The sequence below is a fragment of the Xenopus laevis genome, chromosome 8S (assembly GCF_017654675.1).
Source record: "Xenopus laevis strain J_2021 chromosome 8S, Xenopus_laevis_v10.1, whole genome shotgun sequence".
Lineage (NCBI taxonomy): Eukaryota > Metazoa > Chordata > Amphibia > Anura > Pipidae > Xenopus > Xenopus laevis.
In genome coordinates this window covers 3,415,823-3,638,186 of record NC_054386.1, presented here as the reverse complement: position 1 = coordinate 3,638,186, position 222,364 = coordinate 3,415,823, and the positions used below count along the sequence as shown (strand labels likewise).

Here is a 222,364-nt window from a genome sequence, read left to right as displayed (position 1 = left end):
CATTTTAATTTTTGCGATAGCTCGCTTTAAGAGCTGAAACTGCCATATATATATATATATATATATATATATATATATATATATATATATATATAAAAATACATAAGCAAGTCACACCCCTACTCATACATATTTCCATTAAACATGTTTAAGATGAAGATAATGGTACAAGCCTTTCACTACAACAAAAGTCTTGTGTCTGTGCTGAAGGGGGTATTTTATATTTATTGTATAACATCCACTTATAGCAAACATCCAGAATTATTACAGCTCCTTTGCATGGATTTATGTGTAAGAACATAATTTATCTCTTACTTAACAGCACCTTCCAGATACTTGTTTTAGTTTTTTTTTTTTTAAATAGATTTAAATCTGCTAAAATACTTGTTTATTTCAGCAGTAACTGGAAACATATTCTAAGATATAGTGCTGACATTATCTGAGATACAATTTCTACAGTTTGAATTACTTTGGCAAATGTTTTTGTAATTAAAGAAATTGCATTTTAATTTTGCCTTTATTAAAGGAAACCACCAAAGAAACCCCTATGTGCATTACTGCTGGGGGAGAGATGGTGTGAGATATCTATATATTTTCTGTGCTTAAAGGGATACTGTCATGAGAAAACATGTTTTTTTTTCCAAAACGCATCAGTTTTGAAAACAAGCTGCTGTGTAGCTGTGGGGGCAGCCATTCAAGCACAGGATACACAGTAGATGACAGATAAGTACTACTATAGTTTATATAAACAAGCTGCTGTGTAGCCATGGGGGCAGCCATTCAAGCACAGGATACACAGTAGATGACAGATAAGTACTACTATAGTACTACTATAGTTTATATAAAGCCATGGGGGCAGCCATTCAAGCACAGGATACACAGTAGATAACAGATAAGTACTACTATAGTTTATATAAACAAGCTGCTGTGTAGCCATGGGGGCAGCCATTCAAGCACAGGATACACAGTAGATGACAGATAAGTACTACTATCGTTTATATAAACAAGCTGCTGTGTAGCCATGGGGGCAGCCATTGAAAGGAGAAAAGGCTCAGGTTACACAGCAGATAACCTCTACATAATGGTGTTATCTGTTATCCACTATTTAAACTGTCACATATAGCCTTTTTTCAATTTCCACCATTGCTATACAGCAACTTGTTTATATGAACTATAGTAGTGTTTTTGTGAAGCAAACAGATCAGTTTTACCAGTGCAGGGCAACAGTACATGATATTTTCATTACACTTTTTTGGTGCTACTGTTCCTTTAAAGTTTACAAATATCTTATTCAGGTTTGGCCAGACAGCAACCTCTCCCTTTAAACTATTATTCCCAGTCCCTGATCTAGATAGATCTATTTTTCAAAGCACAAACAGTAATTGAGCAAAACCTTTTACAAATTCGCCATGTTAAAACCTGTCTAATGATCTGGTGCCCAAAATGCCACAAACATATTTCTTCTTCAGTTGTTACAACAAGTTAGTGGCAATGACAATTGTTGACCTGAAAAATGTAAATTCACCTTGTCTGAACAAGGTCCAAAGATTGGGTTAACATTCATTACATTGAATGCTTACTTGCTCTTTTACATATTCCTCAAATCTCTGGCTAAAGGTGAGTTAGGGTGAAATTTGGGATAAACACCTACTGCCTAAAACCTCAGCAGGCCACATCCTTGCCTATATTCTTCCGTAGGAGTTGCCATACACGGTGCGATCAGCTTTCTATTTTTCTTTTTGCTCATTGAGTATTTCTTACTGTTTTGCCTTGAAACATGGACTGCTGTTGCCTAAATTCCTTTGGATATATATATAGTACCCCATTTTTTTCTGTATGGGTCTTGAACACTAAAACTAAAATGACTGTATAAGTTTTACTCACTCCAGAAATACCCTGTATATTGTTTAGTGAATGGTTTTTATTGCATGGTTTTATCATTACCGTTATTACATGTTATAAAATAAAACTACTTGCTAAGCATCTGGTTGTTATCTGTGATTTTCTTAACTGGGCAGTTACAGAGAAACCACGGTTTTGCATACATACCATTTGTGTTGTCCCACCAATAAATGATGCATAATGAATTTCCCTGATTTTACAATCTCCCGCATTTTACACCATTTTCTGAAAAATGGCGGTTCTACTGTATCTACTAAACTGGGAATAGCCAGTTCACGAGCAAAGTTCGGGATGGGGTTTTTTGCAGTTGAAAAAAAATGGCAGGTGATTCTCAGAAAATGTTAGGAGTATTTTGTAGTGTGCAAATCAAGTTTCCGAAATGTTTTTAATGCCTCCTCTTAATCAAAATGATCCAATCCTTTTTATTGTAAATAATCCCTGGAAGGAATAGTAGCCAGCCAGCATTCCATTATTCTTGTTTTAGGTGCTTGGCAAGTACAACTTGTAGAGAAGATTTTTTTTTATCTGTAGTACATCCATGATGCACCCTACATTCCCACTGCTGCTAATCTAAAAGGAGGCAGGAGGACTTAAAGGACAAGGAAAGATCATTAACAAGTGACAAGTATAGACGCAGGTTGACGGTTCACCGGGTTTGCGGGTCCCGGGTCTTCTCAATAGCGAATTTCACTCCTTTTTCTCTGATCACGCCTACTTCTAACGATATCACTTCCGGTTTACGACAGCACTTCCCGTTTTACTCCTTTTTTCCTGATCACGGCAACTTCTAATGATGTCACTTCTGGTTTACAATGACAGCACTTCCTGTTTCTTGATGGTCAGCGGGTCGTGGATTGGGGATCGGGTTGCGGATAAGGTACTTGCGGGTTGGGTAGCGGTCCAAGCAGGTAAGTTTGCGGGTTGGGTTTAACAAATTGGTTCCGCTAAAAGTTGCTAAACGTTATAAGTCTTATATAAATATTTGTCAAGGGCCACTTGGAGATTCCTTGGTACTCGGATAATTTGGGTCAGACCAGTCTAACCCTGACGGCCGATTTTAGAGTAAAGAGAGGTATACAGAAGGTAGCTGCTTACTAAAAAAGTGAATCAATCATTTAAATAAAATCATGCTTTGTAACCAAGCCAATGTCTTTGTGTTGTCTGAGCAAAGCAAGAGTCCAGGATGTCTGACTCAGATCATATGAAGGGCACAGAAAATGCCATCCTGGAGATTCCATTAAAGAAGAAGGAAAGGTTAAAACTAAGTAAGCCTTATCAGAAAGGTCCATCTAAATATACCAGTAAACCCCCAAAGTAGTGTTGCTCTGAGTCCCCTGTCAAAAGAAATACTGCATTTCTTTCCTTCTATTGTGTACTCATGGGCTTCTGTATCAGACTTCCTGCCTTCAGCTTAAACCTCATTGCCCTGGGCAAGAGCATGCTCAGTTTGTTCCTCTCCCCCCCCCCCTCCCTTCTCTACTGTAATCTGAGCCCAGAGCAGGGAGAGACTCAGGCAGGAAGTGATGTCACACCACATTAATACTGCAGCTCCTATCCTAAACAAACAGAGAGTTTCTAGAGCTTTTTACTCAGGTATGGTAAAACATTCTACAGAATAAATATAGCATTCTAGCTTGCACTATTGCAGCTGATCTATTGGCAATAAAATGCCTCCATAGCTTTCCTTCTCCTTTAAGAATTTCAAAAAGAGGGGTACAGTATAATGAGGAAGCTGAGTGCATCAATCTATTATTAAAATAAAAATAAGGCAGCCTGATTATTGACAAGCCTTTACCCTACTTTTAATAAGCAATGCACAACATTAATGAGATTGCACCAAGAGGAAAACATCTAGCCACTGAAGACTGTTTCCACCATAATGAAACAGAATATGTTGTGGAAAAAAATAATCAGACACCTAGGGGCATATTTATCATACCATATTTTACAGCTGTACAGACATAAGATAAAGGTAAAATGCAGAAACATGACCAGAAAATAGTTGTTTGTCAATAAATATAATGCGAAGAACCATTTGTCCTGCTTTAAAAAGAATTGAGCAGAAATGCTGGCAAATACTGCTCTCTAGTGGATAGTGATGCATCATTCCGGAGCATTGTGCGCTATAGTTATAACAGACATATGAGAAACACTGAAGTGAAGATAATGACCCAGTCCTGGCATTTAAAAAAAAATCTTTTTCCACTTCAAACTGAACACTTACATGGAAATAAGTCTATAAAATGCCAGGACTGGATCATTCTATCCCAGATGGCATTACAAGGAGCTATGAAGTGTGAACTGGATGTTATGGTTTATTACTCCAGAATAAAAATGCAGAGGATTTGAGATTAGATTGTTAGTTCACGAGTCCCACTATGTTTTTGTTTGCAGCCAAAAAGGATTCATGTCATGTAAAACCTCACACCATGTAATTATGTTCTAAACTTGCAAAAACAAAGCAAATATATTATCTTCACAGCTCAATGTTTACATAACAGTGAACACCAGAATATTGCAAAACAAAACTGTCCACAAAAGAGATATGAACTTCACTATAGTGATTCATTTAGTCTGCAGCCATTTCTAGTTCCTCTGTTTCGTTTAGCTTCCGCTGAGCATTAATTAACTTGCTTCCTCCAAGTGAGGAAAGGCTCACAGTCACTTACTACTTCATCAGTAACAATTTGCTTTGTGTGATCTGTTTTGTGCAGGATTCTCAAAACACTTCGGGGCAAATTTACCTAGGGTCGAATATTGAGGGTTAATTAACCCTCGATATTCGACTGCCGAATTGAAATCCTTCGACTTCGAATATCAAAGTCGAAGGATTTAGCGCAATTCGTTCGATCGAACGATCAAAGGAATAATCGCTCGATCGAACGATTAAATCCTTTGAATTGTACGATTCGAAGGATTTTAATCCATCGATCGAAGGATTTTAATCCATCGATCGAAGGATTATCCTGCGATCAGAAAATTGTCAGGAAGCCTATGGGGACCTTCCCCATAGGCTAACATTGGCCTCGGAAAGTTTTAGGTGGCGAACTAGGGGGGCGAAGTATTTTTTAAAGAGACAGTACTTCGACTATCAAATGGTCGAATAGTCGAACGATTTTTAGTTTGAATCGAAGGTCGAAGTCGATGGTCGAAGTAGCCCATTTGATGGTCGAAGTAACCAAAAAAACCATTCGAAATTCAAACTATTTTTCCTCTATTCCTTCACTCTAACTAAGTAAATGGGCCCCTTCATGCCACCCCAGCTAACTCCCAAATCAATACAAGCAGTGCTATATTCATTGGGGAAGAGCAGGTCCTGGGAAGCCGATTGTAGGCCAGGGAGCAAAGTATGAAAAACATGGCGAGATATACCTGCAGTTTGCACTTAAGATCCTTTCAAATTGGTTCAGTGGCGCCGTGATTTATTGTCTGCCTGTATGTATGTGTGTATTTATGTGTGTATGTATGTATGTATGTGTGTATGTGTGTATTTATGTATGTATGTGTGTGTGTGTGGCAGAAATGTTTTTTCCTTTTCTGTTGCCGGAGAGCAAACCTTTTTCTGCCTACCTTTTTCCTCTGCAGACAAAGTAACAAACTATGCTCTCCACATTTTGCCAGCATTACAAAAATCACCAAAAATATTACTTACCAAGTGTATCTGTTTCCATTCAGTATACTGTGAGCAAAACCTTAGCACAGGGTGTATGCAATGTAATGAAAATATCATGTACTGTTGCCTGCAACAGTTAAGATGGTGCATTTGCTTAAGAACCTCTACTATAGTTTATATAAACAAGCTGCTGTGTAGCCAAGGGGGCAGCCATTCAAGCACAGGATACACAGTAGATAACAGATAAGTACTACTATAGTTTATATAAACAAGCTGCTGTGTAGCCATGGGGGCAGCCATTCAAGCACAGGATACACAGTAGATAACAGATAAGTACTACTATAGTTTATATAAACAAGCTGCTGTGTAGCCATGGGGGCAGCCATTCAAGCACAGGATACACAGTAGATAACAGATAAGTACTACTATAGTTTATATAAACAAGCTGCTGTGTAGCCATGGGGGCAGCCATTCAAGCACAGGATACACAGTAGATAACAGATAAGTACTACTATAGTTTATATAAACAAGCTGCTGTGTAGCCATGGGGGCAGCCATTCAAGCACAGGATACACAGTAGATAACAGATAAGTACTACTATAGTTTATATAAACAAGCTGCTGTGTAGCCATGGGGGCAGCCATTCAAGCACAGGATACACAGTAGATAACAGATAAGTACTACTATAGTTTATATAAACAAGCTGCTGTGTAGCCATGGGGGCAGCCATTCAAGCACAGGATACACAGTAGATAACAGATAAGTACTACTATAGTTTATATAAACAAGCTGCTGTGTAGAGATGGGGGCGGCCATTCAAGCACAGGATACACAGTAGATAACAGATATATTTTGAAGAATCCCATTGTATATTACAGAGCTTATCTGTTTTCAGTCGTGTATCCTGTGCCTTTTCTCCTTTTTCAGCTTTGAATCAGTTATCTACTGTGTATCCTGTACTTGAGTGGCTGCCCCCATGGCTACACAGCAGCTTGTTTATATAAACTATAGTAGTACTTATCTGTTATCTACTGTGTATCCCGTGCTTGAATGGCTGCCCCCATGGCTACACAGCAGCTTGTTTATATAAACTATAGTAGTACTTATCTGTTATCTACTGTGTATCCTGTGCTTGAATGGCTGCCCCCATGGCTACACAGCAGCTTGTTTATATAAACTATAGTAGCACTTATCTGTTATCTACTGTGTATCCTGTGCTTGAATGGCTGCCCCCATGGCTACACAGCAGCTTGTTTATATAAACTATAGTAGTACTTATCTGTTATATACTGTGTATCCTGTGCTTGAATGGCTGCCCCCATGGCTACACAGCAGCTTGTTTATATAAACTATAGTAGTACTTATCTGTTATCTACTGTGTATCCTGTGCTTGAATGGCTGCCCCCATGGCTACACAGCAGCTTGTTTATATAAACTATAGTAGTACTTATCTGTTATCTACTGTGTATCCTGTGCTTGAATGGCTGCCCCCATGGCTACACAGCAGCTTGTTTATATAAACTATAGTAGTACTTATCTGTTATCTACTGTGTATCCTGTGCTTGAATGGCTGCCCCCATGGCTACACAGCAGCTTGTTTATATAAACTATAGTAGTACTTATCTGTTATCTACTGTGTATCCTGTGCTTGAATGGCTGCCCCCATGGCTACACAGCAGCTTGTTTATATAAACTATAGTAGTGTTTCTGAATCAAACACTCCATTTTAACCATTGCAAGGCAACAACACATTATATTGTCATTCCTATAAAGCACTTTCATTTTATTTTGGTGTTTCTGTTTCTTTGAACAAAGTATTGACTTGTGTGTCCAGATAAATGACCTGTGATTAAGATATTATATAAGCCTTAAAGGTTTCACAACATGTGTGTGATTGTTACTGTAACATAATGTTCAATCAATGTGGCTTCAACAAAAACGAAATTATGTGTAAAAAAAACTCTTCCTTTTTTTGTCCATGTTCTGAAAAGGCCCTGGATGAGGCAGGGACTAATAGTAACCGAGAAAAACCAGAATGTGACTGTGAAACTCACTAAGAGCTTCCCACTGTGTAACCCCGAGTTACGGCGTCTTTCCGCTCGTGTTACGTCACTGCGCTTACGTGTAGTCCTGACGCCAGTCTCGCGCGATGAGACTCGTGATTTGTGGGAGACGGGAAGTTGCGATCCTGCCGCAGGTAATAGTTTTGCGGGAGGTTTAAGTAGCGATTGTTGTGCTGCGTTAGAGAAAGCGAGATTGTTGGGAAATATCAAAGCGGTGTAGGGGAAAGGACATGCAGTTACCATAGCAACTGCCCTCCCTCTGTAAATCCAAGTAAGTGCAACATTGCCGGGCACTTCTGTCACCCAAATACCCAAAGGTTCCCGGGACAACTGCCCAATGGCGGCCTGACCCCCAGTCAGCTGACAAATACTCAGTGTTTCATTTGCCTAAATCTTACTTTGTTTTCTTTTTGTTTACTGAACGTCAAGTGCCTGTTGTTATTAGGGTCAGTTCACACCTGGAGATTCGGGGAGATTTTGTCGCCTGGCGACTAACCGCCTCGTCTTCTGAGCGACAATCTCACCGAACTGCCTCGGCGTGTTTTCCCATAGGCAGTAATGAAAAGACGCCTTCGCTAAAGCACACGTGCCCATGCGTTTTCCTTAGTCAGAGGCAACTTCGGGCGACTATGGAAAACGCATCGCTGCGTGTGCTTAAGGGTCAGGCCACACTGGGCGTTTTGGGGAGATTTGGTCACCTGGCAACTAATCGCCTCGTTTTTGCAGCGACCAAACGCCTTCCCTGACTCTGCACCGGCTTAAAATGAAACTAAATGCCGGAGCTAATCACACGGGGCAGTTTGTTTTCGGAAGTTCGGGTGACTTCGGAAAACGAATCGCCGCGTGTGATTAGCCACGGCGTTTTTTTTTTTTTTTCATTTTAGCCGGCGCAGAGTGGACTTACCCTTAGCGCAGGCGACTTTTCATTATAGCCTACTGGAAAACACGCTGAGGCAGAGATTGTCGCTCAGAAGATGAGACGATTAGTCGCCTGGCGACAAAAAAATCTCCCCGAATCTCCTCGTGTGAACTTAAACTTAAACAGAGTCATTGGGGCAGATTTACTAACGGGCAAATTGTCGCCAGCGACCGCTTCGCACGCTTCACACCACTTCACCAGGCACAAATTCGTTACTGTTATGTTAATTCACTAATATGACAAGTTGCGTACTGATTGCCGAACGCTGGCGACTTTTTCAAAACCGGCCAAGAGGCACTTCATAATTAACCCAAACATCGCACAATAATTGCAGTGAAGAAAAAAAAAAAGTCTAAAAATTAAATTAATATATGTGAAAAATTCACTGTTTCGCAAATTTTTCCATGAAGCAAAATGGGACCAGAGGCGAAACGACAGAGGGGGGCCCAGGAGGTATAGGGGGCCCCAATTCATATATAATTTCAATAAATATTGGTAAAATTGAACCTCTAGCCAGCAGATTTTTGCCCCAAAATTGTCTGAAATTGAGGAAAGTCACCAGAAAATGCGAGAATGCTTTTGGTACAGAACAGAACCTAAAGTCTGGTAACTCCCGACTTCTACACAAGTCAGTCCCATTGCATGCTGGGTATTGTAGTCTTTCAATAAACCAGGCAGTAGGCAAATTGTTCAACAAAAAACTACATTACCCAACATGCATTGGGAAACGCAGGCTTGGCATATTAGGGCAAGAAAAAACTTTGGCTGGTTTCCAAAGTACAAACCAGCCAAAGACTCAAAAAGTAGCCCAAATCCGTACCTTGGCTAGTTTGTACTTTCATAGACCCACCTGGGATTAGAATTAGTAGCCCAATTTGGCTGGAAAACCGCCAACCTGGCAACCCTATAAGGAACCTTAATAAAGACAAAAGAGATCAGATAATGACCTAGACATGAGCCCACTGTAAAATGAATGTTCCATGGCCCTCAAATGTCTGACGAAAAATGTTAAACCAAAAAAGTTTAATTTAGGATTTTTGCAGGCAATCCCGCTTAAAAAAAGGACAAGTCTCCAGCCTTTTTTGAACTTTAATGTATTTTCAGCAGACAGGATATGATGTAAGTGACAGAAGATTGAGGAAGATGAAGCTTCATTTTAGCACTTCCCCTGGTCTGAGGTGGCAAAGTCAACTCTAGCGAAAGACGTAACGTTCAGTAAAATCCGCACTTTAGTGAATTTGCGGAATAACGACCATTCGCCACAGCAAGTGAACGTTAGCGTTGGTCTCTTTCGCTAGCCAACTGTCATCTGCGCCTGAATTGCCGATGTCTCTGCGGATGTGATTTCTGGCGAAAAGTCTCTAGTGTTAGCCACTTTGCCCTTTAGTAAATCTGCCCCTTTGTGTTGCCTTATGTAAATAAAGATTCGTTTTTGTACTCAGATTTGTTACAGCAGATAATGTAAGCATCAGTTGTGAAAGAAAAGGGCATTTGTACAAAATGTCCATGATCTCTGTGAGATTAGCTTTCTGAATATGTTGACATTTATCCGTTTCCTTTTTGATACTGTAAGTTTTTTTGTAACCCCCCCCCCAAAAAAAACACCCAAGGTTATATTTCATTGTGGTTATGCAGAAAAGCTCGTCACCCACTTTCACAGCAATATTTTATTGTATGCCAATGTAAATATATATATATATATATATATATATAATATACGTCACGTCACGTCACGTTGGCTGTATGTGCTCACATTAAAGGGATCCTGTCATCGGAAAAAATGTTTTTTCTCAAAATGAATCAGTTAATAGTGCTGCTCCAGCAGAATTCTGCACTGAAATCCATTTCTCAAAAGAGCAAACAGATTTTTTTATATTCAATTTTGAAATCTGACATGGGGCTAGACATATTGTCAATTTCCCAGCTGCCCCCAGTCATGTGACTTGTGCTCTGATAAACTTCAATCACTCTTAACTCCTGTACTGCAAGTTAGAGTGATATCACCCCCTCCTTTTTTCCCCCAGCAGCCAAACAAAAGAACAATGGGAAGGTAACCAGATAGCAACTCCCTAACACAAGATAACAGCTGCCTGGTAGATCTAAGAACAACACTCAATAGTAAAATCCAGGTCCCACTGAGACACATTCAGTTACATTGAGAAGGAAAAACAGCAGCCTGCCAGAAAGCATTTCTCTCCTATAGTGCAGGCACAAGTCACATGACCAGGGGCAGCTGGGAAATTGACAATATGTCTAGCCCCATGTCAGATTTCAAAATTGAATATAAAAAAATCTGTTTGCTCTTTTGAGAAATGGATTTCAGTGCAGAATTCTGCTGGAGCAGCACTATTAACTGATGTGTTTTGAAAAAAACATGTTTTCTGATGACAGGATCCCTTTAAGTTGAATGCTCTAAGGTGGGGGTCCACAACCTTTTTAACCAATGAGCCATATTCAAATGTAAAACTAGGGAGCAACATAGGCATGAAAATGTTCCTTTGTGGTGCCTAATAAGGGCTGTGATTGGCTATTTGGTAGCCCCTATATAGCAGTACAACTGGTTTTTACGCAAGCAAAACTTTCCTCCAAACCAGGAATTAAAAAAATAAGCTGCTTTGGGGCAACTGGGAGCAACATCCAAGGGGTTGGTGACCAACATGTTGTTTACAAGCCACTGGTTGGGGATCACTACTATAAAGAATCAAGTATTTTCTGCATCCACATGTTCCACGTTTCTAACTTATCATCTATAGCCAAATGATGGGCAACATTTGCATATAGAAATGTGATGCGTTTTATTCTTCTATTCGTTTGGTTTTACCACACGAGTTTACTGTTCCAAATAGAAATAAAAAGGTGCGATCCACTTAGCACAGTAGAAAAAGTTTATAGGTTGCTCCTTAGAAAACATATATCCACCATGTAGCATTGAACTCGCATGAATTGTGCGACATTTCCAGCTGATGAAAAAAAAAAAATGCCCAAGAACTCTAAAGCAAATAGGAAAGAAATCAAGGCTTACCGGTATATTTTTCATTGTTTTGCATAGGAATTTGATCTGTTCTCTGCCTTTTTCTTTACAGTGGAAAAAAGGCAAAACGCGTGAGTCTTCTGATTGTGTTTCCATCATGTAGCAGTGATGCAGTCGGACGTGGAAAGAGCAGTGCGTTGACAAGTGAGAGCTAAAAAAAACGTCTAGCCCACAACGTTGTTCCCTTCAGCTGCTGCTTTATATAGTAGGAATGTGTGAGGCAGTGATCTGTCTGTGAAATAGCTGGACTCATATTTGCTTTCTTCTCTATCTGTGACCTCTCGAATGTGGTCTTGTGAATAAAAATCCTGTAACTGTTCTCCCTCCTTTAAAGTTTTGGCATAGAGCAAGACAACCACATTCTTATATATTCCTGACAGCTTTTCAAATTTATTTGATTATACACAGTCCCATTGGCAGAAAATATATGTATCATATAACAGGTCGTTTTGAATTTTAAACTTTAACTGGGTTATGGTTGCTACATATATATTCATTTGCAAACAACGTCCGTTTTATTTTGCTTTTAAGATTACTAATCACTAAGGGGCCCATTTACTTAGCTCAAGGGAAGGAATAGAGGAAAAAAAAATTCAAATTTCGAATGTTTTTTTTTTGGCTACTTCGACCATCAAATGGGCTACTTAGACCTTCGACTACGACTTCGAATCGAACGATTCGAACTAAAAATCGTATAACAATTCGACCATTCGATAGTCGAAGTACTTTCTCTTTAAAAAAAAACTTCGACCCCCTCGTTCGCCACCTAAAACCTACCGAAGTCAATGTTAGCCTATGGGGAAGGTCCCCATAGGCTTTGCTATCTTTTTTTGGTCGAAGAAAAATCGTGCGATCGATGGATCGAACGAATTGCGGTAAATCCTTCAACTTCGATATTCGAAGTTGAAGGATTTCAATTCGGCAGTCGAATATTGAGGGTTAATTAACCCTCGATATTCGACCTTAAAGGCATCCTGTCATCGGAAAACATGTTTTTTTCAAAACGCATCGGTTAATAGTGCTACTCCAGCAGAATTCTGCACTGAAATCCATTTCTCAAAAGAGCAAACAGATTTTTTTATATTCAATTTTGAAATCTGACATGGGGCTAGACATTTTGTCAATTTCCCAGCTGCCCCCAGTCATGTGATTTGTGCCTGCACTTTAGGAGAGAAATGCTTTCTGGCAGGCTGCTGTTTTTCCTTCTCAATGTAACTGAATGTGTCTCAGTGGGACATGGGTTTTTACTATTGAGTGCTGTTCTTAGATCTACCAGGCAGCTGTTATCTTGTGTTAAGGAGCTGTTATCTGGTTACCTTCCCATTGTTCTTTTGTTTAGCTGCTGGGGGGAAAAAGGGAGGGGGTGATATCACTCCAACTTGCAGTACAGCAGTAAAGAGTGATTGAAGTTTATCAGAGCACAAGTCACATGACTTGGGGCAGCTGGGAAATTGACAATATGTCTAGCCCCATGTCAGATTTCAAAATTGAATATAAAAAAATCTGTTTGCTTTTTTGAGAAATGGATTTCAGTGCAGAATTCTGCCGGAGCAGCACTATTAACTGATTCATTTTGAGAATTTTTTTTTCCCCATGACAGTATCCCAGTAAATTCTCCCCTAACTGTTTCTGCAAAAGTTTTTTTTAATTTTGCCTGGACCCTAATAAGGAATATGGGACAAACCAAATTTTGTGGCATTATTTGCATATTCTCCGACTCCATTTATAGAAAAACAGCGGTTCAAAAATTTCATTAAGTTTAGCTTTACTAGTTGATACTCTTTTTGGTTATTTTGATATCAACTGTAGCTGCTTGTGTATTTTTATTACTAGTTCCCAAGCAGCTCTGTGTTTACGGAGCCGTTTAGCTTTCCCATTCCTGAATATTGTGTATCATTGGTCTAATGTACCATAAAACTATAACTTTATACACTAGTGGTAAAACATATTAGAAATGTTTCATAAATGTATTGGTACATAAAGATGAATGATTGTGTATTTATTTAATATTAAAGTTTCTCCTATAAATTCTCCTAGCAACTTGTACTAAATTTGACCTTCCTGCTGTATAAAAACTATATATACAGTAAATGAGAGCTAGCTCAAGCATACGTAAGCTGCCATTGAAAACAGGAGCATGTTTGTATGTAGTTTGCTCTTAAGTTCTTGCAGTTGGCAGAGACATTAGCATTTTAATGTGCATTCAAAGTGCGCTTATCGTGATCAAAATATATGATATATTGTGAAGAAATATTGAAGGCATTTCCTCTTTTTTGCTATTACGTAAACAGATATTGCAACAGATTAAAAAAAAATAAAAACATTCTAGACTGTTTGAGCAGACGCTTTCATAAATGGCAGGAGTGGGCGGCCTGGGGCCCTACAAGTGTTGTTAAAGTACAACTTCCCGCATCCCTCCTTAGTAGCTGCTATTTATACAGATATGTATTTTTTTTTTCTATTGACAGTTATGGCTTGAGTTTCTTCTGAGTAGACACAATGGTGCGGGAACGAAAATGCATCTTGTGCCACATTGCTTACAGTTCCAAAAAGGTAATGTATATGGGGGATAAAGGTAAAAGTACGTGGTGTATGACTGGCTACTCAGTATTCAAGGAAGTCACTTTAGCCTTGTGTACCACCCCCCCTCCTTTTTGCACTTTAATTATATAGTTGCTAGGGTATGTACAAAAAACTTTCCCTACAGTAAAGGCTATGGTAACATGATGTCTGTTCTCATGAATTTCTTAAAGGAACAGTTCCGTTTAAAAATAATACTGGATAAATAGATAGCATGTGCAAAATAAAAGATATTTCTAATATAGTTAGCCAAAAATGTATATGTATAAAGCCTAGAGTGACTGGATATCTAACATAACAGAGCAGAACACTACTTCCTGTTAATCAGCTCTCTAACTCTGAGTTAGTCAGTGACTGTAAGGGGGGCCACATGGGACATAACTGTTCAGTGGGTTTGCAATTGATCCTCAGCATTCAGCTCAGATTAAAAAACAAACCGTTCTGACCCATGTGGGCCCCCATCAAGTCACTGATTGGTGACTGCCTGATAACCAATCGGTGGAAACCAAGAGAGCTGAAAAGCAGGAAGTAGTGTTCTGGCTATTATATTACAAACCCAGTCATTCCAGCCTATATACATTACATTTTTGGCTAACTAACTATATTAGAAATATTTTTTATTTTGCACGGCCTATCTGTTTACCCAGTTTTTATTTTTATACTGAACAATTCCTTTAAAATCTGCGTCATCCATAGGATAAGAATTCAATTTTTGCCATGGAAACCCAACAAGCCAGCTAAATATACTTATGCAAAGGACACACTAAGTTATAGGCCTTCTGTGAATCCAAAGTGATTAATAAAATAAAATAAAAGTACCCTCAGTTGTTATTGTTAAAGGGCTGGTTCACCTTTAAGTTAACTTTTATTATGTTATAGAATGGCCAATTCTAAACAACTTTTCAATTGGTTTTCATTATTTATTTTTATATTTATTTGCCTTTTTCTTCGTTCTCTTTGCAGCTTTAAAATGGGCGTTGCTGACTCCCTTAAAAACAAATGCTCTGTAAGGCTACAAATGTATTTTTATTGCTACTTTTTATTACTGATCCTTCTATTCAGCCCTTCTCCTATTCATATTCCAGTTTCTTATTCAAATCAATGCATGGTTGCTAGGGTAATTTGCACCCTAGTTACCACATTGGTTAAGGTGCAAACTGAAGAACCTAAATAACTCAAAAACCTTCAATAATAAAAAATGAAAACAAATTGCAAATTGTCTCAGAAAATCACTCTCTACGTCATACTAAAAGTTATCTCAAAGGTGAACAACCCCTTTATTATGCAGTTCCACGTTATCTTGACAAAGGCATAATCTAGCTGTAAGTCAGTATATCTGAATATAGTAAAAGCCACTGTAAGCTGTCTTCACTCCATCATTATTATACTTTTAGGAAATGGACGAGCACATGCGGAGCATGTTGCATCACCGGGAGCTGGAGAACTTAAGGGGCAGGTAAGCTAAATTTAGTATGAACATACAAGATGTTTTTACTGAAGTATTTATTGGAACACTCCCAATTTAAGTAGGTGGGTTTCAGGGCTTTGTGCAGACTTGTACAAAACGGCAGTGTTGAGCTATCTATATGTTATGTTTTAGCATGTACAAAGCGACTGGAGCCAGTCATACAACAGCTGCTTTATCCTGAGCAACTGATCATGTTTCTCTGTTTCTTTAGATACTTCATGTCTACCGTTTTTATAAAAAACCTGACTGTATGCAGTGAAATTCCCCCTTCGTTTTACTTGCTCTGACTGCTGCTGATAGAAACGGTCCCTAACTGCTCTGCAGGGAAAGGATCATTCTTTCAAACAACCGGGGAGCCCCCGCCTTACTTCCCAAACCTCAAGCAGCTTTGTTTGTTTCCCGTAGAGCAGCCGGCAACTGTGAAGAGATTTGTATCCACAGACCCAGTGCAGTCTGTATATTCTGATTATTAATCAGTCTTGCTGTATCGGCTTCTGGCAGATATTATTTGACTTGTTCTGTTTTGATCATTTTGATGATCCCTAAGCAGCCCAGACCACACTGAGCATGTGCACAGTCTTGGTCTTGCATAGATGTTTAACAAAGTTACAAGATGAAGACCCCCCTGCGGCCAACTTTGAAAGCATAAATAATTTTTTTATTAGGCTTCTGGTGCAGTAAATTCATTTTTATATTTAGTATACAAAATACAGCATTTCTAGCCTTTTTCTATTTTAGACTTTAGTTCCACTTTAATAATAATGTGTGCCATTGCAACTTTCTTGAAATGTGTAAAATTTTAGGTTAGAGAAAGAAACCCCACCAAATAGTTATTATTATATCGATACCAAGTTAATTAAACCCATAAATTAGAAGACTCATGTAGTTGATGATGATAGTGATAATTATATTATTATCACTATCATCATCAACTACTTTAGTCTTCTAATTTATGGCTTTAATTAACTCGGTATCGATATAGTAATAACTATATGGTGGGGTTTCTTTCTCTAATCTAAATGTTTAACCCTCATCTGACCTCGTCAGACCTCAACCTATAGTTAAGGTTAAAGGGGAAGGAAACCTAGTTGGCGGAAAACCCCTCCCCCCGTGTGTTGCCCACCCTCCCTCCTCCCGCCTGGCCTACCCGTCCCGCTGGGCAAATGCCCCTAACTTGTTACTTACCCTTCTGCGCAGGTCCAGTCCAGGGAGTTCACAGACAACATCTTCTTCCACGCGATCTTCTTCCTGCTTTGAACGGCGTTTTGGCGCATGCGCAGTAGGAGCATTTCGTCGGTACGGATCTACTGCGCATGCGCCAAAAGTCACGAAGTACTTTTGTCGCATGCGCAGTAGATCGTACCAGCGAAATGCTCCTACTGCGCATGCGCCGGTCAAAGCAGGAAGAAGATCACGTGGAAGAAGATGTCGTCTGTGAACTCCCTGGACTGGACCTGCGCAGAAGGGTAAGTAACAAGTTAGGGGCATTTGCCCAGCGGGACGGGTAGGCCAGGGGGGAGGAAGGAGGAGGGAGGGTGGGCAACAGACAGGAGGGGGGGAGGGTTTTGCGCCAACTAGGTTTCCTCCCCCTTTAAATAAGAATTATATACAGTATATATACATAAGGGTATACCAATTTGTGCTCTTATTTCTTGAAATGTTTGTCATCATAAGATATTGCATGCAACACAGAAAAGTGTAATATTTCATAATCTTCAGCACTTGGGATTTTGTGGACTGATGCAGCCGTTTGTGATTCTGTGCAGCTGCTAACGTCCACCCACTGACTATATCTTCTGTAGCATAATGCATATCTTGTATATCTCTATATATCATATCTCTAGGCACCCTCCTCTCATCATACCCTGTCAAGCTGCAGTTTTGACATTCTCTAGCCCGTGTCTCAGCTGTCCGGGGTCATGTTACTCTCCTACAATTTGCTGCGGTCCCATCCTCCATATGCCTTTTGTGAGCTTGTAGGGGAGTGTTTGGATGCAGGGAATAAAAGTAGAAACTGTCACCAAGCTGCTCGCAGTAACTGGCACCATGAATGGGCTTCAGAGCTGTAACTAGCTGTGTAAGCCCCAGCCTCCCCTCCACTATGCTGTATATCCTCTGAGGGACAGATTTTAGTACAACAATTAAAGAAGAATTCTTACTTTTTTTGGTTGTTTTAAAAAAGCTTTATGCCTCTTGATTGTTGGAGAAAAATCTATCCTGGTTTAAAGGTTTTATTTGTTTTTATATGAACTGATACAGTTCACCATAAGTATCTACTGACTAAACTCTCTCTGGGCCTTAAGTTTCTAAATATTTTTTAAGGAGACCTTCCCTCAGAGGAAACACAGCATAGCCTGTTTTTTTCCAACAATGCCAATTGGAAGAATTGAGTCCCCTCCTTCTGCCTCTTTCCCCAGAGACTGCAACCATAAGTGCTGTGTCTGCCAGGTAACTGTGGTGGGTCTTTCAGCATATGCCAAGCACATATCTAGTCAGCTGCACAAGGATAATGTTCATGCCCAAGATAAAAAGAAACAAAAGGAGCAGGCTGAGGAACAATATTTTGACAAGGAACTCATCAAGCTAATAAAGCAAAGGAACAAGCAAAACAGGTAAGTTATGACTGTATTTTGGTTTTTATGCTTAGAATTTTCATGGTCGTACTGTCTGAGGTGTTGGCTATTTCATCCTCAGTAGACCTCTTTAGCAACCAACAGGATGATTGCTCAAAGGGATTATTCACCTTCCAAACACTTTTGTAGTTCAGTTATTTTCAGATTGTTCACCAGAAATAGACACTTTTTTAAAGTTGCTTTTCATTTTATTTTTACCATTTGCCCAAGATTAAAGCTTCAGGTTTTAAAGGAACAGTAACACCAAAAAATGAAAGTGCTTTAACGTAATGAAATTATAATGTAGTTTGCCCTGCACTGGTAAAACTGATCTGTTTGCTTCAGAAACACTACTATAGTTCATATAAACAAGCTGCTATGGAGCAATGGCGGAAATTGAAAAACGGCTATATGGCACAGGTTAACTAATGGATAAAAGATAACACCATTAGACAGAGCTTATTTGCTATCTGCTATGTAACCTGACCCTTTTCTCCTTTGAATGGCTGCCCCCATGGCTACACAGCAGCTTGTTTATATAAACTATAGTAGTACTTATCTGTTATCTACTGTGTATCCTGTGCTTGAATGGCTGCCCCCATGGCTACACAGCAGCTTGTTTATATAAACTATAGTAGTACTTATCTGTTATCTACTGTGTATCCTGTGCTTGAATGGCTGCCCCCATGGCTACACAGCAGCTTGTTTATATAAACTATAGTAGTACTTATCTGTTATCTACTGTGTATCCTGTGCTTGAATGGCTGCCCCCATGGCTACACAGCAGCTTATTTGTATAAACAATAGTAGTACTTATCTGTTATCTACTGTGTATCTGTGCTTGAATGGCTGTCCCCATGGCTACACAGCAGCTTGTTTATATAAACAATAGTAGTGTTTCTGAAGCAAATACACCAGTTTTACCAGTGCAGGGCAACACTGCATTATATTTTCATTACTTTAAAACATTTTTATTTTTTGACGTTACTGTTCCTTTAATGTTCCTGTCTGGTGTTTCAGTCTGGCAGCTCAGTGATCATATAAGTGATGTGCGGGCTGACCCGGGACCCCTAAGGACCAGTAACATCAAAATTATTTTAAAAAGAATTAGATAGTATACCATGAAAAAAAAACACCAAGACAAATTTAACTTTAAAATCACACAGCCTTTATTAGTAAATAACTTACTGAAACTCTGGTTGCGTTCCTCTTCAGAAAAGGCGACACAGCGACGATCCATCATGCGATGCTAGATTTCTCTTCCTTGGCTATCTCCTATAAGGAAGGCAGGGAGGAGAAATCGAGTGCAGCACAATGGATCGCCGAATCGCCTTTTCTGAAGAGGAGTGCAAGCGGAGTTTTGGTAAGTTATTTCTTAATAAAGGCTGTGCGATTTTAAAGTTTAGTTTGTCTTGGTGTTTTTTTTTTTTTTTTCATGGTATACTAACATTATTTAAAAAAATGTTTTGATGTTACTGGTCCTTTAAATCAATGGCAGGAGGTCCTCTTATTTTATGTTAAAGGAAGGACTATGTCATAATGGTGGGAATAAATTGGAAACCTAGTAGTGAAGAAAAAAAGGGCTGTAAAAAATGTGAAATAGAAATCTGCAAACACATTTATATGCATATACTTTAGCCCAGAGATGTTATTGTCACACAGCTATGCACGAATTTCATGAAAGCAGTCCTCCTCCTAATTGTTAACAGTTAACTAGACCACTTGAAGCCTGAACTTTCCATAAATGTTTACATTTACTCATCCTGATACATTCTTGCCATTCACTGGTTACCGGTAATCTGTAGGATTCAATAATGGTGTCCTATTTCACCAGCTGGTTACTAGAAATCACCGTGCATGCGTTGGCTATATAACCTACTATGTTTTAAAGTACATTTGTGGCATCTTGTCTCAAAACACCTGATAATATAATAAAATACACTAAATCAAATGTAAAATAGATTGTTCGTTTAACTATATTTGTTCACTTTCATATTTTTGCGATTGAGTAATAACCCTTATAATAATCATATGAAGATCAGGTTGTCAAGTGATGTTTCTAATGAACACATTTATATGACTGCACACTGGGTTACCTTTTATAATGCTTCTACTAAATTGTATGAGAGGAAACTTTCTGAAGTCCAACCAACCTTTTAGTATACTGATGGTCTTGTCAAGGTCAGAGAATCATTTCTGGACCTTCAACCAAATTTGCAGCTAATATCTGACAGTAGTAACAGATCACCTTACACAGCCATAAAAAAACCCGGGGCTTCCAAACTTTTTTTTACCCGTGAGCCACAATCAAATGTAGATAAAAATTGGGGAGCAACACAAGTAGGAAACAATTTCCTGAGAGTGCCAAATAATTGCTGTGATTGATTATTTGGTAGCCCCTATGTGGACTGGTAGCCTACAGGAGACTCTGTTTGGCAGTACATCTGGTTTTCATGTAACCAAAACTTACCTCCAAGCCTGGAATTCAAAAATAAACATCTGCTTTGAGGCCACTGAGAGCAACATCCATGCGGTTGGTGAGCAACTGGTTGAAGATCATTGCTATAGGGCAGGGATCCCCAACCTTTAGAACCCGAGAGCAACATTCAGAAGTAAAAGGAGTTGAGGAGCAACACCAGCATGAAAAAAGTTCCTGGGGTGCCAAATAAGCACTGTGATTGGCCATTTAGTAGCCCCTATGTAGATTGTCAACCTACATTGAGGTTCTGTTTGGCAGTGAACCTGGTTTTTATGCAGCCAAAACTTGCCTCCATGACAGAAATTCAAAAATAAGCTCCTGCTTTGAGGACACTGAGAGCAACATCCAGGGGGTTGGAGAGCAACATGTTGCTCAGGAGCTACTGGTTGGGGATCACTGCTATAGGGTATGCTTTCCGACTGACTTAGTGGACAGAGAGCATACAAGTTAAGACACGTGGAATATCTGTCTTTATTTTGCCAAATGTTCAGGAAAACTACAGGAACTACAGGAAGTGATGCGAAGCTATGACCCCTTTTCACTTCCTCATGCACTGACTGATTATATAATAACGTATACGGGCAGCAGAGATCATTAGAAGTTAATTGTTGCAGGTTATAGTCTACGGATGTGCGATTCAAATCCAGTAAGCTGAAAAAGTCCTTTATGAAAATATTGTAAGGCTAAGTATACATGGTTTATGTGCTGCTAAGGCTAATGCCACACAAGGGCAGATTTTAGCCTGCAGAGAATCAGCCCCTATACTGGCATACACGTCCTTCTTTCAGCTCGGGTGCTGGCACATGTGACTGATTTAGCTGCCGAAAACATCTAAGTGTGTCCACAACCGAGCCAATGTAATGGTTCTGGGTCCAGATGAATAAGGAAGCAGATTGTTTATTTAAGGGGAAAAAAATCGAAACCTTATAACCACAGGAAAACAGCTGCATTTTTATACAATCTATATATACTCTGTCTCAGTATGGAGTATGTGTGGCTTTTATGGTAAGTTGTGTGCCTGGAGAACAGCTGCTCAGGTACAGTAGGGGTATATTTTGGGTTGAAATAGGGCCTGCAATTGCTACCGGATGAAAGTGATACTACACCCCCGACATAGAAGAGGTGCTGGCCATGATGTTTTTTCTCTTTGTGGCACACATAGATGATAGCTGATAAGATAACTTGCTATGTCTATAGGTCACCTCTCTACATTATGGTCTATGAAGGTGGTTATACCTGATGGAATAAACAATGAATTTGCCCTAAATTAATAGTCTTGTTTTTTTTTAGGAATGTGTTATTTTAATTTATTTTTTTAATTGTACTGTGATATGTTGGCAGATATTTAATTTGTTTTTAATAAGGGATGCACCTAATTCACTTTTTCATCTTTCATGCAAGATTTGGCAGGAATTCTAAACTGAATCTGAACTCTATTTTGTTTATGCAAATTAGCGTAAGCAAGGGGGAAAAATCTGCATGCTTGCACTTTTCACTTTCCTTAATCATGTGACCTAAAGGCACATGATTTTGGTTCAGTTAAAGAAGGAAAGGTTTCATACACTTGGGGGTGCCAAATGTTCGGCACCTCCAAGTGATTGTATTTACTTACCTGAAACCCTGTGCTCGTGCTCCTATCAGCAGAAAACTGCACCGGCCCAGGGTTATACCAGTGAGCACCATGGAGCGATCTTCTTCCATCTTCCTCCTTCTTCGTCCGGCTGCAGTAGAACAAAAAGCCAAACTTTAACTATAAAGTCGGCTATTTTGTTCAACTGCGCATGCTTTTTTCCCAGGAAATTCCAAGAAAGTAGAAGCCAGAAGAGAATCGCTCTGTGGTGTTCACTTGTAGAGGCCCAACCACTTTGGACAGGACATAGACAACTTTTGACAGTTCTTGTGTCATTTAAAGGTAAAAGTAAATGCTTTGAATGAGGGCCATTAAACATTTGGCACAGTTTCTGTTAGCCTTTATTTATATAATGGTTGCCCTGGTTGGAGAATCTTTGACTTTAAAGATGTAAATATAATAAGGACCAACAGACTTGTCACTTGGTAGCCCACTCTCCCTCTGTCCATCACCCCCTGATATACATCTGTATATATCTGCTTCGATATTTTCTCTTATTGTTTTGATTTTCCTTTTGTTAAACTGCAAAAATGTATAAAAAAAAAAATGTTGCATATCTTCCAACATCTGGAGAGCCGCTGAAGGAATTTTGACAGCCATTCTGATATGTATTCTGATTCTCTGATATGTATTCCTTTTTTCATAGACAAGAAGAAGCTTCCAGCTTATCTAAAGGGCAAACGCCTGATGGCAAACAGCAAAGACAAGATAACCGTGTCTCGTTCAATGATCTGGGTGCACAAGCATGGCATCGCTGTGATTCAAAACAGAAAAGCTGGCAGTGGCAAAATGAATGCTTTGCCGATAATAGGCAAGACAAGTTCTTGCATCCTGCCTTGACTGTTGATCCTAACATGCATCTTGGTGGTCCTAGGGAAAAAGCAAGTTGGAATATGAATGGTCCATTGAATCACCGTTTGATCCATAGTCAGAATGGGGTCTCTTGGCACTCAAATGCAGAGGGCTCACCATCTCACCATCAAGGTACAGAAGGAAATGTTCACTGGTATCCAGAAGGTAATGGAAACTTTCCAAACCAGCCTCCTATGAACTGTGGTGGAAACTGGGCAAATAATCACTATAGTAGCAACAACTGGAAATTTGGGGGTGCTACTGGACAGAATATGCCTTTAGAAAACTGTGATTCCACTCAAGATAATGATTCAGGTTGCAAAACAAGATCCCTCTGTAAAAAAAAAGATAAAAGTGGAGCCCGCCATTCAGACCTCCAATCGGACCGTCAATCAGACCGGCATTTAGACCACAAATCGGACCGCTGTTCAGACCGCAAATCGGGCCGCAAGTCGGACCGCCAATTGGGCCGCAAGTCGGACCGCCAATCGGACTGCAAATCGGACCGCAAAATGGGCCGCAAATCGGACCACCAATCAGCTGCTCAACCAGCTCGTCAAGCTCAAAATGCAAATAAAGTGTCTTCACAAGATGCCAACGATTTCACCAGTGACACAGTCCCTGATAACAGTCTTTTTGGGTTTACAGTATCTGATAAATCTTCTAAATCAAAGCCAGCACTTTGTACTTTGAAGAATAATGGTCTTTCTGAAGACAAACCACTGAGATGGGCTCCATATCCACCACAAAAGGGCACCGAGACTCTGCAGCAATTGCCAAAAGGTTTAGAAGCTAATTTGCCTTTCCAGTTTTCAGAAGTGAGTAATTCAGATGCAAATACAGACAAAGTAGATAACTCCGCAAAACCCCAAACTGGAGAAGATCAAGCTAAGTCAGATACTTATGTTGATGGATCTTATAGCAAGAAGACTGACCAAGCTGGTCTAAAATGTACTAGAATGCCATCTCTAAAATCACCACTACGCTTTGTTCCAGATTTTAAATCTAGTTTAAAGAAGGATGGAAAAAATACTTTGAAAATAGCAAAACTTCTTTTCCCTATAAGTTTTGAAGAGCGACAGAGCAGGCTGAGTGCACTAAGTTTAGAAACCAGGTCCACTTTCAAATTGCAGAACTCTTCTAAGATCCAAAAGAACAATCAATGTACCCAAGAAAGCAGGGGAAAAGAACCAGTTGAAACACTTGGTGAAGTTTTGCAGAAAGCAAAAGAATTACTGCGGAATAGTCAGGCAGTTCAGAGTCATTATTTTTCTCCGCCCAGGAATGATTTAATGGACCAAAGCTTAACAGCTAATATATCAAATGATCCCCAAAAAGCAAGCAATGTTTCTGAAGATAAATTGGGAAATGGTTGTCATAAGCAGAATTCTTCAAATAAAGGTACAATATTAGACAACAAACAACCATGTGATCGTGTTCTGGTTTATGATGGCAATAGTAAAAAAGCTGAAAGCACTTCAAGAAATGTAACAAAAACCTTGGACATGTGCACCAAATCAGATCCTAATACATTTTCTGTTGAACCAAATATTGATAGCTTCAAGCCACAGTACATGCCATGCCCTGAGGAAGAAGATGGCAACAATTACTTTACTTATCAGTGTCAAGACAGCAACGATGTTGAAAGTTTTGAAAATGTTGCTGACCTTGAGCTACAGAAAGGTGCTGGTAATTCATCAGGTCCACGATTACCCGAGTTAAGCAAGCTTGGACTTCCTGCTTCATTTCAGAGGGATCTTACTAGACATATTAGTTCTCGAACCAAAACAGGGTCACATCTTCCCGAGCCCAATCTTCATAATGCTCGTCGGATTAGAAATGTGAGCGGTCATCGAAAAAGTGAGACAGACAAAGATTCAGGACTAAAACCAACTCTAAGACAAATTCTGAATGCTTCAAGGAGGGGTATAAATTGGGAACAGGTCATGGAACATGTAACCAAGAAAAAGCAGGAACTAGGCAAAGGTTTACCAAGGTTTGTTCTTATACTCTTTAAAAGTGTAATATCTCTGATTGCAGAGCCTTTTTTTTTTTTTTTTTTTTCTTACAGGTATGGGACCAGAATGCTCAGGAACTGGGGTTTTCCCAAAATGGGCTTTTTTCCATAATTTAGATCTCTATTCCTTAAAGGATCTTGTCATCGGAAAACATGTTTTTTTCAAAACGCATCAGTTAATAGTGTTACACCAGCAGAATTCTGCACTGAAATCCATTTCTCAAAAGAGCAAACAGATTTTTTTATATTCAGTTTTGAAATCTGACATGGGGCTAGACATTTTGTCAATTTCCCAGCTGCCCCCGGTCATGTGACTTGTGCCTGCACTTTAGGTGAGAAATGATTTCTGGCAGGCTGCTGTTTTTCCTTCTCAATGTAACTGAATGTGTCTCAGTGGGACATGTATTTTTAATATTGAGTGTTGTTCTTAGATCTACCAGGCAGCTGTTATCTTGTGTTAGGGAGCTGTTATCTGGTTACCTTCCCATTGTTCTTTTGTTTGGCTGCTGGGGGGAAAAAAGGAGGGGGTTATATCACTCCAACTTGCAGTACAGCAGTAAAGGGTGATTGAAGTTTATCAGAGCACAAGTCACATGACTTGGGGCAGCTGGGAAATTGACAATATGTCTAGCCCCATGTCAGATTTCCAAATTGAATATAAAAAAATCTGTTTGCTCTTTTGAGAAATGGATTTCAGTGCAGAATTCTGCTGGAGCAGCACTATTAACTGATTCATTTTGAAAAATGTTTTTTTCCCATGACAGTATCCCTTTAAGTCTGCTAAACAAAAAACTCATAAGTAAACATTAATTAAACCCATTAGGGTTGCTTTGTCTCCAATAATGATTTATTATATCTTAGTTTGAATCAAATACAAGGTACTGTTTTATTATTACAGAGGAAAATGAAATAATTTGATTAAAATGGGGTCTATGGGGGATGGACATCCCCTAATTGAGGATATTGGATAACTGATTCCATAATTGTACTGTGCTTTATGAAATCTTATCTTTGGACTAAGAATAATAATCTTAAAATTAAATATAGCTTCTCAAGTCAAGGTTTTAACATGGGCCAGAATATCGTTTTACCCTGTACCCCATATACAAGAAAAGTGTATTCTTGTATAACAAGCAAGCAATTCTACTCTTTCAGGCAGTTCTATGTAAGTTAATAGGGACTCTCAAAATCAACTTGCGTGCAACTCTGCTGCAAAGTCGTCTGTCCTTAGTAAGCAAAAATCTTCATCAGTTAAAGGAGAAGGAAAGGTTAAAACTAAGTAAGCATTATTAGAAATATACCAGTAAACCCCCAAAGTAATGCTGCTCTGAGCCCCCTGTCAAAAGGAACACTGCATTTCTTTCCTTCTATTGTGTACTCATGGGCTTCTGTATCAGACTTCCTGCCTTCAGATTAAACCTCATTGCCCTGGGCGTGAGCATGCTCAGTTTGCTGCTCTCCACCCCCTCCCTTCTCTACTGTAATCTGAGCACAGAGCAGGGAGAGACTCAGGCAGGAAGTGATGTCACACCACATTAATACTGCAGCTCCTATCCTAAACAAACAGAGAGTTTCTAGAGCTTTTTACTCAGGTATGGTAAAACATTCTACAGAATAAATATAGCATTCTAGCTTGCACTATGGCAGCTAATCTATTGGCAATAAAATGCCTCCTTAGCTTTCCTTCTCCTTTAAAGAGGGTCACGACATAATACTTTTTATTGGCTTGTTTTTCTGCTTTGGCATTTCACTCTCAGGTTATATTCTTGTTTTGCTTTCAGTTATAGTTTATGATATGTCAGTAAAGCTTGCTGATTTTTATTATACAAATATAATACGCAAAAGCCTTGACTATCATGTAAATTATATCCTTTTAAACGGTGAGTTCTGATGTCATCAGTTATAAACGGTGAGTTCTGATGTCATTTCTGTCACATGACTCACTGAAACTTGTGTATTATAATAAATAAAGTACCCCCAGTTGCAAAATATGAGGATATTAGAAGTTACCTCGGGGTTCCATGACCTGTATAAAAACACTCGCCATTCGGCCTCGTACTTTTATATGGTCATGAAACTCCTCGGTAACTTATAATATCCTTATATTTTACAATAGGGGGTACTTTATTCACTATATAAATATACCCAATACATTAACACATAGAAATACTTGTTTTTCTTTCTTTTCTTTCTTTTTAAGGTTTGGTATAGAAATGGTGGCACATGTTCAAAGTGAACAAGAAGGTCTTGACTTTGATGAGGATACAGAACTGAGTATTGAAAACTTCCCTTGGGAGGGCATCTGTGCAAGGAAGAGGAGCCTCTCTGAAAGCAGTGTAGCTGTAGACAAAGTCTCTGTCTATGATATTTTTAATGGCTATGAATCTGAATCGTGTAAAGAACGACGCATTCCCACAATCCAAGGCACGTCGGAACAAATGGGACCAAATGCAAGTTCCACATTCATGCTTAAGCAAGAAGAAGATAATGTTCCTGTATCATTTACAGCTAGCTTTAATGCTCAATCTGACCTCCCATTAACTAAAATATCTCCGAGTCAAAATGTTTCAACAACAGACTGTCCATACACGTTACAGAGTGCGAATGAGAATGTGAAACAAAGTGCTGGTGATGCTTCGGCTGTCAGCCCAAATATGGATGCTGGTACTGATAGCTGTACTTCTGGCACAGAACTGAATGATGGTCAAGGAGCTGGAAAGAAAAGAAGAGCAACTGGGGTACGTTTCTGTGATTGTTCAATATGTAAATCAGAATAATGTGCTTGGCAGACAAGGAACTTTAGTGCCTGTGATAAATCTGCACTACTGTGGACAACAAATCTTCCAAAAATTCCCCTTTTCCAACATTTGAATCACAGAAAGTAAAACAGATTATTCGTGTTGATTTGGCTTAATAGTGGGAACATATTTAGCGTTTTTCCCTTGGTTGAGCTAAATAGCTGAGAGTAATGTGGTGTACTTGTGGCAAGTCCGATAGGGGGTGGTATTTTCTGGAAATTTCTTGCCCACAGAAGCACAGATTTACGGCAGGCAACAAATCTCCCTTTTTACCATGGCCCTGAGAATGAGATGTTATTGTTTACATACAGAAGTGCTGCGTTTACCTGAATTTCTGAGACCACTCCTTGGGTATGACCATCATATGTAATACTGTCTATGCTCTTGGTTGCAAATTGAAACCCAACTTCCTTTTTCAGAGCTTTACTTAGTTTACAATTTTTGTTACTTTGGATCTAGTTTAATCTTTTTTGGATGATTTTTATTTATGCTTTGGTGAAGGCAGAACACAGTGTAACTTCCAGCATCTTTTTCACATCAACCTTTCCTTCGAGAAATAAATAAAGTTTACTGTTTGTTTTGTACTGAATCTCCAGTGTCTCTCACAGCACTTGTGCTTGGGTTTTCTCTTCAACTTTGTTTTTAAGAATTTTTACTTGACACCACAATTTTGTTCTTTAATTAATATTCATCTGTAGGGGTGGAGAATATTTTTTTACCTTGTTAAAAGAATTTGCTCTCCTGTGCTAAGTTGGTGCTGTGAAGAACCAAAACAGAAACCTCAATCTGTCTTCACATTTGGCTGCAGTTATACTGTCTTGATCCCATTTGATAACGCCAGCCCCATTTCCTCATATATGAGGAAAAAGGAAAATCTTTCCAAATCTTGTTTGCTTTGCTTATAGGATACTTCGTGTCCTGAAATACCAAGTTTAGAAAGAAAAACGAAAAGAAGAAAAATCAGAGGGAGAAAAGGTAAGGTTAAGCAATTATAAGCATGTCACTTAATTTATACAGAAATTAATTCATTAAGTCATTGGAATTTAAAATTTTTCTGCATTTTGGCAGAAGCTGGACAAGACTGTTAAGGTGGCCATACACTATTAGATCCGCTCGTTTGGCGAGGTCACCAAACAAGCGGATCTTAAAGGAGAAGGAAACCCCCTGGACGCAAAACACCTCCCCCCCTCCCCTGTGTTGCCCCCCCTGGCCTACCTGTCCCCCTGGGCAAATGCCCCTAACTTGTTACTCACCCCTCTGCGCAGGTCCTGTCCACGGAGTTCACAGGCGACATCTTCTCCCACGCGCGTCTTCTTCCTGCTTTGACCGGCGTCTTCTGGCGCATGCGCAGTAGGAACAGTTACCGGTACGGATCTACTGCGCATGCGCCGAATGTCACAAAGTTTTCCGATTTCACTTCGGCGCATGCGCAGTAGATCCGTACCGGTAACTGTTCCTACTGCGCATGCGCCAGAAGATGCCGGTCAAAGCAGGAAGAAGATCGCGTGGGAGAAGATGGTGACTGTGAACTCCGTGGACAGGACCTGCTCAGAGGGGTGAGTAACAAGTTAGGGGCATTGGCACAGGTAGGCCAGGAGGGAGGGGGGGCAACACGGGGGAGGAGGGGGGGGGGCAACACGGGGGAGGAGGGGGGGGGCAACACAGGGGAGGGGGAGGGGTTTTGCGCCCAGGGGGTTTCCTTCTCCTTTAACCCGGTATGCCCACTAACAGCTGGATGATAGTGGGTGAATCCAAAATTCGGCCCTGGGACCGAACGATCAGATTACAATGCTGTGATTTCTTTTGCAAGGTTTGGGGGTATTGTAATGCTGTGTTTGCAACATCAGAAAAATGTCAGACGTAACATCTGAAAATGCCTCAAAATGTGCAGCATTCCTAAGACAATGTTTCTTTTTGACAGAACGATCACAGGTGGATCAACTTCTAAGCATCTCTTTAAGAGAAGAGGATCTTAATAACTCACTGCTGAGCATGGATAATGACCTTCTTCAAGCACGAACTGCACTTCAAGCTGCCTATTTGGAAGTTCAACGTCTACTGGTGCTAAAACAGCAGGTTTATATCTGGTTTATTTTCTGGGCATCTATAGCACTGGAAACAGAGAGAACTTGATTTTATTTCTCATTTTAAATTCCAAAAACATTTTATTTAAATGTATGGCAATTTATCAAAAATAAGCTTTAATTATTGTTTCTAGTTTTAGAATCCAGTCTCCATCCACTGCATATCTTGTGCAACGTACTGCAATTTTTCTATGGAAATCTGCATTTATTAAATTTTTGATTTAATAATAGACTAGGGCTATCTAGCTGGAGTCTTCTAGCAACATGTGGCCCTACTGAAGTTTTTTTTTTTTAATAGCCCCTAGTCTGCCCATGTGCTTCATTGGCTTGTTCTAAATCATTGTTTCAACACAATATGGCCTGGGATTGTGCAATTTGAATATCTGTTGATCATACCACTTGGTTGAGAAACTTTAACTGCACTGTTCAAAGTCTAATAAGTTATGACATAGTTTTGTTTATAACTTTATTATTCTTCACAGATCACATTTGAAATGAATAAAATGAGAACACAGCGTATTCACATTCTACAAGGACTACAGGGTAACTGCATTTACAAATATACAATTTAGTGCATATGAATGTATCTGAACTACATTTGTAAATCAGTAGTAAAATAGTAACCTTGCCAACCACATAATAGAGATGGGGTCTGGATTAACCATACATTTTATAAATGCTGTTTTCATTGATCATCTTACACTTAAAGAAGGGAAGATTACCTTTAGTGGTGGGGTGTTCTATATGGATTTGAGCTACTTTGGCATCTCCAGCAACAGGGCCTCCCAATAAAGCACCTTTGTTATTGATGGAGAATACTGTTGCAACAAAATTAATTTAGATATGTTTTTATGTGTGTGTATATATGTATATATATATATATATATATATAGTCCAAACGAGTATGGAACGCACACCATAAGTGAAAATCCAAGTGCTGGGTGCCAATCTGTAAAATTATACAAATATCCCATAGGTGACGGCACTCCACAAATAATCAGGATACACAAAAAAAAACTTCCGCACACATAGGTCTTGATAAGTGAAAAAAAGCTGGTAGATTTATTTCAACGTTTCGGCTTATAAACTCAAGACCTATGTGTGCGGAAGTTTTTTTTTGTTTTATAGATATGAATTTTTGTCCAGCACCTAGGCATTAACATGGCTATCTGAATGCACCTATCTAGTTATATGTATGTGTATATATATATATATATATATATATATATATATATATATATATATATATATATATGTGTGTGTGTGTTTATACTGTGTGCCTCTTATGTCAATAGGGTCGTATGAACCAGCAAATGACACTACCAAAGAATGCAACCCTAGGCCACAGACACCAGTTGTGTCCCCTGGAAGTGCTTTAAATTCTCCTGGGGAGACACCACTTTGTGTGGCACCAAGTAGAAGCTTTGTACCTTCTCCAGTTCAGTCTGTTACAACACCTAATTTTGCTACCCCTGATTCATCTGTCGTAATTAAAGGCGAGCCAATATCACATGAAAGAGAAGAAAAAAACACAAGCACCGCAGCAGACTGTCATGTGACATCCCCTATGTCTAGCGGTAAGCATTTTTATAATTAAAGATACCAAAAATGAACATAATTAGCTTTTGTTATAATTATTAAATGATTATCTGTGTATTTCAATTCTGTTAAGACACTCCATCTCATAGACAAATAGAAGAGGTCCTCTGCATAATACCCATTATCAATATATTAAGGACATTGAAACATTTTGTGCCTTCAGCTACTAAAAATACCTTACCCTTTAAACAAAACAGGGATTGTTTGTCCATATATTGCAATATATTTTAAGCTGGCCAACTACGTCAGTCATCCCTGGTATGGACAGTCCTTCACTCAACGCATCTTATTCATTAAGAATTCAGTTGCTTCATTATACATTTTATAAAGGGACTACGTTTTAACCGCAACTTATTTGTTGCTTTCAAAGTAAAACTCCCAAACTTGGTTGCCCTTTTGTTGGACACCAGTGGGATCAGCTGACTTTAGCCTGAAAGGATGGGAGCTGCAACATGGCGCTGACCACTGCTCCTGTTTAAATTATAACAAACAAGGTAAAGTTGTGCTCACAACTAATTTTTAAAAAACAATCCATCTCAAACACCTCAAAATATACTAAATTCCCAAGGGAATCATTAACAGGGGAACTGTTATGAAGTTATAGCATTAAAATGTGAAACGATGTGGACAGCACTGATCTTTTATATGCTGTACTACTCCTCAAAAGAATGCAACAATTGTGCATTGTCTAAAAATGATTTGCAGTAGGAATGCAAAGACATGTAAGTTACAGGACAAAAAACGAATTTCTCTGTCGTCTCAGGGGACACAGGGAACAGCCTCCCCCAGATCTCCTCCAGAGCATGTCAGAGCACATTCTACTCGATCAATGGGAACTTCTTGGGCTTGGCGCAACTCTGCATCCCTGGACCAGATCTGTTCACACATTTTCTAAATTCTACAAATTGGACACCTTTTCCTCATCTGAGGCTGCCTTTGGCCAAAAGGTGTTCAGTGGTCAGTGCCACAATCTCTTCGCTCCCACCATCCCACCCTGCTGTTCTCGGCGCTGCTTTGTGAAGTCCCCAGCTGTTCCCTGTGTCCCCCTGAGACGACAGAGAAAATAGGATTTTTTGATACTCACCGTTAAATCCTTTTCTCTTTAGTTGAAAGGGGGACACAGGGCTTCCCGTCCCGCGGCGAGATGTTGACCACGTTGCTCCATGAGGGAATACTCCCTGAGTTACCAGTTCTGCTAGTTTTAGTTTATTCCTATTGTGTATAAGTCTCTTTGGTACAAACTGAATAGGTTGGCGTAGCATCCGGGTTAAGCCAGTCCCTAGGTCACGCCCCCTTAATTATTCATTCAAGTGTCCTGCCTCTGGAGGGTGGAGCTTAACCCCAGCTGTTCCCTGTGTCCCCTATTGACTACAGAGAAAAGGATTTAACGGTGAGTATCAAAAAATCCTATTATATGCTGCAATCATTCAAACGCATTTCAGACAGTAATGCAAAAGCTCTCTTTCATGCTTATGCTATTAACCTAAAACGAATGAAATAGGGTTGGTTATATATGTTGTATACATATATCATGAACAATTATTTCTGATGGTATCCTTTTATTTACATAATATATATATATTTATAGGTGGTATTCTGCAGAAACCATCTTTGCATCCTATGGTTACGGCTGCAATATCTCTTTCTGAACAAGCAAATAATTTACCCACGGTCGAGAAGGAATCCCGTCCAAAGCACAGAATTTCAAATACCCCACCTCCAGCATCAGTTAATTTCAAACAGGAAACAGACAGTTCCGACTGTACAATTTTAACAGAGAATCCTCCACTTGAAGCACTTTCTATGCCAACCTGTCCACAAAAAACAAACAATAACTCAACAGGTCCAGCAACAGGGCAACCAGTTGAATCAACCCTTATTGTGACGGAGACCAAAGCTGGGAAGAAAAAGAAAAAGCTACGAAAAAAGAAAACATTACGTGCTGCACATGTTCTTGAGATTAGCGACACAGAGCAGGACATCTGCAGTGGCAAACCAGTGCGCAAAGTTAGGAGCAGAAGATGTTCAAAGGAAACTCTTGTCAGCACCTCTACTTCTCTAGAACAAGAGCTTGATGTTATGTCTCAAGAAATTGAGCAAACCAAAGGCAACAATGACAGTGATTCCAATGTGGAAATCGTGGAAGTTCCACTTCGCCAGTTTGAGGTAGTGCCAATCGATTGTGATTCTGATGATGAAAAGCCAAACAGTCCTTTTAATATGAATGTGGTAAGCTCAAGGCAAAGTTATTCAGATGCAAATGAAGTGACTTCAACCAGTGAAATTGTGACCAGCTTCAGGAAGGAGTCTTTAACAAGGTTTGTGTTTCAATGTGCTGTAAGATTTAAGTAATCCGATTCTTTCTGGTCGGACTTTTAAAGGGGGAAAATAAAAAAAATAAATTTGTAGGAAAAAATGGTGTTAAAAGTCCTAATGAAAAAGTACTCGCTCTCAGACCTTCCGAGTTCACGTAGAAGTTAATGGTAGATGTCCCGTTTACAATTGGAAGATATCCTGATCTGCACTGGATTTTGTTCAATAATCCGAAGATTTCATGGTTTTTCAGGCGATAATCTAGAAAAGTTGCAGTTTTCACCAACAAATCTGAAAAATTTGTACAATTCGGATTTTATAGAGTCTTTTCCTGCACAAGAAATGTTCGTGAAAATGTATTGATAAATAGGGGGAAACAGTCTGTGCAGATTTGATCGGAGTGGTTTTCAGAAAATAGTGAGAAAATGTCGGATTTTGTTAACCCCCTTTTACTACAAACATTATTTACCCACTTACTCTTTGCTTATTGTTTTAGCTCAACTAAATATCGGAGAGTATCCCTCCATGGATCAAAAAATTGCACAGGTTTGTATTTAATTCATATTTTGGTCCAAGACTTCTTGTTTCATAGTTTTAAACCTTGAATAAGTTATTATGACCAATTTAGTCTGGCAGTAAATAAAGCTTTTTTTTTTTTTTTTTTGCAGAGGTATTATCTGAACCTGGGGAAGATGAAGAACCTACAGAAGGCAAGTTTGAAGGACACACAGCTTCTGTAAATACCATCCAAATATTTGGAGGATTGCTCTACACCTGCTCTGCAGACAAAACTGTTCGGGCTTATAACCTTACTGTGAGTCTTGCATCAGAATCCTTCTAAATTGAGTTTACATTAGCAAGCAGTGTAATACAACATGCATGAAAAGTTGGGGCTTTGAGTGTAGTAGGATACATACCATTTTTAATTTGCATATTTCTATTCTATAGAAAAAAATGTATCTTGTTGCAGCATTTAGTGCAACAAGTACATACCACTGAACCATCTGTATAGGGACATATAATGTATTTCTTCACAAAATTGAATCAAAGTGATTAATCAGCTCTCGTTTTCTATAGTATATATGAATTAGAAACCTGCTGAAAAAGGCCGAATCCCGAACCCAATCCATAATGTATACAGTATACTGTGATTCTGTCCCTAAGCTCGGGTAACTCACAGCAGCGCAGAGCATATGCAGTGAATCATATGAAAAGAAGATGGGGAGATACTGGGCAAATTTAGAGGTGCAGATCTACACTGATAAAGGATTGTGCCTTGGGCTGGTAAATAACATTAAAATATAATGTTTGAGCATTTCTAACCTACTTATTTTATAAGCTTTAACACATTTTACAATTGAGGCTATACTAGGGAGTGAAATCCTAATTGCCTTTCTTCAACAATAAGCCATCTTAGTTGATAAAAGAACCAAGTTTGATTTCTATTTGGAACATTAAAGGAGCGGTTCTTGGAAAGAGAATGACTTGACAGCAGGCCTTTTTTATTTCGATTTTTTTTTTCTTCAGCTTCGAAAGCGAGCTGCAATTTAGTTTTTTTTTTCATTTCTGCCTTAAAGTATTTATAAAATATAACTTACATTTACGTTAATTCATGCGTTTTTTTTTCTGGCAGACTCGGCAGTGTGCGGCAGTCTTTGAAGGACACACATCGAAGGTGAACTGCCTTGTTGTCACATGTATGTCTAGGAAGAATGCATCACTCTTCACAGGTTCCAGTGACCACACCATCCGATGCTATTCTGTAAAGGTATTTTTCTTTGTTTAGTGATCTACAGTTTATAGGGAAAATTTTGCCACACTGATACTTTACAGCATTAACATTATTACCTCTGAATTGTGTCTGAATTTAAAGGAGAAGCAAACCCAGTGGGCGCAAAAACCCTCCCCCCCTCCCCTGTGTTGCTTCCCCTCCCTCCTCCCCCCTGGCCTACCCATCCGCTGGGCAAATGCCCCTAACTTGTTACTTACCCTTCTGTGCAGGTCCAGTCTACGGAGTTCACAGACGCCATCTTCTTCCAAGCGATCTTCTTCCTGCTTTGACCGGCGCATGCGCAGTAGGAGCATTTCGCCGGTACGGGTCTACTGCGCATGCGCCAAAAGTCACAAAGTGAAATCGGAAAACTTCGTGACTTTTGCCGCATGTGCAGTAGATCCGTACCGGCAAAATGCTCCTACTGCGCATGCCCCAAAACGCCGGTCAAAGCAGGAAGAAGATCGAGTGGAAGAAGATGGCGTCTGTGAACTTCGTGGACTGGACCTGCGCAGAAGGGTAAGTAACAAGTTAGGGGCATTTGCCCAGCTGGACAGGTAGGCCAGGGGGGGAGGAGGGAGGGGAAAGCAACACACGGGAGGGGGGAGGGTTTTTGCGCCCACTGGGTTTCCTTCTCCTTTAAGTAACATATTTTGTACTGACTTTCACAAACACATCTTTACTTTTGAGCTAGAATCTGTATAGACATATCCTGTTATCTTTATTTTATACTTGGTGATTTTGTTCTTGTGTGCCCATATTTGATGCCTTATTTGATTTAAATGTAACCAGAGGTAAATTGTGGTCCACAGTTCTCTAGGAGGGACACCATGAAAATTTAACATCAATCACCACCTGCAGCTGGCTGCTTTTCACTTGAAAGAATTATACTATGTATGACAGGCACTAGTACCATCATAGGGGCTTCATTGAGAGTTGTTGACTTCCCCAGAGTAACCTGCCTACTTGCACTAGTGAGCTTTCTTGAGAAGTGAATGGCAACCAGATACTGGAGAATCAAAAAACCACTCCATCTGGAAAGCGTGGGCCCTTCGTATTATTAAAGGGATTGTTCACCTTAACATTAACTTTTAGTATGAGGCAGAGAGTGATATTCTGAAACAGTTTTGCAATTGCTCTTCATTTTATTATTTGAGGCTTTTGAATTATTTAGCTTCTTGTTCAACGCTTTTGTTTGGAATCACAGCATCTATCTGGTTGCTACAGTCTGAATTACTCCAAGCAGTAGTTTGAATGAGAAACCGGTAGATAAATAGTAACAAGTAACAATAATAATAGCTTTTTCATTGCCAGGGTCAGTTACCCCCCTTTTGATAAGTTGGAAAGAGTCAAAATTGGAAATGAAATAATTCAAAAACATTAGAAAATAAAAAATTAAAGCCAGTTATAAAATGGTCACTTTTTAACATACTCAAATGTGAAATACCCCTTACAAAGCAAATTCGCAAGCTTACAAAATGCTTTTACTTTTAGCCACATAAGGCTCATTTACTAGTGGTGTGGGGTGCAAGCTCTACCATGAGAAGCATTTCAAATCTGGTGCAAAGTACAGACTTCAGCTTACAGAGCTCCCTGATGCCCTGTGTCCCCCAATTAACCCCATTTTGAGAATGAAATTCAAATTAGCTACATTTCACTAGATGCTCATATGCTGCTTTGTTTCTTATTTACATGTTTGTTTGTTTTGTTTTTTTTCTCAAATCTCTTAGTCCCATGAATTTGAGACCGAGTGGAACGTTGGAGAAAGAGTCCTATGCTTTCATCCACGATGGAAAAAAGTTTTTGCTGGTCTTGCAAATGGCAATGTTGTCATATTTTCTGTTAAGGTTTGTGCTGCTATTGTGTTCCATTTGAAGGTAAAAATGAAGAGTACAAGAGGACATGAGAGTCAAGTGCTTTGTTTTCACTGATGCCTCTTTCTCTTTTTTAAATATGTAAATTGTAAAATAATGAAGCTGAAAGGGCCCTTAAAGTGGAACTAAAGTCTAAAATAGAAGAATGCTAGAAATGCTGTATTTTGTATACTAAACTTACTGCACCAGAAGCCTAATTAAACAAATGATTTATGTTTTCAAAGTTGGCCGCAGGGGGTCATCATCTTGTAACTTTGTTAAACATCTTTGCAAGACCAAGACTATGCACATGCTCAGTGTGGTCTGGGCTTCAGTTGGGAGGGTTAAGCTTAAGGATAGTCATAAATGATCAAAACAGCACAAGTCAAATAATATAGAAGCCGATACAGCAAGACTGATTAATAATCAGAATATACAGACTGCACTGGGTCTGCGGATACAAATCTCTACACAGTCACCGACTGCTTTACAGGTAAACAAACAAAGCTGCTCGAGGTCAGGGAAGTAAGGTGAGGGCTCCCCCCTGCCATTTGAAAGTATTATTATTTCCCTGCAGAGCACAACTTAGGGACCGTCTGAAGTCAGCAAGTAAAACGAAGGGTGAATTTCACTGTACACATTCAGGTTTCTTCTAAAAACTGTAGACATTCTTTAATTAAAGTATATTGGATATATTTATTTTTCATTTTTTGCCTTTACATCCCCTTTAATATCAGAGGGGTGGGTCAGCTGGTTGATGAGAACAGAAAAAAAGCAGATATTCTGAGCTGTTATACACAAACGAGGAACCAGTTAATGAAGGTTTCCTTCTTAATAGTCCCAGTTCTAGCACAAAGAAATTCAAAAGAGACTAGAACATGTTAAGATAAAACAAAATTCTGGAGCTGGATGGTATTCATCCCAGGGGTACTAAGCAAGCTTAGCTCTGTGATTGCCAATCCTCTTCACCTAATTTTTCAGGATTCATTGAGGTCTGGCATGGTGCTGAGAGACTAGCGAATTGCTAATGTGGTGCCGCTATTCAAAAAGGGATCCTGTTCTCAGCCTCAAAACTATAGGCCGGTTAGTCTGACATCAGTGGCAGGAAAGATTTTCAAAGGGTTGTTAAGGGATAAGATACTTGACTTAATTGCAAATAATAATATTATGAGTTTGTGCCAGCATGGGTTTATGTGCAATAGATCTTGCCAGATTAATTCTGGCATGGCAGTGGATGTGATCTACATAGACCTTTTTTAAAGCATTTGATACAGTGCCACACAGAAGGTTACTGGTTAAATTAAGGAATTTAAAGGGATACTGTCATGGGGAAAAAACATTTTCAAAATTAATCCGTTAATAGTGCTGTTCCAGCAGAATTCTGCACTGAAATCCATTTCTCAAAAGAGCAAACAGATTTTTTTTATATTCAATTTTAAAATCTGACATGGGGCTAGACATTTTGTCAATTTCCCAGCTGCCCCTGGTCATGTGACCTGTGCCTGCACTTTAGGAGAGAAATGCTTTCTGGCAGACTGCTGTTTTTCCTTCTCAATGTAACTGAATGTGTCTCAGTGGGACCTGTATTTTACTATTGAGTGTTGTTCTTAGATCTACCAGGCAGCTGTTATCTTGTGTTAGGGAGCTGCTATCTGGTTACCTTTCCATTGTTATTTTATTTGGCTGCTGGGGGGGGGGAAGGGAGGGCTCGATATCACTCCACCTTGCAGTACAGCAGTAAACAGTGATTGAAGTTTATCAGAGCACAAGTCACATGACATGGGGCAGCTGGGAAATTGACAATATGTCTAGCCCCATATCAGATTTCAAAATTGAATATAAAAAAATCTGTTTGCTCTTTTGAGAAATGGATTTCAGTGCAGAATTCTGCTGGAGCAGCACTATTAACTGATTCATTTTGGAAAAATGTTTTTTTCCCACGACAGTATCCCTTTAACATTACATAGGTGGTTCTTCCCAGTGAGGACAGTGAGGTTGTGGAATGCACTGCCGGGTGATGTAGTGATGCTGATTCAGTTAATGACTATAAGAGGGATGATTCTTCGACAGACATAATACAAAGGCTATTGTGATACTAGTTAAACTATATATACCCATATCTATACTATGTGAGTAAGGAGGGGTCAGTGTGTGTATGTATGGTTGCTGGGTTTTATTTGGAGGGGTTGAACTTGATGGGATTTGGTCTTTTTTTAACCCGATTTAACTATGTAGCTATATATGAAATGCTTGGAAACAATTTTATTGTTCTGATCGTAAATGTTAAAGGAGAACACAACCAGAGTGGGCACAGTTAAAGTATTTTTTACTTTAATTTAGTTGCACGATACAAATCTGAATATAGCTACATTGCCATGTCTTTATTGCTAATATTCACATTCTTCTGAAACCTGCTTTACATTATTTCAGAGTAAGAAGCAGGTGGATGTTTTTGAATGCCATGGTCCCCGGGGAGTGAGTTGCTTGGCAACAGCACAAGAGGGGGCTCGAAAACTACTTCTCGTTGGATCCTATGACTGTACCATCAGTGTTAGAGATGCCTGCAATGGATTGCTACTACGCACCTTAGAAGGCCACACAAAAACTGTGCTTTGTATGAGGGTGAGTCCGAACATTTTCATTTCAGAGGAAAAGAAAAAAATAGTTACATAACACTTATTTCCAGGAAACAAGGCTGAATTTTCAGAATTTCAGCAGGAAGGCGGAAACAGAGCATTTTGTGCTTTTGTGAACGACCTGAATAAACCTGCAGTCTGTAACAGGATTGTAGAGATTCAAGATGTCATCTAAATACGCATTTAACTATTGATATAGCTAGTTAGTCTAGGTTACATTTAGCACTGCTCATAACTAAGCAACTTTTAATTTGTTTATTGATGATCCTTAAAGGAGAATCAAACCCGTACTAGAAAAAAACCCTACCCTGCGTAGACCAACCTCCCTCCTCCCCCACAGCCTAACTGCCCCCTGATAAATGCCCCTAATTTTTTACTTACCCCTCCGTGCAGATCTGGCTTCGGGAGTTCATGGGCGCCATCTTCTTTTTTGGTCTTCTTCGGAATCTGAGTGGAGTTTCGGCGCATGCGCAGTTGGAGTAATTTTACGGTCCCGAACAACTGCCCCCGAAACTCAACTCAGATTCCTGAAGAAGACCAAAAAAAGAAGATGGCGCCCATGAACTCCCTAAGGCAGATCTGCACGGAGGGGTAAGTATAAAATTAGGGGCATTTACCAGGGGGCAGTTAGGCTGTGGGGGAGGAGGGAGGTTGGTCTACGCAGGGTGGGGGAGGAGGGAGGTTGGTCTACGCAGGGTGGGAGAGGAGGGAGGTTGGTCTACGCAGGGTAGGGGAGTAGGGTTTTTTTCTAGTACGGGTTTGTTTCTCCTTTAAAAATCATTAGTCATTTTTTTTATATCTTCAGAATTTGATTTTGGCAAATTTGGATTACTTTTTACAGATTGTCAATGACCTCGTCTTCAGTGGGTCCAGTGATCAGTCTGTCCACGCTCACAATATTCATGTAAGTTTGGGCTTATTTCTGTAAGGCAAAGGGAATGGGAAAAAAAGTTTCAATGGGCAATATTATCATTCTTTACATAATGAAACAATTACGTTGCTGAAAATGTTTGTTATTTTCCTGTTATTCTAGGCTTGCTGTTAGTTAAGTCTAGTAACCCTAGTAGCTTACAATTATCTTGTTTTATAGACGGGTGAGCTGGTGCGCATTTACAAAGGTCATAACCATGCTGTGACGGGGGTTTCCATCTTTGGAAAAGTCATGATAACTGCCTGCTTAGATCAATTTGTCCGTGTCTATGACCTTCAGGTGAGTTTATACGTATTCGAATTGGGGGAGAGTAGTTGCTATTCTATGCATGAAATAAACACTTTGCTTCTGCAAAAATGAATGTTTCTCATAATAGTATTTAATAAAAAAATAAAAATACACACACACACCATCTAAAAACAAATACTCTGTAAAGTTACAAATATATTGTTATTGCTACTTATTATTAATCGTGTTTTATTCAGGTCCTCTTCTATTCATATTCCAGTCTCTTAATTAAATGAATGCAGAGTTGCTAGGGCAATTTGGACCCTTGCAACCAGATTATTGAAATTGCAGACTGGAGAGCGGCTAAATAACTCAAACCCCACAAACATTTGCTAATTGTTGTAGAATATGGCCCTCTACATCATACTAAATGTTAATGTTAATTTTAAAACAACCATTTTAAGTTCTGGGAAAGAACTTCCTTCTGAACTGCTTAGTCAGCCATTCTTTTATAATGTTGAGAAAACAAATTCAAGTTTTTTTATGTTGGGTCATTGTTTACTAGAATGTCCGAGGCACAGATCAAGAAGACGCATGCCCCTATATGTAATAAAAGGCTCTAAATTTGCACAGGAGCAGTAACCCATAGCAACTAATACAATGTTAGCTTTTAAACAGGTGACCAGTAAATGCTACCTGCTGATTGGTTGCTATGGGTTATTGCCCCTGTGCAAACTTACTGCCGTTTATTACATAACCCCCATGGAGTTTTGGGTGGGTTTTTTGTATATGGACTAAATGGGTACTGTCTTTTCGAACTAAGGGGCCCGTTTATCATGCTGCGTGATACATTGGAGAAAAACATCACCCGTGTTGTTGCCCATAGCAAGCAATCGCCAATTAGATTCTACAAGGTAGAAAACCAAAGCAAAGAGCTGATTGGTTGCTTTGGGCAACATTATCTCCAGTGTTTTACAGAGCATGTCAAATCACACAGATGGCTTGAAATTGGTTTTCTGGGCTACATACGTTTGATCTTCTGGGTCCCAGAGACCTCGCCTGCTAAAATCGTAGATATGTAAGAATAACATTTAACCATGTGCCTTTTTGATGTTTTCTCCAAAAGTCACACGATCGTTTGCAAGTATATGGAGGACATTCAGACATGATCATGTGTATGACAATTTATAAGAACATGGTAAGATCTCTTTCTGCAAACATTTAAGAAGAATATTTCAATAATACACATTATTCTTCCACAAAGTCAACATTTATTTCTTGCTTTTTTGCAGATCTACACTGGCTGTTATGATGGTAGTGTTCAGGCTGTGCAACTGAATCTGTTGCAGAATTTTCGATGCTGGGTAAGGATTAAAAAAAAAAAAAAAATGAGGTTAAGTTTATTACCATGTTTTATAACAGTGGTCCCCAACTGCTAAAAAGTCCTAATTTTTTTGAAAGGACCGGGGGGAGTCAACTGCTCACGCCTCGTCAAATTTTCTGCGCCCGTGTCAAATTCGGGCATGCCAGCATCAAATCTCATGTGCGCAGAATCAAATTCGGATTTGGCTCATTTCAAGTATGTCTGCTCCCCGTTAGTGGGCCGTGTCCCAACGGTGGGGCCCCCTTATTTATAATCAATTGTATGAAGGAAATCCAGGGACTCTGTAATTCACTCCCTCCGTCGGTTCTAATAATCTGGTCTCCTTCAGATGAGTAACGCATATTTTTTCTTTTTTTTGTTGTGAATGAACCAGCGCTAAATAAGCTCGGGGATAGACAAATATATAGTGAATAAAGTAGCCCTTCTTGTAAAATATAAGGATATTATAAGTTACCGAGGAGTTTCATGACCATATAAAAACTCGAGGCCGAAGGTAACTTCTAATATCCTCATATTTTGCAACTGGGGGTACTTTATTTATTATAATACACAAGTTTTAGTGAGTCATGTGACAGAAATGACATCAGAACTCACCGTTTATAACTGATGACATCAGAACTCACCGTTTATAAGGATATAATTTACAGGATATTCATGGCTTTTGTGTATTATATGAATATGAATATATATATATATATATATATATATATATATATATATATATATATATAAAAATAAATATTAGGGATGCACCGAATCTTGGATTCGGTTCGGTAATCAGCCAGGATTTGGCCATTTTCAGCACGATTCAAATTCGCCGAATCCTTGTGCCTGGCCTAACCGAATCCTTAGAATCATCTGACTTTTTGTCACATATGCACTAATTTGCATATGCAAATTAGGATTCGGTTCAGTATTCGGCCGAGTCTTTCACAAAGGATTCGGGGGTTCTGCCGAACCAAAAAAGTGGATTCAGTGCATCCCAGTGCATATATATATATATATAATTTTATATTTTTTTCTTTGTCTATCCCGAGCTTATTTAGCGCTGGTTCATTCACAACAAAAAAAGAAAAAATATCCGTTACTCATATGAAGAACAAATTATTAGAACTGGCGGAGGGAGTGAATTACTCCTCAGGGTAAACTTGTCCTTTAACCAATCCTTTAAAAATGGTATCACCCTCTATGGGGCAAGAGTGAATACACACAAACGTTTAAGTGAGTCTCTAGCATTGATACATAGTTGCTCCACAGTTGCAGGACATTGATAGGCTCCAAAGGGATTTGCTCAATATCGTGTAAAAACCTTTTTAATAAATATTTCAGAAGTAAAAATTGCACTCACATAAGTCCACTTTAGATTTAGCGCTGGTTCATTCACAACAAAAAAAAAGAAAATATACCCCTGATTTTTAAGAGAAGGAAACCTTAATTCAGCAAGAGTGCCGATAACTTTTTCTCACTAATAGAAGCAATAACAAATGGCAAGAGGAGTTACAAGCACTTGTCTAAGCATCTGCCTGAAACAAGTTTTAATTTAACCACCACCAACCTAGACAAGGCTAGATAAATATCACTGAAGTCTGATGTTAAGCTGAAGATCGTTTTGTAGCAACCTGTTTTGAACCATTGAAAAAAAACAACTTTTTTTGTTTTATTTTTGCAATGTGATTAGTGGCATGGATGCTCTCTGACGTTTGCTGTTGTGGAGCATCTGAAACAGCATCTTCTTACTGACCACACCAACCCGAACTTCCACACACTAAAATGTCGGTGGAAAAACTGTGACTTCACAGCCAGGAGAGGCTCCAAGCAGGTAACCAAATATAACTTCAGGGAAATTGTCACCCCGCAGAAGAGGCGATTAGTTGCCAGGCGACTTAATCTCCCCGAATATGCCCTTGTGCTTGAACCCTTAAAGGGGTTGTTCACCTTTGAGATAACTTTTAGTATGATGTAGAGAGGGATATTCTGAGACAATTTGCAATTGGTTTTCATTTCTTATTATTTAAGATTTTTGAGTCATTTAGCTTTTAATTCAGCAGCTCTTCAATTTGCATCTTAAGCAATCTGCCAACTAGGGTCCAAATTCCCCTAGCAACCATGCATTGATTTGAATAGGAGACTGGAATATGAATAGGAGAGGCCTGAATACAAGGATCAGTAATAAAAAGTAGCAATAACAATACACTTGTAGCCTCACAGAGCATTTGTTTTTTTAGAAGGGGACAGCGACGCCCATTTGAAAGCGGCAAAGAGTCCGAAGAAAAAGGCAAATAACGATAAAACTATAAAAAAATAAAAGTTGCTTAGAATTGGCCGTTCTATAACATAATAAAAGTTACCTTAAATGGATACGGTCATGGGAAAAAAAATGTTTTTCAAAATGAATCAGTTAATAGTGCTGCTCCAGCAGAATTCTGCACTGAAATCCATTTCTCAAAAGAGCAAACAGATTTTTTTATATTCAATTTTGAAATCTGACATGGGGCTAGACATTTTGTCAATTTCCCAGCTGCCCCAAGTCATGTGACTTGTGCTCTTATAAACTTCAGTCACTCTTTACTGCTGTACTGCAAGTTGGAGTGATATCACCCCCTCCCTCCCCCCCCAGCAGCCAAACAAAAGAACAATGGGAAGGTAACCAGATAGCAGCTCCCTAACACAAGATAACAGCTGCCTGGTAGATCTAAGAACAACACTCAATAGTAAAAACCAGGTCCCACTGAGACTCCTTCAGTTACATTGAGAAGGAAAAACAGCAGCCTGCCAGAAAGCATTTCTCTCCTAAAGTGCAGGCACAAGTCACATGACCAGGGGCCGCTGGGAAATTGACAAAATGTCTAGCCCCATGTCAGATTTTAAAACTGAATATAAAAAAATCTGTTTGCTCTTTTGAGAAATGGTTTTCAGTGCAGAATTCTGCTGGAGTAGCTCTATTAACTGATTCATTTTGAAAAAAACATGTTTTCCCGATGACAGGATCCCTTTAAAGGTGAACCACCCTTTTAATTGACACTGTCCAGTTTTACTCCACTGAAAACTTCAATTTCACCCACACACACTAGTCAATTTGTACATCAGGGATTATCAGTTTGTAAACTTCCAAGGGTTACCTCCACATCAAGCCCCTTACTCAGTTGCTGGATATTGCTGCTTTATATCTGCTTTTATGAAAGGAGCGGTTCACCTTTAAAGTAACCGTTAGTATGTTATATTTCCTATTCATATTCCAGTCTCTTATACATGGTTGCTAGGCTAATTTGGACCCTAACAACCAGACGGCTGAAACTGCAAACTGGAGAGAGCTGCTGAATAAAAAGCTAAATAACTGAAAAAACACAAATAAATAAAAAATTTAAACCAATTGTAAATTGTCATTCATTCTTTACCGAATTTGAACGTTCTCATTTCTCTGAATTTCAGGATGCTGTAGGACACATTGAACGGCACGCAGAGGAATGCAGCCAAATAAACACATAAACCGTTACCTCCCATATTGGGAAGACTTTCATAAGCAGCAGCATCAAGAGCGAATCTTCCTAATTCGACCGTTTTGAAGCCTCCTGAAGTATCTTCTTCCATATATGTTGGGCAAGTCACAGCACAAGAGAGCAGGCAAAAAGGCTAACACTTATTTTTATTTATAGCGACATAATCCTGTGTCTACTGTTCCCGTGCCCTAATTCTAACAAAGTTTGTTTTTGTTTTTTTCATGGGCGCAACATGAAAGAAATACGTCTCTCTTTACTGGTCGCGCTTCTTTTTCCACCGAGAAGCCAAAAAATATATTTTTTTATGATTCCTATTGGGCCTTAAGAGATATTTTTTTTTTTTTTAACTTTATTTCCTTATTGTTACCATAAAAACTATTAAAATAATAATTTATACAATGCAAAAAATTATAGGTGCATTTATTTAGGAGAAGGTTGAAAAACAGATTTTTTTTGGAAAATTTCAGTTTAAATTAAACATGAGCCAAGTAGGTGAATCAAGTAATTAGAAGAAAGTGTCCTGTCATTTAACATGAATCAATATAGAAATGTCACAATATAAGGCTGATTAGTAATTAATACAGATAATTACTACATGGCAGCACAGAAACCAGTGCAATTAGCATCAGAATGGAATAATCAGCAAACCTGTAGCATCAGCTTATATTACAGCCAGGGAAGCTCATTTTCTGCTGGATAATTAGTGACGAGCCCTAAGCTTAGCTTCTCAACAGCCAATCAGAGCCCACTGAGCATGTGAGTGTCACAGACACTTTCCAAGATGGTGACCCCCTGTGACAAGTTTGAAGTCCTGGATCATTGCTGCTATTGACAAGCTCAAACTTTAGCCTCGTGCAATAAGTTCAGTATATAAAATATGACATTTTTAGCCACATTTATTTTAAGGGTTTAGGTCTCCTTTAGGTTAGGACTCCACGAGCGATTTTGACGCGATCCGACGCGCTGTGACAAAACGCATGCGAATTGTCACATGCGACAAAAATAAGGTAAGAGAATTGTCGCATGGTGTCGCAGCGTTGATCCGAGGTGACATGATTGTCGGATGCAGACGCAGCGCGCAGCTTATGCATCCGACAGTCGCGTCGCAGCAACATCTGAGACACCATGCGACAATTCTATCTCTTACGTTATTTTTGTCGCATGTGACAATTCGCATGCGTTTTGTCGGATCGCGACAAAATCGCTCGTGGAGTCCTACCCTAAAACTGCCCGATCTCCATTGGACCAAACGACTGATCTCCATTGGACGAAATATGTCGGGACTCTCCACACACACACGGTCCGAAAACCGTACGAATCGAGGCTTTGTACGATCAGATCTTTGCACCTAGGACCAGCTTTAGTGCCTCCCCTACTTATTTCCTCATTGTTACCATAAAAATGATTAAAAAATGTATACGGTGCAAAACTTTAGGTGCATTTATTTAGGAGGAGGTTGAAAAACAGATTTCATTTTTGATTATTTATTTTTTGTGAAAATTTCAGTTTTAATTAAACAGGAGCCAAGTAGGTGAATCAAATAATTAGAAGAAAGTGTCCTGTCATTTAAGGGATCGATTGAATCATTACATTTAATACCCATTACCCCATTATTTTTCTACACCGACCTGTAATAAATAACATTCTTTTTGTTACCTTTATACTGTGTTTGTTGACAAGGGGTGCAAGTTACAAAGTGCTGTTACATGAACAATTCGCAAACATCTCGTCACATTACGTTTTTCGTGATTTTGAAGTGGATTTCTCTTATATGACTGGTGTGAACTCTTGGGCTCAAGGTGACTTTTGGCACTCGCTGTACTTCAAATAAAAGACTGTCAGATATGAAAGGTATATCTTAGATGAATTCATCCATTAATAGTGCTGCTCCAGCAGAATTCTGCACTGAAATCCATTTCTCAAAAGAGAATATTTTTATATTCAATTTTGAAATCTGACATGAGGCTAGACATATTGTCAATTTCCCAGTTGCCCCCAGTCATGTGACTTGTGCCTGCACTTTAGGATGGAACTACTTTCTGGCAGGCTAATTCTCCTACTTAAAGGGGTTCTTCGCCTTTGAGTTAACTTTGAGGGATATTCTGAGACAATTTGTAATGGGTTTTCATTTTTTATTATTTAAGGTTTTTGAGTTATTTAGCTTTGTATTCAGTAGCTCTTCAATTTGCATTATAAACAATCCGGTAGCTTGGGTCCAAATTCCCCTAGCAACCAAGCATTGATTTGAATAAGAGACTGGAATATGAATAGGAGAGGACCTTATTAGAAAGATGAACAATAAAAAGTAGCAATGACAATAAATGTGTAACCTTACAAAGCATTTGCTTTTTAGATGGGGTCAGCGACGCCCATTTATAAGGTGGAAAGAGTCAGAAGAAAAAGGCAAATAATTATAAAACTAAAAATAATAATAAAAATAATGAAAACCATTGGAAAAGTTGCTTAGAATTGTCCAATCTATTACATACTAAAAGTTTACTTAAAGGTGGAGCACCCCTTTAATGTAACTGAATCAGTCTCAGTGGGACCTGGATTTTACTATTGAGTGTTGTTCTTAGATCTACCAGGCAGCTGTTATCTTGTGTTAGGGAGCTGCTATCTGGTTACCTTCTCATTGTTCTGTTGTTTGGCTGCTGGGGGGGGGAAGGGAGGGGGGTGATATCACTCCAACTTGCAGTACAGCAGTAAAGAGTGACTGAAGTTTATCAGAGCACAAGTCACATGACTTGGGGCAGCTGGGAAATTGACAATATGTCTCGCCCCATGTCAGATTTCAAAATTGAATATAAAAAAATTTTGCTCATTTGAGAAATGGATTTCAGTGCAGAATTCTGCTGGAGCAGCACTATTAACTGATGTGTTTTGAAAAAAATATTGGGCAAGGCCCTGCTACTTCTGGCAGTAATAATAAAACTTTCTATAAAACCTTGGTAAAGGCACAAATTCAGTAGCATCACTGGACAAGTGTGGAGCCCATTAGGCAGCTTAGTGCACAACCCTTGATGCATGTTAACCAAAGAATCCTTTTTCAAGCATGAGATGTATGAATGAAAGAATTTAATTTGAGGTGACACTGACACCATTAAAATAACAGCTAGGAAGGGAATTGTGTTGCTCTCACAGGAAGTACTTTGTGCAGTTACATTTGCAGTTCTTCCTGCTTGTCCCAAATAAGACACTTTGGATTGTGTTGCTAAATTACATTCGAGTAACTCACACTGGCAAAGTCATTTTATTTGAGGAAGTGTTCTATTAGAAAAAATATTTCACGCCCACGTATAATTCTTGCTTGGGAATATGGCTGTCTGTACCCCAGCTCACAGTGCGCCCACATTTTAAGAGAATTAGTTGGGGGGGCACCAACTCGCAATCTGGAAATCACCTTGTGCGCAATAACCCCAACTCCCTGCAATATTGGTTTAGAATCAGAATAAACCTGGATCTAATTTTCATTCTTGCACAGAATCATTTCAAAAGAGTTCTGTTAAAGGGAAACTAAACCCCCAAAATCAACAGTTAAGTAATAGATCAAACATATCAAATTAAGTGACATATTAAAGAATCTTACCAAACTGGAATATATATTTAAGTAAATATTGCCCTTTTACATCTCTTGCCTTGAGCCACCATTTCATGATGGTCTGTGTGTTGCCTCAGAGATCACCTGACCAGAAATACTGCAGCTCTAACTGTAACAGGAAGAGATCACCTGACCAGAAATACTGCAGCTCTAACTGTAACAGGAAGAGATCACCTGACCAGAAATACTGCAGCTCTAACTGTAACAGGAAGAGATCACCTGACCAGAAATACTGCAGCTGTAACAGGAAGAGATCACCTGACCAGAAATACTGCAGCTCTAACTGTAACAGAAAGAGATCACCTGACCAGAAATACTGCAGCTCTAACTGTAACAGGAAGAGATCACCTGACCAGAAATACTGCGGCTCTAACTGTAACAGAAAGAGATCACCTGACCAGAAATACTGCGGCTCTAACTGTAACAGGAAGAGATCACCTGACCAGAAATACTGCAGCTGTAACAGGAAGAGATCACCTGACCAGAAATACTGCAGCTCTAACTGTAACAGAAAGAGATCACCTGACCAGAAATACTGCAGCTCTAACTGTAACAGGAAGAGATCACCTGACCAGAAATACTGCAGCTCTAACTGTAACAGAAAGAGATCACCTGACCAGAAAAACTGCAGCTCTAACTGTAACAGAAAGAGATCACCTGACCAGAAATACTGCATCTCTAACTGTAACAGGATGGGATCACCTGACCAGAAATACTGCAGCTCTAACTGTAACAGGAAGAGATCACCTGACCAGAAATACTGCAGCTCTAACTGTAACAGAAAGATCACCTGACCAGAAATACTGCAGCTCTAACTGTAACAGGAAGAGATCACCTGACCAGAAATACTGCAGCTCTAACTGTAACAGGAAGAGATCACCTGACCAGAAATACTGCAGCTCTAACTGTAACAGAAAGATCACCTGACCAGAAATACTGCAGCTCTAACTGTAACAGGAAGAGATCACCTGACCAGAAATACTGCAGCTCTAACTGTAACAGGAAGAAGTGTGGAAAAGACACAACTCTGTCTGTTAATTGGCTCATGTGACCTAACATGTATGGTTTGTTTATGTGCACCGTGAATCCTACAATCCCAGGGGGCAGCCCTTATTTTTTGGCACATACTACTAAAATTTCATTATTATGAAAATTATTTATTTACATGAACAAGCAGTAAATGAATCCAAAATGACTTGTATTTGTCAGAGAGGATAAGATTTATTGACACTTTTGAGAATCCTTCCTCTTGATCTGTTGATCTCATTTTTTTTCTAGCAAATAAGAGATGGATTAATTCAAAGCCGAGTATTTTGTTATGTGTTTAAGTGGGCAGAACATGTATTCAGGGCAAAATATGCATTTTAATTACTTACAGGGATACAAATTAAAGGAAACAATCTCCTTAGCTGCTAATAGTTAATATCCTTGTATGGATCAGCTCTTCCCCATACTGGTCCTTTAAAGGAATAGAAATGCCCTGCCCTGCACTGGTAAAACTGGTGAGTTTGCTTCAGAAACACTACTATAGTTTATATAAACAAGCTGCTGTGTAGCCATGGGGGCAGCCATTCAAGCACAGGATACACAGTAGATAACAGATAAGTACTACTATAGTTTATATAAACAAGCTGCTGTGTAGCCATGGGGGCAGCCATTCAAGCACAGGATACACAGTAGATAACAGATAAGTACTACTATAGTTTATATAAACAAGCTGCTGTGTAGCCATGGGGGCAGCCATTCAAGCACAGGATACACAGTAGATAACAGATAAGTACTACTATAGTTGATATAAACAAGCTGCTGTGTAGCCATGGGGGCAGCCATTCAAGCACAGGATACACAGTAGATAACAGATAAGTACTACTATAGTTTATATAAACAAGCTGCTGTGTAGCCATGGGGGGCAGCCATTCAAGCACAGGATACACAGTAGATAACAGATAAGTACTACTATAGTTTATATAAACAAGCTGCTGTGTAGCCATGGGGGCAGCCATTCAAGCACAGGATACACAGTAGATAACAGATAAGTACTACTATAGTTTATATAAACAAGCTGCTGTGTAGCCATGGGGGCAGCCATTCAAGCACAGGATACACAGTAGATAACAGATAAGTACTACTATAGTTTATATAAACAAGCTGCTGTGTAGCCATGGGGGCAGCCATTCAAGCACAGGATACACAGTAGATAACAGATAAGTACTACTATAGTTTATATAAACAAGCTGCTGTGTAGCCATTTACTTCAGTAAATTGTGTTATGCCTCCAATATTGGCCTATTATTATACCTGTGTCAACAATAACGTCAGTGTTGTAATTCAATTATGGAAGAATCTGAATATTCCCTGATTGTCGTGAGAAATAGCAGCTGATTTGGTTATTTCACTCATTTCCTCTTGTTTTTTCATTCCTCTTCTTGGCAACAATACTTTGTTTTTGCCTCTGTGTTTTGACCTGTTTAAAATATTCAGTCTCCATCCCATTGGTCTGTGTTGTGGCCCATTAGTGCTGTGTCTTTGCTCTGTTACTCTTGTTTATATCATTGCGCTTGCAGTTTAAAGCCAGATAAATACAATTAACTACAAAAGTCAAGAGTTGCACAAAGACAATGATTAAAAATTTAAAAAAAAACATTTTACTGGTTCCTCGCAGTGTTGCTTGTGTTATGCTTTACTCCACCCCACTCTGCTGACACATTGAACCACATTGAGTCTTGTAGTTCTTTGAAATCTGATATATTTACAGTCATATGAAAAAGTTCGAGAACCATTCTTAAAGGAGAATCAAAATCCTCATCCGCTCTTCTGAGGGAGGTAAATAATTGGTGTGGGTGACTGGGATGGTCTGAAGCGCACTCAGCGCTAATCATTGACGTTGATTGGTTGAACAGGCTAATCTCCAACCAATCCTAGTGAAACCTACTGGATAGATGAGGAATACATACCCCACCTACATTGAGCAAATGGTTCTCCTTAAATACTCAAAGGGGGTCTGTCCAATGATAATGTCTTAACATGAGAAACACCCATTGCCAACAGAGGAGGAGCCCGTGGAGAGCCCCATTGTTTTAACTGGAGCTGTTTTCATGTACATTTCCTGGGAATCAGTGACGCGGACAACCGGACAGCATTTTAGTTGCAGAATAGGATGAAACCCATTAAAAAATAACCAATTGAAAAGTTGCTTAGAACAGATGAGTATATATATATAAAACTAACCTTTAATGAAATGTTCATATTCCCACTAAGCTTAGTATTGCACAGAGTTTTAACAGAAGACAACAAGGATATTATTGATGATTTAGACTTTATTAAAAAGGCATATTAATAATGACTTGCATAATAGTGAGCGCTACAAAGCCATCTATGTAGATCAAGAATGACTAATAACTGGTGACGTTTTATAAGTGGTGGAACATGGACAACTGATTCGGTTCATTGCTAAATCACATTCATAGAAACCCCTCACTCTCATCACTTAACTACTGAGTTATATTTCTGGCCTCATATACAGAACTTATTTGGCACAACAGGCAAAGGATTCATTCCAGACACAATACAAATGCAGAGGTTACTGGAATAAGAGAAGTTACTGGAATAAAGAAGTTACTAGAATAAGAGAAGTTATTAGAATAGAGAAGACGTTACTAGAATAAGAGAAGAGGTAACTAAAATAAGAAAAGGGGTTACTAGAATAAGAGAAGTTACTGGAATAAAGAAGAGGATACTAGAATAAGAGAAGAGGTTACTGGAATAAGATAAGAAGTTACTGGAATAAAGAAGAGGTTACTAGAATAAGTAACCATTACATTTAACCCCCAACTGGGCTGCAAATGAAAGGCCCTCCCCTGCTCTAGAATTCTAACTGCTGGCTTTCCGGCTACAAGATCAGATACTGTGGGAAGAAGAAGGTGGACAACATGCCAGTCTTATTTTTTTCAGTATCTGTCCATCTTTTTTATTTCCTTTTAGTTTTAATGATATGTCCTTTGGCAGCGGAATAAAACTTGAATACAATGGCTTATAAATGTTATAAAATACTATTTCCCACAGGAACATTATTTAAAAACAGAAAAAATAAATAAAATTGCATTCATGTTGAATTAACTGGTGGAAACAACAGTAAAGTGACATTTAGCTCTCATCTATTGAGGTGTCTTGTTCTTTCCATCAGCCGCCAGTAGGGCACTTACACACCAGCTATTACAATAGTGTGAGTCCACCGACATGAGATCCTATGGGCACAGAGATGGCACCAATGAACAAGGATATATTTTCAGTAGGAAAGGATTGACAGAAAGTATGGAAGAGGCATCTCGGTTGTCAAACAATAAGGATATGTAGTGTTTTTTGACGCTAGGTGGAATAGAAGAATACATACAATGGAAGGCAAAGCCATCACAAAAAAACCTATAAATAAAGGCTATACATTCATTGTGATGCAAGAGTTACTGTGCAAGAAAAGCAGCCATTATATATATATATATATATTATACATGGAAACTACACAATGTAAATGCTTCTGATAAGTGCGTCCTTGTGGTTTGCACTCCTCTCATGAAGGACAAGCAAAGCTATAGCAGCAGGAACTTTAAATAAGCAGAGTTTAATTGAACAAGATGCACATTCTGTATAGTTTCCCTATGAGACACGGAGCCAGGGCCGCCATCAGGGGGACACAGGGGTAAAAGTGTACTGGGGGCTGAAGGGGGACCCGGCAGTGTAGAACTTTTCGAAAGAGCCAGGCCCCCCTTGACAGCGCCCAAAGCCATGCCGCCTCCTTTCAAAGTCCCAAACAGCCAAAATGCTGAAGTGCCGAAAAAGCCGAACAGTCAAAGTTGTGAAAACATCCGAAGCTGAAGTCCCGAAGCGGTGAAAAGACCCGAAGTCACGAAAATAGCCGAAATTTAAGTGCTGAAGTGGTGAAAAGACCCAAAGTCACGGAAGCAGCCGAAATTGAAGTCCTGAAGTGGCGAAAAGACCCGAAGTCACGGAAGCAGCCGAAATTGAAGTCCTGAAGCGGTGAAAAGACCCGAAGTCGTGAAAACAGCCGAAATTGCTGAAGCGCCCAAAAGAACCCAAAGTCACGAAAGGTGGCAAAGTTGAAGTCCTAAAGCGGTGAAAAAACGCACCCGAAGTCACGAAAATAGCCGAAATTGAAGTGCTGAAGTGGTGAAAAGACCCAAAGTCACGAAAACAGCCGAAATTGAAGTCCTGAAGTGGCGAAAATACCCGAAGTCACGAAAACAGCTGAAATAGAAGTCCTGAAGCGGTGAAAAGACCCGACGTCGCGAAAACAGGCGAAATTCCTGAAGCGCCAAAAAGAACCCAAATTCACTAAAGGTGGCAAAGTTAAAGTCCTAAAGCCCAGGGGGGCCCTGAAAATTTTGTTGTACGGGGCCCGTGATTTCTAACGGCGGCCCTGCACGGAGCTCCATTTCACTGCTCATAACCAGAGTGATGACACACAGCTGACAATCAAAACCACTTCTCTTCCATTAATAATAAAGGAAACAGGAATCAACATTGCAGGGAGTTACAGGATTGGAACAAACACGTGAATGATATTAGACCAGTATCTCGCAAATGGGTTTCAGTCCGTGACTTTAGGAGAACTCCGTTTACTAAGGGTCCCATTCAAGGTCCTGGTGGGCTCCGTTAATTACTGAATGAATGATTTCTACAATACACGAATGCTTTGTCGCCATTGAACATCGTGTGATGCAAATACAAAATTTATTTACATGCAACAAGTTTCATTAATATCACGTCTGGCATAATATAGATAAAAAAAACAACAATAAAACAGCAAATGATATTTTTGGGAAGTGGAATGATCCTTATTTCAAAAGAAAGATACGGGGGCTCATCAGCCAATGAGAAGCACAAACACAAAGAAAGAAACCAAAAAAAAAAAACAAACCCATCTGGTCGTTGCAACCCCAGCGCTAAAGAACTCCTTATTCTTAAATAAAATCAGGCCTGTGAAATATATATATTATATCATATATAAAACAAATAATACATGTATAAAAATAGTGAGTTGCTACATTTTCTCTTTAATCCGGAATCTCTTTAACGTTTCATTGTACCAAAAAGCCAGAGACATATTTATACAAGAGATCTTTCAAAATCAGATCGTGATCAGCGAAACAACACTTTACATCAATGTTTCATTTCTGCGTCGACCCAGAGAAAAACAGGTTTTAAAATTAAAAAAAAAACCTCTGGTAATAATAATATAGTGAATAAATATACAACACGGAGAAGACAAAATGACCGGATATTTCAGCCTTCGGTAATAGAGGCTAAAAGCTACAGATAGACATACGGACCCTGCGTCGTATCGAATTAAAAACACGGGATCAGGCTAAAATATTAAATAAGGTCTAAAAGTCCAGTGTTTTCACTTAAATAAAATGTGAAAAAAAACCCCTAGTATAAAAACACGGGAAGTATCAAGTCTGGAGTGAGTATGGAGGGTCTTGGATTTGTCCTAATCTGGCCAGTGATTGGGCAAACTCAGCCGCGAGGCTCCGGGATACGAAAAGAAGACTCAGGTTTTGTAGGCGGAGCCAGAGGAGCGCCGGAGCTTTATGGACATGCGACTTTTGTTGCTCCGCGGTGATATAGGAAAAGCCGGTTCTGATCCATCCGCCGGAGGTGAAACGCGCTCGTCTTGCTCTTTCATCGGGAACGGGCCTGGACACATGAGAAGAAAGGCAGGTCAGGGGCAGAGTCTCTAATCTTTCTCACGTGTGAAGTGCAGAAACATTAGAAAGACTGAACATAATTGTAAGGAATGATCTCCTGCCCTGTGTATAATCAGCCGAGTGTAGGAGCCACAATGCCGTCCATCAGTGGATCCCCAACCAGTAGCTCAGGTTTTAAAAATAAGCTCCTGCTTTGAGGCCACTGGGAGCAAAATCCGACCCCTTGGATGTTGCTCCCAGTGGCCTCAAAGCCGGTGCTTATTTTTCAATTCCAGGCTTGGAGGCAAGTTTTGGTTGTATAAAAACCAGGTGTACAGGTATGGGATCCGTTATCCAGAAACCCATTAACCAGAAAGCTCCGAGGCCATCCCTCCTCGACTCCGTTTTATCCAAATATTCTATATTCCAAAAAATGATTTCCTTTTTCTGTGCAATAATAAAACAGTCGCTTGTATTTGATCCCAACTAAGATATAATTAATCCTTATTGGAGGCAAAACCAGCCTATTGGGTTTATTTCATGTTTATATGATTTTCTAGTAGACTAAAGGCATGAAGACCCAAATTACAGCTAGATCCATTATCCGGAAAACCCGTGGTCTCGAGCATTCTGGATAAAAGGTCCCATAGCTGTACTTGATCCCAACTAAGATATAATTAATCCTTATTGGAGGCAAAACCAGCCTATTGGGTTTATTTAAAATGTATACGATTTTCTAGTAGCCTTAAGGTATGAAGATCAAAATTATGAAAAGATCCATTATCCGGAAAGCCCCAGGTCCCAAGCATTCTGGATAACAGGTCCCATACCTGTACCTTGTACTTGATCCCAACTAAGATATAATTAATCCTTATTGGAGGCAAAACCAGCCTATTGGGTTTATTTAATGTTTATATGATTTTCTAGTAGACTTAAGGTATGAAGACCCAAATTACGGAACAATAAGTTATCCTGAAAACTCCAGGTCCCGAGCATTCTGGCTAACAGGTCCCATACCTTTTCTACCAAGAGATGGTGTTTCCAAATAATAGAAGCACTACCAAAGTCAAACTAATAATAAAAAGAGTCGAGTGAAAGGATAGGAGGACATACTCACAGTTCACCCCAGTCCAAGGACTAAAAACCAGAAATTTTGAGTTCCTCCAAAAATAATGAACAGCAAGTAAAAAAAATACAAAAATTTATTAGGACATGTTAAAAAGAGACCTAACGCGTTTGGGGCACTTACTCATAGGCCTTCTGAACCTATAAATAAGTGCCCCAACAGGCACGAAAAGCGTTAGGTCTCTTTTTAACATGTCCTAATAAATTTTTGTATTTTTTTTACTCCCATTACTTTTCTACCAATAGGCTGCCAGTCCTTATAGGAGCTACCAAATAGCCAATCACAGCCCTTATTTGGGACCCCCTGTAACAATATTCACGCTTGTGTTGCTCCCCAATAGGCTTGAGCGAATTTGATCTGTTACGTTTCGGCAAAAATTTGCCACTGGCAAAATGTCGCAGATGCCCGTTAAAGTCGATGGGCGTCAAAAAATTCTATGGGCGTAATTTCCGCGGCGAAACAAGGCGAAAAAATTTGCCCATCCCTACTCCCCAACCCTTTACAATTGAATATCCGGATAATGGATCTTTCCATAATTTGGATCTTTATACCTTAAGTCTACTGGAAAATCATGTAAACATTAAATAAACCCAATAGGCTGGTTTTGCCTCCAATAAGGATTAATTATATCTTAATTGGGATCAAGTACAAGATACTGTTTTATTATTACACAGAAAAGGGAAATTATTTTTAAAGATTTGGATTATTTAGATAAAATGGAGTCTATGGGAGACCTTTTTTTTTTTTATAATTTGGAGCTTTCTGGGTGACAGGTTTCCAGATAACGGATCCCATACTTGCATTTCCTGAATTAAAAAAAAGTTTATTTTTAGCCCAAGCCCTATTTACTAAATGGATATTTGAAAACATCCAGCTTATATATCTTAGAGTTAGGTGTCCTAGAAGAATTTGGTGATGGAGAATACACCTAAGCTGTTTAATTAGAGGAGGGTTTTTTTTAAAAAAATCTTTGAATTAACAGTGTAACTGAAAATTGGCTCATTTTGCACCAGACAAGTTCCAAACAAGGAACAACCTTAATGTGGCCATACAGAGAGATCGGCTTATTTGGCGCCATGTCGCCAAACGAGTGGATCTCTCCCTGATATGTCCACATTGAGTTGGGCGATATTGAGCTGATCCGATCATGGGCCCAACAATCGGATCATATCGATGGATAAACGGGCGGTCAGATCGCGGGTGCATCAATGAAAAGATGCGGTCCACGACCCAACGGGATTTTTAGTCCAGTCCAATCGACATCTGCCCGACTTTCGGCCAGATATCGATCGGGGAAACCCATTGGATGGCCCTATACACGGGCCAATAAGATGCTGACTCGGACTGTCGTCAACTTTTATTGGCCCGTGTATGACCAGCTTTACAATGGAGATCAGTAGGAAGAGAGAAAACGATTGTTGTCTATAGACAAGCTGCTGAACGTGTCACACTTACATACAGGGCAGCCATCAGGGGGGAGAGTTGTAGAGGGCCACGCCACACTTACTTGATTAGCCGGGCCCCCCATCTTTCTGAGAGCTGCTGACTTGGGAAAGGCATGGACGTTTAAGGGGCCCTGGCCACCAATTTTCTTATAATGTGGGGGGGGGCCCTGGCCACCAATTTTTTTTTCTCATATGGGGTCCTAACCACCAATATTTTTTATGGGGGGGGCCCTGGCCACAATGTTTTTTTATGGGGGGCCCTGACCAGCAATATCTTTTTATTAAAATGTGGGACCCCAATATTTTTTTTAATTTTTTTACTGTGTGGTGGGGAAGGCGGACCTGTAGGCGGGGCTTGCGGTTGGCGCAGCCCAGGGGGCCCAGGAAATTTTGTCGTTTGGGGCCCTGCGATTTCTGATGGCCGTCCTGCTTACATACACAATGAATTGTCATGAGATGGGTCGCACAAAGCTGATTAGTATTAGCCATGAGTGAGAGCTATTAGTATTGCCCAATAGTCATGCGGTGATTATTGAAGACAGAAAAGGAAAGTTAGGGATAAGCGTCAGGTGCTGAATCGTAAGGAACGGTGAAGGAGACAGAGGAAGGTCTTACCTTTGATTAACAGAACAGATTTAATGATCTGAAGAAGGGAAATAATTAAAGAAAAACAAAAGAACAAATCAAATCATGAGCAAAGACTGAACAGATCGACTGGACGTGAGTATAAATCAACAATTTCAACCGAGGTCTGGGCCAATCACAAGAGAGGATCACAGTAAGGATCATTGCAAACAAGGTTGTAGCAACTTCATCTGCGTTGGCTCCTAATCACCAACTGATCTCCAAACTGGCTCAGCACTTGTCATTATTGAGGCTTTGGGTTACCAGGTCAGTGTAAAAATAAAAACTTGGTAAATCAATATGTGTAAACTAAACAATGTATCTAATATAGTTAATTGGGCAAAAATGTAATGTATAAAGGCTGGAGTGACTGGATGTGTAACATAATAGCCAGAACACTACTTCCTGCTTTTCAGCTCCCTTGCTTTACACTGATTGGTTACCAGGAAGTGATGTTGCTGCAAACCTGGAAGTGACATCATCAAAAGTGGACAGGGACAAAAACAAGTTTTGTAAAATTTTAAAAGGAATAAAATATAGAAATATAACATAAGACAAGAAATTTAGATGAGACCCACAATCCGTCCCTCATCTATACCTGCACCTGAAAATCCTACCCTCATTCCACAGGGTACCCGCTTTTTTTTTTCGGGTAACCCGCCCATACCCGAGCTGCTGCGGGACTCTATCTTACATAAATTCATATTTACTTCTTGAGAGATGATGTAAGTAATGGAATGTGCTTCAAATTTTAGATTTTGAGGGGAAAAAGGGATCAACTGTTTTAAAGTTGAAGGAAAGGCTAAAAGTAAGTAAGCTTTATCAGAAAGGTCTATATAAATACACCAGTAACCCCTCAAAGTAATGCTGCTCTGAGTCCTCTGTCAAACAGCACATTTCTTTCCTTCTATTGTGTACTCATGGGCTTCTGTATCAGACTTCCTGTTTTCAGCTTAAACCTCCAGGGCTAGGGCTTGAGCATGCTCAGTTTGTTCCTCTCTCCTCCCCTCCCTGCTGTAATCTGAGCCCAGAGCTATAAGTGAGCAGGGAGAGACTCAGGCAGGAAGTGATGTCACACCAAGCTAATATGGCAGCTACTATTCTAAACAAACAGAGAGCTTCTAGAGCATTCTACAGAATAAATAGTGTTATAGCTTGCACTTTTGTGGCTAATCTATTGGCAGTAAACTGCTTTGGTAGCTTTCCTTCTTCTTTAAAGATAAAAGAATTGCACCCAACAGTAAATTATTTATACGCCATGTGAAAACAGGAGACTTCAATGATATATAAACCAAATGAACAATGAGTTCCGTTTCCATCAGAGTCCAGACTTACGTGTATTCAGCTGGAGAGGACTGTGCGGCACCGGGCAGAACACTTGGGCAGCGTAGTCTTCAAATGTGCTGGGCTCCAAGTGCTGCCGAGTGATTGAATCCAAGTAACGCATCCGCTCCTCAAAACTGATTGAAAGAAGTTAAGCAAAATATTCATGGAACGGCTACATTCATTCACTTCATGAGACTTTCCCTCTGCTCACGAGAACCCAACAAGTTCTACCATGAGCCTCATACAATAGACCAGAGGTTTTCATTCCAAATATGAACAAAGTGAACTTTCTCTTGTAAAAAATGTACTTTCCTTTGTATCAAATTCTCTCTCGTAACACAAAAGTTACAGGTTTTTTTCTATTAGCTTTGTTTATAGTTTAAATAAACAAACTGTGTAGCCATGGGGGCAGCCATTCAAGCACAGGATACACAGTAGATAACAGATAAATACTACTATAGTTTATATAAACAAGCTGCTGTGTAGCCATGGGGGCAGCCATTCAAGCAGAGGATACACAGTAGATAACAGATAAGTACTACTATAGTTTATAGAAACAAGCTGCTGTGTAGCCATGGGGGCAGCCATTCAAGCACAGGATACACAGTAGATAACAGATAAGTACTACTATAGTTTATATAAACAAGCTGCTGTGTAGCCATGGGGGCAGCCATTCAAGCACAGGATACACAGTAGATAACAGATAAGTACTACTATAGTTTATATACACAAGCTGCTGTGTAGCCATGGGGGCAGCCATTCAAGCACAGGATACACAGTAGATAACAGATAAGTACTACTATAGTTTATATAAACAAGCTGCTGAGTAACGAAGGGGGCAGCCATTCAAGCACAGGATACACAGTAGATAACAGATAAGTACTACTATAGTTTATATAAACAAGCTGCTGTGTAGCCATGGGGGCAGCCATTCAAGCACAGGATACACAGTAGATAACAGATAAGTACTACTATAGTTTATATAAACAAGCTGCTGTGTAGCCAAGGAAGGAAGGCACAAACTGTTGTGCATGCTGGTTATAGGGCACAGTGCATTTACTGTTGTACTTTGAGAAAAAACTTAATTGGAGAGGAGAAAACATACAAAGAAGGGCAAAAAATGATAGTCTGCTCAGCTAAAATGATCTCAATTGCTTTAAAATGGCAACAAAATTTTTAAAGACAGTGTAAGAAAAATTGGAAGCCGACCAAATGGATAGAAGAATAGCCAAAATGGCAACGACTCAACGATCAGATTAAAGAAGGACTAAAGTGACCTGTGATACTGTTACAATTAGAAGACTATGTGAAGCCAAGTTATCGGCAAGAAGCCCCCGCACAGTTCCCATTGTTGAAAAAAAGACGTGCTGAAGAGCTTACAATTTGCCAGAACACACTGACTGGCCTGAAGAGAAATGGCACAACATTTTGTGGACTGATGAAAGCAAGATTGATCTTTTTGGGTCTAGACAGTTTGTCAGACGACCCCCAAACACTGAATTCAAGCCCCAGTACAGAGTGAAGAGAGTGAAGCCGGGGGCACAAGTATCATGATATGGGGATGTTTCTCATACTGTGGTGTTGGGTCTATTTATCACATACCAGGGATCATGGATCAGTTTCAATACATCAAATACTTGAAGAGATCATGTTGCCTTAGGCTAGGGCCACACGGCGCGATTTCGCCGCGATTCTGCGCTGGGCGAGTTGTCGCTGCGTTTTTTAAGCCGAAATAGCTTTGCTAATTTTGGCGCTGGCGTCAATGCAAATCGCGGCGAAATCGCTGCGCTAATTCACACGCGGCGATTCTTTTTCTACTGTCGCCCGGAAACGCCCAGCGAGGCAACTTCGGGCGACAATAGAAAAAGGATCGCCGCGTGTGAATTAGCGCAGCGATTTCGCCGCGATTTGCATTGACGCCAGCGCCAAAGTTAACAAAGCTATTTCGGCTTAAAAAACGCTTAAAACCGCAGCGACAACTCGCCCAGCGCCGAATCGCGGCGAAATAGCGACGTGTGGCCTTACCCTTATGCCCAAGAGGAAATGTCCTTGAAATGGAGTTACAACAAGACAACGACCCCAAACTCACCAGTAAATGAGCAACATCTTGGTTCCAGACCAACAAGATTGACGTTATGGAGTGACCAGCCCAATCCCCGGACCTTAATCCAATAGAAAACTTGTGTTTATGAGGCAAAAGCAAGAAATGCAGAAGAATTGTGGAATGTAACAGGTTGTTGGAAGTTGGTGGACTCCATGTAACACAGATGTGCAGCAGTTCTCAGAAACACTGATTATTAGGGATGGGCGAATTTTTTCGCCTTGTTTTCGCCCATAGACTTGTATGGTGTTGTGCATCAAAATAAAAAGACGCGCGTCAAAACAATTTCGCCGCGCGACAACATTTTTTTGACGCCGATAGACTTTAATGGGCGTCAGCGACATTTCGCCGGCGGCGAATTTTTGGCGAAACTAAACGGGTCAAATTCGCCCATCCCTACTGATTATACAACTAAATATTAGTTCAATGATTCAAAGGAAAGCAAAATCTTGACACATTTTTCAGTTTATACAGAGAATCTCTAAAGAAATAACACAAATTTGAAACATTTTATTTCATGTTTTGATTTGCAATAGAATGTGCAGTGTTCCCAGTGCATTTGTGTTTATGGAAATAAAAACGACTATAAGGATTATGAACACTGCTATTATTCTGAACACAACTGTACAACTGCTTCTGCGTATTCAGGTTTTAATTGGTTAAAATGTGTTCATTCTGTGCCATAGATGTGCCTGGGGTCTTCCATGATCTCAATTTGTATAAATAAAATAAAAATCAGAAGCAGCATAAATGTTCTCCAAGTTTCCTACATAATCAAAGTGCATTAAATCTCAGGCAGAGGATTTAGAGACCTGGAAGCATTAAATGCGACGACGTGAATCAGAAGTCGCACAGAAAAGGAACAGCCGACAAAGGTACAGTTACAGGTGGATCAGGAGCGATTAGAAAAATACTTTTTAAGAATAGAAGGGAAAAAGGGAGCCGTTAGCACCCGCAATCATCTAGAATTACACTAAAGAAACGCATCTCAAAAAAGAATAATGGTGAAAACACTTAAAGGGATACTGTCATGGGAAAAAAAGTTTTTTTCAAGATGAATCAGTTAATAGTGCTGCTCCAGCAGAATTCTGCCCTGAAATCCATTTCTCAAAAGAGCAAACAGATTTTTTTATATTCAATTTTGAAATCTGACATGGGGCTAGACATCCTGTCAATTTCCCAGCTGCCCCAAGTCATGTGACTTGTGCTCTGATAAACTTCAATCACTCTTTACTGCTGTACTGCAAGTTGGAGTGATATCACCCCCCCCCCAGCAGCCAAACAAAAGAACAATGGGAAGGTAACCAGATAGCAGCTCCCTAACACAAGATAACAGCTGCCTGGTAGATCTAAGAACAACACTCAATAGTAAAATGCAGGTCCCACTGAGACACATTCAGTTACATTGAGAAGGAAAAACAGCAGCCTGCCAGAAAGCATTTCTCTCCTAAAGTGCAGGCACAAGTCACATGACCAGGGGCAGCTGGGAAATTGACAAAATGTCTAGCCCCGTGTCACATTTCTAAATTCTATAAAAAAAAATCTGTTTGCTCTTTTGAGAAATGGATTTCAGTGCAGAATTCTGCTGGAGTAGCACTTTTAACTGATGTGTTTTGAAAAAAACATGTTTTCCGATGACAGGATCCCTTTAAATATACCGTCTAAAACCTGGAGTTATTTACCTGATTTTGGACTATGCAGAAATTGCTCCAAACAAATAAAAATGCACATTTCTCTAGTAGCAAGAGAGTCCTATATAAAGCAGGCGCCATTAAAGGAGAACTAAAGGGTAACTAAAGAAGTAGGTAGAAATGTTGTACATGATGTTTTGTGCTTCTGTACCAGCCCAAGGCAACCACAGCCCTTTAGCAGTAAAGATCTGTGTCTCCAAAGATGCCCCAGTAGCTCCCCATCTTCTTTTCTGCTGATTCACTGATTCACATGCTCTGTGCTGCTGTCACTTACTGAGCTTAGGGAGCCACTCACAATATACAGTACACATAGAATAGAAATGTCACAATATAAGGCTGATTAGTAATTAATACACATAATTACTACATGGCAGCACAGAAACCAGTGCAATTAGCATCAGAATTGAATAATCAGCAAACCTGTAGCATCAGCTTATATTACAGCCAGGGAAGCTCATTTTCTGCTGGATAATTAGTGACGAGCCCTAAGCTTAGCTTCTCAACAGCCAATCAGAGCCCACTGAGCATGTGAGTGTCACAGACACATTCCAAGATGGTGACCCAGCGCTTAATAAAAGATGGCTCAGCAAGATTAAAAGATGGGGAGCTGTAATGGACAATGATGAAGATGTGGATCATTACTATTATGGAGCTGCTGAATCTTTGGGCTGGTACAGAAAGTTTAGTAGATAAAATGGTCCTATTATTTCTGTGTGACTGATTCATTGAAACTCCACGGATACAATTTGTTAATGTTTATGCACATCCTTCCCAAGTGAAATATGTCTAAGAAGAAGGATACAAGTTTTGGTACAGAGGGATGAGAGATTTAAGTGCTCTGCTGCCATTGATTGCTGTGGCACGAACCAACCCCGGGAGGATCTTTCCATTCACAATGGCTCCGTCGAAGAGGGGCCCGAAAAATGGGATCTGGAAAAACAGAAAAACAGTCCTGTTATAAATACAAACAGCGGAGTAAAATATGGTCACATAACACTCAATATGGATGCAAATAACATCTTTTTTTCTTGACCAGCAATTGCAAGAATTTCCCCCGAGGATTCCAACGTAAAAGTGGATGCCAAGCCTTGTGCAATTTATTGTATCTGGTTGAGCAAATAGCTACAATTTTTAAGAAAGAAATCTTATTCTATGATCTGCAGCATTTCCTGGGCATCCAACTGTTCAGTAGACCCCTGGTGTTCATATTTAGGATGTTTTTTGTTGGTATGTTGCGACATTTGGGGCATACAATGGGGTGAACTGCAAGCCTTGTGGCCATTTTCAGAAATTTTATTAAAAATGCTATATTTAGCATGGCTTTGCTGTTTGGTAATTTGCAGTAGAAAGACGTATTTATCCATTTAGGGACCGTCTGATGAAAATATTTGGTTTTCATACAGTTAAGGGGGTCTTATGGCACATAATACACACATCGGGTGCTTACACAGCAGCAGCCAGAGCAGCCATGGAAATTCATATGTATTTTTTCATTTGGGTGCCTTTGTACCCCACATAGTTCGGTAAACCTATGAACAATGGGCATCAAAATTCAATGGACCCCTGGTATTCATATTTAGGTTTTTTTTTTCTTGGTATCTAATGTGGGAGATAAGACACTAGAAAGTGGAAGCTTTGAGGCCATTTTCAGCTATTTCATCAAATCCGACTATTTTGGGAAAGCATTGCTTCTTAGTATTTTGACATGGTTACCCAGTCTGTATTCAGCTGAATGTGTTCTTTCCAAAAATATATGGTTTTAGGGGGGGTTATAGTATTATTTTGTGTTTTTCAAGGAAGTAAAACTGTTTTCCCCTTCCTATCGCTAATTTGCATATGCAAATTAGGATTCGATATTCGACCAAATCTTTTGCGAAGGATTCGGGGGTTTGGCCGAATCCATAAAAAATGGATTTGTTGCATCCCTAGTGAATAAGCAGAACCAAGTCAGCAGTTGTAGTATGAAATGCTGATGGTATTTCTGGGACAAGAATAACTTAAAGGGCATCTAAAATAGAATAAGGCTAGAAATGCTGTATTTTGTATACTAAACATAAACATGAACTTACTGCACCACAAGCCTAATCAAACAAATGATTTATGTTTTCAAAGTTGGCCACAAGGGGTCACTATCTTGTAACTTTGTTATACATCTTTGTAAGACCAAGACTGTGCACATGCTCAGTGTGGTCTGGGCTGCTTAGGGATCGTCATAAACAAAGCTGCTTGAGTTCTGCATGGCTGGGAAGTAAGGCGGGGGCTCCCCCTGCTGTTCATAAGTATGATTGTTTCCCTGCAGAGCAGTTAGGGACCGTCTGACAATTCCTATCCACAGCAGTAAATGAAGGGAGAATTTCACTGCATACAGTCAGGTTTCTTATAAAAACGGTACATATTTTTTAATTAAAGTATATTGGAGATAGGTTTCTTTTTCATTAAAGAAAATAAAATGGGATTTTATTTTTTTGCCTTTACATGCCCTTTAAGTTTGGGCTCTCGATGGCTTTGAAACTTTTGCTCATTATAACAGGCTTTCCTGGTAATTTACAAACATTTTCTGTTTCCTCTGTTAGTCTACCTGTACAGGTAAAGTTATTATTTGAATGAGCTCACATGGGCCAAAAGCAAACACATTTAATTGGTATGCAGAATGCTTTGTAATGTACCAACAGCAACAATCTTGCAACTTTCTTACTTCTGGCTTCTTCATGATCTGGATGCTGAACATGTGGTTCTTCATGGGGTATATTACAAGCAGGACATCCCCAAATTCAGTGGGTACGATGCCGCGCCGATACTCCCGACTGTGTTCTGACCACACAATATGCACCTCATCATTTCCAAGGTGGCGAAGCTGCAGAGAATAACAAGGACCAATCAACATCGTCAGATCTCACAGACAATATTTTAGCTCACAATTTTATTTCATAAAAGTTTAGGGCTTATATGAATTACTGAACTGTCAATCTAGTTAGTAACATCTTTAGAGAAGCTGCCATTTCCAAAGAGAGTTCAGTCTCCTATGGTCTGCCATTAACTAAACCTCTATAAAGCTCACACAACTTTATGAAAATGCCTTGGAGGAGGCAAGTAATATGGAAGTTCCACAAACAAATGCATCAATAAACGATATGCATCGATGGAACTTTCTTTAAAGGGATACTGTCATGGGAAAAAAAAACTTTTTCAAAATGAATCAGTTAATAGTGCTGCTCCAGCGGAATTCTGCACTGAAATCCATTTCCCAAAAGAGAAAACAGATTTTTTATATTCAATTTTGAAATCTGACATGGGGCTAGACATATTGTCAATTTCCCAGCTGCCTCCAGTTATGTGACTTGTGCTCTGATAAACTTCAATCACTCTTTACTGCTGTACTGCAAGTTGGAGTGATATCACCCCCCTCCCCTCCCCCCCCAGCAGCCAAACAACAGAACAATGGGAAGGTAACCAGATAGCAGCTCCCTAACACAAGATAACAGCTGCCTGGTAGATATAAGAACAACACTCAATAGTAAAATCCAGGTCCCACTGAGACACATTCAGTTACATTGAGAAGGAAAAACAGCAGCCTGCCAGAAAGCATTTCTCTCCTAAAGTGCAGGCACAAGTCACATGACATGGGGCAGCTGGGAAATTGACAATATGTCTAGCCCCATGTCAGATTTCAAAATTGAATATAAAAAAATCAGTTTGCTCTTTTGAGAAATGGATTTCAGTGCAGAATTCTGGTGGAGCAGCACTATTAACTGATGTGTTTTGAAAAAAAACATGTTTTCTGATGACAGGATCCCTTTAAAGTTCTTTGTTGGCCTGGGTGCGTGTCACCAGTGATGTACACAATCCTCCAAAGTAGAAACCGCACTCTCAGGTCTTACAAATATCCGAAACATTAGTTTTCTTTAATAAAGTACTTATATATTCGTAAGACCTGAGAGTGCGGTTTCTACTTTGGAGGAATATATATATATATATATATATATATATATATATATATATATATATATATAAATATACAGACTAAGTACCACCTGATCCCTGTACTGTGATGTGTGAGATCTCACAGATTTACACCCACAATGCAGTCAGCTGTCTTATAGTGATCTCTCATCATTACAGCTTCATGTCAAATAATATTACAGAGCAAACAATTGTGCTTTATTATTATTTTGGTGAGCTAATTTGTGATATTCACATGTGCCATCTCGGAGTTTACTTTGAACGCTAGATATTTTTCAAATAAGCAAAATCGTACCAAATAAGAATCGCGCCTAATAGCAGAAAAAAAAAAACCATGTCGATCCTCACCTTTTTGGTTAAACAATCGTCAGAGTCTGAAAGCATTCTTGTGGAAACATGAAACATAACCTCCACTATTGAGGTTGCAAAATAAGGAGTGCTAAAGCCAGTGCTCTTGTTTCTCTGAAGTCCTCCCAGAAAGCCGCAGTGATTGGCCAGATTGACCTGGAGACATTAAGTACAGTTCTCATGTTCTCAACATCACATCATTTTACAGTACAGTTGAAGACATTTTTTAGTTGCAATGTGCCATCAGTATCATTGGAAAACCTTGAGCTCTGCAATTATCACTGCAGCCATATTAATTCACAACTGCTTTGAAGCAAGATTGTTCTCCAGTGCAAACGCTCTAATGTGATTTGGTCTAATCCATCTGGATATTTCTGAAGTTAATGCTTCAAAAAAAGCACAAAGGAAAAACAACTTATTTTGTCATTTAGCAAAAACTGATTGTAATGGAAGTGTGTCATAGTTAAATTGGGTTAAAGAAAGACCACAGTCCAAATTCAATCCTTCCAAATGAAACCCAGTGCACATACAGTACCTTCTTCATACACTCACAAACTATATACACCAGTGATCCCCAACCAGTAGCTCATGAGTAACATGTTGCTCCCCAACCCTTTGGATGTTGCTCCCAGTGGAGCTTGTTCTGCTTATTTTAAATTTCAGGCTTGGAGGCAAGTTTTGGTTGTATAAAAACCAGATGTTCTGCCAAACAGAGCCTTAATGTAGGTTGACAAGCCTCATAGGGGCTACTAAATAGCCAATCACAGCCCTTATTTGGCACCCCAAGAACATTTTTCATGCTTGTGTTGCTCCCCAACTCCTTTTACTTCTGAATGTTGCTCGCAGGTTCAGAAGGCTGGGGATACCTGATATATATCAATATCTATATTAATTGTAGATTTTAGGATCACTAGAACGTTGGATATTATGCTTGTCCAAGAAAACCTCCAATCCCCTCTTAAAGGCATTACCAGAGTTAGCCATTGCAATATCATTCCACAACCTCACTGTGAAAGTTCTATTCCTCTAGTCCAGTGATCCCCAACTAGTAGCTCATGAGTAACATGTTGCTCTCCAACCCCTTGGATGTTGCTCCCAGTGGCCTCAAAGCAGGAGCTTATTTTTGAATTCCAGGCTTGGAGGCAAGTTTTGGTTTCGTAAAAACCAGGTGCACTGCCAAATAGAGTCTCAATGTAGGTTGACAATCCACATAGTGGCTACCGAATGGCCAATCACAGCACCTATTTGGCTCCCCAAGAATATTTTCCATGCTTGTGTTGCTCCCCAACTACTTTTACTTCTGAATGTTGCTCATGGGTTCAAAAGGTTGGGGATCCCTGGTCTAGTCTAATGGGGTGACCTCTGGTTCAATGATTTTATGGAAAAAAATCCCCTGCTATTTGTATATGTCCTCTAATGTCCTTATAAAGAGTAATCATGTCCCCTTGCAAGCATCTTTTTTCCAGAGAGAAGAACCCAAACCTTGACAATGTCCTATTAATAACAGTTTTAAATGTGGTTGGAGCTACTATTTGATTTTTTTTTTAAAAACAGCTTTGGCATTGTGGGTGGCTGTAATGGGAAACAAGAGCCAGTATCAAAGAACAAAAACTCTATAAGATACAAGCTGTACTTCAGCAGGTTGTTGGTTTAAGTCTACAAAAATACATTCTATCTGCCCCATTGATATCTTAGAAGAAGAGGAAGAAATGCTGCAACGGGGTCTCAAAGAGAGTCATTAGCCCTGCCGCTAACTTGATGTTTCGCTCTTATGCTTGTACAGTAGGTGATGGGGACCTACAAAGTTGACCCTTTTACCATTTTATGTTGTACAAACTCCCATAAACTACAAGGAAAGGTGAATATTATATTCTAAAGCAGAGGTCCCCAACCTTTTTTTACCCGTGAGCCACATTCAAATGTAAAAAGAGTTGGGGAGCAACACAAACATGAAAAAGTCCCTTGGGGTGCCAAATAAGGGCTGTGATTGGCTATTTATACTGGTTGGGGATCACTGGTCTAAAGGAACAGAATGGGCCCAGCTACATCTCTCCTTCTATTCTTCTATTGTTATGTCTTTGCCTGACCTCATATACTTTACAAATAAAACATAAAATAAACAACTCTGTAAACGAGATGTATGTAGGTGATTATACCTCCCATCCAAGTCCAGCCAAGAAATCCTCATAATCCTGGCTGCCCCCAGTGTTCGATAGGATTGAGTGCTTGTCTTCCTGCCCATCTGCAACATAGAAAACTGCAATTTTGTGGGTCTCGCGGCTGTAAAAGAGAAGAATTCATTTTATGAAAAAAAAAAAAAAAATACTGAAAACCCTAAAATCTCTAAGTTCCAATAATTATTGTCCATTTTAACTTATTCATATGATTTGCTGTATATCATTTCCCATTATTACAGCCCTATTTACTGGACTCATAGAACATAATAGAAAAAGCGACCCTACTTCCATTGTAGGTTTGGCCCTCATAAACCTCCCAGGTATCTAGTAAACATAAGTGATTTAAATGACCCTTCAGAAATATTTTTTGCATAACACCCATTAATCAACTAAATGTCTGTTTGAGAGACTTTCCACAAATATAGAACAATGGCAGAATACCATGCAAGTTACATTTTAGTATATTCTTGGCAACTTTTCAACCGGCCTTCATTTTTTAATACAATCATGGGACCAGTTATCCAGAATGCTCGGGACCTGGGGTTTTCTGGATAAAGGATCTTTCCTTAATTTGGGTCTTCATACCTTAAGTCCACTAGAAATTCATTTGAACATTAAATCAACCCAATAGGCTGGTTTTGTCTCCAATAAGGATTAATTATATCTTAGTTGGGATCAAGTACAAGCTACTGTTTTATTATTAAACAGAAAAAGGAAATCATTTATAAAAATTTGGATTATTTGGATAAAATGGAGTCCATGGCAGACAGCCATTCTGTAACTCGGAGCTTTTTGAATATCAGGTTTCCGGATAAGGGATTCTATACCTGTATATATATATATATATTTTTTTTTAATTGCTTGTCTTTTCTTCTGCCTCTTTCCAGCTGTCAGATGGGGGGGGGGGGTCGCTGACCTCAACAACCAAAAACCTATTGCTCCGAGGCTCAACAATCTTATTAGTAATTTGTATTACATCTTTTTATTCAAGCCTCTCCTATTCCAACTGCTTGATTGCAAGGCTAAACTGGGCCCTAGCATTCAGATAGCTGCAGAAATCCCAAAATGCAGTGCTGCTATTTTACAAAAAGCCCGAAAACTCCAAAAACTTCGGGGTATTGCACGAAACTCAGCGCACATAAAAAATCATTGGAACTTCTCCCATTGACTTATATACAACCTCGACAGGTCTGAGATGCCGGATTTTCAGATTCAGACTTTTCCATCCTCGGGGTTTAATAAATTCCGAAGAATTCTTTTTTTGATTTTTTAAAAGTCCGATTAATCTCTTCTTTGGGGCGACTAATCTCCCTCAACTGCCTCCCCTTCTTTCCTGCTGGCTAAAATGTAAATTGCCGGCGGGATGGCACTCAGAGCAAGTCTCCAAAGTCACTTAAAGTTGCCACACGAGGAAACATCGGGCGACTTCGGAAAATAAATAAAATGAGGCTTACCATTGCCTGGAGTCTAAATTTTTCAGCTCACGGAGCAGTTTCTCATTCTTCTTGAGCAAGTGGAAGTTCCTCCTGTAGAGCCGAAGGGTACATATTTTATTTGCATGTACGTTATCTGTTCCTTATCATTTACAGTCGCACAGTATGAAAATCTTAAAGGGATCCTGTCATTGGAAAACATGGTTTTTTTCAAAACGCATCAGTTAATAGTGCTACTCCAGCAGAATTCTGCACTGTAATCCATTTCTCAAATGAGCAAATATTTTTTTATATTTAATTTTAAAATCTGACATGGGGCTAGACATTTTGTGAATTTCCCAGCTGCCCCAAGTCATGTGACGTGTGCCTGCACTTCAGGAGAGAAATGCTTTCTGGCAGGCTGCTGTTTTTCCTTCTCAATGTAACTGAATGTGTCTCAGTGGGACATGGGTTTTTACTATTGAGTGTTGTTCTTAGATCTACCAGACAGCTGTTATCTTGTGTTAGGGAGCTGCTATCTGGTTACCTTCCCATTGTTCTTTTGTTTGGCTGCTGGGAGGAAAGGGAGGGGGTGATATCAGTCCAACTTGCAGTACAGCAAAGAGTGACTGAAGTTTATCAGAGCACAAGTCACATGACTTGGGGCAGCTGGGAAATTGACAATATGTCTAGCCCCATGTCAGATTTCAAAATTGAATATAAAAAAATCTGTTTGCTCTTTTGAGAAATGGATTTCAGTGCAGAATTCTGCTGGAGCAGCACTATTAACTGATTCATTTTGAAAAAAATGTTTTTTCCCATGACAGAATCCCTTTAAGCTCACTTATTAGGCTGCAGTGCAGCTTATGCGCTACACACAGTTGCACTACAACACAGGAATGGAAAGAAATTCTTTGTCATATTCCAGTTCAAGCAAATACTTTCAGAATGCACAGCAACATTTCTTTTAACTGATATATCAACAAACAAACTTACTTTAATGCCCCACAATCTGTCCAATTCCTTCTCAGTTTCAACTTTCCCCCCCATGTTTTGCAAAGACCAATGATAGCATTTCCTACTTTTCCAGTTGTTAATCAATTAGCCATTATTAATAGACTGGACATATGTCCATCAGTCTTTCCCAACATTTTAGGGCAGTCACAAGTACATTCATTGAATAAATTTAGCTCCAGCGTGAAACAGAAAAACCACTTCTGGCTGCTGCTGACAATGCCCAAACAACCACACATTCTGGTAAATGCTCATTTTGTTTTGAACTCCATCTTTTCAGCCATAAGACTGTCTGGTGCACCAGGGAATGATGCCTCCTCCTGCAGATTAATATTGTAGCATTAAATACATCACATAACAGATGTCACAGATCTATAGGATTTCTTAATTTCACTAGATAATTTATGGGAATTATTCTTCTCAAAGGGTGGAAAAGCCAATTAATATTATTTTGCTTCCTGGAAAATAGAAAGGAACATGGCAGAAGCATTCAGACACTTTACCTCTTCTCCCAGGAGTTCATGCCGAGGATACTAAGCAATAGCCGGGAGTAGTAGAACGCTGATTGGGGTTTTTGGTTTACAGGCTGATCTTGAGGCATTGCCCTCATGTGAAGATTACCGCTATGTTTGTCCACAAATTCCTTCTCTTCAGCGTTCTGTTTCAGAATTGCATTGCTAACCTCATTCTCCAGCTTCTCAGAGAAGCAAGCAGGTGGAGGTGAGGGCACATTGAGGGGGACTCCGGCCTTCTGAAGGCACTCTGGACCAGTAGCTCCCAGATACTGCAAAAGGCAGTCAAGAGCATCTTGTTCATCTGAAAAACTGTCCCATAGGGGCAGAGATTCCCTTCCTCGCCTTCTTGAAGAAACGTCCTTCGATTCCCGTTGGGTTGATATGTGTTCAACCTCTTCATTGAAAGGAGGAGAAAATGTTGCCAGAAGGGAAGACCACTGAGTCATTTGTCCCTCACATGGGAGTGAAGATCCATATAAGATAGAGGAATCCCAACTGTACTTACCAGAAAGGTCGCGCATAATTATGCGTACAGTTGATCTGGCAGAAGAGAAGTCCTCATCTGGAGGTAGTTTCTCTTCAGACTGAATCTGAAGACAGGACACAAGAGTGGTATTATTAAGAGCAAAGAACTGCAGGTTGGGGCTGTGGAAGAGTTGAGGAGATAGATCAGAACTTTCACAGTATGGATTATCATGGTTCTCGCAGATTTGGCTAGTCAACATGGCAGGGTCTCCACTCATCGGATAGTGCCCCAAGTGGTTTACCAAATGTGTGATTACTGTCCGTGCTGCTACTGGGATAAGACCTTGCTGCTTCGGAATTTTCACTGAAAAGAGAAGGAATGGAAGCATTACACTTGGGAACGCTTATGTGCTCGTCATACCATTGGTTGTTAGATGCAAGTATGGGACCAGCCTAACCTTATGATTGCACAACATGAATGTATGTGCATAAAACCTCTGAAACAAGCAAGATTGACTGTAGTTATCCACTAGGCAAAGCAGAAGTTTAATTTTAAACCCCAACCCGAGACCATTAAATAACTGGTCTTGTGCAAATACCCTTTAAGATAACTAACAACAGTAACACACATACCCTCGGTAACAGGCTGCAATTTGGTGGAGCGCTCAGAATCTGGGGAATGTAATGGTTCGGGCTCTTTCAGGCATTCCAGTTGCATAAAGGGATCATAATCCTCAGATGCCAGATCCGAAAGGCTCATTGGAAAGTACCTGGGATTGCTGAAATGCTGGGAGCCATAGACACAGTCGTGTAGAACCTGTGAATGAGATTTCAAAATAAATAAATAAATAAATAATCAAGTGGTTACTGAATAAAATCTACGCATAGCTAACATCTGGCTTAAAACAAATATTCAGTGGAATTATAATGCACAAGAACCATGAATACCCCATAATATGTATTCTTGTGATTATTTATCACATTCCGAATTTATCTCAATATTTTCTGCTACAAACTCCGATCAAATCCCCTTGGGTTTTTCACGCTTATTTATTATTACAATTTCCAAAAATTTGCTTTGCAGTACAGATTTTCACGATTTTCCCGGATTTTTTCATCCGGTTTTCACGATTTTTTCGGGGATTTTCACCCAAAAACTCCGGGGTATTGCAGGAAACCCAGCACACATCAAAAAAATCATTGGGACTTCTCCCATTGACTTATATGCAACCTCGACAGGTCTGAGATGCCGGATTTTCTGATTCAGACTTTTCCATCCTCGGGGTTCAATAAATTCCAAAAAATTTGTGATTTTTTTAAAGGTCCGATTTAACAAATAAAAAATCACAAATATTTCGTGATCTTTGCATTCGGAGTTTAGTAAATAACCCCCTTAGTGTCATAAATGGTATTTTTTGACTCACTGAAACCAGTGCACTAAAATAAAGATGCCCCCATTGTAAAATATGAGGATATTAGGAGTCACAGAGTTTGATGGCTTGTATAAAGGGTCTCAGCCTTTGTCACGACCGTCTCCCAAAATCCAGAACAGGTGCTAGGCTCCCTGGTCTCGGCTCCACTTCAGCCTAAAACAGCCGCCATTCACTTCGAGAGGAGCCCTCCGCTAATTGGATGCCGCCAGGTCTTAATAAGAGAGGAGCCAAGCAAAAAGGGACGAGCCAAGCAAAAATGGACGAGCAAAGGGGCAAATTCTTGGAATAGACAAAGCGTAGTCAGACAGGCCGGGTCGGTGCAGGCAGCGTTCACGGATATTCGGCAGGCAAGGGTCAGGATAATCAGAGTTCAGAGTAGTCAGGCAGACAAGGGTCAAAACAAGGAATCAAGCAGGACTAGAAACGCACCCAGATAAGTTAGATCTAACAATGGGCAACTTCTTCAATTCAGAAATCCCCTTAAATACCTTTAAATTTCGCACCAATGTGCGATGACGTCATCACGTCGGTTGGTAAAACTAGGAAGTGCGCGCACCATAGGAGAGCCAGCGCTGGAACTTTTGCCAAGTGTTTATAATTGAGCCCCAATGATCCTCATTTGCGCTAGAAGCAAACGGGTGTGCTACATGCAAAGTTGCAGTTTCATCGAAATTAACATTGAAAATCGAAATTAACATTGTATGTTAAAAAAAATATTATGATTTCTTATTCCACCTTATATGCACAGTTCAACACAGAATTCTCCCCTCCATCACTCTCTGTCCCAGCATGATGTAGTGGTTTGAGTAACAATGGAAGGGGTAACGCCATCATCCAGTCCAAAAGGGAGAGAAGCAGAGAGACCACCAGCTGAAAGAGAAAAATTTATTAGAAGCCTCAAAAAGGTCAGTATGTGGCAGTTTTTTCCCAATTAAAAAACTTGCTGCATAGATATTTGTATCACATATGCACTAGGGTCTTTTTTTATTATAGAACAGATATAACAGATTTTAAGTTTGCCAAAGCCTGTACAAACATTAGATATATTCTGATAACTGTTCCCAAATATTTATTATCTGTAGTATTTATAGTATTTGTAGGAGTAGAAATGGGAATATAAAAGAAAATCCCACCGATATGTAAAATATTCCCAGAGCAGCATTCTCACCTGCTTGTCTTGTTCATAAGACGAGGTCTCAGCGCTTGGCAGCAGATGGGTCACGGTTGCCAACAGGATCTTAAATGACAATGATTTGCATCAGTGAGAAGCAGTAAATCTCTTGTGCCGACTCTACAGCAAACAACTTGATTCTTTGATAATGATAGAAACAAATAAGATAGAATTTTCTTAACTTTAAAGGAGAAGGAAAGGCTTGGTGCACTTGGGGGTGCCAAATGTTAAGCAACCCAAGTGATTGTATTGACTTACCTGGAACCCCCTGGCTGGTGTTCCTATCAGCAGAAAACTGCACCACCCGGGGTTATACCAGTGAGCAACACGGAGCCATCCTCTTCCTCCGTCTTCCTCTTTCTTCGCGCGGCTGCGCATGCACAGTAGACCGAAAAGCCGAACTTTAACTAAAAAGCCGAGCACCCCGCAGCAATCCACTTCCGAACCACTTCCATCTTCTTCTTTCAGATTTCCCGGGGCAAACGCATTCACAGTAGAACAAAATAGCCGACTTTTTAGTTAAAGTTCAGCTTTTCATTCTACTGCGCAAAGACAGAGGAAGCCGGAAGAAGATCTCTCCGTGGTGCTCTCTGGTATAACCCTGAGCCGGTGAAGTTTTCTGCTGATAGGAGCACCGGCCCGGGGTTTCAGGTAAAGGTGGCCATACGATGTCACCAAACGAGCGGATCTCCCTCCGATATGCCCACCTTGAGGTGGGCAATATCGGGCTGATCCGATTGTGGGCCCTAGGGCCCAACGATCGGATCCTAGCGAACAGGCGGGCGGATCGCGGGACCGCATCAACGAACAGATGCGGCCGCGGTCCAACGGTATTTTTAGTCAAATCCAATCGAGATCTGGCCGACTTTCGGCCAGATCTCGATCGGGGAAGCCCGTCGGGGGCCCCATACACGGACCAATAAGCTGCTGACTTGGTCTGTCGGCAGCTTTTATCGGCCTGTGTATGGCCACCTTAAATCAATACAATCAATTGGGGATGACTAACATTTGGCACCCCAAGTGCACCAGGCCTTTTCTTTTCCTTTAAGAGTGGTGTCATTCTACTTACCTCTATGATTTTAAGTGGGTAGTCTGAATGGTAAATCTGAAGTTGCTGAACATAATTGAGGAGCACATTGAGCACACTGCAGGCAACTTGGGCAACAACTTTATTGGGAAACTGAAATATAAATAACATCAATAGCATTTCAAATTCAGGTTTAAAAAGTATGGGCAGCTATGGGATACTTTGCCTTAACTTCGGAAGTCATATTTACTTACTTTCAGAGAGACGCAGATGACATTGAGAGCTTCTTTGATTTGTGGATGACGTGTTTGATTGACAAGCTCCTCGCACATCCATATTCCTAAACTGCACAAGGCTACACATCTGTAAAATACAAGCGGAGCTTCATAGACAGGCTACAGCCGTATCCAAGTTTACAGCATGAATTGGATGCTTTATATTTAGGAAGATGTTCTAATATCGTAATTCATATTATTTATTTCTATTTGATACCATTAAATGGTCTCTGGCCCAGTGTATGTGGATGTAGCAGAAAACCTGTCTATAAAAAAAAAAAAAAAAGCTGAATGCTCTATATTAAACTAAAACAGAAAGATTGGGGAAATTATAAACTGGGCGATATTGCTATACTGATATACTGGAACGGGCAAGCTGTTTTCACAAAGGGCTGAGCTTTAAATGGCAACATGAAACCAAGAGCCAAACTAAGTATGTTTCATTGTTAAAAGGATACTGTCATGGGAAAAAAACATTTTTCAAAATGAATCAGTTAATAGTGCTGCTCCAGCAGAATTCTGCACTGAAATCCGTTTCTCAAAAGAGCAAACAGATTTTTTTATATTCAATTTTGAAATCTGACATGGGCTAGACATATTGTCAATTTCCCAGCTGCCCCCAGTCATGTGACTTGTGCTCTGATAAACTTCAATCACTCTTTACTGCTGTACTGCAAGTTGGAGTGATATCACCCCCCCTCCCTTTTCCCCCCCAGCAGCCAAACAAAAGAACAATGGGAAGGTAACCAGATAGCAGCTCCCTAACACAAGATAACAGCTGCCTGGTAGATCTAAGAACAACACTCAATAGTAAAATCCAGGTCCCACTGAGACACATTCAGTTACATTGAGAAGGAAAAACAGCAGCCTGCCAGAAAGCATTTCTTTCCTAAAGTGCAGGCACAAGTCACATGACTGGGGGCAGCTGGGAAATTGACAAAATGTCTAGCCCCATGTCAGAATTTAAAATTGAAAAAATCTGTTTGCTCTTTTGAGAAATGGATTTCAGTGCAGAATTCTGCTGGAGCAGCACTGTTAACTGATGCGTTTTGAAAAAAACATGTTTTCCGATGACAGGATCCCTTTAACATTCCCTCGTGTGATTTGCTGCATAGGGAGATATGTGTCACAATACAGAAGGCTTCCCAGAATACTCATTTACCAACAGGAAGGTGTATAGTTGATATTTTACTTTTAGGCTGGAACTACACGGTGCGCGTCCTTCTGATCCGACGCGATGAGAAGAAGCGCAGGCATCACATCGGATGCGCCGAATCTAATGCAATACAAATGTTGCATCTACAAACTGATTGCATCCAACACGACTGTCGGATGCAAACGCTGCATGTTGCGTCTTCAGCTGACAGTCGTGTTGGATGTAATCAGTTTGTAGATGCGACATTTGTATTACTCCTGCAATTTGTTTCATCGCGTCGAATCGTAAGGACGCACACCGTGTAGTTCCAGCCTAAAAAAAACAGTAAACCAAGCAAATAGAAAAGAGATTGAAGTTAATTTCACTTACCTTGCAGGGCCAGATGGTTCTTCTCTGGCTGACTTTAGTACAGTTTTAATTGTGAGCTCCTGATATGAAAAGCAATAGAAAAAAATTATTATTTTATTTTGTTTTATATTAACATGGATCAGTTTTCACAAGCTGTAAATAACATACTGTGTCCACAACACTGAACTAATCAGTATAAAATGATTAAAGGCATGATTAAATCTGAGAGTCCAAAAGCAACAATATAAAACAAGAAAACAGACATCTAAATTTCAGGTGGGGAAGGAACTCCACTTTAACAATTCATTAAATAAACACATTAGCAAAACTCTATATTATACTGCATACGCACAAGTTATGTATATGTAGAATGATGGGAATTGAAAAACATGGATAACTATAAAGAATGGCAGAATATCAGGACTGTATACTGTATAGGGGTTTTTTTTCTTGGCTTTAGGGAGAAATCGTTTTAATCTAAAGGCGTGTCCACGTCCTTCCTTCTTCTGGAAAAAAATCAGTCGACATAAGGCAACAAATAATTAATCTAATTGCCTTTATTTATATAGGGGCTGATTCACTAAGGGTCGAATATCGAGGGTTAATTAATGCTTCGACTTCAAATATCGAAGTTGAAGGATTTAGCGCAGATAGTTCGATCGAACGATTCGAAGGATTTAAATCCAACGATTGAAGGAATATCCTTCGATCAAAAAAAGTTAGCCAAGCCTATGGGGACCTTCCCCATAGGCTAACATTGACTTCGGTAGCTTTTAGATGGCGAACTAGGGGGTCGAAGTTTTTTTAAAGAGACAGTACTTCGACTATCGAATGGTCGAACGATTTTTACTACGAATCCTTCGATTCGAAGTCGTAGTCGAAGGTCGAAGTAGCCCATTCGATGGTTGAAGTAGCCCAAAAAAACCTTCGAAATTCGAATTTTTTTTACTTCGAATCCTTCACTCGAAGTTAGTGAATCGGCCCTGTAGTGTTTCATAGAATGTGATATGCAAACAAAACCCTACACTTTTTTTTTGTAATGTGACTAAACAACAAATTACGGATGCACCGAATGCACTATTTTGGATTCGGCCGAACCTTTGTGAAAGATTCGGGCAAATACTGAACCGAATCCTAATTTGCATATGCAAATTAGGATTCGGCCGAATCCGAATCCTGCTGAAAAGGCAGAATCCTGGCCGAAACCCGAACAGAATCCTGGATTCGGTGCATCCCTATAACAAATATAATCCCATGAAGATGAATTTGCTGTGATTCTTTACCTTGACATCTGTAAAATGGGACATTACAACGTCAGAGCTACTTGGGTGCAAAGCAGGCAATTCCTGGTAGAGGTTGGGGAAGCAGACAAGAGATCCCAGAAGAACTTGAGCTTCCACACGCGGAGCCTGGAAGAGACAATTTACTGCTCAACAGCTGCCTCCTTTTATATCACATCAGCAAAGAACCAATACACAAAAGAGCTACAATTAATACATTTGAAAATTCTATATATATATATTGATAGTTTAGGATTACTTTTTCTTGCAATGTGTCAAGATTGCAAGAGAAAATTGAAATGAACACCTGCTTTAAAAAGGTCTTACTTCCAGGGTTCCCTTAGTGTTGCAACTACATATGCAAATGACTTGTTATTGATGTTAATTCCTGGCACTTGCTATTTAGCTGCCACCTGTCGTAATTCTGGAATAAGATGATAAATTGTGTGTAAATTAATTTAGTGCCAATTAGGGATGCACCGAATCCACTATTTTAGATTTGGCCGAACCCCCAAATCCTACCCGGAAGATTCGGCCTAATACCGAACTTAAACCTAATTGGCATATGCAAATTATGGATAGGAAGAAAACACTTTTTACTTCCTCGTTTGGTGACAAAAAAGTCATGCGTTTTCCCCTCCCGCCCCTAATTTGCATATGCAAATTAGGATTCGGATTTGGTTCGGCCGGGCAGAAGGATTTGCCGATTCCGAATCCTGCTGAAAAAGGCTGAATCCTGCCCAAATCCTGAAACGGAATCCTGGATTCGGCGCATCCCTAGTGCCAATAGTTTGCACTTTGTATAGAGCACAGTTTGCTTATAAGTCTTTTGTAAATGGGACGTACAATCTCAACACAGACTCCAATACATATTTCCCTCTCTAGGCCAAACTGTCTTGAGAATGCTGCTCATAAACAACATGACAGCAGCTGCGTGTCCTCATAAACTTCATTTCTTTCTAAAAGGACTTATGGTGGCCATAGACTGGCCAATTCGGCAGCTCATCTGCCCGTGTATGGGGGCTTCCAACGGGTTTTCCCAATCAATATCTGGCCACGATATAGACTGGGAAGGTTTAATTTTTCAAGCGATCGACCAGTTGGAGCCCATTTCTCCTCTTTGTAATCTGATCGTTCAGCCCTAGGGCCGAACATTGGGAATATAGCCCTGCGTTGTGGAAAATCGGGGGAAGATCCGCTCATTTGGTGATGTTGCCAAACAAGCTGATCTTATAGTGTACGGCCAGCTTGAGTCACTGGCACCATTTACCACTATGAATACATATTATATATAATACATGTAACTATATAGCTGTACAAGGAAAAAAGGTCAACAACTTACATTAAGGGATGAAGAGGAGGCGACTCTCCCAGCAGCTACAATAAAGTCCATAATAAGGAGTGTGGCACCAGGAAGGCCAAGGGCAAAGAACTGAGGTGAGCAGTGCTTAATTATAGTGTTCACAATATCCTGAAAGAAATACAACTCAGATTGTACATGACATTCTTTCTGGAGATACGGGTATGGGAGATTTTTTTTGAGAAAGCTCAAAACCTGAAACCTGGATCTCCATACCTATAGGGAGTTATTTACTAAACTGCGAATGCAAAAATCACGAAAAATCCGTGATTTTGTTTTATAAAATCAGACGTTTAAAAAATCACAAATTTTTCAGAATTTATTAAACCCTAAGGATGGAAAAGTCAGAATCAGAAAATCCAACATCTCAGACCTGTCGAGGTTGCACAGAAGTCAACGGGAGAAGTCCCAATAATTTTTTGATGTGCGCTTGGTTTCGTGCAATACCCCGAAGTTTTTGTGCAAAAATCTGAAATCAGGTGAAAAATCTGAAAAAAGGTGAAAATCAGATAAAAAATCAAAAAATAATGAAAATATGATTTTTTTTCCCCACAAAGCAAATTTTCGGGAAAATGTAATAATAAATAAGCGTAAAAAACCCAAACGGATTTGATCGGAGATATTGAGATAAATTCGGACTTTGATAAATAACCCCCTGTGTGCTAAAAAGCACTTAAAGGGACACTGTCATGGGAAAAAAAACTTTTTTCCAAAATGAATCAGTTAATAGTGCTGCTCCAGCAGAATTCTGCACTGAAATCCATTTCTCAAAAGAGCAAACTGATTTTTTTATATTCAATTTTGAAATCTGACATGGGGCTAGACATTGTCAATTTCCCAACTGCCCCCAGTCATGTGACTTGTGCCTGCACTTTAGGAGAGAAATGCTTTCTGGCAGGCTGCTGTTTTTCCTTCTCAATGTAACTAAATGTGTCTCAGTGGGACCTGGATTTTACTATTGAGTGTTGTTCTTAGATTTACCAGGCAGCTGTTATCTTGTGTTAGGGAGCTGCTATCTGGTTACCTTCCCATTGTTCTGTTGTTTGGCTGCTGGGGGGGAAAAGGGAGGGGGGTGATATCACTCCAACTTGAAGTACAGCAGTAAAGAGTGATTGAAGTTTATCAGAGCACAAGTCACATGACTTGGGGCAGCTGGGAAATTGACAATATGTCTAGCCCCATGTCAGATTTCAAAATTGAATATAAAAAAATCTGTTTGTTCTTTTGAGAAATGGATTTCAGTGCAGAATTCTGCTGGAACAGCACTATTAACTGATTCATTTTGAAAATTTTTTTTTTTCCCATGACAGTATCCCTTTAAACATTAAATAAACCAACTAGGATTGTTTTGCACCTAACAAGCATTAGTTATATGTTATTTTAGATCAAGTAGAAAGTTAATGTTTTATTATTACAGAGAAAAAGTGAATTGTCTGATTAAAGTCAAGTCTATGGGACATGACCTTCCCGTAATTTGGAGCTTTCTGGATATCTGGTTTAAGGATAACATAAATGACACAATTGTTCGAAGCAGGAGACGAAACGGTATAATTCATGGAGAATAGAGAAATGCGGAGAGCGGACCACCTTCAGAGAGAGAGAGAGAGAGAGAGAGAGAGTGTGTGTATGTGTGTATGTGTGTGTATGTGTGTAAAAACTTTAAGACACTTAAAAACTATTGTGTGTGTATTTTAAAGTTAATATGTATATAATGATATAGTGCATTCCTATGGAAGCAGGTACATGGGCAGCGAGATGGCTGTACCTTTAAAAGCTAGCTCCACCTATATAGCGGAAGATTACCTGGTCAGTGTGAAGAAGACCACAGTGCATAATGTTATAGAAGTGCGTTAAGAAGTCCCTGTTTGGGGATACGTCTTGTCTTCTCTTCATGATCTTGCAAATCAGTTTGTACGCATGGAGTTTGCCCTGCTTGTACTTTTCCGGCAGCATGGTAGCCTAAATTGAAAGTGATGAAAACAGTCTATGAAACTCCGGTTTCTTGGAGAATGACACAAGCAGATATTTGGTTAATGTAAGCACCTCGACTGTGGGGACATAACTTATCACAGCTGAAACAAACACATGATTCAGAGGCAACAACCAGAGAAAAACAAATAACATGTTTGTTTTTCTCTGATCTGAATACAGGATATTTCATTTGACAGATGCATTAAATATAGAAACATATTAAAGAGATACTGTCATGGGAAATTTATTTTTTCACAAAATGAATCAGTTAATAGTGCTGCTCCAGCAGAATTCTGCACTGAAATCCATTTCTCAGAAGAGCAAATAATTTTTTTATATTCAATTTTGAAATCTGACATGGGGCTAGACATATTGTCAATTTCCCAGCTGCCCCCAGTCATGTGACTTGTGCTCTGATAAACTTCAATCACTCTTTACTGCTGTACTGCAAGTTGGAGTGATATCACCCCCTCCCCCCCCCCCAGCAGCCAAACAAAAGAACAATGGGAAGGTAACCAGATAACAGCTCCCTAACACAAGATAACAGCTGCCTGGTAGATCTAAGAACAACACTCAATAGTAAAAATCCATGTCCCACTGAGACACATTCAGTTACATTGAGAAGGAAAAACAGCAGCCTGCCAGAAAGCATTTCTCTCCTAAAGTGCAGGCACAAGTCACATGACCAGGGGCAGCTGGGAAATTGACAATATGTTTAGCCCCTTGTCAGATTTCAAAATTGAATATAAAAAAATCAGTTTGCTCTTTTGAGAAATGGATTTCAGTGCAGAATTCTGCTGGAGCAGCACTATTAACTGATGTGTTTTGAAAAAAAAATGTTTTCCCATTACAGTTTCCCTTTAATAACATATTAAGTCATTTGCATCTGAAGTGTTTGAAAGAAGAGTTGGAAGCAGCCAAAATACAATTCCTAGAAAGCCCAAGAAAAAATAGACTCATGATCACTACAGGATATTGGGCTGCTGTACTTCCTCCCTTATAAAGTGGACCTTTATATCCAAAAATAATCTTTACTGGTACAGCCTATATTGCATCCTTGAGGAAAGCACTTAGTTGTGTGTCACTTTATGTTGGGTACCGATGAGGAAGTGGACAGGAAGGGCAGAAGGTCATATATTTAATTGGGATGCACCAAATCCAGGATTCGGCCTTTTTCAGCAGGATTTGGATTCGGCTGAATCCTTCTGCCGGCCGAACCCTTTTTTAATTTGCATATGAACTTTAGGGGCGGGGAGGGACTTTTTGTCACAAAACAAGGGAGTAAAAAATGTTTTATACTTCTTATTAGGGATGCACCGAATCCACAATTTGGTTAGGGATTCGGCCTTTTCCAGCAGGATTTGGATTCAACTAAATCCTTGTGCCTGGCCAAACCGAATCTGAATTTGCATATGTAAATTGGGGCAGGTAGGGAAATCACGTGACTTTTCATCACAAAAGAAGAATTTTTCCACTTTTTCCTTTCCTGCCCCTAATTTGCATATGCAAATTTGGATTCGGTTTGGTATTCGGCCGAATATTTCGCAAAGGATTCAGGGGTTCGGCCGCATCCAAAATAGCGGATTCTATGCATCCCTAATATTTAACTGTAGCACCTGTGGTTTAAGTTGGGTGAAGCAAAATATCCAGCCCAAGTTTACTAAGATTTTAATTTTAATCTATTTTTTCTTTTGTAAACTGATTAGCTGAAGATACATTTGTACTGAGGTCTACCATTGCTTTTCTCTATGCAATGAAGGAAACATAGCAACGTACCAGCAATTGGCAATTTCTGTATAACCCTAGATAGCAACCTACAAACCCAGATAATAAGCAGGACATAAGGTCATCAGAAAAGGCCTAGGGCTACGCACAAAAACAGTCAATTAAGTTGCAGTTTCAGGCGTCAACACAGACCTGGAAAGACGATTTTCTTAAAAGGCTGGCCCTAGGAAATGTTTATTTGTTTATATAACAAACAACGATGAAGATTACGCGCTAGTTCAGTGAATGAGGAGTAATCTCAGTGCATTGAAGTGAGGGGTTAAAACATTCTAGTATATCAGGCAGCTATCATTAGGGCAGAGACACGCTCAGATTTGGAGAGATTTAGTCGCCCAGTGATAAATTGCCTCGTCTTTGGGGCGACATCTCCCCGAACTGCCTCCCGCCGGCTAGAATCTAAATCGCTGGCAAGATGGCACTCGGAACGCTTCGTTTTCTGAAGTCGCCCGAAGTTTCCTCATAAAGCAGTTTGGGGAGATTTGTCATGGGGGAATGAAATCAGCCCATGGTTTTCAGCAGAATGATAGAGAAGAGATCACCCTCGCACACCCTGGCCTTCCCGATCTTTTCGAATCCCAGGTGCTCAATGAAGGAGGCGTTGGCAACCTCAAATTCAGCGCGAAGAGCAGAAAAATCACTGGCACAACTTGGGTTATTTCTAGCAGGGAAACCCATTGCTCATTTATTGCGGATGCAACGTTTCGGGGCGTAACCCCTTTGTCAAGCATGATAAAAACGTTGCATCCGCAATAAATGAGCAAGGGTTTTCCCTGCTAGAAATAACCCAAGTTGTGCCAGTGATTTTTCTGCTTTTCAGCAGAATGATTTCAGCCCCGTCTGGCCCTATCCTTATATACTTAGATTGATATTAGAGGCCACCTCAGCTTGGACAACCATTAGGGCAGAGACACACGCTCAGATTCAGGGAGATAAGTTGCCCAGTGACAAATCTCCTCTTCTTCGGGGCGACTAATCTCCCCAAACTGCTTTATGAGGAAGCTTCGGGCGACTTCAGAAAACGAATCGTTCGGAGTGACATCTTACCAGCGATTTAGATTCTAGCCGGCGGGAGGCAGTTCGGGGAAATGTCGCCCCAAAGAAGAGGCAATTTATCACTGGGCGACTAAATCTCCCTGAATCTGAGCGTGTGTCTCTGCCCTAATGGTTGTCCAAGCTGAGGTGGTCTCTAATATCAATCTAAGTATATAAGGATAGGGCCAGACGGGGCTGAAATCATTCTGCTGAAAACCACAGGCTGATTTCATTGCCCCACTGTTGGATGAATCCTCTTCTGTGTTCGTGTCCAGAAGCCTCACGTTGGCTCTAGTGTCAACACACTTGGCAGATTTGAGCTCGAAATGCAATGCGGCGTGTACACGACACAAGGATGCGCACCCAGAGGAGGAACACACATACATCTTAAAATAAAAATCTATCAATATTAAGAATTTAGAATAGCAGTTTACACGTTACATGTCCTGAATAAACAAAACATTGTGCAAATTACCTTAAAAAGCCAGGGAGTAAGGATCCTCAGGGGTGGGATAAGAACTGGAGGCCGGGGAGAAGATTGATTATCCAAGGATATTCCCAAATTATCTCTAATCTAAAAGAATTAAAGGGGAAGTAAAGTCTAAAATAGAATAAGGCTAGAAATGCTGTATTTTGTATACTAAACATAAACATGAACTTACTGCACCACAAGCCTAATCAAACAAATGATTTATGCTTCCAAAGTTGGCCACAGGGGGTCACCATCTTGTAACTTTGTTATACATCTTTGCAAGACCAAGACTGTGCACATGCTCAGTGTGGTCTGGGCTGCTTAGGGATCGTCATAAATGATTAAAAAAGCACAAGTCAAATAATATCTGCCAGAACCCGATACAGCAAGACTGATTAATAATCAGAATATACAGACTGCACTGGGTCCTGTGTTGTCATGTAATCTAATGTGGATTTAATAGTTTTTGTATTGTTTAATACAAACTTTCTCCAACTCTGCAGAACCAGTGGCTGCAGCAAAATAATCCTCCAAATAGAATCCCAGTTTATCTGTTTAAATCTGGCTCCATGATCTTTGTCCCTGCAGCTGGAGTTGGAAACAGTAAAGGGGATGTAAAGGCAAAAAGAAAATCCAATACAAATCTCTACACAGTCGCCGACTGCTCTACAGGGAAACAAACAAAGCTGCTTGAGTTCTGCATGGCTGGGAAGTAAGGCGGGGGCTCCCCCTGCTGTTCATAAGTATGATTGTTTCCCTGCAGAGCAGTTAGGGACTGTCTGACAATTCCTATCCACAGCAGTAAATGAAGGGAGAATTTCACTGCATACAGTCAGGTTTCTTATAAAAATGGCAGACATTTTTTAATTAAAATATATTGGAGATAGGTTTCTTTTTTATTAAAGAAAGTAAAAATTTGATTCTTTACATCCCCTTTAAACACAAGCACATAAAATGTAAACATTTCTCCAGAATCAGAAGTCAGTAGCTTGCTGCAATCTAAACAAGCTACTGATGAGGGAACAATAACTAAAAGGAATTCAGCTATGGTCACTAATCCCTTATATTTTCCTGCAGAACACCGTTTAGTGCAGAGGAATAGTTTTACCATATCTCTTTAAAAACATAGCAAGAAAGCCAAGGAATTAGAAATATCATTTTTTAATGAAGCTGAAGCGCCTCTTTGTAGTGGGATACTCTGGCCACATTCAATTGATAGTCTCTCACTTAGAAGAGAAAATATCTTTAGTACATAGCTGCTATTAATTTAAGAAATAGAGAATCTCGTACCTTAGCCAAGTTCTGCCAGAGTTCACACAAGTAATCAAAAACCTGAGCGTGGATCTCAGGATTGGCGATGGTATTGACATCCCCTAGAATTCCAAGCATTCTTCTCCACATGACTGTGGAAACGTCTGCGTGCCAACCAGTAAGTGTTCCTCCAGCCATAACACTGCAGCTTTCTACTGGAAAGTCACACGGCTCTAATGGAAAAGAAACGGTACACAACCATACTTATTCAACAAAGAGGGGAAGATTTATCAAAGGTCGAAGTGAATTTTCGAATTAAAAAACAAAGTCATTTTTTGACCATCGAATAGTCCAAATTCGACTTCGATTTAAATTGAAAATACTTTGAATATTCAAAAATCGAAGTACTGTCTCTTTAAAAAACTTTGACACTTCGCCACTTTAAACCTGCCGAATTGCTATGTTAGCCTATGGGGACCTCCTAAAACCCAGAGCCAAAATTTGGCTAAGTTTTAAAAAGTCTACGTTTTTTTTTGAAATCGAACGAACGATTTTACTTCGACCGAAAACGGCCAAAAAATTCAGAAAGAAAAGTTTGACTATCTAATTTGGCCAATTCGATGGGCGAATTTCGAAGTTTTTTAACTTCGAAATTCGACCCTTGATAAATCTGCCCCAGAATGTCTAAAATTTCAAAATGAACACAAAACACATACAGAATGAAAGAACATAATTTCTTCCTTGCTTTAGTGTGAACTGTAAATCATTCTGTGGACGCAATCACTGCATCTTGCTCACCGATATCATCAGGCGTTTGTAAAACTGAATGCTGAAGCTTCTCATGCAACTCTGCCTGATCTGAGTTTAGAGCTGCAGGAGAAGGAGTCTCTGATCTTGACCCATGAGCTGACAGTGCAGGGGAAACACTTTCTGACCCTGAAGGAGAGCAAAAATAAAAGGAAAACTTGATTATTTTTATTTTATTTACATTTGTTAAACGTTTATGTGGGGGTATAAGAAGTAGGGATGCACCAAATCCACTATTTGGGATTTGGCCAAATCCCTGAATCCTTGGTGAAAGATTCGGCCGAATACCGAAATCCGAATTTGCATATGCAAATTAGGGGCATGAAAGGAAAAAGTGGAAAAAAAATCTTCTTTTGTGACGAAAAGTCACGTGATTTCCCTACCCGCCCCTAATATATGTAAATTAGTATTCGGATTCAGTTTGGCCAGGCACAAGGATTCGGTTGAATCCAAATCCTGCTGAAAAAGGCCGAATCCTAACCAAATTCTGGATTCGGTGCATCACTAATAAGAAGTAAATAACATTACAAAAGAAAATTTGCATTACATTGTAACACACATGTTAAACTACCTAGACTGTTATACTTCTTAGACTGTAAGCTCTATGGGGCAGGGACCTCCTTCCTACAGTCTCTCTCACCACATGGCATTTAAGCTTTGTGCACTAATAAATATTTATTGTATCTATTATTTTACTTGTTTTCCCTATGTGTACTGTTATATATTATACGTGCCCTTACATCACTTTATAAAGTTACTAGGGATGCACCAAATCCAGGATTTGGTTTGGGATTCAGACTTTTTCAGCAGGATTCAGATTCGGGCCAGCCGAACCTAATCCGAATCTGCATATGCAAATTATGAGCAGGGAGGGAAATCACGTGATTTTTTTGTCACAAGACAAGGAAGTAAAAAATGTTTTCCCCAACCCATCCATAATTTGCATATGCAAATTAGGAGACGGCTTCGGTTTGCGGACGAATCTTTCGCAAAGGTTTCTGGGGTTCACCAAATCCAAAATAGTGGATTCGGTGCATCCCTAAAAGTTATACAAACGTACCTATGTAATGTTAAATAATAATAACTTTAAATCAAACAAATTTGGCGTCCCAAAGAAAAGTAAGTAAAAATAATCGTATGTGTATTAATAAACGTAATAAAAAATATATTTTTCTTCCGTGTGGGAAAGAGCTTCCCAAAGCAGCACCTCTGTAGTTGTTAATCCAACAAGCTAAAGGGCTGAATACACCTATATTCACTTTTATTTAACATGAATACTTGGGCTGAAGATGCATTCTACATTTCTCTTTGATATAAAATTATCCTTATTATCCCCTATTATTTAATATTATTTACTATTACAAAGCAATAACATTTCAATCTAATACAACCACTGCTTTGTTATTAGGAGAGTTTAAGAGGTCCCACATTCAAGCTTTTAACAAATCATACCGTTTGCAGCCACTGCTTCTGGGCACATGACCTGCTGATTTAAGCTGTTGGTTTCAGAGTCGATATTCAGTGTTGTGAGACTTCCGACTTCTTGTTCCTCAGAGCTAAGATGTGCAGAGCCAGCATCTGCTTCAATACAGATGGGAACTGTTGAATCTCCTCCAAAGGGAAAACCTGCTAAAGTAATAGGGCTTATATTGTATGCACAATGGCAAACAGGGTGCATTCACTGGCCCAAGAGTGGCTATTATGGTATTTAAACAGATACCTTCAAACTTCCTTGCATCATACTGGAAGGCATTAAAAGAGTCTGAATGGCTGTCTGAGCTAAGAAGGTCACTGCCAGCTGCACTTGCCGGAGAGGTCCACTCTGAAGGGACACCAGGGTCATCAGCTGGGCGCATCTGACTCTGCTTGTTAAGCATATCAGGTAAATCTTTGGGAACCTCAAGACTACCAGGACTGCTGCCCCTTCGTGTGATAGTCTGAAAAACAGGAGAAATTGAAAAATACTTACTTTCTGGTTTCAAAAACATATTTAATGAAGTTAAAATATTTTTATGAGAAGGTGAGCAGGGACCTTGATTCTGGGATGGCAGTGGATGCGATTTACTCAGACTTTGCTAAAGCATTTGATTCAGTGCCACACAAAAGGTTACTGGTTAAATGAAGGAATGTTGGCCTGGAACATAGTATTTGTACCTGGATAGAGAACTGGCTAAAAGATAGACTACAAAGAGTGGTGGTAAATAGAACATTTTCTAATTGGACCAGTGTTGTTAGTGGAGTACCGCAGGGCTCTGTACTAGGTCCCTTGCTTTTCAACTTGTTTATTAATGACCTGGAGGTGGCCATTGAAAGTACTGTTTCTATTTGTGCAGATGAGACTAAATTGTGCAGAACTATAGGTTCCATGCAGGATGCTGCCACTTTGCACAGTGATTTGTCTAAACTGGAAAACTGGGCAGCAAACTGGAAAATGAGGTTCAATGTTGATAAATGCAGGTTATGCACTTTGGCAAAAATAATATAAATGCAAGTTATACACTAAATGGCAGTGTGTTGGGAGTTTCCTTAAATGAGAAGGATCTTGGGGTCTTTGTAGATAACAAGTTGTCTAATTCTGGGCAGTGTCATTCTGTGGCTACTAAAGCAAATAAAGTTCTTGTATAAAAAAGGGCATTAACTCAAGGGATGAAAACATAATTCTGTCTCTTTATAGGTCCCTGGTGAGGCCTCATCTGGAGTATGGGGGCAGTTTTGGACTCCAGTCCTTAAAAGGGATATAAATATGCTGGAGAGAGTGCAGAGACTAAGTGCAACTAAACTGGTTAGAGGGAGGGAAGAGTTAAATTATGAGGGGAGACTGACAAGGTTGGGGTTGTTTTCTCTGGAAAAAAGGTGCTTGTGAGGGGACATGATTAGACTTTACAAGTACATTAGAGGACATTATAGACAAATGTCATGGCAGTTTGGTGAATTTCGACCACTCTATGTGTATACCAGTTGGGGACCATTTGGACAGGTAATCCAATGATCCCGATTGAAGATTATCTGTTCTGATAGGAAATTTCCATCTGTCAACCTGAAGGAAGTGATTAGAAGCCATAGTGCCCTATGTTTGGCCACCTCAAGATAAACTGCACCAAGATATTGTATTGTTGTCTAGAGGGAGTGTAAAAATCATGCTCACCTGGTTGGTTTCAGTTATGTTTGGAGACTTTGCAACAATGATATGTTCCAAGCAATTATTACCCGTATATACTCGAGTATAAGCCGAGGTACCTAATTTTACCTACGAAAACTGGGAAAACTTATTGACTCGAGTATAAGCCTAGACACAACTAGAGCCCTGTCTCCCAGCAGCGGACATTCCCCCAAAGCGACCCCCCCAGCGATCAACCGGACTTCTTTGCAAAGTTGATTGTGACAGAGAATTGCCAAACGGATTACTGTGTGCATTGTCCCACGGTCCCACTATCACTGTTATTCTTTCATATAACCAACAGAGGGCGCTGTGGGATATTGCAGTCTCTCCCCAAGTGAACTGTTGGTATAGGAATGATTAAAAGTGACTGCAATCTCAGCTACTGACTCGAGTATAAGCCGAGGTAGACTTTTTTCAGCACATTTTGGATGCTGGAAAACTCGGCTTATACTCGAGTATATACGGTAACTGCTGTTAACACTACATGATCCACTTAGCTGCGTAATTTATAAAATGTTTGGCCTCTTTACAAGCTATGCATTTAATTAAAATATGTCCATTGATAACAGTAATATTAAATAGTATAAAGAACAATAATCAGTTTTTCAATTTTACTATTCTTCTGCTTAAGTATTAACCCATGGCTCCCTCTCCACAGGTCCTAAACTGCTGCAAGCCAGAACCTACGGACATACGTTTTCTCAGTCTTCCCCATACTATTTTCTCTTACAGATCCAACCCTTGATGTATAAACTATATTGAAAGCCTTTTGCATTCATATTGTGAGGCCTGGCAATATCATCAGGCCAAACATATCCTTTTGCTCTTCAGTCTCAGATCTTGACACCCTCAATTTATTAAACAGTCACTCCACAGTCTTTTACAGACTCACCACACTGGTGCCTGATCTCAGTCTCTCAGCTATAAACTCGTCCATCAGGTCTGGGATATTGGCATTAGTGCCACTTTCAGCACTTGCGACGTCATTGACTTGGGGAGCCAAATCTTCTTTATTAGCTAAACATGTAAAAAAAAGAAAAACAATATGAAAAGCTTGCATTTTAAATGGGATCGAATTTGGGCTTATACAAGCATGGAAGCTCAGGTATTAAAGTAAGGGAAACTACACTGCATGCAGTTAGGAGGAAATATTCCCATTGTGGCAGCAGATTTAATAACTGGGAATTAGTACATGCCAAAACTATTAATAAGCTTTCCATAAAAAAGCAGAGATAAGATTAGATGTAATTCCAGAAGCAAGGGCACTCCACAGAGGTAGCCAGGAGGCAGAGTATGGGAAACTGGTGGTGCTAATGGACTTTTCTTTTTGTATGATCATCATAAGGTTTTGCATGGGAACAATTTTTATAAAAGAAAACAGGAAATCTTCATTGGCCAAGCTGACTGTTACTGTTCTTAGAACTTTATTAGCTTTGTTAAATTTACAACTTTATACAGCACCTACCAAAGACCAACGTAATGAGCCAACTCTATGTATTAAACTGGTTCACATAAATGTTGGATAAGGATAACTGGCAATGGGCAAGTGATGAATCGAATCAACAAGACCGGGTAAAACACAAACTACAGTTATATGCAGACTAAGCCCATAGAAAAGGTTCAAGTGAATTAATTAAAGGTATATTTGTGCACACTAATGATTACATAGAGAGCCGTGCCCACTGAGATACAGCTTTGCGTGTGGAATAGAGCGGTGATTAATGAAATGTTGGGAGCCTACAGTGATCACACCAAGACTGTTGTGTAACATAATAATATGATAAAGCATCAGAGATAACTACTACAATTTCTGCAGGATTTATCTCAATTGTTAGTGGTCAGATAAACAGAATCGGAAACCTTTAAAGGAGCAGTAACCCCCAAAAAAAGTTACAGCAATCAGACTCCAATGTAAAATCTATATAATGTATAAAACCACATAGGATGTAAATAAGTCTACCTAGTGGTAGTATCTCTGAGCACGCATGCAGGAACTCAATGAAAGTAACTAAAGAGGAGGCAGTAGTGATACTTATGGCACGACAACAATTGTTGCTCAAGTGACACTGCACTAAACATTCCCAGATACCAGCAGTCCCAAGAGAGTGAGAGACATAGTACAGTCTAAACACGAGGGAACACTGAAAGCAAACACAACAAAATATTGCACATCTAGACAACAAACAAAAAGGTTGTTCATTCTTAAGTGACGCTTTACACACACTTTATGCATTATTAAGCCAAAGTTGCCAAAATGATGTGTGCAGACATAAACGCCAGACTACAGTAGCACTACATAAATAAGGAGTTTTTTCAAACTTAGCTCTGGTTTACAAACCATTTGGGGGGTGGGCATGAACTCAGTCTACTTTAGAGGAAGGATGTGTGTATGTAGTTTTGTCAAAGAAAGTGACTTGTCCAATCTACATACACAAACGCAAAAGCCTACAACTTTTGTACCATAAGAAACACAGTCTTCAACCACGTTTGATAAATATAACAAAATACTGTACAGCCACACAAGCACTTGGGAACAATTTAAATTGTCCAAACGGCACAGGTACAGTATTGTTTTTGCATTAACTACCCTAGAGAAACTTATGGTAAATGCATATTAAAGGGCAACATTGTGTGTAACCCTAGGGGTTCCCAATCTTTTTTTACCACATTCAAATGTAAAAAGTTGGGGAGCAACACAAACATGAAAAAAAAGTTCCTGGAGTACCAAATTAGGGCTGAGATTGGCCCCTGTGTGGACTGATAGCCTACGAGAGGCTCTATTTGGCTGTAAACCTCGTTTTTATGCAACTAAAACTTGGCTCCAAGCCTGAAATTAAATAAGAAGCACCTGCTCTGAGGCCACTGGGAGCAATGTCTATGGGGTTGGGAAGCACCATATTGCTCACAAGCCACTGGTTGGAGATCACTGCCCTAGAATTTGAATTTTTTTGATACCTTAGAAGGGTTGAAAGTGCCTTCTGAATCACCGCTATAAATGAAGTAACCTAAGAAAGTTTTTACGCACTTTTGATATAGTCACCTGTTTTAAAATAATATTTAAAAAAACATGGAGAACTCAGTTATAAGCCAGTCATAAAGACCCTAGCTATGATATATCATCCACAGCAAAGTGCTATGCTTTGGATTGGCTGCACTTCTCTACTTCATCAACTGTAATTCTTAGACATATGGAACCATACTGGAACATAATGTTCTGAACATTTAACAATAACTTTCACTAATATCATTTTTCTTTTCTTCATAAGAAACAACCCAATCACACTGCTTGCCAAAATGGTGTTACAAATTGCTCTCAGCATGAGTGTATTGGTTGCAGGAAAAAAGTGTTAGGCCAGGAGTGCCCATACTATACTAATAAAAGGTCTACTTTTAGTGATGTCGTCCCACTATGATCTACATCCATAATATCACTGTTAGCATACTGTTCCATGGAAGTTATTATTTAAATATGTTATTGATATATAAGAGCATTTATATTACTATATTTAAAAAACAACTTTTTTATGCAACCTTAAAGGGCATGTAAAGGCAAAAAAATAAAATCCCACTTTTACTTGGGGATTTTTTAAAAGAAACCTGACTGTATGCAGTGAAATTCTCCCTACATTTACTGCTGTGGATAGGAATTGTCAGACGGTCCCTAACTGCTCTGCAGGGAAACAATCATACTTATGTACAGCAGGGGGAGCCCCCACCTTACTTCCCAGCCATGCAGAACTCAAGCAGCTTTGTTTATGACGATCCCTAAGCAGCCCAGACCACACTGAGCATGTGCACAGTCTTGGTCTTGCAAAGATGTATAACAAAGTTACAAGATGGCGACCCCCTGTAGCCAACTTTTAAAGCATAAATTATTTGTTTGATTAGGCTTGTGGTGCAGTAAGTTCATGTTTATATTTAGTATACAAAATACTTCATTTCTAGCCTTATTCTATTTTAGACTTTACATGCCCTTTAACAGAAGGGTGATTTAGACAAGCTGTCTACTGACAGTGTCTTGGGATCTACTGATCACCAACTAAAGGTCTACTGGCAGATCCCGATCTACCTTATGGACACCCCTGTGTTAGGCTGATGAGCTAACAAAATAAATCTTGAGATATCTGTAAATACTATTTGTGAAAGTTTTTTTTTATTAATAATAGAGTAGTAACCCTCTAACAATGTATTCCTGTACATGCACGTCCTCATTTCTATTTGCGTAATACATTGTGTTCTATGGAGGCTGGTGTCACTAGCTGGCACCATGGAAAGTCAAGGTGTATAGAGCACTGGTAAGGCCCCATCTAGAATATGCCGTACAGTTTTGGTCTCCATCACTCAAACAGGACATTATTGTATTAGAGAGGGGACAGAGAAGGGCAACTAAGCTGGTAAAGGGAAAATCTTAGCTATGAGGAAAGACTGGCTAAATTGGGGATGTTCACTCTGGAGAAGAGGCGCTTAAGGGGAGATATGATAACTATGTATAAATATATAAGGGGATCATATAATAATCTCTCTAATGATTTATTTACCAGTAGGTCTTTCCAGCTGACACAAGGTCACCCATTCCGTTTAGAAGAAAAGAGGTTCCGCCTACATATTCGGAAGGGGTTTGTTACAGTGAGAGCTGTGAAGATGTGGAATTGTCTCCCTGAATCAGTGGTACAGGCTGATACATTAGATAGGTACAAGGAAGGGATTGGATGGCTTTTTAGCAAATGAGGGAATAGAGGGTTATGAAGATAGCTCATAGTAGATCCAGGGACTGGTCTCATTGACATTTTGGAGTCAGGAAGGAATTTTTTCCCACTCTGAGGCAAATCGGAGAGGCTTCAGATGGGGGTTTTTTGCCTTCCTCTGGATCAACTGGCAGTTAGTCAGGTTAAAAAAAGTTGAAGGTTGAACTTGATGGACGTGTGTCTTTTTTCAACCTAACTTATTATGTTACTATGAATCAGACAATATTAGAAAAGTTGCTGTTAGCTGCAAGTGCATCAGACTGTGCAATCTGGCCTAGATTTGAGATTACCGTACATGGAAAGTTATATTGTTGTTGTAATAAGGTCAACAGGGTTAAATAGCAGGGCCACCACTCACCAAAAATCACACAGATAACATTTCAGCAGGCAAGTTGTTCTCTCCACAGTTAGGCCAATGTTCTACACCCGATACAAACATGCAAAATTCATATTATTGTATTAAAATTCTGTCATTGCCCTGTAAATTATTTGTAAGCATAGTGGGTTGATTTTTCAATTTACTACATTTTGAAGGCCATTAAATTAATATCGCTTAAAGGGGATCTATGTTCCAAAAAAGATTAATTGGTGTAAATGTATACAGAGTGGTCTTCAAAACATTCATTATCTATTTTAAGCAGTTTTCAAGATAGTATGATAGTAGCATAGCTTCACACTAGGGACTGTATGGCGGCATGCGTCAAAAAAAAAAAAAAGACGCGCGTCAAAACAATTTTGCCACGCGACAAAATTTTTTTGACGCCCATAGACTATAATGGCCGTCTGCGACATTTCGCCGGCGGCGAATTTTTGCCGAAACAAAACGGGTCAAATTCGCCCATCCCTGCTTCACACAGTTTTATAATGCTAGGCAGGCTTCAGCTCAACAGTTTTATTAAGTTCTATGCACTTCCTAGATTCAGTTTGCCCTTGGGTTGCAGACTTACAGTTACGCTTAAAAATGCAAATATCTCAGTAACTACTAAAAAAGAAAATTAATGTAAATTAATTAATGCAAAAGTACTCAGAGAAGTGCCCTGTGTATGTTTATATCAATTAATTGTTTGGGTTTAGATTTCCCTTTAAGGAGCTCATGGGGCTTGGAGGACATAAAAATCCCTGGGAAAGCCACACCTGACCCACGGTTTTCCAGTTGGAAAACACTGGTCTTGCATCTCAAGCAAATATTTATCTTTAAAGGGATACTGTCATGGGAAAAAACATTTTTTTCAAAATGAATCGGTTAATAGTGCTGCTCCAGCAGAATTCTGCGCTGAAATCCATTTCTCAAAAGAGCAAACAGATTTTTTTTATATTCAATTTTGAAATCTGACATGGGGCTAGACATATTGTCAATTTCCCAGCTGCCCCAAGTCATGTGACTTGTGCTCTGATAAACTTCAATCACTCTTTACTGCTGTACTGCAAGTTGAAGTGATATCACCCCCCTCCCTTTTCCCCCCCAGCAGCCAAACAACAGAACAATGGGAAGGTAACCAGATAACAGCTCCCTAAGACAAGATAACAGCTGCCTGGTCGATCTAAGAACAACACTCAATAGTAAAAACCCATGTCCCACTGAGACACATTCAGTTACATTGAGAAGGGAAAAACAGCAGCCTGCCAGAAAGCATTTCTCTCCTATGGTGCAGGCACAAGTCACATGACCAGGGGCAGCTGGGAAATTGACAAAATGTCTAGCCCCATGTCAGATTTCAAAATTGAATATAAAAAATCTGTTTGCTCTTTTGAGAAATGGATTTCAGTGCAGAATTCTGCTGGAGTAGCACTATTAACTGATGCGTTTTGAAAAAAACATGTTTTCCGATGACAGGATCCCTTTAAATACTCATACATTTGTGTGGTAGCTCATTACATCATAAGAGGGATTTACAAACAAAAATAAAAGTTGTAAAACAAGTAGCTACCCAAACATGTAAACACATTAATATGTAATTACCCATTTAATTTCTCTCATTGCTGTTATTAACAACATTTTATACTTCTTTCTTTTATACTAGTCCATATTCCCCAATTAGAAAAACACATTATGAAAATGGGGCTTCTAAAACTGAATGCAAGACAGTGGCTGACAACGAATTGGGCTAGCTACATGAAAACGTAACAGCCAAGAGATTGCAGGACTCACCTTATGGGAAAGGACATTAGTACAGAAAGCAGAGCTGCTATGAAAGGTAAAGGAAATGCTTTTAGAGAGGATTTTTCAGCCATAGTAAAGTCACATGCAAAGATCCCAAGAAAGGGTGTCAATGAGGCATGGGAATAAGCGACTAGGCATCCCATAAAAGCTCCTGATTGCTGGCAGCTGGGTTTTATTTTTTCGGCTGCAATACAAAGCCAAACAGGTGCTGCATCACTACGTGCCATCTCACCTGCTGCCTTCCTTCCAAAATAGCCCATAACATGACCGTACAGGTCCTTCAGTGGAGCCTCGGTTGCCATCTTTTGATGCTTCTGCAGGGACACACTGGCCTTAGGTTTTGAGAGAGCATGGACAACAGTTTTATATACGTCACCCAATGACGCATGAGAGGGGGCTCTCTCCTGACTGCGGGATCTTTGCCTTATGCGGGCACATTCCTTAAGGATTTGTGGGGGAGGGTAAGATAAATCATGGTGGTCATTACCTGGCTGGCTAACACCTGAAGCTACTCTGACTGCACCAAGGGCCGCATAGGCAGTGGATTTCCCTGGCTCTACTGCTACAGAAGGGTTCGTGCTTAAACCACTTAATTTACGTAGCCTCACTTTCCAAGGGGCATCTTTGGTTTCCATAGAGTTGTAGAAATGCACAGCCTCAGTGGCTGGGCGGAAGGTGACCTGTACGCTGCTGCGCTTCCGGCGCATTGCTTTAGTCTTGTGTGTTACAGACTCACAAACATTCTTTATGTTGGCCCCATGCTCGGTGCCAGAGGAGTGGTGAAACTTTGAAGATACCAAATCAGAGGTTTCCTCTTCCTCGGCTGCTTGTTGCCTACAGAGGCCTCTCTTTCGCTCACCTTGCTCCTGGGAAATGTTATCATTCCCCCTTTCTTCTTCTTCATCAACCTTTATCCTTAAATGGACTTCTCGTGACCTGTTACTCATCCTAAAGCCTTCAGCTTTCTTGGAAATATTGCCCTCTACACCTAAACGGGTATCATTCTGCTCTGAAGAAACTGCTTGACTGTATAACTCTGGAATGAATGAACTAGCGTCCCCTTTATTACAACAATCTATATATTCAGATTGCTCACTGTCTTGATCAAACAAGTATGTGCCTGCCCTGTCCTTAAGTACCTCTAAAACTTCCTGCTCCCTCAAATAGGCTCTTAAACGTGGCAACAGACCTTCACCCTCCAATTGCTCATACAAGCCCTGTTCCTTTGTTCCATCTCTCAATTGAGCTGAGCCAGCAAGCTGGCAGAGATGATCATATATGCTGCCATCGACCTGCGTAATGGGTGCTTCCTGAGACTGTGTGTTAGAAGAGGGAGGGTCCGAAGCCTGTGGGGTGAGATGATCTGTACCAGACACCCCACCTTTGGTTCTTTCAGCTGTGAAGGGGCCAACGATGTCAGAGGTGCTGCTGCTACGAGGTAGAGTTGGTGCTTCTTCATTTACTGCTCCAAGTGTCTCTGTCTCCTCACTCTGAGAATAGTGTCTCACTCTTGAAGGCCGTGGGTGCATAGAAGCATCATCCATATCTATCAAACAGGAGAGAAAACAACATATAAGTGAACAAGGCAGTAATTAATGTAAACAGAACAGACAAAAAAATATGAGTACATGAGTGAAAGACTTGGACCACAAAATGTTACATGTAGGTAACAGAAGTCTGAACTTATCTATAAGAAGATTGAAGACTGAAATAGAAATATCTTTGCTTGTGTGCACACATGATTGCATGTTATAACCTTAGCAGCTTCTTTTTCTAGTATAGATGAAAAAAGACTTCTATGTGCAAAAGAAAAGGAAGTTTATTATATAAAACGTTTCCAGAGGGCATAGGTTAATTACAAGGCAAGGTTAGTGTATATGAAATCATGAGCATGCATGGAGTACGTGGATGGAAGGAAGCAAACGAGATGGCATTTAATGCACAAACCGGGTCTGTTGCAATTTATTATTTTAAAGTGTAGCAAAAAGTTATTTTTAAGAACAGTGTTGTGGCAAGGTTCCTTTTTTGTATTACAACAAGACAAAACTTTTTATTTCAAGCAGAAAAAAAACCACATGTAAACACACACAATGTAATGATATAGATGACCCACTTGTTATGAGTTAAAAAATTCACTTTTATTAATTTTTCCATAAACCAACAGTACGAGCAAACGAATGGCAAAGGGGACCGTGCTAAACGGTTTTCTTTAAAACAGACAGATAAATAGTGCAGCCCTCTATATTTACAAAGAAAGTATCTGCAATTTTAAAGGGAAAGTATTTGAAAGGAATAACTTGACCAATGGAACAGCTGTCAAATTTGCTTTAAATTGCAAAAAACAGCCATATGTTAAAGGAGAAGGAAAGGTTAAAACTAAGTAAGGCTTATCAGAAAAGTCCATCTAAATATACCAGTAAACCCCCAAAGTAATGTTGCTCTGAGTCCCCTGTCAAAAGAAACAGCACATTTCTTTCCTTCTATTGTGTACTCATGGGCTTCTGTATCAGACTTCCTGCCTTCAGCTTAAACCTCATTGCCCCGGGCGTGAGCATGCTCAGTTTGCTCCATACCCCCCCCTCCCTTCTCTACTGTAATCTGAGCCCAGAGCAGGGAGAGACTCAGGCAGGAAGTGATGTCACACCATGTTAATACTGCAGCTGCTATCCTAAACAAACAGAGAGTTTCTAGAGCTGTTACTCGGGTATGGTAAAACATTCTGCAGAATAAATATAGCATTCTAGCTTGCACTATTGCAGCTAATCTATTGGCAATAAAATGCCTCCGTAGCTTTCCTTCTCCTTTAAAGGACCTCCAACACCTAAAAATGAAAATGATTCATCTGACCTAACATAACACTTCTAGTCAGTCCATATGGACATTCTTAGAAGTGATTAAAAAGCCCTGGTGTTCTGTTTTTCTGAAAGGGCTGAAAACAAAAAGGGCATAAAGGCTTCGTCTCAGTACCCAGTATCAAACAACTGTGGCATTTTAAATACCCTGGGTCAGAGCACCTGCTTGCTGAAAAGTGCACTGGATTGGGGTACCCCTGTAGGAGATCCATGCCACTATGATCCAGGTGTGTGAATGCGCGTGAAATGCGAAATGTTACTTTTTTATTGTAATGCACTGGCTCAGGCCCAAAGAGATAACAAGGGAAAGTATTTGAAAGGAATAACTTGACCAATGGAACAGCTGTCAAATTTTGCTTTAAATTGCAAAAAACAGCCATATGTTAAAGGAGAAGGAAAGGTTAAAACTAAGTAAGGCTTATCAGAAAAGTCCATCTAAATATACCAGTAAACCCCCAAAGTAATGTTTGGCTCTGAGTCCCCTGTCAAAAGAAACAGCACATTTCTTTCCTTCTATTGTGTACTCATGGGCTTCTGTATCAGACTTCCTGCCTTCAGCTTAAACCTCATTGCCCCGGGCGTGAGCATGCTCAGTTTGCTCCATACCCCCCCCTCCCTTCTCTACTGTAATCTGAGCCCAGAGCAGGGAGAGACTCAGGCAGGAAGTGATGTCACACCATGTTAATACTGCAGCTGCTATCCTAAACAAAACAGAGAGTTTCTAGAGCTGTTACTCGGGTATGGTAAAACATTCTGCAGAATAAATATAGCATTCTAGCTTGCACTATTGCAGCTAATCTAAAGGCTTCGTCTCAGTACCCCAGTATCAAACAACTGTGGCATTTTAAATACCCTGGGTCAGAGCACCTGCTTGCTGAAAAGTGCACTGGATTGGGGTACCCCTGTAGGAGATCCATGCCACTATGATCCAGGTGTGTGAATGCGCGTGAAATGCGAAATGTTGACTTTTTTTTATTGTAATGCACCTGGCTCAGGCCCAAAGAGATAACCAAGGAAGTGGAAGAATATCACAACATGGTGCTCCTATAGAGGTAACCTGGGGTATCAGGTAAGCAATTATAACCACAGCAGGGTTATACCTTTCCCTCTACTTTAAATGCTCTATAGTGTACATGCCTATTTTAAACGAAGGGCTTTTTGACCTTTAAGTCCGTCACACCCTAACAATGATGGCTTCTTCCATTAATCTCTTTCCAAGTTCTACTTCTGAGAAGCAGTGTTCCAGTTCCTTACATTGATGAGATCAAAAAAGTTCATAACAGCGGAGCTCATTTTTTAACACTGGGCAAACGTTCATCAATGCAAATATGAATAATTACAACAAAAATCTGCACATGTATATATGTATAGCGAGTGTTGCTGTGGTACAACCCAATATTTTGACTATGACAAGGTGGAAGACTACACCACAATTGAATTCTGGGTACACTGCTTATAAAATAACCAATGACAATTATTCATGCATGTACAAACTTTAGTTGCCCAAATACACCTTAAAATACACATGTTAAAATATCGTCTTTTATATGGGCACCTTCATTTTAGTACACATGTCTATCTAAGTCCAGCTTTTTCAGCATACTTTCCCTTTAATGATGCAGATAACACATTCCAAACTAGCTTTACAGCTGCTATACCAAAAAGTTAATTTTACCCAAAAAAGGAATAATAAAAGGAAAAGTTAATGCCTTGTTGGAAGATGCCTTAAATTTAAAATGTACTACAGTTATTCTCAAAACTTTTCATATCCACTCTCAAGTGCCATTATGTAGGATCAAAGAAAGTCTGTATACAGAGCTTAGACCACACATTAAAGGATAAGTAAACCTTTAAAATAAGTGAATGTAAAATTGATGAGGCTGTTATTCTAAGCACTTTTGCAATGTACATTCATTATTTATTTTGTTTTTATTCCAAGATATTAAGGGATACATGTACTGTTAATATGAATGAATTTTGTTACAACAGCGCCACCTGCTGGTCATTTTCCCACCAGTCTGACCAGCAAGTAGTCAAGGAAGTTGTCAGGAGAAAGAAAGAGGCTGATGTTCTTCTGCTTAGGAATAAAATTAGAAACCTTTCTCACATCTTTCCTAAGCAGAAGAACATCAGCCTCTTTCTTTCTCCTGACAACTTCCTTGACTACTTGGTGGTCAGACTGGTGGGAAACTGAGCAGCAGGTGGCGCTGTTGTAACAAAATTCATTCATATTAACAGCACATGTATCCCTTAATATCTTAGAATCAAAAGAAGATAAATAATGAATGTAAATTACAAATGTGCTTAGAATAGCATCCCCATCAATTTTACATACACTTATTTTAAAGGTTTACTTATCCTTTAAGGGGCAGATTTTACTTAGACTTAAAAAAAAAAAACTTAGAAAAATGCTGTAGATGGTCCCCATAGGCTAACATAGCACTTCGGCAGGTTTAATTTGGCCGAAGTATTGAAGTCGAAGTTTTTTTAAAGAGACAGTACTTCGATTATCGAATATTCGGACTATTTTACTTCGTATCGAATTCGAAGTAAATTCAAAGTTGTAGTATCCCATTCGATGGTCGAAGTATCCAAAAAATTTACTTTGAATTTTGAAAAATTTTTACTTCAAAAATTCCCTCGAATTCAATTCAACCCTTGATAAATCTGCCTCTAAGGCTCTGTGGTGCTGGAGCCATATTAATTCCTTGCTCCGCAACTTTATAGTAGACTTTATAGGAGATTTGTCGCTGGGAGACTAATCTCCCAGAAATCTTAGCGTGTATCACCACCCTTAAAGAAGGAAAGTCATTTTGCACTTGGGGGTGCCAAATGTTAGACACCCCCCAAGTAATTGTATTTACTTACCTGAAACCCTGGGCTGGTGTTATCAGCAGAAAACTGCACCAGCCTGGTTTTATTCCAATCCAAGTGCCATCCAACCGGCAATTTACATTCTAGCCGACGGGAATTCTAAAAATTAGTCGCCCGAAGATGAGGAGATTTGTCGCTGGGCAACTAATCTCCCCGGAATCTAAGTGTGTGTCACCACCAATAAGGTTTACACTGAACTATTCTGATAAGCAACATCTATGGTTGAATGATGGTATTGCCCTCAGTTCCTTCAGTTCCTTGTGATTGCTCAAGGTTCTCACATCGCCTCACGGAAGGGGGTTCGGACATCTTATCAGTGAATGTTGTTGTAGATATAACATTACACAATACATTAATGCCCAGTTGAGAATATTGTTTCTGGTTTTAGTCACCCTTTAAATCAGTCATGTCCTATACAATGCTATTGCTGATGACTTAAAGTTTTCTGTTAAAGGGGGGGGTCATTGTTCCACTGTATAGAGCACTGGTAAGGCCCCATCTAGAATATGCCGTACAGTTTTGGTCTCCATCACTCAAACAGGACATTATTGTATTAGAGAGGGGACAGAGAAGGGCAACTAAGCTGGTAAAGGGAAAATCTTAGCTATGAGGAAAGACTGGCCAAATTGGGGATGTTCACTCTGGAGAAGAGGCGCTTAAGGGGAGATATGATAACTATGTATAAATATATAAGGGGATCATATAATAATCTCTCTAATGATTTATTTACCAGTAGGTCTTTCCAGCTGACACAAGGTCACCCATTCCGATTAGAAGAAAAGAGGTTCTGCCTAAATATTGGGAAGGGGTTTGTTACAGTGAGAGCTGTGAAGATGTGGAATTGTCTCCCTGAATCAGTGGTACAGGCTGATACATTAGATCAGGGATCCCCAACCTTTTGAACCCGTGAGCAACATTCAGAAGTAAAAAGGAGTTGGGGAGCAACACAAGCATGAAAAATGTTCCTGGGGTGCCAAATATGGGCTGTGATTGGCCATTTAGTAGTTCCTATGTGGATTGTCAACATATATTGAGGCTCTGTTTGGCAGTACATCTGGATTTATACAACCAAAACTTGCTTCCAAGCCTGGAATTCAAAAACAAGCCCCTGCTTTGAGGCCACTTAGAGCAACATCCAAGGGGTTGGAGAGCAACATGTTGCTCACGAGCTACTGGTTGGGGATCACTGCATTAGATAGTTACGAGGAAGGGGCGGATGCTTTATTCACCAGTAGCTCCTCCCAGCAGACAGGAGGGAGCCAATGAGATTAGAGGAGGGAAAGGGGTGTTACAGGGAGAGCTGGGAAGTGAATCAGTGGTACAGGCTGATACATTAGATAGGTACAATGAAGGGTCGGATGCTTTATTCACCAGTAGCTCCTCCCAGCAGACAGGAGGGAGCCAATGAGATTAGAGGAGGGAAAGGGGTGTTACAGGGAGAGCTGGGAAGTGAATCAGTGGTACAGGCTGATACATTAGATAGGTACAAGGAAGGGTCGGATGCTTTATTCACCAGTAGCTCCTCCCAGCAGACAGGAGGGAGCCAATGAGATTAGAGGAGGGAAAGGGGTGTTACAGGGAGAGCTGGGAAGTGAATCAGGGGTACAGGCTGATACATTAGATAGGTATAAGAAGGGGTTGGATGGTGTTTAGCAAGTGAGGGAATACAGGGATATGGGAGAAAGCTCATAGTACGAGTTGATCCAGGGACTGGTCCCATTATGGAGTCAGGAAGGAATTTTTCCCCCTCTGAGGCAAATTGGAGAGACTTCAGATGGGTTTTTTGCCTTCCTCTGGATCAACTGGCAGTTAGGTAGTTAATTAAAAAAAAAAAAAAAAAGGTTGAACTCAATGGACATGTGTCTTTTTTCAACCTTACTTACTATGTTACTATGTTACTATGTTACTATGTTTTATCATGCCTTTACGAAAATCCTCAATAGCAACAAATAAGCAGGACAACAATTTCATAAGATTCCTTTGTCAATGAACAAGTTTGAGCAAATAAAATGAACAGATCTAAAATTCAGATAACCCTCTGTTATAGCACAAGGTAACACACATCCCCATATAACACAAGGTTTGTTGTATAGTTAGAGGGGCTGCAGACAGTTGGGTGGAGGTGCAGACAGAGGTGCCACTACCTGACAGCTCATCGGAAAGCAGAGTGTGAACAATATCAGGCAGAAGGGGTTTGGAAGGATGGATCAGGACAGGTGCACTTTTAGCGCTGCGGATAGAGCTGGATGGCAAGGCACTGTCCCCAATGGATCGGCTCCTCATGGCTTAAAAAAAAAAGACAGGGAGAGACAGGAGAGATTGGGGAGAAAAGGGAGCGGGGAGGAAAGAGAAGTGACTTATGAGAGAGCTGCAAAACCACAACAAGCCGGCAGAAAGTGAAAAGACAGAAGGCATGTGAGAGGGAAAGAAGAGAGTGTATATTTGCCGAGTACATCACTAAGGCACATCGACATATATGTGACACAGAATAGAGAAGAAAGGACAGACAAGACATACAGAGATTGCCAGAAATACATTGGAACATAGTACAGGTATGGGATCAGTTATCCGGAAACCCGTTATCCAGAAACTCCATTATAATCAAATAATCCAATTTTTTTTTTAAATGATTTCCTTTTTCTGTGTAATAATAAAACAGTCGCTTGTACTTGATCCCAACTGAGATATAATTCATCCTTATTGGAAGGAAAACCAGCCTATTGGGTTTATTTAATGTTTATATGATTTTGTAGTAGTCTTAAACTGTGAAGATCCAAATTACATAAAGACCCGTTATCCGGAAAGCCTCAGGCCCAGAGGATTCTGCATAATAGGTCCCATACCTGTAAACACATTAGTAAAAACACAGACACACAGAAGCAGAGTTGGTCTCAACAGCAGGATAATACTGGTTTTCAGTCTTGTGTATTATGGATCCTTAAAGGGATACTGTCATGGGAAAAAACATTTTTTTCAAAATGAATATTTTTAAAATGAATCAGTTAATAGTGCTGCTCCAGCAGAATTCTGCACTGAAATCCATTTTTCAAAAGAGCAAACAGATTTTTTTATATTCAATTTTGAAATCTGACACGGGGCTAGACATATTGTCAGTTTCCCAGCTGCCCCAAGTCATGTGACTTGTGCTCTGATAAACTTCAATCACTCTTTACTGCTGTACTGCAAGTTGGAGTGATATCACCCCCTCCCTTTTTCCACCCAGCAGCCAAACAAAAGAACAATGGGAAGGTAACCAGATAGCAGCTCCCTAACACAAGATAACAGCTGCCTGGTAGATCTAAGAACAGCACTCAATAGTAAAAACCCATGTCCCACTGAGACACATTCTGTTACATTGAGAAGGAAAAACAGCAGCCTGCCAGAAAGCATTTCTCTCCTAAAGTGCAGGCACAAGTAACATGACTTGGGGCAGCTGGGAAATTGACAATATGTCTAGCCCCATGTCAGATTACAAAATTGAATATAAAAAAATCTGTTTGCTCTTTTGAGAAATGGATTTCAGAGCAGAATTCTGCTGGAGCAGCACTATTAACTGATTCATTTTGATCCCATGACAGTATCCCTTTAAATAAAAAAAAAAGCTCTAGATGCCTATAGCCATGTCTTGGAATACATACAGTATACGGCTCTTTAGGGCAACTGTATAATTTTTTCACCTGAACATTACAACTTGGTAGGGTTACTTCTAGTTCTTAGAAAGAGTTGTTACAAGCAAAGATTTTGGTTTTATCCTGGTAAACTGGTAACTACCCTACAGAAAACCTACTGTGCTATAGAGCCCTAATTTGCCAAGAAGATAACAGATAAACTGCAAAGAATACAATGGGTTTAAAACTGAAATGGCGGCAAACAAGGTACCATAACAAACAAGTCATGGTTCTTTGCCCCCCTAGGATGTTTCTATTTAAAATAGGGCTAGTTCTACCCTATTGGAAGCCTATTTAAAAAGAACCACTTTTCTAGGACATAACAGAAGTTATTTCATCAAGAAGGTTCAAGGATTAAAAACAAATCTAGAACTGTCAAAGCTGTAACAGTTGATAGTTTCCCGTACCAATTGTTTTCTGGCGCACAATATTTCTGGCTTTCTCAGTGCCAGGGGAACCAGTGGTCGTGGCACTCCGCTGCCTCATTGGGGCCTGTCCAGGCTGCTCTCTACTCCAGCCTCGTGAGAAAGACTTGTCCACAGAGACCTTCTGGAAATCATGGCCACCCCCTGCATGCAGAAGAAGACCATACATGTCATGAATTTACAGTGCATTGTCAACAGCTGTTTACATCAGACCTCTTCAACATCTAATGTTAATTTTTCAAGAAAATCCAGCCTAAAGATCGTTTGCTAGGAGTTTGTACCTGAGGTACTTAAAGGGATACGGTCATGGGAAAAAACATTGTTTTCAAAGTAAATCAGTTAATAGTGCTGCTCCAGCAGAATTCTGCACTGAAATCCATTTCTCAAAAGAGCAAACAGATTTTTTTATATTCAGTTTTGAAATCTGACATGGGGCTAGACATTTTGTCAATTTCCCAGCTGCCCCTGGGCATGTGACTTGTGCCTGCACTTTAGGAGAGAAATGCTTTCTGGCAGGCTGCTGTTTTTCCTTCTCAATGTAACTGAATGTGTCTCAGTGAGACCTGGATTTTACTATTGAGTGTTGTTCTTAGATCTACCAGGCAGCTGTTATCTTGTGTTAGGGAGCTGCTATCTGGTTACCTTCCCATTGTTCTTTTGTTTGGCTGCTGGGGGGGGGGGAAGGGAGGGGGTGATATCACTCCAACTTGCAGTACAGCAGTAAAGAGTGATTGAAGTTTATCAGAGCACAAGTCACATGACTGGGGGCAGCTGGGAAATTGACAAAATGTCTAGCCCCATGTCAGATTTCAAAATTGAATATAAAAAAATCTGTTTGCTCTTTTGAGAAATGGATTTCAGTGCAGAATTCTGCTGGAGCAGCACTATTAACTGATTCATTTTTCCCATGACAGTATCCCTTTAAAGCTTCAGCAAAGTATCTGCCTAGTGACCAGCAAAGACTTCAAATAAGTATATTAGTAGTTTTGACCTTTGCCTTTGTGTTTCTTCTGTTTCTGCTCGCTCAGCTTGTCTAAGGGCAAATCATTTAAGTCGAGGTGGTAGACATTCTTGGCTAGCACTTTGGTTAAAGTTTCCATGGTGTGAGCCCATTCTGTCGCCTGCTCCTCCCAATACGTCAATGTAGACATTACCGCAAGAAGATCATCCCACAATTCCCGGGACACACTAACATGCAGACTTGACTTTATCCATGCAACAATCAGGGTCTAAGATGGAAGAATATAAAAATATTAAAACAAGTAGGAAGGGCAGTTTCAGAAAAATACGCTCACAAGAACAAATTGTAAAGTGACGTTCATCAAAATGTAAACTTTGTAGATGCAACTCTGCAAAACTCATGAATTATATTATTAATATATTTTTGTTTCCCCACTTTTAAAATTAAAACATTGTTCATTGGCCGAAACCAGAAGCAACTGCATTACGCTGAATATAAGCCGAGCATAACAAAATGTACAGCAGCTCTACAGTAGTCAACAAAAGGAGCAGTAGAATTAATTGAATAAGCAGTGTTAGAGCTTTTGCAACATAAATGAGTAAAGCAGATTTTTTTGCACAAAATTGTAAAAATGAAGACTAAAACTGAACCTTGTGCAAAGCAGGAATGCTTCTGGATTGCTCAAACCATGTTACTCTTTATTTTCATTTACAGAAATGCCGTACAGATCACAAGTATGCACCAAATGAAATATGGTCTATCTTAAAGGGATACTGTCATGGGACAGACAGCTGCCCCTGGTCACATGACCAGGGGCAGCTGGGAAATTAACAAAATGTCTAGCCCCATGTCAGATTTCAAAATTGAATATAAAAAAATCTGTTTGCTCTTTTGAGAAATGGATTTCAGTGCAGAATTCTGCTGGAGCAGCACTATTAACTGATGTGTTTTGAAATTTATTTTTTTTCCCATTACAGTATCCCTTTAACAATAAGATGCTTTCATGCCTAACCTGAAATACATCCGTATGTAAGAGCTTTAATATATTTACATATATTTCCCATATCTGTGCCTTTTGCAAGCTTTCAAATACAATGGCTAATGCAAAAGAAAATGTGTCAACTCTAAAGCGATACTGACACGTTCCTATACAAATTATAGGAACGTGTCAATATCAAGTATCTGCTGCACCCGGAACAGTTCGAATTATTGGAGCAAAAAGCTTTTTGCTCCAATAAACAGCAGAATTTTTGCATTAAGTCCTGTGAGTGAGATCCTCTATCTACATTTTACCATATTTTCTGGCTATTGCACCCACTATACCTACTATACGAGTAGTGCCGGCATCCATTGCTCTATATATATTTATTTATGTATATGGTATAGGTGGTAGCCACAAACTGATTTTCTTTTGTGATGGAACATAATGGAAAATCATGTTACTTTTCCTTCCATGACTATAATGCAGCAGGAACTAAACAAACACACAATAGACTGACTAGATTTAAGCAGCTTGTGTAAACCTCCTTCATTCTTCCACCTTCAAGACATTCTAGGAGTTGGTTATTGAAGCTTGTTCATATATTAACAAATAGTGAATGTCACATAGGGAGCCCCATACTATGTCACAGACAATTCATAAAGAAGCTGCTAATATAGGAGGGCTGCTATTCAACGTCCTAAGTGCAGAAACCCTACACAAACAATATGCTGTAAAGGTTTACTTTGCAGATACTCTACTGGCAAGTTACAGGTCTCAAATAGTTATGTAAATAACGAAGGGAATGTGTAAAGCCGGATACCACATAAATAGGGTCTCTAACAAAGAAAGCGCATGTTCAGACTGTTGCAAAGCAAACGTGCAAGAATCCTTCACACCGGACACATCCCACAGGTGATTTTTTTTTTTTTCTTTTGGCAGGTGCTTTATTTTATGTGTGATAGTTTGGGTAATGATATGCTTAAGTGATAACAACATATTTAAAAATCATAGCATTAAAATATATATATATATAGTACAATGTAGGGATGCACCGAATCCAGGATTCGGTTCGGGAATCGGCCTTTTTCAGCAGGATTCGGATTCGGCCGAATCCTTCTGTCCAGCCGAACCGAATCCTAATTTGCATATGCAAATTAGGGCCGGGGAGGGAAATCGCATGACTTTTTGTCAGAAAACAAGGAAGTAAAAAATGCTTTCCCCTTCCCATCCCTAATTGGCATATGCAAATTAGGGTTCGGATTCGGTTCGGTATTCGGCTGAATCTTTCGCAAAGGATTCGGGGGTTCAGCCAAATCCAAAATAGTGGATTCAGTGCATCCCTAGTACAATGCCTTGCAGTATAAAGCTGAAGGCACACAGAGAATTGGCTCCACTGAGTGCAAGCACACGCAGCACAGAAGAGCGGAGGTTGGCCCAAAAAAATGAAAGCAGGGCCGAGCTCCACTCCTCTCTGCTGGCAAGTGGAAGCTGCACTTTTCAGTGCAGATCAACGGATCAAGCTGATCCGCTTCTCTCAGCCTGCAAAAAAAACGCAGGCTGAGAACAGTGGAGCCAATACTGTGTGTGCCCTCAGCTATATTCTGCAAGGCACAGGCTAAAAGCCTCCCTATGCCCTGACCATAAGACATACTGGGGCTCATTTATAAACTTTGTGCAGGACAGAAACGTTTGCACAGCGAATATATTTGCCCTGTGCATGATTATATTTATAAAGCTGGATAAAAGTGGTGTATTTAGGGGCCAATTCATTAAGTTCGAGTGAAGGATTCAAAGTAAAAAAACTTCGAATTTCGAAGTGTTTTTTTGGCTACTTCGACCATCGAATGGGCTTCTTCGACCTTTGACTACAACTTCGATTTGAAGGATTCGAACTAAAAATCATTCGACCATTCGATAGTCGAAGTACTGTCTCTTTAAGAAAAAACTTCGACCCCCTAGTTCGCCACCTAAAAGCTACCGAACCCAATGTTAGCCTATGGGGAAGGTCCCCATAGGCTTGCCTAACTTTTTTTGGTCAAAGGATAATCCTTCGATCGCTGGATTAAAATCGTTCGATTCGAAGGATTTAATCGTTCGATCAAAGTATTTGCGCAAAATCCTTCGACTTCGATATTCGAAGTCAAAGGATTTTCATTCCCCAGTCGAATATCGAGGGTTAATTAACCCTCGATATTCGACCCTTGATGAATTTGCCCCATAATGCGCACACAGAATTTTGAATATTTTTCGCACTGCAAATGTCTAGAAGAGCTTTTTAAATACGGGCCATGGCGAATATTTCTGTAACACACTCTGCATTTGAGTTGTGCCACGACTTTAGTGGTGGATCAAATATTTGCAAATATTCACAAATTGTGAATTCAAATTACGGCCGACGCTATTTTCACACACAACAACCTCACACGGTGGCCGCACACCCATGAAATTTGTGAACTGAAAGTCGGGCCCAGCAGTGCAATATAAATCTTGCCGCCAGGACATATCCCTCGAGTTCAATTGAAAGAGAACGACATTTTGAAAATGTGAATGTGTGCAAGATAGAGATAATGAAGTTTTAGAATTAAAAACTTGCCTGAAAGAGGGGTCCCGCAAGTCGTCCAGCCAGGATCTGATTCTTTCTGCCTTGATACTGACCTAAAACCTGCGGTGAGATCTTCAATACAGACTCTGTGACCCTGAGCATGACAAGCAGCAACTGCATCCTGTATACAAAACAAGGTGCATGCAGATTATTTGCAGCCCCCCAAGGTCTGTGGCTGTCTTGTTTCTAGGGATGCACCCAATCCTTCCTTGATGAAAGATTCGGCCGAATCCCCGAATCGTTGGTGAAAGATTCTGCCGAATACCGAACTGAATCCGAATTTGCATATGCAAATTAGGGGCAAGAAAGGAAAAAGCGGACAAAAATTCTTCTTTTGTGACAAAAAGTCACGTGATCTCCCTACCCACAACAATTTACATATGCAAATTAGGATTCGTCCGGCCAGGCACAAGGATTCCTGCTGGAAAAAGGCAGAATACTGGCCGAATCGCGTATCGAATCCTGGCTTCAGTGCATCCCTACTTGTTTCATTCCCGTTATTCATGCCACATACACTGAACATGCCCACTCCAACTGTCACTCTGCAAATACAAGTGTTACAAATTGCAATTGGAGGCCACTGGATAAGCATCAGCACACTTAGGGGCAAATTCACTAAGATCCGCAGTTGTTCCGGCGATAGCTTCGCCACACTCCGCCGGGCGTAGTTTCGCCAGCGCTACACAAATTCACAAAAATGCGAAGTTGCACTCAGGTAGGCGAACGGTAGCGAAGTTGCGCTAGCGTTAATTCGTCAAGCAAAGCGAAGTTACACTAGCGATGCCTAATTTGCATACGGCGCCAAGTTAAAGTACAATGGACGTATGTGTAGCACCAAATACATTACACAAGCCTGGGAAAGCTTCATAAAATAAAATAGAGGTGTTATATTGCCCTACACATGTGCCCACTGTATAGTTTATGTGCCATATGTTAGGAAATGTAGGGGGGAAGGAGGGTACCCCTAAAAAAATGTACGATCTTTTTCAGCCTATCACCCTTAAAAAAGGAAAAGACGCCAGCGTTTTTTGGGACTTAGAAAAAATTTAAACTTTTTTTTGAAACAAGCCCTATCTACTCTATTGCACTTCGCCTGGTCTGAGGTGGCGAAGGCAAGTCTGGCGCAAGAGTTAACGTTCATGAAAATCCGCAATTTAGTGAATTAGCTTGGTTACCTCCCTTCGCCATAGCGCAACTTCGTCTGGCGTAAGGGTGCGAAGTATCGCTAGAGTTCGTCCACTTCGCTAGCGAATTTACGCCAGCGCCCGTTAGTAAATCGGCGAAGTAACGAAAGGACTTCACGCTGGCAAATTTGCGCTAGCGTTAGCCACTTCACACTTTAGTGAATTTGCCCCTTAAAGAGATACGGTCATGGGAAATCAAAACACATCAGTTAATAGTGCTGCTCCAGCAGAATTCTGCACTGAAATCCGTTTCACAAAAGAGCAAACTGATTTTTTTCTATTTAATTTTGAAATCTGACATGCGGCTAGACATGTTGTCAGTTTCCCAGCTGCCCCAGTCATGTGACTTGTGCTCTGATAAACTTCAGTCACTCTTTACTGCTGTTCTGCAAGTTGGAGTGATATCACCCCTCCCTTTCCCCCCCCAGCAGCCAAACAACAGAACAATGGGAAGGTAACCAGATAGCAGCTCCCTAACACAAGATAACAGCTGCCTGGTAGATCTAAGAACAACACTCAATAGTAAAATCCAGGTCCCACTGAGACACATTCAGTTACATTGAGTAGGAGAAACAACAGCCTGCCAGAAAGCAGTTCCATCCTAAAGTGCTGGCTCTTTCTGAAATCACATGACCAGGCAAAATGACCTGAGATGCACCTACACACCAATATTACAACTAAATACACTTGCTGCTTCAGGAATGACATTTTATATTGTGAATTATTTGCAGTGTAAACAGTGTCATTTAGAAACAAAAACTACATCATAAAAATCATGACAGAATCCTTTTAATGATTTTATTCATTCGTTGTCCTTAATATGATTTTAGAGTTTTGATCCAATATACTTCGGTTAAAAGAAAAAAAAAACATGAATGAGGAAAGGTCAGTATTGATTCAATAAATTAATCGTTAATTGATAACAGCATTCAGCTGCATCGAGATAAGTAGAATGTACTGAATGTTTCACTAGTTAAAGGATTAACTCCTTCTCAAGTTAAGCGAATAATGTAATAAAAAAAGGTCTACTTAACAAGAGCAATGTATTGCATTAAATATTGAACACCTTCTCAAAATTCTTTTTATTGGTTGCTATAGGTTACAAGTCCCATTGTTGCCCTTAGGGCTAGCACACAAGCTCAAGAACAGAAAAGATACACATTTACGATGCGATATATTTGGTCTTAGAAAAGAAATATATTACCAGGTTTTCTTGTTCATGGAGACTTGCACGACCATGTATCGATAAATGTTCAGAACTCTCTTGCACATATCCGTATGCTCATTCAGCATTATTTTATTGTCATTAGCAGGTTCCAGCAAAATGATATTTGCAGAATTTACAATAAACACCTGTTGTGAGTAAATAAGGAAACACTGGATAAGTGTGTGTATATCTTACGTGTTATGCATTCGACTATTCTTTACGGTCACAATCATTTAAAGCACCTGGTACAAAGCTTGAGCCCCTGCTTTTACTTTTCTGCCCAACATTTTGGCTTCGGACGGCTTATTACTGGCTTCCTTGTGGTTTTTATTCAAGACGGGAGTTTGTATATGTCCAGAAGATCCGGTCATGTTTTCCTATAAAGAAAGCAGATTTCAAGGTCATTTACTGAAGGCTTGGAGAAAATTTCAGTATCAATAAAGATACATAAAATGCAAACTGAGCCACTTTAGTTTTAATATCTTTTTTTTGCTAAAAAATGTTATTTATGAGGAGGTTACTATAAAACCATACAGGTGGAGCTTCATAAAACATGTATATTTTTTGAATGTGGTAGGGACCTTAGCTCTGTTGGGGCAGGGACTGATGCAAATGGTGAATAATTTCTGCAAAGAATTGGATCTATAGCACATTGATTGTCTCAGAATATTTTTTCGGCACCATATCAATGTTAATATCTAGGGAAGGACTGCTGAATTGTTAGGCAACCTGTAATGATATTAGTCACTGTTTGTTGAGCACCATGCCAACATTTTAAGGTCTTCAAGTCATTCCCACTTGACTTGGGTGAGCACATGCTCAGTACTGAGATATATGTACTGTGCATGCAAGCTAGTACAGTCATATGAAAAAGTTTGGGAACCCCTCTCAGTCTGCATAATAATTTAGCCAACTTTCAACAAAAAAGATAACAGTGGTATGTCTTTCATTTCCCAGGAACATCTGAGTACTGGGGTGTTATCTGAACAAAGATTGAAAACAAAGATTGTTCAGTATCAGGGTTTAGGGGAAGGCTACAAAAAGCTATCTCAGAGGTTTATTAAACTGTCAGTTTCAACTGTAAGGAATGGAATCAGGAAATGGAAGGCCACAGGCACAGTTGTTGTAAAACCCAGGTCTGACAGGCCAAGAAAAATACAGGAGCGACATATGCGGAGGATTGTGAGAATGTTACAGACAAGCCAAAGATCATCTCCAAAGACCTGCAAGAACATCTTGCTGCAGATGCAGGTGTATCTGTACATCGTTCTACAATTCAGCACAATTTGCACAAAGAACATGTGTATGGCAGGGGGATGAGAAGCCCTTTCTGCACTCACACAAACACACTCGCTTGTTGTATGGAAAAGCTCATTTAGACAAGTCACAGTCATTTTGGAACAAAGTGCTTTGGACTGATGAGACAAAAATTGAGTTATTTGCTCATAACAAAAAGCGCTTTGCATGGCGGAAGAAGAACACGGCATTCCAAGAAAAACACCTGCTACTGACTGTCACATTTGGTGGAGGTCCCATCATGCTGTGGGGCTGTGTGGCTAGTTCAGGGGCTGTGTGGCTAGTTCAGGGACTACTGGGGCCCATGTTAAAGTTGAGGGTCGGATTAATTAAATCCAATATCAACAAATTCTTCAGGATAATGTTCAAGCATCAGTCACAAAGTTGAAGTTCCGCTGCAGGGGTTGGATATTCCAACAAAACAATGACCCTAAACACACTTGGAAATCTACAAAGACATTTATGCAGAGGGACAAGTACAATATTCTGGAGTCCCCCGACTGGAATATCATGGAAAATCTATGGGATGAGTTGAAGCAGACTGTCCATGCTCGGCAGCCATCAAATTTAACTGAACTGGAGAGATTTTGTATGGACCAATGGTCACAAATAGCCACATCCAGAATCCAGACACTCATCAAAGGCTATAGGAGGCGTATAGAGGCTGTTACATTTGTAACTAAGTATTGATGTTGGGGTGCCCAAATTTATGCACCTGTCTTATTTTGTTAGGATGCATTTTGCATATTTTCTGTTAATTCGATAAACTTTATGTCACTGCTGAAATACTACTGTTTCCATAAGGCATGTTATATATTAAAAGGAAGTTGTTACTTTGAAAGCTCAGCCAATGATAAACAAAACTCCAAAGAATTAAGAGGGGTTCCCAAACTTTTTCATATGACTGTATATCCCAAGCAACACACTTCCTTCTGTCATCCTTTTTTCCAAGGGCAACGGCAGTACAGAAAGCTTAGGAAACCGTTCTAAACGGTCTCTAAAGGAAACCATCTCACTGTAAAATAATTGAATGTTGAATTTGCGGCTGAAAATTTCGATTCATGAAAGCTCGGCCTAATGGATTAAAACATTGTATTAACAACAAAGTTTATTTTTTTATTACCAGCATGTGATGTCATACCTCATCCCTCTCCTTTCCCTTTTCAGTAGGCACGTTAGTAATTTCTTGGAGCTCTACAGCAATTTCTGCAGCATTATTGGGGACTGGATCTTCTGGCTCGTGCATGAATAAAGGCTTCTCTTTTTGTTTGATCCACTGTTCAAATACCTTTAACACCTTGCGCATAGCAGCAGCTTCACATATAGGCAACAAGAATGCCTGCAAGAAAAGCCCAAACACAAAGAACCATTCAATAAAGACTTTTCTGCTGTGTATAACAAAACTGTATTTACTCAAATATCTGTGGCTAAACTTAGTCTGTTACCTGTCAGAAAACAGAATAAATCTTACATAGACTAACATGTAACCTAGAGATGTCAAAATCTACTTCATACAATTCAATGATGCTTCATATCATTTTACCAGTAACTTGTACAGGGCATTGCAAGAGAAAACCAACATCTTTAAATTAAAGTTTTATTCAGTGGGTGATTTCAGGGATTGCTATGCACAGTGTAATATCCTGCGTAAGGAGAAATACACAGCTTTATAAATATGTCATCTATTTTACACATTTTCAAGTGACATATATATATATATATATATATATATATATATATATATATATATATATATATATATATATATATATATTATACATATATATATATATATATATATATATATATATAGGCTCCTTAGGGTGATGTACGTGGAGTAATATAATGCGTCTTATCACTATAATGCATCCTTCCAGCTGACACAAGTTCACCCATTCCGATTAGAAGAAAAGAGGTTCCAGCTAAATATTGGGAAGGGGTTTGTTACAGTGAGAGCTGTGAAGATGTGGAATTGTCTCCCTGAATCAGTGGTACAGGCTGATACATTAGATAGGTATAAGGAAGGGTCGGATGCTTTATTAACCAGTAGCTCCTCCCAGCAGACAGGAGGGAGCCAATGAGATTAGAGGAGGGAAAGGGGTGTTACAGGGAGAGCTGGGAAGTGAATCAGTGGTACAGGCTGATACATTAGATAGGTACAAGGAAGGGTCGGAAGCTTTATTCACCAGTAGCTCCTCCCAGCAGAGAGGAGGGAGCCAATGAGATTAGAGGAGGGAAAGGGGTGTTACAGGGAGAGCTGGGAAGTGAATCAGTGGTACAGGCTGATACATTAGATCGGTACAAGGAAGGGTCGGATGCTTTATTCACCAGTAGCTCCTCCCAGCAGACAGGAGGGAGCCAATGAGATTAGAGGAGGGAAAGGGGTGTTACAGGGAGAGCTGGGAAGTGAATCAGTGGTACAGGCTGATACATTAGATAGGTACAAGGAAGGGTTGGATGCTTTATTCACCAGTAGCTCCTCCCAGCAGACAGGAGGGAGCCAATGAGATTAGAGGAGGGAAAGGGGTGTTACAGGGAGAGCTGGGAAGTGAATCAGTGGTACAGGCTGATACATTAAATAGGTACAAGGAAGGGTTGGATGCTTTATTCACCAGTAGCTCCTCCCAGCAGACAGGAGGGAGCCAATGAGATTAGAGGAGGGAAAGGGGTGTTACAGGGAGAGCTGGGAAGTGAATCAGTGGCACAGGCTGATACATTAGATAGGTATAAGGAAGGGTTGGATGCTTATTCACCATTAGCTCCTCCCAGCAGACAGGAGGGAGCCAATGAGATTAGAGGAAAGGAGGTTCCATGTTAAGTAGGGAAAGGGGTGTTAAAGGGAGAGCTGGGAAGTGAATCAGGGGTACAGGCTGATACATTAGATAGGTATAAGAAGGGGTTGGATGGTGTTTAGCAAGTGAGGGAATACAGGGATATGGGAGATAGCTCATAGTACAAGTTGATCCAGGGACTGGTCCCATTGCCATTTTGGAGTCGGGAAGGAATTTTTCCCCCTCTGAGGCAAATTGGAGAGGCTTCAGATGGGGTTTTTGCCTTCCTCTGGATCAACTGGCAGATAGGCAGGTAAAAAAAAGTAAAAAGGTTAAACTTGATGGACGTGTGTCTTTTTCAACCTAACTTACTATGTTACTATCACCCACTTGTGTTTGTAGCTCCATGCGTGGGGGACTGAAGTTCAAAATTGTTTATGACTGAATTGAAATTGCATTGAAAGCTACTGGAGCAGTTACATGTAGCCAATTATTGTTCAAAATGGTGTAAACGAAGACCAGATGAACAAAATTAGTTCTTCTTCTCTCTACTCTTCTTTTTAATGATAACTTGGAAAAAAATTAAAATACAGCCTAAAATAAAGCAATACCTTACCTGCCTGAAGATCTCTATGACAAAATCAACATGGCAGCGCTTGCTCGAAAAGAACCTGCGGATGATCTCGTAGTCTGTAACATGCTCCTCTGCAATACTACAGAGGCTGGATATACTGGGTTCTCTCTCTGTGAGAGTGCTGGTGTTTGAATGAGACTGCTCTGGCTCAGCAGTGAGCTCTGCGCTCTCATTCCGATTTTCCTCTTGGGCAGCCAGACTGGCAGCAGCTCTCTGGTTACAAACAGGGGAAAAACAAAGAAGAGAACCTATATAATCATTTGCTGCTGTTTCTGCCAAGTATGAGATTTGTGCATTACAATATCTCTAAACATTCATAGTATGGATTATACTGATCAGGTTTTTTTGCTTTAGTTTGTCATTAGAAGCTACTCTCAGCCCATTAGTACTTACACCTCCCGACATTAGGAAAATTACCTGAGTACTGAGCCAGTTCTGTCACTCACCCTGGGTTGGGGGTAATGCAATATTTAAAGGGGAACCATTGCAAAAATGAAAATTTAATATAAGCTTCAGCATAATGAAATAAGAAACTTTCTAAATATAATCAATTAAAAATGCTGTACCGTTTATGAAATAATCAAGTTTATCTTCACTATTCCTCTCTCATCATCTGTTTCTCCTCATTCTCTCTTCATGCAGCAGTTGGGTGTCAGATATTCACTGACAGTTAGATCCAATATATCTTATAGGGGGCTCCTTTTGCCTAGAAGATGTATTAGAGCTCACTCAATTAAACTCACCAGACATCATGTCTCTCTACATGCAGGATTTGTGCAAAAGGCAGTTATTTTGTTTGTACTGGAATCAGTTATTTGAGTGAGCTCTAATACATCTGCTAGGAAAGGAGCCCCCCTATAAGATATATTGGATCTAACTGTCAGTGAATATCTGACACCCAACTGCTGCATGAAGACAGAATGAAGAGAAACAGATAGTGAGGATGAACTTGATTATTTCAGAAACAATGCAGAATTTTTAATTGATTGTATATAGACAGTTTATTAATTCAGCATGATGAAGCTTAAATTAAATTTTCATTTTTGCAATAGTTCCCCTTTAAACAGGCTGGAGTCTTTTTCATGTTTGCGATTTGTGGGTTTGTGGGTTCTCCAAATGCCAGAGAGGCTGCTGTAAGATGCCATAGACAGTCACTATTTAGTGAGCTGGTGGGGGGCTGTTTGGGCCATTGTGTGGCCTGTTAGGACCCCTGGGTACCTGAAATGCCAGGACCTATTTTGATTCTCAGTCCAGACCTGCCAGTGTTCAAAACTCATCTGTCACCGCTTTTACGGTTATGTAATGGTGAATGTTCTGGCTGATGCATATGAAATGGTAAAGCTCTCCATGCAAAAAGAATCATACTGTCACCTATGGGAAGATTACACATGGCCAAGCCCAGCATCACTGAAGAAAGTGTCTCCCTCTCCATTCTCTGCTGGAGAGTCATGTATATATTTTAAATAAGGTAAATAAGATTTGTTTTCCTTTTTTCTTTTTTTATTTCAAGCAAAAGACTCAGACCTTACTTTATGCATGTACCGTATATACTCGAGTATAAGCCGTCCCGAGTATAAGCCGAGGTACCTAATTTTACCTCCAAAAACTGGGAAAGCTTATTGACTCGAGTATAAGCCGAGGGTGAGAAATGCAGCAGCTTCTGGTAAGTTTCAATCTCGTTTTTGGATGACTATTCTTAGGCGCCGGCTACTATTCTAAGGCGCCGGCGAATATTCTTAGGCACCGGCTACTATTCTAAGGCGCCGGCGAATATTCTTAGGCGCCGGCGAATATTCTTAGGCGCTTGACAGGAGTATAAACCGAGGTAGAGTTTTTCAGCATATTTTGGGGGCTGAAAAACTCGGCTTATACTCGAGTATATACGGTATATGTGTTTGTGTCCGGTGCGCATGGATAGGTATGTAAAAGTACATATATTTAAATATTTAAAAAAGGAAAAGTAGGAGATTTAAAGTCCTTCTAATCAACAATGGGATCCGTGTCCAACACCTGTATATTCTTTGGCACATTCTCCCCTTCAGTCCCAGGAATCTGCAGTCCTGTTTGTGGCTTTGGTTCAAGCCAGAATGACACCAGCCAGTGGATGACAGTCACCCGAGCATTAAGGAAGGGCTCTTTGGTGCAGTACTGAGCCTCATTGCTCTCTGCATCTCTCCGGATCAGCATATAGTGAGGTTTAGATCTCATCTGTGGGATCTCTGTAACAGAACAAACAGAGCATAGTTGTCATCCTTAAACATGCAGCTCAGTTTTACATTGAATGCTTAACTTTTATTTATACACAATGTTGCTGTGCGTAGATCAGATTTCATTAGGGTTGCACAGAATCAAAGCTGCAGATATCAGTCCTTAAGACCCATTTGGCATCTTATCTTGGGGGCTTCCGACAGGTCCTCCTATCGATGTTAGGCCAAAATCGGATTAACCCGATATCGCCCTGCTATTAGTGGGCATATCAGGTTAAGATCCTCTAGTTTGGGGACCTCGCCAAACGAGCGGATCGATTAGTGTATGGCCACCTTAAGAAAATAAACTCAATTGTCCCATTTTACGTGGCACAATTCAAAAATACCTTATTTCTTCACCTAACCTTACACCCCACAATCCATTTTTTAGAAAAATAATGTATCCTTAAAGGGATACTGTCATGGGAAAAAACAGTTTTTTCAAAATGAAACGGTTAATAGTGCTGCTCCAGCAGAATTTTGCGTTGAAATCCATTTCTCAAAAGAGCAAACGGATTTTTTTATATTCAATTTTGAAATCTGACATGGGGCTAGACATATTGTCAATTTCCCAGCTGCCCCAAGTCATGTGACTTGTACTCTGATAAACTTCAATCACTCTTTACTGCTGTACTGCAAGTTGGAGTGATATCACCCCTCCCTTCCCCCCCCCAGCAGCCAAACAAAAGAACAATGGGAAGGTAACCAGATAGCAGCTCCCTAACACAAGATAACAGCTGCCTGGTAGATCTAAGAACAACACTCAATAGTAAAAACCCATGTCCCACTAAGACACATTCAGTTACATTGAGAAGGGAAAACAGCAGCCTGCCAGAAAGCATTTCTCTCCTAAAGTGCAGGCACACGTCACATGACCAGGGGCAGCTGGGAAATGGACAAAATGTCTAGCCCCATGTCAGATTTCAAAATTGAATATAAAAATATCTGTTTGCTCTTTTGAGAAATGGATTTCAGTACAGAATTCTGCTGGAGTAGCACTATTAACTGATATGTTTTGAAAAAAACATGTTTTCTGATGACAGGATCCCTTTAATGACTAGATTAACTTGCTGTTACCTGCTTTAACTTTGGCAGTGTTTGCTGAATACACATATATATAGTGAATAAAGTACCCCTTATTGTAAAATATAAGGATATTATAAGTCACGGAGTTCCATGACCATATAAAAACATGAGGCCGAAGGCCGAGTGCTTTTATACAGGTCATGGAACTCCGAGGTGACTTCTAATATCCTCATATTTTCCAACATGGGGTACTTTATTTATTATAATACACAAGTTTTAGTGAGTCATGTGACAAAAATGACATCATTACTCGCTATATGACATCACTACTGTTTATAACTGATGACATCACTAGTCACCGTTTAGAAGGATATAATTAACAGGATATTCATGGCTTTTGTGTATTATAGTCATATATATCCAAGACTTTCCGCACAACTTGAATCTACCCTTCCAAGTAAAAGTGAGCTCTCTCTGCCAAGTCCCTAGGCATTTAAAGGTCAGTTTTCAGTCACCTCGGTAGGTCTGTAAATACATTTTATAGTACTGAATAATATATACATGTTGGATTCCCTCTACTTTGCACTTACCAAGTACTGGGTTGTATACGCTGCTTTCCCTGCTCATGGCAGGAAAAATGTAAGGCATGTAAAATTGCTTAAAGTTTGAGAATAAAAAGGCAAAGCCGCATTCCTCTTTGTCTTTGTTGCGCCATTCCAAACTTCGGACCTACGGTCAACACAATTTAAAAAAAATTTAGAGTTTAAAGGCAATTTAAAAATGAATCAAATATTAATGATAAAATTAAACACATACATTGGGGGGCACATTTACCTAGGGTCGAATATCGAGGGTTAATTAACCCTCGATATTCGACTGTCGCAGTAAAATCCTTCGACTTCGAATATCGATCGAACGATTAAATCCTTAGAATCGAACGATTCGAAGGATTTTAATCCATCGATCGAAGGAAATTCCTTCAATCAGGAAATTGTTAGGAAGCCTATGGGGACCATCCCCATAGACCAGGGATCCCCAACCTTTTGAAGCCGTGAGCAACATTTAGAAGTAAAAGGAGTTGGGGAGCAACACTAGCATGAAAAATGTTCTTGGGGTGCCAAATAAGTGCTGTGATTGGCCATTTGGTAGCCCCTATGTGGACTGTCAACCTACATTGAGACTCTGTTTGGCAGTACATCTGGTTTTTATACAACCAAAACTTGCCTCCAAGCCTGGAATTCAAAAATAATCACCTGCTTTGAGGCCACTGGGAGCAACATCCAAGGGGTTGGAGCGCAACATGTTGCTCACGAGCTACTGGTTGGGGATCACTGCCATAGACTAACATTGGCCTCTGTAGGTTTTAGGTGGCGAACTAGGGGGTCGAAGAAATTTTTAAAGAGACAGTACTTCGACTATGGAATGGTCAAATAGTCGATTTTTAGTTCGAATCGTTCGATTCGAAGTCGAAGGTCGTAGTCGAAGGTCGAAAAAGCCAATTCGATGGTCAAAGTAGCCATATTCGACCATTCGAAATTGGAACTATTTTTCCTCTATTCCTTCACTCGAACTAAGTAAATGGGCCCCTGGGTATGCTGCAAATACTACCAGCTGTTGCTATAAGTTACTAGACCAGCAAAATTAAGGATTTTTATTATTTTACCCTTTTAGTCTGTGGCTTCATCCAACAACAAAAGAAAGAACAAATATTTAGCCATGAATTATAAGCAAAATAGGTGTGCTCCACCCAGACAAGACAAAGTTCCCACAATGCACAGCATTAAATGTCCTAATTCCTCCTCGGTTCCCTGCACATCCCTCAGGACCATAAAATAAAAGTGTTCAGCTTCACCTAGTCACCATTTTAAGTCTTTAAGTAGCCGTTTTACCTGAATTACCATGTACTTCAATAAAGCTTCAAGATAGAAACTAGTAGAATCTTCCTGAGCTTTTTCCCCTGATTGTGGTGGTACAAGTGGTGTGATTTCCTCAACGGTGATTTGATCTGGATATATTAGGAAAAAAAGATATTTAAAAGAAAACTGTTCTTTATTTTTTAACATGTTGATAAAATAAATATATAATAATATTCTATATGTAGTAAAAGGGTCACAGTTTGCCCAGGTCTAGTAACCAACAGCAACCAGTCAGTGAAAGAAAACTACTAATAGATTGCTGTGGGAGACTAGACCACATAAATACATTCTCCCACTAAGGTCAGGCAATATAAGCTCTTTTCAATACAGCCATAGGGGCAGATTTACTAACCAGCAAAATTCGCCATTGTCCACTTCGCAACTTGTGCAACACTTCGCCAGTTCAAAATTCGCTCAGACAACACCAATTCACTAACAGGCGGAGTTTCGTTCTGCCTAGCGAAAAGTCGCTAGAGATCTTGCGCTCATATTAATTTGTATATGAACTTTGAAGCATTTTCAGTTCACAGAATATGATGTGAGTGACAGAAGATTGAGGAAGATCTATGCACTCCAATGCACTTCGCCTGCACTTTGGACCAGTGTTGTTAGTGGAGTACCGCAGGGCTCTGTACTAGGTCCCTTGCTTTTCAACTTGTTTATTAATGACCTGGAGGTGGCCATTGAAAGTACTGTTTCTATTTTTGCAGATGATACTAAATTGTGCAGAACTATAGGTTCCATGCAGGATGCTGCCACTTTGCACAGTGATTTGTCTAAACTGGAAAACTGGGCAGCAAACTGGAAAATGAGGTTCAATGTTGATAAATGCCGGTTATGCACTTTGGCAAAAATAATATAAATGCAAGTTATACACTAAATGGCAGTGTGTTGGGAGTTTCCTTAAATGAGAAGGATCTTGGGGTCTTTGTAGATAACACGTTGTCTAATTCTGGGCAGTGTCATTCTGTGGCTACTAAAGCAAATAAAGTTCTTGTATAAAAAAGGGCATTAACTCAAGGGATGAAACATAATTCTGCCTCTTTATAGGTCCCTGGTGAGGCCTCATCTGGAGTATGGGGGCAGTTTTGGACTCCAGTCCTTAAGAGGGATATAAATGAGCTGGAGAGAGTGCAGAGACTAAGTGCAACTAAACTGGTTAGAGGGAGGGAAGAGTTAAATTATGAGGGGAGACTGACAAGGTTGGGGTTGTTTTCTCTGGGGGAAAAAAGGCGCTTGTGAGGGGACATGATTAGACTTTACAAGTACATTAGAGGACATTATAGACAAATAGCAGGGGACCTTTTTACCCATAAAGAGAATCACGTACCAGAGGCCTCCCCTTCAGACTAGAGGAAAAGAAGTTTCATTTAAAGGAACAGAGTAGGGGGTTCATCACAGTGAGGACAGTGAGGTTGGGGAATGCACTGCCGGGTGATGATTCAGTTAATGACTATAAGAGGGACTTGGATGATTTCTTGGACAGACATAATACAAAGGCTATTGTGATACTAAACTCTATAGTTAGTATAGATATGGGGATATATCATTTATGTGACAGTAGGGAGGGGTGTGTGTATGGGGCTGGGTTTTACTTTGGAGGGGTTGGACTTGATGGACTTTGTCTTTTTTCAATCCGATTTGACTATGTAATTATGTAACTATGGTCTGAGCTGGCGAAGGTAAGTCTGGCGACAAAGGCAACATTCAGTAAAATCCGCATTTTAGTGAATTTGCGGAGTAACATCCATTCACCAGAGTGAAAAGTCGCCTGGTGATAAGAGTGCGAACGACCGCTAGCGCCTGTCTCTTTCGCTAGCGAAAGTAAATTGACAATGTCCCTGCAGGCGGTAACGCCAGCAAATTGACAGTAGCGTTAGCCACTTCGCTGTTTAGTAAATCTGCCCCTTAATGTTTTCTTTCTGAGGTTTGACAGCTCTCCAAGCCATTAGAGCACAGTGTGAAGGAGCTCTAGGAATTGTCTAGGGAACTTTAAAGGAGAAGGAAACATACGGAGGCATTTTATTGCCAATAGATTAGCTGCAATAGTGCAAGCTAGAATGTTATATTTATTCTGTAGAATGTTTTACCATACCCGAGTAAACAGCTCTAGAAACTCTCTGTATGTTTAGAATAGGAGCTGCAGTATTAATGTGGTGTGACATCACTTCCTGCCTGAGTCTCTCCCTGCTCTGGGCTCAGATTACAGTAGAGAAGGGAGGGGGGGGAGAGGAGCAAACTGAGCATGCTCTTGCCCAGGGCAATGAGATTTAAGATGAAAACAGGAAGTCTGATACAGAAGCCCATGAGTACACAATAGAAGGAAAGAAATGTGCTGTTTCTTTTGACAGGGGACTTAGAGCAACATTACTTTGGGGGTTTACGGGTATATTTAGATGGACCTTTCTGATAAGGCTTACTTAGTTTTAACCTTTCCTTCTCCTTTAAGATAATTTGTATATTTATATTACACAACAGATGAAAGCATTTACAAGAGAGCCTGCATATTAAATGTTAAAAGCAATCCCTGGACTAGAATATATATATATATATATATATATATATATATATATAGTGCAGTGAGCACCATGTAGCAAAAAGTGGAAACAATTTTTAGAGGTCATCGAGCAGAGTGGATTTGCCAAGAGCCAAAAAAATAAAATAGTCAAAATTTGTCCAGTGTGTGACATAACCGCAGACCAAAAAACTCTTACTTTCTTGGAGACATAAAGGAAGGTTTATCAGATTATCCAGAGTGCAAATCCCATGGTCAGATGGTGGCGCCGGGAAGCCAGGAATGAGACAAGCGAATATACGGAGCTGCTCTGAATTGCAGTTGTTCTGGAGCGCTTGAAGCCACAGGAGGAATAAGCGCAGTCCTTCAAGGCGGATCTGAGGAACGGAATAATAATCTGATAACTGAACGTAAATGTCAAGCAAGATGCTTAGTAGCCATTAACCAGCAGGGACCCATGATTACAAAAGCATTTATGTTTAATAAGAAGCATCCTGAACTGTAATGAAAATTAAAGCTGGTGGAAACGCTCTGTAGAGGAGGTCTGACAATTTATTTAGGTGGAAATAACACAGACATATAATTAGAGCGGATAGTGCATTTATAATATCAAGTCCAGGGCTTTGTACCACTGGAATAAAAATGATTTGTAGACAGTTGATATCAGTGTAAGAGCGTAACAGTGTATATATATTAAGAATTGTTCACAAGTGAATTTTTTTCATTCTAGACAAAAAAATGGTACATTTTATCCCAAAATTCATTTGTTTTTCTTTATTTCTTCTCACTGCCATTTTGTCAACTAACATTCAGGGACCTCAAGCCCAATGGGCACTGCATTGTTTTTTAATTGGAAATCAAAATTTTTGTCAATGTAAAGTCAATATAAAACACCGGTAACAGCCCTGGTCAGGCAACAGTTGCATAAAAAAACATACAGATACAAAATGTCTTTGGTGGACAGTTTCACGCTCACTGGGTTTTTGGGCTACTTAAAAACACAGTAAACAAATCAGCTAAAACAGCTCAGTCTACAACTACTCCTACATGTTGTGAGTCTCGGTCGGACACAGACACAACTCTTGCCGAGGTCCTTGGCATCTTCCATTTTTATTTTGGTGGCCACAACATTCTTCAGGCAATGACTTAATGCAAGAAGTGACGTGAAAGGCCACCAGTGGAAACTGCTAGTAAATGTGCATCATAGTATACTTATAACATAGCAGTTATATAAATTACTTTTGTTTTGTTTTTTAGTAAACACATAAAACATTCCTTGATAAATATAACCAGACAGGTGCATTGCAAAAGCATTTGTATTTAAAGGAAAACTATACCCCCAAAATTAACATTTAAGCAACAGATAGTTTACATCATATTAATTGGCATATTAAACAATCATACCAAACTGGAATATATATTTAAGTCACCTGACCAGAAATACTGCAGCTCTAACTGTAACAGGAAGAAATCACCTGACCAGAAATACTGCAGCTCTAACTGTAACAGGAAGAGATCACCTGACCAGAAATACTGCAGCTCTAACTGTAACAGGAAGAGATCACCTGACCAGAAATACTGCAGCTCTAACTGTAACAGGAAGAGATCAGCTGACCAGAAATACTGCAGCTCTAACTGTAACAGGAAGAGATCACCTGACCAGAAATACTGCAGCTCTAACTGTAACAGGAAGAGATCACCTGACCAGAAATACTGCAGCTCTAACTGTAACAGGAAGAGATCACCTGACCAGAAATACTGCAGCTCTAACTGTAACAGGAAGAGATCACCTGACCAGAAATACTGCAGCTCTAACTGTAACAGGAAGAGATCACCTGACCAGAAACACTGCAGCTCTAACTGTAACAGGAAGAGATCACCTGACCAGAAACACTGCAGCTCTAAATGTAACAGGAAGAGATCACAAGACCAGAAATACTGCAGCTCTAACTGCAACAGGAAGAGGTCACCTGACTAGAAATACTGCAGCTCTAACTGTAACAGGAAGAGATCACCTGACCAGAAATACCGCAGCTCTAACTGTAACTGTGTTCAACTGTGTTGAAGCAAAAGACAGAACTATGTCTAATTGGCTCATGTGACCTAACAAGTATGGTTTGTTGGTATGTTTGTGTGCACCGTGAATCGTACGATCCCAGGAGGCGGCAATTTTCTATTTAGTATTGCCCAATGGCACATACTACTAGAAAAGTATATTATTATGAAAATGGTTTATTTACATGAAGCAGGGTTTTACATATGACCTGTTTTATGCAATATCTTTTTATAGTGACCTACATTGCTTGTGGGTATAGTTTTCCTTTAACAGGAAGCATCCTAAACTGTAATTAAAATGTTAACTAATAGAAAAGCTCTGTAGAGCAGGTCTGAGTTTTTTAACCAATTTTTAGTACTGTATAATGTACTTAATATTAGGTAAAAGCAGCACAATGCTGAGTTAACCAATAATGGCCTTCAAATAAACTATACAAAATCAATTAGATTTATAATTGGATTTATAATTATTCTTACCTTTAAGGAATTCCCAGTATGAAGCAGCTTTTTCAGTATCAAACCTTAAATAGAAAATATATATCAATCATTTAGCACATAGCAATTTTCTTGCAGGTTACTTCCAAAAAAACAAAACAAAAAGTTCTCAGAAAATTACTACGAATGCAGCTGCATTTGGTTTAAATGCGGAGAAACCAACCTGGTTAAGGTGAGACGGGCTAAATGGAGCCAAAAAGCCCTTCACAATGCAAAGACATTGCATCTGGAAACAGAAGGTATTTACATGTCTCATGCTACACACATAGCACTGCCTAAATACCAAAAATGATATACATAAGGCATTGTGGGAGAGTTGGCCACAGAGCCATATAGGAGTAATTTACATGTCTCCGCCCATAATGCCTTATGTGAGAGTTAAAATCTCATTTTTGGAATTTTGGCAGTGCTGTGTATATGGCGTGAGACGTGTAAATACCTTCTGTTTTCAGTAGGCATTACACATTGTCCCTTGAGAGACAGGGAGTTGTGCCAGTGGGGCCTTATCACAATGGGGGGTTTAGTTTTCCTTTAAAGGGCCAGAGTATGGTAAATCTTGAAAATTGAATTAGAATTTTTATAAAAAACTCGATTCGAATTTTAATGATTCCCTAGTCGAATTTGACCGTATTGCCCATAAAATTTTTTCGAAAAGTCTAATTTTCACGTCGACACTTAAATATAAATATAAATCTGCTCATACAAGTTTATCTAAGAAAGATATTGAACATTTTAAAGTATTAGAACTCTAAGAAAATGATGTATATACCTTCTGGCTTGGGTCAAACCACTCTCAAGACAATGAAAGTATTTGCACAAAGCAGCAATCTTGTATCTGTGATTTATACACAGACCAGAATCTGCTTAAAGGAGAACTAAAGCCTAACTAAAGAAGTAGCTAGAAATGTTGTACATGATGTTTTGTGCTTCTGTACCAGCCCAAGGCAACCACAGCCCTTTAGCAGTAAAGATCTGTGTCTCCAAAGATGCCCCAGTAGCTCCCCATCTTCTTTTCTGCTGATTCACTGATTCACATGCTCTGTGCTGCTGTCACTTACTGAGCTTAGGGAGCCACTCACAATATACAGTACACATAGAATAGAAATGTCACAATATAAGGCTGATTAGTAATTAATACACATAATTACTACATGGCAGCACAGAAACCAGTGCAATTAGCATCAGAATTGAATAATCAGCAAACCTGTAGCATCAGCTTATATTACAGCCAGGGAAGCTCATTTTCTGCTGGATAATTAGTGACGAGCCCTAAGCTTAGCTTCTCAACAGCCAATCAGAGCCCACTGAGCATGTGAGTGTCACAGACACTTTCCAAGATGGTGACCCCCTGTGACAAGTTTGAAGTCCTGGATCATTGCTGCTATTGACAAGCTCAAACTTTAGCCTCGTGCAATAAGTTCACTGTATAAAATAGGACATTTTTAGCCACATTCATTTTTAAGGTTCTGTTCTCCTTTAGATCTAGCTGCTTTTACATAGAGGTTTACTTTTAATGGGAATAGAAATTCTGCAAGCCATGAAAGTCACTTGCCATGAATTGCAAATGCAAAAGTCATTCAGAACAAAATGAACAGCATTTAGTCACATGACTAGTATAGATGTAGTAATCTTCCATTTGGCCTTTGGGTCTGGACCCCTTTAGCTGTATAACTACATGGAGGCTTCTATCTATGGTTAAGCAAAGGTCAAAGCTACAATTGACTGTAGAACATGCAGAAAAAGAAAGGAAGTTCTAAGGCCAAAATGGAACTCTAAGTTATTCAAAAATTCAAAATATATTTGGTGGACAGTTTCGGGCAAACTACAAATCATCTAAAACAGCTCAGTCTACAATAACTCTTTAAAGGGCAGATTTATCAAAGGTCGAAGTGAATTAGAGGGAATTTTCTAAGTAAAAAAAAAATCGAAATTCAAAGTAATTTTTTGGATACTTCGACCATCAAATAGGATACTACAACTTTGAATTTACTTCGATTCGAAGTAAAAATCGTTCGAATATTCGACCATTCGATAATTAAAGTACCATCTCTTTAAAAAAACTTCGACTTCAATACTTCGCCAAATTAAACCTGCCGAATTGCTATGTTAGCCCATGGGGACCTTCTACAAACTTTTTTTTAAGTCTTTACACATTGAATAAGAATCCGTACGCTAAAATTGTTTGATTCGAACGATTTTTATTCGATCGTACAATTGCCAAATTCGGTGAAAAAACTTTGAATTCGATACTCGAATTTGAAGTTTTTAAATTCGATGGTAGAATTTCGAAGTTTTTTTGTACTTCGAAATTCGACCCTTGATAAATCTGCCCCTACATGTCTGGAGTCTCGGTCGGACACAGACAAAACTCTTGCCGAGGTCCTTGGCATATTCCATTTTTTTTTTTTGGTGGCTACAACATTCTTCAGGGCAATGACTTAATGCAAGAAGTGAAGTGTAAGGCCGCCAGTGGATAAAACTGCTAGTAAATTTGTATTACAGGTATGGGATCCGGAAACCAGTTATCCAGAAAGCCAGTCTCTCATAGACTCCATTTATCCAAATAATCCAAATTTTTAAAAATGATTTCCTTTTTCTCTGTAATATAAAACGTAACTTGTACTTGATCCCGACTAAAATATAATAAGGGCCGAACCGAATCCTAATTTGCATATGGGGCATATGTAAATTAGGAGCGTGGAGGGAAAATCTGCGACTTTTTGTCACAAAACAAGGAAGTAAAAAGTTTTCCCCTTCCCACCCCTTATTTGCATATGCAAATTAGGATTCGGATTAGGTTCAGTATTCTTTCACAAAAGGATTCGGGGGTTCGGCCGAATCCAAAATAGTGGATTTGGTGCATCCCTAGATATAATTAATCCTTACTGGAGGCAAAACCAGCCTATTGAGTTTATTTAGGGGCATATTTATCAAGGGTCGAAGTTAAAAAAAACTTTGAACTTCGAATTCAAAAAGACCAACCGAATAGAGGTCGAAGGTTTTTGGGGGTCGAAGTGGTCCGTATTCGAATCGTACGATCGAAGGAACAGCGCCTTTGATCTACTTCAATTCAAAGTTTTCCCCCCAAAAAACGTAGATCTCTAAAAATCCAACAGCACTTCGGCAGCTTTTAGGTGGCAAATGGTCAAAGTCAAAGTTTTAAAGAGACAGTACATTATAAATTTCTGGATAACAGATCCCATACATGTACATTATATACATAAAATAGCAGTTAACAAATCCTTTTTTTTTTGTAAACAAATCAAGCATTTTAACAGATAAATATAAGCAGAAATCAGAATTGTGTACAACTCAGCTGCTCTCCAATTAAAGAAGTTTTACAAATAATTACCGTATATACTCGTGTATAAGCCGACCCGTGTATAAGCCGAGGTACCTAATTTACCTAAGAAAACTGGAAAAATTTATTGACTCGTGTATAAGCCTAGGGGCCCCATGTCAGATTTCAAAATTGAATATACGGTACCGGTAAATGTGTAATCATGTTTTATGGCATAGAAATCTATCTAAAACGATTTAAAAGAGTCAGAACTATTAGCTGGACAATTGCCACTTGTTTTCCCTGTGACCTCCCACCTTTTTGGACATTCCTCTTATTTAATGTAAGTGACTATATTTGTTTTTATATTTATTACAATAAGCTGCATCAGAGGCAACCTTATAGAATGGAAAATTGTACATCACATACGCTGGTGTATTGAGTGCATAATAACATGGCTGTTGCACAGAATAATGCAGAGTCTGAGTCATGTTTACTACTAATTCCTTGGTAACGATCGCATGGCTTGGGAATTTTTGCTGCTGACAGGCTCAAGACAATAAACACAGAGCTTTGTATGTCGGTACGGTACCTTTTTTCTGCTTTTGCTAGGTGCAGCGCCTCATTGATCTTCTGAGCAGCCATGACACCTCTAGCGACAACCTCTTACGTCACCAGACGGAGGAGCTGCGCTACGTCTCCCGATGCGCTATGGGAGAGGGAGGTGTGTTGGGGCCGCGGAAGGAGCCTCGTATCTGCGGCCGGTGAGGGACTGGCTACGGTATGTGCAGGGATTTAGCTGACCCACGTATAAGCCGAGGTCAAGTTTTTCAGCACATTTTGGGTGCTGAAAAACTCGGCTTATACGCGAGTATATACGGTACCTGAAAACCCACTTTCACTAACCCTTTGGTTGCTGCATATCTGACACTCACACCTGTAGTTGCAGCGATATCACTGGCTCTTGTGTTATACCTGAAATGTTCTCCTACATGTATTTTAGTTCTGAAGTTCAGTGCAACCAAACTTTACACACACGCATTATAAAAATGACAGTTGCTTTCCCTACACACTCACTGATGCTGTGATACTGCCATCGCTGATGGATTCTCTCTGGAAGAAGCTGTAAAATTTTCTAAAGGGAAAACAAAACAGAGGTCGTAAGATTTTATAAGTGTTCTGTCAGGAAACAAGTAACAACGTTACATATTACAACAAAAAATGAGTGGTGCTCCAGAATGAAAAGGTAAATAGTAGGGATGGGTGAATTTTTTTCGCCTTGTTTCGCCGTGGAAATGACGCCCATAGACTTGTATGGCGGCATGCGTCAAAAAAAAATTCGCCGTGCGACAAAATGGTTTTTGACGCCCATACACTTTAATGGGCGTCGGCGACAATTTGTTGGCGGCGAATTTTTGGTGAAACGAAACGGCTCAAATTCGCCCATCCCTAGTAAATAGCTCACCAAGTTGATCATGTGGTCCAGGTGCACCAGATCACCAGCTTCAGGGAGCGGCAACCCGATATACAGAGAAAAAACATAGGGTTACCCGGCACTCCAAAGGGCCAAAAGTATAGTTTAAAAAATGTCTTTATTGATCATAATTAAAAGTATAAGGGCAAGGCCAGACGTGGCGTTTTTACGTTGCATTTTTAAAAAAGAACAGCCAGGCGTAAAAGCATAAACTGCACTTCCACTGAAACTAATGGAAAACGCACTATGGCCAATTCTCACAGGGCGCTTGCAAGCTGAAATCCGCCACAGGACGCCAGCATTGGCGTTTTTTAGCAGAAACGCCAATACGTCAAGAAACTACCAAATCGACTCTATGGGATCTGCACGTTTGAAACCACACTTTGCGTAAATACGCAGCGTATTTTAAAAATGGCGTCCAAATTCTCAGTAAGAACAATGAAAACAAGGAGAAGTGCATGTTGGGAAAAGAATCCTACGTACTGAAAACGCATGAAAAACTCATGTTGATGGTCGCATGTGGTTTCAGTGGCGTATTTACGCCTGGCTGTTCTTTTTTAAAATGAAACGTAAAAATGCCACGTCTGGCCTTGCCCTAAATACATCTCCATAGGCCCTACGCGTTTTGTACCTGCTCTGACTAAGTACCATGCAGGAACTAAACATGTAGGGCCTAAGGAGATACATTTATACTTATAATTATGATCAATAAAGACGTTTTTTAACCTATACTTTTGGCCCTGTAGATCCCTCTGAGTACTGGGTAGCCCTATCTTTTGACAATGTAACATAAACATGAAGTTTAAACATTAAGTGGCATTTTCAATAAAGGACCAGTAACATCAAATTTTTTTTGAACAAAAACAAAAAATTTGTTACTATACCAACAACAACAAAAAAAACACCAAGACAAATGAAACTTTAAAATCGCAATAAGAAATAACTTACCGAAACTCTGCTTCCGCTCCTCTTTAGAAAAGGCGGCAGGGCGACAATCCAGCGTGCGGCGCTCGATTTCTCCTCCCTGGCTATCTCCTATAAGGAAGGCAAGGAGGAGAAATCGAGCGTCGCACGATGGATCGCCCGAACACCATTTTCTGAAGAGGAGCGCAAGCGGAGTTTCGGTAAGTTATTTCTTAATAAAGACTTTGCGATTTTAAAGTTTACTTTGTCTTGGCGTTTTTTTTAAAAAATTGGGCTTTTTCTAAAGGTGGCCATAGAAAGATTGTTGGTTTCAATACACACGTGTAGAGCTGAATGGTCAGATATACATATAGAAACAATAGAATTCTACCTGTATCTGATGATTCAGCACTAACAATGGCCCATGTTTGGGTCCCTTCAAAGGCACCTGATCAAAATTTTCCGTCCAGCCCGATCAACAAGCCGACCGATATCCAAGTCTCGGCTCTTTCCCCACCATTCACGCACTGACGTCTCGGGCCACCATAAATAATGCTGGGAGAACAATGTCATGGCAGTACCACGTTTTCATTCATTTTTGTAGCAAAAGGTTCTAGTCACAGAGTGGGGCTCATAAGTCTTCAGTGGGCAAATTTGCCCATGGGCGGTACCCATAGCAACCAATCAGTTCTTGGCTTTTTTCAGGCAGCTGCAGGTAGAACAATGAATGCAACTATTTGATAAGTAAAAGATCAAAACCAAACTCAGAACCACAGAATCTGTGGCACAGGCACAATGGTATTTTATGCCAGTAAAGTTGATTTTACAGGAGCTTGCACTTAAAGGGCTAAGCCTGATCCAGGGTTTTTTAAAGGGAATGTAAACCCAAATAATAAAAGAATAACACAATTCTAAGCAACTCTGCAATATACATTTATTACATTTTTCCTATGGTTTTTAAGTTATTTAAATATGTTAGGGATGCACTGAATCCACTATTTTGGATTCGGCCGAACCCCCGAATCCCCCGAATTTCCCCCAAAAGATTTGGCTGAATACCGAACCGAATCCGAACAGTAATTTGCTTATGCTTATGCAAATTAGGGGTAGGAAGGGGAAAACATTTTTTACTTCCTTGTTTTGTAACAAAAAGTCACGCGATTTCCCTCCCTGTCCCTAATTCCCATATGCAAATTAGGATCCGGATTCGGTTCGGTGCATCCCTAAAATATGTATTATTGTCTGTGTATAACGTTTCTGTCCCTTTCTAGTCTCTGCCCTGATGGCTCAGACTGTTGAATCAATGTAAGACAAGACTTTTACAACATTGTTTCAAAAGTAACAACCAGGAGTTAATCAAATGCTGCTTTCAGTAGCAATTTTATTTTACAAATAACTTCAATAAGCACTGAACATTTTTAATAAATTTATATTTCAAAGTTGCTTAGAATTGTTTTCTTTTATTCGTTAAGGCAAATCTTTATTTTGGGGTTCACTTGCCCTTTAATTGGTTTGTTTCCATTGGTCGTTTTATTTATAATCCCACTGGATTGCACAGTGCTGCAGAGTATGTTGGGCCTATGATAATGATGTTTAATGCAGGCCTATAAGGTTAGTCTGCTATTAACGCTTCTTCACATCACAATGTGTGTATGGCACTAGATATAATTCATGTATAAACAAACTAATTGTAGGTAGGCGCAGTTAATTATAGATCCAACTTGAAATTTCAATTATATGTTTATAATTATATGTGTACACAATGCATTCTCTGAGGTCTTGTTACAGTAATAAAATAAACCATTAGTATCTTGGTAGGGTGGCGTGTTATTCACATCATATAGAACAGTTGCGCTTAGTAATTTTAAAAGCAACAGTTTTCTGCTGATAGGAGCACCGGCCCGGGGTTTCAGGTAATACAATCACTTGGGGGTGCCTAACATTTGGCACCCCCAAGTGCACAAAGCCTTTCCTTCTCCTTAAAAGGATATAATTTATAGTTTTGTCCCATAGGAAAATGACCAAACTGTAGATTATACCGTATATACTCGAGTATAAGCCGAGTTTTTCAGCCCCCAAAAAATGCTGAAAAACTCTACCTCGGCTTATACTCAGGTCAAGCGCAAAAACGGTCGCCGGCGTCTAAGAATAGTTGCCGGCGCCTACGAATAGTCGCCGGCGTCCAAGAATAGTCGCCCACGTCCAAGAATAGTCTCGAAGAATGGTAGCCGCATCCAAAAACGAGACGCCGGCACCTCCAATGGGAGCAGAAACTCTCAATTTTTTGATTGAAACTTACCAGAAGCTGCTGCATTTCTCACCCTAGGATAATACTCGAGTCAATAAGCTTTCCCAGTTTTTGGAGGTAAAATTAGGTACCTCGGCTTATACTCGGGGCGGCTTTTACTCGAGTATAATCTAAATAGTAAAGTATTAGTGAGCAGCTTTTTTCCCCCAAAGCGTTGTTATATAATGAGTGGGTTGACGCAACACCATTTTGCCACAATGCTATAGTGGCTGGAAATACAGCTAGCAAATTAACACAAACTGTATGGAAAGATGTGGGTCCTGACTTTATTTATGCCAAAAAAAAATGTAAAGAAAAAACAACTGTGTACATGTAACTGCAATGCTCATAAAGCAAAGATGGGAGAAAAAAAAGAATTGAGTTGTTTGAAAGGGTAAAATAGGTTAGGTTGAGAGCGTGCAATAATAAACTATATAATACACAAAAGCTGTGAATATCTTGTAAATTATATCCTTATAAACGGTGAGTAGTGATGTCATCAGTTATAAACGGTGAGTAGTGATGTAATTTCTGTCACATGACTCACTAAAATTTGTGTATTATAATTAATAAAGTACCCCCAGTTGTAAAATATGAGGATATTATAAGTTACCTCGGAGTTCCATGACCTGTATAAAAACACTCGGCCTTCGCCTCGTACTTTTATATGGTCATGAAACTCCTCGGTAACTAATAATATCCTTATATTTTACAAGAGGGGGTACTTTATTCACTATATATATATATATATATATATATATATATATATATATATATATATATATATATATATATATATATATATATTATATATATATAAATAAATCAAAACCAAGGGAAAATCATAAAAAACTATGATCTGCCAAGAAGAATTATTTAACAGCAGTTTCAGTTTCTGTTGCTATAAATGACATCTAGGGGCCCATTCACTAAGTTCGAGTGAAGGAATAGAGAAAAAATGGTTCGAATTTCGAATTTTTTTTTGGCTACTTCGACCATCAAATGGGCTACTTCGACCTTCGATTCGAACAATTCAAACTAAAAATCGTTCGACTATTCGGCCATTCGATAGTCTAAGTACTTTCTCTTTAAAAAATATTTCGACCCCCTAGTTCCCCACCTAAAACCTACCGAGGCCAATGTTAACCTATGGGAAAGGTCCCCATAGGCTTCCTAACAATTTTCTGATCGAACGAATTGCGCTAAATCCTTCGACTTCAATATTCGAAGACGAAGGATTTCAATTCGGCAGTCGAATATCGAGGGTTAATTAACCCTCGATATTCGGCCCTAGGTAAATTTGCCCCTTATCTATTGAATATTTATCTGCATTTTAAGAAGGTGTTGCTTTATTCGCTTTTTAATAAAAGACATGGCATTATTTGTTACAGAAGCTGAATCTGCCCTATTTAATTGGCACGCTGCATCACAAAAGTAATAATAGCTTCCATGTAATTGATGAGCTTTGACTTACAGTATGACTTACAGTATGACTTACAGTATGACTTACAGTATGACTTACAGTATGACTTACAGTATGACTTACAGTATGACTTACAGTATGACTTACAGTATGCCGTACAAACCGAATAAATGTCATGTGTTATGAACAAATACATATACGATCCCTTATAAGACACACACCTACCTCAAATATAAACAGAATAGCATCGAGCTCCTCTCTTTGAGATTTGTGGCCTAAAGTGAAAGAAAAATATTTTTTTTAGCAATTATTTTTTATTATCTTACCGTATATACTAGAGTATAAGCCGAGTTTTTCAGCCCCCAAAATATGCTGAAAAACTCTACCTCGGCTTATACTCGGGTCAAGTGCAAAAACGGTCGCCGGCGCCTAAGAATAGTCGCCAAGAATTGTCGCTGGCATCCAAAAAAGAGACGTCGGCACCTCCAATGGGAGCAGAAACCCTCAATTTTTTGATTGAAACTTACCAGAAGCTGCTGCATTTTTCACCCTCGGCTTATACTCGAGTCAATAAGCTTTCCCAGTTTTTGGAGGTAAAATTAGGTACCTCGGCTTATACTCGGGAAGGCTTATACTCGAGTATATACGGTAATGCTTGCAAAGTACCATGCTTCCAAATAAACATCCACAATAACAGTGTTGACAGCAAGTCGATATAAACATACGGGATGTTTTACGTGTCTAGGTTAACAGTTCGAAAGTACAATAAATACAATTCTTTTTAAAACGTTTTAAGTTTTTAAAACATAACTTCCCATTCCCGTCTACTTGTGGATTTATTCGTTGGAATGGGTTCCTTTCTTGCTTTGATGAGTAGGGGGGATAGGGGGAGTGGGGGGGGTAAGGTATGGGAGGGGGAAAGGGTCTATGGTGGACTGTTATGTCCAGTCAGAATAATTCGGGGGGGGGGGGGGGGGTTCTTGAAACCAAGGGTGACATATTTTGGTAAATTTGGGTGGAGCAGGCTAAGCATGTTAGCGTGTACATGGTGACAGCAGGGTTGACCATATTTTTCTACTGCAAGATATTTGGGGTTCTTTCAGATATCCAGGCTATGGGGTAAATTTACTAAGCAGCGAAAATTCACCAGAGACGAATTTGCAGCCAATACATTATATTACACAAGTCCAGGGAACCTTAATAAAGACAATAGAGTTGTTATATTGCCCTACACATGAGCCCACTGTATAGTTTATGTTCCATATATGGGGGAACCCGGTTACCCGGAAAAAAAATGTAAGGACTTTTGCAAGCTCTGAAAAAAAGGAAAGACGCCAGCGTTTTTTGGACTTTTTCCACTAAAAATATGAAGTAACAGAAGACTGAGGAAGATCTATTCACTCCAATGCACTTCTCCTGGTCTGAGCTGGTGACGGCAAGTCTGGCAAAAGAGGTAACGTTCAGTAAAATCTGCATCTTAGTGAATTTGCAGAGTAACGTCCATTCGCCAGAGCGAAAAATTTGCCTAGCGATAGAGTGCGAATCCCCACTAGCGTCTGTCTCCTTCGCAAGCGAAGTGACGCCTACGCCTGTAAGTCACTGAAAACGAATCTTCACCAGCGTTGGTCACTTAGGCCTTTAGTAAATCTGCCCCCATGGCTATGAAATGTTTAGCCAAAATAAAAAGGAATATTAGTAGTGCTTGCTCTGCTTTTGTCGGGGCTGTTTCTGAGACTTGGTTAAGTAGGAAAATGAGGGGGTCCATAGGGAGGCTAAAAGCCAGTGTTTGACCAATGACCTTTACTGTCTTGGATTAAACTGATACAATACCACACCAATTGTATGTAAGTTAGTAGCAGGGTAGCGCTTATATTAAGGGAATATATCAGTCACCCCTAAAATTAAATGTAATTGATCTTGTATCTGTCTTTTTAAACAAAACATATCGATTTTTGATGTTGTTTTGGTGCATGTGTATTCTCCGCTTCTTAAAGGGGACCTGTCACCCTAAGAAATTTTTTTTCTATCATGTTAGTTGAGTAAAATAAACTTTATTTACCCCATATTTATTATTTACACTTTGTTTCCTTCAGTCTTAAAATTATACAATCACAGCAAGCAGACAGGAGCCATTTTATGGACACTGTTATTAAAGCAGAACTAAACCCTAAAAATGAATATGGTTAAAAATGTCCTATTTTATATAGTGAACTTATTGCACGAGGCTAAAGTTTGAGCTTGTCAATAGCAGCAATGATCCAGGACTTCAAACTTGTCACAGGGGGTCACCATCTTGGAAAGTGTCTGTGACACTCACATGCTCAGTGGGCTCTGATTGGCTGTTGAGAAGCTAAGCTTAGGGCTCGTCACTAATTATCCAGCAGAAAATGAGCTTCCCTGGCTGTAATATAAGCTGATGCTACAGGTTTGCTGATTATTCAATTCTGATGCTAATTGCACTGGTTTCTGTGCTGCCATGTAGTAATTATGTGTATTAATTACTAATCAGCCTTATATTGTGACATTTCTATTCTATGTGTACTGTATATTGTGAGTGGCTCCCTAAGCTCAGTAAGTGACAGCAGCACAGAGCATGTGAATCAGTGAATCAGCAGAAAAGAAGATGGGGAGCTACTGGGGCATCTTTGGAGACACAGATCTTTACTGCTAAAGGGCTGTGGTTGCCTTGGGCTGGTAGAGAAGCACAAAACATTATGTACAACATTTCTAGTTACTTCTTTAGTTAAGCTTTAGTTCTTTTACCTCCAAATCTTGTGTATGCACCATAATGGGTAACCTAAAGCCAATGCGCAGTGCCATACATAATTATAGAGCCTGAGGAGGGAAGAGGAAATGTGAGAAGTGCAGTGACATGTAGGAAGTGCTGAATAGAAAGTGAAAGTAATTGAATGCCCCTCCTCTATGCCTCTAGGCGGGGCAGATATTTGATTGACAGCTCAAATATTTAAACACCATTATAACAGGTATGGATGTTTGCAAGAAAAAAATAATTTTGTGTTTCATGTTTAATTTGCTATGGACTTTCATTATGCAGCTTTCTATGTGTAGGTGACAGGTCCGCTTTAAGAAGTGGCAAATCCAATCACGTAGCCGGTCATTTGCTTTAATAGAAACTGTCACGGCTTGTGGCAGGTAGATCTCAGCCTAAAAAACACCGTTTTGCCACAACAAAAATCAGCAGGGAACCAAACAAGTAAATCGAGGTCTGCCCATGATATAAGCAATAATGTTGAAAACACTAGGGGGGTTATTTATTAAACTCCGAATGCAAAAATCATGAAAAATTCATGATTTTTTTTAATAAAATGTTTTCAAAAATCTGAAATCTGAAAATCCGGTATCTCAGACCTGTCGAGGTTGCATATAAGTCAATGGGAGAAGTCCCAATGATTTTTTGATGCGCTCGGTTTCATGCAATACTCTGATGTTTTCAGGTGAAAATTCTGAAAAATTGTGAAAATCGGATGAAAATAAACAGATTTTTTCCCCGCCAAAAAAAAATTCGGAAAAAGGAAATAATAAATAAGCGTAAAAGAAAGTACACTCATGTAGATCAATTTATTCTTACCTTTTTGTTTCAAAGATGTTTCAATTAGCACGAAATTTTCAAAGAAGACATAATATATATGGGAGTAGTTCTGTTCAAAAAACTGTTTGAGATCAATGGGTTCCGCATTTTCTGCAAGAAATAACAACACAGTATTTAGAGAAATGGTTTGTGTGTTTATTAGAAATGAAAAATGATCTACATATGAAATAACTATTAGTAAGAACAAGGAGTCCATAGAAGAACATGCAGCTTGTTGCTTTTTAATGAATATATCGAAACCCAAACTTCCCATTTACACAGATTTTACATTCCCTTGAAAACATATTTGTTTATAACAAGGCAATTGCTTTTTTTTTGTTCTTTTTAGGATATTCTGCACCGGGAGAAGTGCTGGTTGTTTGTTACAAAGAAAGAATACAAAGGGTGAGAACCCTGCGGTGCATTTTTTCCCATGAGGAAACTTCAGTTTAGGTAATGAAGGTTAAGATTCCAGGATTCGGTTCGGGATTCAGCCTTTTTCAGCAGGATTCGGATTCTGCCTAATCCTTGTGTCTGGCCGAACCAAATCCTAATTTGCGTATGTAAATTAGGGGCGGGGAGGGAAATCAAGTGACTAATCATCACAAAACAAGGAAGTGAAAAAATTGCTCACACTTTTTCCTTTCCCACCCCTCATTTGCATATGCAAATTCGGATTTGGTTCCGTATTCAGCCGAATCTTTCACAAAGGATTCGGGGATTCGCCGAATCCCAAATAGTGGATTTGGTGCATCGCTAGTTATAAAAGACTAAAAGCTTAGTTAAGATGTAATTAGGTGCTACATTGCAAGTAAGGATGCACCAAATCCAGGATTTGGCCGAACTAAATTTGCATATGTAAATTAGGGGAAATCGCGTGACCTTTTGTCACAAAACAAAGAAGTAAAAAATGTTCCCCTTCCCACCCCTAATGTGCACATGCAAATTAGGGTTCGAATTCGGTTCGGTATTCGTCCGAATATTTCGCGAAGGATTCGGGGGTTCGGCCGAATCCAAAATAGTGGATTCGGTGCATCCCTAATTGCAAGCCAGACCACTGAAAAATATAACAATTGGAACAGTCTTTTTTAGGAAATTACACAGCCCAAAGTACACAAGGATGCCTTAAGGTGGCCATACACAGAGAGATCCGCTCGTTTGGAGATGTCGCCAAATGAGTGGATCTCTCTCCGATATGCCCACCTTGAGGTGGGCAATATCGGGCTGATCCGATCGTGGGCCCTAGGGCCTAACGATCGGATCTTAACGAACGGGAACGGGTGGTCGGATCCCGGGACCGCATCAACGAACAGATGCAGCCACGATCCAACTGGATTATTAGTCCCATCCGATCGAGATCTGGCCGAATTTCGGCCAGATCTCGATCGGGGAAGCCCGTCGGGGGCCCCCATACACGGGCCAATAAGCTGCCGACTCAGTCTGTCTGCAGCTTTTGTCGGCCCGTGTATGGCCACCTTTAGTCAAGCTAAATGAAACATGGAGAAGTTAAACGCCTTCTGCAGCCTTACTAAAGCATACAACACTTTGTTTTCTGAATTCGCCCGAAGTTTCCTCATGAGGCAAATTCAAGCAACATTGCAAATCGAAGTGCTCCGAGTGCCATCCCACCGGCGATTTAGATTCTAGACGACGGGAAGGCAGTTCGGAGAGATTCGTCGCCTGAAGAAGAGGCGATTTGTCGACTAAACTCAATGAATCTCCACGTGTGTCTCTGCCCTAAGGGCAAGGTCACACTGGGAGATTCGGAGAGATTTAGTCGCCCGGCGACTAATCTCCTCTTCTTTGGGGCGACTAATCTCCCCGAACTGCTCTCCCCTGTCTTCCGCCTGCTAGAATGAAAAAACGCACTCGTGTCGCTTCGTTTTCCGAAGTCACCTCACGAGGAAACTTCGGGTGACTTCTGAAAACGAAGCACTACGAGTGCCATGCCACAAGCGATTTTTGATTCTAGCGGGGGAAGCAGTTCAGGGTCTCCCAGTGTGACCTTACCCTAAATTCGTACGATCGGATCTCTCACATTACATTTTTCCAAGATTTTTTTTTCTCTTTCAAAATCATTAGCCCAGGGAATTGCATTGTGGAAATGAAGCCGGTTTACTTGTTCTTTGACGCTTTCATGAGAAGAACATGGCAAGACATTTATGTACATTTACTGACACATCATCTACCGTCTATTTAATGTTCAGCTGCTTTTCTAGTTAATCTACTTGACCCATCAGACAAGTCACTCACTAATAAACCACAAGTGCTAATTTACAACAATGAATAGGATAAACTGTATCTGAATGTGATGAACATCATTTTTCACTAATGATTATTTTACATGACTCTTTTCCATAAACAATATTCCAAGTTGCCAGTACTAAAAACAGGTGAAATGTTCACCAGCATGAGAACTGCTGGGCAGCAACCCATAGCAACCTATCAGTGATCGGCTTTCTCAGCCTGCTGCACGTAGAGTAATGAAATCAAACATTTGATTGGGTGCCATTATTTATCACCCAGGTACAACTTTGCCCAGTATTAATAAATACTTTGCAATGTCAGGTAACTTACAATTTATATTAATGTGAATCACAAAGTCTAGCTTATAGGGATACTGTCATGGGAAAAAAAATGTTTCAAAATGAATCAGTTAATAGTGCTGCTCCAGCAGAATTCTGCACTGAAATCCATTTCTCAAAAGAGCAAACAGATTTTTTTATATTCAATTTGGAAATCTGACATGGGGCTAGACATTTTGTCAATTTCCCAGCTGCCCCAAGTCATGTGACTTGTGCTCTGATAAACTTCAATCACTCTTTACTGCTGTACTGCAAGTTGGAGTGATATCACCCCTCCCTTCCCCCCCAGCAGCCAAACAAAAGAACAATGGGAAGGTAACCAGATAGCAGCTCCCTAACACAAGATAACAGCTGCCTGGTAGAACTAAGAACAACACTCAATAGTAAAATCCAGGTCCCACTGAGACACATTCAGTTACATTAAGAAGGAAAAACAGCAGCCTGCCAGAAAGCATTTCTCTCCTAAAGTGCAGGCACAAGTCACATGACCGGGGGCAGCTGGGAAATTGAAAAAATGTCTAGCCCCATGTCAGATTTCCAAATTGAATATAAAAAAATCTGTTTGCTCTTTTGAGAAATGGATTTCAGTGCAGAATTCTGCTGATCAGCACTATTTTTCCCATGACAGTATCCCTTTAAGGAGACAGTTACAGTTTAATGCAAAATCCAAAAGTGCTAAATAAAAATGTTGGGGGATGAGAAGCCACACAAAGTAAAGTGTTATAAATAAGTGACCTTATGTTGTGACTATTTGCAGTCTGTATAGGTGTATGCGTTCCACTGCACTGCACGTCTGTACACATCGACACAAATAAAGCCGACACCAATTATGAAATACAGAAAAAATAGATCAAGACCAGTTTTTCATTGCATTCACTGTGTTTGTTCACAAGAGGAGGATTATGAAGGCTTAGACTCTGCAAAAAGAGACCAACTGTCATACATTCATTAACAATTGGTAAGTTTGTCGGCTGCACGACTTCTATTGGTCGGTGCCCAAACACAGAGAACACCCTACTCCACGGTTTTATTTCTGCTCCTGTGGAACGGACAGGTGGGCCCAGGTATCAGTAGCCCTCTTGCTTCTAACCATTTAGCCTATTTCATGGTCCCTCCCCATTTCTTTATGGGGGCAAAATGCTTGATAATGAAAGAATTTTGTAAATCTAAAAGAATAGGCAGACGAGAAGATTCGGGGAGATTTAGTCGCACGACGACAAATCGCCTCATGTTCGGGCTACTAATGTCCCTGAACTGCCTCCCTGAGGGCTAGAATCTAAATCGCTGACGGGATGGCACTTCGTTTTCCGAAGGTTGCCTCAGGAGGAAACTTCGGCCGACTTCGGAAAACAAATCTCTCTGAGTGCCATCCCGTCAGCGATTTACATTCTAGCCGGTGAGGAGGCAGTTCGGGGAGATTAGTAGCCCGAAAAAGAGGCGATTTGTCACCGGGCGACTACTCTCCCCAAATCTTCTCGTCTGTCTCTGCCCTAAACAGCTTGAGTGAGGAGAGGAGGAATAAAAGTTTGGAAAGTGGACCCACAGTCTAAGGTTTAGTGGTTGGCATCCCAGTGCGACACCGTAAGCCACATAAATACATTGTAATGGAAGACACAAACCTGCAAAGGCAAACGGTGCTGTAGACTTATGCTGCAACTGTTATCTAGGACAAAAAGTCAGGAATACAATGGCATCACCATTCAATGCTATGTATGCCATAGAAGACTAAATGCAATGAGGCATTAACATCATAGTTTATCACCTTAACATCATAGTATAACTACCATTGTTTTTACCAGTCCCACCACCACAGAGCAATACACAGACTAAATGCTGACAAACTCAAATCAGTGTGGGAACCCACTCATTTGATCAGTGTAGTGTTGAGTAATGAAGGGAACAAATGAGATGTGCCATCCCCGAACCAGCCTTTCAGGTGTTGCAGATCTACAAGGGCTCAGGCTAGAATCCTGCGCGGGTCCATTTTTTTGAACCCGGACCTGCAACCTGAAATCCTCAACTCGGACCCGCAACCCGCATTCTTACCCACTTGGACCTGCTACCGGACCTGACCCGCAACCTGCGACCCGCTGACCATCAAGAATCAGGAAGTGCCGTCATTGTAAAACAGAAGATCAGAAATCAGAAAAAAAGGAGTAAAAATCACTATTGAGAAGACCTGCGGCCTGACCCACAAAGCCGCAGAACCGCGTCTATACTCGCACCGCAGGGTACAGTAGGTTTTTGCAGGTAACCCGCAGGTACCCAACCTGCTGCAGGACTCTGGCTCAGGCAATTAATTGAAGATGGGGTTCAGCAATTGACACTAAACACACGATGACTAGTGTAGCGGGGTTAACCCCTGCAGGTTTACTTGCGTCAGCGACTGGGCACCGGCAGAGCAACAGGAGAGGAGGGGGAAAGTGGAACACTGGATCGTATGCAATAATTAAGGTGGAGTTCAGCAACAGGACCACAAGTTCACATCAATTGCAGGGCTCCCCTACATGTTTATCCTCTCCCTCTTCCAGAGGTTACCCCCCATCCGCCATGTTCCCCAATTACTGGGTGAATGGATCGTTACAAGCCCAAAAAAAGTGAGACAGAGATCAATAAACATAAGTAAATGCAGCACAATTCCAAAAACCCTTTGTGAAGGGGGGTGGCTACACAATCCTATTCGTATTCTACAGCAAATAAACGTAGTAATGAAACACCTAAACTTCAGGCGCTCACCCTGTAAGTACTGTGAAGACCCCAGTTCCCACGCTTGTGAATTAAGCAACTCATTGGCAATGCTTAAACTTGTAGGAAAATGCACTCACCAAATCAATTGAGTGGCCCGGGTGCATCGCTCCCAAACCCGTAGCAGGAGGTGAGTGTGCAACTAAAGAAAGAATCAGCAAACACTCCAGACTCCACTCGTGAAGTAAAAGGGAACTTTCTTTCAGCAGATTAAAATCAAGTCCTGACGCATTTCGTATCAAGGAATATGGCCTAGGACTACTTATCCCATTGGCCTACTTATCCCATGATACGAAAAGTGTCAGGACTTGATGATTTTTATCTGCTGAAATAAAGTTGCCTTTTACGTCATGAGTGGCGTCCAGAGTGCTTGCCGATTCTTTCTTCAAGAGAGTAATACAGGAGCAATACAAGTGCAATAGAATAGCAATACAAGAGCAATGTAACCAGTACAACACTAGTACAATACAAGTGCAAAACATGAGCAATACTAGTGCAATACAAGCCTAATGCAAGCGCAATACAAATGCAATGCAAGTGCAATACAATCGCAATACAAGCGAAATGTAAGCGCAATACAAGCGAAATGTAAGTGCAATACAAGCGCAATACAAGCGCAATAGAAGTGCAATGCAAGAGCAACACAAGCGCAATACTAGTGCAATACAAGTGCAATGCAAGAGCAATACAAGCACAATGCAAGCGCTATACTAGTGCAATACAAGTGCAATGCAAGTGCAATACAAGTGCAATACAAGTGCAATACAAGTGCAATACAAGCACAATGCAAGCGCTATACTAGTGCAATACAAGCGCAATGCAAGCGCAATACAAGCACAATGCAAGCGCAATGCAAGCGCAATGCAAGTGCAATACAAGTGCAATACAAGTGCAATACAAGCACAATGCAAGCGCTATACTAGTGCAATACAAGTACAATGCAAGCGCAATACAAGCACAATGCAAGCGCAATGCAAGCGCAATGCAAGCGCAATACAAGCACAATGCAAGCGCTATACTAGTGCAATACAAGCGCAATGCAAGCGCAATACAAATGCAATGCAAGCGCTATACTAGTGCAATACAAGTGCAATGCAAGTGCAATACAAGTGCAATGCAAGCGCAATGCAAGCGCAACACAAATGCAATGCAAGCGCTATACTAGTGCAATACAAGTGCAATGCAAGTGCAATACAAGTGCAATACAAGTGCAATACAAGTGCAATACAAGTGCAATACAAGCGCAATGCAAGCGCAATACAAATGCAATGCAAGCGCTATACTAGTGCAATACAAGTGCACTACAAGCGCAATACAAGCGCAATACAAATGCAATGCAAGCGCTATACTAGTGCAATACAAGTGCAATGCAAGTGCAATACAAGCGCAATACAAGCGCAATACAAATGCAATGCAAGCGCAATACAAATGCAATGCAAGCGCTATACAAGTGCAATACAAGCACAATGCAAGCGCTATACTAGTGCAATACAAGTACAATGCAAGCGCAATACAAGCACAATGCAAGCGCAATACAAGTACAATGCAAGCGCTATACTAGTGCAATACAAGTGCAATGCAAGTGCAATACAAGCGCTATACTAGTGCAATACTAGTGCAATGCAAGCGCACTACAATAATTCAGTTCTGACCACAGCATCGATGTAACTGGTCCCTGTAATTAGCACAGGATGATGTGACGACCCGACCCCATTCCCCGGCTTTACTCACCAATGACGATCCGCAAGTGTTTGAGTCGGGTCAGAACGTCCTTTTTAGGCTCCAGCACTTTCTGGGTGGATTTCTTTACATCCCCGTGAGTTTTCTTAGAAAACATCCCGGAGCAGAGGAGTGAGAGGGAGGACGTTCCCGAGGCTCAAACACCGGGAAAGGAGAGACAGGAACTCCCCCACTAAGCGAGGAAACCCCCAAGGCTCATAAGAAGGGGCACAGGGTATAGCGGTATGGGGTGCGGGTCTCCCCCCCGCTCTGACAGCAGCAGGTTACACCGACACATTCAACATGGCCGCCCCTTCTATCTTCAGGGTAAAGCAATCAAGCGCCGAGCTATTCACCGCTCACTTCATCCAGTATCCGTCTACTAGACTGTAGTCCCACCTGTGAGCTCTAGTAAGGTCAGGTAGAGACCTCTGGGATGTACCACCTGCAGTCTGTTTGAGAGGGAGAGATGGAACTCATCCATAACTGCTATTAAATGCTATTTATAAATACACATTTCCATTGTAGTCATTAAACACGTATTTATGATATATTATTACCTGGGGGGGAAACTGTGCTGTGAAACAAGGTGTAAAATGTAATTCATTAGGATACCATTATAAAGGGGCAGTTCACCTTTAAATCATATGGTAGGATGACAGAGAGAGGTTTACTGAGAATGTTCTATTCGTTTTCATATCCTATTACTTGTGGGTTTTTTTTAGTTATTATTTATTATTATTATTATGAGATTTTTCTTCAGCACCACTCCAGTTTCCAATTTCAGCAATCTGGTTGCTATGGTCCAAATTACCCTAGCAACCTTGCATTGATTTTAATAAGGGACAGGAATATGAATAGGAGAGAGTTTGAGTAGAATGATGAGTAACTGGCCTCCATTTAAAAGCTAGAAGATTGATTCTTATGATTTTTATGGTGTAAATTTTATTAAATGACACTGTTTACACTGCAAATAATTCAGTCTACAATATAAAATGTCATTCCTGAAGCAGCAAGTGTATTTAGTTGTAATATTGGTGTGTAGGTGCATCTCAGCTCATTTTGTCTGGTCATGTGCTTTCAGAAAGAGCCAGCACTTTAGGATGGAACTGCTTTCTGGCAGGCTGTTATTTCTCCTATTCAATGAAACTGAATGTGTCTCAGTGGGACCTGGATTTTACTATTGAGTGTTGTTCTTTAATCTACCAGGCAGCTGTTATCTTGTTTTAGGGAGCTGCTATCTGGTTACCATCCCGTTGTTCTGTTGTGAGGCTGCTGGGGGGGAGAGTGATATCACTGAAGTTTATCAGAGCACAAGTCACGTGACTGGGGGCAACTGGGAAACTGACAATATGTCTAGCCCAATGTCAGATTTCAAAATTAAATATAAAAAAAATAGGTTTGCTCAGGACTTCAGTGCAGAATTCAGCTGGAGCAGCACTATTAACTGATGTGTTTTGAAAAAAAACATGTTTTCCCATTGACAGTATCACTTTAAAAACTATTAAAAAAAAAGAAAACATGAAGACCAATTGATAAGTTTCTTAGAATTAGCCCCCATGGCTACACAGCAGCTTGTTTATATAAACTATAGTAGTACTTATCTGTTATCTACTGTGTATCCTGTGCTTGAATGGCTGTCCCCATGGCTACACAGCAGCTTGTTTATATAAACTATAGTAGTACTTATCTGTTATCTACTGTGTATCCTGTGCTTGAATGGCTGCCCCCATGGCTACACAGCAGCTTGTTTATATAAACTATAGTAGTACTTATCTGTTATCTACTGTGTATCCTGTACTTGAATGGCTGCCCCCATGGCTACACAGCAGCTTGTTTATATAAACTATAGTAGTACTTATCTGTTATCTACTGTGTATCCTGTGCTTGAATGGCTTCCCCCATGGCTACACAGCAGCTTGTTTATATAAACTATAGTAGTACTTATCTGTTATCTACTGTGTATCCTGTGCTTGAATGGCTGCCCCCATGGCTACACAGCAGCTTGTTTATATAAACTATAGTAGTACTTATCTGTTATCTACTGTGTATCCTGTGCTTGAATGGCTGCCCCCATGGCTACACAGCAGCTTGTTTATATAAACTATAGTAGTACTTATGTTATCTACTGTGTATTCTGTGCTTGAATGGCTGCCCCCATGGCTACACAGCAGCTTGTTTATATAAACTATAGTAGTGTTTGTGAAACAAACAAAGCAGATTTACTAGTGCAGGGCAACACTACATTAGATTTGTATTATTTTAAAACAATTTCATGAATTGATGTTACTGGTCCTTCAAGCACAACTAAACACTACTTAGAACAAAGGTAGTCGATTACTACAGCCTGACGTCTGCTCTGTTTATAAACCGCCCGCAAACCACGCTGCTTCGCAATGACCTTCGGGATTTGTAGTCAAATTTCTGCCGTGTCATCCAGTGGGTAAGAAATACAAAACTACATTTCCCAGAAAGCTGCAGGTCCCGCCCTTGGCCTCTCGTAGAAACGTAGGAGCGAGTAACAAGCAAGTGATGCGTGGTCTTTGGCCAATCGTAAGCGCGAATGAATGATATGTGGGCGGGGCTGAAAATAGAGTAACGTAGAGCGACCAATAGGAAAGGAAAGGTGGGTGGAAATTGGGGATCCGGAGAGGCGCAGTTTTCGGACGGAGAGAGTTAAAGCCAAGATGCCGGTTCACTCCCGGGAAAAGAAGGAAAGTAACCACAATGATATGGAGGTTGACTATCCGGAAAATGAGGGCAGTAGCTCCGAAGAGGACGACTTGGATAGTTCCAGTGGGAGCGAAGAGGGAGACAGCTCGGGTAAGCAGCTGACTGTAGCCCTAACACTGCTCGTTACACGCACAATATAGCGCTGCAATACCGCCTGTGGCCGCTAGTTGTCTCACTGTGGGACGGCGGCGGCTGCTGCTGCTTTACGATTGTCTACATCCTGCGGCTCCTGTTGTTGGTCTGTCTCTAGGAAACTGCAGTAAATAAAGGGCGCGCTTTGCCGCAAAGCAACGATGTACTTGCGGGGCATAAATCCCATTCAGGGACTCGGATAGAATCTCGGCCTTTTCCGTCAGAGAATCCCTCCCCCCTTATAGTTTGACAGACACGTGCTGAGTGGAATTCACCTCACAACTGCCACCATTTTACCCTTCAGCCCTTCCCTCACTTCTCAGGGAGTCCCTCGTTGTGGGATTAGGGAGACATTGAGCAGGGACTAAGGACACAATGTAACAGTTGTATAAAGTCACAATAGATAAAGGGCTTGTTCATCTGGAAATCCATTTATATTCTCACGTACACAGGGATATTCTCAAACTATTCGCCATTGCTTCTCATTTTTTATTATTTGTGGTTTTTGACTGATTTAGGTTCAGCAATCTTGTTGCTAGGGTCCCAATTCCCCTAGCAACCATGCATTGACTGGAATAGGAGAGGCCTGAATAGAAAGATGAGTAATACAAAGTAACAATAACCTTACACCGTAGTGATACCCGTGGGGTCGGCCGACCTCTCGCCACAGGTTTTCAAGTCAAATTGGGCAACTAACTGAAAGCCCAAGCGGGTTTTGAAAGTACAAACGAGCCAAGGTCCTGATTTGTTCTACTTGTTGGGCTGTTTGTTGCTTTGGAAACCAGCCAAAGTGTTTTTTTCTTCCCCAAATGTGCGGAGATGTCTCCCAATGCATGTTGGGTAATGTAGTTTTTGTTTAAACAATTTGCCAAATGCCAAGTTTAATGTAACTACAATACCCAACATGCAACGGGACTGCCTTGTGTTGAAGTCGGGAGTAACCAGATTTTGGGCTCTGTACCCCAGTCTCCCAACCCATTCTGGCATTTTCCGGTGACTTTACTTTTACTTACTATTTTGGAGCAAAAATCAGTTGACCATCAAAATGTCTAGAGCAGGGATCCCCAACCTTTTGAACCTGTGCGCAACATTCAGAAGTAAAAGGAGTTGGGGAGCAACACAAGCATGAAAAATGTTTTTGGGGTGCCAAATAAAAGCTGTGATTGGCCATTTGGTAGCCCCTATGTGGATTGTCAACCTACACTGAGGCTCTGTTTGGCAGTACATCTGGTTTTTATACAACCAAAACTTGCCTGGAATTCAAAAATAAGCTCCTGCTTTGAGTTTATATAAACAAGCTGCTGTGTAGCCATGCGGCAGCCATTCAAGCACAGGATACACAGTAGATAACAGATAAGTACTACTATAGTTTATATAAACAAGCTGCTGTGTAGCCATGGGGGCAGCCATTCAAGCACAGGATACAGAGTAGATAACAGATAAGTACTACTATAGTTTATATAAACAAGCTGCTGTGTAGCCATGGGGGCAGCCATTCAAGCACAGGATACACAGTAGATAACAGATAAGTACTACTATAGTTTATATAAACAAGCCGCTGTGTAGCCATGGGGGCAGCCATTCAAGCACAGGATACACAGTAGATAACAGATAAGTACTACTATAGTTTATATAAACAAGCCGCTGTGTAGCCATGGGGGCAGCCATTCAAGCACAGGATACACAGTAGATAACAGATAAGTACTACTATAGTTTATATAAACAAGCTGCTGTGTAGCCATGGGGGCAGCTATTCAAGCACAGGATACACAGTAGACAACAGGTAAGTACTACTATAGTTTATATAAACAAACTGTGTAGCCATGGGGGCAGCCATTCAAGCACAGGATACACAGTAGATAACAGGTAAGTACTACTATAGTTTATATAAACAAGCTGCTGTGTAGCCATGGGGGCAGCCATTCAAGCACAGGATACACAGTAGATAACAGATAAGTACTACTATAGTTTTATATAAACAAGCTGCTGTGTAGCCATGGGGGCAGCTATTCAAGCACAGGATACACAGTAGATAACAGAAGTACTACTATAAACAAGCTGCTGTGTAGGCATGGGGGCAGCCATTCAAGCACAGGATACACAGTAGATAACAGATAAGTACTACTATAGTTTATATAAACAAGCTGCTGTGTAGCCATGGGGGCAGCCATTCAAGCACAGGATACACAGTAGATAACAGATAAGTACTACTATAGTTTATATAAACAAGCTGCTGTGTAGTCATGGGGGCAGCCATTCAAGCACAGGATACACAGTAGATAATGGATAAGTACTACTATAGTTTATAGCAATTTGGGCAGTCATTCAAAGGAGAAAAGGCTCAGATTACACAGCAGATAAGCCCTGTAGAACATGATGGGTGTTGTCTGTTATCCACTATTTAACCTGTGCCATACACAGCAGCTTGTTTATATAAACTATAGTAGTGTTTCTGAAGCAAAAATCAGCAGGGCAACACTGAATTATATTTTCATTACACTTTAATTTTTGATGTTACTGTTCCATTAAGAAATGAGAACCGTTTGCAAATTGTCTCAATAATAATGTCTATGTCATACTCGTTATTTTAAAGGTGAACAACCCCTTTGCTTGGACATTCTTTTTGCAACCTAATTCTGTTAAAGTGGAAAAAATTCAACCTGACCCTAACCTGGCACGTTTCCTAATTTATAGACCCGCCCCATTATCGAAGTCACAGCACTTCAGGGCCACTGGAGGGGGAAGACGGCACAGTATGGGCAGGGAGAGTAGAAAGTAGTGCTTAAAGGGGAACCCCACAAAAACATAACCTAAGCTTTTTGAAAAGTAAACATAATTTCAAGCAACTTTGCAATATAGATTAAAAAATAGGCAGACTTTTCATGATTTTTAATGGTTTGATACAGTTCCCTAAGCCCAGCCCCCTGCTCTCCTGCTGATCTGTCTGACTACTTTGCTGAGCTGTCTGACTATTGTTACTTTGTATCAACAGCCATCTGTCCTCAGCCTGTATCCTCCAAACCCCACAATTCCCTGCACATGTGATTTCAATAAGGAAAGGAACATCTCAGTGCAATGCATTGTGGGTTATGTAGTTCCTGCATGCTGCCTGTAAGTACAATGTGTAACATCAGTGTTTAGTCCCTCCTTCCCTGCCAGGATTTCAAATGATGCAGAAAGAGAAGAACTGTTACACAGCTGGATTTCAGCATAGAAAATGCCATTTATTTATACTTTTTGAAACCGGTAACTGTGATGGGTATATTAGGGGTTTCTGTGTTATGTGGCCTCTTTATCAAATTTTGGTTTGGAAGCCGGAGTTCCCCTTTAACCCTAACCCACCCACAATCCAACAACACAACAATTGTGTGCAGAAGTCGACCTGTGGGTGCTAACCGGCCTGCACATCGCTTACACCAAGTAAAGTACAACCAAAGTGTAACTGTTGAGGCTAATTTTACTCCAGATTTACAAAAGAGCGAGGGATTGATCAATGCACATTCGCTGGTCCCCTGTTTCATACGTAATTCATCGTCTGTGCAAGTCTGTACCTTGGTAAAAACACGGGTCTGTTGAAAAAGGTCATGATCACAAAATGACCAAGCGAGATTCCGAGTTGAATCCAGTGCAACATCGCTCCTAAAGCTGCACGTTTTGTAACACCTACATGAATGCTAAGACATGTAGTACCACATATACAACACTGTTACTTTTGCGACAGTATTGACCCCTCATTTGGATTTAGTGGTACACACAATAACTCTGGATGAGAATGTTGCATTGTTTTCTTAATGCTTTGCACACGTTTAATCAACAAGCCCTATCAAGTCTGTGTTAAAGGGGTTGTTCACCTTCAAACACTTTTTGCAGTTCAGTTGATTTGATTGTTCACTGGAAATAAAGACCTTTTTCCAATTAATTGAAATTTTTATTTGTGACCTTGTTTCTAATATTGAAGCGTAAAGTTTCATTTTCAGCTTCTAAAGCAGCTCTGGTGGGGTCGCCGACTCTTTAACTGATCTAAATTGATACATTTAGTTGATGCATTTGTTATCCATGTTCCGGCTGAGCAGAATCCCTGAGTTCCATTAAAGGCAGCTGTTAGAATTGATACAATAGTTGCTAATACTCCACAGATACTGCTGAGAAATGGATCAACTAATTGTATTAACTAAATGTAGCAACTTGTAGCAGTTCAGATGCTCCTGGATTGTTGAGCTGCCAGACTGAAACACTAGAGACGGGAACATTAAACTTCAAATTTGGAAAAAACGCAAAAATAAAAGATGGAAAGCAATTGAAAAAGTCTGTTTATGGTGAACAATCTGAAAACAACTGAACTGAAGAAGGTAAACGACCCCTTTATTGTGTGTCGGGATTTAGTAGAGGGTCTGTTGCACAGACATTAGGCAGTTCGGGGAGATTAGTCGCCCCAAAGAAGAGATTTGTTGCCGGGCAACTAATCTCCCCAAATCTGCCTGTGTGCCCTGACCCTAAAGGTGGCCAGACACAGGCCGATAAAAGCTGCCGTATCGGACCTTGTTGTTAGCTAATTGGCCCAGGTCTGTTTGAGATCTGGCCAAAAATTGTCCAGATGTTGATCGGGCAGGTTTAAAAATCATGTTGGGGAGTGGGCATCTTTGGCTTATTCCATACTGGCAGTCCTTGCACCTACAGCCTTCATTAACCATTGTTGTTATACTTTTGTTTGGCCCTCAAATTGCCCTTCCAATATTGCAAGGAAGACATAATGTTTGTATGTGGCCAGCTTTAGAAGGATCATTTGCAGTTAGGGTTGCCACCTGGCCAGTTTTTTACCGGCCTGATCGGTAAAAATGATGCTTGAATCGAACTATACGGTAAGGCCTGTATTTTTTTTTTTTTTTTTCGAAAATGGTGTCCAGACACAGGCGAAAAACCATTCGCTGTAGTTCGGCTAAATACAAATATGCGGGACCGTTGTCTCACTGTAACTATTTCACCTTGAGGAACAGTATTGACATACATCCTAAAATTCCATCAAAGACACTGCAATGTGATATGTTTTTTTTTTTTTTTTTGTTACTGTCCCCTCAGCTTGTGTGCAAGGCATTGGCAGATTAAAAGTGTGAGGAACTGCAACAAAGATCAGTTTGTTTGGGCCCAAGTGAACAGAATAGAACATTACTTTTCGGCCATTTACGTGGATCGCCAATTGACACATCATCCGAACATTTCAAAACACATCAGTTAATAGTGCTACTCCAGCAGAATTCTGCACTGAAATCCATTTCTCAAAAGAGCAAACAGATTTTTTTATATTCAATTTTGAAATCTGACACGGGGCTAGACATTTTGTCAATTTCCCAGCTGCCCCTGGTCATGTGACTTGTGCCTGCACTTTAGGAGAGAAATGCTTTCTGGCAGGCTGCTGTTTTTCCTTCTCAATGTAAAGAAAGGGAGGGGTGATATCACTCTAACTTGCAGTACAGCGGTAAAGAGAGACTGAAGTGTATCAGAGCACAAGTCACATGACTTGGGGCAGCTGGGAAATTGACAATATGTCTAGCCCCATGTCAGATTTCAAAATTGAATATAAAAAAAATCATTTTGCTCTTTTGAGAAATGGATTTCAGTGCAGAATTCTGCTGGAGCAGCACTATTGACTTCTGACAACCATACATTTTGATCACAAAAACAAATCTACGTATTTTGGAATTTCTTGAGCTAAACATGGAAATCACAGAAACTGAAGCTGCACCATGTTTGATCATAGTGAGGTAGATTACCAATGCATAGATAATTCCCCCTACATCAGGGGTCCCCAACCTTTTTTACTCGTGAGCCACATTTAAATGTAAAAAATAGTTGGAGAGCAACACAAGCATGAAAATGTCCATGGGGATGTTAAATAAAGCTGTGATTGGCTGTTTGGTGGCTCCTATATGGACTGGTAGCCTACATGAGACTCTGTTTGGCAGTACATCTAGTTTTTATACAACCAAAACTTGTCTCCAAGTCAGCAATTCAAAAATAAGCACCTTCTTTGAGGCCACTGGGAGCAACATCCAAGGGGTTGGTGAGCAACATGTTGCCTGTGAGCTACTGGTTGGGGACCATTGCCCTACATAAAGGACTCTTGCTGACTAAGCAGTTGGAACAGTAGTGGTTGTGTCCAGTAATCTAGTTATCTACCTTGCAAGGACCAAAATGCTTGTTTGCCCTCAAGGAACATACAATCAGAGATTTTTTTTCTGTGATTAAAACAATAGGAAAAGTATGCACGGCACAAGCCCTATTTATCCTTCAAAGCAGCTCCTAATTTTTATGTTTATTTGTTTGATCACTTGTTTTTTTAAATGTAAATATTTTTCAGAATCTTGTAAGACTATTTGGGTGAAATGCGTTGACTCTTGGTGTTGCTTTATTCTTTTCTTGCAGAGATGGATGATGAAGTCTGTGAAAGACGCCGAATGGAATGTTTGGATGAAATGTCTAACCTTGAGAGACAGTTTACAGATCTCAAAGATCAGTAAGTAGGCCCTTGTGACAGTTGATATTGTGGCAAGTTTTGTGCTCCTGTACTCTTGGCCAAAAATCACCCTTCTCATTTTTGGCATTTCACACAATTCAGGTTCTAAAGAACCAGAGAGGAAGGCTTGGGACATTAATTGTCAATGTAAAACGACTAATTTCCTGTCCTATGCAGTCACATTCCAGATTTAAACCACACTCTGATTTCATTGATGAATGCCGTAGTATTTTAACCAAGGAGCCAAATAATTTTTAAGCTCTAGAGCTGGAAGTGGTCTCATGATTATTCTGAACAGCTGTCGGTATGCAGGGGAGAAGCTGGACAAACATTCACAGTTATTTCTGAAAAAGGGCAACATTTTTATACAAGTAAATTTGCGATGTGTTAATTTTTGTGTAGCAAACAAGAAAATAGATTCGTTTTTTGACTTTAGATCCCCTTTACTAGGGTTCTTTGGTGCTGGCCCACCACTACAAACACAGAGGGGAAATGATCAACTCATTTATAGAATAATGGGATTTACTTTTGCTAGTCTAGTATTGCAGAGAAGTTGGAACAAGATGCTTCTTCTGAGAAGTTACTCAGTTACATTGAGTAGGAGAAACAACAGCCTGCCAGAAAGCAGTTCCATCCTAAAGTGCTGACTCTTTCTGAAAGCACATGACCAGGCAAAATGAGCTGAGATGCACCTACACACCAATATTACAACTAAATACACTTGCTGCTTCAGGAATGACATTTTATATTGTACAGTGAATTATTTGCAGTGTAAACAGTGTCATTTAGAAATAAAAACATCATAAAAATCATGACAGAATCCCTTTAAGATGGGCAGTCCCATTGCAGTGTTCTAAATATCAGAAAATAAGATTTCAAGGCCTATTTCTAGCCATTATGGGGTATGAGATATATTTTTCAGGGTGCAATGGACAATATCTGCCAAACTGAAATAGCCATAGGACTTTGTATGGTGTGTATCAAGGCAAAAGAGGCAAATTTGGAGTGTTTTTTATTTCCTAGAACTGTAATGCTGCCTATGCTCTTTCTTGATCTGATTTTATAATATTAGTATGATGATAAACTACTGGCCCTTAGAATTTACACACAGGTTCTATAAGACAATATCCTACATAGAGGCAATTGACCTTGAGCTGTTGTTATTTGTAGACTTTACAAGGAGAGGCTGAGCCAAGTGGATGCCAAACTGCAGGAGGTAAAGGTAGCCAAAGCACCCGAATATCTGGAACCCCTTGCAAATTTACAGGAAAACATGCAGATCAGAACTAAAGTAGCAGGTATGAAAACTCATCACCAGATCAGAAGCACTTTATGGTGAGGACATAAAAAAAAACTTACCTATTCATAATGGCTGATGTGTTATTTCTACAGCATGCAGGAATCTGAAGGGATTTCTATGTATGACAATGCAAGGTCATTTTATGCCTTCCTGAACTCTGCCTCCTCTCTTTAAAGGAATATATCGTGAGCTGTGCCTAGAGTCTGTGAAGAACAAACATGACTGTGAAATTCAAGCAGCACGCCAGCACTGTGAGGTACATCTTTACACCCTTGCTATGGCACAAATATTTAGAAAATGTGTTTATCAGAAATACTTTCTTGCGTTTAACGATATTTGCCAAAATGGCACCTTGCATCAACATAGCCTATTTACTAAAAGGAGAGTAAGAAAATTCGCTAGCAAAAAAGCTCAGAGCAAGAGAATTTTCACCACATTTCCCCAGGCAAATTTATTAATCGTGAATTTTTCTATACGTTGGCCTTTTCGATTTAGCCAGGTTCTTACTAGCAAATTGATAAGATGAAGCTTTATCCTCAACCTCTTGTATTTGTCTATATGTATTTTGTGGTCACAACCTCATTGCACCCCCACTTAATAGTTTCAAAAATTAGTGTTGAACACAACTTTCCCTTGTTTGTTTGCGTATTTCAGCAACCCGATTTCAGCCCCCATATGGTATTGGCCTTAATCTCAAGCTTCAATTATGTTTATACTGTAGTGGCACATTATGCTCACCCAGTTAAAAAAAATGTTTGCAAAGTTACTTAAACTTAATCCAGTAGAATTGGAAGTCCATATTGCTGGAAAACGTATACATTAGTGCTCGGTGCTTTTCAAGTAATACTGGTAAATAACCTATGTATCACAATTCATTTCAGAGTGAAAAGCTGTTGCTTTATGACACGGTGCAGAGTGAACTGGAAGAGAAAATACGTAGACTGGAAGAAGATCGCCACAGTATTGATATTACCTCTGGTAATTGCACAGTAACTTTTTCCATATTTTGAGTAGATGGGGGGGGGGGGGCATATAAGGTAAAGATTTCAGATGGTGCAAGGATGGATGTAAATAATAAACAATCTATATAAAGATGCAGTTTAACGTGTCCACTATGCAAAGGAGGATATTAACAGTGGATGCAAAGTGAATTTATCTTGTTGATTTAAATTAATATTTGTTACTTTGAGAAGGACCACTTAGGTTAGTACAAGGGATGCACCGAATCCAGGATTCGGTTCGGGATTCGGCCTTTTTCAGCAGGATTCGGATTCGGCCGAATCCTTCTACCCGTCTGAACCGAATCCTAATTTGGACATGCAAATTAGGAGCGGGGAGGGAAATTGCGTGACTTTTTGTCAGAGAACAAGGAAGTAAAAACTATTTTCCCCTTCCCGCCCCTAATTTGCATATGCAAATTAGGTTTCGGATTCGGCTCGGTATTCGGCCGAATCTTTCACGAAGGATTCGGGGGTTCGGCCGAATCCAAAAAAGTGGATTCTGTGCATCCCTAGTTAGTACACAGAGCTGGAAACGCATGGTTGAATGGCTTTGGTTTGGTTATGGAACTTAAGGACTCTGACAGACAAGAATATAAATGCCCTGCAATTTAATCTCCTCCGAATGCTTTTCCGCTGACAATGAAGTGAATCACTGATGGAAAGTTTATATGAGTTGCTTCGGCTTTTGGAAGTCACCTGACCGTGCCTCATGAGAATCTCCTGAGATGAATAGCACTTTCACTATAATTTGCCTTTTCTTTTAATCACAAAAAATCTCCTGAGATGAACAGCACTTTCACTATAATTTGCCTTTTCTTTTAATCACCAAAAATCGTGTTTTTTGTTTATTTTCTGAGCTAAACTCTGAAATGAAGCAACTGCTGTGTTTTTTTTTTTTTATTTTTTTGCGAGTTATATAATTTGATTGACCAGACAAGCGATGAGCCCATTACACAGGGTGATTATCTTGTGAGGGAAATAATTAGAATACAGTTGCACAAACATAGAGTAGCTTTAATTTCCCTCTCTGCACTGTTTAGCTCAAAAAATAACCAAAACCATACTTTTTGTATTAATTATGTTTAGCACAAACATTATTGGTAGGACTACTCTCAATCAAGGAGGTATATTGCCCCTTTAATCCAACCAAAACAATCCTCAAAGACCACTAAATCCCATACAGATACCATTCATACTTCTTAGCAGGTACCAGACCTCATCAGAAGAATGTGTTATTAAAGTACTAACGCAGTTATCCTGCTTGGGTCCAGCTTCATTTCTTTATATAATTGACCATTGGTGAGCGTCTGAACACAATGTGGTAATAAACCAGCTTTGGTGTTTGGTCGTGGAACCCATTGTGTAAGTTGCCTTGAAAAATTTGACAATGGAAGTCTTGAAATTCTAGCAATTGCTGGTCTTTCACCATGTTGCTTTTTGGTTCCACTGCTAACACTTGTACAACTGTAGCAAAAACATTTGATGGTAAAATACCGTTTTAAATACCTTTTTTTTGCTTTAATGAACATTGTTATGATGATGTTCATTTAAGTCCCTTCATATGATTTTCTTCCAGAACTCTGGAATGATGAGCTACAGTCGAGGCGGAAGCGAAAGGACCCGTTCAGCCCTGTTAAGAAGAAAAAGCCTGTTGTAGTGTCTGATATCCTTTGTGTATAGTTGAGCAGGTTCCATCACAGACTAATTCCTTTACTTACTCCAGACGCTGTCTCATGGAACATTGCAGCGTTTTCACACAATGATGTACTTGAACTTGCTTGCACACAGCGTTTCACTCTACTGCAATACAAAGGTATTATGGTATATTTTGTTGCACACTCTGGAAGCACTTTTGCAAAGACAACAAAACTCCCCATGTGACATTTTTTTTTTTTTTTTTTTTTTTATATACGTACAGGGTTCTATAAACATGGTTACATTTATTTTGCCTCCAGTAAGGGATAAAATATTCTTCAGTGACCAAAATGACAGAACCAGAACTCCGATATTCTTGTCTAAATTAAGAAGGCATCAGAACCATAAAAATCCTATAGGATTGAATAGAACATGGGTGAGTTTCTCTATGGGAGTTGTATTCTCATATTTTGATAAATCTGCCCCCTACTGACTTGCTTAGAGGCCCATTTATCGAAGTCCGAATTTATCTCATTATTTTCTGTGAACTACTCTGACCAAATCTGCACTGTTTGTTTCCCCTTATTTACCAATACTGCATGAAACCCAGCACAGCTCAAGATATCTTTGGGACTTCTCCCATTGACTTGTATATATCCTCAGAAAGTCTGAGGATCAGCCGGATTTTCCTCAGGGTATAATAAATCCTGAAAAATCCTACATTTATTTTCCCACTTAAAATTTGGATTTATTTGTAAAAAAATACATGAATTTTGCCATTCGGACTTTAAAGGACAAGGAAATTTAAACTAAAGAAGTAGCTAGAAATGTTGTACATGATGTTTTGTGCTTCTGTACCAGCCTAAGGCAACCACAGCCCTTTAGCAGTAAAGATCTGTGTCTCCAGAGATGCCCCAGTAGCTCCCCATCTTCTTTTCTGCTGAATCACTGCACATGCTCTGTGCTGCTGTCACTTACTGAGCTTAGGGACCCACTCACAATATACAGTACACATAGAATAGAAATGTCACAATATAAGGCTGATTAGTCATTAATACACATAATTACTACATGGCAGCACAGAAACCAGTGCAATTAGCATCAGAATTGCATAATCAGCAAACCTGTAGCATCATCTTATATTACAGCCAGGGAAGCTCATTTTCTGCTGGATAATTAGTGACGAGCCCTAAGCTTAGCTTCTCAACAGCCAATCAGAGCCCACTGAGCATGTGAGTGTCACAGACACTTTCCAAGATGGTGACCCCCTGTGACAAGTTTGAAGTCCTGGATCATTGCTGCTATTGACAAGCTCAAACTTTAGCCTCGTGCAATAAGTTCACTATATAAAACATGTAATTTTTACCCCTATTTATTTTTAGTGTTTAGTTCTCCTTTAATAAATAACCCCCCCCAACTTTTGACCCATCGGTTCTTAGAGGTGACAATTTGTCCACAACCCAGCCTATAATTTCCAAGTGCAATGTGTTCCTAAATATTTCCACGTCCATATATAGTTTATATGTTACAAGACTTGGATATCCTTGAAGATTGGACAACAATAAGAAAGGTATGGAAAATGTAAATAAAAAGTTTTTACAGTTTTTTTTCTTCTTTTTGAATGCTCTAATTTTCATTTTATTGGGAGATACTTGTATGTAAGGTTTATTTTAAATCTTTTTAAAGGCAGATATGCTCCTTGTTGTCCTGTTAGTAGCTTGGAGATGGAGAGAGTGCAGAGACTAAGTGCAACTAAATTGGTTAGAGGGACGGAAGACTTAAATTATGAGGGGAGACTGACAAGGTTGGGGTTGTTTTCTCTGGAAAAAAGGCGCTTGTGAGGGGACATGATTAGACTTTACAAGTACATTAGAGGACATTATAGACAAATAGCAGGGGACCTTTTTACCCATAAAGAGAATCACGTACCAGAGGCCTCCCCTTCAGACTAGAGGAAAAGAAGTTTCATTTAAAGGAACAGAGTAGGGGGTTCATCACAGTGAGGACAGTGAGGTTGGGGAATGCACTGCCGGGTGATGATTCAGTTAATGACTATAAGAGGGACTTGGATGATTTCTTGGACAGACATAATACAAAGGCTATTGTGATACTAAGCTCTATAGTTAGTATAGATATGGGTATATAGAATTTAATTAAAAGTAGGGAGGGGTGTGTGTATGGGGCTGGGTTTTCATTTGGAGGGGTTGAACTTGATGGACTTTGTCTTTTTTCAACCCAATTTAACTATGTAACTATGTTCACATGAGTTCTATGTAGATGTAGGGCATTCACATTTTTGCTCTTGGCCGCTCCACTTACTGTGGCCTTGTGTTTGGGATCATTTTCCTACTGAAAGATGAACTTTTGTCCAAGCTTTGTGGGAGTTTTTTGTTTTGTTTTTGTGGTAATTTGCACAATCCAGTCCCTGCTGATGAAAAGTAGCCCTGAAGTATGAGAATGATACCACCACCTATTAACTGCATGCATAAGTGTTTTATTTTATTTTTTTAATTGGCTTCTTTTTGATGTAACACCTTCTCACACAGTCCTGTTATGTTCTTGACTGGTTTACTGCTGCGCTGTATCTTTAGTGTTAAATAGACCCCCTGAGTATTAGTCAAGGGGTCTGGGTACTATTTTCAGTTAAATGCTTCCTACATTAAGATTTTACTGTATTAGCTACTGCAATATACCTTTTTTAAATTCTTTTCTAGGCAATGGCTTCATTTGGACCTCACAGGGTAAAACCCGAAGGTATGTTTTTTTTTATTGATGTATTTTTATTTTAAAGGAAAAGGGAAAACCATCTTTATGTATTAGTTTCCTGCAGACTCTCCCCCTCTCAACCCACCTCCCAAATTCTGGCTTGTTTGCCATGTTAAAGGAGAAGGAAAGGCTAAAATTAATAAGCTTTATCAGAAAGGTCTATATAAATACACCAGTAAACCCCCAAATGCTGCTCTGAGTCCTCTGTCAAAAGAAACCGCACAAAAAAATGGCAGTTTTAAAGGCTAGCTAAACATAGTACAGGTATGGGACCTGTTACCCAGAATGCTTGGGACCTGGGGTTTTCCGGATAACGGATCTTTCTGTAATTTGGATCTTCATGCCTTAAGTCTACTGGAAATTCATATAAACATGAAATAAACCCAATAGGCTGGTTTTGCTGCCAATAAGGATTAATTATATCTTAGTTGGGATCAAGTACAAGCGACTGTTTTATTATTACACAGAAAAAGGAAATCATTTTTAAAAATGTGGATTATTTGGATAAAATGGAGTCTATGGAAGACGGCCATTCCGTAATTCGGAGCTTTATGGATATCGGGTTTCCGGATAAGGGATCCTATACCTGTATATGATTTTTTTTTTTTCTTTGAAGCAAGATTTTAAAATCGAAAATGTATAGGTGTGCTAAAATATATAAAGGCAGAATTTACGGACATTTATTTAACTAAGCCTATTGTTTTTTGTTCTAACCCACTGCTATTCTACTCTAGAAAAGTAACGCACGTTTTTTTGTTCTTCAGTTACAGTCAAGATAGAGAAACATCAGCACAGTGCCAGATCAGAAGAAGGTCGACTACATTATGATGGAGAGTGGTATGGTCGAGGACAGACCATTTGCATTGACAAAAAAGACGAGTTTCCAACCAGGTGAGGTTATTGGGCATGCTGTGTGGTATCCAGGTGTAGGTGAAAGCTTAGTTTGTGTATTAAACCTTCATTTTTAGAACATATTGTATTCATGTATACAAATAAAAGGAGACTTATTGTTTGCATCCCTTAAAGCCATCAAGCGCAGAGCCATTTATTTATAATCTCTGTTTTTCGGATGAGAATAGTGTCTGTAGTTGTGTATGGAGAATGTTTTCTTTTATAAAATTAGTTTAGGAAATAATGGCCTGTTTAAAAAAAATATAAGCTATACTTTCATGGGTATCTTGTTTTAAGCGTATTGCAGTGCAAGCAATTTTCTGAATAATTTTTAGCCTAATTTATTCTCTCCCACTTGACTGGGGTTTGAACGAGTCAATGGATAATATCAAGGAATCGAATGTTGTAATGAGCCTTATTGTACATTATTCATTTTTTTTCAGGGTGGTATGAACTATTAGCTTGGGGGGGGGGATATATCATTCACAATAAGTCATATTACTACTAGTAATTTTCCCCCACCAGGATTAAATTCACATGTTAAAGGGGTTGTTCGCCTTTGAGATGATGTAGAGAGCGATATACTGAGAATTTTTTAATATTGAAGTTTTTTTTTTTTTTTAGCTTTTTATTCAGCAGCTCCTCAATTTGCATTTTAAGCAATCTGGTAACTAGGGCCCAAATTACCCTAGCAACCATTCATTGATTTGAATAAGAGACTGGAATATGAATAGAAGAGAGTATGAATAGATTCTATTCAATAGAAGGATCTGTAATAAAAATACATTTGTAGCCTTACAGAGTATTTGTTTTTTTAGAAGGGGACAGCGACACCCATTTGAAAGCTGCAAAGAATCAGAAGAAAAAGACAAATAACTAATTTTTTTTATAAAAAAAATAATGAAAACCAATTGAAAAGTTGCTTAAATTGGTCATTCTATGACATTGTAAAAGTTACTTTAAAGGTGAACCAGCGCTTTAAATGAAAAAAAATCAAATGTAAAAAATCAAGGCATGTGTACGAAAACCTCAAAACTGTTGGTTACTCCAGATTTTTTTTTTTTTTTTTTTTTGTGCGAATGCAAGGGGGAAAAAAAACGGTGAAAAATATTTTATAATTTGCCAAGGATAGCTATCACTGACTTTTTTTATTGGAGTTTTTTCATGGTTCATACACTTAAAATATATAAAAAATGTGTGGTTTTAATTTCATTATTTAAATACATGATTTATTGCAGTAAGAAGTTCCTTTGCAGAAAAAAGTCTTATGTTAAAAAAAATAGTTTGTAGCAAAAACCTTTGACCTTGGCCAAAAAGGAAACATTTTCCATGAACTGCAAAAGAAAAATAGCACATGGTGTGAGAGGTGTCACTACAAGTGTGAAAGCTAACTCCTTACTGCAATAACACTTGAATGAAGCATATCCCAGCCATGGCCGATATTGGGGTATATTTATCAAAGAGTGAAGTTAGAGATCACCACAGTCCTCTTGAGTAAAATTCCACCACTCTCCATTTATTTCTATGGGATTTTGAAAGGCGTATTTATCAAAGAATGAACTTTCACCCATTGATAAATAATCTTTTAAAAATCCCATAGAAATGAATGGAGAGTGTCGGAATTTCACTCTAGTGGACTGTGGTCATCTCTAACTCTAATTTGATAAATATAACCCAGAGTTTCATCTGCTTGAGGAGCTTCAAGTTATGGTAAAATGTCATAACCTACTACCCCCCTTTAAAGGAGAAGGAAAGTCATCTTGCACTTGGGAGTGCCAAAAGTTAGGCACCCCCAAGTGATTGTATTTACTTACCTAAAACACCGGTGCTCCTATCAGCAGAAAACTGCACCAGCCCGGGGTTATACCAGTGAGCACCACTGAGAGATCCTTTTCTGTCTTCCTCTTTCTTTGTGCGGCTGCGCAGTAGAGCAAAAAGCTGACCTTTAACTAAAGAGTTGACTATTTCGTTCTACTGCGCATGTGTCTGCCCCGGGAAATTTGAAGAAAGAAGAAGAACACACTGGTATAACCCTGGGCCGGTGCAGTTTTCTGCTGATAGGAGCACTGGCCCGTGGTTTCAGGTAAGTAAATACAATCACTTGGGGGTGCCTAAGTGCAAGGCGACTTTCCTTATCCTTTAAACCAACATTTAAAGGACATGTAAAGGCAAAAAAATTCCATTTTTACTTTCTTTAATGAAAAAGAAATCTCTCCAATATACTTTAATTAAAAAATGTACCAATTTTTATAAGAAACCTGACTGTATGCAGTGAAATTCTCTCTTAATTTATTGCTGTGGATAGGAATTGTCAGGCGGTCCCTACCTGCTCTGCAGGGAAACAATCATACTTATGAACAGCAGGGGGAGCCCCCGCCTTCCCAGCCATGCAGAACTCAAGCAGCTTTGTTTGTTTCCCTGTAGAGCAGTCGGTGACTGTGTAGAGCTTTGTATTGGATTTTATTTTTCTTTACATCCCCTTTACCGTTTCCAGCTGCAGGGACAAAGATCATGGAGCCAGATCCCTAAGCAGCCCAGACCACACTGAGCATGTGCACTGTCTTGGTCTTGCAAAGATGTATAACAAAGTTACAAGATGGTGACCCCCTGTGGCCAACTTTGAAAGCATAAATCATTTGTTTGATTAGGCTTGTGGTGCAGTAAGTTCATGTTTATGTTTAGTATACAAACTACAGCATTTCTAGCCTTATTCTATTTTATTTCCCTTTTAACAAACCAGCATGGTTAGGGCGATTCTGGCAACGTGCAGCTATATTTCAAGTCTTGATAGTAACCGACTTTGTTTTCATATGATGTGCACCATTTCTAGTGTATAAACACTCTCTTTCTTTCTCGATTTTAGTGCCGTTATCACGACAATAAACAGTGACGAGGTCTGGTTTAAGAGGCAAGATGGCAGCAAATCAAAACTGTACATTTCTCAGTTACAGAAAGGAAGATACAGCATCAAGCATATCTGATTGTCTGCTTGATAACCCTCACCTGCTCCAGGCAGCTTCTCGCTCTTGCAACAGGAACGGTGCCATTTTATGGAATTCTATGTATTTAACTACCTTCATTTCTTGTATTTGCAAGTATTACTTCAACTGTGTAAGTGAGTGTGTATTGTGTAATATCATGGCTAGAAGTATGTGTCTGCTTATCTGTGTACCTTGTCAAGGTAATAATCAGTGTGGATATTTATATTCTGTTGGGTACAAAGACTGACCTCATTAATTGCCAAAACCACATAAAAATGGGCAGCCACAGCCAATGCTCAATATATGTTACACGGCATTGTGGCTTAAAGGGACACAAATAGTGCAATACAGTTTATAAGAAATCTGCTCCTGTTGTGACATGGTAGAAGTTGAATGATTAAGTATAGAGAGGTGGATAAAGCCATGTGTTCTGTCCTCTCAATAGTATTCTCTCACTATGGTGTGCATATCTGTGGGCTGCATCCATGTTTCTTGGAACTGCTGGGAACATATTTTATCTTTATATTGTTTTTTTTTTTTTTTATTAAACCAGGAGCAAAGCCTGAACATTTAAGATGTGCCACCACCGCATGTGAAGATTTTATAACTGTGACTATGACCATTATTTTTCTTTCTTGCATAAGCATTTGTATTTTAGCATTCGTGTGTCTTTGTATCAAATTTATATCAAATCATATTTTAAAAATCCATTTGGAGTGCACACAGTATTCAAAAGTCTGAGCCAGTGTCTGCTGTGCACCACCAGGGATTTTTTATATGCTGGCATGTTTGACGTACTTTATTAATGGTGTGAAATATTGAGGATTGGGAGACATTCGCTGACGGTCCCTGCATCCTCCAGCTCAAACGGAATCCAGTATTTATGAAGTGTTGCATTTAAAGGGGAACTAAAGTGAAGATTGAATATACTGTAAGCTTCATCATACTGAAATAAGAAACTTTCTAAATAATCATTGACAGTTAGAACCAATATATCTTATAGGGGAAGCTTCCTTTTCTAGCAGATGAATTAGAGCTCACGGAAATAACCTATTCCAGTACTGATTCCAGTACCAACAAAATCTAACAAATACTGCCTTTTACACAAATCCTGCATGTAGAGAGACACAATGTCTGGTGAGTTTAATAGAGTGATCTCTAATACATCTTCTAGGCAAAAGGAGCCTCCCTATAAGATATATTGGATCTAACTGTCAATGATTATCAGATGCCCAACTGCTGCATGAAGACAGAATGAAGAGAAACAGATGCTGAGAGAGGAATAAGTGAAAATAAACATGATTTTTCAAAAACGGTATAGAATTAATTGATTTGTATTATGAGAACATGCATATCCGGAAAGAAGGAATGATCTGTGAAAACCGGAAGCTATCCTTTTCTCTCATATCTTAGCAGTTTAGTAAGATATAAAGATGAATTTCAAGATTAAAGATCAGATTGTCATAATCAACCCTGTATAATAGGCAAACCTAATTTCCTGCTTAAAGGGATTCTGTCGTGATTTTTATGATGTAGTTTTTATTTCTAAATTACACTGCAAATAATTCACTCTACAATATAAAATGTCATTCCTGAACCAACAAGTGTATTTAGTTATTAGTGTGTAGGTGCATCTCAGGTCATTTTGCCTGGTCATGTGCTTTCAGAAAGAGCCAGCACTTTAGGATGGAACTGCTTTCTGGCAGGCTGTTGTTTCTCCTACTCAATGTAACTGAATGTGTCTCAGTGGGACCTGGATTTTACTATTGAGTGTTGTTCTTAGATCTACCAGGCAGCTGTTATCTTGTGTTAGGGAGCTGCTATCTGGTTACCTTCCCATTGTTCTGTTGTTAGGCTGCTGGGGGGGGGGGGTGATATCACTCCAACTTGCAGTAAAGAGTGACTGAAGTTTATCAGAGCACAAGTCGCATGACTGGGGGCTCCTGGGAAACTGACGATATGTCTAGCCCCATATCCGATTTAAAAATTAAATGTAAAAAAAATCAATACTTTTTTGAAAAATGGATTTCAGTGCAGAAATCTGCTGGAGCAGCACTAATAACTGATGTGTTTTGAATTTTTTTTCCCCATGGCAGTATCTCTTTAATGATTTGTGACAATCCATAAACTTAGCTTGCCAACAGCTTTCCAGAGCAAACGGAGCATGCGAGTGTTACTGACGCTCCTAACAAATTCCAAGATGGTCCTGTGAAAACTATGAAGGCTGAACCATTTAGGCTGGGGCAGTAAGTTCAGTATCTAAAATACAGCATTCATTTTTAGGGGTTACTTCTCCTTTAAATTCCTATACCTAGTTTGCACAGATGGTGGTTCCATTGCTAAAATTAGCACACTCCTGATTTGTAGTCAAAATGTTAAGTGCTAATAAAATTAGTGCTGAAAGGGCGGTGCTTGTTTTAAAAACATTCCTTTTCCTTGGATGCTGATGAATCTTTCCATACAAGAGGGTTTCACTTTAGAAGCCGCCGCACATTGAATATGATAGAAAGGCATTCTTGATAACTAGGAAAGCATAAGATGCATCCATAAATAAACAGACCAAACTAAACCCAGAAAGGATCTTCTCCTATAAAGTTTGCCTTCTCTTATAAGAGATCCCTACCTTTAGGAATCTGCAAAGCTGGACAATGCCACTGGGTTACTGGCTGCAACCCAATTAGAAACGTGAACCCTTCAATTTGTACATGTCAGGGGTAGAGCTGATTCTGTGTGAATGAGATGCCTGGACCTGATGGATGATGAGCTGCATCCTTCTCTATCTGTCAGTGGTATTCCTAAAAGTGTATATACTACCTGTCACGGACTTCATATGCCTTGTTTTAAAAGATGCTTCACTTACACATCATGGTATTTGTGGTAAAGGCAATGCACATATTGTGCACCCCAAATAATGACTTTCCTATTTCTATACAATGATTCCCTATGATTTACATCAGGGGTGCCCAGACTTTGTTACCCTGGAATCTACTCTTGACACCTGGCCCTCATCAGGATATCTACCTTGATAGGGGGGATCTGCAGAGTAGCCCTACGTGCTCAGCCCAACGGCCCACTCTCCCTCCCTCTGTGCTGTTCTTCTCCTCTCCCTCTGTGCTGTTCTTCTCCTCTCCCTCTGTGCTGTTCTTCTCCTCTCCCTGCCCTCCCTTCGTGCTGCTCTTCTCCTCTCTCTCCGTGCTTCTCTTCTCCCTGCCCTCCCTTCGTGCTGGTCTTCTCCTCTCCCTTCCTGCTGCTCTTCTCCCTCCCTCCCTGCTGCTTGTCTCTTCTCCCTGCTGCTTGTCTCTTCTCCCTCCCTCCCTGCTGCTTGTCTCTTCTCCCTGCTGCTTGTCTCTTCTCTCTCCCTCCCTGCTGCTTGTCTCTTCTCCCTCCCTCCCTGCTGCTTGTCTCTTCTCCCTGCTGCTTGTCTCTTCTCCCTCCCTCCCTGCTGCTTGTCTCTTCTCCCTGCTGCTTGTCTCTTCTCCCTCCCTCCCTCCCTGCTGCTTGTCTCTTCTCCCTGCTGCTTGTCTCTTCTCCCTCCCTCCCTGCTGCTTGTCTCTTCTCCCTCCCTCCCTGCTGCTTGTCTCTTCTCCCTGCTGCTTGTCTCTTCTCCCTTTCCCCTCCCTGCTCGTCTTTGTGCTGCTCTTCTCCTTGCCCTCGTTTCATCCCTCCTCTTCATCCCAGCCGGCCGTGCCTCACTCACTCCTGAGGCCGGGCCCCAGATCGCGGTCTACCAGGAACATCGCCGGGATCTACTTTTAGACCGTGATCGACAACCTGGGTACCCCTGATTTACATGATTGTGTCCTAACATGTTTTCCAGTAGAAGCTAGTCGTTAATTGCTTTCATTCATTAAAGGATAAGTAAAGTTATCGGTGGGTGCGTGCTATGATTGTGAAGAATCTCCATAATCCTGACATTCACACCATCCCTAGCTTTATTAGCCATCATTTCTCACCCTTTTACGGTTATCCACATATTCTTTGTATCTACTCATTGCCATGTTCCTACTGAATGTTTCTTTTGTTTCATCTGCATATTTCTCCTCTCGCCTCGATCGCACGTCCCATTGGCTCCACAAATTCCTCATTGTAGTCTATGAGGACGTAGTCTAACTATTTACAGACGTAGTCTAACTATTTACAGTCACACAGTTGTGAGCTGTGTTACCTGTTCGTCCAATCACCTTGCAGCTTATGGTTGCCATACTGTAAATGCTACAAGTTCACTGCTGGATTTAAAAGAAAAATCCCATCGCTGCATTGAGTTTGTTGACTATTCTATGGCCATAGGAATCTTGGCTGGTGCCAGAACTTGAGAATTGCTGGTTTATATCGTCATCATCTTGGCTTTCTGATCTACTGTGTACCATGAGAATAGGGAAAACAAACTCAATTTTATATTTATCTTTATTCATGGAATGATATTTAAAAACAATACTTTTTAATGAAGGTGTCAACAGAATAAAGTGTTTACATGTACATAAAACAGAGTGTAATGTGTAATAAATACTTACCCTGAAAAAATTGATTGTTTTTTATGTGGGACAGTGTATATTCAGGTACAGGTGTGGGAACTGGTCCTTTTTAATCCCTGAAACACTCAATTTTGGGCTAAAAACATCAGTTCTAGCTTTGTCATGAGCTTCATATTCAGATGAATGGGTAACATGGCCAGATGCTTCTCCACCGGCTGAAAAGTATTGGCACAGAATGTGATCTGTTAGTTCTTTTTTCAAGGGTTCTAGATATGCACTATGAGCATATGTAATAAAAGACACCTAAGATTGCCCAGGGCAGTAACCCATAGCAACCAATAAGATATCTGCTTTTAAACAGGTGACCATTAAATACTGCTGGGTGATTGGTTGATATGGGTAACTGCTCCTGGGCAAACTTGGTGCCTTTCATTATATCGTATAACCCCACATGTTGCTTCTGGGAATTCTCCACTTCTGTGAGCAACAAAGAGCCCAAAAATAACCAAATTAATAGAAATTGCTGCGTGTCGAAAACCGCATGAAAATCCAGAGACAGAAGCCTTTTCAGTTGCTTTGCAGGAGAAATTTCAAGCAGAGAAAATGATCTTTTAACTGGGGGAGGCAGATGGGGTAATAGCCGGGTACCCATGCACGGAACCTGTGAACTGCCAGAACACTCTTTTCTGCCCAAAATGTTAGATTTACTGGTATTCTGCAGGTACCTGACCCAATGCTGGACTTGCCTAAGCATCATCATCAATCTCTTTACTTGAAAGCCTCATTTGGAGTCCTGTGCTACTTGATGATAGATGTGTTCTAATTAATTAGGGACTGGACAGAAATTAGTTATACTGCTCAGTATTCAGGTGCCTCTGTTCAAACACAAATATGAAGAAGTCAGATTGGTGTAGTAATGCTTTTTCTGCTCTCCTTTTTCTCCCACTGTTACCTTCCCTAGCCTGGGACTCCTAAAACTTTGGCAATTGATACACAATTAATATTATGTGATCTACTGGATAATTGCTCACATACAGCTTGAGGAAAGGCTGTTGTTAGCCTGAAACGTCGCTGTAAATCATTCCAAGAAAAACTCTTTTTAAATAAAGGCCTTTTAAGGAAATGTTCGTGTGTGGTGCTGTCTACATGAAAATTGTGCCTTCAGTTCGGGTGGAAGTGGCTGCCAGAGACTTGCAACTTATTATATTGGATCCTGCTGGTGAGTGCTGACTTCTAATCATTACTACTAATTTCTCGCATACATGCAATACATCCTGTAGAATTTAACTGTAAAGCAGCTTGAAAATTCTTGGGAAAGTGGAGTGAATGGTAAATTGGACCCTAGCGACCAAACTGTAGAGCTGCTGAATAAAAAGCTGAATAATTCAAAAGCCATAAAAAATTAACAATGGAGACCAATTGCAATCTCAGAATGGCACTGTCTGCATTATACTAAAAGTGAATTTAAAGGTTGTTTTTTAAAACAACTTAGAGAGTCACATTTATCAAGGGTCGAATTTCGAATTCATGTGAGTTTTTTAAAAACTCCCATTAACTCTCAGAAATTCGAAATTCGATCTAAATTTATTATTGAAATCAAAATTTTAAAACTCTGATGAATTGAATTGACCGGAAAACTCGAATCGAATTAAAAAAAATTGAATGTCAGGAAGGCTGCAAACATCACCATATTGATCCCTGGACCTCTCCCTTTGACTTATACAGTAATTCGGCAGGTTTTAGGTGATGGATAGTCTAATTCGCATTCTTAAAGGGCCAGAGTATGATCAATCTTGAAATTCAAATTAAAACTCCAATCGAGTTTGGATAATTCACAATTCGAATTTGAGAGTTTGGACCAAAAAAAAATCCTTAACAAATCTGCCCCAAAGTGTTCATTATGTCGGAAAGGCCTCTTTCACATGATATTTTTTTCCTCTCTCTTTTGTTAGAGTTCTGCGCAGAACCAATTTCTAACCTGAACCGCAACCCGCTTATTTAGCCACTTCGAGCTACTACCAGACCCAGACCCGCAACTGCCTTATCCGCAGCCCGCCGACCACCATCAGACAGGAAGTGACGGTGTTGCAAACCGGACGTGATGTCATCAAAGTGGGCGGGGGCAGAAACAAGTTTCGTAAAACTTTAAAAGATGAGACCCGCGGGTATACCCGCGCCTGCAACGCGCTGAAATCAAAAAGGCGTCACGTTGGAATGTGCAGAATTTAAAGTAAGTAATAGGAATGTCGGACGTTGCCGCTGCGTGCATACGACGACTGTCAGATGCGAACGCTGCATGTTGCGTCTTGTCGCGTCGGATGCACGCAGCGACAACATCCAACAGTCCTATTACTTACCTTAAATTTTCTGCATCCGACGTGACGCCTGCGATTCATCTCAGCACGTTGGAACGGACGGTATCGCACTTAAAATCGCCCATGGAAGCTTTAAAGCTGGCCATACACGAAGAGATCCGCTCGTCTGGCGACATTGGCAAACGAGCGGATCTTTCCACGAAATGCCCACTAACGGCAGGGCTATATTGGGGTAATCCGAACATCGGTCGCCTTCCCGATCGATACCGTGGCCAGATAGCGATTGGAAAGACCCATCAAAAACGCTCTATCTTTTACCCTTCATCTACCTCTTGCCCATTAGCTTTTCTGCACTTGCACTTCGATATGTCATAAAAATGGCTTCCCTGCCCAGTCTGAGGAAAAACAGAAATCTGCAGGAAGAACATTATGACCCCATGTTGTGCTTAGGAGGAGTCCTTTTACCCTAGATAACAAATACAAGTCTGTGATGAGTAATAACTTGCTGACCATATAAACAGCACTTTTCCAAATTTCCCTTATGTTGGGCACCCTAACATGTAACTAGATATTGTCTGGTGTCTGTATCAGATTTGTCTATAAATTTGCCTTCTAAATTGATTCTCTGGAACGCAAATATAAACTTGTAACTTGTTTTAGTGAAACAATCTTCAGAACGAAAGCTGGAAACATCACATTTCATGGAAATTGCCTGTATTCATTAGATTTAGAATTCAGTAGCATCACGTTTCCCTGCCACCAAATAAAATATGACAAATGGAAACAATGTAACAGGAGTCCGGTCTCTTACAGGTCTATTAGTCAGCTTTTATCAGCTGACTTGCTACATTATTATCAGAGCCTTCCGACACTTAGGCATTTATAAATAACTTTAAAGAAATTGTTCAGTGTAAAAATAAAACCTGGGTAAATAAATAGGCTGTGCAAAATAAAAAATGTTTCTAATATAGTTAGTCAGGCAAAAATGTAATGTATAAAGACTGGAGTGATTTGATGTGTAACATGTCAGTCAGAACACTACTTCCTGCTTTTCAGCTCTCTTGCTTTCCACTGATTGGTTACCAGACAGTAACCAATCAGAGACTTGAGGGGAGGCCACATGGGACATAACTGTTGCTTTTGAATCTGAGCTGAATGCTGAGGATCAATTACAAACTCACTGAACAGTTATGTCCCATGTGGCCCCCCTTACAGTCACTGACTAACTCTGAAAAGCAGGAAGTTGGATTCTGGCTGTTTTATTAGACATCTGCCTTTATATATTACAATTTTGGCTAACTAACTATATTAGAAAAAATTTTTATTTTGCACAGCCTATTTATTTACCCACTGAACTATTCCTTTAAAACCATAGAAAATGTGTAACTGATGTATATTGCAAGTTCCTTAGAATGATATTTTGCTTTTACTATGCAAAAATAGTTTCCGGGAGGCTGAGCCCCTTTACACAGTCATAGTGTGACAGTATAGCGAATGAGCACAATATTGCATTTTCATATTGATCATATCAATTCAGAATGACAACTTGCTTTCATACAGTTTCACAATTACCGATGCAGTTCCATATTGGCTGGCTAGGTGGCACTGTTCTTTCAGCTTTTATAGAATGTCAAACATCTTCATATGTTCTCGCTTTATTTGCAGTCTTAGGAAATAAGTTGAAAACGTAACATTACTGAAGCCCTTCCATTGCATTAAGTTAATTCTAAGAAGATTTCAATTCACACAGAACAAAATCAGATTTACACAGCACCTAAAACCAAACCCCCAAAATAAAGTTTTGCCTGATTGAAAGAAATTGTAATTTGAAATTTTTTTTTTTTTTGCAACGTTCCAATATAAACTCATTCAAGTGATTTAAGTTATTTGCTATACAAAGCAATATCTATCTGACTCGTGCTATTCTCTGCACTGGTGGTTCTAACTACTGAAATAGCACAGTATAGTAGAAGCAAGCTTATGGCAGACATTTAAAGAAGCAGCTAAAGTATTGGGAGCAACGGGGTCTTAAATGACTTCTGATTTCTGCAAAAATAAGCTTTAAAGGAGAAGGAAAGGCTAAAATTAAGTAAGCTTTATTAGAAAGGTCTATATAAATACACCAGTAACCCCTCAAAGTAATGCTGCTCTGAGTCCTCTGTCAAAAGAAACATTACATTTCTTTCCTTCTATTGTGTACTCATGGGCTTCTGTATCAGACTTACTGTTTTCAGCTTAAACCTCCAGGGCTAGGGCTTGAGCATGCTCAGTTTGCTCCTCTCCTCCTCCCTACTGTAATCCGAGCCCAGAGCTATGAGTGAGCAGGGAGAGACTCAGGCAGGAAGTGATGTCACACCAAGCTAATATGGCAGCGGCTATACTAAACAAACAGAGAACACTTCTAGAGAGATTTACTCAGGTATGGTAAAGCATTCTGCAGAATAAATATAGTGTTATGGCTTGCAATATTATGGCTAATCTATTGGCAATAAACAGCTTCAGTAGCTTTTCTTCTCCTTTAAAAAACATGTAGGCTTGGCCATTGGTCCAGACGGAAAATATAGTTCTTGTGAGAAGAAGACGGGGGCATAACCGGGGAATGTAGAAAGGGCATGAAGTTTATCTTTTAGCAGAGGAGATACCGTATATACTCGAGTATAAGCCGAGTTTTTCAGCCCCCAAAATATGCTGAAAAACTCTACCTCGGCACATACGCGGGTCAAGCGCAAAAACGGTCGCCGGCATCTAAGAATAGTCGCCTGCGTCTAAGAATAGTCGCCAGCGCCAAAACGAGACGCCGGCACCTTCGATGGGAGCAGAAACCCTTAATTTTTTGATTGAAACTTACCAGAAGCTGCTGCATTTCTCACCCTAGGCTTATACTCGAGTCAATAAGTTTTCCCAGTTTTTGGTGGTAAAATTAGGTACCTCGGCTTATACTCGGGACAGCTTATACTCGAGTATATACGGTACAATCTAGAAACTGGGGATACGAATATCTGAACAACAAAAAAGGGGACCCAGTGTTTTAAAGGAGAACTAAACCCAAAAAATGAATGTAGCTAAAAATGCTATATTTTATATAGTGAACTTATTGTATATAATATACCTTATATTTTTCTTTTTGCGATCAATATCATTCATGGGCTTTTGATCTATTAGCAACTCTCTACAATTGTATGTAGCTTCTTCCATCAGTGCCTTTGCCTCTATTTCTGTTCAATACCTTTAACCGTGCACATACATTACTACTGAGTCTGTCCTTGACCTTTATTATAGTAGGTTTTGTCAGCCCATCATCTCTCCGCTCAGTGTTTTCCAAGGCATTGTTATACTTTATTTGGCAGAATATGCTTTATATTTTAGTATCTTTTCCTCTGGTCATTGTTTTGCTCCAGCGTGGGACTTGACTTTCTATTCATACATTTCATCTTATACATTTTTTTCCTATCCATGTTCGATTGTGTTGGCCTTCTGAATACAAAGCAATCCTGCAAGCATTTGTCTGAAGGAGAGGGCTTTTGTTTGAAAGCACTGATCTCGGATGAAAGATTGTGGAACTCTGTATTGGCATCAAGAGAAAAATGATTCTGTGTGTAGCTTTGCCTGGATTCATTCAGTAACATTCCATGCAATGAGATTGAGGTTGAATCAACTTGATGGAGATGTCCAGAGCAGCTCAGTTTTAAGAAATAAAAATTGTTGGTAAAAAAACCACGATGACTTTGGCAGGATCCTTCATTCTGTTTCCATTTCTGTTTATTAAAGGACAAGGAAAGTCTAAAATAGAATAAAGCTAGAAATGCTGTATTTTGTATACTAAACATAAACATGAACTTACTGCACCACAAGTCTAATCAAACAAATGATTTATGCTTTCAAAGTTGGCCACAGGGAGTCATCTTGTAACTTTGTTATACATCTTGGTCTGACCCTGACCCTGCACATGCTCAGTGTGGTCTGGGCTGCTTAGGGATCGTCATAAACAAAGCTGCTTGAGTTCTGCATGGCTGGTAAGTAAGGCGGGAGCTCCCCCTGCTGTTCATAAATATGATTGTTTCCCTGCAGAGCAGTTAGGGACCGTCTGACAATTCCTATCCACAGCAGTAAATGAAGGGAGAATTTCACTGCATACAGTCAGGTTTCTTATAAAAACTGTACACATTTTTTAATTAAAGTATATTGGAGATAGGTTTCTTTTTCATTAAAGAATGTAAAAATGGGATTTTATTGTTTTGCCTTTCCTTGTCCTTTAAACAAGCGCTATAAACATAGATTATACACAGTGTTGGACTGGCCCACCGGGATACCAGGAAAACTCCAGGGGGCCCAGGTATCAGTGGTCCGTCATTCTGCTAAATATTTGGCCTATTTCATGGCCATTCCCTATTTCTATGAGAACAAAGAGGCTAAATAGATGGAATAATAGATTATAGTAAAGAAAACAGAATAGGCAAATAGAGGTTGAGCGAGGAAAGGAAGAATAATAGCGCTGAGAGTGGTTCCCTTGGCCTTAGTGTTTTTGGTAGGCGCCTGGTGTCCCAGTCTGACACTGAGGGGCACATTTAATAAAGGTCGAATATGGAGGGTTAATAAATAGTGATGGGCGAATTTATTCGCCAGGCGCGAACTTTAATGTGTCTTCAGTCCCATGTTGTTATGGACTCTATCTATGGATGTCTGGGTAAGAGTTTAATGTTAGGTCCAACTTTATGAACTGTATCCGGATTTCTGGGAAATGCTTCTAATAAACAGCAATACCTAGCTTGTTGTGAAATGAAAACAGAAATTGTTTTATGAAATTTTACAGGCAGCCACATCATGAGTGATTGCTGATAACACCTTCTTGTAAAGTAGGAAATACAGAGCAATAATATCTCATGAAAGGGAAACTGGCCTTGTTGTAGTCAGATATTTTATTACATAAGTGCACATAATAAAAGTAATTAGTGAAATGTATCCTTGTACTTGTCCATGACAGAGAAGCAAATAAAGCTCACACTAAGGGGCCGATTCACTAACTTCGAGTGAAGGATTCGAAGGTAAAAAAACTTCGAATTTCGAAGTTTTTTTTTGGGCTACTTCGACCATCGAATGGGCTACTTCGACCTTCGACTACGACTTCGAATTGAAGGATTCGAACTAAAAATCGTTCGACTATTCGACCATTCGATAGTCGAAGTACTGTCTCTTTAAAAAAAACTTCGACCCCCTAGTTCGCCATCTAAAAGCTACCGAAGTCAATGTTAGCCTATGGGGAAGGTCCCTATAGGCTTGGCTGACTTTTTTTGATCGAAGGATATTCCTTCGATCGTTGGATTTAAATCCTTCGAATCGTTTGATTCGAAGGATTTAATCGTTCGATCGAAGGAATTATCCTTCGATCGTTCGATCGAACTATCTGCTCTAAATCCTTCGACTTTGATATTCGAAGTCGAAGGATTTTAATTCCTAGTAGAATATCGAGGGTTAATTATTCGACCCTTAGGGAATCGGCCTCTCAAGCTCCCCATAGACCTGCAGATTTAGATTTGGATTTTTTTGTAATCATACGAACGAAGATATTGGTGAAACGTTTACAAATTCGATTTGTCCATCAGCAAAAATGACTAGTGATGGGCGAATGTATTCGGCAGGCACAAATTCACGGCTACTTTGCACGTTACGCCACCATCGAATAAATTTTCTGAAATTGCCGGCATGTTTTTTGACTCCGACGACAATTCTGGACGCTAGCGACAATTAAAAGAACGCCCATTGACTTTAATATGTGTCATTTGTCGTCGGCTTCAAAATTCACGTTTCCTGAACTAGCGGGAAATTCACGAATTTCGTGGCAAAGTGAAATGGGTCAAATTCGCCCATCACTAAAAACGACCATTTCAAGTGAAATCGTCCAATAGCAGCCCAAAAACCGGAAGAGGATATGACGTTTATGCTGCTCATTTCAACTGCTTTCGTGTTGGGTTCATTTGACGCGAGGAATCCATCGGGAATATTCTGATCTCTTTCACCGATCGTTCGGGAAGATGAGCGTATTTATGGGTGATAGCAGGAGGGCCGCACTAGCTATACTGCTATTAACCTCCATAAAGAAGAGAAAGAAGAAAATATCCATATGGAGCAAACAGTGGTTATTACACCGTCATAAGTTTTCTCATATGAGACTTGTTAAAACACCTCCCCACACATGCGCAGTTTATAAACGATTGCAATCTCTCCGTCCCATCAATGGGAATTATTCGTTGTTTAGAGACCAGACCCTACCAGATCAATTTCTCAACCGATGTTGGGAGAAAGATCGGTAGACTTACGATTGTTAGTTGCACATTGATAATTTGGCAAATTGGTAGGATTGCACTAAAATCGGTTCATCAAAGAAAAATCTTTGCGTCTATGGGGGGCTTAATTGAACACACCCTCTTTAAAACCACCACCTAAAAGATGATACGCCATAATATTCTGACTGGGTGAACCAAACCCATAGACTGTACTTCTTTTTATAAAGAAAATGAAAATGGCACCAAAACAACTGACACCCGGGGGCAGATTTATCAAGGGTCGAATTTCGAAGTAGAAAAAGCTTCGAAATTCGAAGTCAAAGTTTTTTTTACAACGAATCTGCCCATTTGCGGGCGAAGTAAAATCATTCGATCGAACGATGAAATCCTTGAAAGTATTTCATCCATCGATTGGATGATTTTTCTTCGACTTAGAAAAATGCTCTAGAAGGTCCCGATAGGCTAACATAGCACTTCGGCAGGTTTAATTTGGCAAAGTATTGAAGTCAAAGTTTTTTTAAAGAGACAGTACTTCGATTATCGAATGGTCGAATATTCAAACGATTTTACTTTGAATCGAAGTCGAAGTCGTAGTATCCTATTCGGTGGTCGAAGTATCCAAAAAATTACTTTGAATTTCTAATTTTTTTACTTCGATAATTCCCTCGAATTCACTTCGACTCTTGATACATCTGCCCCTGATGTCTACAAAGCAATTGTACAAACTTCAAGTTGTTAAGCCTTTCCTTGTTAGTTCCCTTCTCCATAGTCCAGACTTGTTTATCCTTTGTGTGATGTCTTTTATAGTTTAGTTGTTTGTTACATTTCTGAATTATTTTGCCTATTTCCTCAAACAGATGCAGATATTGCTGTAAGTGCCATCCCTGGGTGGACTGTATATACTATATCTATATATATATTATATAGTGAATAAAGTACCCCCTCTTGTAAAATATAAGGATATTATAAGTTACCGAGGAGTTTCATGACCATATAAAAGTACGAGGCCGAAGGCCGAGTGTTTTTATACAGGTCATGAAACTCCGAGGTAACTTCTAATATCCTCATATTTTACAACTGGGGGTACTTTATTTATTATAATACACAAGTTTGTGAGTCATGTGACGTCAGAACTCACCGTTTATAACTGATGACATCAGAACTCACCGTTTATAAGGATATAATTTACAAGATATTCATGGCTTTTGTGTATTATATATATATATATATATATTCACCATGACTTGCAGTTGAAAAGGCTTCAATGGCAAAGGCTGCAGCGAGTGCCAATGTCTCCCTCGTAACCTTCAGAGGTGGATGATCAGCAAACACCCTGGACAAAGATATCACTTCAGTAATCGCTTGTTTTACCCACAAGCCAAGAATTATGTGCTTACTAAATGATAAAGACTTTCCACATATTAAAGGCGAATGATATATTTTTACACAACCACAATTTCCTGCAGAGCCCCCCCCATAACCACACCTTCCCCACACCCCAATGGATCCCCTATTTCTCCCATACTTCATGGAACAGTCAAGAGTTTTCATTATTTCCTTTCTACGCTCTGAGCATGTACAGTGATCTAGTCCCGGCTACAAATGTGCAAACTCCTAGAGTCAGAGTGGGCTAAAACTTGGTGAGCCCCAGCCTTTGTTGGCCCTGCTTCCCATGGCACTGCAGATGCTCCCCCACCCCTCTCACCTGATCACAGGTGCAAGTCAGGGGAAGTAAAGTGTAAAATAGAATAAGGCTAGAAATGCTGTATTTTGTATACTAAACATAAACATGAACTTACTGCACCACAAGCCTAATCAAACAAATGATTTATGCTTTCAAAGTTGGCCACAGGGGGTCACCATCTTGTAACTTTGTTATACATCTTTGCAAGACCAAGACTGTGCACATGCTCAGTGTGGTCTGGGCTGCTTAGGGATCGTCATAAATGATCAAAACAGCACAAGTCAAATAATATCTGCCAGAAGCCGATACAGCAAGACTGATTAATAATCAGAATATACAGACTGCACTGGGTCCTGTTTGTGTTGATGTAATCTTATGTGGATTTTATAGTTTTTGTATTGTTTAATACAAACTATCTAATCCCTTTTTATCTGTTTAAATCTGGCTCAATGATCTTTGTCCCTGCAGCTGGAGTTGGAAACAGTAAAGGGGATGTAAAGGCAAAAATAAAATCCAATACAAATCTCTACACAGTCACCAACTGCTCTACAGGGAAACAAACAAAGCTGCTTGAGTTTTAGGAAGTAAGGTGGGGGCTCCCCGTGCTGTTTGAAAGTATGATTGTTTCCCTGCAGAGCAGTAAGGGACCGTCTGAAGTTTCCTATCCACAGCAGTCAGAGGAAAAAAATGAAGGGGGAATTTCACTGCATACAGTCAGGTTTCTTATAAATTTGGTACACATTTTTTAATTAAAGTATATTGGAGATATTTTTCCCTTTCATTAAAGAAAGTAAAAATGGGATTTTATTTTTTTGCCTTTACATCCCCTGTAAGGAGGAAGGTGGTAAAAGATAGAGCAGCTTGGTGGTGAGGTGGTGGTTAGCAGACTTAAACAAAGAGTGAAATAGGAAGCCAAGCAGCTAGACATGGCCACTGCCAACCCCACTGTCTGTTATCATGAGGTACCAAGTGAGTAGGGCCAAGCTGCAGCATGTGGGAGGTGCAGTTTATAATGTGAAACCTCTCCAGTGGACCAAGGCTTTCTCCTTTAAGGCCAATGTCACACTAAGAAACCTCACTCTTCAAATGCTTTAACCCTTGATCTGAAAATTAAGAAGCAGGGGAAAGCCAGATATTTTGTTAAAGGAAAACTATACCCCACGAACAATGTAGGTCTCTATAAAAATATATTGCATAAAATATCTTAAATGTAAAACCCTTCAATTACCCTTCCATACCATTTTCATAATAATATACTTTTTTTTAGTAGTTTGTGCCATTGGATAATCCTAAATAGAAAATTGCCATTTTTAAAACATAAGGGCCGCCCCCTGGGATCCTAGGATTCACGGTGCACATAAACACACCAAGGGCATACATGTTAGGTCACATTTGTTGCTGGATGACTAATCTCCCTGAATCTGAGCGTGTGTCTCTGCCCTAACAGTTAGAGCTGCAGTATTTCTGGTCAGGTGATCTCTTCCTGTTACAGTTAGAGCTGCAGTATTTCTGGTCAGATGATCTCTTCCTGTTACAGTTAGAGCTGCAGTATTTCTGGTCAGGTGATCTCTTCCTGTTACAGTTAGAGCTGCAGTATTTCTGGTCAGGTTATCTCTTCCTGTTACAGTTAGAGCTGCAGTATTTCTGGTCAGGTGATCTCTTCCTGTTACAGTTAGAGCTGCAGTATTTCTGGTCAGGTGATCTCTTCCTGTTACAGTTAGAGCTGCAGTATTTCTGGTCAGAGGATCTCTTCCTGTTACAGTTAGAGCTGCAGTATTTCTGGTCAGATGATCTCTTCCTGTTACAGTTAGAGCTGCAGTATTTCTGGTCAGGTGATCTCTTCCTGTTACAGTTAGAGCTGCAGTATTTCTGGTCAGGTGATCTCTTCCTGTTACAGTTAGAGCTGCAGTATTTCTGGTCAGGTGATCTCTTCCTGTTACAGTTAGAGCTGCAGTATTTCTGGTCAGGTGATCTCTTCCTGTTACAGTTAGAGCTGCAGTATTTCTGGTCAGATGATCTCTTCCTGTTACAGTTAGAGCTGCAGTATTTCTGGTCAGATGATCTCTTCCTGTTACAGTTAGAGCTGCAGTATTTCTGGTCAGGTGATCTCTTCCTGTTACAGTTAGAGCTGCAGTATTTCTGGTCAGGTGATCTCTTCCTGTTACAGTTAGAGCTGCAGTATTTCTGGTCAGATGATCTCTTCCTGTTACAGTTAGAGCTGCAGTATTTCTGGTCAGATGATCTCTTCCTGTTACAGTTAGAGCTGCAGTATTTCTGGTCAGGTGATCTCTTCCTGTTACAGTTAGAGCTGCAGTATTTCTGGTCAGGTGATCTCTTCCTGTTACAGTTAGAGCTGCAGTATTTCTGGTCAGGTGATCTCTTCCTGTTACAGTTATAGCTGCAGTATTTCTGGTCAGGTGATCTCTGAGGCAACACACAGACCATCACCAATGGTGGTTTAAGGCAAGAGATGAAAAAAAGAGCAATATTTACTTAAATATATATACCAGTTTGGTAAGATTCTTGAATATGTCACTTAATATGATATGAACTATCTGTTGCTTAAGTGTTCATTTTGGGGGTATAGTTTTCCTTTAAAGGCTTGCTGTAAGAGCATTGGTTAGATTGATAAATGTAAATGTCTGAGATATTGTGGGCACTTTTTCCAGCAACTGTGCTGAGGATCTAATTTTTTATAAACTATCTGTTGCTTAAGTATTCATTTTCATTAAGTATTCGTTTTCTTTTAAAATTATTTATCAAAAACACAATAATTCCAGATATCCATCCAATCTGAGCACAGACCAATCATCCACACAGAAGTGTTGCTTGTGTATTTTTGGTAAAAACCTTTATCCCCAAGCACTATCCAGTAGAAGTCACCTGAATGCACAAGAGTTTCATGAGTCACAACATGAGTGAGGTGGCCCAAGCTAGCAAGTCAGGTCAAAACGGGGTTTTTTTTGTGTGCTCTAATGCTGTTAAAAATACAGCACTTAAAACACCTCTGTGTTCATTCCCCTTAATGTGCTGAAACACGGACAGATGGTTGACCATTATAATACCTCTTTGTCGAAAATCACCAAATTCTATGAAAGTTTTTCCCTTTGTGGCTAAACCCACACGGATAGTTTTCATACACACAAACACACGCCCACCTGATTCATTTTAATTATTTTCAAAATAGTTTCCCTTTGATCTTTCTGTTTAGCCGCAACTGAAAAGGTTCAGCGAGCCTGGTTGTGATGGAGAGGTTCCCAGGTGGTGAGATCTTGGCCATCGCTTATCTGTCAATGTACACACAGGACAAAGGTTTATAACTTATCTTATTCTTGTGCTTATTAAGATAATTACATACAATTGCTTTAAACCCTGTACAAACAACAATTGTATTAATCGTTTCACTTTGTCACAAGGTGAAAGACATGACTGGCTTGCAGAGCTTTCGGAAACTCATTCCTGCCCTTGAAATGTATCGAATATTATGTCATAGGAGATTGGCCACAATAACGAGTTTTTTGCAATAATCATTTGTTCATTTTAAAAAACAATTTACAATAGTCCCGTGAAATTTACAGCTATAGAACTCCATAACAGCTGATGGTTGGTTGCACATTGGTGTAAAGCTGGCCATAGATTTTTAAAAGATCCGATCGTCATCGTGAGACCGCGATTATCTCGGAACGATCGTACGAATTGTCCATCAACTAAAAAGACCAATTTGGCAGGAAAACAAAGGGGAGCTGTCTGATTGGCCCTGCAAACATAGATACATTGCACTGGGACCCACAAAGATTTTTTTCACCTGGCCGATCAATTTCCTGACAGATGTCGGCCGAAAAATTGTAAGATGTACGATCGTTCGAATCCCACTAACCGCACAATAATTTCGAAGGATTGGTCGGACTTCGCTAAAATTGTTGGTTCGGCAATAAAAATCTTTGCGTCTATGGGGACCTTAAATATAGAGGAATCAGATCTCTTGATCTTGCGGGGGCTGGGGAACAGGGTGGGCCTGGACCACAGGTTCCACTTCCTCTGTGGTTCTAAATAAATCTCCCCTCTCCAGACTTTATATACCCAGGGCCACTATTAAAAATCACGGGGCCCCATACAACAACATTTTTGGGACCCCCTGCGCCGCACCCACCACAGTCCTCAAGCCCCACACCACAGTTAAAAGACCACACAGACATCAGCGCTAAAAATGATACACACCCCCCACACACGCACAAGTTATAAAAAACAATTAATGGTCAGGACCCCCTTAAAAGTTTAAAAAAAAAGTTTTTTTTTTAAAAAAAAATGGTGGTCAGGGCCCCCCTACAAGTTAAAAAAAAATTGGTGACCAGGGCCCCTCTATAAGTTGAAAAAAAAACATTGGCTCCAGGGCCCCCATAAAAGTTTTTTAAAAATCATTGGGGGTCAGGGCCCCCAATAAGTAAAAAAAAATGTTGACGCCAGGACCCCCCATAAAGTTTTTAAAAAAATAAAATAAAAAAACATTGGCGCCAGGGCTCCCCCTTACAAATGAAAAAGAAACATTAGGTCCCCAGAGAATATTTTTTTTAAAAAACATTGGTGGCATGGGGCCTATAGAGTATAAAAATAATACATTGGTGGCCAGGGGTTTAATAAAATAAAAATAAAACACACATTGGTGTCAGTAGAACTGAACTCGTGGCTTCAGGACTTCAAGTTAAAAGTTCCCAGTGTTCACCGTTTTCCGAAATGGCCCGAAGTTGCCTCACAAGGAATTTTTAGGTGACTTTGGAAAGCCAAGCGCTCCGAGTGCCATCCCGCCGGCACTCTAATTTGATTCTAGCGGACGGGAAGGCAGTTCGGGGAGACTAGTCGCCTGAAGAAGAGGCAATTTGTTGCCTGGGGGTGACTAAATCTCCCCGAATCTCCCCGTGTGTCTCTACCCTTACACTGCAAATAATTCACTGTACAATATAAAATGTCATTCCTGAAGCAGCAAGTGTATTTAGTTGTAATATTGGTGTGTAGGTGCATCTCAGCTCATTTTGCCTGGTCATGTGATTTCAGAAAGAGCCAGCACTTTAGGATGGAACTGCTTTCTGGCAGGCTGTTGTTTCTCCTACTTTTCTCGTTCTGCACTGAATGATCCTATCGTTAAACAACCCTCTGGCGACTGTTTTACCATATGATATGCCATTCACGGAGAGCAATGATATGAACAGATGTACTAATATAGTTTGTCGAAAGAAAAGATTATACTACAACGTACCATGTCCAGTGGCGATCCTAGAGGGGCCCTGGTGCGTGACGCGCAGCCGGGTCCCGCCCCCCTCCGTACGGCCGCATTTGCCGGCATTTTCAGCGGCGAACGGACAGCGGGGGGGCCCTGAAGGGGTGCGGGCCCTGGCCCGCTTGCACCCCCTGCTCCCCCCGGTAGTTCCGCCACTGACCATGTCATATAAACTTGTGGAGGAAGCCCCACCCACCGCTATTTAAAGGGAAACAAACCCAAAAGTAATACCATAAAGCCCAAATAAACTAGGACGTTTGCTGCCTGCGTTGGCAATCACAGGGTTAAGCAATGTACAGCAGCTCACAATATAGCTGGGGCAAAGAGGGTTTTTCCATCACTCAATAGCATGTGAGTATGTTTGAGGAGGCTGTTCCTATAATGCATCGCTTTGTTTGAATAACACCAATACGCAGTGGGAGGACATAGTGGCTGTGGATCCTACTTAAGATCCTGTTTGCCGGGAACGTCAAGCTTCTGTGTCACAGAATTCATCCATCACAAGACTCAAGTCCCAGGGGCATCGTTTGTATTCAAGCTCCGAGCTGTCCCTCATCACAGCGTGTCTTATTCTTCATGCAAGCACCAATAAAAGCTGCATAGGAACATTAGCTTGTATTAACCCCTTGCTGCCCATAAGCAGCGAAACTAAGCGTGTAAGTGAAGTGCCAGGGCCTGTTTTAAATCCCAGTCTGGAGAAAGACCCTGCTCCAAGGGCCCAGAAAGGATCCACATCCCCACAGCACCCTCCAACCATACTGAAGGGTGTCAGGGTAACGTCACATGGAAGGAGAGGGGCTCCAATTTTTCTTTGCAAGGGGTCCCAAGAGAGACGTTACACTCCTAGTTATAAGGGCTCGGAATATATTGAGCTGGAAAATAATTCTTCTTAAAGGGATAATGTCATGGGAAAAACATTTTTTTTCAAAATGAATCAGTTAATAGTGCTGCTCCAGCAGAATTCTGCCCTGAAATCCATTTCTCAAAAGAGCAAACAGATTTTTTTATATTCAATTTTGAAATCTGACATGGGGCTAGACATATTGTCAGTTTCCCAGCTGCCCCAAGTCATGTGACTTGTGCTCTGATAAACTTCATTCACTCTTTACTGCTGTACTGCAAGTTGGAGTGATATCACCTCCTCCCTTCTCCCCCCCATCAGCCAAACAAAAGAACAATGGGAAGGTAACCAGATAACAGCTCCCTAACACAAGATAACAGCTGCCTGGTAGATCTAAGAACAACACTCAATAGTAAAATCCATGTCCCACTGAGACACATTCAGTTACATTGAGAAGGAAAAACAGCAGCCTGCCAGAAAGCATTTCTCTCCTAAAGTGCAGGCACAAGTCACATGACTGGGGGCAGCTGGGAAATTGACAATATGTCTAGCCCCATGTTTCTCTTTTGAGAAATGGATATCAGTGCAGAATTCTGCTGGAGTAGCACTATTAACTGATGCGTTTTGAAAAAAACATGTTTTCCCATGACAGGATCCCTTTAATATATGTGCTAATTAAAAGGACTCCCTGTGAGGAAGGTACAACACCCTGGGGTGCCCAGCTGCATTATAAATCCCAGCATTCCCAAATAGACAGCACTAATGATGGGCGAATTTATTCGCCAGACGCGAATTCAAGGCGAATTTGCGCGATTCGCCGCCAGCGAATAAATTCGCGAAACGCCCGCGAAATACGCCCGAAAAAAATTTGCGAATTTTTGGCCATTTTTCGGCGAATCGAAATGGCGCAAATTCGCCCATCAATAGACAGCACACACATTTTTGGGTGAGGGGTTTTATTTTAAATATGAAAATTATAAAAATAACCTGGGCTTTCTAAATCTGCCTACAGGTTTGTGTAATTCCCCTTCTGTAACAAGATATAAGGGTCTAAAGGGTCTAAATACAAGAAATGCTATTTTGCATAATATAGGGATTTGTAGCCGAAAGTCCAAATGAGCAATTCAGGCGGCACTCCAGATAAATTTGAAGAAGTTTATTGTAACATTAGGGTAACAGCATAGCCTTACGTGTTTCGGGAAACATTCCCTTAACCATAGGAAATATCAGTATAAAGTATCAAAAATATGTTTTAGTTCCCTCCAACTGGAATGTTTCATGTTCTCTTCCCAAGACCAAGTCCCTTGGGCTGTGTAATTCTTCATGTGACCATCCCATCATGCTGGCATCTGTAGTAATGGACCCCCAAATGGGAACTTCTAAGGATACCGGAAAATGGAGATTGTCTGGCTTCATTCACCACTCCAGGCTCTGCACTGTCCTCTTGGACAGATGAATGACTTTGGATTGGTTCCCTCTAATTGTGACTTGGATAAAAAAATATTTGTTGACAAACTCATGCTGAGGTTGTGGGAAACCTGGCCAGCTGAATTACACACAACTGTATTTCTGAAATCTTTCTTTCTGGAAGGCTGAGTTGAAATGTTGCTGTGTCCAGTAAAGTCCCGAGAAACTCTATTTTTTTGGCATGGAATTGGAAATGACTTTTCCCAGTTGATGATCCATCCACTGATGTCTGACTTTGTCACCTGTACCACATCCACACTCAGGGGATATTATATCAATCTATATGAGCAGTTATAGGGCACCTGTTCCTTCCTCTGGAATACAGTCAATGCAATCGTTGCCTTTCAAACTGTAATTCTGGATTATTCCAGTAGGTGTCAGTGTTTCCTTCATGATTTTTTTTAATAATTAAGTTATAGAGCATCAGGGAAATGGCATAACTCACATACTTGTCACCACATTCAAGAGGTGCTTCACCTTTAAGTTAAGAAGGTTATAAAATGGACAATTCTAAGCAGCCTTTAAATTGATCTTTATTTCATCTCTGTCTCTTTTTTTTATTGTTGGCCTTTTCATTCTGACTCTTTTCAGCTTTCAAATGGGAATTACTGACTCATCTAAAAACCAAATTCTCTATAAGGGTTATTAATACTTTGTCTATAAGGGTTATTAATACTTTGTCTATAAGGGTTATTAATACTTTGTCTATAAGGGTTATTAATACTTTGTCTATAAGGGTTATTAATACTTTGTCTATAAGGGTTATTAATACTTTGTCTATAAGGGTTATTAATACTTTGTCTATAAGGGTTATTAATACTTTGTCTATAAGGGTTATTAATACTTTTTATTCCTCCTCTTTCTATTCAGGTCTCTCCTATTCATATTTTAGTGATTTTCTCAATTCAGTGGATGGTTGCTAGGGGAATTTGGACCATAGGAACCAGATTGCTGATATTGCAAACTGCGAAGCTGCTGAATAAAAAGCTGAAAACCATGTGCAAATATATCGCTCAATATATCACTCTCACCATCAGTGATCCCCAACCAGTTGTTTGTGTGTAATGTGCTACTCTCCAACCCTTTGGATTTTGCTCTCCGTGGCTTCAAATCAGTTGATTATTTTTGAATTCCAGGATTGGAGGAAAGTTCTAATTGCAAAAAAACAAAGTATTCTGCCGAACAGAGTCTCCTGTAGACTCACAGTCCACACTGGGGCTACCATATAGCCAATCACAGCCCTTATTTGGCATCCCAGGGACTTTTTTTATGTTTGTGTTGCTCCCCAAATCTTTTTACATTTGAATGTGGCTCATGGGTTAAAACGTTTGGGGGTCCTGCTCTATATGATATATGTTTAATTTAAAGGCAAAGAAACCCTTTAATGTGATTGGCTTTGCAGGGCAGGTATCACTGGTCCTGTCTCCCATACTGAACCAGCTGACAGTCAGTAAGAGGCTAAAATGAGAAATTTGCCCATTCAGATCCTATAGACAACAGTGAGGCTTAATGTAAAAATGTGAGAATAACTTTGTGTCCTTCAGTGGAGCCTCCCGTGTGTTTCGCTGATCTGTAGGGCCCCGTCCTGGACTTTATGTCTAAAGAAAATGAAAAGATTGGAGAAAAGGGGACAGAGGGAAGGAGAAAAAGTGTCTGTGTGTGTTTGTATTTTGTGTGTATGAATTTGTGTGTGAATTTGTGTGTATGTTTGTTTGTGTGCGTATGTGTGTGTGTATGTGTGTGTATTTGTGTGTTTATTTGTTTGTGTGTGAATTTGTGTGCATTTGTGTGTGTGTTTGTGTGTATTTGTGTGTGTGTATTTGTGCATGTATTTGTGTGCGTGTGTATTTGTGTGTGTATGTGTGTGTATTTGTGTGTGTGTGTATTTGTGAGTGTGTATTTGTGTGTGTGTGTATTTGTGAGTGTGTATTTGTGCGTGTTTGTGTGTGAATTTGTGTTTTTGTGTGTGTGCTTGTGTGTGTGTGTATTTGTGTGTGTGTATGTGTGTATTTGTGTGTGTATTTGTGTATGTGTGTGTGTGTATTTTTGCATGTATTTGTGTGTTTGTATTTGTGTCTGTGTGTGTTTGTGTGTATTTGTGTATGTGTGTGTATATGTGTGTGTTTCTGTGTTTATTGGAAAAAGAAATTATTACACCCCATTCATTTTGTTTAACATGAGCTCAATGAATAGGACTTGTGCTGCTATTTGTCTGTTATTAACATCACAAAAAAATCTAGGGTTCTTGTTATTTCTTAAGCTAAACAGGAAAACATAAATTACTCCATGTTTGGTCTTTGTGAGGTAGATAATCCGAATACCAGTATACGGCTGCCCTTCCCCCTGTTATTATGACTGTTCGGTGCAGGAGTCCATTATGCAGGAGGATTATAATTGCACTGGGAATCCAATTATCTATCTTGCAAGGACCGAACATTAAGGGCAGATTTATCAAAGGTCGATTTGTATTTTGAGCTATTTTTTGTGTACTCTCGACTAGGGAATAGTCCAAATTTGATTTGAAAATTTCGAATATCGAAATGTATCATGTACTGACCATTCGCCATCTAAAACCTGCTGAATCACAGTTTCAGCCTATGGGGGACCTCCTAGAACCCATTTGGAGTCAATTGGTGGACTTTGAAAATTGAAGGTTTTTTTGGACAAAAGTTTGTTTCAAATTCAATCAAATGCGCTATTACTTCGATTTGTACGATTTGAATTCGAACAAATACGGGCTATTTACCCGCAAAAAAAAACCCTTCATTTTTTTTAAATAATTGGTCTTTTTTAATTCGAATTTCCAAGTTTTTTAAATTCGAAATTCGACCCTAGATAAATCTGCCCCTGGGTAGTTTTAAGTTCTCTGTTCGCCATGTTTAGATCAAGAAGTAACAATAGGCAATAGATTAAAACAGTAGTCAAAAAGTATGTCCTCCAGTTTGCAAAACAGAACAGCACAGGGGTTCTCCTGTTACAAAAGTATTATATTAGCACTGTAAACTGCTAAAATCATGAAAACTAAAATTATTTAAGAAGAACACTCTACATTAAAGGAGAAGGAAAGGCTAAAAGTAAGTAAGCTTTATCAGAAAGGTCTAAATAAATACACCAGTAACTTGTGATGGGTGAATTTGCGCCGTTTTGCTTTGCCAAAAAATTCGCAAATTTTGTGCGAAATTTGCGAAATGGCGAAAAATTCGCAAAACGACGTCTGGTTTTTTTTGGGCGAAAATGCGTCGGCGTTGAAAGAACAGACGCCGGCAAATTTTCGACTGCGAATTTTCACGCCCGTTTCACATTTGGTTCTTTTTATGAACACTAGTGCATGCCCGAAACATGCTTCTCATACATCATGTAAAATAAAAATAAACTTAATACATTTACCCAATAGGGATGTAGCGAACTGCCGATTTGGTGTTCGCGAACGCCGTTCGCGAACACCGGCAAAAAATTCGAACGTTCGCGAACAGTTTGCGAACTTCGAACACCCGTTAAAATCGTTCGATTCGAACGATCGAAGGATTTTAATCGTTCGATTCGAACGATCGAAGGATTTTAATCGTTCGATCGAACGATTTTCATTCGAATCGAACGATCGAAGCATTCGATCGAATGCTTTTCATTCGATCGAATGCTTACAATCGTTCGAACGAATGCTTACAATCGTTCGAACGAATGGAAATCGTTCGATTTTTAGCGGTCGAAGGAATTCAAATGGTCGAATGGTCGAATGGTCGAATGATTTGTATTCGAATCGAACGCGAACTCAAAATGCGAACGTTGCGCGACGTTCGCGAACATTCGGCGGACGCGAACGGTCGAAGTTCGCGCGAACAAGTTCGCCGGCGAACAGTTCGCTACATCCCTATTACCCAACCACACCTTAAAGGAACAGCAACAGCAAAAAAAAAAGAATTCAAAAAATTCGTAGGCTACGAAAAAAAGACACAACACTTGTGATGTGCGAATTTATTTGCCAGGCACAAATTCGCAGCGAATTTCCACGTTTTGACGCCGGCGAATAAATTTGTGAATTTGCCATGTCATCAAAAAAAAATTTTGGACAGCACTTCGTGGTGCTATATTTTTTCGAAGTCACCCGAAGTTTCCTCATGGAAAACAAAGTGCCGCGAGTGCCATCCCGCTGGTTCCCCGCAGATTTGTGGAGATTGTCGCCCCGAAGAAGAGCCGATTTGTCACTGGGGCAATTAATCTCCCAAATCAGCCTGTGTGTCCTTACCCTTAGCAGTAAAGATCTGTGTCTCCAAAGATGCCCCAGTAGCTCCCCATCTTCTTTTCTGCTGATTCACTGATTCACATGCTCTGTGCTGCTGTCACTTACTGAGCTTAGGGAGCCACTCACAATATACAGTACACATAGAATAGAAATGTCACAATATAAGGCTGATTAGTAATTAATACACATAATTACTACATGGCAGCACAGAAACCAGTGCAATTAGCATCAGAATTTAATAATCAGCAAACCTGTAGCATCAGCTTATATTACAGACAGTGATGGGCGAATTTGCGTCATTTACCGAAAAATTTGCAAAACGGCGCCGGCGTCTCGTTTTTGACGCCGACCCATTTTCGACAAAAAAAACGAGACGAGAAATCTTATTTTTGCGCCTGGCGAATAAATTCACCCATCACTAATTACTGACCTTATTTGGAAAACCGGGCAGGAAGTTTTGACCCGGGCAGCCCTTCAAAATACCAAGCTGACCAGGTCAAAAACCGGACAAGTAGCAGATTTTCGGATTCTGACTTTTTCCATCCTCGAGGTATAATAAATCTCGGAAAAAAAATAATTTCCACTACACATTTCGGATTTTATAGTAAAAAAATTTTTTTTTTTAGAGTTTTTGCCATTTGACTTTAATAGATAAGCCCGTAAGTGCACCTTTTTGTTACTACTATCACCACAGCTATTTCTATTAGTGATGGGCGAATTTATTCGGCAGGCGCGAATTTGCGCGATTCGCCACCAGCGAATAAATTCGCGAAACGCCCACTAAAATTCGCCGTCAAAAATTCGGCGGCGTTAAAAAAACGGGCGCCGGCGTCAAAAACGTGACGCCAGCGCCATTACGCGAATTGTTCGCCGTTTCGCGAATTTCGCGTGAAATTCGCACATTTTTCAGCGAAACTGCGCAAATTCGCCCATCACTAATTTCTATTGCTGATGAGTGCAGTAATGAGGTTTCTGTGCTGTAACATAACGAAGACACAAGGAATTGAGTGAAAATTGTAAGTTACGGGGGGAACAAGCCTGCGCCTGCTCAGCCACCTTGGAAAGCGTCAAGTTCCCGAGCTTAGGAGACATGGGACCTTTTATGTTGAGGCAGATTAGTTATTTATATAAAATAAACATGATCAACAAAAGGCACAGAACTGTCTGACCGCTTTATAACCTCCGAGGCATTTTTCTCAGCTCCACCCTGTGCTCCCCAGGTGCAACAATTTATCATGTTACGATTTAGTGTGTGACTCCCTCTGTGCGGCACCCTCCGACTCTAATCCCATGCTCCAGTGTGGGGCTAAGCCATACCTGTGTGTTGCCTCTTTCTTTTCTTCTTTGCCATTTGTCTTTTTTTCTTGTATCAAATTTTTAAAAATATAATACTAAAGGCACATTTATGAGCTTTTTGTGTTCAGCGGAGGCTGCAGCTTTTATAATATTCTGTTTAATAAGATCATTGACTAGTGATGGGTGAATAAATTGGCCTGGCACAAATTCTCGGCGAAAACTCAGTGAAAACTCGCCGGCATCAATTTCCGATTTGACTATTTTTATGTGAAAACATTCTAATTGCTCAATTTTTTAGTGAAAACGATCAAATTGCACGTTTTTTTCGTGAAAACATTTGGATTGCTCGATTTTTTTGTGAAAACGTTCGAATTGCTCGATTTTTCAGTAAAAACTTTGAATTGATCGATTTTAGTGAAAACGTTCGAATTACTTGATTTTTCTCATGCAGACGTTCGAATTGCTCGATTTTTTAGTCTTCTATACTATAGTTACCATCATTAGTTCATGATGTTGCGATGGGTCTAATGATGTGCAGGTTGACCGGAAATGTGGGTTTACCGCTGGTTGGGTGGTTTGGGGATGAAATTTGACCAGCTATTGTGGGTTACAGTTGGTTTTGGGTCAGATTGGGGAAGAACATCTGCCTTTGCTCCAAAACCTTCCCTGTTTTGGAACCAGAGTTACGCACGGATATAGAATACAGAGCAAGAAGATTCAGGTAGGGGTTGGGCGCGAGTCCTACAATGGCAACATTTTGCAGGTTAGGGTCAGGTGGGTGTTGGGTCAGGAAAAATGTGAGGGTTTTGGGGGGCATTGAAGAATCTGTGTGTGACACTTGCCCTTCTCCAACTCAGCAGCCCCAGGGGCAGGTTTGCCACCTTTTGCTGTAGGGAACTCCGGGCAGTTGGCGGGTGAATAACGTTGGGGAGATGTCAGGGCAGGTCTATGACTCATTGCCATTCCATTAACTTCAACGTTCTGTCTGGATTTTCTCATTTGGAAATACGGACAGGCAGTTTTCACCAGGACATTTCGGTTTTCAGAAGGGACCACCGTACAGGGGGCATATCATTAGCAAATCAGCCAAGTGTAACAAATATTCTGTCCCAGAGTGTAACTCCGTAGTAGTGGCTAGGATTTACAGAGCTAAAGCTTTTGCTTGGAGCAAGAGCAAAGGTCAATTTTAGGGATGCACCGAATCCAGGATTCAGCCTTTTCCGCAGGATTTGGATTCAGATGAATCATTCTGCCGGGGCCGCACCAAATTCGAATCTTAATTTGCATATAGAAAATTGTGTGACTTTTTGTCACAAAACAAGGAAGTAAAAATCGTTCCCCTTCCTACCCCTAATTTGCATATGCAAATTAGGATTCAGATTCGGTTTGCTATTTGCCCGAACCTTTCTTGAGGGATTCGGGGGTTCGGCCAAATCCAAAATAGTGGATTTGGTGCATCCCAAGTAAATTTCCTTCTAAAGAGTTGCGTAATCTGACTCTACATCTCCCTTAAGGTTATAATGAAGTCATTTTGCATTAGAGAATATTAGGGTCACATGAGGACAGGAGGGCTATTAAAGGTCTAGTTGCATAATGTGGCTTGATGTACAGATTTCATGTTATATTCACATGTCTTAGTGACACATTTGGAGATTAGTTTATAGAAACAAGACAATAACTGCTTGTAAAGGTCATTAAGAGGTAAATCAGTTTCAAAATAGGCATAAAATCATGTAGATGGCACCAGATGATAAAGGGTATATAATGACCTTATATAAATATTTCTTCATGAACACATGGGTGAACTAATTAGAAAAGAAAACATTTCAGTCTCTGTGAATAGTGCCAGATTTAAATCTGCTCTGCCCTGGCCCCGGCCAAACCCATCCCCACCCTACAAAATGGGTACCAATGGCTCTTGTTTTTTTTTTGGTTCAAGACCCCAGCCTTTTTACATTTATGTAATAGTTCAGCCTTTTGGGAGGGTGATTTATCAATGTTTGAATTACATTTTTTGGCAATATTTGAATTTTTTGCACAAAAACTCACAGACTCAAATTAAATTTTCAAAAACTCAAATGTTTGGTATTGATTAAGCACAGAAAACCCCAGAAAAATTCTGTTGTAAAACAGCTAAAATCTTGTTCATGTAGAGGTGAATTGGAGTTGTCCTAGGCAAAATTCAAGCTTTTTTTATAATTTGAGATTTTCAAGTTTATAAACTCACAAAATTTGATGTTTTCATATGTTTTTTACAATAGTATTTAGTTGAGGTTTTTATATTCATGTTTTTTTTTTTAATAAATCAAAAGACATTCAAGTTTTTTTTTAAAATTGTGTGTTTATTTGAAGTAGAAAAAAAACCTCCAAAAACACACAAATTAATTTTTTAAAACATAAGCCCATTAGTTTCAAGAGTATCCAGGACAGCAAGTAATTGTCTCCATTATCTATTTTAATTCTCACAGCTGGGGACCCACTTCTCTATACTGCCTAACCTACATAATCTAAGGGTGCCATTGATTTACAGGGCTTGTGAATTTGGGTTTTAGTGTTAAGGTGTCTGGCTTAGTACACAGTTATAAAATGGCAGGCAAAATGCCCATAACAGTTTTTTCAGCTTATTTATCTGTTCATTTGCAGTCAGTTTGTTTTTTATATTTATGTCCAAGTTACATCACTACTTTTCTCTAAAGCCCAAATTCTGAAATTGTTACATTTCTGACTCCCATAATCCTATTGCTAGCCCCCTGCGGGCTGTTTTAAGGCCTTAGTGGGCCCTGATCAAAGATAAAATTGCCAATACAACTCATTCCCCCATGAAGCTGGTATCAAAGGAGCACCATTTAGGTCATTGGAATTGGTGGGCTCTAGGTAAATGTCCCTTATGCCAAGTTAATAAAGGAATTGTTCAATGTAAAAATAAAAAATAGATAGGCTTTGCATTTTTTTACTTTGCCTTGTTTTGTGACAAAAAGTCACACAATTTCCCTCCCCGCCCTGTATCAGAATCCTTCTGAAAAAGGCTGAATCCTGGCCGAATCCCGAACTAAATCTTGGGATCAGTGCATTCCTAATAGTCACTGACTAAATTAGAGTTAGAGAGCTGAAAAGCAGGAAGTAGTGTTCTGTTCTGTTAGACATCCACTCACTCCAGCCTTTATACATTACATTTTTGGCTAACTAAAGCTGGCCATAGATGCAAAGATCCGATAGTATGAATACTCGATTTGTACGATTTTTGGACTGTGTGTGGAGAGTCCCGACATTTTTGCCCATGGTCATTTGGATGATTGGCCAGGTTAAACGATTTCTGTCGGCTGCCGATAAAATCTCTGCATGTATTGCAGATCGGAGGATTTTCTGAGGTGAGATTGATCCTGCTGCAGAGCTGCCTATAATCTCCAATGTGACTGCCTCTGAGAGCACCCCAGTGAGTGAGCCACCCAAGGGAGCACGCTGGCAAGGATACAAACGTGGGGCCCCAATTTGAGGACAGGTCTTGTGCATTAACCTGCTATGTGGGAGCAGCTGCTAAGTTCCAACGGGAGAGGTACTTTTGGGTAAGGTAGTGCTACTTGGGGTATAAAAGCTATGGGGAAGGGACAATTCAATTGAACTGCTGTGTTCAGAGGATTGGGACCTTGATAATAAAAAAGACTGTGTTGGAGAACCAGTCAGGTACCCAATAGTGAGATTGGTAGGTCCCACGTGTCCCCAGTGCAGGAGAGCATTGTGTATTTGATTACCCAAGTTTTTTCACTACTGTTTTATATAAAATTTATATCTGTTTCATTTGCAAACTGTGTGTTTTATTTTTTCCTAGTGGAAATTCCCTGAGGTGTGCTCTTTAGTGTTCCCTAGGTGGAGGTACTGTGCTGTAAATCCCAGTTCCAAGTACTTGTACTTGAAGTAAGTTTCATACGCAAAAGGGACTCAGGGTCCCTGGATTGCCAAGGGTTCATTTCTATTGAAACAGCGAAATTAGGGTTACTTAACTATATTAGAAACATTTTTATTTTTGCACAGCCAATCTATTTATTCACACGGAACTGTTCCTTTAAAAGCATCCATGGCTCCAGCCAGCTGTGTTTCAGGTACAGAAATAAGTTTAAAAAGTAAAGTATTGCTTCATGTTTAGACGCTTCTGACCTTAAATATTTTTTTTTACTGATGAGAATGTGAATCATTCAACAGAATCATTATCCTTGGGACTGACACAGGCTGGGCAATAAATGCCCATGTGATTTGCTTGTGCTAAATGAGACCTGTACTCACACAATGATTCTCACAACAGTAGGTGATGCACTTTGGAAACAGAATCTCTACAGGGCGCAGGGTGTCATCACATCAGACTTGGCACTGGTTGTCCTCTAATACTACAATAACAAGCTGTTTGTTCCCTGGGGAAACTGTACTATGAGCTAACACTGTATTCATAGGCTGTGCCCTTTCAGATTAAGGGGAATTAGTGAGGTTGGGCCAGAGCCACAGATTTCTGGATATCTGGTTAAAACGGTTCCAATGACAGGAATATCTAAACGCCTTCCATTCATCAGTGCAGAGGAGATGAAATATATTTATAAATTGGTCATTAACAAATTAGTATTTTTAATGCAGAATGGGGGAGCATTCTGCCGTTACTCTATTAACAGGTTAAAATGTGATCTTCTAAATATTATTATATCAATTTTTTAATTATGGATGCAAAAGGTTTTCACACTCTTCTAAAATCTGAGTTGAGAGATTGGTTTTGGTCTAATATAAATCTGCCATTTTTACCTTTGGAATCAGTGGTGTAACTTGAAGATACTGTTCCGCAGGAAAATCTTTTACAGTTCCCCATCCTCCCGACTTAGCAAAGACGATCTTATCACTCACATCTGTTTCAATGATGCGTCAGCCATGTTTCTGACCTTGTGCCACTTGATAGTTTGCTGGCATTCAGTACAGAAGCACCAAATACACAATTTTGGAATTCAGCCAAATACAGAATTCTCTGCAAAGGATTTGGCCAAATACCAAATCCAAAATCTAATTTGCATATTCAATTCTTTTTTTTGATATTATGATTTTTATTGCAACAAACAATAAAACAATACAACACAGTATTTCAAACCGTCAGTATAAAATCTCAACACTGGCAAGTTTTCAATGAACAATCTATCTTAGTTGCCAATTGTGGACGTCTCAAAAGGTTCGCAATATAATCGATTCAAAATATGTATCCTAGGCATTTTGATGTCTGGTCTAAGTGCCTGTCTTACAACAAAATAAGGAGGGGGGGGAAGAAAAAAAAAGGGGGGGAGAGGGAGCAAGGGACTCAGTGATAGACTTGGATAGGAAGGAGTGGGAGTAGATGATAGAGAGACCATGGAGGGAGGGGGTGGGAAGAAGGGGATTGCATATCCTGAGGATCAGAAATGGGTATTCAGTTCTGAGTGGTCTGCTCTCTGTTCGTGGAGATCAAAGATTTGTATTCATCAGAGTCTTTAAAGGAGGCCCAGTTCACCCATCTGGCTGTGAATTTTGTCATCTGTTCCGGGGCTAGATTGGAGAGTTCCTCAAACCTGTAGATCTCATTTACTTTGGTCAGCCATTCTTGGATCTTTGGGGGTGAATCTGTTTCCAGTGTGTAGGGTTCAACATTTTTGCAGAGTTCAAGAGGTGTGGCTCGATAGTTGATACAAATTGTGATATTGGTTTGTCTAGATGGAATAGCAGCATGTAGGCTGGATCTTCTGGTATAGAGGATTTGGTTATCTGTTCTGTCAGGCTTCTGACTTGTTGCCAGAAAGGCTTTCTCTTTTGACAGTCCCAGAATATATGCCGTAAAGTTCCTGCAGTTTGCTGACATCTCCAGCATTTATCGGGAGTGGCTGGCCATATTTTATGGAGTCTGGATGGGGTGAGATACCACCTCAAGAGTAATTTAGTTGGTCTCTTTCATTCTACAGCATCTTGAGCTGTGCATTAGCATGCGGGTTATTGTAGTCCATTGTGACTCTTCCAGATCCATTTCCAGGTCTCTTCCCCATTTCTGTAAGTTTATCGATTGTGGATAGATCGGCATGTGTTTGCCTCAACTTATCTATTGGGATAAGTTTGCCCTTTTCCATAAAGTGTGCATATTCAAATTTGGGTCCTCTGTGAATAAATCATCAAAAATAAAATAATAATATTTTCCTTTAATTCATTAAAGATTATTAGTATTTATATATTTTTTTTTCTTAGCAATACGTTTTTTGCAACACATTTCATCTGTGAGCAAGACTTTGCCACAGTCAGTTGTGAAATCAGATACATTTATAGGGTTAAGATTTATTACCGTAATCATTTTTTATTATCTCTATTTTTTCTAAAAGCACATTCCCCCCCCCCCGATTTTTAAAACCTTCAAAAAATGTTTCATTATATTGCCTTTTCAATAGAAAAAAAAAACGTGTTGGGTTAAAAAAAATAAAAGCTGGACAAAAAAAAAGTAATAAATCAGTCCTTTATGATTAGATTTTACAGTCCTGCAAAATCATCTTGCCTTGGTGCAGAGCCACAGCAGCGTTATTCAATTCGAAAAGAGACTCAGGTCTTAAAGAACAAAAAATATATTTAAATTGATTACTGGGAGACTAACGTTTCGGCCAGCAATCGAGCCTTTCTCAAAGTAAATGCTGGCCGAAACGTTAGTCTCCCAGTAATAAATTTAAATATATTTTTTGTTGCACGTACAGGCAGACAGCTTTTCACAACATATACATTCATAATTAGTGATGGGCGAATTTGCGCCGCTTCGCTTTGCCGGAAAATTCGCAAATTTTGCGCGAAATTCACAAAACGTTTTTGACGCCGTTGCCCGTTTTTGACGCCGGGGTCCGTTTTTCTTCTACGTGGGCGAATTTTTTTTTTACGCCGGCGAATTTTTTCGCGCGAAATTTCGCGGGCGTTTCGCAAATTTATTCGCTGGCGGCGAATCGCGCACATTCGCCGCGAATTCGCACCTGCCGAATACATTCGCCCATCACTATTCATAATTGGCATGTGATGGAATCCTGCCATTAGTGCCATAAAATCTACTTGAATAGTTGTTTCCATCCCCCGTATTTATTACTCAAACCATAAAGAAACCAGATTAGATGCCGTTTCCTCATTACCTGCTTCCGGCCGACCCTCTCGTTCACGTTCTTGCACAGACGTAAGATAACTTTAATAATGGAACCAGTTGGCATTTGTTTTGTAAAGTAGCCAGCCGGTCGCTGAATCATTAATTCTAAGAACTGCTTCATTAGAAAGCTTTCAATTCATTATTACGTTAATTATTATTTGACAATAACGCCTCTGAATCTTGCCAAATGTCCCTGATCATTGTCAGCAGCTGCCCTGGGATCAAAGTAATACACTTAGTAATCCTTCCTCGTACTCAATCATTCATCAAGGTGCCCAGCTCTATAGACAGATGTGTTGATTCAAGACCGGGCAGTATTAATTGTCCCATTCATTAGCCTATCTCGTTTTTTTTTCCTTAGGAAGCAAAGCTGTTATTAATTCCTATTTTTTTTTTTTTTTTGCTCAATCTTTCGCTCCCCTCCCACAGTTTAATGTCTGAATCCAAATTCATAAAGGAACTGAGATCTGGTCATGTTGAGCTATGGGATTCATAGAGATTTCTGCTCAAGCCCCTTTAATCAGTATTACACCGTTATTAATATTCATAAAGCCAGCGGGAACTCGCATGGACCACAGATAACTCCTTGTACCTCCTCCCTACAACTGGGTGGCATTATTAAAAGCATCTTAAAAAATTAATGAAATTATGAAGAAGTACAGTGTGAGCAATGCGGGATCTCGGCGGTCATTTAATAGGATTTACATCAAGTTTAAAGCATGAATAATGAGCAGCGTGCAGAACTAATTAAACTGACAGTGTACAAGATATGAATAAGAAAACAAGATTGAAAGCTGAAAGGAATGGGCTGTGTGTCTTTTTCTTTTAGTTAAGTAAATTGGACACGGGCATGAGAAGGGCAACAAAATGCAAAAACTTGGTTCCACTTGGTTCCTAGAGTAGAAATGCAATTGCCACAATTCTAATACAACAACCTGAGTGTAGCCATCCATTATTTCTTATGATAATAGCACAGATGTACCATAATGGTGCCATTGTCCATTTTTTGTAGCCAACGGAGACAATTTGGTTTCTGCTACTTTTCAGGCGACGTAAACTTGGTTGTACAAAATGGAGACAAATTTCCTAGTGTGTTACTAGCCATATAGTATCTGTATAGGCAGGGATATTAAAGAGCAGTCTGCACACTGAAGCACAGCAGGGAACATACCTTGCATGAAGAAAGCAGGAAGGTTAGGTAAGTTGTTCTAGTGGGCTGTAACCAGGAGATTTAGGGGGCCCCATGAGGCCCAAATAATGAGCGGTTTCTACATAATTTGCTGTGGGGCTAAGTAACATCTAGTTTCGCCATTGGCTGTAACTTAAATGTCGAAAGCAGGGAACAGCTCCATACAGGCCCGGATTTGTGGCAAGTCCACAAAGGGGCGGGCTGCAAGACTGTATGGGCGCCCTGCCGCCCAGCCGCATACTTAGTCCGTGCATGCTCCTGTGGGGGGCAGGGGATTGTGCAAGAAGTTGCCGGGTACTAGGACCCTGTGGCGCAAAGTTGCCGGGCGCTAAGACCCTGCAGCACTAGGCAGCCACGGGGTGCGCAAAACTAACCTGGCTTCATAGCTTAAATGTGTTTATTTACTTTAATTCATATTTTTAAATAATAATTTGGGTACAAAAAAGACACTACATCTACCTTTTAGCCCTGCCTAATTGACAACACCTCTGAAGACTCTCTAATTTGCCTCAGAGGGGGAAAAATATTCTTTGCTGATTCCAAGAGTAATTGAATCGAACCATTTCCTGATTAAACTTTGTACTAAGAGTTGATTTGAGCAAACCTGTCGTTTCTAGTGGCTCGGCTAGACCTGCTCTTCTTTAAAATTGCACCAACCAGGGGTACTGTTTGCTGAGTGACGCGCAACCATGTTTTTCAAGTGTTATCCGGAAACGCATTATCCAGAAAGTTCTAAATTACAGAACAACTGTCTCTCCATTTTATCCAAATAATCCAAATTCTTAAACATGGTTTCCTTTTTCTCTGTAACAATTAAACAATACCATGTACTGAATCCCAACGAAGATATAATTAACCAATATTGTTAAACAACATATCCAGAATGCTCGGGACCTGGGTTTTTCCAGATAACAGATCTAGGAAAAAAGGAGCCCCCCTATAAGAGATATTGGATCTAACTGTCAATGAATATCTGACACCCAACTGCTGCATGAAGACAGAATGAAGAGAAACAGATGCTGAGAGAGGAATAGTGAAGATAAACTTGATTATTTCAGAAAAAATTCAGAATTTTTAATTGATTGTAATTAGAAAGTTTCTTCCTTCAGTATGAGGAAGCTTATATTAAATTTTCATTTTCATGATAGTTCCCCTTTAAAGTTCTTGCCATGGGGCATATTTGTAGGAATAGTTTGGGCAGGAGGGGGCACCGTCTCGCTTTTCCAGGTACACAGAAGCTTACGCTGCGTCTTTTCCGGTAATAACTCCCAGAGTATTTGTTGCTTGCTTATGAATTAACTTGCATTTATAGAACTAAATCATCTAAAACACCTGAGGAGCTGAACTATAATTGCTTGCTGCTAACGAGGATCTGAGATGGCTTGAGCAGTATTAATTAGTTTACTTTCCTGAGTGCTAAAAGCATTAAAACGATTGTGCCATAGGATTACATTTGATTAATTGCTGCCATTCATTAGCTGGGTAAATGGCGAGGGACATGGCGGTACGTAGGGATAGAATGTTGATAGTGGCGTCTTCGGAAGCAGTGTGTTCTTTTAAAGACAAAGGCATTTACAAATGCAATAAGTTGGAATTATTATTTATTTTAGATTGCTTTCTGGCTCTTTCTGTATCTTTCATAGATTGTTACCTTATGGGCAATTCTATGGTGATCACGGCCTATGCCAACTCCCAAAAATGTAAGTAAGGTCCCTCTGACCCTGTTGCTAAATTTTTACCACCATCTGCCACTAGTGATGGGCGAATAAATTCACCTGACACGAATTAGCGCCGAATTTCACCGCAGACGAATACATTGATGAATCTCCCAGGAAAATCCGTCGGCTATTCAGATGCTCATTGACTTTAACTCCAGCGTCATAATTGACGCGATCGACTTTTCGGACTTGCGTCCAAAATTTTCATGCTTTTTTCGTGAATTTTTACACGTATCGCAAATTTCAAGAATTTTGCGTTAAAAAATCACCAATCACTATCTGCCACTCCTAATGCCTCTCACTGCCTGACCCAAAAACCAACCCTGAGGGCACAATAGAGACCAGGATTAGGTTTAAAGCAGAGAAAAGAGAACATCTGCTGTGAGCCTCTATCCTCACTATCTTTCAAAGTAGAGGTATGGGACCTTTTATCCAGAATGCTCGGGATCTGGGATTTTCCAGATAATGGATCTTTACGTAATTTGGATCTTCATACTTGAAGTCTACTAGAAAATCATGTAAACATTCAGGGGCCGATTCACTAACTTCGAGTGAAGGATTCGAAGGTAAAAATTTTTTTGGGGCTACTTCGACCGTTGAATGGGCTACTTCGACCTTCGACTACGACTTCGAATCGAATGATTCGAAGTAAAAATCGTTCTACTATTCGACCATTCGATAGTCGAAGTACTGTCTCTTTAAAAAAACTTCGACCCCCTAGTTCGCCATCTAAAAGCTACCGAACTCAATGTTAGCCTATGGGGAAGGTCCCAATATGCTTTCCTAAGTTTTTTGATCGAATGATCCTTTGACTTCGATATTCTAAGGATTTTAATTCCTAGTCGAATATCAAGGGTTAATTAACCCTCGATATTCGACCCTTAGTGAATAGGCCCCTTAATAAACCCAATAGGCTGGTTTTGCTTCCAATAAGGATTAATTATATCTTAGTTGGGATCAAGTACAAGCGACTGTTTTATTATTACAGAAAAAAATGTGGATTATTTGGATAAAATGGAGTCTATGGGAGACAGCCTTTCCATAACAGTTTCCGGATAACGGATCCCATACCTGTACAAATGAATATTGTTGATTTATCTTCAAAGCTTACAAATATTAATGTTTATTATATTAAGCTTGCAGTTCAACATTAGATTTATCCAGTAACAAAGATTTCTTCTCACCAGGACCCTCCAGACCAGCGACGGACAACCATTGTGGTGACCCTGAAAAGCTAAAATAACAAACATAAAATCAATGAAAATCAAAAACTTACTGATATGCCAAACATACAGATTGGAACACCAATAAATATTTTTGACTTTACTTCCGATGGAACATTACCTGGATGTCATGGGCCGGATATTGTACTGCAACACTGTAAATATGTATTTGTATGTATGGTGTCCCGTGTGTTTATGTTAAAGGAGAACTGGCAATATGATAATAATGTGCTAAACCAGGGGTCCCAAATCGCCAGGCCGCGGACAGTCTTGAACTGGGACCTCGAGCCTAGCGACCAATTAACGTGACGCGCCAGAATTGGACGCAGACTCAGAGCAACAAGTAGTTTTCAAATTGCCTTTTATTCATCCAGAATTTGGACTGTGATCAGATAGTACCGTATGTAAGATTGCACTAAGCTAAAAAATGCCAACTGAATCCTTAATAACCATTAAAAATGGAATAAAATATCTTAATGTTTTCTCTTCTATTATACAGAACTAAAGCAAAACGAGTCTCAAAATGACGAACAGAGAAAGATATTCTGCTTCTCCGTGTTAAGATCAATGCATTTCCAATTTGAAAAAAATGCCACGTTTTCCAAGGAACCCATGCAGTAACATACACACCGTTGTGGTCAAGTTTTGACAAGGTTTGCTGGATTAAGCTGGAAGCAGCATTATAAGGACAAGGCTGTAGCTAGAATTCATTCCGAATTCATTGCGATTTTTTCCTGGCTACAGACTAAACATTTCAGGAAGACGTAGAATCCAAAGGATAATTTTCAACGGTTTCATTTTTTAATCTGTACCTATTTTATCAAATAGAATCTCATATTTATAATCACACAATATTTGCTCATATTAACCATTATAAAGATTGTGCACATTTGTAACCTAATTAGAATGTGCAGAGTAGTTTCAGCTATGTTTTACATTCCTTCATTGTGCGATATTGTCAAGAACAGTCAGGAATCAAACTCTGGATTTTGTCTTGTACCATAACTGCACTAATCCACTGAGCCACTTGGGGTTTTCTGAGTAGGTTTGGGTCAGTCATCTTGATGGTTTTGTTACCTCTCCTTGCTGCACTCTCAACTCCACCCATCTCATAGGGGCTTTAAAAGCCTGATTCCTGCAACTCCCAGGGCTCGATCATTGATGCTCCCAAGCCAGATCAAGCCTCCTACTTGTTCCTGTTTCTTCCCCACCTGGTCCTGTTTTGTTCCTGCCTTGATTCCTGTTCCTGGTTCCTGAGCTCCTATTCCTTGCCTTGATCAGCAATATTATGAAAAAATCATCTTTCTTCATAATATGTCTTCTGCTTATCATTAAGCCCCATTCCTTATTATCCTCGTCACACAGCACATAGGCTCCTACCTGCCAGAAACTCTTCTGTGACCAAATCTGATAGATATTCATTAACGTTCATTATAGAGTTGGGGAGCAACACAAGCATGAAAAAGTCCCTTTGGGTGCCAAATAAGGACTGTGATTCGCTATTTGGTAGCCCCTTTGTGGATTGGCAGTCTACAGGAGGCTTTACTTGGCACTATACTTAGTTTTTATGTAATTAAAACTTGCATCCAAGCCTGGAATTTAAAAAGAAGCACCTGCTTTGAGGACACTGTGAACAACATCCAAGGGGTTGGAGATCAACATGTTGCTCATGGGCTACTGGTTGGGGATCACTGCTTTAAGGATATGGTGCCTACATATTCAACAGCTCCTTACAGTCATTATACATTATTCACAGTAGAATTTATTCTTTATCATACACAGCGATATGTGGGTTGGTCAAAAACGAAACTGCATCCAACCTTAACCTGCCCTAACTTGGCCCATTGAGCCATCATTCTTTATATGCCCATCCATCTTTGATATCCCCGCTACAAGTGTGCTTAGCCAGCCTGTCTTGCGTTTAAACCAGGAATCATATCCTGAGGTCTTCCAGCTGCTGCTAAACTTGCATAAAGTTCTGCAGATTAGTAGTGATGGGCGAATACATTCGCCAGACATGAATTTGCGTGGGAATTTCTGTGTTTTGTCACAAGCGGATTAATTCGCAAAACTGCAGTGAGTTGGCTTATGCATAAAAATTGTCGCAAATCAAAAATATTCGGACGCTCATTGTCTTTAGTGCATTTGGACCAAATAGTTGTGTGTATAAAAACTGTCGCTCGCATCAAAATAATTTTGTCCCCTATTGACTTCAATGCGTTTCGCTAATTTTTCGCACAGATTCTCCCATCACTACAGATTAGGCATCTGTGATTTTCATAGGAATTTAGTGCAGTGGGCTCCTGCACTCCTTATTTCTCTAAGCCTCTTCTTCACTAAGGCTAAAGCTATGTTGGATGTATGCAATCATAGTTGAGAAAAGTCCCAATCTGCCACTTGCCCATAATGCACACTGCCTAAAAGCAGCAGTATTGATACACCATAGTAAAAAATCATTATTGGGTATTTTTTAGACCAAGACCAGCCAGAACCCAAGTAGTATTGACAGCAATTCAGATTCCTGATAATTGGAGTCAGTAGGACAGTGTCAGTCATTAACTCCACCAACTAAAAAAACTAGGCTACCTTCAACTTCATTTTACCTTTGAATGTAGATTGTAAGTTTGGGCTCCCAGGGGAATGGTCAGTTAGGATGGAGTTTTGAGTATGAATGTCCCTAAAACTATATAAGAATTATTTATTAGCATTATATTTTCATATATCTATGACCTTTTTTTATTTCTGTGGTAGCTTGACCAAATGTTCAAGTACACAATCCAAAATGTCTGCAGACCTTTCATCTGAGCAGCTGCTACTGAATCCCTCCAAATAATATAATACAGTATTTCAGTATTGATTTACTGTACATGTGGCAACAAAATATACCCGGATTTAAATTTCCTATGAATGTGTTATTGTTGCTGACAAATCAATATTATCTCAACAACAATGGGGTGTAAGCATGTTGCTAAGTCTCACACAGATTTATTTTTTTTTGCACCTGTGAAATAACTGATCTGTTACCCCAACAAATTTGACCCCATGTCCCTTATCCAATTTACTGTATCAAATGTCCCTTTCTAAAGAAAAGACCAAACTGATAAAGCCGCCTGTTTACATAGGCGGGTCAGCTGTGTCTCTAGCAGTGCACGTAGCTACACAAAGGAAAGACTTTTGCTCCCATGAAAAGGGTGGTAATATTTGAGTATACTCCTAGATCAGTATATAGATAAATCCACCCTGGAATTTAAATCTGTTGCAAGTCCAGCTTTTAGCCTGGAGGAGCTTCAAAGTAAGTTTATAAACCTAAAGTTAAAAGGCAGGCAGTCCCCTCCTTTCATAGGCCCATAAATTAGCCCTAACTGTTATATCACACTGCGGTTTGTTGACCTTATCGAAATAGTTTCGATGCCATTTGTCTTGTAAATTCGCCTTGTTGAATAAGTACAAAGCTTAGGTGTGTTTCATTGTGTCATTTTACATTTATTTAACCAGAGCGAGCTTTATTTGTCCTAAGAATCACTGGAGAAGGTGCCAGTTTAAACATCTGTTGCCAATAGAGTGGAGAGCTTTTTGGAGAGTATGATTGGTAATTTGCATATGGAAGGGAGTGGTTCCATTGGCCACTGAACATGTGTGTAAATCCACCGAGGTGTTTGGGTTCTCCTGATCTCCTTGGCTGTTTTAGACTTTTGGGGATCAGTAAATAAATTTGGAACACTTAGCAGAAATTTTAACCATATGTAGCACACACTTGAGTGTACTTTTGCTGTGTATTAAGGCGATGTGTGACCAGGCTAAAACTGCTTGTAGTGTGCCCAGACCCCCAGTGTACCCGTGCAACTCCCTGCAACTCCCGGTACCTGGTGTAGATCAATGCAGCAGGATATTCAGCCAGACAGTTTCTTTGCAGTAAACTATAACTGGTTTATTAAAAGAGAACAGTGGCAAGGTCGTAATTCACAAGCACTTTGATGTTCACAGTAATCATAGAATACAGTAGCTTCAAACAGCAGTATTCCCTCCAGGGGGGTACAAGGTACATCAGAGGGGCTAATATTCAATAGATCTCAAAGTAACAGCAACAATAGACTTGGGGAATTGTTACCACTCTCACTGGGCACTATCCCTCTGGTGAAGCACTAAGGCATGGTTTTCTCAGCCTGGGGTCTTGTATCTTGGCACCGGACTTAGTCCTCACCTCACCCACTGTATTCAGCCTGGGCTCTTGGGTCTTGGTACCCTATCTGGTCCTCAACTCACCCACTGTAGTCCCTGCTCTAGTGGTTCAAATACCACGGGGTCCTAACCCCACTATTTCTCCTCGTTGGAGCCACATCTGCTCACTAGCTACCCTGTGCTGACTTTCACTCCTAGAGTGACTATTACTATATTACTATCACTATCTTACACTTAACTAGCTTTCCCAGCAGACCTGGACCTGTAGTACCTCACAGTGCGGCAAAGTCCCAGGACAGACCCAGACCGCATGGTGCTAAACCCTTTTATATTGACAAACAGTGCCATCTATTGGACAAACTCCATGAACTAATGTGGACCCAGCAAGGGACATAGCTGCCTGAGTTAACTAAAGGACCCTTAGGTGTCCTTTACCAAGGGAAATGCCTGAGATAAATACACCCAAATCTCAGGGTCTCTACACATATATACACAAGCTAGTTGGAAATACTTTCTACTAAAAGCTAGCTTGCATTTAGTTTTAGCTCAGCAATGATGTAGAAATTATCATATATATTTATGTATAATGCCTAATTGCAATGAACAATGTTTGAAATGCTCAATTAGTTGACCCAGTTCAAAGAGACAGCATGGTAGGAGAGATGGTAAGATCCCACTGCTGAGAAACATAAGAAAATGTCACTGGAGTTTGCCAAAATACATCTGAACAATCCACATTTGATGAGAAACGAAGTCTCGACTGCTTACCATTTTGTATGGTGGCTCCAGGTGCTCAAGCCCCAGACCTTTTGTTTAGGGAGCCAAAACCAGGACAATACAGGCTTGGACAATTCTGGACCACCCAATTATAACGTCATTAACAGCTCAGTTAAATTAAAAGCATTTTTAGTTTATTGTATCCGTACATAATATATAAATAGCCTTACTCATTTTGTGCCACAAGGGGCATAGGCTGAACACAAACATCAAACATTAAAATATTTTTAAAGGAATATAAGCCAATGACATTCCAGAGCTAGAGAACATCTTTTCTGATTGGTTGTTCTAAAACTATGCATTCCCATTGGATAACTATTAGAACAAAGTTAATTTTGTAAGAAAACTGGATTATATTTAGCAATCTCCGAAAAAGGTACAATTTAAAGTCAAACATACATCGTATTCAAGGTTCAATCCTTCTGGTTACCCAGTTCCTAATAAGAAAATCCATTTGTTTGTTTTTTTAATGAATTCTTTAGACATATTCCCTTCTCTGGGGCCTGGTATTATTTTATCTATACCCTTAACTGTCAAATAAGACAAGGACCCATTAGAACATTCAAAAATCACCAGAAGGTATAAAACGCGTAAGGTGGAATACCATGAGGTCTGTATGTTTAATATGACTTTTGGTTTTATGGAAGTACTTTCTCTTTTTAATTGGATTTATGTGGAACCGGGGGCTGTTTCCCATTAACTATGGCCCTTTTTGATTGGTCATCTCTGTCCCAGCATATAAAGATATTTTTCAGTTTTTGAAATTGTGATGTTTTTGTGGTTACATTTCATTGTACTGTGGACTATAGGTAAGCATAGATAATAGTATGACAACTAAACAAGCTCATCTACTGCTTGGAGAATAGATGAGACATATTAGAGATTTTTGGTAAAGCACAACATTTCTTTGTTTACAGAAAAAAAGTCTTCAAAGCAAGCATCCCTACAGTCAAATATGAAAGGGGTTAGCTGATATTTTGAGGTTGTTTTGCTGCCCCTAGAACTTTTTGCCTTGAGCCGGAGCTTGTTTTCATGACATCAGGGGATTACCAAGGCAAGAACAGAATATTGAACCCATCATCAGAAAGCTGGGCCTCTGTCATAGATTATGGGCGGTCCAGCAGGACAGTGACCATAAGTCAATTTAAAAATGGTTGAAGATAAGTAATAGATAAAGTAGAAGATAAAGTGGTCACCAATAAGTCCTGATCTAAGTAACATTAAACACATTTGGGAGAAGGCGTCTTTCAAACTGGAGTGATTTGCGTAAGAATTTCACAGTAGAGTGAGGAACCTCATTTATGGCGATAGAGAGCACTTAATTTAATTTATTCTTTGAAAATATTGTGTTACCCTAAGCCTGGGAACAATAATTTTGTCATTTTTTTTCAGATTTGAAAGGATATTTTAAGTTCTAAATAGAATTATAAAGTTTTGTTCAAAGTGACATATTTGCAGTAGACCAGTTATTTTTTAAGTAATTTGTGAGTTGGTTGAAAAAAGCTGCCTATAACTTTGCCCACATCTGTAAGAAGAAAATCAATATTGCTCCTTTCCCATTTATTTTGTGCCTGCGTTGTTACTGTTAGCTAAAGGACACGATTAAACAGAATGGTCACCCTAGCCTTGTGCCTTTTGCCTTGTTTGTACCAAGAACTATCTTCATAAAAACAAAGAGCCATTCTAGTTGTCATAATAAAATGGCCTTGCTGACTTTTAATACAGCCCCCCCAAAGCTGTTCTACAAACAGTATATTTCTGTCATATTAAAACATTGTTTTGCATTTCAGTACTGATCAAACCAATAGAGGGAGATATTACATCCCTTTGTCTATTGACCTACATGTTCTGATGGTTAGTGTTTTTATACAGCAGTTCAACACACAGTACAATGCTTGCTTCTGGTGATAGGCCATGGGTCCTACACACTGATTCAGGAAATTCAGAACAACATTGTCCATCTGGACAACTTTAGTCACTGATAATAGAGGTTTACATTATGTATTGTAATAGTTTTCTCAGCCCATTGAAATGGGTGGTTCGCCTTTAAGTTAACTTTTAGTATGTTATAGAATGGCCAACTTTTCCTGTTGTCTGTATTATTTGTATAGGTTTTTTTAAATATTTACCATCTTCTTGTGACCCTCTCCAGCTTTCAAATGGGGGTCACTGACCCCATCAGAAAAAAACAAAAGGCTATACTGTAAGGCTACAACTTTGTTGCTACTTTTTATTACTCATCTTTCTATTCAGGCCCTCTCCTATTTATAGTCCAGTCTCTCATTTAAATCAATAGATGGTTGCCGGGGTAGAACAGACCCTAGCAACCAGATTGCTAAAATGGCAAACTGGAAAGCTGCTGAAAAAAAAAAGCTTTAATAAAATTAAAAAAAAAACAACTGCAAATTGTCTCAGCATATCTCTATAACATCATACTTAACTCAAAGGTGAACAACTTCTTCAATATCCAAACTACAGACACACAGCCAGTGATGAAGACTGAGTACATTTTTATGCAATCCCATGTCTATTCCTGTTCTTTTCTTCATCTTTTCCTTCATCCTGATTGGAACTATTTCTTGTTTTGTTCTTTCCAGGCCAAAGCTACTGTGATAGGTATGATAATTGATTAATGTTTGAGAGGGTCTAACCACAACAGCTAAAACTAGAATGAAAATACTTTAGTCAACTGGTTAAATCTCTCTGCCTTGCATTTCTCCTGAGCTTTCCATGGTTCTTCGTTTTCTCTACAAAGAAAAGCCATTTCTATTGACCCTCTGTTTATGTTGGAATGTTCTCTCTTCTTAGAGCAGAACTGTTGACTGAGAGGATTGTAGGGTGTGTTCAGCCTTGCAAAAGATTTATAAGGCCCTCAGCCTAACCATATATTCCCTAGAGCTCTTTTTGTGAGTGTTATTTTATTCTAATCCAGCACTTGTACTTGTTTTTATAAGGTAATTATCCCACTGTATAGAGAAAGCCGAATGGGGCTGTATTAGAGGAGTTTACTGTACTCTTAGGGGCAGATTCACTAAGGGTCGAATTTCGAAGTAAAAAATACTTCGAAATTCGACCCTCGAATTGAAATTTAGCGCTAAACGTTCGTTCGATCGATCGAAGGATTTTTCGTTCGATCGAACGATTAAATCCTTCGAATCGAACGATTCGAAGGATTTTAATCCAACGATCGAAGGAAAATCCTTCGATCAAAAAAAGTTTAGCAAGCCTATGGGGACCTTCCCCATAGGCTAACATTGACTTCGGTAGGTTTTATCTGCCGAAGTAGGGGGTCGAAGTTTTTTTAAAGGGAAAGTACTTCGACTATCGAATGGTCGAATAGTCGAACGATTTTTCGTTCGAATCATTCGAATCGAAGTCGAAGGTCGTAGTCGAAGGTCGAAGTAGCCCATTCGATGGTCGAAGTACCCAAAAAATACTTCGAAATTCGAAGTATTTTTCATTCGAATCCTTCACTCGAGCTTAGTGAATCGGCCCCTTAATGTGTTACGTTCTTAGTAGAAACCTGTGTGTAAAAAGAAAAACACAATAGCACTGCCAGGAAAAAGATTAATCTTTGCATAGACTGTAATAAATCTACATAATGGGGCCTATTTTTAAATTTAATTGCTTTTTTTTTTTTTACACCACAGTTCACATTGGAAAAATGAGGTGTAAAGTGTTTTTAATGATTTTCACAGCGCGGTAGCCTCCGCAAGTTTAAAAAAAATCTTGTGTTAAAAAGCATTGTTGGAATTCAAATTGTTGAATAAACTTTGCCAAAACCGTAGTGCTGTAAAATATCAGGTTAATAAAAGCCCATATTGTTGTAACGTTCATGCATTTCTAATTATATGCAAGGAGCGTTTCCATTTGGATTAGAATATGGTTTTCTTTTTTGTGCACTAAGAGCCTCTACTTTTTAATAGTGTAATAAACTGTTCTGCTAATGTTTGCACTATTTTTCAGCTATAAAATGTAGATTGAATCTTTATAAGAGGCCTCAAAGAATCCAATCCATATATACTTATCTTTTGGTATTGGTTTTATATGTGTGTAGCTCACAAGTAGCAGAGTACAAATACAGGTGCAAGTATAAGGTGAATAATTTCTGAATACATTAGGAAAGTGTGACATAATTTATGCACCAGGACTGGAAACGTATAACAATGTGTGTTGTATGATACTTGCTTTAAAGGAGAACTAAAGCCTAACTAAAGAAGGAGGTAGAAATGCTGTACATGGTGTTTTGTGCTTCTGTACCAGCCCAAGGCAACCAGACCCTTTAGCAGTAAAGATCTGTGTGTCCAAAGATGCCCTAGTAGCTCCCCATCTTCTTTTCTGCTGATTCACTGATTCACATGCTCTGTGCTGCTGTCACTTACTGAGCTTAGGGAGCCACTCACAATATACAGTACACATAGAATAGAAATGTCACAATATAAGGCTGATTAGTAATTAATAAAGATAATTACTACATGGCAGCACAGAAACCAGTGCAATTAGCATCAGAATTTAATAATCAGCAAACCTGTAGCATCAGCTTATATTACAGCCAGGGAAGCTCATTTTCTGCTGGATAATTAGTGATGAGCCCTAAGCTTAGCTTCTCAACAGCCAATCAGAGCCCACTGAGCATGTGAGTGTCACAGACACTTTCCAAGATGGTGACCCCCTGTGACAAGTTTGAAGTCCTGGATCATTGCTGCTATTGACAAGCTCAAACTTTAGCCTCATGCAATAAGTTCACTATATAAAATATGCCATTTTTAACCATATTCATTTTTAGGGTTTAGTTCTCCTTTAAAAGTGGAGACCAGTAAATTTTACCTGCTGCCTGGTTTTGCAAATGATATTGATAATACCAAACTTCTTTATCATTCTGGTGACCTGCACAGACTGCAGCATAAAGTCAATAGTTAATGTTGATGTGCCATAGTGTTGTCTCATACAAGCCATCTGATTCTATTTAGGTGCCACAGTCCAAATGCATGCGATGGAATTGGAAACATAGTTGGGTCTTGGGATATGTTTTGGCATTGCATAGCTGGGCATGGATGAAAGGATTTATTTGTTCTCTTATGTCCCTACTTTTTAAACTAGGAATGTTGGAAGTTGTCTGGTACAGACCCCATGGTCGTCCCTTATTGCAGTGCTAAATTATAGCAGCTCTGTGTTTCTTAACCTTGGACTTGGATTATGCCTGGTGCCCATGACCACCTTAGTAAAGGGAAATGTACCCGAGTCAATGATAAAATAACGTGCAGAATTATTTCGGAAAATGGCATGAAACCAAGGGGGTGGAACCACAATAAGTTGTGCCCTGCAGCAAAACTTACCAACCTGCCCAAAATGATCTTCCTTGGTGCCAGATTCTAAAACTATTTTTTTAGTCACCAAGCTAAGTCCAAAAGGAAATATGGGTCCCCAATGCAACTGCTCCATTTCGAGGTCAAAGGGTGTTAAAAATCAAGATGGTTGACCTCATCCTTGTATTGAGCCACAGTTGCGATTACAAGAGCCTTAAACAGATTCAATTTATCATAACTTTTACTATAGGTCTTCCATGGGGCTTGGATAACTTTACACTTGCATTTTAAAAAGGATCTACTTTCATATGTATAGCCCCTGAGTTAAGGGGGAGTCACATTGTTTACCGGGGGGTCTTGATTTTAAATGCACTACAAACTTAAAATGCTAAAAGTGTAGGAAGGTAATTATTCACAGGTGTATGTTTGTTGGCTGGGGCTTAAAAGCTCAGCTTTCTCACTAGAGCTCCCGAGCTAAGGGTAAGTGCACAATGGTCTTACTACTCACTACTCACATTGGTTGCTGGGGACTTGATTTTAAATGCACTACATACTTATAATTCACACAGTGTAGGACTCACGTACAATGAGGGGCCTTGACATGGCATGTGAGCTTACATATTTTGGCCCAAGTGTGGTACTAACACCTCATTTTTTGTAATAATTATTTTTAAAGGCAAACCGTGCGCTGGCAAATTTTCTCTTTCTCTTCATCTACAAATATTGGCTTTCTATCGTTTATGGAAGCTGGTCAACTCCAGAATGTGGGTTAGACCGAGCACTGGGACAATGGTGTCTACGGCAGCTGGTCAACGCCACATCGTGAGTTAGATCGAGTGTTGACGATTTCTTTCTACTTTCGTATGTGTCACTGATTTCTACATCTATAGGCAGCTGCAGATTCTGTTTTCAAAAATAAAATATCACTATGCTGCATGACTAGTGTATATTACACAAGGAAAGGAGGACCAGTAGCACCAGAGAATATTCTAAAATGCCTACTGAGATGGAACCTAATGTCCATCATCAGCCAGTCAGCAACTGGACTCGATTCAGAGTTTCAAGTTATTCTTCTACAGTA

The 222,364-nt window shown here is 39.8% G+C and overlaps 3 protein-coding genes across 16 annotated transcripts; 2 read left to right on the top strand and 1 right to left on the bottom strand.

Annotated features, from left to right (window-relative positions):
• Positions 1-7,620: 7,620 nt before the first annotated feature.
• On the top strand, positions 7,621-46,928 carry znf106.S (zinc finger protein 106 S homeolog). Of its 5 annotated transcripts, none has more exons than XM_041574357.1 (23): positions 7,621-7,712; positions 11,581-11,660; positions 13,997-14,081; positions 15,503-15,564; positions 17,994-18,188; positions 22,944-25,145; positions 27,367-27,904; positions 28,870-28,939; positions 29,886-30,040; positions 30,531-30,591; positions 31,344-31,625; positions 33,236-33,965; positions 34,457-34,506; positions 34,629-34,774; positions 35,594-35,728; positions 37,462-37,578; positions 40,015-40,206; positions 41,062-41,124; positions 41,311-41,430; positions 42,506-42,577; positions 42,672-42,743; positions 44,442-44,582; positions 46,193-46,928. In XM_041574357.1, the coding sequence occupies exons 3-23, from the start codon at positions 14,028-14,030 to the stop codon at positions 46,247-46,249; spliced, it is 5,514 nt and encodes a 1,837-aa protein (XP_041430291.1). In that variant the 5' UTR covers positions 7,621-7,712; positions 11,581-11,660; positions 13,997-14,027; the 3' UTR covers positions 46,250-46,928. The 5 variants fall into 5 exon arrangements, with proteins under 5 accessions (XP_041430291.1, XP_018087707.1, XP_041430292.1 ...); XM_018232218.2 differs by having other exon boundaries at positions 11,581-11,672; XM_041574358.1 differs by having other exon boundaries at positions 7,711-7,849.
• An 8,638-nt stretch (positions 46,929-55,566) lies between these two features.
• ralgapa1.S (Ral GTPase activating protein, alpha subunit 1 (catalytic) S homeolog) lies at positions 55,567-152,305 on the bottom strand. 9 transcript variants are annotated; one of them, XM_041575332.1, is made up of 42 exons: positions 151,927-152,304; positions 144,866-144,976; positions 141,502-141,551; positions 136,267-136,324; positions 131,892-131,935; positions 129,559-129,736; positions 126,818-126,933; positions 125,519-125,657; positions 123,667-123,875; positions 121,639-121,869; positions 119,393-119,590; positions 117,198-117,332; positions 116,953-117,101; positions 114,556-114,685; positions 111,011-111,248; positions 110,002-110,163; positions 108,071-108,211; positions 100,433-101,746; positions 94,187-94,311; positions 91,855-92,071; positions 91,587-91,763; positions 90,126-90,263; positions 89,367-89,560; positions 88,080-88,178; positions 84,620-84,775; positions 82,799-82,927; positions 81,460-81,585; positions 80,198-80,256; positions 78,652-78,760; positions 78,440-78,550; positions 77,368-77,436; positions 76,935-77,069; positions 75,400-75,583; positions 74,290-75,130; positions 72,815-72,886; positions 71,340-71,463; positions 69,184-69,339; positions 67,571-67,729; positions 65,678-65,805; positions 61,093-61,217; positions 59,749-59,776; positions 56,435-56,572 (listed from the first exon to the last, which is right to left on the bottom strand). In XM_041575332.1, exons 1-41 carry the CDS (start codon positions 152,030-152,032, stop codon positions 59,769-59,771), a joined length of 7,350 nt encoding a protein of 2,449 aa, XP_041431266.1. In that variant the 5' UTR covers positions 152,033-152,304; the 3' UTR covers positions 56,435-56,572; positions 59,749-59,768. The 9 variants fall into 9 exon arrangements, with proteins under 9 accessions (XP_041431264.1, XP_041431265.1, XP_041431268.1 ...); XM_041575330.1 differs by lacking the exon at positions 59,749-59,776 and having other exon boundaries at positions 55,567-56,572; XM_041575331.1 differs by lacking the exon at positions 59,749-59,776 and having other exon boundaries at positions 55,567-56,572; positions 91,587-91,760.
• Positions 152,306-154,474: 2,169 nt separating this feature from the next.
• Positions 154,475-173,461, top strand: brms1l.S (BRMS1 like transcriptional repressor S homeolog). 2 transcript variants are annotated; one of them, XR_001932864.2, is made up of 11 exons: positions 154,475-154,737; positions 161,200-161,290; positions 162,461-162,588; positions 162,767-162,846; positions 163,472-163,568; positions 165,168-165,254; positions 166,732-166,796; positions 167,941-167,980; positions 168,757-168,883; positions 171,747-171,994; positions 172,418-173,461. XR_001932864.2 is itself a non-coding variant. In XM_018232216.2 (10 exons), exons 1-10 carry the CDS (start codon positions 154,602-154,604, stop codon positions 171,862-171,864), a joined length of 969 nt encoding a protein of 322 aa, XP_018087705.1. In that variant the 5' UTR covers positions 154,475-154,601; the 3' UTR covers positions 171,865-173,461. The 2 variants fall into 2 exon arrangements, 1 of the variants encoding a protein (XP_018087705.1); XM_018232216.2 differs by having other exon boundaries at positions 171,747-173,461.
• Positions 173,462-222,364: the final 48,903 nt, after the last annotated feature.

What these genes read in the sequence shown, in the direction of transcription:
- znf106.S (XM_041574357.1), top strand. Translation starts at nt 14,028, where the DNA reads ATGGTGCGGGAACGAAAATGCATCTTGTGCCACATTGCTTACAGTTCC. An exon ending in AGAAAAGAAGAGCAACTGGG is followed by an intron (nt 27,905 to 28,869) that starts GTACGTTTCTGT and finishes CTTTGCTTATAG; the next exon opens with GATACTTCGTGTCCTGAAAT. An exon ending in TCCGTGTCTATGACCTTCAG is followed by an intron (nt 41,431 to 42,505) that starts GTGAGTTTATAC and finishes TTTCTCCAAAAG; the next exon opens with TCACACGATCGTTTGCAAGT.
- ralgapa1.S (XM_041575330.1), bottom strand. Translation starts at nt 152,032, where the DNA reads ATGTTTTCTAAGAAAACTCACGGGGATGTAAAGAAATCCACCCAGAAA. An exon ending in GAAGAAACACAAAGGCAAAG is followed by an intron (nt 110,164 to 111,010) that starts GTCAAAACTACT and finishes TTCTGCATGCAG; the next exon opens with GGGGTGGCCATGATTTCCAG. An exon ending in ATCCCTCTGTACCAAAACTT is followed by an intron (nt 61,218 to 65,677) that starts GTATCCTTCTTC and finishes TCTTTCAATCAG; the next exon opens with TTTTGAGGAGCGGATGCGTT.
- brms1l.S (XM_018232216.2), top strand. Translation starts at nt 154,602, where the DNA reads ATGCCGGTTCACTCCCGGGAAAAGAAGGAAAGTAACCACAATGATATG. An exon ending in GATCAGAACTAAAGTAGCAG is followed by an intron (nt 162,589 to 162,766) that starts GTATGAAAACTC and finishes CTCTCTTTAAAG; the next exon opens with GAATATATCGTGAGCTGTGC. An exon ending in ATTGGACAACAATAAGAAAG is followed by an intron (nt 166,797 to 167,940) that starts GTATGGAAAATG and finishes ATTCTTTTCTAG; the next exon opens with GCAATGGCTTCATTTGGACC.